The sequence below is a fragment of the Meriones unguiculatus genome, chromosome 5, assembly GCF_030254825.1.
Source record: "Meriones unguiculatus strain TT.TT164.6M chromosome 5, Bangor_MerUng_6.1, whole genome shotgun sequence".
NCBI lineage: Eukaryota > Metazoa > Chordata > Mammalia > Rodentia > Muridae > Meriones > Meriones unguiculatus.
Window position 1 is genome coordinate 120,131,041 of NC_083353.1, and position 243,793 is coordinate 120,374,833.

At 42.2% G+C, this 243,793-nt stretch overlaps 2 protein-coding genes and 1 pseudogene across 3 annotated transcripts; 2 read left to right on the forward strand and 1 right to left on the reverse strand.

The window, feature by feature from the left end:
• Positions 1-90,333: 90,333 nt before the first annotated feature.
• Bcl2l14 (BCL2 like 14) lies at positions 90,334-113,573 on the forward strand. Its single transcript, XM_060384304.1, has 6 exons — positions 90,334-90,498; positions 99,970-100,415; positions 103,358-103,534; positions 106,453-106,526; positions 108,330-108,596; positions 113,174-113,573. Exons 2-6 carry the CDS (start codon positions 99,977-99,979, stop codon positions 113,210-113,212), a joined length of 996 nt encoding a protein of 331 aa, XP_060240287.1. The 5' UTR covers positions 90,334-90,498; positions 99,970-99,976; the 3' UTR covers positions 113,213-113,573.
• Positions 113,574-124,694: 11,121 nt separating this feature from the next.
• Lrp6 (LDL receptor related protein 6) lies at positions 124,695-243,075 on the reverse strand. Of its 2 annotated transcripts, XM_021641340.2 has the most exons (23): positions 242,950-243,071; positions 220,994-221,387; positions 196,072-196,269; positions 193,176-193,372; positions 191,103-191,234; positions 187,991-188,387; positions 186,859-187,030; positions 167,014-167,230; positions 166,404-166,693; positions 164,974-165,200; positions 161,487-161,671; positions 160,597-160,923; positions 154,185-154,387; positions 152,383-152,594; positions 150,974-151,164; positions 148,147-148,356; positions 146,311-146,436; positions 139,208-139,444; positions 137,803-137,913; positions 133,927-134,157; positions 132,650-132,786; positions 131,605-131,702; positions 124,695-129,185 (listed from the first exon to the last, which is right to left on the reverse strand). In XM_021641340.2, the coding sequence occupies exons 1-23, from the start codon at positions 243,002-243,004 to the stop codon at positions 128,891-128,893; spliced, it is 4,842 nt and encodes a 1,613-aa protein (XP_021497015.1). In that variant the 5' UTR covers positions 243,005-243,071; the 3' UTR covers positions 124,695-128,890. The 2 variants fall into 2 exon arrangements, with proteins under 2 accessions (XP_021497015.1, XP_021497017.1); XM_021641342.2 differs by lacking the exon at positions 220,994-221,387 and having other exon boundaries at positions 242,950-243,075.
• Positions 163,882-164,152, forward strand: LOC110551010 (small ribosomal subunit protein eS27-like; annotated as a pseudogene).
• Positions 243,076-243,793: the final 718 nt, after the last annotated feature.

Sequence of the window (243,793 nt, forward strand, 5' to 3'; positions counted from 1 at the left end):
CAACCCTGAGAACGTAAGTCCAACAGGATGCATTCTAGCAAACCCTGGAAGTGACGTGATGCTTATTAAAGACTGCGACCCATTTAAAGATTAGGCTCTTCAATTTGGCACTGTGGCATATGCCTGGAGTCACAGCTACAGATGAGGCAGGGGCTGAGGAGTACTCCAGCCCAGGACTTTGAGACAAGTCTGGCCAGCAGAGTAAGGCCTCTCTCGGAAGGCAGTATCCTTCGCCTCTGTGCTGTGTTGTGGTATATCTCATAGAGAGTCATCTAGAAAAACAGATGGTTTTCAATTCTCCCCAAAAACCATCTCCAAGGAATTGAACTGAGCCTCCATGGAGGTTCCTTATTAGATCAGTCAGGGTGTCGTTTAGAGTAGACATCTGCTCTCTCACCCTGTGAGGCTCTCTGGACACTAATCTGTGAAGGGGGGCTCCTCGCACAGCTGTTGGATCACGCTTGGTAAGGAATTCTCTGTTAGCTCAGTCCTGTCCTCTTCTAGGCGCACAGCTTGTTTGCAGCAGTACCCTGAAACTGCCGTGTGACTAAGGCCACTAACCGAGCACTTAGTCTGTATCAGAGCTTCCAAGAGGCACAGGAGAAACATCATCTCAATAATCCAGACCATGCATGAAGGGAAAGCATTAGCCCAGGACCCCCAAGACCAAGTGCTCAGCACAAAGGAGATTTATTTGCCCCAGAGGGACAAAGGGCAGGGTTAAAATGACAAAGGTAGATGATGGAGGAGAAGGACAAGGGACAAGGGAGAGGGGGCAGGGGTAGTTTCCAGGAAGAGGACAAAGGACTGCCTCTGGATAGAGATAGCTGTGGGCTATAGGCAAAATCCTGTGTTAGGATGAGGTGTTTAATTGGGCATGATAATCAGGTGAGCCAATGGGGGCTTTTGATTGCTGGACTTCAATACTTTGATAGCTGGACCTTGGTAGTCAGCCTCAGAAGAAAGAAGTGGCCAAATAAGGGGAAAGAGCTTGGTGGCTAGCTTTAGGAATGCAGTCTAACAGTTCTTAGCAAGGCAGGGGGAATCGCGAAGAAAGGAAAGGCCTGCCAGGGCTGTCTGCCATTCTCAAGCTGTCCAGAGTCCCCTCAATTCCTCTTTGTTATTAGCCCATTTCAAAAGTGAAGAAACCCAAGCACGGCACGTGGTGCTCACCTGTAATCCTAGCACTCAGGAGGCAGAGGCAAACAATTTTCTCTCAGTTTGAGGCTAGCCTGGTCGACACAGCAAGATTCATCCCAAGGCAACATAATGAGATTCTGTCTCAAAAAAGAAACCAATATACAGATCATGCAGTTTGCCCAAAAACATAGTAAATAAACTTTTGAGCTGAGACTCCAGCTCCATTTTGCTTGCTTCACCACCCAGCACAGGCCTCTCTTGAGCAAGTCTTCTTGTTTGTACTGCGTTAGTTACCAAGTCTAATCCTCATGCTCCAAGTTGCGAGGCCGCTTTGCAGCCAAGCAAACCCAGGCTCCAGCTCCAACTGGATTAGGCTTCCTGCTGGGCAGCCTTTCATTCCCATCATCCCTCAGTTATTTTTTTTTTCAGGCCAGCATCCTCTCCATACATGTCAGCATGGAATTAGCATATTGTCTGCCAATTCCCACTCTTTAAGTCAGGATTTTTTTTTTCTTCTTCTTCTTCTTCTTTTAAATTTTACCATCTCTGCTTTGACCAGAGACTTGGTACAACTTCAAACACTGCCGCTGCCTAACAAGCAACTCTTGGCCCACTTCGCAGCCAGTCTTCCTGAAGACACCCCCACATTTAGCACCCTTAATATAGAATTTGTCTACCATGGAGCAGGGGCTACAGAGAAGCTAGATGTGAGTCAGGGAGGCTCCTGTGTCTCTGCCTGTGAATTCTAGCCTGATGGTGGCACCAATACTTAGTCTGGTGTTGTAAACTGAAAAATGAAAAAATGGGGAGAGCACACTTAGCACCTCAGGCTTGGCTCCATAGTGTTAACGATAAGGTGTCTCTGATGAAGCCCCCTGCTGAGCTGCTTCCTCTCAGAACTCCCATAGGCCAGGCCAACTCAGCCTTCAAGAGAAACAGGAAGCGCTACCAACAAACAAAAGGAAAAAGGAAGCTTCTTAGTTCCCGTTCTAAGCACCCTACTGAGATGCACTTTATCTCTGGGTGGAAATTTTGCTGAAGGAAGTGTGAACTGAACTCAAGAAAAGCAAATAAAATGAAAAAAAGAGAGAGAGAGAGAGGCAACAAGAGGGTGGATTGGGCCATCTTGACAGGGATCTAATCTCTGTGTCACATGAATTGGCAGGAGCTTTGTCACCACACTGACACCCACTGCCCGCAGAGGGGAAAAAGTCAAGCTGGCAGGGATCATGTGCAAATTGGCAGAGATAAGGCCCATAGCAGTATAGACTAAGGCTTGCAGGAACTCAGGACAGGACTTCAGGCCGAAATGTAACATTCCCAGATCTCACTAGCCTTAGTGCCATGCCCAAGTATCTAAGCACCAAGATAATCATCTTGATATTACCACTTAACTTTTTAATCCCTACTGTATTTCCCAATGCACACTAGAATCTTCTTAAGCTCTTTGCACATATGTATTAGTCAGGTATCTACTGTGATATAATACACCACCAAAAGCAGCTTGGAGAGGAGTTTAGTTCAGCTTACAACTTTCAGGTCACACTCTGTCACTGACAGAAGTCAGGGCAGAAATTCAAGGCAGGAACCTGAAAGCAGGAACCGCAGCAGAGGCCATGGAGAAGTGCTGCCTGTGGGCTTTCTCCCTATGACTTGGGCAGCTTGCTTTCTTTTTCTTTCTATCTTTTTTAAAATTTACTTTATATCCTGATTGTAGCCTCATTCCTCCTTGTCTCCCAGTCCCACCCTCTCTTCCTCCCTCCTTCCTCCCCTTCTCCCTTCCCTATTCCTCAGAAAAGGAAAGCTCTGGAGGACACAGAAAGGTTGACTACTTTATTCAAGGCCACACAGTTCACAGGGCTCAGAAGCAGGAGCTGAACATCTCCCTTCTGGTCCCAAATGTCCTAGTCTCGACCACACAGTGACAGCAAAGCCATTCATAGAATTAGCAGCACAGATATTCACTAATTAATCGATTCCTAGAATAGAAGTAAAGTACAACAGAAAGAAATGAGTTGGAATCCTAACTTTACTCATTAAGAATAGGACCTTGGACACTGATCCTCAGAGTGGTTGTAGGGAGTGAGATAATGTGTGCCATTGGTTTATAGCAGATGCTTAGTAAATCTTTTGATAAGTTCATGGTCATTGATGCTTACCAGGCTTTAGGCCGGTGGTAAGCCACAGATCCACATCTACAGAATTGTTCAACGGACCTGACCCCAGTATGTGTGCCTGCGTGCCCGGCATGGGGAGGGAACCAGTTCCACCGAGACTGCTTCCAGCAGTCCCCCTGAGTGCCTCCTTGCAGATGCTGGTGCAGGTCACATCTGAAAACCTGAACATGTCTACTTCACTCAGACAACGGATTAAATGTGTGAAGATTTTATATCAGTGTTGAACGTGTGAATGGAAGGTCTGCCTTGGGGTGCCCTTTCGTTGCAATATGTGGTAACAGGCACCCTCTTACTAGCATCTGCCTCTCTGGTTCTGGCTCTTGGCCAGACCAAAGTGAAGAAAGAGACTGGAGGGGAGCTCCCTCCTTCCTGTCTCTGGGAGTTCACAGTGGCATCCTTGGAACCTGAAGGGTAGAGATACGAGTGTGCTGTCACACAGATACATCACTGTGCTCACCTCCTTTTTGCCTGTGAATGCTTTGACAAAACTTTTTGCAAGCCATGGGCTGCATCAATCCCTTTGCTGGGCTCAATTCTCAGCTCTGCGTCCTGCTCGCTGCATAACCAACGCTCTGCGGAGGACTGTCCATGAAGACAAAGAAAAGCTTCTTGGAGGGGTCACACCTTTTCCCACAAGCCGTGTTTTCCTAGGAGGTTTTGTTTCTTTCCCAGCAGCAAGGTAGAGCAGGCTGAACCAACTGCTCTTAAATCAATGAACCCATTGTGTGAGCTTCAGAAAGCAAAGGCGGTTTTGTTGTTGCTACCCCGCCCCTTTCCTCTCTCTTTCAGTGCTGGTTTGGAGCAGAAATTAAACCTGGCCATGGGCTATGAGAAGGACCTGCATAGACAAACCTTTCTTTCGTGATTGAGGTTTAGATTTCAGTGCAGAGTCTAGATTTATAGCTAGAATAGTTACCAACCAGCATTCAGTTCTATATGAGTTCCCTCCCTCCTCACCTGGTGCCAGGCTAAGCCCCATGACACTAGGAGACTCCCCCCAAGATGCCAAACTGTTGTGTGCCCAGCACCGCTCCATTAATTCTGCCAATAGACACGAAGGCAACAACCAACACTTGCAAAGAATGGGAGAATGGGTCCACTCCCAGTATGGACTAAAGCTGCCAGCAAACTTCTAGAATGTTCCGATCTGCTGATAAGCCGGGAGGAGAGTAGTGATATTTATTTCACTGTTACTCCTCTGTTCGCAGATGATTTGGACAGATTCTATTCTCAGTTCTGAGCTAGTTTTTAACAGTGATGAGAGCCAAGACATTTCAATGGGTAAGAATAGTACTTTGAGCAAATGACACTAGGACATGCGACACAGAAATGCTGCTGGTACATGAGACGTACCAAAGAAAGGGAGCTGGACTCTGTGTTAGTTGGCTTGGATGGCTCCAACGAAACAACATAAAGTTGGGGCCTTAAAAAAATTGATATTTATTTTCTCGCTGGGTTTGGGAGGCTGGGGGTCTGAATCAGGAGCCAGGAAGGTGGATTCTGGTGAGAGTTCTTGACCTGGGTTCTCATGTGGCAAGAGCACAGAAAGAAAGAGACCACGTTCTCTCATCTCACCTGATGACTTCCCATCTCCAGGTCCAGCCACAGTTTCAACACAGAAATTTGGGGAGCAGGCTACAACTCAGTTATCAGCAACCTCATCCTTACACAGTATACAAAAACCAATTCCGTAAATCGGAAGCTGAAAGTAACAGCACAGTCTATAAGACCTTTAAAGGGAAATGTTGACATAAACCTGGGTTAACCAAAGCCTAAGAAGAAATGACGCCAACAGGGGGCCTGGGAAGACATCTCACTGGGTGAAAACACTTGCTGTGTGAGGACAAGGACCCAGTTAAAATCCCCAGAAGCCACATAGAAAGGCAGGCACGGCCAGGAGTACAACATAACCCAGCACTCTAGGGGCAGAGACAGGAACATCATGGCTGAGGCCTACTGTTGCTAGCCTAGCTCGAGGTTTAACGAGAGATCCTGCCTCAAAGAAATATGGTGGGGAGTAATGGAGCAGGACACCCATGTTTACCTCTGGCCTCTGTATGTGCACACGCTCATGCATGTATGCCATACACACATTCAAAAAATTAAACTAAAGAAATGACATCAAAGGCAAGAAAATTACAGAAGAAAAAAAATACAGACAACTTGATCCACATGAAATTTGAAACTGTATTTTAAAAGCTTTTATCAGCATTTAATAATGTTATATAATGATAGTATAATGATAGGTTTCACTATGACATTTTTACACATGTATATATGGTATTGTCACCATTTTCACCCTTATTACCCCCAATTGTCTCCCTCCTATTCCTACTGACCCTTTCTTTTCCCACTAACCTCCCTCTTCCACTCTCCCCCATGCATGAGTGTGTGAGTACGTGTGTTCACGTGTGGGTGTTGTTGTTGTTGTTCTGAGTTCTGTCAGGTTGTTCACGTGAGCATGGGTAAGGAGTTCTTTAAAGGCTTGTGGACAATTTGCCAGTAGCTACAATACTGAAGACAGCATTATTTTCCTCCCCAGAAACCACTAACTGTTTATAGATCCTCAGAGAGAGAGAGATGGGACTTCATGAGCCCCTCCCTCTCCATGATGGAATGTTGTGGGGCCCAATCTAAAATTAAAAATGTTTGTGCTTCCATGGATACCATATCAAGAAATAGATAACTCACAGAGTAGGAGAAAAGAGTGCAAATTATATGCCATAAGGGATTTAAATCTTGAATACCTAAGGAAATATTACAATTCAACAATAGGACAATAACCTAATTAAAATATAGGCAAAAATTTGAAAAACTGTCTCCAAAGAATGCTTAAAAAATGGCCACTAAACTCATGCAAAACTGTCCATTATCATTAATCACCAGAACACTGTAAATTATAAACACAATTAGATGATAGTTCATACCCATTAGAAGAAGATAATCACAAAGATAGATCATAACCATAACAAGTGTTGGGGAATGTGGAGAAATCAGAATCTTTATGCATGGCTAATGGGGTAGAAAATGGTTATAGCCACTTTGGAAAACATTCTAGTGATCCCTTAAAAGGCTAAGCCTGTCTTTAGAATATTCTAAAAACATATACCCACAAAAAAAGCTCCATGCATATTGTTGATAGCAGAATTAGTTACAGTTGATGCCAACGGGAGCAACCCCAGTGTCCATTAAATGACAAAAAGATCAACATTACTGGTACATCTATATGATAGAATATCATTTGGCTTTAAAATGGATTAAATACTGACACATATACAAGAAGAATGATCTTTGAAGCTATTATGTGAATTCAGAGAAACCAGCCACAAAAATGTTCAAAAATTATCATTCCGTTTGTACAAAGTCCAGACAGAGGGTGCTTGGTAGGCTGCTGTATGCAGGGTGGGGAAATGGGGAGTGACTGCTGATGTGTTCAGGGATACTTTGGGATTGAGAACATGTGCCATAAATGATTGTCATGATGGGCCACAGCTCTGTGACCACACCTAAAGCCACTGGGGTCTGTGTTTCTGTGCTATTGTTTTGGTTTTGCCAAACAGGAGGTTCCACAAGCCAGGCAAGCATCCTACCTCTAAGCTCGGCCACCAGCCAGGAATCTGCATTTTAAATGGACAGAGTAATGGATTTATATCCACCAACCTAGTTCTATGTAAGTTCTATGTGTGAATACAACTAAAATAAAATAAACTAAAATAAAATAATAAAATAAACAAAATAAAAAAAAAGCATAAGACCTGGGCATCAGAGAGACAAATAAAGAGAGAGGTTGGAAAGGCAGGACTCAATATGTGAGCTTTAATTCATTCATTCTGGGAAAAAACTTGAAAACTAGAAAACTAGAACAAGGGTGAATGTGCTCAGAGACCAAGCGGAGGACAAACAACATTGACGTGAGCAAAGCAGTCAGGTGTCACTCGTGATCTGGAGGTGTCAGGGTGCGTCAGCAGGCCAGTGCCACCCTCAGACTGCTTCCTTTGGGAAGGAAACGGACCCTGCCCAGACCGTCCTTGCTTCCCTTCCCTGGAAGTGACCTCACTCCTGATAAGTCAGTGTAAAGTACAACAGCTTTTTCCTCGGTTATAAAAACAACAGGCTGGAGGTGATATTAAACTCGGAGAGAAAGGGGAACTCTCTTATCGTCATCATCGTGTCCTGCTAAGCCCCGCTACACGCGCTTCGGTCACGTTACACAGACAGTGTTCTGTCTGTACACAGTGTCTTCTGTCTATATTCAATGCCTGTTTGTATACAGTGTCTTCTGTCTATACTCAATGCCACCTCTTAAAATTCTCCTAAGCATTATACTTCAAAATAAGGAACAAACTACGTAGTACTTACATAAGCATTTCTCAATACAGGTGATCGTTTTTAAAAACTACATCTCAGCATGGTGGCACACACCTATAATCCCAGTACATGAGACAGTGGCAGGAAGATGACAAATTTGAGACCAACCTGAGCTACACAGCGAGTTCCAGGCAAGCCTGGGACACGCCTTGAGACCCTGTCTGAAAAAATATATATACGAAGAAAACTTTAAGCAAAGATTTTTTTGGTCTTATTCAAATTTTTGTATAAACATAAATAATTTATAGTATGAAACTATTTAATGATCTTCACAGTCCTGATCAAAAATATTATATTAACTTATATGTTAATAAAAAAATATGATATTCCCATCTGTCTACACAATATGAAGGCTCTTAAAAATAACTCCAATTCTTTTTCTAAGAGTGAACTCTTGGGAAAGATTCTCATCACAGCATCATTTATGACAGGAACACTTGAAGAAAAATACTCAACAAAAGTGGAAAAGTTAAATAGCTCATGGTGGTTATTTTTCAGTAATCTGAGTTGTTTCAAAGAATATGAAATGGCAAAGAAAGGGATTAGTGACTTCTTTTGTTTTAAGACAGACTCTCGTGTGACACAGGCTGGCCTTGAATTCTCTGTGTTGCCGAGGATGACCCTGAACCTCTGATCTGCTCCTGTGTTCTGGGATTCAGTCGTGCCCCTCACGCTAGCTTATGTGATGCTGGGGACTGAAGCCGGGGCTTTCTGTGTGAAAGGCGAGTGCTGTGAGCTACACCCTCAGCTCAGCTGCACTGACGCTGAAGTGAAATGACCTACGTGTTAATCACCAAATTCTCTGTGAGGCTGTGAAATACAGGAACACCAATAACTCATCGTGAGGTCACAGGTAGTCTTATTCTCTAATCTAAGTGTTTCCCACATTTTCCAAAACTCCAATATGGACACTATATAATTTTGTGATTTTGCTGTTACTTTTGTTTTTCAAAACAGGGTTCCTCAGTGTAGCCCTGGATGTCCTTGAACTCCATCTGTAGTCCAGGCTGGCCTCTGCCTCAAAGACCCGCCTGCCTCTGCCTCCTGAGTGCTAGGATTAAAGGTGTGCATACCACTGCCCGGCTGGTTTTAAGATTTTTAAAGTTCACAGATTTAAGTAATCAGCCCTAGAGTAAATCCACTGCTAGTGAGTGTTTTCTAGAAAAGACAAAAGGAGGAGCCCTGTGGGTATGACTGAGATCTGGGCAGTGGAGAATGCAAGGTCGTAAGCTCCAGCTGAAGCACAGAAAACCCGATGCTTTCTGAGTCTGCTTTGCGGTGAGTCTTTAACTGTGCTGCGCTCCCATTGTCACAGGGAAGATGCCACATGACCTTTGTGCGCTGTATCTGGGGTTCTCCAAAGTGTCCCCCATCCATGGGCCTGGGCCGCAGTCACACTGGGAACATCAACAATGACTGCGCAGGGGGCCAACATCTAAGTAAAGATTTAACTTCTTGCCCAGCACAGAATGATGGACAAAGCTGAGGGAACCCCAGCTTCGAGGCACTCCCCAGACAGCAAGATTCTTTGGACAGAAAGCCAAATGCATCCGCCATTCTTCACTGCCATTCTCTGTCTTCTGCCACCGTTTTCTACCATGACTTCTGACTTGTACAGCAGCGTGCATTTTTTCACGCTGAGCAAAGTTGAAGCAGGAGGAAAGAAAGCCTAAAATAATAAGGAGGTTTAGACAGAAAACCAGAGTCTGGGGTGGTGTGGACCTGCTTGTCTGTAAGCTATTCAGAATAACTCATCCCCTGGTCAGGCGGTGACAATATTCTGAATTACCTGGACCGAGAGCTACAACGTCAACAGTGCAATCAAATGATGTTGGCACCTGTGTATAACCAGATGGAAGAGCTATGTTTGTCCTATATTAAAAAAATAAATAAATAAGTGGCTCTTGACTCCCAAGGATGCGAAGTTGAGTTGGTTAATCAAATCCTTTACCATCCCAGCTTATTAATATAATGAGTCTCTTAGTCTTCTCATCCCCAAGCGGCTGGGAACCCCATGCTAACCAGCAAGGGTCCTTAGAAGTTCTACTTAGCAGGGTTAGCCCAGTGGATTTATGCTCAATAATGCTGCATAACAAAACTGCCTTAAGATGTAGTGGCTTACTAAGTGTTTGAAAAGTGCCCAGAAAATTAAAAAATTAAAGCTACACTGAAACTCCATCCCACCCCAGTCAGAAAGGCTGTTGTCAAGACATCAAATGCTGATGAGGATACGGGAAAGGGGATCCTTACGCACTGTTGGTGGGAGCGTAAGTAGATGAAGCCACCATGGAAGTCAAGATGGTGGTTCCCCCAAAACCTAAAACTAGATTGACCATAAATACCGCTATGATACTCCCTTGTGTCTACCCACAGGATTCTAAGTGAGCATATCACAGAGATATTTATTTATTGCCAAGATACAGAACCAACCTAGAAGTTGGCCAAAAGATGAATGGTGTGGCGGGTTGAAATAGGTTCAGCCCCTGCAAACGCATGTGTTTGAACGCTTGGCCCATGGGGAATGGCACTAATAGGAGGTGTGGCCTTATTGGAGTAGGTGTGGCCCTGTTGGAGGAAGCGTGTCACTGTGGGGTGATCTTTGAGGTCTAAATAGATGCTCAAGACACAACTCAGTGTGGTACATCCCCATCTGCTGCCTGCGGATCAAGACGTAGAACTCCCGGCTTCTGGAGCACCATGTCTGCCAGCACGTTGCCATGGCTTCCCACCGTGATGATAACGGACTAAACCTCTGAAACTGTAAGCCAGCCCCAATGAGATGTTTTCTTTTATAAGAGTTGCCATGGTCATGGTGTCTCTTCACAGCAATGAAACCCTAACTAAGACAGAAGTATAAAAGAAAATGTGGTATATGTACACAATGGAGTTTTATTTGGCTACAAAGAATAAAACTGCATCGTTTGCATGAAAAACAGATGGAATTGAAGATTATAATATTAAGCAAAATGAGCCAGAATCAGAAAGACAAACACTGCATGCTTCCCTTCATGTAGTATCTACATTTAAACATATGTATGAGACCTAAGTAGAACAGGGACTATGAAGGAGGAGGAAAGCGATGGGCCTCATCATGTACGTTGCAACCTGTTTGAGGCCGAACATGCTTTCACGGGGCTCACCTAAGACCATCAAAAACACAGATATTTACATTACCATTCACAGTAACAGTACAGCGTGGAGTAGCAACAAAAATAATTTTATAGTTGGGGGTCACCACAAAGCGAGGAACTGTATTAAGGAGTGACAGCATTAGGAAGGTTGAGAGGTCTAAAGAGAGAGGAGAGGGGGAAACAAGAGACAGACAAAATATGTGGAATCTAAATTTAAGTGTGTGTGTGTGTGTGTGTGTGTGTGTGTGTGTGTGTGATGAAAGCAGGAGGGGGACTATTTGGGGTGAGGGGGAAAGGAAATAAAGGCCAGAGGAGGGGCAGCTATTGAACAAAGTACAATGATAGCGGTATGTGGAAATGCCAAAATGGCATCCGTTATTTTGGGTTTAACTTAATTTTTAATATTATACAATGTAGACGGAAATGTATCAAAACTCCACAGGGCACTCCATTGACTGAAAATAAGGACACACATGAGTCTACCTGGCTAATGGCTGCTGATCCCAGCTCCAGTCTGCGGGGGGAGGGGGGATTCATTCTGGGCTCTGGCTGCACGGGTGACAACTGTCTGGAAGATAAGAAAATGACATATGCCTGAGATACAAAAAACAAAAACAAAAACCAAACCAGAATGCACAGGCTCTTTTCAAGGCCCGGTCATCTCATGCCCACTGACATTCTCTTCGGCCAAACCCTAAGTGTCAGGAAGCAGACTCGGTCCTCTACAAGGCCACACAGCGAGCACCGGCTGAGTAAGCCTTAGAACTCTGGGAATAATTGGAGCAGAGCATCAGCTCCATCTCCAGGTAGTCGCCAGTCTCCCTTCACCCTGGCCTCCCCAGCGATGCTCACGCTCCAACGTTCCTTTCAGAAGGCCCTGGCCAAACTGACATGTACCAATGCTTCTCCACTATTCCAAGGGGACAGTTAGAAGGCGTGAGCGAGTGTGACAGTGAAGGGTGACAGTGTTTAACTAGTACACCTGAGACCCTGGGTTTGAGCCCCAGCACAACAACTAAAAGGAAACTTGAGTGTGAAGAACTTAGAGCAAAACAGGAGTGGAGGGAGCAACACATTTTTAGCAGTTTGATCTGGGAATGGATTTCAAATAACTGCAGCCAAAACATCCCAAGCAAAGAATGCCCTAAATCTTTCCATGTTTTCCCTTGTTGTCACAGAGGCTTAGCATGGGGGGGGGGCGGGGAGCAGTTGTATGAGCAGAAGATCTGTCTGTCATACATTTACTCATATCTTAGGTGCTGTTCAGACATTTTCTTTTGTTTATTTGCTTTATACACGTGGTCTGACTATGTAATCCATGCTGGCTTCAAACTCACAATCCTCCTGCTTCAGCTCCCAACTCTGGGGCTATAGGCCTGTGCCACGAGGCCTTGCTCACAAACCTCTTTTGTTTGTAGGTGTCTGTTTGTTCCCTTTGCAACATGGGGCACAGAACTCAGAGCCCCAGGCAGGCACTCTATCACAGAGCCGTGTCCCAGCCCCGATTTTTCCTACTTATACTATCGAATACACTTGAAATGCTGTGTAAATAATATTGAAGAGATGACGACAAAGAAATTCAAGTACATGTTCAATTCACGTCAGTCCCTCCCGATCACTGTACCCTTCCCTTTTCGTATCTCATGTGTTCTGGTGGCCTACCTGATGTCCTAAAGTCACTTTTTTTTTCCATCTCATGCACCTCTTTCTAGTTTCCAGGCCCCCCCACACACTTTCGTTCATCTAAACACACAGTTAATACTTACAGCCTGGGACCTGCCTACGATGGGTTATAGGCAGCATTTCCAAGTCTGAGTTGTGTTAATATAATAGGTTCCTGTTTTGTCCGTTTTTATGAAACTTTCAAAATTTCATTTTTCCTTAGGGATAAATAAAATTTCATTGTGTATATGTATCGCAGTTTTATTATCCGCCCATCTATTGATGGCCACCTAAGCTGATTACATTTCCTTGCTTTGTGGAAAAATCAATAATAAATATGTATGTGCAAGTGTCTCTGTGACAGGCTGTAGAGCCTGTAATGTAGGGTGGAGCCTGTAACATGCCCAGGAATGGTATAGCTGGGTCCATTAGTAGTTTTGTTTTTAGGTTTTTTGTTTGTGTGTTTGTTTGTTTGTTTGTTTGTTGTTTGTTTGGGGGAAACCTTCACACTGATCCCCATAGTAGTTACACCAGTTTCCAGTCCTACCAAAAGTGAATAAGGGTTCCTTTTCCCACACATCTTCACCAGCATTTGTTGGTTCTTTGATGATAACAAGTCTAATTGGTGTAAAAAAAAAAAAAAAAAAAAAAGACTGCAAAGTAGTTTTACTCTGAATTTCTATGATGACTAAGGATGCTTAACACTTAAGGTATTTCTTGGCCACTTGTATTTCTTCTTTTGAGAACTCTCTGCTTATATTTCTTATATCTTTGTCACAAATTGGGTCCTAAGACCCAGAGAATCTGAGAAGGATCTAGCCTGAAAGCCTCCTGCCTGAGGACTAATCTCATACTACCAGATGGCAGGTGCTGTGCAGGCTTCCAAAGGGGGGAAGCAAACAATCACCCCATCCACCAGTGATGTCTTTGAACCACAGCAACCACCAGCATTGTACAATTACACCAAGGGCACAATAGTGGCACCTGTGTCCTGATGGTAACCAATGGCTCCCTCATTAGATTTAAGGCCCTCTCAAGAGGACGAAAGCCATACCCAGGGCTGGAAACCTAGCCAACTGCATGAAGCAAGCGAGGTCATGAATCTTAGAGAAGAATCTATTGCCATTATACTAAACTAGCATAATTCCTAGCTACACTTTAAATATATATCCTTATCTACAGATAAATGTGGTTCTCATCCCTCATCAAAGAAACTCCTCTTTACAACAAACAGAGGCAATTACAGAAAACCACAACTAGTCAAAACACAGAGAAAAAGTGGTGATGGGGTTCTCAGTGCCAACTGATGTATCCACAGCACAACTCAGGGAACACAGCAGAAGATGAGCTGGAAAGGTTGTAAGAGCCAGAGAACCAGGAGACTTGCTGTGAGATTGTCTCCTAGAAATGGCAGGGAAGCTCCACCAGTGATTTATCCCAATATTATGGCTGCCTAACAATACCTGAACAAGTAGAGCACCAATAGACATGCTAACATGGAGTGGGAATACTGCGAGCAGAACATGTAGTGTTTCCTGGGAAGGAAGAGGCCCCTAACTAGTTATCCAATACCAAGTGATCATTCCTGAATATATATATATATATATATATATGATTCAGGTTATATTATATATTTAGATGAGTGTGTGTGTGCCTGTGTGTGCATATGTGTAACAATAACAAAAAAAGACCATGAAATTAAGAGGGAGTGGAGATGTATATAGAAAGGGTTGGAGGGAGGAAAAGGAAGAGTGACAATCATATAATCATATTTAATTTTAATAAAATAAAACGGTCTCTACAGCTGTGTACATTTGTCTCTGGGCCTTCTATCGTGTCCCATTGATCCATGTGTCTATTGTTATGCCAGTACTTGGTCTCATTTTACTTGTGTGGTTATGGAGCATTGAAAACCAAACCTGACAAAATCAACAATGTTGGGCGTTAATGCTCTGGGACCAGTCTGCTTGAACATCAGTGATCCTCGCCTCCACCACTCAACTACAGGCTCTTAGTGTGCTCTCTCCTGGGGACTCTGTTTTGTTCTTGTTTTGAGGCAGGGTCTCTCTACATAGCCCTGGCTGCACTGGAACTCTCTCTATAAGCCAGGCTGGCCTCGAACTCACAGAGATCAGCCTGCCTCTGCCTCCCGAAAGGCCTGTGGCATGACACCTGGCTGGACTTTTAGATATCTGTAGCATACACACACATGCAACTTACTTGAGCAGGTGGAGGGCCATTGCTACTGGCAGCAGAATGGTTCTCTTCCTCAGCTAAGGCACATCTACGTCACTTTGAATTACACCTCATGTTTCATTTATGAATTACCATAAATGCTTAAACCAATGACCACAGGTGGAAGTTTAGGTTATTTCCAGTTTTTCAGAATTACTTTCTACACGCACAGTCATTCGAGTCACATCACATACAAACGAAAGCATTCTTTTTCATTTTCACATCTAAGAAATCTGAGCAGAGCCCTGTTGACAATAAATAGAACCACTCTTCTGATGGTAGAATGTAGGTGGCAAGGGAGGAAATCTTGTGGCTAGGAGGAGATTAGTCATTTTTGAAAGAGAATTTGTGTGTGTGTGTATGTATGCATGTTGACTTCAATCTACTCACATTTTTCAGATTCAGGTTGGTTTCAGCACCCAGCTTAAGTTTTGAATCAGCATCAGCACTCCTAGGTTCAGATGTTTATCTCAGACACTTTGGTCTGCCAACTGGGCTAGAGAAAAACTAGGCCAGGCCCCCTGGTGGCCCCTTGGCAATCCTGCCCTTGGAGTCACTTCTGGAAGGCAGAAGAACCCTGTGGACTCTTGTGTCAGTAGGATAGAACTGCCACCCAGCTCCTCAGCCCATCTCCATCACCACAGCAGGGGATGGTGGCCCAAGCATCATCACACTGGCCAGGCACAGCTCAGAGCCAGTATCCAGCTGGCTGATTGCAGACTAAGCCAGCATTCAGGGGAAGGACTGGAAGGAAATAAGCCAACCCGACTGTACCAGAAACCAAAGAATCATTCTTTCTCCAATCCTCCTTGAGAGACGTCAAGGTGACACAGCCTAAAGCAGGGGTTGGAATCGCCGCCGCTCTGTAGCAGAGTCACTTTGGCAACGGTACAACTCATTTTCTTCCTTAATCATTCCTGCCGTTAACCAAGATTGCCCAACCAAAGACTTCAGCCATATCCAGAAATGAAGAGGCTGAACTCTCCCGTCATGACCTTCTTAAAAAGTAAGGCTGACCCAGTAGATTTCTAGAATGCTAGCACCTCTGGGGAACATGGAGATTTCACCCAATGCCCCCACTCTTCGCAGGCTAAGAGAAGATGACAACCCTCTTCATTGCCGCCTGCAGTTGGTGGCAGAATCTAAGACTCTTGGCCTCTAGTAGCTTTGTCCAGACTCCAAGCTGGTCCCCGTGCCACTGCTTTTTTTTCCCTGAGTTCCCTGGGGATGTCATAATGACAAATTACCCTCGGCCTGTTCGGTTCTGTGGTCCTTTGACAGCCTTGCCGCAGGCCTATGTACTTGGCAGGCCCCATCAAGACTAAAGCCATGGACAGATGAAGCAGGCCACCTTGAAGCTTTACACAGGCTCAGTCCTTACCGACCATTTAAGCTAAAAGAACAGATTATTTCCTACCTCCAAGCCTCATAGGAATAGAATGCACATTACGAGGCAGCAAGAACAAAGGAACAGATTAGATACGTCTATTCTTCAGAAATTTTAGGCCATGCAAAATTTTCTTTTCTTTAAAAAAAAAAAAAAAAAAACTCAGGGGCAAGGGATTGAAATACATGCAAACTTATTTTTAGTGCCCTTTATAGATATAAAGTCATGCTGTTAGTTTAGGAACAAAAAATACATTATGTATATCTTGTTTCACTCATAAAATTACCATGTTTTGTATATTGATATATTTAGACATTGGAAGATCTGAAAAAAGAGTTTTTCTGATTTCTTTCCTGGTTATTTCCTTGGGCAAGAGAGAGTTTTCTTTAAAAAAAAAAAAAAAAAAAAGTCTTCACTGGGCAAACTTTTCAGATTTTCTTCAGAAAATTAGCAGATTTTAGAGAGACTTTCCTTCCCAACTGATGTCAGGTCTTCAGATCTCAGGACATGGAGCATGCCTGCGTTCAGTGTCCCCTGACCAGAAGAAACTGGTCAGCACAGCCTAGGTGAGTCGTGGTGCCCTACAGGAGAACGTGTAAAGGACCACTTCAGAAAACCCACAAGCTGAAACTCAGCCTCCTTCCCAGCTAAGTTGTTTCTCTTCTTCCCATCACCTTGTTACCAATGCATATCTCCAGTCAGGAACCAGAGGGACCAAAAGTCATTTCCTTGGCACCACATGAATCCTAACACTCTCTGCATGGATCCATGAATGCTCTGTCCATTGCTTCCATCACATCTATGGTGGTTATTCTTCGGAACATGCATTTACTTTTACGTGATAATCTGGTTCATATCAGCCCCTCACACTGGAACCTTCTCTGCTGACTGTCCTGTCTCCAGAAGAAACGCACGCTCAGTCTTCCTAAGTCAGCTCTTGCTAGTAGAACTGCTTTCTGTGTGTTCAACCTAGGGTATGCTCCCCGGAAATGCCACCCGCTGGCCAGATTCTCCCTCTGCCCCTTCTAGATCTATCACAAGATAAAACATCAGAGCTATGAAAACTGGCTCACCATCACTTCTATCTTCTAGAGTAAGCTATTCTCAGTTTTATCCAGTGTTTCTTGATAATATGGTATGTTGGGGTGTGGGGATGTTCTGTGAGCGCACATGTATGTATGTGTTCATGTGTGCACGCAGGATCTATGCACTACTGCACATGCAGAGGCCAGAAGTCATCTTAAAAGTCTTCTCAGTCACCTGACACCTTGTCTTTCATTTTTTTAATTAATTTGTTTATTTATTCTCTTTACATTCCGATTGTAGCCCCCTTTCTCTATGCCTCCTGGTCCTCCCCATCTTCCCACTTTCTTTCCCCTCCCTCTCCCTTATCCCTCAGAGAAGGGGAGCCCTATCCCCCAAGAGAGGGAACAAGGTAGGAGAGGGAGTGTAGAGAGAAATGAGGATGGTGATCAGAGCCTGGGGAGAGTTGGGGTGGGGAACAGAGGGCATGCAGACAGAAGAAAAAATATAGGCGGGGCATCTCTGTGACAAGCTGGAGACCTAAGACAGGTTAGACATCTGGGAAGATATGGGGGTGACTCTAGCTAAGACTCCTAGTAGCACGCGTCATGGAGATTGAAGAGGCTACCCTCTAACCAGACAGGACTCCTAGTGGAGAGACAGGAACACCAAGCCTTCCACAAAAATTTTGACCCCAAATTTACCCTGCCTACAAGATACGCAAGGATAAAGATAGAGTAGAGACTGAGGGCATGCCTAACCAATGCCTGGCCCAGCCTGAGACCCACCTCCTGGGAGAGAGCCAACCTCTGACATTATTAACAATATTCTGTTATGCTCACAGACAGGAGCCTACCATAGCTGTCTTATAAAAGGCTCCACCTAGCAGAGGATTGAAACTGATACTGAGACTCACACCCACTGGGAGAAGTGTAGGAAGTCTTGTGGGAAAGTGAGGGGAGGGATAGAAGGACTTAGAGATGACATGAGCTCCACAAGAAGACCAACAGAGCCAACTAACCATGGCCAAAAGGGACTTGCAGAGACTGAAGCACCCAATCAAGGACCATGCATGGACTGGATGTAGGCCCCCTACACAGATGTAGTTGATGGTCAGCTCAGGCTTCATGTGGGTTCCCTAGTAAGGGGAGCAGGAGTTGTCTAGGGCATGGATCTATTGCCTTACCTTTTAAAAGCAGTCTCTCGCTGAACCTGGAGTTCACGAAGTATCGAGACTTGCTGGCCAGAAAACACTTGGGATATGCCTGCCTCCGTTCCCCAGGGCTAGGATTACAGTAGTACCTCTCTGCCTGTTTTCACATGGGTGCTGGGATCTAAACTCAGGCCCCTGTGCTTATAGCGCAAACACTTGAGGAACTGAGCCATCTCCCCGGCCCCAGGCATGGGTTCTAGTTCCTTCTTTGTCTGAGCATATCAGTGCCCTTGTTCTACAGACCTGTCTGGCTAATGGGAAGATGGAGCAGTTATTGGGATGAAAAATTAAAGAGACACTGAGTTATCTTCCCCCATAATGCTTTCAAAGACCAAACTGGAAATCTGTAATGTTTATCAACAAAAAGCCAACTGGTGAGCAAAAATTCAAAAAGTCTTCTAAATACATTTTCCCTTTGCTCTATGGCAGTAGTTCTCAACCTGTGGGTAATGGCCTCTTTAAGACCATCAGAAAACACAGATATTTGCATTATGACTCATAACAGTCATGAAGTAGCAGCAAAGACAATGTTATGATTGAGGGTCAGCACAACATGAGGGACTGTATTAGAGGCTCGCAGTTTTGGGAAGGCTGAAAACCACTGCTCTACAGCAATAGAAAACTCAAGTTTTAGCTGGACTTGTGGATGCCTACAGGATGACTCTGCCCCAGCCTCTTCTGTAGCTAGGTATAGCCATATGGAGAGGTTACAGAAAGAGTATAGGTGTATTGAGAAGACTTTTAGAGGTAGCTGACACATCCACCCTCACCCTTTACCAGCTATTCTATATCTTTTATTCTCTTCCATGGAATGTGAATTCCCTAGCTTGGACCACAAGCCTGAGGTCATACATGGTTGAGCAATAAGGTGGATAGATTCAAGGTTCCTGCCCTTGAGGAATAACCAGAGCTAAGACTTTTTTGCCTAAATAAGAAAATGTTTTTTTCTTTATTAATTATAGTTTATTCACTTTGTATCCCCCCTGTGGTTCTCTCCCTCCTCCCATCCCAATTCCTCCCTTCCTCCACCCTCTGCATGCATGCCCCTCCCCAAGTCCACTGATAAGGGAGGACTTCTTTTCCTTCCTTCTGACCCTAGTCAATTAGGTCTCATCAGGAGTGGCTTCGTTGTCTTCTTCTGTGGCCTGGTAATGCTGCTTCCCCCTCAGGGAGAGGTAATTAAGAGCAGGCCAATCAGTTCAATCAGAGACAGTCCCTGTTCCTATTACAATGGAATCCACTTGGATACTGAACTGCCATGGGCTACATCTGTGCAGGGGTCTTGGGTTATCTCCACGCATAGTCCTTGGTTGGAGTATCAGCCTCAGGAAAGACCCCTGTGCTCAGATTTTTTGGTTCTGTTGCTCTCCTTGTGGAGTTCCTGTCCTCTCCAGATCTTACTGTCTCCCACCTCTTTCCTAAGATTCCCTGCACTCTGCCCAAAGGTTGCCCATAAGTTTCAGCATCAACATTGACAGTCTGCAGGGCATCAGAAGAAGAAGAAAAGAGGGAACACGTGAGGAGTCTGACACAGAGGACCTCTGAAAAGCTCTGAAAAAGAATTTTTTTTTTTTAATTTTTTGACACTAGATCTTGCTGTATAGCCTTGACTGATCTGGAACTTGCTAGGTAGACCAGGCTGCTTCAAACTCACAGAGATCCTCCTGTCTCTGCTTGCTGAGTTTTGGAACCACCACACCTAGGTTTATAAATAAATTGTTATTGTGTTTAAAGAATAAGATGATACAAACAGTGGTTTGCTTCCTGGCCAACAGTGTGTATGAGACGCCATTACTCGTAAGAGACTTCCTAGGGTATGTGACTCAGCGGTGGAGAGCAGGAGGCCCTGGGCTCAGCCCTCAGGACTGAAGTGGGGGTACCTCATCCAGATGTGAATATGGGGGGGTCCTTTTAGAATTGAAACCATAAGCTGCTGTCCTGACCAGTAAGCGCTACCTACAGCTCCTCCATCTGTTGTATTCTTTTGAAATCTTATGCCTCTATAAAGAGAATCCACCTTCAAGTTTCCCTTTATTTTCTTGTCACTATTTCACAGTTCTTTTCTCCAGTGGGGACGTTTTAAAATAAGGAATGAAATGTGTGTAAAAGGCAGGATATGGAGTCCCCTGATACGAAGTTACATATGGGTGCATATGGGGTTACTTACCACTAGGAGTGGTAAGCCATGAATGCTTTCTCCCACCCACCCTCCCTTGGGCTTATTATATTTTACAATTCTCTGTTGAGAACAGTATTACTTGAGTAATTTTGAAATGTTTAAAATATAAGATCAATGTATAATTTTAAATATCTTTTTTTATGAAAGAAAATGATAGAGTCAAAATGTAGATGATAGTTAGGAAATGCATTTATAATACATTGTTATAACTGGCTGTTGACCCCACTCAATAACAAAAAAGAGAAAAGTTAAGTCACTGAAGAGAGACTCCAAATGGCCTATAATCATATGAAAAAAATACTCACCCAAAGCCAACTCAAAGAGTTGCCATTTTCCTCGCCCCTCATACTGGAAAATAAAAAAAAGACTTTTCTTATTAAAAATCACGGCCAGGTGTGGTGGCTTTTGACTTTAACCCAACATGCGAGTGGTAGAGGCAGGCAGATCTCTACAAGCTTGAGACTAACCTAGTTTACATAGTAAGTTCCAGGTCAGCCAGGGCTCCAAAAGGAGAACCTGCCTAAACACGTATATCATATACCTGTTTCAGTCCGTGTGGTAGCCTATGCCTTGTAATCTCAGCACTTGGGAGGGTGTGGTGGAAAGGTGTGAGTTCAAAGCCATCCTGGGCTGTATAGTGCGACTTACTGAAAGCAAGAAAATAAATAAATAAATAAATCCAGCCAAGTAAGCAAGCAAACAACCTGTAGTGCTAATGAGGATGAGAAGCCAGCACTCTCAGATACCCACCAGAACAGGCATTACTAACAGAGCAGGCATTGCTAACAGAGCAGACGCTGCTAAACTCCATTTTGAGTCCATCATGGCAGGGAAGAAAGGCAGCAGGAGCAGGGAGCAAAGAGATCACATCTTCAAGGGCAGACACAAAGCAGAAGGATCAAACTAGAAGTGAAACAAGGCCATGGACTGTCAAAAGCTCAAGCCAATGTGGGACATTTTCATTCAAACCACCACATTTGGTGTGACCCCAGCTTTAAAAAATAAAATAAAATGTTCTGATAGCTTGGGGAAAAGGCACAAAGAGACACAAAATATATGGTTATCATATATTTTGAGACCAAGATGATGATGAGAAAGATATTTTTGATGAGAAAGAGGCTTATTTTTCCTTCATCTTTCATATATTTTGTCAATTTTAGAGATTTACTTTATTTTTTAAATTATGTTGTTAGGCCCAGTGAGAATTCTATCAGTCTTTGATTTCTTTTGGTTGTCTCCTGAAGATAGACTTAAAACATTTGTTTAATGTGTATATCAGACCCAAAAGCTTTTACTACAGTATTCTTAATATCTGCCGTTTCTGAGGTAGACTTTGACACAGAAATATCTTAAACCTATATTCCTTCTAATTGCTTTGTTAAGGAAAGCCTAAGCATCCAGGGTTTAGCACTAAAGTCATTAATGTATTTCTGCCTAACTTTCCAGTGTGACATGGAGTTGGGGGCTAAAAGTAGATGCTGAGTGTATAAAAAGTGGCCAAGCTTCATTGGTGGCTAATTACCAACAGCTGTGCCCACAGAAAGTGTTAGAGTTTCAGACCATGAACACACTTAAATTGTTTATAAAGGTTACAAAACAAACAGCTAAGAAGAACTGATACTCATTCCATTGGATGTAGTTTTACCTGTTACTCTCAGAATGTTGTTACATTAGAATTGCTGATGTTATTTTTCTGAGTTTTTTAAAATAAATATTTCCTTTTGTGTACTAAAAATTCATGACTTTCAGGAAATCAAAAAGTCATGAGACCTGGCATAGCTCAAACGAATCCCATATGAGTTTTTCCCTGGTCTTGGGATTCCTCACTTTTCCCATTTAATAGACAAATTTTAAATTCTGTCTCCAGGCTGAATTTGTCTCAGCAGATTTTCACCTGTTTGACTCTATTCCTGCATCAGCTGTGGACTGTGAGCTGAAATCTGAACTTGCTGGAACCTGACATGATCACTCCCCTATTCTTCAGTTAGATCAACTAACCAGATGCTTAGAACTGCCCATTGTCCAGCCATTGTCCAGTATTTGACTGGCATTTCAGCCTCCATAGCCCCTAATGCCAACAGTCCAATTGTTAAATTGAAGAAGCTCCAGAAGATAGACCTTCAGCCCCAAGTCCTACCTTACAGGCTGAAATGCTAAGTCAAGGGGGGGGGGCTTCCCAAGAAAAACCTTCACCCCACAGGTGCTTCATGATTGAAGAAGGGGGAAATGAAAGGAACAGGCTAGCTTTACAGGTTTCTTTATACATTCTATACCCCATGTTAAACTAAGTTCTCCCAGCACTTTTCCAGAGAGCAGAAGGACACTGAGGAAAGGAGAAGCGGGTGGATTGGGACAAGACCCACCCTGTTTCAAAGGAATGCCAAAGGTCTCCACTCCTCTGCGGAGGAATGTCCAGATCTGCAGTAAGAGATAGAGTTGCCTGGCAACCGGTCCAGATGTCTGGGTCAGGGCTGACTAGACTTGGGAGCCTAAAATGAACCAATCATTTTAAAAGTCAACCACCCTATAGCCCTTCACCCAATCCTAAGCTGCCAAGTTTGCAAGCCCCCATGATTCCCGTGCTTTTTCCTTTAAAAACCCCAGGTTTTTGACTCTCGGTGCTGTTCCTTGCTGGTTTGGAGGGCAGCCACATTGTGCAATGGCTTGAATAAATCTCTTGCAATTGCATTGATTCAGTCTCCAAGTTCCCTTCATCTACCTCCCAGTAAATTGGGCTCTCCATGGGCCTAACAATGTATGCGTGAGTGCCAGTGTCCTTGAGGTCAGAAGAGGGCGTTGGATTCCCACAAACCTGGAGTTATAGGAAGCTGTGAGACATGGGTGCTAGGAACCACACTCAGGTCCTCTGCAAGCACAGCTAGCGATCTGCAATAGCAGCTACTGAGCCATCTCCCTGGCCTCCATACTGCTAATGTAGAAATGTAATCTTGTAAGATCTTCTTAAACAAAAGACATTTATTCCCTGTGTGTTCTATCCTGTCCATTGGATAGGCTCAAACTATGGTCTCCTTCCAGGTAGCTGGATGACTTCATCCTCTGCTTGGATCATTTACAGCCAATAAATTACTTCAGATAGCCTGAATTTTTGATAAATGAATATTTTTACATTTTCATTTCTTTAAGGCAACATGGTTGTCTCCTCTGAAGCCTATCTAGACAAAGAATGTCATCATTTCATCCAAAAATCCTGAGAACGACTTTCAAATATACATTTTATTTATTTTTAAATAATATGTATATTTTTATTATTTATTTTTCATAAATTATTACTACATTTACATTATTTCCCCCACTTCTCCTCCCTCTAAATCTATGTCCTCTTCACTCCTTCTCAAATTCATGACCTTTTATTCACTAATTATTATTGTTACATATGTACATGTACATTTATAATTACAACTGCTGAGTTCATTTGGCTCATATGTCCACGTGTTTAAGGATGACTGCTTGGTACTGGATCACCTTTCGGGAACTCCTCCTGGAGCAGACTCCCTCTCCCTCTCAGCAGTCATTAACTGCCTGTAGCTCTTCATCCAGGGCTGAGAAGAAGGCCCGCTCCGTAGTGCAAACTTTGCAAGAATGAGGGAATATCCGCAGAAGTGAATACAGGAGGGACAAGGTCTCACTGTACAGGCTGAGACTCACTGAACTGACTTTTGAATCCAGATGACCTCAAATTCTCAGTCCTCCTGTGTCAGCCTCCCCACTGCTGGGATTATGAATGTCCATCATCACCTTTGACTGGGTTTCAAACTTAATCCTCACTGTACAAGTGTTGAGAGATGGAAACCTCAAATATCCGAAATAAATTAAGGCTTCTATCAAGGTGTGACTCTCTCTCTCTCTCTCCCTCACTAATTCACTCCACAAACAGTAGTGTGCAAAGATGTGAAGGAGACAATGACAGTTGCATTTAAATTATACCTATAAGCCCTGGGGCTACCAGACCTAGGTCCTTGTTCTCTGGGCCCACTTTTCTATCAGGAATAAATTCAGAACACACACATAGAGAAGGATATGCCTTGCATTCCCAAAGACTGGTTAAGAGTTGGGTTAATTCCAACCTCTTGCACCTTTTTGTATGTGCTGTTGAAGCATGGGGAGGCATATGGGCTTGGGAACTTCCTGAACTCTCAGAAAGTTCACTGTTCAGCATCCAAAGGATCCCTGCCTACCTGTGGCAGGTAGCTGGGTGGCTCATCAGATGTCCCTGTTTTAACATGTGCACATCCCCAAAGCAATGGGGCTCTCAACCTCCTCTTTCCTTCCAGTCCCTGATGAAGGCACAGGAGCCACAATATGTCCAATGATGACTTTATCAATGGGGAGCTTGGCAGTGTTCACACTTCTGTGGGATATAAGAAAACTTTAGGCCATTTGATTTGGTAATTTCTGAAAATCAGAGGAAACTGATTTTTGTTCCCTATTCCTGGGAAAGGAACAAATATAACATCATTATTCACCCGCAAGGTGTCATAGTTTTGAAAGCATTTTGACCACTATTGAAGGTGTACTTTTTCACATGAAAACTAGGCAGGCTACAACCGAAGCCCCTCTTGATGAATTATCTCTTAATTGGGTTCTAATAGCCAAGTTCCCCCTGTTATGGCAGCTGCAAGGCCACTCTCACTAATGGGCTGCTATCCTGGCACAGGCATGTAACAGCTGCTAGCATCTTGGGGAAATCCATGAGACAGTGTGGCTTTCCATCTCTATCTGTCATATAGCTGTTTGGTCCAACTGAGCTACAATAGTAACTTATGCAAAGAGAATGGAGTTAGAATAAGAGGAAACAAAGAGACCCTGTAGCAATGGTGTCTTAGTTGTCTAGTGGTATAACAGAGTAGCACACACTAGGCAAGTTATGAACTAAGAAGTTTATTTGGCTCCTGATTCTGGAGGCTGAGAGTCCAGGGTTAGGAGGCCTCATCTGTGAGGGCTTTCTTGCTGTATGTTAATATGGTAGAAGACATCACCTAACAAGGGAGTACGTGTGTGTGTGTGTGTGTGTGTGTGTGTGTGTGTGAGGGACCAAAATTGACCAACTCACAGGTGTTGGCTCATGCAATTACAAAACTGTCACATCACATCTGATGCCTGAAAGCAGGACAGCCAGAAAAGCCAGAAGTGTGATTTAATCTGAGGCTAAAGAGTGGAGGCTGCTCATGTAAGTCCTAGACTACCAAGGCGTAGGGACGAGGAACTCCAAAGGCAAGAGAAGACAGAGAAAGCTCAGTTGCTAGAGTGCTTGCCTGTCATGCATGAAACACTGGGTTTCAACCTCAGCAGAGGTGTAGAGGGTGTAAAAGTGTATCCTTGTAGTCCGAGCCCTCCGGTGCAGGAAAAATAAGAACTTCACAGGCATCTAAGACACACATGAGACCTTGTCTCAGATAAAAACAATGGCAAAAGAAGAACACAGTAGGTGTTCTGGCATGCTTTCTGTTAGTGCGATAAACACCTTGCCCAAAAGCAGCTTGGTCAGGAAAGGAGTTATTTGTCCATCCTCAAGGGCAGCCACGGCACAAACTCAAGGCAGGAAGCTAGAGGCAGACACTGAAACAGACCACAGAGGATGCTGCTTACCAGCTTGCTTGCTGGCTCATGATCAGCTATCTTTCTTATACAATGGAGGCCCAGGACTAACATCACCCCCATTGGGCTGGGCCTTTTTACATCAACTAGCAATCAAAAAAAGAAAAATCTCCATAGACATGCCCACAGGAAAATCTGATAAAGGCAACTTTTTACTTGATGTTCCTTCTTGACAGGTATGTCAGAATAAAATGACAAACATAATCACCACAGTGGCTATGCCTTTTCTTTTCCTTTGTTCTATGGACACTCTCGGTGGATTAGAGGATGCTTTCCCATACTCCATACAGTGAAGGTGGATCTTCTTTGCTCAAATGTTAATCCAGTCCAGAAGTAATGTTCTGTCATCCTGGAGCTGTGCAGTCATTATGACCTCACAGGGACAGGCTCTGAGCATGGAGCTAGGACTGAGTCATCATGGGGCAGGTAGCTAGAAAGAGGTCAATGGTAACAGCAAATGAGACAAGCAGCTCTTCTTGCCAGAATTAATTATCTTATATATGATATATATATATATATGTGTGTGTGTGTGTGTGTGTGTGTGTGTGTGTGTGTGTGTGTGTATGTATCATACATACACACACAGTTGTTTGTATCACATGCAATAGAGTATCTGGCTAAAGCCTGAAATGACAAACAGGTCTAAGAGAAGACTGGTCCATGCTCCCTTTCTCCATTTTCTTTTTCTTTCTTCCTTTCTTTCTTTGGGCATATACATGTGTATGTCTGTTTCTTTTCTTTTCTTTTTTAATTAATAAATTATTATAATTTATTCACTTTGTAACCCAGCTATAGCCCCTTCCTCATCTCCTCCCAGTCCCTCTCCTAGTCCACTGATAGGGGAGGTCTTCCTCCCTTTCTATCCGACCCTAGCCTATCAGGACTCATCAGGACTGGCTGCATCCTCTTCCTCTGTGGCCTGGCAAGGCTGCACCCTCCAGGGGCAGGTGATCAAAGAGTCCATATCAGAGATAGCCCCTGCTCCCCTTACTAGGGAATCCACTTGGAGACTGAACTGCCTTTAGGCTACATCTGAGCATGGGGGGGGGGGGCTACGTCCTCTCCATGCGTAGTCCTTGGTTAGACTATGGGTCTCTGCAGGCTCCTTTGGGCTCAGGTTTTTTGGTTCTGTTGCTCTCCTTGTGGAGCTCCTGTCCCCTCCAGGTCTTTCTATCCCCCCGACCTCTTCTTCCATAAGACTTCCTGCACTCTGCCCATTTGGCTATGAGTCTCAGCATCTGCTTCGATACCCTGCTGGCAAGGAGGACCCTAGTGAAGATGCTTAATCCTCATTCAGAAGGGCAAACAGGATAGACATTGGAAGTGGGAGGAGACAGGGGACAGGACAGGAGCCTACCACAGAGGGCCTCTGAGAAACTCTTTCTCCATTTTTAGTTCCTAGCATGGTGTTTACTGCGCTCATAGCTGAGGATGGGGTTAGTCTCACCAGGGGAGGGATTCCTGGCAGTCTGTTTAGGTCTTCTGCAGCAGACATCTATCCTGTGAGAAGTCAATGTGCTGCTGTCATTTTAATTGTCTTCTAATTAGTCGCAATCATGATGCATCTCTCCATGGAGACTGGGAAAATAGTTTTTTCTTTCGAGTTGTGGAGGAACTCTTCTGTAGACCCCATGGTGAAAGTGGCATGTTATTGTTCAAGGGTTTATCCTCCCTAATCCTCCTGTGTGTGCTAATTAATTTGGCCAGTCTACATGAGCCAATTTGAAAAAATAGAATTACTGAAGAGTGTAAACAAAAGACAGAAGAGCTACCACTGTACTTTCACAGCCTGAGCTGGGTGTTCTTCAAGGTTGGCACAGTGTGTGCCCCACTACTACCCTGCTATTGAGGGGGAGTGCGTCGCAAAATGCTCAAGCCATTAAAATACTGAATTTAAATATGGGCTTTAAAACCTTCTGCATCTTAAGTACTTCCTGTATACTGTGACCAGAACTTTTGCTATTTCAGGTGCAACAGTAAAATTAGCTGCCTAATTAGCAGATAAACATGACAGCTGACAGATGAGATCTCAGACAACTTTAAAGCTTCCACGCAGCAAAGGAAATAATAAAGTAAAGAGACAGCTTACAGAATGGGATGGAAGTTTTTGCAAGCTGTGTATCTGATAGAGGATCAATGTCTAGACTATACAAAGAATACAGAAAACCAAATACCAACCCTAACAATAAATGGACTAATGAAATGAACAAGAAGTTTTCAAAAAATGAAAGGCAGATGGCCAGTAAACAGCCACTGAGACCTAACCATGGGCAAATAAGAACTACGGTTGATCTCTTTTCTAATTTCACAATCTACACACACACACACACACACACACACACACACACACACACACACAGTGTGTGTTTTGAACTGCATATAAAAAAGAGGTACAATGTTTGTCTGAGTTACTTCACTTAGCATAATAATTCCCAGTTCCAGCCACTTTCCTGCAAATGCCATGATTTCATTTTTTTTTATGGTTGAATAAAATTTTATTGTGAATATGTAACCACACTTGAAAATCTGTTCTTTTGTTGGTGGGCATCTAGGCTAGTTCTATCCTTAGCTATTGTGCATAATGCAACAACATATATGGATGTGCAAATATCTATATAGTAGGACCTAGATAAAGACTCCCAAAAAAAGCTAAGGCAATCTTAAGCAAAACCAGTACCAAGGTATTACAATTCCTGACCTCAAATTGTGCGACAGAGCCATAGGTACAAAGATGGTGTGGAACTAGAGGGAAAACAGACATATATACCCACGGCCTAGGATAGAGAGGCCAGAAATAAACCCATACAGGCACGCTCACCTAATATTTGATTGGATTTTTTAAAACTACGCAAAAAAGAAGACAGCACTGGCCACTGCTTCTAAGATGATTACACCTCACACCTACTCAGGCATGGCCATCCTCCTCTTGGGTTCTCATCCTGCCACTCTGCCTCCTGGGGTTGATTTGATGAGGTTGTAGCAACTCCAGCCCAGGTGAATTGCCCTCATCTCCTTCAGGCCTACAGCACATCTGACACCGCCCATTCTTGCCTGATCTGCCCATCACAGCTCAACTCCGACAAGGTTTCTCTGGCTCAAAGAATGTGCTAAGTTAAGGTCTTCATCCAATCTGCTTCCCAGCTCTCTCCAACACTCAAAGATGCTTTAGATAAGACAAATGAGGAAGTGTAGCCTTCTGACTAAAGCTTTACATTTTAATTATTAAAAAGCCATGAGCAGGGTGAGGGCGGTACATGACTGTAGTCCCAGCATTCCTAAGCTGAGGCAGCAGTAATCACAAGCTCAAGGCCATCCTAGGCTACACAGCAAGAGCTTGTCTCAAAAAACAGAAACAAAACCAAACCACAAATACAAACATTAAATTGATAAAATGTACATTAAAAGCAATAAAGATGAATAACAAAATCTATAGGAATCCTAACACTAAGAAGCAAATTCTACGGCAATGGCTGCCACTCAGTGGCAGAAAGCTTCACTAACGTGTGTATGGCCCTGAGTTCAGTCCACAGAATCACACACAAATCAAATTATAATTAAAAAAAAATAATGTGGTTATGTCAAAGACAATAAGGAATTCATCAAGAGGAAGAGCAGGGATATAGTTCAATTGGATACAGTGATATGTTGTTGGATTATTTGATAATACAATTAATAAGTGAATCACAAGATACATCATAAGAGATTTAATTTCTTTTGCTGATTTGACACCAATAGTGACATCAATGAAAAGAACATAAAATTTGTAATATACCATGATGACAAGGACATGAATGCAATCAGTTCAAAAAATATTTAAGGTAGAAATTCACAGGAAAATCTCAAATGTTCTGAAATCTTACAGCTCTTATACACAAAACACTTGACAAGGCCTTGCCCTGCCTGACAAGAAGAGGTGTTTTCCTTGCGTTACCATTCACAAGTTATGAAGCTAGAACTTTTTCAAATTAGCCAACCTAGATAAAATACTTAAACACGTTTTTTTTTTCCAAAAATGAATAAATTCAAAGAGCAAAATCATAACTTATGTAGCTAAAGTCATATAAAAAGAAAAGAGAAGCACCAATAAGTAATAAATTCCTGGACTGTTTGAGAATCTGACAGAGAATAGGTCATCAGAGCCCATTAGGAAGAGGGGTTAGAATTTGGCTCAGCTACCATAAAAAGATGGACATGCAAGCTTGAGGACCTGAGTGCGGATCTCCGGCAGCCATGTTTGAAAGCCAGCTGTGGCACCACAGGTCTGAAATCCCACGTCTGGGGAAATGGAGGCACATGGATTTCTGGAGCTCACTGCCCAGCCACCTAGCCAAATACGTGAGTTCCAGGTTTGGTGAGAGACCCTGTCTCAAAAAAGTGGAAAGAGATTGAGGAAGATACCCAGCATTGACCTCTGGCCTCCACACATCCATGTGCATATACATGAACACACGCACATGCCACATTAAAAAAAAAAAAATTAAAATTTTTTGCTGATTTGACATGAAACAAGTATCAACAATGAAATACAATAAAATTCATAAATGCCAAGAAGATGGGGGCATAAACGCAGTCAGTTCAAACAATAAGAAAGAAACTTGAATACATAGCTAAAATGATACTGTTTTAATAGTGACGACTAAAATGTCATTGTGTCTATTTCTGTTCTCATTCTAAACATCCACGTCCATACCCACATTTGCACTCTTTTGCTTAAAGAGGGTCCCCTACTTGTCAAATTTCAGCTCAGCAAACCATCAGGACCCAAGCTCACACGGTCTTAGGACAGGGGCTGGAACATAGCCGAAGCGGGATGATGAGAAATCACGTGTGTTTTTTTTTCTCCTTGAAAGTTAATAGCATTTACTCGCTAATGAGTATACAGCCCCATGAAAATGCAGGGCACGCTGAGATCCCAGGAACTACTGACTTCACTAGATCGCCGGTGAACTCACCCTGAACTCGCTGAAGACGGGAGCTGGATCAATCCTAGCTCATGAAGTTCGTTTGAACTATTGTGCTGTTTTTGTTTTGTTTTGTTTTTTTCAAATGTAAATATTCGGCTGGCATGGCTTAAGTCAGAGAGGTAATGGCTGTCCCTGCTCACCTGGCAAAACCACAGCTGGCTGACAGGGTTCACGTACGCCAGTTCTGACAGTCTTCTCACACCAATTTCAAGGGTGCTATTTATTTGGATCGTGGCCCTCCTTCTAATAAAAGACTCTTTGTTTCTTGAATAAACATCTCTTGGTCCATAGACAAACTAAAATAATTCCCATAGAACTTCCACTGAACACTGCTGTCCTCTGTTTTGTTCTGTTGTTTTTTTATTGTTGTTTGTTCATTCTTGGTCCTTATTTTCTAGTGGTTAGGTTTCAGGGGCTATCTTTTCTATTTAACCAAGTTTAAAAGAAAAGACTCTCCAAAATGGCTAATTTTACAGTTATTTTATGGGTATGTTTTCCACATCAGTTCAATTAAATTCCGCAAACACAGTGGAGAGACTTGCAACATGGCAGGCACTGATTTAGACTCAGGAAATACAAAGATGGATGTGGACAGAAATGGACGTGGAGTTTGCGTCCTACTATGCAGAAGCTGCCAAATGGTCAGATCAAAAGGTTGTGAGAAACAATGAACAATTCTTTCTGTCCTAAGTTGGACAAAAAAAAAAAATGTGTTCTGAGTATGTTTTCTAGACTTCAGGAACTCCACAGAGGGTCTCCTGAGTGTCTCCTGGGACTGGAAGAACAGGAAGAAGATTCCAGCTCTCTCAGGCTACGTCAAGCACAGAATGGCTCCTTCCATGTTAATTTCTTATCTACATTTGATTTCCATGATGGGTCTTCTCTTTTGACTACATTTATATGTGACCTAGGGGGACACATTTCTGGGCTTATCTATGAGGGGGTTTCAGGAAGGGTTTAACTGATGAGGGAAGATGCACCCTGAATTTCGGTGTGACCTCCTGTGGGCTAGGGTCCTGGACTGAATGAAAAGAGAGAACGTGAGCGGAATGCCAGCATTCATATCTGCCACTTGAGTGAGAACACAAATGTGCCTGGCTGCCTCCTGCTCCCACCACCAAGCCATCCCTCCCTGACAGGCAATATCCATTCTAGAACCATGAATCCAAAGAATGCCTTGTTTCCTGAAGCTGTTTTTGTCTAGAGCAACAAGGAAATTGCTGCAAGTTCTTTGTTTAAAAAAAGAAAAAAAAAGTTTCTACTCATATATTTTGGTCTAGGCTCCAAAAAGTTCTCCAAATTTAGCCCTGGGGTGGTGCAATCCATTAATCCCAGAACTTGGGAGAGAAAGGCAGGAGGATCTCTGTGAGTTGATTGGTCTACATAGCAAACTCTGGGAAAACCAAGAGTACATAGAAAGACCCTGTTTCCACAAGACAAACAATAACAACAAAAATCCCCAAACTTACATCTTTAGCCCTAATTTCCCTCCTAGCACTGCCTTCCTCCCCTGCTTCAATCCACCCCTCTTCTACATAGCATACTTTTAGAACACTTGAGAACTTCACGATGCCTACTGTGTAAAGTCCAATGTTCAACCAAGTTCCCCCTAATTTTGCTCTGAATATCTCCAGCCATTCATTATGCCACCGCCAGCCAGCCATGCTGGTACGGAGCAGTTCCGAGCCTGTCACATTTCTGCACTTCTGCAGAGACTCTGAAAGATGCTATTCCAGATCTCCTTCAGGGATATTTGTGCAGTGGAGAACTTTGGAAAGTAAAGATAATACCTCTCTCCAGATCAGGAGGAAAGATTTGTTTGCCCTGGAGTTTAGTAAGGATAAGAAACAGTTGGGCAGGTTTATGCGCCATTCATTACAAACAACTAGTGTTTCCTAAGCATGGGGTTCCTTGGTCATGTCACAAACTCACTGGGTGCAGCATCCACCAGGGCCAGGGCCTTTGAGGGCCAAGGAATCCATGCAACAAGGACTCTCAAGCTGCCTGTCTTATCATGAGCAACGGTCTCTCACTCAGCAAACTCATGTTATCTACCAACCCCCACATAAGTGCCACAGGCTAAGGTATCTGCCTCTATGTGATGTAAAACCTCACACCCTTGGTGGTTGTCAGCAGACCCTCGCAGCAGTCAGGACAAACTGAATCGTGACCTTAAAACAAATGGCTCCAGATCTCCAGAACAGAGCACTGTGTCCTGCTCATCTTTCACGTCCTCCACAGATCCCATCTGCACCACCATCCTCATTCTACAGCACTGTCTGAGGAAGTTTCCACCCCATGAGCATTGTCAGTGGCCAAAAGCAGAAGAGGATGAGCCGCAGCATGCAGAGGCGATGAAATCTTCTGCCGGGAGGTGACAGACACGCCTTCTGCTTACCATTGTTGCTCACATCTAAACTTGGGTCTTCTAGAAAGGACACGGTACCACGTGCTCAAAGGAGAGAGAGAAAGGATATTGCTAATTGCCTCTAGTGACTGCCAGAGCACATGATGCGTGCAGTGTGTGAGGCTTGCTCTTGCCTCTATGGCAGACCAGAAGTTTCTGCTTCCCACAAGCTCGCTCTATCTATCTGTCTGTCTGCCTATCTGTCTAACTGTCTGTCTATCTATCTGTCTGTCTGTTTATCTATCTATCTATCTATCTATCTATCTGCTACTCTTCTTATGACATGGTTAGCCCCTACCTTGGTATCCACGATATTGAGGACCCAACACAGGGCTTCACTTGTGCCTAGCATGTGTCATAGAATTTCACCCTCAGTTCCCATACCATGTTCCAATACCTAGCTGGAATGTTGCCTTTGTGAAGCCTACCTTGACTTCTCACACAGAAAAATATCCTATATCCTTAGACTTTCTTGACACTGAGTATACAACTATAACAATCATACTCGTTTATGTATCTCTTATAAGTCGAGAGCTCTCAGTGATGACGCATAGAGAGGATGGACCCTTGGTTTTACTTACCTGCCCTGTACAAATCTGCTATCATTTTGCATTTTGATTACAATATTTTCACATGGGGCTGGAGAGATGGCTTAGCAGCTAAGAACTGGCTGTTCTTCCAGAGGTCCTGAGTTCAATTCCCAGCACCCACATGGCAGTGCACAATTGTCTTTAACTCCAATCCAGGGAGATCCAACACCCACTTCTGGCCTTTCTGGGCACTGCACGTACATGGCCCTCATGAGTACATGCAGGCAAGACACCTATACCCAAAAAATAAAATGAAAAAAAATTAAATAAAATATTTCAGCTAAAATAAAAAGCTCCTAACACAACTATCAAACAGTCTGGTTAACCACACTCCAGTCTCCACCGGTTTCCTCTGCCATCGAACCCCACTGACTTCTGGGAGCTTCACAAACCAGCACCCACCCTTCCATGACATCTGCTTTTTAATCTCCTCATCCCCCATCCTGCATCTAATAAACCCTCTTTGTCTTCCACACCTGCACAAAACCAGCATCTCCTCAAGTCTTCCTGCTGCCCATCTACCACATACCTCCAGCCTTGGTCAGATCCCTGATGGACACTCTTTTTTATACGACCATTCCAATGTGTTTAGCCGCACACCTGCCGTACTTGACCTTGAAGCCACACTCGTGAGGGTATGAACCTTCTGTTTTCGCCCACTGCCAGATGACCAGCTGTCATACAGTAGAACTCAATCGATGGAAAGTGAGTGAATGAAGGAAGGAAGAGATGGCTATAATGAGGTGCTCAATATGATGTGATCAATGGGAAAATTCCAAGGAGATGACAGCAGGGAAGAAAGGCATATGTTTATATGGTATACATGAAAAAAGTATGTTGTGTGACAAAAGGACCCTGGAGGCAAACACTAATTTGCACACATCTTCCAGTATTTCCTCTGTTTAGAATCTGAATTACAAAGGATCAATAGTAGATGGTGGACTTCCAGAAAAGTTTAGGGATAGAATTCCATTACACCAACCTTTGTTTGTACATGTCATTCAGACAGCAAGTGTCCTGCAGTCATTATTTAACAATTATTTATTTATGGTTTATAACACCTTTTCCCTTATACTGCTATACTTAGTACTCAGCAACTTACATTCATTATTTTCACTTGTGCTATGAAAAAAAATGCTTAACAGAAGTGAGTTAAGGAAGGATTCATTGGGCTTGAGGTCTGAGGGCGGCCCACCCCATCATGGCAGGGCCTGCACGGCGGCATGAGCATGAAGCAGCTGGCCCCAGTGCTGTGTGGATGCTGCCGCCCTCCTCCCCTTCCTCTTGACTTAGTCCAGGAGCCCGAGTACGGGATGGTACTGCCCACACTTGCGGTTGCTCTTCACCCTTTACGCCTCTCCAGCAAGACCCTCATAGGCATACCCAGACATTTGTCCCCTGGAAGATTCTAAATCCACTCGACAATCCATCACACAAACCTAATAATCCAGGTTAGGAACGGGGATGTAGGCCAGTGGTAGAGCACTTGCTGAGGGCATATGTGGATCCAGATTTAGTCCCCAGCACCGCAGAAAGTTATGAGTAAATAAATCAGTACGAGTGAAGTAACAGAATCCAAATTTGACGTCTTTGTAGAATAAAGTCTTCAATTTTTTGCGGAACAGCTCTATGCCAAATAAAGCAGAAAAGAGGCCTTCAAAAGGCAATCAAGGAATGGCAGAGGAATAAGAGAAAACGAGGACTCAAAGAGGGGCGACAAGAGCAAAGGAAGAAGGAGCCGTGGTATTTGAAATAGCCTCGCTGGATTATGGGAGTGGAGATGTGTGGCTGTGCATTAAGAAAATGAGTGGGGCTCTCCAGATGAGGAAAGTCCCTAAGCAGGGATGACGTGGGTGTCTACAAGGATCCTTCTAGAAGCTAGGTTTATCAATAAGCACACAAAGGAGTCTGGGAAAGGTGGCCCATGCCTGTAATCACAACACCCAGGATGCTAAGGCAGGAGACTCAGGAGTTCAAATCCAGCCTAAGCTGTACAAAGAGACTAACTTGGGAGATGGGAGGGGAGGCAAAGAGGAAAGAGAAAGAAGGAGGAGAGGGGAAGGAAGAAGAGAAAGAGGATGAGGAAGAAGGGAAGAGGTAGAAGAAAAAGAAGGGGGAAGGGAAGATTTAAGGAGGAGGAGAGAAATATTTATTACTATTAAGAGTCCTACTTGAGAATTTCTGACATGAGTGTAGATAGCTAGTAAGATTTTATTTAAATGAAAAAAAAAATGGATGCACTAATGGAGGACAGAAAGTGGCAATTTGTTGTCAGTTTGCCTTGGGGATTCTGGGGTTGGTCTGGGTGGGCCGAGCTGAGGAAATGAGCTTCTTGAGTGGGCATCTGAACATCTGAATGGGCTGGCAAATGCAAAGAATTCAGCCTCCACCCTCATTAATGCCCTGAGGCATACATTGCCCCATGACTCCCCGGATGACTGTGCTGCCCACGGGACACTTGGACAGACCCCGCTGACCACGAGCTGCCTGACTAGGACTTGTGTGAACCTCTCACAAACAAGTCTAGGTATTCCCACATAGAGCCTCAAGCCCGCATCAGCAGCCGCCCACTGCCCATGACAACCCTGAAGTTACCCTTGCCCTTTCCCTCACTCCCCCCCCCACTTTGAATAGGGGTGACAGCTGCTAACACAGTTGGGAGACGGCAGAGCATGTCCTGACTCCCACCCACTCCGGCCTTCCTAACTTCACCTCCCTCTACCGCAGCTCCGTCTCTACTGATTCACCTGGTTCATCCCTGATCTTGAGAGCTCGTCTGAGATGTTTCATCCTACACCAGCTCTTCCTGGGCTGGGCTAGGTGGCTCTACCTCTGTGCTCCCATAGCAACCTGTAATGGTAATCAGAACATATAATTTTCTGCATGGTAGCGTATCTGTTTTTGTTTGCTTGCTTGTTTGTTTGTTTTTACATATCTGTCTCTTCATTTAGGTAGATTTTCTACACAGACTGTACGTCAACATGCTTAGGGCCCTCATAGGAATAGAGGGGCTGTGACTCAGTGGGAAAGAGCATGTTTGCTGCACACGAGTGAGGACCTGAGTTCAGATCCTTGGCACCCACAGAGAAGCTGGGCATGGCTGCAGCAACCCAAAGCTGCCGGTGAGAGAAGCAGACATCTTCCTGGGGCCCGCTGCACACCAGCTGGCTGACATGTGGTGAGCTGCAGGTTCAGCGGGAGAGCCTGCTTCGAGGGAATAACGTGGACACGTTCCCCTCCGCTCTCTGCACATACGGAAGCCTGGCTACACACGCCACACACGCCACACACACCACACATGAGCACACGCACATGAATACACTCAGGCACACTCAGACACACAGACACACACACACACACACACACACACACACACACAGCAGGCTGTGCTGGTTTTTAAGGTGAATCTAAATTCCCCAGCACTGGGCAGCCAAGCACGGGCACCACTGAGAAGACTGCAGTTTCTTCAGAGATGCAGGGCGGTTTTGGGTCCTTTGGCACAGGAAACCGCTCAGCTTGCTTTGGTGTTTGCTTGACTGTGGTCTGTCAGGTAGAAATCTCTGCAGGAAGAATGTGGGTCCTCACGCCTCTGCAGCAGAAGCGCCGTTAGCCATTGGGTCACAGCCCCAGCATTTTTCTAAGGACCTTAAGCACTCGGGCATACAGTCTGAACACAATCTCCTATTCAGACGAAGAGATGGATAAGTGAGGCATGGGCTTGAGAAGCAGCTTTCGCTAAATACGACCAGAATATTATCCTTGATTCTTAGCTACTTCTAGCACAAAGTCTCACCACTGCCACTGACACAAACAGCCCAGAGCATGCTTCAGCTATGGGTGGCTCTGTCTTCTCAGGAACCCATTGAAATCACCCATGCCTTCCCTCTCATGGAGGAGAGTGCAAATTCAGAAGGACACATTCCTTTTGCAGAGATCTTCAGCTCTCCTGAGCGCTTCAAAGCAAGTGTATGGATAGATAAACTGAGGCTCCAAAAAGACCCCAAGAAGCTTGTCACCTCAAATCCTCCCCAGAACAAGCCAGAGCAGACACAAACAGGTGGCTTGACTCACAGAAGCAGCTGGCCTCGTGCTGACCAACCGCTGACCCTATGGCACCTACCCAACAGGCACATGGCATCACTGCCTCCTAGTGTTGTCAGGGCCCAGAATCCATGTGGTCAGATACAGAGGGCAAGAAGAAGAGAAAGGACAGTTGTGTAACCCAGTGACTTTTTTTTTTTTTTTTCATAAATGGTATCATGTCATTTCCTGCCCCTCCCCCCCAAAAAAGGAGAATTTCTAAGAGAATCTAGCCCTCTTAAATATGAGAAGACAGGGGTCTTTGCCAACAATACAGTGTCTGACTGTCTGATACACAGTGGGGTTTCCGTATAAGCTTCTCAGTATCTTCAGGACCCCGGTGAGCAGGGCAAAGGCTGGGCAGGGAGGTGAGGTCTGAGGCTGCAATTCCTCCAGGTCAGGACTTTGTACTTCAGGCTCAGCAGGCATGGAGTCCAAGCTGTGGTGTTGACCAGCTCTAGACGCCGAGCAGGCGAAGGTGGTAAACTTGGACTCTCACCACTGAAGAACTGGGGGAGTTTCTTATTGTTACTGTCATTCTTGTTGCCAGGGATTTACCTAGAAGCTACACTGAAAACCCCTCATTCCTAACACACAACTAAAAACGGGGAAGCATTCAGTGATGGAGGTAACTGCCTAGTGAACCCAAACGCAGTGGCCCCAACCTTGGCTTGCCTTGTCCAACATTAGCTTTAAGAGTCACTGAGCACCTTGGCAGGGGTTAATAAGGCCTCGGGTAACTGCCCTCTTTGCCATGGCCAGCAGAAGCTTGTTTTAAGTCTCAGCTGGCCAGGTGGCCTCCTGTACTCAGCCATCCAAGGCTGAGTCTGTGGTTCCACAGGCCTGGGACACAGGCATCCCAGATCACTTCCTTCCTGCCTGTCCCCGCATGCAACGGCTCCTGAGAAAGGGGAACCAAGTACCATCCGTTCCACCCCTATCAATAGCCAACAAGGTTGTGTCCCCGTCCAGAGCAGCAGAGCTGTGAATGCCCCCTTCACCTGCTAGCCCTACTTCACCCCAGCAGGGAAACAAGCAGGCTGGAGGGGAAACACGCTGCCTATCTGCCCAGCAATCAGGAAAAGAGGTGATGTGCCTTTAAGATGAAGGTGGTGGGCAGCCATCCATCTTCCCTAAACACAGACTTGCCTTGTTCTTCCATTTCTGGCTGAGTGATAAAAACGTTAAATGTCACTTCCTGTATCAGTGGTTAACCACTAGATGCTGGATCAGAGACTTACCAGAAGTGCTGAAGTTAAGGAAAAAAAAAAAGAAAGAAAGAAAGACAGCAAGAAAAAAGACCTGCTGTTTTCAATCACCCTTTCTGGTACCCTGTGGGAACCGTTTAACCTTTGGAGGAGAGCCATGAGGGGGTTGCTAGATCTGGCTCTAGGACTAGATTGGCCAAAGGCTTTCTTGTGCTTTGTACAGGAGGCCCGGAGAGCTGTGCTCTGGCAGTCTGGTGGCTCTCCCTCACAGTGAGTGGGAACAGGGGTCTGCGTAGGGGAAGCCCAAGGCACAGGAACACGAATCACCCACGCGCCTTCTCTGCCTGACTTGCTTTCAGGATACCCACAACCGCTTGGTTTCAATGAGCTGAGGTTTTTTAGAAGAAAGAGCAGCCTTCCCTGAAGCAATGTCCTTGGCTTCCTGCAGTGTTCCCTACAGTGACAGGAAGAGGTGTGGGGGAGAGAGGAGCTCCCCGGGAACTTCCGTTTAGAAGCTGCTGTGGCCTGAGGGCTAGAGAGCTCAGGCTGATGCTTTGCTGTGTGCTCTCCATTCATTTCCTTCACTCATGAAATTGGGTGCTCAGAGTGATGCAGAGGATCCCTGCTCAGCTCCAGGAGCTGGCTGGACACGCTGCAGCCACCGCATCGCTGAGGCCATTGCTCTGCCGTGCCCAACTGCCCCGGGGTGACCTTCCTGGGGACCAAATCAGCCTATCTTGGTCTCCTTCCCTCTGAAGTCCCCAAAGACGTCTCAGTTGCTGCACATCAACTTTGGAGTGGCATTTTGACCCAGCAATTGCGTTTCTTCCGACGGGCTAGCCATTTTCTTGTTGCTGGGAGAACACACCTTACTGAGGGTAGAGGGAATTTCTTTTGGCTCATGCTTTCAGAGGTTTCAGTCCTAGCTACCCAGGCTCCCCTTCTCTCTGCAGTCCCACGAGCACCTAACCCCTTGGTTAAGCCTCCTTGGAAACACTCTCCGGCATCACCAGAGGCATGCTTTAATAATTGCTAGAGGCTCTTCAGTCAAGTTGACACTGGAGACTGACCATCACAGGCATCTAGAATGTTCTGCGGGTACCAAGCACTGGGCACCTCACACTCATGCGGGGGCATTCACCGCTCTGCTTTGCCTGGAACTGATGACACTTGTGTTCGTTAACCATGGTTCTGCATTAGAACAAAGCAACTTCAGGAAAACTGAAATGAGTTAGCCACCTTCACAGATACAATGGTGTGCAAAGACGCATAAAGGAATAGAGGAGACCCAGCCAGGCCAGTGTGAAGAGCCTGTGAAATGGCGTAAGCATTCTTTGGGAAGAATGACGCTCACCACGTGCGTTCATCCTGGCCCTTACCTCAGTCAAAAGCTGTCAGAAGATCTGAAGTCCAAGTGAGAACGGGAAAGGGAAAATATCCCACTCTCTTTCTCTCTCACAGGCCTCTAAAGCTGTAGCTCATGACTTCCCTCCTTGCAATCTCAGAAAAATGATACTTCCAGCCCCCAGCTACCCAAGCAAGCAGAGAAGGCTGTTCGCAGCCTCTGCCTCTGCCTCAGTGCTACCTTCCTGACAAGCCACGGCTTTCCTGTCATTTGTCCTCTCCTAAAACTCTGCCTGGCTTTGCTTCTCACCATCCTTCAACTGCCTCTACCCTCAACGCCTCCTTCATCCCAGCCTCCACCCTCTGCTCCCTGACTTACTTTAAAACAAATCCAATAACCGTTTATTGGACACCTGGGTCCAGAGATGCCGTAGATATCATACCTGTATTTCACATGGCTTTGGATATGTTATGTGGACACCTGCCGGTTAGAGCAGGTCAGCACCATGGTCTAAGAGCACCTTGACATCACCAGGTAGAACTGAGTTCTCTCTCTCTTGCATCCTGCTTCATCTTGCCCTCCATCCCTCATCTCATTGATATGCCTGCTGTTTTTATCTCCTGCTTTCATCTAGCCCTGAACTCCTCATGTGTTTCTTCTCTTGTTTCCCTAAGGTCAATCCCAGACATTTACAGGAAGTAGCCATGAAATAAATATAGAAAATGAGTATGGAGATTGGACAGAAAAATACTGGGTAGATACCACAGTATTCCATGATTCTTCAGCCATTTGGGCATATAAAATTCAAAGGCAAGGCTGGGGGGGGGGTGTAGTTCAATGTGAGCAAGCTCACACTTGTCTAACATGTGGAGGTTCTGGGCTCTGGTGGAGAGGGCAAGAGTGAGATAGAGTCTCACTTTACAACCCAGGCTGGGCTTACACTCATAGCAATCATTCTGCCTTAGCCTCCCAAATGCTAGGATTATATACAATGCCCAATTAGAGGCCCTGGGTTTGATTTTTCACAACTACAAAAAAAAAGAGAAGTATTGTTTATAGTCAGGCTAACTTAAAGACTAGCCAGTAGCTGAGGAGGTAGAGCCTGCATCGTCTTGCTGGTCATCTCGATTGGTTTAAAGAATGGGTCCCCAGGGGCTTATAGTGAAGCACATTTCTGTGTGGCTTTATGGGGACATTGTCAGAGATGATTGGCATATGGGACAGCAAGTAAGACCCATGCTGAATGTTCTAGAATGCTGGGATTAATATTCCCAAATTAGTCACCTCACAAGACGGATGGGCTCAAACAAGAAGTCACAAACTCACACTTAGGAATATGAATAACAAAGGTGCTGCAGTGCTCTGTGCTTGCACAGAGGGGGGAGATCTGTTTGTCAGAAATTCATACAAAGAGCCCCTTCAGTTCTCAGCCCTGAGCCAGAGGACTATAGGCTCAAGCTTTTTTGTTCTAAAACACTAGAACATGTTTGTCAATTAGAACCTCACACTGAAGCACTGTGTGTGTGTGTGTGTGTGTGTGTCTATATGGATATGTGCATCTATGTATGGGGCACCTATTTGCTCACATGGAGACCAGAGGTCAAAGCCAGGTGTCTTCCTCTCTTGCTTTCCACTTTATTGTTTACATGTGGTCTCTCACTGACGTGGAGCTCACCAATTGGCTTCTGACTGCTCCGTACCTCCAAGAAACACTATGTGTCTGCCTCCTCCGCTCTGGGATTGCAGTAACCACACCTCAGCAAGCTTTTCCCTGGGATCTGGGGTTCCATACTCAGGATCTCATGTTTTTATAGCAACTTGGAGCCCTTCAGAGATTGTGGCCCTTAAGGATAGAGCAAGAGGGTGGCAGCATCTCAAAGACTGGGGCTTTGTCAGCATCTTAAGAGTTTTTATGACCTGGAGAGGACAGGAGCTATGCAAGGAGAGCAACATAACCAAAAACTCTGTGCCCAGGGGTCTTTTCTGAGACTGATACTCCAACCAAAGACCATTCATGGAGATAACCTAGAACCCCTGCACAGATGTAGCCCATGGCAGTTCAGTGTCCAAGTGGGTTCCATAGCAATGGGAACAAGGACTGTCTCTGACATGAACTGATTGGCCAGCTCTTTGATCACCTCCCCCTAAGTGGGGAGCAGCCTTACCAGGCCACAGAGGAGGACAATGCAGCTACTCCTGATGAGAACGATGAGAACTGATAGACTAGGATCAGAAGGAAGGAAAGGAAGACCTCCCCAATCAGTGGACTTGGGGAAGGGCATGGGTGGAGAAGGGGGAGAAAGAGTGGATTGGGAGGGGAGGAGGGAGGGAGCTACAGGGGGGAATACAAAGGGAATAAACCGTAATTAATAAAAATAAAATAAAGATGGGGTAAGTTTACTGAGCAATGACCTGATCCTTTACCACAGCCCCAAAAGAAACCTTGAAAAAGAACTCCTGTGTTTAGGACTAGGAAGACAGATGGATTGCCTCCCAGTGCTGCTTTGGTTCTCTTGGGAGTGAAATGTGTGCTTTCCTGTCTCTCCGTGGGGTTCTGAGGTCTGTTTTTAACAAGTATGTTCCTGGCACAAGGTGCCATTTCATTAGACATCTGCTGGGGAAACAAGTGACAAACCCAGGTGTCTTCATTTCCAGCCCCAAGTGCTTCCCCAACACCATGACCGCCCCAGACAGTAACTGAGTGAGATCGCACTAGATTGAAGGGGTGTGATCACACTAGATTGAAGGGGTGTGATCACAATGACGAAAAATGGATTCCGCCCATTGTCTCGAGCTACTTCCTTCCAGCCTGTCCCATCCCAACTGCTTCCACTAACACCCCGGGCACCGAACCTTCCTTGGGCATCTACCTACCACTTCCCTAGACCCAGCCAGGACAACAGGGGGAAGGAAAAAGCTCTGAAAAGCAGATGGAGAATTCATGAGAAGAAGAGATGATGAAAGAGCAGTGGGAGGAGCCTCACAGGGAAATGTGAGAGGTTATGGTGTGAGGACTGCAAGGACTTTGCCCAGACATCTAGCGCTTTGCCACACACTACCAATGCCCCAATCATTCAACAAAAGCCTCCACAGACAACTGGGAAAAAATGTCTATCAGAGTTTGGTCTCTGCTGCTGTAATACACAGTCTTAACAAAAGCGGCTCAGGGGAGGAAAGGTTTAAGTCCATCACTGAGAGAAGTCAGGGCAGGAACGCAAAGCAAAACCATGGGGACGGCTGCTTGCTGGCTCTTGCAGGCTCATCCCCAGCCAGCTTTCTTACACCACCGAGGACGGCTGGCCCACATTGGTCAGGGCCCTCCTGCACCAACTGAAGCAATCGAGACACTCCCCAGCTGAACTCCCGCAGGCTAGTGTGATCTAGGCAAACCCTCTCTAAGTGAGTCTAGGCCGTGTCAAGTTGATGGTTGAAGCTATCTAGGACAATTTATATGATCATTCTCTAATAAAACTTTATTTATGATTATCAAACTTTGAATTTCCCATCATTTTCACAGGCCATAGAAATGCTAGTCTTGTCCTAATCATTTTTAAACATGAACCCTGATACAAAAGCAGGCAGTGGGCTAGGGTTAGCACACGAGCCACGGCATGCCGATTTCCATTTCTCTAACAGAAGCCCTTGCTGAGGTGAGGCTGTGGCTGGGGACTCGTCATGTCAGAGACAGGACACACTCTTTCCTCTGCAGGTACTATGTCAACTGTCCCAATTTAAATCCCTCAGTTTCGGTGTGTCTGGACTGCAAGGACAACAGAATGGCACTTCTGAGCATGACACACTCCATCCCTGTGCCATCTCTAAACCCATCTAAGGGACCACCTCAGGCAGGGCAATTACCTTGTCTAGACTGCCGTCACTGAGGCTGACCTCAGCCATTGATCCCTCTTCCCATAGCTCAGCCAGCTCTTTGCCTTTCCCTCTCTTTAAGTGACTAGGTACTGGCAGGCCTGGCACTCCGTCCAATTGGCACTGCCTGCTGCCAGCCAGCAATGGTCCCTTGGAGTAATTATCTCTGGTGCCACCAGAGGATAATGACTTCTGGGCAGGAAACTAGACATGGAAGCAGATGATGGGTCTATTTTCATCCAGATGAAGGAGTGGGTGGCGGATGACTCATGTGCCGAGCGCTTTCTGAATAGCATGTTTCCATCACTTTCTGGAAAGCAGCAGGTTAGCTTCCTCCGAGGTGTGGGTGAGGATGTTGTTTGGGGTTCCCTCTTTGAAAGGGAGGTTTGGTTTGATCTCTGTTGCTGCTTGGTTGGTCTTCAAAATATTTGTTTTGCTCTGTTGTGATGTGTTTTAATGAGAAGGTGGGAGCAATGGGGAGAGGAAATTCTGGAAGAAAGAAGAAAGCAAAAACACCCATACACAGTGCTTTCAGAGTTCCATCATACAAAGGTCAAAATAGGTCAGCCAGAGTCAAACACTCAGTATCTGCCAAGACCAGATGTCTCAGTTGGGAAATCAGTGTCAGCTTGACATGTAGGTTGTATATGGTTGCCATCCGATGACATGCAAACGACAGGGGAAATCTTGGCGGGGAGTTCCAAGCAGACTCAGAGCCCTGAGATTGTCCCTGCTGCCACATCAAAGAATGTGGCTGCTCTGCCCCAGAGCGGTTCCCTCCAGTCACACCAGGGAGATAGTAGCCAGGAAGTGTGGCAGAGGGACTCGGTCCTTGTTCACCCCAGAGTACCTCTCAGGATTGGGGCTGCCGGACCAACTCATGTGCTCACCCCCTACCAAAGAAAGGCCCGTTAAGGTGAGAGTCAAGGTGTTAGAGCAAGGAAGGTGACTATTGGGAAAGAGTGCTCCAAGAGAAGAAATAGGGCTTAAGTCACAAAGCCCTCTCTTGCCATTCAGGGAAGAAATGGGGGTCTGAGGAGGCAGCAGGCAGAAGGCAAGCGCTTTGTCCCTCAGGATACGTTTATCCTCTCTTTTGTCCTCTGGCCATGGACTTCTACCTCCTACAGCTACTTCACTGAAGACCCACGACAAAACCAGCAAGTGTACTGGGTCCTATGAATCTTAAGACTTGGCCACTAACAGCCTCAACATTTCTTTAGCTGAACATTATAGCATAATCCAACACACAGGAAGAGTGTAGGATTGAGGAGTGCAGGCCAGCCTCAGCAACTTAGGAAGACCCTGACTTTCATAACCAAAAAGGAGGGGCTTGGGAGTTGGCTCAGCAGATAAAGCATTTGCCTAGCAAGCAGGAGAACCAGAGTTTGAACCCCCAGACCCACGTTAAATGCTGGAGGGAGGGCGCATCGGCTGGTCTGTTGTCCCAAACTCAGAAAGTAGATAGGGATCCTGTATTGGCAAGCTCTGACTTTGATTAAGAGACCCTGCCTCACAGGATAAGGTGAAAGAGCAATACAGGAAGAGTCTCCACACTGACCTGTGATCTCCACACACATATATGCATACATGTCTGCACACACCTGAACATACCTATGCACACACCACACACATATACACATGAAAAGAAGAAAGTTAAAAAAAAATTTAAGAGAGGATCCGTCTTGATAAGGAAAGATGGCTCAGCAGGTAACAGCATTGTCTGCTCTTTCAGAAGACCCAGGTTTAATTTCAAGCACCTTCATGACAACTTACAATCATCTGTAACTTCAGTTCCAGGGAATTCAACACCCCCTTCTGGCCTCCACAGGCATCGCATGTAGATGGTACATAGATATGTATGCAGGAAAACCTTTTTTTTTTTTAAGAGGGGAGCCCCTAAAAGGTTAGGGAGGGCTAACTCAACCAAGGATGACTCTCCAAAAGGCTGCACTGTCACACTGGCTCGCTCTGTCACTCCCTCTGAGGGTAGCCAATACCCCAGAGGTAGCTGCTTTAAATGAGGGCATTGGGTCCCTGGAGATTGTTGGAAGTACTAGGGGCCTCTGGGAACTTGAAAAGAAGCCATTCCAAGGACTTGCCTGAGCCCTGCATCGTCTTAGCTGGAAATGGGCTGATGAAAGTCTATAGAGTAGCTGTTGCTAACCTAAAGACTCCAGCCTTAGCTGACGTCAAGCTGCCATTTGAACACCACTGCTTCGCAAAACCTGCAAATCACATGTCATTACAGCCCCGAGCCCTTTGCACCCCAGAGAGAGCAGAACTCACAGCAGGATGCCCAAGGACCACAGCCGTAGCGTGAACCCTGGTAATGTTGCCCCTCGCAGTTGAGTGAGGCTGGACGATGGAGGGGAGGAGAAGGGGTGCTCTAAATGAGAGGCTCTAAGGACGAATACAGCCGGAGAAACAGAGTAGGAAGAGTGCTGGAAGCCGCGGAGGTGGGGCCTGCGGCAGAAAGCGCACACTGCACAAGCATGATGATCTGGGTTTGGACTCCCAGCACCTACATAAACGGCTCGGTTTGCTCGTGTAGAACTGGAACACCAGTCCTGGGGAGGTTGAGACCGGGCACACGAGAGCTCGCTGCTCATCAGCCCAGTGAACTCCAGGTTAGATGTCTAAGAAATTGTTCCCAGTTTTGAAACGCAGTAATCAGTTGGCAGTGGAAGCTCTTTGGGCTGCGAACAGAGGGACAATCTGCCAGTGGGACAATGTGTAACGTAAGTTAAGAATTTGACCCTAGCGGTTCCAGCGGGACTGCCTACACCTCCCTAAGTGCTCTGTGACTGCTCATCATGGTCCCGCGCTCCACGCAGACCCTTGTGGTTATTTAGATACGGCCATTTTCCCTGTAACTTTTACACAGTTAAATGTTTTCTATGAACACAATAAATAAGATCTATCTGATTGTGGGTTGAATGAGGTGGAAAAGCAATTGAGAAAGACACTTACCAACCTCTGGCTTCCACATGCACACACACACATATGCACATGTATGTACATAAACCCATATGCACATATAAATGGCAAAGACTTTAAAGTTGTGAATGATCAATGATTCAGTGCAATGAACATTTGCAAACAAAGAAGTATGGACAAAAGGGTCTACTGTAGGTCACACTGACACACTGCAGCTTCCACAATGAGATTTTTTTTTTTGTCTTTTGGGGAGAGATTATAAGGGCAGAAGGCAGGTACGAAAGGATATGGAGAAGATTGTGATTGGGTTATATGATGTGAAATTCATAAAGAATCAACAAAAAAAATTAAACAATAATTTTAAAAGGAGAAGCAGCAGCCACCCCTAGCCAGTCCTGAAAAGATGTGCCTTGCCTTTGCACTGTGTTAAAGAGGAGAGTGACTGCCATCAAGGAATATGTCCCCTAGAAGGCAGCAGTATTGTCCTCCTGAGCAGGCCCAGGTTGAATCCAATGGGGATTACCTCAGAGGGGGACAGAACCCATAGGGATCATGTCTGCCTTGTAAATTAAAACAGGGGTTTGAATGGGAACCCAGAACTCAGACACAGTTCTAGACTTGAACCGGTAGCAGCTGCAAACACATCTTACTCAGACAGAAGCAAATGAGGGCCAGCCTTCTGAGCACCGGCCCTGCCTGAGTATTCAGAGCTGCCAATGAGCCACCCGCCTCCAAGCTCAGACATCCAACTGCTCAGGAGCCGATTATCAGTGAGTTTGAACTTGAATCCCTCATTTGCATGGAGGACCTGACACAGGCCTATCTGTCCAGGCGCACTTTGGGAGTCTGAATTCCTTATTTGTATGAAAGACCTGAGATAATTGCTATGGCTGCTGCCTGACCTGCCCTTGGCCAGAGCTCAGTCTCACATCATGCTCAAGCAGATGGTCCCCAAAAGCCTGTATTCTTCTGGCTCTAGCTCTGTTTCTACCATTTTCAGATTTCAGAAACCAATTTTAGTAACAAGGTGAGCAAAGGCAGGATCTAGCCGCCCCTCTCTAGCTTCCTCAGCTCGCTGCCAGTCCTTCCTGACCACCTGACCAGCAGCTGCTGTGCCAAAGGAGAAGAGAACCGCTTGCTCTGACTCCTTAGCTGTCCACGTTGCCCAGCCCTGCTCATCTGTTAAGAGAGTATCCAAGGATTTGTGGGTCAAGCAGGGCTCCTTCCCTGGGGCAGTTTTGCCTTGGCAGGCATTCTGGGAAGAGAGCCAAGCAGTAATTCATGAAAGGCTGCATGCTGGGCCTGGCTCTCCTACCCAAGGACTGACACACAGAAGACACTTTGCTACCAATTCTGGTGTCCCTTTCTTTTCATAGCTCGCTAACCTGGCTGAGTTCATCCACAGCCCCTCTAACTGCCCCAACTCCCTTCTTGGGGAGACAGAAACCCTGGATTCTACTCCTTCCTGGGTCACGGATTCAACTCTCTTAGAAGCTGTGTTCCTCATCTGTGACACAAAAATATCTGGCCTTTAAAATAAATAAATAAATAAATAAAATTTCTTGGAATAATCTGGGTTTGCCTGGAACTAGAATGATTGCAAAGAGCACATGATAGAAGCATGAATGCTAGATTTTAGGAATATTAAGAGCCTGGAGCTCAGAAGGGTTGGGAAATATGCCCTGGATCACATGGTTGGAATAACCTAAAAACCCCAAAGCTCATCCCCTTGATGTTCCAGTACCCTACACAATCCCTAAATGAGGCTGCAAGTAGAAGCTCGGCTTTCCTCTGGATATGATGCAGCTTTGTAGCTGATGTTCGCGCACCTTTGGCCCACCAGTCCAACCTGCAGGCTCCTTTCAGGCTGGTTCCTGTTTTCAGCTGGGTGACTAAGTGACATGGGGCAGGAAACAGGGGCCACCCGAAGCAGTGAGGAGGTGTGGAGGCATCCCTTTCGCATGCCCTCTCACTCTGTCCCTAACTCCACATCCTGGACCTTTGGAACGTAGCTCATGGCATTATCTTAATAGTTGCCAGGCCCCTCCAAAAGAAAACACATCGATCAAAGAAACCTGAACACTATTCCCTTCCCATCTCCTACAGTAAAGCCAATCTTGGAACCTATCCTTCTACAAAATGGGAAAGAGAACCCTCCCCCAGCATACGGATTTTTCCCTATTTATACACAGCTTTCTCTCTCTCCCCCCTCTTCTCTCTCTCTTTCTCTCATCACCTTTACTATCTGGAGTAGAATTTTTTCACTTGCTCTGAGTCTTTTCATTATTTTTATATGCTGCCTTATCTATTGTATGCCTTGAGTTCATCCAGGTCCTGCCCTCACACATACACAAAATAAGCTAAAGACAAGAGGAAGAAACAGAAAAAGAAACAAATGACTATCGTTCATAAAGCTCATTGTTGTGATATGACCTTACAAAATTCCCTGTAATTTCTGAGAACCGTCCATTGAAAAACAGGCATCGTCTTGCTCATATTTACATAGTAGACTCAAAGACTTTATAGATCCTTCTAGAAAGCAGAAGAGCCAGGCTGGGAATCCATGTCCACCTGATTCTAGAGTCAATGGCATGACCAGGGCCCTCTCCAAACAATCTGATAAGAATCTCTGGGGATATTTGTACAGCACCCATTGTCTTGAAGCCAGAGCCTCGGCAAACAGACAAAGCTGCTCTTGGGTGCCAACATTTGCTGATACCACCTTACATGGGATCCAGCGGCTTTTGAAATATGGCAGTCTTTTACTGCAGCAATTAGCCATCAGAAACCAGATGAATACAAGCAATTGTCAGTCCTGTAGACCTTGGACAGGGTGAGGTGCCCCAACTGATCACATTGAATCTCTGGCTTTGATCCAGACACTGTGGAGAACCGTATAAAGTCAGAGCTTCTCTGAAGCCTCCCCAGGTCCAGGAGTGCTACCATATGGTACTGTGTGAGGTTCTCTGCAGCTTGAGGCCCATGGAGGACCTTGCTTTGATTCGTTATGAATGAACAAAGAACAGAAGGACAGATCTCCCTGGAAAGGAGTAATAAGTTCAGACCATCAGTGAAATTTGTCTTCATCTGCCAAAACAGGTCAGGATAGCAGGATAGCACAGCAGCTCTCTGGCGACTCTCCTGGGTAGGCCAAATCTAAGGGCCTTGTTCACAAAGATGTTAAGATTCAGTTCATCAGACTTGGTGTGGCATCAACCATCTTCATAGAAACAATAATGACTGACTATTGTCATTTCCTGGGAAGTAACAATACTGAGCTGTTAGCAGAAAAGTCTGAGGCATTTTCCAAAAATTTTTGTACAGAACAAAGACCTGCAAAAGGTGAGGCTCAAAAGTTCTGGGAAAAGCCTAAATATTCATCAGCATCTGCTAAAGAGAAAATGCAGATACCCTCGTCCACGTACTGGAATAGTATAAAACCTACAAAAGAGGGAAATTGTCATTTGCAATAGCACCGATGAACCTGGAAGACACTTCTAGAGAAAGAAGCCAGATACAGAAAACCTAACTACTGCACGATTGCTTTCTAATGTGGAATCTAAAACAGTTAAACTCCCAGAAACAGAGTAGATGTCAGCGTCTGAGGGGAGACAGAAATGAGGAGATGTTGCCCAAAGGTACAAAGTTTAATTATGCAAAATGAATTAATCCAAGAGATCTATATTATAGGATGTTGACAGTTAATATTGAATTACATAGTTGAAAATTGTTGAAAAATAGTTGTTAAATTCTAGCATTCTCAGCACAAAGAGAAAGAGAGAGAGAGAGAGAGAGAGAGAGAGAGAGAAGGATACTGTAGTAATCTGAACAAGAAATGTCCCCTACAGGCTCATGTATTTGGACACTTAGTCCCCAGTTCGTTGCACTGTTTGGGGATGTTATGGGACATTTATGAGGTACAGCTTGATGGAGGAAGAATGTCACTGCAGGTGGGTTTGAGGGTTTATAGCCTTGCTCCACTTCCTGTTTATGATCTGTCTTCTTTAGGGCTTCCATTGCCATGAAGAGACACCATGACCAACTGGGGCTGGTTACAGTTTCAGAGGTTTAGTCCATTATCATTATGGTAAGCAGCATGGTGGCATCCAGGCAGACATGATGCTGGAGAAGAAGCTGAGAGTTCTACATCTTGATCCACAGGCAGCAGAAGGGGTCAGTGTTCCACACTGGTTGAAGCAGAGACCCCAAAGCCAAAGTGTGTCACTCCACAGTGACACACTTCCTCCAACAAGGCCACACCACCTAACAGTGCCACTTCCCATGGGCTACGTATTCAAACACTTGAGTCCATGGGGGCTATACCTATATAAGCCACCACATGATCTCTGCTTCCTGTGTAGATAAAGATGTGATCAGCCAGCTTCCTGTCCCTGATATCTTGCCACGTCTTAAACTCTTCCCCTGAAACTATAAGCCAAAATAAACTCTTTCTTCTCTAAGTTTCTTTTATCCTACATGAAATAGAAAAAAAAAAGCCACAATTATTATGTGGGATGTGAACACGTGGTGTGTTTTTATTATGGTGATTGCTTCTTAAGATTATGTGGCTCTTAGCAGGTCCACCACACTTTCCCTGGATAGCTCCACACTCATGAGCACACACACAGCATAAGCTGGACTCAGTGGGTTATTTTCAAAAGTGCATGAAGTTGGGGGTACGTAGAGAGGTAGAGGATGGACCTGGGAAGGAGTTGGGGGAAGAATGGAGGATAATATGATCAAAATATATTGTAAAAAAATTCTCAAAGAATTAATAATGAAATACTATATTTTTTTTAAATATGAAAAACTTTGTGTCTTGCTGTTATTACAAATTATGATGATGATGATGAAGGGCTGGGGAGATGGCTCAGTGAATAGGGGTTCTTGCCACTGATCCTGATGATCTGAGTTTGATCTTCAGAACCCACATGGTGAAAGGAGAGAACCACGTCACGCAAGTTGTCCTCTGACCTCCACTCACACACCATGGCACATGTTCCCACAAGCAAATGCACCTTGACACAAAAACAAATACATGAGATTTTAATTTAAGAAAAAGAAAGACAAAAGAAGATAAGGAAAAGGGGGAAAAAAGAAAAGAAACTTGCACAAGCCTCATAAGGAGCCTAGAAAACAAAAACAGGTGTAAAAACATGCCTCGTTTCCCCACAAATCCAAGAAGGGGGTGAGTAGAGGAAGAGGAGAAAGATATTCACGCTCTTGAGAAAAATAATAAACAAAAGATGGGAGAAAGGCGCCCCCAACAAACCAGTTAGCCCCAATGGCAAGTGTGCCAGGCTGAAGGCGTTTGTTGGCATGTGTGCCCATAGTTAGCTACCAAAACGGAAGCCGAGCCAAGGGCTGACACTGTTTATACAGAGAAAAAGGCAGCGGTTATGACACCAAGCAGGAATGACGCTCCCACTCTCGTTTTTGAAGATTGTAGCCAAAAGCCACCTCACAAAGAATCTCATCTTTTTTTTGTTTGGTAAGGATAGAAAGCAGGGAGTGAATTCCTGATTGAACAAGAAGTGATTAAAACAAAAAAGGAGAGATGAAGGAAGGCCAGGCCTCTGACCCTCCCAGAGAACAGTGTCTCACAGGTTAAAAAAGTGATGAAGAGCTGGACACTGTGGCCTGGAAGAGAACAGCAGCTGCTCTCGAGCAGAAGCAATAAACAGAGCAATCAAGATGGAGAAATTGCACTGAAATGATGGGATTTAAGCTGGGTGTGTGGCCCATGTCTGTAATACTTAGTTCTTGGGAAGTAGAAGCAGGAAGATCAGGAGCTCAAGGTAGAGGCCAGACTGGCCTACATAAAACCCTGTCTCAAAGATTAAAAAAAGAAAAAAAAGAGAGAAAGAGAGACAAGAAAGAGAAAAAAATTATGAAATGTAAAGAAGCCCAGAGAAGTCTCTAGAGATGGTTGCATAAAAAATGAATCTAGGTATGGTGGCATACACATTTAATGCCAGCACTTGGGAGGCAGAGGCAGGTGGATCTCTGTGAGTTCCATGACAGGTCTACATAGCAAGACCCCACCTCAAAAAAAAAAGAGGAATAAGGAAAGAAAAAGGTTAACAAAGATGCCCTAATGACCCAAGTTCAATTCCTAGGTCCTCACGTGATGGAAGAAGAGAATTGACTTCTGCAAGTTGTTCTCTGATCTCTACATGCATGTGGGGACACACACACATGTAATAAAATATTTTTTTTGAAGAAAAAAAAAAGAAAGGTTGGAGGGTGGACAATGACTCAGTGGGAAAGGCATTTACTATGCAGACCTAGAGATACATGTTCTATATAAATTTCCTACAAGTTAAAACATGCCATCTTGAGGAAGCTCTGAAAAAGGCTTCTTACTTCTCAGAAGGGGACATATTCCATTTCAACAAACGTTACTGAAAACTCAGGAAATAAACAACTCAATAGCTTCAGGAAGTCCCCGAAACTGACCAAATTCACTAAGATTTTTCCCTCTCTAAGCGTATATAAGCAGTAAGGACTGTTAAGCAATACTCTTTGACAAGCTGAGCTGCCTGGAAGGAGCATTGTCCGGCTTGTGAGCTGCCTGCAGGTAGTCTGATATGGGTTTCCAGCTTTCACAGCCATCACGTTTGCTGGGGTGGGCTTTTGGTGACATTGTTGTTTTTGACTCATTTCTGCTCCTTAGTAAGCTTTCAGCTGTGTTTCTTAAGTAACTCAATAAACTCATTAGTTCACAAGCTGGGCTTCCGTGATACTCCTAAGTTCAGCCTCTCATTGATTCCCTACCAGGGGTGAGTAGACATTTGCTCATATCTTCCCAGGAATTGTGTCACACAACACCATATAGAGATGGATGGAGAGAAGCGGCTCCACAGAGTTACCGTCTGAATTCCACATGCCTACCACAGCATGTGCATGCACACAGGCACAATGATAATACATTTAAAAAAATTTTTTTTGTTGTTGAAGGAAAAATATAAAGAAATTGGACGCAAATTTCTAGAGTATGCTAGAAATGTAAAGGAGAGGGAAAAAAAAGAGCAATGCTAAAATTAAATGAGAGAAGTGGATAGATTTATATTGGCATGGTTAAACGGATGATAAAGGGACTTTTATGAAGTTGTTTCCAGGAGAAATATAGAAGAAGAAAGTTAGTGGGATGGTTCCAGCATGCCAAGAATAATAAAGAGATGCATGAATTATCAGCCAACAGCCCATATCAGGAGAAAAGAATGTCCAAGCTGTGTGTGGAGAAGTGTGCCAGGCTGCCAACTCCCCCTGCTGACACCTGGAGGCTCCTCCCGACACTCCTCCCCTGGCCTCAGGAGCACCTGATCTATCTGGCTGTGGGGAAGAGGGTAATAAGGTGCATGAAATGGTCCATGGGTCTATTAACGAGCATTAAAGATCACCATTGCCTAATGCTGAGAAAATGCAAAAACAAATAAGGAACCTCATGAGATACTTTGACAAAAAGAGAAGCAGAAAGCACAGGGTGGATACTGGATAAATAGAGCTCACTATGACAGAGCTACATCCAAAGCCCTTAAAAGGGAGACAACATGAACTGTGATACAACTGGAACCATGAAGGCAAATGAGAGATTCATGAATATTCCCATCAGGCATGGTGATATGGACCTATAATTCCAGTAACTTGGGAGGCTGAGGTAGGGAACTCACCCATTTAAGCCATTCCTGGATGACAGAGCAAGTTCAAGGCTAGCCGAGGCAACTTAGCAATACCTTGTCTGAAAAGAAAACACGTAAAAGGGACATGGGGTAGGCTCTATGGGGTGGGCCAGTGGAACACTCCCCTGGCATGTGGGCAGTCCTGGGCTCATTCCAGAGAGAGAGTTCATAAATTATTCCCTTGGGCGGAAATGAAATAGAACTCTTCCCAGACTATGATGAGTCCCTGTGGCTCCTGCGTACTCTGAGCCTCATTTACCTCAACTAAAAAACAGACAAATGTCCATCTATGACAAGGTAACACCTGATTGTTACCATGACAGAATAAGGAACATCAGGCTCACCCTTCTGACATCAACAGTCAAATTTGCCAGGAGTGCACATATACCTGCAGGCAAAACACACATGCATGTCAAATAAAATAAACTTTGAAACCAAGTCCTACCTTACACCTTAAAGAAGTACCCAGTTTCAACAAGGGAAAGAGACACAGAAAACAAATGGCTTTTCTCCTCGTGTCCATGTAACTTTAAGCAAATCGCTTATCCTGCTATGGTTCCCCACAACATAAAGACACAATAACTAACAAGATTGCTGTGAGCAGTCTAGAAATAGAGCACGGCCTAGACCACAGTAAGTCCACAACCTCTACTTGAGAACAAGGCACACTAGAATTCAGGGAGTGTTTCTGACTCCATTCTGTCTCCCTCCTACTCGGGTTGTGATTACCCCCGGAAAATATGTCCCACCACTCCAAGGCCATAACCCTGGATACAGGCGAAGAATCACCTTGTGCCACAAGAGATACAACTGTGACATCTGAGATGTGAACTGTGTCTTGTGTGTGGACGGTAGTTTGGAAAACATGTTTGAGAATGGGAGTGCAAACGTTTGTCTCAGCTCAACACTTAGGAAGCATCTGCTGTGTGCCAGGGTTATAAAGCAAGATTAAGTTATTTCCACCTTCTGATAAAGATATCGCCTCAACCTGATTTCTGTTTTTATAACAAAATACCTGAGATCGGGTAATTTATAAGTAACAGAAGTTTTATTTGGCACATGATTGTGCAGACTGGGAGGTTAAGGAGAGCGACACCACTAGTAAGGGACTTCATGTTGCACAGTAATGGCATCGAGACTGTCACGTGACAGAGACCTTCTAGCTTGGCTCTCTCTTTCTCTTTTTATAAAGTCACTAATCCCATTGTTGGGGTTCCCATCCTCATGGCCTCATCTCCTCCTCATTTACCTAAAGACGTTGTCAGCATAAACCTCTGTGTTTTAAACACATCAACTTTTGGAGATATGTTAAAGCCACGCAAATGTACACAAAAAAATATTCAAAGAATATGAAGAGAAGGCAGTCACCCAGGGATGTCCAGGAAGCTACACAGGCCATGTCTGTTTCCAGCCAAGCAAGGACGAGAAGGGCATTGTGGGGGAAGGGGGATGGTAAGGTGTGATCCTGCCTTGACAATGCCTGTGCAGGCAATGACAGTCCGGGCATGAACGTGGCCGGGAACTGTGTGTCTGGAGCAGGAGATGTGGATAAATTCTTGAAAGACAAGCCACACTGTGTACATAATCCTGACAAAAGTGAGGGCCTGGGCACAAAGCACACGTGAAAGGGAGAGCCAGGTCGGCTCCCACAGCCAAGCCCATCTCCCTCACAGTGTTTCCCAAGCTGGTTTTAGCAAGAGCCCTCCTCCAATGTGAATTCTCCCTTGTCTTCTCACGTACCGTCTGGAGTCTGACACAGGGAGCGCACACTGAGACTGCTGTGCGGAATTGCAGTAAACACACTTTCTTACCCAGAGTCCTGAGCATGCTTACTGCACCCCTCCTCGCACAGGATTTATCCCGTCACAGAGTGTTAAGATCCCTGAGAGGTGGCCCACCGGATGCTAAGGGAAGATACGACTGTCAATAACGGCAATCCAGTGAAACAGAGGTGATAACTCAAGCGTGTCCCAAGTGCTTGTGGAGACAGGAAAAGCAGGAATTAATTGTCAGGAGTGGGAGGGAGGCAAATCTCTAGTGAGGAAATATTTGATCTAGATCTTGAGGGACAGACAGGGGTTCACGGCGGGATCACAGATATGACAAATGTGAGAGGGAAGCTAGGGCCGGACTTGGTGGAAGGCTGAGCAGGCATCCACAAAGCCTTGTGTGTGATCCCCACAACCATAAACCGGCCATGCTGGTGCGCAACTGTGACCCAGCACTCAAGAGGCGGAGGCAGGAGGGTCAGCAAAGTCATCCTCAGGGTTCAAGACCTGGGCTCTGGGAGAGCTTGTCTATAAACAAACAAGCAGAAGCTAGAACTGTGATTTTTGTTGTTGTTGTTCAGTTCAGAATCACCTAACTGCCTCGTTTGTTTGTGACAGGGTCTCATTATATCGTCCAAACCAGGCGCTTAGTCACCAGCCCGCTGGTGAATCCTCCATCTCTTGAGTGCTGGGATTTCAGCTGCACACAGCAAGGGAGCTTTTAAGGCTTCTAATGCCCGAACTACGCTCTGAGGCTATTAAACCAGGCTCTCCGGGAAGCCGGAGTCAGCATGTATTCATTGTGCTGTGATGCTAAGTCCAGACGCACTGGTCTAGAAAGAACAGTTTGCAATACCCACAGAGGACAGACGCTTAGACATGACCTGTAACGCCTGCAGGAACCACCCCCGAGGAAAAGCCCATTTTTCCTGCTGCAGATTTTCGCTGCCGGCACTCTGCCCTGGGTAACTGTTCATCGAAGTGTGTGCCCTCCAGGCCAGTAGCGTCTGCACCCGAGACTTCGGGAGTCTGGCCCAGCCACTAATGCGTACTCGGGGCTGGCAACCACAGCAGCCCCCAGAGCCCCGTCACTGGTGGTCATCCGGCTGCAGTGGTCCCTGGCCTCCAGTCAAACGGCAGAGGGCCAACACTCAGTTGTTTCTTGTGGTACCAAGAAAGGAGTCTTGGGATGGAAGGCGTGGGGTTTGGGTTCTCTCCTCTTCAGAGCGAATTTGCCAAATAGACCAGAAGATTCAAGATGTGGAGGAGCACAGATGTGCCTGAGGGATGGATTGGACCAGCTGTTCCAGAGTCTTCCCCCAAAGGCACTCCTGGGTCGTGGCCTTGTCTAACCCCTCCTTCGAAAGCTCCAGACTGTCTCTAGAAGGAAAAAAATAAATAAATGAAAGAAGTACCGAAGGAAATAAGCTTCCTGGCTAGAAACGGAAATTGCCTTTCTCACTATGACCACATGAGACAGGTGGAAACAGGATCCATGCCTGGAATGTCACAGCTTTCTTCTGCAGGACTCCTGACTCTCCACTCGCTAGGGTTATCTGCCTCACAACTAGACAGCGCAAGTTCTTTGGGAGTTTCCCCCTATTATTCTGCACTGAAGTTCAGGACCTGTGGAGTCTTTTCTCGCCCCCTGCTTTGGTAAACAAAAATCCCCAAGGACTAGAAAATTTGACTTGACAGCGTGTGTGTAGCGCCACCTGGCGACCACAATGGAACACCACAGTTCCCTTTCTTGTCCTGTATTGCTGAAAGCCTACAGACGCTCAGATCCTTTCTTCTATGTGGTCTACTGTCTCCTGAGAGCTCAGCCACTTTCATACAGCGACTGAAAAAAAAAAATCTCCTGTCTTTTCACAAACACAAACATATAAGCGAGCCATAGAGATATCTCTAAACTAACTTTCTGAATCCATGTTTCTCTAATTGACAAATGGCAGCAGGAATAAACTTTCTGTCCTGTAAGTCATGGCCTATGTAAGTCATGACCCCTTCCCTCACCATGAGTCCTGGGGTCCTCAAGACCACTGTGAGTCCTGGAGTTCTCGTGCATTAGGAGGCTTAGAGTGTCCTTGACACTCGTCCTGGGTTCCATTAGCCATAAAGCACAATGGCGGTGAGCCACTGCACACTGGGAAATCTGGGAAATGAGTTCTAGCCTTGATTTCCATGCTAACAAGCCAAGGTCACTGTGTGACCTTGAGTGAATCACAACCTCCTGCCCCAGGCTTGTTAACAGCCATGCTTTATCATCCTCATAAATTTCATGTTTTTTAAAACATCTTGCCTGCCAATACTCATCTCTAAAACAGTGAGTTCTGTTTCACAACCAGATTTACAAATGTCAGACAAGTCAGAGAGTCCTGTGCCCAGCAAAAAGCTATCCTTCCAGAATCATGATGAAATTACAAGAGTGTCAGATGAAGGAAAATGAAGAGAAAAATCTCACCAACAGAACGGCCCTAAAAGAACGGCCACACTTCTCCAAAGGGGAGGAAGTGACAGAGCCACGGAGGATTATGAAGCAAGAAAATTGGTTTATGAGGAGCAAAACAAAGACTACGCTAGAGGCACCTTCTCTGCTTCAATGCCTAAACTGTGTTTAATAGTTAAAGATTTATAACATGGGCTGGCGCCATGCTCAATGTGTGTGAAGGAATTATTTAATATGCTATAAACAGGGGAAGCTAAAGTGAGGAAATCTCTCTATATGTCACTCAAAAAGGCAAATAATGATACCACAAGACTGTAGATATATAGATGTAGATGGTAGAGATAAAGATGTAGATGATATATAGAGAGACATAAATATATAAAGAGATATAGATATATGATGAGTATAGACAAATATAGATATATGATATATAGATACAGAGATATATATGTATGTACGAAACCTAGAGCAATCACTAAAAGCTATAACAAGATAAATTTATAAACACAGATAGATCTAGATATAAATCACTCAGATAACCCAAGTGAGAACAGAAAAATAGACAGAAAAATCAAGCAAAGAACAAACATAAAAGATATGCGGGTATGGAAAAATCATAATGAAGCCCATTATTTTCTATGTTAACTAAAAAAATTATTTCTTATTTTTTTTTTACATTTTATCATTTAAAATTCTTATTCTCTGTCCCTTTCTCTCTGTCTCTTTCTGCCATACAAGTCCTCGCTGTATATATTGTGGCTTCCAGTTCAGTGTTTTATGGGGTCCCCGAGCATGGGAACAAGGGGGTCTGTGTCTGTGCCTTTCTTTGGCTCTTTTTCTTCTGTTTGTTTTGCCCTATTCCAATGTGTTTGTTTTTGTTTCATCACATTACAGTTTGTTTTTATTATTATCCCTTGGAGCTCTGTCCATTTTCTAATGAGAGACAGAAGGATGGTGGATCTGCATGGGAAGGGATTTGGGGAGGAGTGGAAGGAGAAAACACAATCAGGTATATTGTATTTTTAAAAAAGAAAAAATTACTTTCAATAAAAGAAAAAAAATGTGCAAGAGACCTGTACAGATCATTCAGAGAGGAAAAACAAAATATTTTGCAAAGACCCTTAAACATATGAAATTCACCCATAATAAAAGAAATCAGATTTTAAAAAAACAAGCCTCATTTCCCGAGAGGAAAGAGCTCGGGAAATCCACAAAAGGAGTGATGGAGCAGCAGGCGAGTGTGGAGAAATGGAGTGGTGATACATTAAAATGACTCCTGCTGCTCAGCTCCCCACCCAGGGGACAAGGAAGCTGCAAACTCATCCAAGGCTAAAACGGGCCACCTCAGCAAAGAGAGACAAGGAGTCCTACCCACAGGACAAGGCCCCTGCCCTCCCAAGAATCAAGCCCAGGTGTGGGCTTGCTGAGACAGTGATTTACCTAACAGGATGGGTCATCAGAAGATGGGCCTGTGTCCACGTTCCATCTTGAGAGGAGATCTATTGATTAAAACAAGGCTACATTCCCCAGTCAGGAATGTCAAATTGCACCTGTCACAGGCTGAGGAGGGCTGGGGGCGGGAGGGGGGGAGAGGGAAGACAGCTGTGAAAGGCAGGGGAGCCAGGCACCTACAAGCCTAAAACATCAAGTAGAAGATGCTCAGCCCAGACAGTGAAGCACAGGAAGCGACAGAATACTACCCTGGGTGCCTGGAGACCGACCTCACCAATTGAGGGTAACTCCAGAGTTTGATGCCCGGGAGCCTGAGGTCAGCAGTGGATTGACCCCGGGAGCCATATAGCTGCCATGAGGTCCTCTGCTGTGGAGTCTGAGAATCCCAAAGCTTCTATGGATACTGTGATGTCCACAGCCGCATCGTTCCTGCGAGGTGGCTGAAGTTTAGCAGATGGCGGTCACTTAACAGTGCTCCTGAGGGACACTCCCCAGCTAGAACACTAGCCACCCCAGGTACAAACCAGGGAACATCAGGAGGGTGAGGGGCCCTGCAGAGTTAGGGGTGGCCAGCAGAGTCCCCTTGGTACACAAAGGGAAGCCACTAGGAGCATCTCTGGGGGACACCAGACACCTGATACAGGACCATCCATCAGCAGCCTAACCCTTAGAAAGGCTGGCAGTCACAAGCTCCACCGGCCTTGACCCCTGCCACCAATGTCCCAGGCCTCATAAAGAAACTTCTCCAACACCTTTTCTGTCTTTGGGGTTCCCTTATTTTCTTCTTTCTACACGGTCAGCAGCATCTTTACTGTGTCATCTTTCTCAGTTTTTGTGGTTAACTTTATCTCCCCTTGTCTTAGGTCCTTTTCTATTGCTGTGATGGGACACCATGGCCAAGGCAACTTATACAAGAAAGAGTTAATTTGGGGCTTACAGTTCCAGAGGGTGAGTCCGTGGCCATCATGGCGGGGAGCATGGCAGCAGACAGGCAAGGGTGGTGCCGGAGCAGGAGCTGAGAGTTCTCATCTGATCTGCAAACACAAGTCAGAGAGAGAGCGGGAACTCACTGGGACTGCCATGGCAAAGCCCACGCCCAGGGACACGCCTGCTCAAAGGAGGCCACGCCTACTCATCCTTCTCAAACAGGTCTACAAACTAGGGACCAAATATTCAAATCTATCAGCCTACCGGGCCATGCTCATTCAAAACACCGCAATCCTTCACACACTCTGCTTTTGTTTACATACTCTTCATTATTGAGTGCTTTTGTTTATTTATTTTGTTTTGGGATCCTCTGTGTTTTACTTTAAACAAAAACAAAAAGCTCTACTCTATTTTTTTACTTTATTTAATTAATTAATCTTTGTTTGTTTGTTGTTGTTTTTTTCTTTGAGACAGTGTTTCTCTGTGCAATAGACCTGGCTGTCCTGGACTCACTTTGTAGACCAAACTGGCCTCAAACTCACAGAGATCTGCCTTCCTCTGCTTCCTGAGTGCTGAAATTAAAGGTGTGCACCATCACACCTGGCAGTATTTCATTTTACATGTATCTTTCTTTTCTTTCTTTTTTTCATTAATTTACTTATTTATTCACTTTACATCTCTACAAAGTCCCTCCTCCTTCCTCTTCTCCCAGTCTCCCCTTATACTCCTCCTTTCCCCATGCTCTCTCCTTTCCTGAGGAGAAGGGAAGCCCCACCACCACCAAAACAAAACAAACAAACAAAAAAACTGCCCTGGCACATCAAATCACAGCAGGACTAAGCACATCTTCTCCCACAGTTAGAGAAAAGGGATCCAAAGGCAGGAAACAGAGTCAGAGACAGCCCTATTCTAGTTGTTAGGGGACCCACATGAAGACCAAGCTGCACATTTGCTACATATGTGCAGGGGGCCTAGGTCCAGCTCTTTGCATACTCTTTGGTTGGTGGTTCAGTCTTTGTGAGCCCTCATGGTCCAGGTTAGTGGATTCTGTAGAGCTTCTTGTGATGTCCTTGACTCCTCTGGCTCCCTCAGTCCTGTGCCCCACTTTCCCACAAGATACCCCAAGCTCCGCCTAATGTTTGGCTGTGGGTCTCTGCACCCCTTCATCAGCTACTGGGTGAAGCCTCTCAGAGGACAGTCTGTCCTCTGAAACAGGCTTCAGGCATAGCAGGTTGTCATTAATAGCGGCAGGGGTTGGCTCTCTCCCATGGGATGGGTCTCAAGCTGGGCCAGTCACTGGCTGGTCATTCCCTCAGTCTCTGCTCCATCTTCATTCTTCTACATCTTGTAGGCAGGACAGATTTTCAGTCGAAAGGTTTTGTGGGTGAGTTGGTGTCTCCATCCCTCCCCTGGATGTCGTGTCTGAGGAGTCTCAGCTGGGGCCACTCCCACAAACTCCCAGAGGCCTCCACAGTCCCAGGTCACCAGTTCATCCCAGAGATGACTCCCACCCCTACAGATTTCTGTTCACTCTCCCAGATCTCTTCCCCCAACTTTCCCCAAACCTAATCTTCTCCCTCATTCCCCTCCCTCACCCAGTTCCCTCCATCCATCCACCTCCAATGTCTATCTATTTCCCCTTCTGGGTGAGATTCAAGCAGCCCCACTTGGGTCCTCCTTGTTACTTAGCTTCCTTGTGTCTGTGGATTGTGGCATGGTTATCCTGTACTTTATGATTAATATCCACTTATAAGTGAGTACATGCTATGTGTGTCTTTCTAGGTCTGGGTTACCACATACAGGATGATATTTTTGAGATCCATCCATTTCCTTACAAATTTCAGTATGTCTTGTTTTTAATAGTTGAGTAGTATTCCATTGTGTAAATGTACCACATTTTCTTTATCCATTCTTCAGTTGAGGAACATCTAGGTTGTTTCCAGTTTCCAGCTATTATGAATAAAACTTCTATGAACATAGTTGAGCAAGTGTCCTTGTGGTGTGGGGGGGACATCTTTTGGGTATATGCCCAGGAGTGGTATAGCTGGGTCTTGAGGTAGAACTATTCCCAGTTTTCTGAGAAACAGCCAAATTGATTTCCAAAGTAATTGTACAAGTTTGCACTCCCGCCCACAGTGGAGGAGGGTTCCCCTTGTTCCACATCCAGTGTGTGCTGTCACTTGAGTTTTTGTCTTAGCTGTTCTGATGGGTGTAAGATGAAATCTGAGTTGTTTCGATTTGCATTTTCCTGATGACTAAGGACGCCGAACATTTCTTTGAGTGGTTTTCAGTCATTAGAGATTCCTTTGTTGAGATTTCTTTTTTTTTAATTGGGTTATTTGGTTTGCTGGTGTCTAATTTCTCAAGTTCCTTGTATATTTTTTATATTAATCTGCTGCTGGATATAGGGTTGGTGACAATCATTTCCCATTCTGTAAGCTGCTGTTTTGTCCTATTGACAGTGTCCTTTGTCTTGCAAAGGCTTTTTTGTTTCATGCGGTCCCATTTATTAATTGCTGGTCTTAGTGCCTGAGCTGTTGATAATCTGTTCAGGAAGTTGTCTCCTATGCCAATGAGTTCAAGGCTCTTCCCCACTTTCTCTTGTATTAGATTTAATATATTTAGATCTATGTTGAGATGTATGCATTCTTCTACATGCATACATCTGTTAGATCAGCACCATTTGTTGAAGGCGCTTTCTTTTTTCCATTATATAGTTTTGGGTTTCTTTGTCAAAAATCAAGTGTCCATAGCAAATGGGTTGATTTCTGAATCTTCTATTCAATTCCATTGATCAAACTGTCTGTTTTTATGCCAGTACCATGCAGTCTTTATTACTATGCTTAATTACTATTACTATGTAGTAGACCTTGAAATCAAGGATAAGGATAACTCCAGAAGTTATTTTATTGCACAAGATTGTTTTAGCTACAAGGCAAAGAATTGTGTCTGTAAAGAATTGTGTTAAAATTTTGATGGGAATTGCATTGAATCTGTAGATTGCCTTTGGTAATATGGTCATTTTTACTATGTTAATCCTATGGAACCATGAGCATGGGAGATCTTTCCATATTTAATATAATCTTCAAATTCTTTCTTCAGAGACTTGAAGTTCTTGTCATACAGGTCTTTCACTTGCTTGGTTAGAGTTACGCAAAGATATTTTATATGATTTGTGGCTATTGTGAAGGGTGTTGTTTTCCTAATTTCTTTTTCAGTCCATTTATCATTTGTATAAAGGAGGGCTACTGTTTTGTTTTGTTTTTTTCTGTTGTTGTTGTTGTTGTTGTTAACTTTGTATCCAGCCACTTTGCTGAAGGTAATCAGCTGTTCGAGTTCTCTGTTGGAATTTTTGAGGTCACTTATGTATACTTTCATATCATTTGAAAAAAAAAAAAACAAAAAAACACAATAGTTTGACTTTTTTTTTTCTTTCCAATTTGTGTCCCCTTGATCTCCTTTAATTGTCTTACTGCTCTAGCTAGAACTTCAAGTGCTATATTGAACAGATACAAAGAGAGTGGGCAGCATTGTCTTGTTCCTGATTTTAGTGGAATTGCTTTAAGTTTCTCTCCATTTAGTTTGATGTTGGCTACTGACTTTGCTGTATATTGCCTTTATTGTGTTTAGGTCTGTGTATTGTATTCCTAATCTTACCAAGACTTTTAATCTGTTGGACTTTGTCAAAGGCTTTTTCAGCATCTAATGGGATGATCGTGTGGTGTTGTTTTTTTTTTTTCTTTCAGTTTGTGTATGTGGTATATTACATTGATGGTTTTTCATATATTGAACCATCCCTGCATCCCTAACATGAACCCTACTTGACCATGGAAGATGAAGTGTTCTTGGATTCGATTTGCAAGCATTTTATTGAGTATTTTTGCACCAGTGTTCATAAGGGAACTTGGTCCGAAATTCTTTCATTGTTGAGTCTTTGTATGGCTTAGGTATAAGGGTGACTCTGGCCTTATAGAATGAGTTTGACAATGTTCCTTCTGTTTCTATTTTGTGGAATAGTTTGAGGAGTATTAATATTAGCTCTTCTTTGAAAATATGGTAGAATTCTTTGCTAAAACCATCTGGCCCTGGGTTTTTTGTTTATTTGGGTTTTTTGGTTGATTGGTTGTTGGGAGATTTTTAATGACTGCTTCTATTTCCTTAGGGGTTATAGGACTGTTTAAATTGTTTGCCAGATCCTGATTTAAATTTGGTAAGTGGCGTCTATAAAGAATATCGTTCTTTCCATTTAGATTTTCCAATTTTGTGGAATATAGGCTTTTGAAATAAGACCTAAAGTTTCTGTGGATTTCCTCGGTATCTGTTGTCAATTCCCACTTTTCATTTCTGATTTTGTTAATTTGAATATTATCTCTCTGCCTTTAGTTAGTTTGGCTAGGGGATTGTCTATCTTGTTGATTATCTCAAAGAACTAGCCCTTGGTTTTGTTGATTCTTTATATTGTTCTTTTTGTTTCTAATTTATTGGTTTCAGCCCTGAGTTTATTTCCTGATGTCTACTTCTCTTGGATGCATTTACTTCTTTTTGTTCTAGAGCTCTCAGGTATGATGTTAAGTTGCTGGAATGAGCTCTCTCCAATTTCTTCTTGAAGGCACTTAGTGCTATGAACTTTCTTCTTGGCACCGCTTTCATTGTGTCCCATAAGTTTGGGTATGTTGTGCCTTCATTTTCATTGAATTCTAGAAAATCTTATTTTTTTTTCTCTGACCCAGTTGTCACTGAGTAGAAAATTGTTCAGTTTCTATAAGTTGTAGGCTTTCTGTTGTTTCTGTTGTTGTTGAAGTCCAGCTTTAATCCATGGTGGGCTGATAACATACAAGGGGATAATTCAATTTTCTTGTATCTGTTGAGACTAGCTTTGTGACCAACTATATAATCAATTTTGGAGAAGGTTTCACACGGTGCTGAGAAGGAGGTATATTCTTTTGTGTTCGGGGAAAATGTTCTGTAGATACCTATTAGGTCTATTGGTCTATTTCATTCATGACATCTATTGGTTCCATTATTTCTCTGTTCAGTTTCTGTCTCGATGACCTGTCCATTGGTGAGAGTATGCTGTTTACATTTCCCACTATTAATGTATGGGTTTTGATGTGTGATTTAAGCTTTACTATGTTTCATTTATTGATGTGGGTGCCCTCGTATTTGGGGCCTAGATGTTCGGAATTGAGACATTATCTCGGTTTATTTTTCCTTTGATTAGTTGGTTCCTTCCCCATATTTTTTAATTAATTTTGGCTGAAAGTCTATTTGATTAGCTATTAGAATGGCTACTCCAGCTTGCTTCTTAGGCTCATTTGCTTGGAAAACCTTTTTCCAGCCCTTTCCTGTCTATCTTTGTTGCTGAGGTATGTTTCTTGTATGTGGCAGAATGATGGATCTTGTTTTCATATCCATTCTGTTAACCTTTGTCTTTTTCTTGGGAAATTGAGTCCATGGATGTTGAGAGATATTAATGATTAATGATTGTTAATTCCTGTTATTTTGATGTTGGTGACAGTTGTCTGTGTGTGCACATGCACACACACACACATACTCGCATGCATGTTTCTCTTATTTTAATTTTGCTGTCATGGAGTTATTTATTTCCTGTGTTTTCTTGGGTGTAGTTAATCTCCTTGGGTGGGAGTTTTCCTTCTAGTATCTTCTGTAGGTCTGGATTTGTGGATAGATATTGTTTAAATATGGTTTTGTCATGGAATAGCTTGTTTTCCCTATCTTTGGTGACTGAAAGTTTTTCTGGGTATAGTAATCTGGGCTAACATATGTGATCTTTTAGAATCTGCAAGACATCTATCTGCCCAGGCCCTTCTGGCTTTTAGAGCCTCTGTTGAGAAGTTGGGTGTAATTCTCACAGGTCTGCCTTTATATGTTACTTGGCCCTTTTCCCTTGCTGCTTTTAATATTCTTTCTTTGTTCTGTACATTTAGTGTTTTGACTATTATGTAGCAGGAGGATTTTTCTTTTCTGGTCCAATCTATTTCATGTTCTATAAGCTTCTTATATGTTTATAGGCATCTATTACTTTAAGTTGGAGAAATTTTTTTATGACTTTGTTGAAAACATGTTCTGAGCCTTGGAGGTGAGAGTCTTCTCCTTGCTCTATTCCTACTGTTTCTTAGATTTGGTCTTTTCACAGTGCTGCATGTTTCTTGGCTGTTTTGTGTAAGAAGCTTTTTTAGATTTAATGTTTTCTTTGACTGATGTATCAATTTCTTCTATCGTATCTTCTTCACCTGAGAGTCTCTCTTCCATCTCTTGTATTCTGTTGGTAATACTTGCATTTGTAGTTCCTGATTTTTTCCCTAGGTTTCCTGTCTCCAGGATTGCCTCAGTTCGTGCTCTCTTTACTGTTTTTATTTCCATTTTCAGGTCTTGAACAGTTTTATTCACTTCCATCGCTTGTTTGATGTTGATTGTAACTTCCTGAATTTCTTTAAGGGATTTAGTCATTTCCTCTTTAAAGGTCTCTCTCATCTTTATAAGATTGGATTTAAGGTAATTTTCTTGTGCTTCGACCGTGTTAGGATACCCAGGGCTTCCTCTAGTAAGTTAGCTGGGCTCTGGTGGTGCCATATTTCCCTAGCTCTCGGTGATTGTGTTCTTATGCTGGCTTTTAACCATCTGGTTGTCTCTGGTGCCAGCTGGCCACCAGGGATGCAGGCAGAGCTGTGGGCTGCATAATGAGAATACAGGGGATCAGGCATAGCTTATGACTGTAGGGTATGCTTTAGGGGGACTTGGCAGGGAGGAGACTGGTGAGACAGTGTCTTTTTTTTTTTTTTTTTTTACAATCTTTTTTTTTTAATTGCTCTATTTTTTTTTTTCAATGCAGTTTATTCAGGAACCTTGAACAATCATCTGACCCTGGGGAAAGCCAGCCCACAACTTAAATAGCCTCTGGGTAGCCAACCCCAGCATGCCACGTGGGCAATGCAGATAGGTCCACATACATGGAAGCAAGCCAGATCCTCGGCCTTAGCCAAATGTGGAGTTGTTCGTGACAGAGAGCACTCACCATCGGGAAGGTGGAAGGCGGAAACCAGCTCCATCTTTAAGGCATAGCATTCCGCAGCTCTCTACAGTTCCCCCTTTTTGTTTTAGACGCATCAGGCAAGAGTAGAGGTCTGATCTCTGATATTAGAAATAAATTGGGACTTTGTACTGATGTTCATTTAGGTGTCATCCACCCAAAGAGCATCAGACCCATCCGATACCTTTTTCTCAGAGGTGGGACCTGGGGCATCAACCCACATGCAATCAGACATGCTCTTCTCTGGGTCGAAAGCGGCTGACCCTGAGTGCAGTGCTTAGCCTCGCATCCTGAGCGTAACATTTTAGCTTTTTATGGTAGCCAACCATGCTTGTGTCTTAACCTAGATATTCCTAATGTGGGCAGGCCTCCTTGAGAAGGCCAGCAGAGCCCTAGACTAGACCGCCCAGCAGCATTTTTTGTTTTGTTTTTCTGAGACAAGGTTTCTCTATGTAGCCTTGGGTGTCCTGGACTTGCTTTGTAGACCAGGCTGGCCTCAAATTCACAGAGATCCACCTGCTTCTGCCTCTCTGTCTCTCTGCCTGCCTCTCTGCCTCTGTGCCTCTGCCTCCCTGAGTGCTAGGATTACAGGCATGTGCCACCACATCCAGCTCTGCCCAGCAGTATTTTTAAGGCTATTATGCTTTTTTCAAACCCCTTTTCTTACAATATTGAAGTTTGTTTACTAATTTTCTCATTATTGGGAAGTCCTTTTTCATTTCCATTTTTTAAAAATCTCTTGTTCTCTCTTCCTGTTCATTTTCTCTACTCCTCCTCTTTTTTTCCTTTCATGTATTTAACATTAATTCTCTATTTTCTGTCTCTCCATTTCCCTACCATTTCTATCTGAATTGAATATTCCTACATTTACTTTAAGTCATCTTTAAAATCACAACACACTCTACTTTGCTTTAGCCATGTTCTGCTTGTAGTAACTGATGGTATAGTCAGCACTAGTTGGTTCTGATTATTTATCCCTAAAGCATTATGCCCTCTCCAAGTCCTCAGAATTAAATTATCTGCAGCCGGCAAAGATCATGCTCCTGCCAGAGCATGAGACAATCATAGTTAACAGCTCTGGACAAACTAAAGCAGCCACATACACCTGGGATTAAAACAAAAACATGTTTGCAAAACATAACTGAAAATTTAAAGGAACCAAAGCTTCCACTATACATGAGGCTTAGTGTGGTCAGCTCGACGGAATCTAGACTCACGTAGGAGCAAGACCTGAAGGCACACTTCTGAGGGATTGGCTAGTCTAAGGTCAGCCTCTGTGTCTGTGAGGGGTTGTCTAGACCATGGTTAGCCTCTGTATGTCTGGGAGAGATTGTCTTTATCATATCAATTGACACGGAAAGATCCTTCTTAGTTGTGGATAGGACAAATACTGGACTGCATAATATGAAAATGTGAACAGAGCCCTCACACACAGGCATACCTTCCTCTCTATTTTCTGATTATGGCTTCAATGACCAGCAGCTTCAAGCGCCCACTGCTTTGATACCCCTTCTAAGACGGACATCTTGAACGGTGAGCTAAAACAAGCACTTTCCCTTTTACCAACACACTCCATCACAGCAACAGAAAGAGAACCAAGAAAAATATCTCAAAAGTTTACTAACAAAAATAACGAATGGGCTCAAAAAGAACACCATTTAAGTACATAGATGAAGTAAGGAAGCTAGTACAGGACATGAAGAGGAAAGCTAAAAAACATAGAAGAGAAAGTTGTCAAAATGGATGGGAAATCAGCAAAGTGATTGGAAAAAGCCAGCAAAATGGAAGAGAAATCCAATAATAAAATTCAAATTTTGTAAAAATAAATATGTTGGAACTGAAAATGCGATAAACAAAATAAAAAGCATAATGGTTATTATCACCAGTAGAGTTGGCAAAGCAAGACAGTGACTAGTAGGGGTGAAATACAAGGTTGAGATGGGTTACATTCAAAGGCAAAGAAAATAGTGAATAGACATGACCACAACATCACAAGAACTCTGCAGGACAATCAAGAGACCAGCCTTAAGAACAGAATCCACAGGCTTAAAAAAAAAAAGAGAGAGAGAGAGATGAAATACTGATAAATAAGTAAGAGAACCTACTGAATAAAATTAGAATAGGAACTCCTTGTTCTCTGCATCTTGACCATTGTGGGTTTCTCTGTTAATCACCATCTACTGAAGAAAAAAAAAAAAAAAGCTTCTGATGAGTGTTGATGATGCACTAGTTTATGAGTATTAACAACAAGTCTTCATACATCTGTTTAGTGCTGTGTCTATTTTAAGTCAGTAATAGTTCTAGGTTCCTTCCTAGGGCCTGTGTCCTCTGGCCACAGGTTCTTGGCCCCTCTAACTGTCCCAAGTATGGATTCCAACTTACAGAGCAGGCCTTAAAATCTGATTGGAAAGTGGTTAGTCATTTCTGTGACATTCGGATCACTGAGAGCAGTCTTGACTGTCCTACCGGAAATGACTGGCAGCAGTTCCCTCCTCTCTGTGTTGACAGAAGAAACACAAGACAAAGTGACTTATCGTTCCTGGTGTACGGTAGTCCCTCAAAAAAGCCTAGAGATTTCTTTTGAAGGTAATATGGGGCCGGGAGTGTGCTCACACTCCCTGCAGATATTTAAAGGAATCCTAGCATTCCAACGCAGAACTCAGAACATATTTCCCCACGGAGACACTGTGTTCTGCCGAACTGTTACCGCCCTGGAGATTCTAACAGCTCCACACCTTAACTTAATCTACTAGTTAAACGGCCTCTCCTGGCCTCCCCTGGAGAAACTGAACACCATGGAGGGCCTTGGCTCGGTGGGAAAATGTGAGTTCTAAACCAGCGGCTTAGAATGCGGTTTCAGAATACAACCCGCTCCGAAATTTGGTGTTCCCTGGAACTTTGTGCTGTAGGAGGCAACGGGAAATTTACCAGGCTGATGATATGCAATAGAGAAGCCACCAATCTCACTGAACAAAACCCTCAGGAAAGAGGCCAAGATGGCCAAGACACTCAGGCCACGGGTGGGAAGAGAACTTATATAACAACTAATATAAAGAGAACTAATCATGTCGACTTTAGGTGGGATATTCTCTCTGAGGTCATCACTGACACCCTAGGGTGCAGAGGCTGGGGAGAAGCCTTCAAAGGAGCTTCAAACCAAGGAGACACTAGGTCCTGAGAGGAAGGCCAAAGGGGTGGATCAAAACAAAACGTTTTGACCAGAAATTTGAGAGTGGGCCCTGCGTCTGCAGAGAGGTTTTAATTGTGGCTTCTGCCAAATGCTGATCACAACTATTCAGGGAGAAAGAGTGCGTTTGTGCTGAAAATGTTCAGAATTCTTAACGTTTCCTAAATGCGCTAGTTGTTTCCAGTCCCTCTGACAGGATGCCTGAAACAATGAGTGAAGAAAGATGTGCCTCCACTCGTGGTTTCCAAGGTCTTAGGCCATAGTCACTTGGCTCAGTGCTCCTATGCCAAAAGTAAGATACAGACAGTATCGTGGCCAGGAGAGTACGTGACCCCAAATGACCTTTCTTCAGAGAGCCCAAACACCTAAAGGCTTTCGTATCTCCTAAAGTAGTATCATGAACTGGGGACCAAGTCCTCAGCATGAGCCTCTGGGGCCTTCAACTCCAAATAGCAACACTAAAAAACCCAGTATAACAACTATTTGCACAACACGTACATTGTACTTAGTGTTATATGTGACTTAAGGATAAGTTAGTACTCAGGAGGCTGTGTGTCTGTCACTTGTGAATGCTTGCCCATCTGAGGAATTAGTCATCCAGGAGGATTCCGAAACCAGTTCCATGCAGGTACTGAGGGACAGCTAGCTGTCCATCTATGGTGCAAGTAATAAAAGAGTAGCTGGATCTGAAATTTGAAAATACAATGGAAAATGCTGGAAAAAAAAATACAAAGACTAACTGCCTCATCAAGAGAGAAGGCTTTTTCTCTTCATTATGGATTTTGATCAGCCTGATTAACCAAAGCTAAGTTGAGAGGTTTTTGTGAGACTCCGACGTTTTTAGATGAAGCTCGTGACTTTGGGGTATGTGATGGTTTGAATGAAAACGACCCCCTTAGACTCATATATTTGAATACTTGGTCCCTGGTTGTTGGAACTGTTTGGGAAGGATTAGGAGGTGTGGCCTTGTTGGAGAAGGTGCGTCTCAGGGGACAAGCTCTGAGGTTCCAAATGCTCACACCAATCCCAGTTAGCTCTTAGCTCTCTCTCTACTTTGTGATTGTGTCTCAAAATGTAAGCCTGCCTGTTGCCATGTTCCCTGCCAGGATGGTCATGGACTCTAACCCTCTGAAACTATGGCCCCAAATAAACTCATCTATAAGTTGCCTTGGTCACAGTGTCTCATCCCAGCAACAGAAAATTAACTAAGACAGGGCTTGAATTTCAACATGAAGTTGCTTTTCTGGGCTCACCAAGAAGCAGTGAGCAGGAAAGCATGGGGAAGGGAAGGAACAATGCACAGAGGCCAAAGGGAGAGGGGAATTAGCTTTCATGGAGCAGCCTCTCCACACTGGAGTCGGGAGAGAATGAGATCCAGGTCCATCTGAACAGGGCTAGTCCCTTCTCAGCCCCATGGGGTGGACAGCCCAGCCATCCCACTTATCTGCTATGACTATGATCACATGTAAGCTCGGAAACATCACCATAATCTTTCATGGACGCTAAACCGAGCCCATAAACAAGAGGTCTCCGGGGTGTGTCCTGGCTCCTCTCCACTGGCTCCTGACAGTAGTCTCCATGCCTCTCACTGTTCCCAAAGGGCCCCTCTCACTAAACGGCTGACACAGATCACATCTGGCCCTCCTTCAGCCTGCTCTCTGCAGCTCTGAACCTAACTCTGGTTCCTCACCCATGAAACTCATTTCCCCTAAAGCTCTCTTCTGGCAGAACCTTATGAAGTCACACATTGAGCGTTCTTCTCCTGGCGGACTGTGCAAGCAGAAGTGTGTACTGAGAGGAATCCTGAGGTGAGACACATCTCCTTGCTCTTTAGGCAAACAGGGTGAAGACAGAGGGCTAGCCGGTGGACTCTAATGCACGGGAGGCCAATAAGTACTGAAAAATGCAATCCAAACCTCCTATGAGACAGAATGTGGAAGAGTGAACCACCGTAACTTGAAAGGCCTGCCAACGCTTCTGAAGGAGGTGAGATTCAAAGTTGAGTTGGAAAAGCTTTTCCAGAAGTTGTGGAGAGAGGGGCAGATCCTGAGTAGCAAGCATGTAGGATGTGGTGCGAGGATATGTACTTGCTTGTTTCCTTCTTTTTTGTTTTCAGTTTTCTTTTTCTTTTGTTTTACTTTGTCAGTAAAACAAAATTTTTTGTCCTGTTTTGTACCAGAGCCTTACAGGTGTCGGACAAGCACTCTCTCACTGAGCTGTCTCCAGCCCCAGATTAATTTTTTTTTAAGAGAATCTTGCTTACTAGCTTTAAAATAATATAGAGGCTTAAGCTAGTCTTGAACTTAAGCCTCCTGAGTAGCTGGGATTTTAGGCCTGTGCCACAAGGACCCAGCTTCACTTTTTGTTGTTTTCCACTGACAAGTAATCGGATTTGTGGGACACAAAACAATGATTTCTTTTTTTTTTTTTTTTTTTTGTGACAGGGTCTTGTTATATGTCCCAGGCTGGCCTTGAACTTGTATTCCTTCTGCCTCTGCTCCTAAATGCTAGGATTGTAGACATGTATCCCCATGTCAGGCCAGTGAAATGCTTTGATATGTTTATAATGTATATTGATTAAATCAGGCTAATTATCAAGTTAATCACTTCCTATATTTTATTTTGTATAGTAAAAATACTTAAAATCTATACTGTCGTCTGTTTTGAAATGTGTAATTAATTATTTATTGCAACGAGTCACCAATCTGTACACTTTCAAACTAAACCGTTGTGCCTTTAACCCAGGGTCCCTTCCCCCAGCCACTGTCTAACCACCAGTCAACTGCAAGTCTATGGGAGGTGAGTTAGGAAGCATTTCTTTCCCTGTGCTGGCTTAGTTCACTTACCACTTAGCACACCAGGCTCATCCATGCTTTCATGGTTCATGAGATCTCTCCCTTTTTGAGACTCCATGATGTATGCGTATCCCAATTCCTCTGTCCATCCAGCTGCCGATGGACAGTTAACATGATTTACACCTCCTGGCAACCTCGAAATGTGTAGAAATGAGCACGAGAGAGTAGTATGCCCTGTGTGAAGCTGGCTATAGCAAGGAGTGTTTGGGCAGAGCCAGCGGAGCTACCAAGGGGGATAGGAGTCATACTCTCTCTGTGGCTCTGAGCATGGACCACCATTCCAGTAAGTCTCTTGTGCCTCTAACAATCTCCTAAGGCTGGTGATGGTGGCACCACAGCCCCTCATGCACCCCACCACCTACAGTTACAGCAGCCATCACTGTGAGCCGGACACCTGTGGGGACACTCCGCCTAGTCACATGTCCATCTGTCGGATCAGCTTTATCAGACAGGTACAGCTTTTAGTGTTCCTGTTTTACAGGACATCAGAAGAGGTTAAAGACAGAAGCAAAGACAGAAGAGATTTGCTAATCAGAGGGTACAGGTTCAATTAGAAGCTAAGCAAGTAATTCCATCAAGGGAAAAGAAAACCAGGCCGTGTGTGTGTGTGTGTGTGTGTGTGTGTGTGTGTATGAATGTGCACATTTGTGTACTTTGACATATATGTGGAGAGAGGTCAGAGGTCAGTGTTACCACCTTTTTTACTTGCTTCCCTTTTTCATTTCTAAACTTTTAAGAAGTTACTACTGTGTGTGCACGTACAGGGAGGGGCACAGTGCCACAGCACATGAGTAGAGGTCAGAGGACAAGTGAGTGTAGTCAGTTCTCTCCTTCCACCTTCATATGGGCTCCAGGTATTGAACTCAGGTCCTCAGGCTTGCACAGCACGTGCCTTTATTCCTGAGCCATCAACAGCACCCTCCTTGTTTTTTCAAACAGGGTCGCGCTCGGACCCTGGAGCCCGCTGACTCAGCCAGCAAGCCTTGTTTCTGGCTCCTCAGGGCTCGGACTGTATGCCACGACTTTGGATTCTGGGGAATGGAATTCAGATCCATTTTATTGGATTTTTTTTTAAGAGAAAAAAAAGGGAGGGACTGTGAAATGAAGAGAAGTAACTTTTTAGATAGTTTTCTATCAGCTTTGTTAATTACACAAGTTGTTATGAGTGAATTTAGGTTGGTGCTGGGAGTCTGGTCATGCGTTAAGTTACAAATGATTGGTTGCTAGTGGCCAAACTCTAGTTACAAGAGGGCTATCACCAGGGGTCAGCCATAGCCACAAACCTTTCCAGAAAGGTAGCAGCGGTCCCAAGACTGGAAGTGGCTGGATTATAAACAGTTTCTAGACAGCATTCTTTGTCTGGAAGGTAAAAAATAAGAATTTTGTGTCTTTGACATAATCCTCATTCTTCCAGATGTAATCGCATGGCTCTGAGCATTCTGTACTCTCTTGGCCTAACTGTAACCATCTTAGTTTTCATTTCCTCCCAAATTAGTCATCAATGGCACACAGAAGTTAAACGACTAATCCAGGTTCCCAGAGCTGATCTAAAGAGAGCGCTGAATTTGGATGCAGGCAATCTGGGTATTTGCTTTCATTTCTTCAGTAAAAAGGCACACCAGTCAGTCTGGGAACCAGGCATTTTGGCTCATGCTGTAATCCCAGAAGCTGAGGGTTCTAGATCAGCCGTCTAGAGCTTCCCCGTAAGTAAGCAGGCTAGCCAGGGCTACACAGAAAGATCCAGTCTGAATAACATAAGGATCAAGCCAGAGCTGTAACTTGCTGGTAAAATGCTTTCCTCAAATGTACAAGGCCCTGGATTTGACAAAGTTCCACAAACTTGCAGAAACAGGGCTGAACACAGACAGCTTTGCAGGCATGGCTTGCTCTGCAAGGGTACTGCACACCACAGTGTCTCTTGCACTCCTGTTAATTCAGCTTAAAGCAATAGCACTGTCTTTCATTTTTAAATTACATTTACTTACTGTGTGTAAGCTTGCACCAGAGCAGCGCGTTCGTGGAGTTCAAAGGTCCACCATGTGGACCTCAGGGATCAAACTCAGGTCATCGGGCTTGGCTACACGTGCCTTTAATCACTGAGCCATCTCCCTGGCCCGTCATCACTTTTTTGAAAACGTGCACGTTTTCAGGTGAAGCAGACGCTCGTCCATAAAGCATTTTTGGCATGAGCCCTTCCTAAGCGAGGTTTCTTTCCTTCTTCTCACATGCAACTGATCAGTTAGTCCTAAAAGTTCTAAATTTTAGCACACACTTGACCCTACAATATTTTTGGGACCTTATGTATTACCTACTGTTACCCCTCCCGGAGTCACATGTCAACAGCAGCTGGCAGTTTCCGGAACACCAGCTTTCAACTGACACCTGCCAAGCGTTTCACGAAAAATCTCTGTCGTTTGGTCTTTACACAAAGTCAAATCTTTCTGTGTTCTTTTAATAGACTAGGAAACTGAGGATAGCGTGGTTAAGGAAACTGTTCAGAAGCTATTTAGGGAGCTAGAAGTGGCTCGGCGGCCACAGCGCTGGCTGCACAAGCATGAGTTTGTACAAACTTCGGTTTGGATGCCCAGAAAAGGCCAGGTGTGGTGGCACACAGCTGTAACCTCACTACAGGGCACAGAAATAGGCAGATCTCTGCGGCTTGCTGGCTGGATCTAGCTGAAGTACACAGGCTCAGCGAAAGACCCTGTTTTTTTAAAAAAAAAAAAAAAGTAGAAAAGCAATGAGGGAGGAAAGAAGGGAGAAGAAGAGAGAGAGAGAGAGAGTCCAATTAGGAAATAACAGGCAAGAGGCTCACATCCCACGTCTAGAATTATCATCTTACTCCCTGGCCTGAAATTCATCCACATTCCTCCCCAGTCCTCTTCACATTGTCTGTAAACTGGTCACTACCTAAGTCAATCACAAAAAAAAAAAAGAAAAAGAAAAAGGCAAACAGAGTCAAGGACAGAGCTCAACGGTGAATTCCACCCCTCCTTCTATACATATGGTGGCTACTCACAGTCACAGAGATGAGGCATTTTTCACAGAATGCTGGAGGCCAGAAACGTGGAACAATTTGCCCACACTCAGAAGCCCACACCAGGAACAAGCTGGAAGGGCCCGCTTCCTCATTCCGTCAACACACACTGTGTCCACGCTTTGGGTAGCAATGAGAAGCCACCCGAGACGTTTTGCATCCACACCTATTCTATGAAAATTTTCCAACTCATTCCCATGCACATCCTGAGACCTTTGACCCCTAGTTATGGAACGTGTGATGCAAAGGTCCATCGACAACTCTTCGGAGTTATGTTATTTGGGTAGTGTAGGGATTGAACTCGGTGCCTCCGGCATACTAGACAGGCACTACCACTGAGCTATAACCCCAGCCCTGCTCAGGGACTCTTTCCAAACACATGAAACTCATCCTCCATGTAACTATCCCCCTAATACCTTGGGGTTTTTGTTGCTGTTTTGTTTTTTTAGGGCATTCACAAAAATGTGAGGCTTCTGAACTGCCAACTTCCCAAGACTGTTCCCCCAACACCCCTCAACAGTGACTGCTGAAAGACGGCAGGGCTAGAGGCAGCCTGGAGAAGAAAGGGTTAATTTGGTTTGCCCCGTGTCAGTAGCTTAGGGAACCCAAGGGAGAGGCAGAAACCAGGCAGGGACCTGAGCGACTAGAGCGGCAGAACGCTGCTTTTGGCTTGTTCCCACACCTTGCTCGGCTTGCTGTTTTAGGTAACACGGAGGATCACGCCTTGTCAGGTGGCTTGCCCGCATCTGTGCAGACCAGGAAACAGAACGCTCCGCTAGGAAAATAGAGGCCCGAGCCCCAATTCCAGCAACCCGTTCCCGAAGCCTAAGGGTTCCTTAACCTCCCTAAACAGCACCACCTGCTGGGCGCGAGGGTTCAAACACGTGAACCGGCGTCAAACTCCTTCCTCAACCTAAGCCAGAGGCAGAACGGTAACAGAAGTCAAAGTCTCCAGTGCATCCAGACGTGGCTCAGTTAATCAAGCGTCTAGTCCAAGACAAAAATGTGGTGGACCTGGAAGCCAAAGAATTTAAATGATTTAACTAATGTTTAAAAAAAAAAAAATAGGGTAAAACCATCATAACACTCTCATGTTGTAAAAGCAGCTCATGTCCGATTGGTCCCTCTAACAACCCACCGTGGATAGGGGAGGGGCTTCTGAGGCGCCCACCGCCCCTCCCCCCACCCCTCCGAGGAGCTCTCGGCAGTTAACAGTTGCTGGGGGTGAGGGTGTCGTTTCTTCAGTGGGGTAGCCCCTGGTAAGTTGCCCCTGCTTTAGCAAATGACCTGTGGCCATGCTCACACAGCAGCCCTAATTAAACTCAGTGGGGGAAACGACGCGAAAGTAGGAAGGGGGCTGACTGCCTAGGAAGAAGAAAGTCAGCAGAAGTGTGAGGGATGATGGTAATGAGAGGAGACAATGGCCACAGCATGTGCTACACAAGCGTGAAAATTTTTTTAAAAATGAATGTATTTGGCTTAACTAACACATTAAAGAGAGCTTATGTCAAATGCCTTTCTGTAACATTTAACTGAAACCAATAAAATATTCTATCCGGTTCAAAGGAGAACTTCAAACACATTTATAGTCAGATAAGGAATGCTGAGATGAATCTACAAACAGGAAAAACTGGAAACGCTGGCTGTTCTCTCCAGGACAATAAAGGATCGCATTCTGCAGGAGCCAGTTCTCATTTTCATGGGAGGTATTATGTTTACATTACCCTGGTTTTCTACACATTAACTCGCTTCTCTGTAGATGTGGACTAATCTAGAGCATGCAAGCGGCAGGCCACTAAACACCAGATAGTTTCCAAAGTCCCAACAACCCACTGAAATGCTATTACCATCTCCCACCCGCTCCAGACCCTGCAGTGGTTTTCTATTCCAGAGTCAAGGGCTGGGAAAAGAAGACAAAGACAGCACAGGAGGACAGGGAAGATGGTCAGGGTAGGGGCTCTAAAGACAGACTCCTGGGCTCCCTCCAGTCCCAGCTTTGCCACATATCTGTATGTCACCTTGAACAACAGTTCTGTGCCTTAGTTTCCTTATCTGTAAACACTAACTAGACGGCTGAGTTAAATAGTGGCAGGGACTCCATAAAACATTAGCTATTGGAATTACAGCTCTTCGAAGCCCGAGACTGTGAAGACGTGCTTACACTTACTTTTAAAGCTGATGACCCATTAGGTCCAGAATTCTTTGAATGCTCGTAACTTTGACAAGATGAATGTGGGTTTTCTCAAGTTCCTCGTTGCCTGTCCTAGAGCAGCCACTGCTTTGTTAACAGATTCGAGCGTAGACCGGTATTTAACCTCACAGCTTCCTGTAGAGGAACAGGTGATACCAGCATCAGGGATGAGATCTTCTTGATTGTGGAGCCCTAAAGGCAGCCGGGATAGCTAAACCCACCACAATTCTACCCAGCCTCCGTGTCCTGGATGGAAGAGCAGTGCGTCTTGCTCTGGTCTAGCCTCTGGTTGCACCAGCAACACCATTACTGCACAGCCTTCTGCATTTTGTCTCCACCCAAACACAATTTTGTATTTACAGACAAGTATAAGGAACGGGGTGGGGATGGGGGAAGGGAATGCCTTTTTATTCCTCCCACATTCTCTCTCGGGTTCTTGCATATTAAAAGACATTTAACTAAGCAAAGAAAAACAAGTTTCATGAAGCATGCAACACAGAGACTACAGGAGAATTGGGTGATGAGTAAGCTCTGTGCGTGAGCCAGGTTTGGAGGCGCACATCAAGAAATGGAAGCAGAAAAATCACAAGTGCAAAGCTGACTGCACAGCAAGACCCATCTCAAAATACTAGAACGAGCCAGGTGGTGGCGGCACACGCCTTTAATCCCAGGACTCAACAGGCAGAGGCAGGTGAATCTCTGTGAGTTTGAGGCTAGCTTGGTCTACAGAGTGAGTTCCAGGTCAGTCAGGGCTATACAGAGAAGCCCTGCCTCAAAAAACAAACATATATATATACATACATACATATATACATACATAAATGGAAGAAAAGAAGGAAAAAAACAACATAAACCCACAAGAATCGAGGCCTTACATCTTAACAACAAAAATAAAACCTATCAATTTGGAAGGAAATAGCAAGGCAAAGGAATAGGTTCCAGGCTTTCAAGGGCAGCCGACAGTAGGGAAAAGCAGTGTGGTAAGAGCAGAGCTCATTTCAGCGAGGTCCTGTGTTATCTTCAGGTTATCAGTCTAGATGAGGCTCCCGTGAAACCCTCCCTGCCCTTCCTCACAGACTGGGGAGAGTGAAGAGCCTGCCCTGTGCCTGTTTTTTTCAACTCAAAATGCCCTGTGTCAGAGTGGTTTGTTGTGGGGTGGCATCTGCTATGCCCTTTAAAGGCGAGTAGAATAAAAATACGAAACAAGGCCTGGAGTGGTTACGAAGATGACAGGAAGGAAGAAACCACCACATTATAACAATATTTGCTGTGGGATGAATGAATGAATGCTCATAGGCTTCTTTCCTTTTTATATGTACTTTTTAGGTTCTGCATGTTTTCCACAGCAGTATGTATACTTTTAGAACTGTGAGAAAAGTGGTTTTCGTTATCAGATTGTTGAAACATAAAATGTGTTGAGTCTGGCACCATGATGTAGCAGTTTGTGGGGTATAGGAGACACAAGTGTGGCTGTGGCCAGACCCTGTCCTTGGTCAGCTCACGTCCTTGTCTCTTAGTTTCCTTTCCAACACTGCTTGCTGTGGGGAATTTCTCTTCCCTTGTGACAAAGCCTCATATAGCAGCGTCCTCAGACTCACTCAAACAAGGATGACCTCGTTCTCTCGATCCTCTTACCTTGACCACCAAAGTGCTGACAGAGCAGGTGACCATTGGAGATTTTTGGTTTTTATTTGTTTGTTTGGGTGGGTGGGTGGGTGTTTTTTGTTGTTGTTTTGTTTTGGATTTTTTGTTTGTTTGTTTGGGTTTGGGTTTTTTGAGGCAGGGTTTCTCTGTGTAGCCCTGGCTGTACTGGAACTTACTCTGTAGACCAAGCTAGCCTTGAATTCACAGAGCTCTGTCTGCCTCTGCCTCCTGGGTACTAGGATTTAAAGTGTGTGCCATCACACACATCGCTTTGGGAATTTTTTAATGAGGTGACCTCTAATGGATCACAGCTGTGACCCCTCCTGTTTGGCTCAGTTGTTGCTTGCATGCATTCTGCTATTCTTGAATTTTGCAAAGAAGCCTCCGGTCTCTCATCTTTCACAACAATAATTTTAATCTTTTTAAAGAAGAAAACCCATTCCTGATATTTCTTTAATATTCTCTCAATTGACCGAATTCCTGTACATTATGTTAGTTTGCTGCTGAGGGTTTACTCTGGGACACCAAGAGCTGGAATTTCCCATGATCATGCATCTGTTCATCTCTTCTGGGTCTCTTAGCCTGAGTGAAGTGGCCAGTTCCCTCCACGTTTGATGAAAATAGTCTTAATTCCCCTTTCACCATTTCCAGTTCTTTTATCTCATACTTAACTAGCTGTGCTCAAAGTTTCAGGATAATAATAAATACAAATGCCGGTGCCAGTTAAGACTCTAGAGACTAAAAACATATTTATTTTTTCTTTCATATACACAGAGAATACTATAAATAGAGTACTGGCATGCTGTATCTAAAATTAGATTTTGCAGCTTTTACTAAGGCTGGGGTTAAATTCATGTTTCTAAGCTTTTCTAGTGGTCCCCCTGAAAACGGTGTTTTGGGGTCACAAGAGAGATGACGTAATGTGGCATGAAGCCAGAAGGACCACAATTTGGATCTCAGTCAGTTGAAGAGAACCGTAACCCATCCAAGCCCATTACCTCCTCTGGGAAACAAGAATCCTGACAGCTCCCCTCCGCATGCTTAGGATTTGCACAATGGTAGGTGACACACAGGCTTGGCCTGATCGAAGCTCCAGAGAGTAAACTGGGGAAATGTGAATAACAGCCATCAGATGAGGTGAGTGATGGCTGAACGTATCGGTATCATAGCAAGTAAATCAGGAAATTTTATAAGAACAGAGGGGTGAGGGAGCCCAGAATCTGTACTGGAGAGATTGGTGAGAGAAAGGAAATGAACTAGAGGGTGAGACAGCCTGGATTTCTGTTCATTCTCTCTCTATCTATCTATCTATCTATCTATCTATCTATCTATCTATCTGTGTGTGTGTGTGTGTGTGTCTGTGTCTGTGTGTGTCTGTGTGTCTGTGTGTCTGTGTGTCTCAGAAAACCACCACGGTGCTCTCATCTCAGTAACAGACATCTTAGAGAAGGGTATGGAGGAGGAAGGAAGGTAGAAGTTGCAAACAGGAGCAGCATAGAGTAAAGGCACAAGGAAAACCTGCCTCTTGGCACATGATCAGGTGAGCCCCCCTTTTCAGCTGAGCCTGCAGCTTGGCAGCCCCAGATCCTCCAAGAACGATACACTCTGGAAACCCAGGACAGTTATTATGGCGCTGTACGCTGAATCTTGGCTAGCAATCTCCTCTAGACCATGGGGGGGAATTGTTTTTTGTCAGAACTGTTCAGTATTTGACCAGGTGGAAACCTGGTTGGAGCCAGAATGTGCAGGAAAAAAAAACCTGACACAGGGTCTAAGCAGTAAGCTTGACTTGGGACAAGCCGACCAGGGATGCAGCCAGCATTCATGTCTGGACTCCTGAAGGACCCACCCAGAGGTGACCAGCATCTGTGATCTGATCCGTGAAAGACCAACCACTGATATGGCCAGTAACTGGGACCCCAATTCTCAAAAGTCCACTCAAAGGCAAAAGCTGCATTTGTAACCCAGCCCACGAAGACCTGACCACCGGTAGAACAAGCAGCAGTGACCTGATGTCACAAGACTATCCAGATGTTTGACATGCATCTGGGAGCCCAGGAGGGAACATCAAGAAAATGAAGACCAGAACCACCAAGCAGGCAGTACTTTACTCCCAAAGGAGTACTGAGGATTGATCTCGGCACCCCAAATACCAGTCTAGCAAAGAAAATGACACCTCAGCCCTGTCACAGCCCACCCTCTCTTGAATATTTCAAACACTTCCACTGAAGTAAAAATAGAGGTTTTGAAAGAAAAAAATAATTTGTCCAATGACTTCATATAAGTCTCAAGGCAAAAATCCAAAAAATATAAAAAAAACCAAGGTATTATGTCTCTCCAAAAATTACTAATTCCACAGTAATGTCATCTGATGAGAGTGAATTAAATAAAATCCCAGAGAAAGAACTCAAAAGAATGAGTGTGAGTACAATCAAATAAATCAAAAAGGACACAAATTTCTGAATTAACTCCAAGAAAACACAAACCCATAAATTAAATAAGAAAGTCAGGCTAGTGTATTAAGGTAAAAGTTAATAAAGTATTAGAAATACTGAAAATAAATAAACAAATGAAACTTTCAATAAGACAAAAAATCTCTATGAAAAGATACATCACTGGGAAGGACTAAAGGGAAGACAATATCAAGGCTGGAAGACTAAAAGGAAAAGTTAGGATGGTCAGTCAATGGTATGAACACAGCAGTTGAGATCCATAGGACACTATGAAAAGTCAAAATCTATGTAAGCATAGAAAAAGAATTTCAATTAAAAGAATAGAAAACATTAACAATAGAATCATAATAAAAAAGAAAGAGATGTCTCTCCAGATACAAGAGATATTAAAAAAAAAAGACAAGACTGTAAGAGAAAATTTCCATGTCATATTGTAGCAAAAATACTAAATATACAGAAAAAAAGTATGTTGAAATGTGAAGAGGGAAACACCATATAAAGGCAGTTTCATTAGAATGATGTCAGATTTCTCAACAGCCAGGAGACTTTAGAATGATGTGTTTAAAGCTCTGACAGACAGCAACTGCAACCCAGGATACTATACCCAGCAAAACTATCTGTCATAATTAAAGGAGAAAGAAAAAGTTTCATGATAAAAAGAGACTAAAAAAATGCATGGTCACTAAGACTAATTTATAGAAGATATTCATCTTTCTGAGAAAGGTATATTCATGAGGCTACCAGAAAGAACAAACCAGAACAGTAGTTAATGATGAGTAGGAAAACAACAAATATTACAGATCCAATGATAAGACTACATACCTTTCAGGGCTGGAGAGATGGCTCAACAATTAAGAGCACTGGCTGCTCATCCAGAGGTCTTGATGAGTTCAATTCCCAGCAACCACATGGTGGCTCACAACCATCTATCTTTCAGTAATCACACTAAATCTTAATGGTCTCAACCTGCCCCAATCAAAGACACAGAATAGCATATTGGATTTGAAAATAAGATCTATTCATTTCCTCAAGGAAATACACCTCACCATTAAAGACAGTAACCTTAGGGTGAAAATATAGAAAAGTTATTTTTCCCCCAGTTTTTCAAGAGTGTTTCTTTGTGTAGCCCTGACTGTACTGGAACTGGCTCTGTAGACCAGGCTGGTCTCAAGTTTACAGAGATCCACCTGCCTCTGACCCCTGAGTGCTGTGATGAAAGGTGTGTGCCACCACCTCCCAGCAGAAATGGGCATTTTAAGCAAAGGAAACTGGGAAGAAAGTTGGTTTTGCTGTCTAACATCTGGCAGGATAGAATTCAAACCAAATTTAGACAAAGGGGGGAACCATTGAAGTTTGTAAAAACGCTTGCCACATAAGTCAAATGATCTGAGTCCAACTTTTGGAACTCAAACAAAGCCTGACGCCATGGGGCACATCAGTAGTCACAACACTTCTACCATGAGATGGAAGGCAAAGATGTGGGAATCATCCATAAGCTCATAGACCAGCTACTGGAACTTTCTAGAGTGGCAGAGACATCAAAAGAGTTCTCTACTCGGTAGAGGAAGGGGCTGAGAGGAAGAAGCAACTCCTGAGAGTTGTTCTCCGACCTCCGTGTCCAGAGAACATGGCATGTCCACATCCCTACTCACACAAGCACACAGTAATAGTATAATAAACACTCAGAGCCACATACCTAATAAACAAACAACCCAGCAAGAAGGAATTCAAATTTAAATATATATGAACTGCTCATAGGTACATTATAAAACAGATACTAATTAATAGATGTAAAGACACACATTAATCCCCATACAACAATAATGGGTAAATTTAATATATAAGTCAACAGACAGCTCTTGCCAGTAGACAGGTCAAACTGACAAAACCTAAACAAGAAACATGAGGTCAATGACATAATATGTAATAGACATTTATAGATCATTCCTTCCAAACACTGCAGAACACACATTCTTCCTAGCTTTTGTGGAACTTTCTCTAGGCTAGCCCACAAAGCAAGTCTTAAAAAATATGAGAAAGTTTAAATAATGTATTGTATGTTACAATGAAATAAAACTAGAAATTAGCAGCAAGAAAAAAAAATCATAAAACATATACAAATGCATGGAAAGTAAACATGGCACTACTGAATGATGAATGAGTCATCAAAGAACTCAAAAGTGAAATAAAAATATTCTATAATTGAATGAAGATGAAAAGACAACATACTCAAATCTATGTACAAGTAATTATACTAAAATGCAACACACCCCTGCCCCAGAGATTCCAAAGAACTTACCCACACTTGGGAGGGCCATCATAGAAAAATAAGAATAAGTCAAATCCAAAATAAGTAGATGGGAAAAACTAATTAAGAACAGGATAGAAATTAATGAACTATAAACAAACAAAAACGTGATACAAAGAATCAATGAAACTAGCTACTGCTTTGAAAAGAGAAACAAGACTGACAAAAAAAGACAAAAAAAAAAACCAAAAACACAAAACAAAAAAAACCAAGACTGACAAACTCCTAATCAAACTAATAAAAAGAGAGAGAAAAAAAAACCTCAAAGTAAAAACAGAGCTGAAAGAAAAAATTACAATAGATCCCGATGAAATGCAAAAACTCCTTGGGAGGACATAATTTAAAAAGTAAACTGGAAAATCTGAAAGATAGAGATGCATTTCTAAACTCACATGGCACCAAAATTAAACTAAGATGAGATAAACTATTTAAACAGATGTTATAACAAGCAATGAGATTGAGGCAGTAATAAAATTTGAAAACAAAACAAAACAAAAACCTCTTAACTAAAAAAAGACCCAAGCCCAGATGGACTCACTGATGAATTTTACCAGAGCTTTGAAGAACTCATGCAAACTTCTCACGCTAGTCCATAACATAGAAAAGGAAAGGATACTATCAAACTCTTTTTATGAAGCCAACGTTGGTCTTGTGTAAACTGATGACGTGACTGCTCCAAGGAATGGCGGAGGAGGTAGATGTGAGGGAGACTGCCACCAGAGGCATCTGGAAGAGGCCAGAGCAAGGAGAGAAAGTTGTAGACTGAGCATGGCCAGCAGACAGAACAGAGCCATGAGGGAGAGACAGAGAGAGGGGGGAGCGAGAAAAAAAAAAAAGAAAGAGAATGCAGGTAAAGAAGACCAAGAGAGGGGGAACCAAAAGAGGAAGACAAAAAAAAGAGCACATAGCCAACATGGCAGGGTTAAATGGGACTGAGAAGCTGGTGGAGGGAAGCCCATGAGCTAGAGGGGTTTAGAGTAGAGGGCAGGGTGAAAAGAGCTGAGAAGAGCCACATGTACTGAGTGATCCTGGGGGCCAGCATCTGCCTCGGCAAGCTAATACGCTCCACAGATAGCCAATTTCTCCAGTTCTTACAAACCACACACAGACACAACAGAAACAACAAAAGAAAACTATGGACCAATCTCTCTGTTAAACTTAGATGTGAAAAACTCAATACAATTTTTGCAAACGAGATTAAAAAAAAAAAAAAAAGGAATTCTCACTTTATTGGCTTTATTCCAGAGATGCAGGGACGACTCAACACATACGAGCAATAGATGTAATATATCACATAAATGGACTCAAGAGCAGAAGTCACGTGATACTCTCAATAGATACAGAAAGGATGTTTGAAAAAAATCAGACATACCTCATGATAAAAGCCCCAAGGAGACTAGAAATAGAGGGAACACATCTTAATATAATTAAGACTCTATAGGTCGAATAGATATCCAACATTATACTAAATGGGAATTAAAAAAATGTTTCCATTAAAATCAAGAATAAGAAATGGATGTCTGCCTTTTCCTCTTATTTAACATTGTGCTTAAAGACTTAGCTATATGATAAGAGAAGGAAATATACTCAATACAAATTGAAAAGCAAGACGTCAGTGCCCTTATTTGCAGATAAGATTCTACACATAAAACTCTAGAGATTCCATCAAGAAACTTTTATATTACATCAACATTTTCAGTAAAGTAACAGGATACAAAATTATCACTCATAAATCAGTAACCTTCCTATATGCCAATAAAAATGCTGAGAAAGAAATCAGGAAAAAAACAATTTTATTAAAATTACTTCAAAATTTAAAAAAATATATATATTAAAATAATACTAACCAAGAAAGTGAAAGACCCCAACAATTAAAGCTTTAAAAGATTCCAGGAAGAAACTATAAAAAGTCACTGGAAGTGCAGGGAGTGGTGGTGCACACCTGTAATCCCAGCAATCTCCTCCCAGGGAGGAAGAGGCAGGCAGATCTCTAAATTCAAGGACAGGCTGATCTGCAAATTGAGTACAGGACAGCCAAAGCTCTACAGAGAAACCCTGTCTCAAAAAACTCAAAAAAAAAAAAAAAAAAAAGACACTAGAAGATAGAAAGATTCCAAGATTCCCATACTCATGGGTCAGAAGAATTAATGTTGTGAGAATGGCTATATTACCATTAAAAAAAATCTTCAAATTTGATATATTTCCCACCAAAATTGCAGTATCATTCTCACAAATAGAAAAAAAAAATCTTAAAATGCACATGGAAGCACAAAGACACCTAGATAGCTAAATAAATCCTGACCAAAAAGAATTCTGGAGACATCAATATTCCTGAGTTATGCTGCAGAACCATAATAACGAAACAACTTAATACTAACAGAACCTGATGTGCAGATCAATCAAATGGAGAAGGATATGTATGTATAGGTCCACACAGCTACGGACATCCGTTTTTTTAACAAAGATGCCAAAAATGCACATGGAAGAAAAGATAGCATCTTCAACAAATAGTGCTAGGGAAACTCGCTTATCCGCATGTAGGAGAACGAAACTAGATCTTTATCTCTCACTCTGTGAAAAAAATCAACTCCACATGAATCAAATTCCTAACGTGAGTCATGAAACTGTTAGAAGAAAAAGTAGGAAAAACAACTCAAGATACAGGCTTGGATAAGGCCTTTCGGAACAGGACTCTCATCACTCAGAAAATAATGTCAATAATTAACATCGCAAAGCTTCTGTACAGCAACGGAAACAGTTAATACAGTGGGCCGACAGTGATTTCTCAAAGACAGTGATATCTTTGTCAGCAATAAAGATAATTCATATCTAGAATATATATGTATATGTACAGATAGTACAAGAAATTATATACCACAATAAGTAGACTAACCAAATCAATAATTTTCAAGAGATTAAATGCAAACGGCCAGAAAACACATGAAAAAGTTCAACCTCACTAGCATCAGTGAAACACAAATTCAAATTAAATTGTCTCACTCCAGTCCCTACATCTAAAATAAAAGTAAACAACCCTTCCCCAATTTGTTTAAGAAAAAACAAAACAAAACAGATAATAAATGCTGGCTAGTTATACGGAGAAAACGAAATTCTTGTGCTCTGCTGATAGCAATGTCATTTATGGAAGTCAACATGGAGGTCTCTCAAAAGGCTAAACTAGATCAAGCAGGTGACTGCATCCACCACTCCTAGCATTTACCCGAAGGACTCCCCACACCCAGTCACTGGCCAGTTGATGCCTATCACAGCGCGCCTCACAGTAGCTAAGAGTTGGCACCAACCTAGGTGTGTGCAACAGAGGAATGGACAGAGAAATGCAGAAGGTGTAAAAACCATAGCCAAGTACATGAGACATGAAAGAAGAAGTAAAACTGTCCGGAGGAAGAACAGGGACTGGGGTGGAGGGGATGCTGAAGAGAAAGGGCTTTCCCAACATACTCTATTTGCTGGTATGAAAATGTCCCTGCGTAACAGCGAACCACTCATAAGGAATCTAAGCAATGGGTCTTTTTCAAAGATTAAATGTGTGCCTGCAACAGATTAGCTGGTCAGTAAACACAGGCTGAGCTGATAAAGCTCCAAGCCTGGAACCATCAAGTCAGGTCCACCTATTTGTGCCCAGGGCAATGAAAGTGTTTGGTGAAGGATATCGAAGTGCTTTTCGAGTCAAATTACTCGAGCAAAGGGCAGCCTCTCCTTCATTTAAAGAGCTGGAGGCGGAGCCTAATGAGGAAGTGGCTTCCTTTCTTAAGCCTCTCTCCTCAGTCCTGGTCCCAAACCTGAGAAGCCTGCGCTCCTGGCAGCTTCTAGCTGCTGTGTCCAGAGAGGCCAAGGACTGCCGAAGATTTCCCTTCAGTTGCCTGTTCAGAGACACAAGTGTGCACATAGCCACCTGACACCTGACCTGAGGCCAGAGGAGACTGGCTGACAGCCTGCAGACCAGGTAACAAGGGGACGTGAGTCTCTGCCTCTAATCCCTCTGGAGCTCGCATCCAGTTTGCACTGGCCAAAGGAGGCCATCTAACTCAGAAACTACGGGCCCCTGCTAACAGATGTTCTTACCATGTGAGCCTTGGAATGCAAAGCGACACTGGGAAGCTAGTTCATTTTGGTTTCCAGAAGAGGGCAAAACAGGTTATGAACGTCTCCCTCTCCCTGACTCTGTCCCTCTCACACCTCTTCCCCCTCCTGTTCTCTCCTTCCTCTCTTCCTTTTTAACCCCTTGTCCTCCCCTCCCCCTTTCCTCTGTCTCCTCTCTGTTTGTTTTTTGAGACAGGGTCTCTCTATGTAGTCCTGGCTGTCCTGGAGCTTTCTTTGTAGACCAGGCTAGCATGGAACCACCCGCCTCTGCCTCCAGCAGCGCTGGGATTAAAGGCGTGGACCATCACACCCAGCAGAAGCCTTCTCTCTCTATTTCACTTTCTGCAGAGGTGTTCGGATGGTAAAGAATTCATGGCTGACCGGGCTCTTTCTCATCGCAGCCTCTCCCCACGTAAATACAACAAGGTGTGTGATGGCATGATAGCTGCTCAGAGAGGATGAACAGACCTTGGCAGGGGGGTTGGAGTCCAGGATGGGAGTCCCTGCGACTGAACCTGAAGAAACAGGCACTCTGCAGGAACTTGGGTGTTCAACCTAGTCCTAGCAGACCCCCCTGAGGAAAACCCTCTTTTCCCTCCCCATTTTCCCAGTTGGAGCTTTCAACATTCTGTGTGATCCACAGGCTTTGCCTCTGTGTTCGGCTCCTGCTGTGAGAAATTAAGACGTTTCATCTCATTCCTCATCTCTCCTTCAGAACTGAAAAATATGTCTTACTCTTGGAGATGACAGGGAGGGCACAAAGACCAGAGACACACAGAGGTCTGGAGACAATGGGGAGGGAAACAGGTGAACAAAGTCCACCTAGCAAAAGGGACCCAGGATGGCGAAGGTGCAGCTCAAGGCATAACTGAGCTTGCGAGCTTGTGGCTGAGATGAGGGACCTCCCTGAGAGGAGGGTGTTAGTACAGGATTACACTCCCTGGCTCTTACCCCCACGGCGAGCGGAGGTGAGGCAAGCCAAGTGAGGCCCAACTGCAGCCGAGCCCACACACTAGACTGGTGGCCTCTCAAGAACTGTGAGATGTCCCTGCTGCCTCCTCCAAATGCTCACCCACCTGCCTCGCACAGGAAGTGAAATCTCACCTCACCATCACAGACTTGGAGTCCACAGACTCCAAAACTTCTGTGTGACTGCCCCTCAGCAGGGTCAGGGTTGTCTTCACCCCAGACAACTGCCTTTTAGAGGATGCTCTCAGAGACACCCTCCGGAAGGGAAAAGAGGCTGCTGCATTTGCCTTTGAGGGTGTGGGCTGTGACCACGAGAAAGCCGTAGTTGTGGGGTGAGAGGGATGGTGGGTCCCTGAATCCTGGAGGTATCATAAGACCTCTTAAGTATCCCTTGAGACTTACACCAACACAAAATTTACCATTTATATTTCTGTGGTCCACAAATTGGGGCACCGTCTATTTCAGTGGTCCTCAACCTTCCTAATGCTTTGATCCTTTCATGCAGTTCCTCATATTGTGACTACCCAACCAGAAAATTATTTTCATGTTACTTCATAGCTGCGATTTTGCTACTGTTAAGAATCATAATGTAAATATCTGTGTTTTTCTATGGTCTCAGGAGACCCTTGTGAAAGGGTTGTTTGCCCTCTGAAGGGGTCGTGACCCACAGGTTGAGAACCACTATTCTATTAAGTAGCCCGGTCGTTAGGAATCCCTGAAAACAGACAGCATCAAATGTGATAAATTATCTTGCGGCTTCAAAATAAACCAAGCTTTTAGCTTTGCAGTAGCTCTCCCTTAAGGTTTAATGTAAAGAAAAAACCTACACCTTTTTAAACCTTAAAATAAAAACCTTCATTTATGCATGTATACAGTGTATTCTGATCATATTCACACACTCTCTCAAAATTTTACCTCCTTTACAGTCCAGGCTGGCCTCAAACTGCCTGTCCTCCTGCCTCAGTCTCTTGAGTGCTGGGATTACAGACATGCATGACCACATCCAGCTGGTGAGAACACTCAGCATCACCTATTTCAGTCCCCACATGCTCTGCATGCGTTCTGAGCTCCCGCCACAGAACTCTGTCATCCATCTGTCTGTCTGCAGCCACGTGCCCTGACCATCACCTTTGTTGTGCTTTCACTTCTCTGTGTCCAGGTCCTGTCTATCCGACTACTCAAAAAGTGGAAGGAAGGATATTGGGCTCCCTCTTCAGCTCAGTGGTTTCCCCCACATCTGACATGGCTCCTGAGTCAGCCATTTAGGAACCTGTCTCTCGGGAAGCCAGATCCTTCCTCTCCCTAGCAGCACATATGCACAGCTGCAGTTTGGAAGCCTTCACCCGTACTCGGGGTTGAGACGTACTTGTCCTCAGAGGAAGCGCTTATGGGACAAAAGTGTCCTGCCCGCTGCCTGTCCTAAGCTACCTGGTTGGCTTGTTTATAGTTTTAGACACCGTCTCTCTGTGAGACCCAACTGTCCTCCAACTCTCAGAGATCCACCTGCCCCTGCCTCTGCCCCACCACACCTGACCCAAACTGCCCAATTTAAAAAGGAGCTTCCAGAGCCCTTCCTTGAGAAATCTGAGCTCAGTCTCTCCGGCTCGCTGTGACTGAAGGCCCCATGGGGGCACACTCGCTGGCTCTTTCCTTTGCTTGCGTCTGTAGCCTCAGTCCCAGCCCTTTATCCATTAGGTCTCAGGACTTCTCAGCAGCAGCTTTCACTCGCAGGGCTGGCAGATTTAGTGAATACAAGACCCCCAGTTACCTGTGAACTTCAGACAAACACGTTGTTATTTGAGTTCAAGTTGTAATATCTGGGACATAGACCCAGTAACATTTATCTGTAATTTATCAGCTAAACTGTCAAAACCCCTATTTCACCAGATGCCTCATATGTCATCTGGAAGTCTTATCATTCATTCATCCATCTGTCCATCCACTCTTACTATCCACCTGCAAGCTGTCAGGCACTATTCTAGGTGCTGGAGGGCTGGGCGAAGCTCCACGCTTCACCTCTGTATCCGTTGCTCTTCTGGTCGCCCTGCCAAATTACTTGACAGAAGCAACTTAAGGAAGGAAGGGTGGTTGGTTGGTTTGTTTGTTTTTTGGGGGGGGAGATTTTTGTTGTTGTTGTTTGTTGTGTTTTCGTTTTGTTCTGTTTGGCTCACACCTAAGCCTGGCAGTGAGAGGCTGCGGCTGCGGCGGTAGGAGCTTCCAATGGCTGGTCACACTGTCTCCTGCCATGAAGCAGAGAGAGATGGATGGCAGTGTTAGCTCACTCTCTTCTCTTCAGTCCAGGACCCCAGCCATGGTATGGTACCGCCCACACTCCGGATGGGTTTCCCCTCCTTGGATAAACCTCTCTAGAAGGGCGTTCACAGACGTGCCCAGAAGGATGTCTCCTAGGTGGCTCCCAATCCAGTCAGGTGACAGGAAGATTAGCTACCGTGTCTTTACCCTGCGTAAACTGTTAACGTATTTGCACACACAGCAAACACACTTAGAGACACAACTCCATGCCATGTGAAGCACACATATGCAGACCCCCCCTCACTGCCTTACAACGTCTGCATCTTTATATGGTTGATGTATTCGAACTCAGCTCTGAAGGAGGGTCACTTATTGCATGCGTCTTAGTCTGTAACACAGTCCTTTACTGGTGTGTGTGTGTGTGTGTGTGTGTGTGTGTGTGTGTGTGAGCTCCAGCTGTTATTAAAAATGGCTCATTGCCTCATTCCTTCTTTTCGAAACAGAGTCTTGCTTTGAGACCCTACTAGACCTAAACTTGCAATTCTCCTGACTCAGCCTCCTGAGGAAACGGGATTATAGGCTTGTACCTCACATCTGCATTTATCTTTCAGCATTGACTACATCCTTAACTTAAAATCGCTGCTTCTTTATGATCATTAGGTTTTTCCTCTTACTCCTACATTTACTATAAACTGGTGTTATATCTAGAGGCTTGGTCAGATTAAAATATATTAAAACTTTTTTTCCTCATGGGCATGTGTGTGAGGTTATAAGTTTATGTGCACCATATATAAACAGGAGTCTATAGGGGCCAGTAGAGAGCATCAGGTCCCCTGGAACTGGAATTACAAATGGTTGAGAACCACCATGTGGAACCCAGGTCCTCTGCAAGAGCAATAGTGCCTTTAAGAGATCTACAGATCTGGTCATTGAGTCCAGATCTAGTCATTGAGCTATTACTATGATTCAGGCTTTAAGTCATACTCTGGGGGTGAGGGTGGGGTGCCCATGCCACTGCAACACAAGTGTGGGGGTCAGAGAACAACTTTGGGGCGTTCTCTCCTTCCACCTTGTCTTGAGGCAGGATCTCTCTTATCGTTCTGCCATGCCACCTACCCCAGGCCATTTGACCCAGGGGCCATTGTATTGGTTGGTTTTATGTCAACTTGACGTAAGCTAGCGTCATCACAGAGGAGGGAGCCTCGACTGAGAAAAATGCCTCCATAAGACTGGGTGTAGGCAAGTCTGTAGGGCATTTTCTTCACAGTGACTGATGAGGGAGAGCACAGCTTATTCTGAGTGGTGCCGTTCATGGGCTGGTAGTCCTGGGTTCTATAAGAAAAGCTGAACAAGCCATGAGGAGCAAGCGAGTAAGCAGCACCCCTCCATGGGCTCTGCATTAGCTTCTGCCCTGTTTGAGTTCCTGTCCTGACTTCTTTGATAGTGAACTGTGACAGGGAAGCATCAGCCAAATAAACCATTTTCTTCCCAAGTTACTTTGGCTGTTACTTTGGTGTTTCATCACAGCAGCAGCAGTAACCCTAACTAAGACAGCCATCTTTCAGGTGATCCTCCAGTCTTTAGCTCTCACAGCATACACATGTATGCCACGCCGGGATTTTCTGTGGGTTCTGGGGATCAAACTCATGTCGTTAAGCTTGTACAGCTGGTGCCTTTGCGACGGGCCCTAAGATGTGTGTGCATTCTTAAGAGATTATTTGGCTACTGGGTGGAACCTGGTTTGGGGAGAGGAGGTGATATCATTATGGTCCAAGTGAGATGTGATGGTGCTATGAAGAGAACAGGAGCTAGGCTAGCAGGGGTGGCAAAGAAGGAATGTGGGGTAGAGATGAGAGACAGGCTGGGTGAGTGGGAGGGACTGGTGACCCGTGAGAAAGCCTGTGTGGGAAAAACTGGACATATCTGCTTGATAGGAGGAACAGCGATGAGAAAGCAGGAAGCAGTGTATCCTCCAGGCCCCTTAGTGGCTCCTGCCAGAGCCCTAGACCTCAGGCATAACGAGTGTGCAGTTAAAACAGCTAAGGCACAATGTCAAAGCATAGGAATTGGCCCAGAATATGAAGAAACAGAAAGGAAGGGAAGATGCTGGGCCCTTCATGCTGAGCTCCCAGAGTGCTTACTCACACCCAGTTATCAGAGGTTGCTTTGTGGGCGTAGGGGGAAGTTGTACAAATATGACTGTGTAGCAGGTGTTGGGCTTTACATGTCTGTCTTTCGATTCCCTGGGAAAGCCACTTCTGCTCTTCAGTCTTCAACTGACTTTTGGCCCAACCACCCTACAGCTCCCACTAGAACTTGTCTAGGCCCCAGGCCTGGTCACGAAGCTGCTCCTCAGAGGAGGCAGCTCCAGTCTCTTCTATATAGAGCAGAGATAACACACAGGAACAGGAAGCACTCATCCTGTGGAGATGCCGGAACCCTCTCCCCTCTTCAAACATCAAAGCCAAGGTAGGGAAGTTGGAAAACATTCTCAGGCTAGAACAGAAGTCTGTCTGTTTGTTGTTTTCTTATGGCGCTGGAAACCCAGGGCACTGTGTGAGGCAAGTGTGCATCACAGAGCTGTGTCACTGACACTTGAGCCTCGGTCTCTGTGGAAAAACTGTGATGGTATGAGTTTTTAGCTGTCAGACCATGGCCATGAGTCCCACAACCAAGTCCAATCTGTCTGTAACACATCCTGCTGCTTTAATCCAAGTTTACAGGCGCAGGCTGGTAGTGGAAAGAAAAGGAGGCATATGCCATCGGATTCCGTTAACATCACCGTAGCTTGCTTATGATTACAGTATCTTTGGCTTTCAGGGCAAAAAAAAACCCCAACAGGGCCAGCAAGAGAAGGAAACACAGCTAAGGGCTCCACCAAGGGCAGAGGCAGGGAAAGTTACACAGTCCCGTACCACACAACAACGTTCTGATCAACAATGGCTGTAGTGAGAGTTGTGGAATTTTGGTTTCTTTTAAAAACACAGAAGCATTATAAAAAAATTCTCTAATTTTAATCTCAGGGCGTGAATATGAGCTGCTTCGCTGCAGCCGACTATGATTTGCCTCGTGCTCTAGCAGAGGTGTGGTTTTACCAGCCGCAGATAGTTTCTGTGATTGTGTGATGTTTGGAATCCTGGGAATTTTTCAGAGAGTATGTAAATGCTAGAGCCCCAATAGGTGGGTCCGTGGTTGTTGAGTGTTCGGGGAGTCCGGTTTTGGTTTGTTAGTAGTCGTGCTCAAAGAAGACATTAGATTCAAGGATCTCTCTCCTCTCTATCCTTTTTTTTTTTCCTATCTAGTGATAGAGGGTGAAAACAGGCCAGGAGGAGAGAGTGGGAAGAAGAACCCACAAAGCAGTAAAAAAATCCAGCCACAAATGGCTGTCTTAGTTAAGGTTTCATTGCTATGAAAAGACACCGTGATCACGGCAAATCTTACTCAGGAAAATATTTAACTGGAGCTGGCTTACAGTTTCAGAGGTTCAGTCCATTATCATCATGGTGGGCAACATGGCAGCACGTAGGCAGACACAGTACTGGAGAAGGAGCTGAGAGTTCTACATCTTGATCCAAAGGGCATGCAAAGAGACTGTGTGTCACACTGGAAGTAGCTTGATCATTGGAGACCTCAAAGTCAGCCTCCATGCGGACACACCTCTTCCAACGAAGCCACACCTCCTAAGAGTGCCACTCCCTATGGCCAAGCATTCAAACACAAGTCTATGGGACCATTCCTATTCAAGCCACATGGCCAACCACAAGATGTAAGGATTATCCCTTGATATTATATCACCAAGTGATGTGATAACCCTGTTAGCTTGTATCGGTACACACTGTTGGCACAGTGTTACCTGATGACCATGTCCTTGTTGCTGTTTGCTGTGCATGTGACAGAAGAAGAATAAAATGGTAGCTGCCTGAATTTGCAATCTTTCTGCCTCAACCTCCTGAGTGTTGACGTCAAGCTACCATGCATAGCATAGCTACCATTTCATATGCATACATACATACATACATACATATGTTTATATATACACATACATCATTTATTATTTGTATAATGTGTATGCATGTGCACATGCCACATGTGGCGGTCTATGGAGTCAGCTCTCTCTCTGCATCCATGGTTCTGGGGCTCAAGCTCAGGTTGGGAGGCTTGTGCATCCAGCACTTTACTTGCTGGGTTATCTTAGCAGCTTCATAGCCACCACCTTTGAGCAAGGTATTGTGCCAAGACTTCCCATGTATCCTTCTACACTCACAGTACTCTCTCCATGGCTGCTATAATTTCTAACAGTCTACAAAAAGCACAGGGTCAGAGTCATAATGCTGTTTGCCCTGATGTAGAGGAATTTTAACTCAGAACATGTCTTCTCTGGCAAGAGATCACATCAAAAGACTCCTAGGTGATCTTCTAAGTGATCCAGCTGGAATATAAATGCACCTTTAATTCAGGAGACAGAGGCAAGCAGAGCTCTGAGTTCAAGGCCAGCCTGGTATACAGAAAGTTTCAGGTAAAGAAAAGCTTAGGTTCAGGCCTGGTGATACACGACTTTAATCCCAAACAATGAAGGTAAAGTTAGTTTGTAGAAGGAAGCACCCATGTTTGAAAGTGATGTCTAATTGAATGACAGAAACAGTGACAAATTAGAGAAGATTTGACAGAATAGAATACACCCAACTCTCATGAAAAGTCAAAGGAAAAGGAATCTACTTAAGAGGTAATACAGTGAGAGAGGAGAGAGTTTTATAAAGAGAGGTTGAATGAGAGAACAAGCTAAACACAGGTGAAGACAGAACAAGCCAGAGAATGAGGAGCCAGAAGATTAGAACAGATTGTTGGAATTAGTTTGAGATCAAGCAGAGCAATTTAGAGGCCGAAAGAAAAGCCGGATTGATTAAGTTAGCTGGGAGAGGAATTTGAGCCAGAACAGATGAGTTGAACCAGCCAACTCAGAGTTTAGTATGAACAAGAAAGGGTGAACTTATTCAGCAGTAAGTCTCAAAGACTGAAAACATTCTAGGCCTAGGTTAGCAGACAGAAGCAACAATTGAAACAGGTGAATAAGTTTCTTTTACACCCTGGGGCACAAAACTAGTCATTGGTGTAGGTAAGATTTGAACTCAAGACTATTAGACAAGAAGCACAAGCTGTATTATGCACTCGCCTGGAATCCCAGCTCTTGGGGAGGCAGAGGTAGGCGGATCTTTGTGGCCACCCTGGTCTACAAAGTGAGTACAGGACAGCCAAAGATACACACAAGCTGTTTGACAACACACCCAAGAAATTTTGAATGAAATAAAAATTGGGAAATCAGGTTTTCTCGAACCTGAGGTGAAAATGGAAAATAGTCCATAGTGCCCAGCAAAGCAGATGCTTAGCCAAGGCAAAGGTTTGCTAGCAGGGAACCCAAAGAGATAATTCTATGACAAGTTCAACCAGGGCAATGGAGCAGAGTCCACTCTTTATGTCCGTGTCATTCTGTGGATGGAAATCAAGACCCTAGAACCCCTTCCACCCACTTCCAGGCTCCGGGTGCTCTTTCTAAGCCGTGCATTCAATCACATCCTCTCCCATCTGAACATGGGAAATATCTCCATTTCATCCATTGGTGCCTTTCAGTTTTGTAAAACAAATAATGGGAGCTCTGACCCAGTGACAGCTTATCCAGAGAGCCGAGCTGATGCAGAGGGAGCGGGAGAAGCTGAGGCCACATAGATATTTCTATCTCCTGAGTTGCTCCCTCCACTAAGAATATTCTTCTCCCCCTCCACAGCCTTGGGCTCCTTTGAAAGGGTCCAGAGAGGAAGCAGAGACACCCCCCACCCCCAGCCTGGCAGGCTAAAGCCACCAGAGTCTGGCCATAACTGTCTTTTCACTTATTTTCCCTGACTGATTCTGACTTAGTGAGTTTGGAGCCAGCCTGGGCTACGTGCTACAAGCCCTGCCGTCAGATACTTGTGGAGGTTGTGCCATTCTCAGCAACCTCCAAGCATGTTCCCCATAAGTCTGTTCTCTGGACTTTTCAGTTCTTCCCCTGGCTTCCTCTTAACCTGCAAAGTAAACAACCCCCCCCCAACACACACACCTTTGCTCTTTGTCATTCCAGACCCAACATGTGCAGCACCAGCGTATACGAGCTGGAAGACATCCCCCTGGAGGACGATGACTCAAACAGCATAGAGTTCAAGATCCTTGCCTTCTACGCCAGGCACCATGTCTTCAAGAGCACCACAGCCGTCTTCTCCCCCAAGCTCTCCAGAACAAAAAGTTTGTCCCAGAAAGCGTTGGGGACGTGGTCAACCGATTCATGGACGCAGGTGTCGCTGCCCTGCAGGAGCTCCCCCTCCGGTGAAAAGCACATCAGCCTCGGCAAGAAGAAGTCTTCTTGGAGAACATTCTTCAGAACAGCTGAGAAGGAGGAAGGCCCACTGGGCTCCTCAAAGGAGGTCCATTTTCAGGGCCCTCCCTTTGCAGTAGAGAGTCAGGGTGGCTACCAAAACCAGCACCGGCCCAGGCCCCTGTCTAGGGTGGAGCAGCATCAGGAGAGTGAAGGTAGGCCTGTGGTGGGCTCTTGCTTACACACACCTCCTTCCTGGGTGCGCTGAGTGGTCAGCCTCCTCTGACCTGCTGAAGATGGGCCCGGGCTTTTCACGGCATCAGTCTTCCACCGTAACCAGCACACACACACCCCTACCCCTTTTTCCCAAGAGAGGAAGGTGGGAGGGAATGGTGGCTGCCGAGGTTTGCCGGCTCTGAGGCTATAAATAAGTTTGCTTCAAGAGAGGAGCATAAAAGAAGGCTCCTTATCCAGAGCTGAGACTTTGCCTTCCTCCAGGCCAGCTCACCTCAGGGGACCTGGGGTACTGTGTTTACAGCTTGTATATTGGGGAGATCACACCCTCCTCTACTTCTTATGGTTGGTGGAAAAAAAATCAAGTCCAAGAGCCAGTTATTTCCGCATTCAGAAGATGGAGGCAGGAGTTTCAAGGAGTCATGGCCATCCTTGGCTGTATAGTGGGCTGGATACCAGCGTGGGCCACATGAGACCCTGTCTCAAAAAACAAACAAAAGAGGGAAAGGGAGAAGGGAAAGGAGGAGATCGGAGAAAGAAACTGGTAAGGGGCATGAGAAGAGTAATGGATGAGGAAGGGAGGGAAGGAAGGAAGGAAAGAAAGAAGGTAAGCAGATAGATATAAGGAAATAGTTTTTTTTAATGCAGTGGCTCATACCTGGAGTCCTTAGGATACAGAAGGAAAAGAATGGCTGGTTCCAGGCTAGCCTGGGCTACATAGCAAGTTGGAGGCCAGCTTTTGGGTTATACTATAAGACTGTCTTGAAAAACAAAATACTTTTCAAAATGTAAACTACTGGACCAGAGAGATGGCCCAGCAGTTACAGCACTGGCTGCTTTTGCAGAGGTCCTGAGTTCAATTCTCAGCACCCATGTGGAGCTCACAGAAGTCTAAAACTCTAGTCCCGTGGGATCCGATGCCCTTTTCTGGATCCAAAACACCCATATACATAGAATACATAAATCTTTGAAAACGGAAAGGGTTTCTTAAAAAAAAAAAATGTAAAGTACCCTTTTAAAAAACTGATAAAGTCTTCCTTTGTTAGAAAAAAAAACAACTGTACTGAACAAGACCCTGTCACTGAGGGTGTTACCTCAGCAGATGCTCCTTCCATCTTCCCAGGCACCCCCGCCCCAGCAGCGCCCCTCCTGCCAGGTTTGGTGGTCCTGGGAAGTCTGTCCATACTTAGTCAACAGATGGCAGCAACGGCTCAGTTTTAAAGCGTTGCTAGCGTTCTAAGTTGGAGTCAGCCCTGCATGTGCATGGCTCCAGACCATTCTGTGACCAAGGAAACTTCTTCAGTCAGGCCATGAGGACCAGGCCCCAGAGGACATGCAGAATCCACCACTCAAGAGGCAGCGAGACTTCCTGGAGGGCCATTGTCACAGGACACACAGCCTGGACCACACAGAGACTGACTTCCCAGCTTTGCTTAACTCTCAGAGCAAATCCAGGCCTGTGCTCCCTAAAGCCAGGGGTGGCTGAGGCTGGGCCAAGAGTGAGGGGCCGTGCGTGCCCTTCTTTCCTGCCCCCATCCTTCCCAGCAGCTGCTGCGGATCAGAGCTGGGAGCCCCCACACAGAGGCAAGACAGGAAGTTTCCACAGCCTTCATCATGACACAACAGAAGTATCGCTCGGCATCCCCCTCTAAATTTTTGAAAGAAACCACTCACCTCACCCTCCCCCCTTTTTGGGGGAGATAAATGAAAAAATAACTTTTAGGTGAGATTAAGAATAAAAGTAAGTTCAGCTGAAACTCTGAGAGCGGTGGGTTTATCGGCCAGCTTGTATCTGAGGCCAAATAACCATATATTACATAACCACGAAGCATGATTTTATGCATGTCTAATTGTGTGTCCTATGGCTCTTGGGATTCTAGACATCATATCTTCATTTTAAGCAGGAAGGAAAGAGAAAGGAAGAGATGGCTCTCTTTCTAGATTATTCAACTCACTTTACGTATGTATTTGTGTATTTATTTCCTTAGTTGTTTGAGACAGGCCCTTACTACGTAGGCTAGGCTGACCTCTACCTCTTGACCCACTCCCCCTCAGGAAGTCTTGTGAATGAATAAGCGGATCTTCTCCAAGCACAGTGTGATTCAGCTCAGCTGCTCCGTTTGGTGCCAAACGCAGAGCCACTTCAGGTCCCTACAGTAAAGCGATTGGTGGAAAACCAATGACAGGTTCACCACCCAACAAGTCAGCCATCCACCTGCCCCCTCTACCCTGCCCTGCTGTCCCCAAGCAGACTCAAAGCTGCACTGTCTCTGACTGGCTGTAAGTGCAGACGGTCTATGCAATGTAAACCTTCCTCCCCTGACTAGAAACACACGACATATCAGTTCCTGGACTACACATCCAAGAAGGATGAACTGTACTTCTTGCACTTATTCTTCTGAGATAGAGTCTTGTGTTATAGTCCAGGCTGGCCTGCAGCCCTGGCCTCTTAAGTGCTGAGGTGGCAGATGTGGCCCACCACATCTGGCTTGTTGACCTATAGCTGTTACTTGAATGTTTTCTATTAAACATAAAGGGGGTGTGGCTATAAAAGCAAGGCGTATCAAACTGTTGAATACTCTCCTGGGAACTGAGAGGTCACCGCTCCAAGGGATAATGGGTGTCCCCAAACATAATTATACTTAAACGCACCATGAGCATCTGTCAAGCAGTGCTAAGCCCCCTCCCTACTTTCCTTTTCGAGGGAGAAAAGATGAGGATGTAGAAGGGCCGCTGGGTACTGCCCCCTCATGCCAGCCTGTTGGGGAATTCCTAGTCCCTTCTGAAGAATCCCCTGCCTCAAACACAAACTCCTGGACATAGTCTTCTCTTGCTAGGCTGGCCTCTTCATCCTAGGCAACTGGAAGTCCATACGGCAGGCCAGTTCTGGGGATGCCCTTTGAACAGTTCCTTCTTGTTTCAGCTGTGGACCCCAAAGCTGCTTGTATTGCCAACCGCGTGGCTGAAATCGTTAACTCCTGGCCACCACCAGAAGACAGCCACAGCCAGGGAGGAGGCTTCAAGTTCAAAGAGAGTGTCCCAAAGCTTCTGCACTTCCAGTTTGAAGGCATTCAGTCTAGAGCTTGCGATTCTAAGAAAGGTAAGCCTACCTTGCTGAACGTGTTAGCTTGAGCAAGTGCCGGAAGGAGGCGTGTGGGAACGTATGTATGTCTGTAGCTAAAGGCTCTATAGATGGGGAATCTTAGCCCACTTCACAGCAACATGATGGAGACCCTGAGCTCTGCCTTAACACCTCAGCCTACGACACAGGGATGCTGTGAGTGTTTTGAACCAACATGCCAGCTCACTGCTAAGTCAGAAGGAAAGTCTCCCATGGAGGGAGAGGAGGAAATGTCAGCCCTAATCATGTTAGGAATGGCTGCTCATAGAACCGGAGCATCCTAACCCAGAACTCCTGAGAAACACCCTTCATTGTCAGACACCCATCGTGCTGTTCACTTGTCTTGCCATTATGAGAACAATGCCTGCCAGAAGCAGTTTCAGGGAGAAAAATATTTATTGTGGCTGATGATTTCAGAGGGTTCTGTCCATTGGTGCTTGGCCAAATTCATTTAGGCAGAACAGCATGGCGGCAGGATACGGCAGAGGGCAGTTTTTCATTCTGAAGTCAACCAGGGAGCAAAGAAAACAGAAAGTGGCCAGTCATGATCTATTCACAGGCCACCCTCAGTGTTCCGCTTCCTCCAGCTAGCCCCCACCTCCTAAGACCTGCACAACCTTCCTAAATAGTGCCAATAGCTGACGGGCATTCAAAGCGTGAACCTGTGGGAAACAGTTCATATTTGGTCCAGCAACACCAGGTCTGATTCAAAAGGTGCTGGAAAAGTGAGAATTGGGGGGTCAGATTACATCAGTCACTGCCTACACTATAGCAATGGCTGGGACCACTACAGATTCTAGAATCCTTGAGGAAACCCTGGGCTCAGAGAGAAGAGTTAAAGAGAGAAAGTTTTGCCTTCCTTCATCATTAACCTTCATCTCAGCTCTCTCTCTCTCTCTCTCTCTCTCTCTCTCTCTCTCTCCATCACCTAGAAGAGGGTATAAGGATGGTGACAAAGTGGCTCCTGGGTCTGTAGCATGGCGAAAGACAAAGCAAAAGTCCTTCCCACAAAAGCATGGGTATATCTCGGACCCTGAGAAAGGCTTGTGGCTTTTTCCACTGTCTGCTGTACATCTGAAACCCAAAGCTGCCGCAGGGGCTTTGGGTGCGGAGCCCTCCAATCCTGTGAAAAACAAAGAGCTGGGACTTTATTGCTATCCCAAGTGTGCCTGGGAGGTGGAAAGTGATATCCTCAGGCAAGCTAAAGCCAAGGCACCCCTCCCCTGCTTTGCTGGGGACTTTAGTTACTGATCTTTCCTGGACAGACAGAAACAGAGAAAGTGCCCAGGACTGTGGAGGTTGGCGTAGCCATTTTCTCTCAGGGTTGTGAGTCCCACTCTCTCCTCTCCTCTTCCCCACACCTTCTCATAGTCAATGCCAAGGCATTTTTTTTTTTACTCCAACTGCCATTTCAGCCTAGGGAACTCAGGACTTTGTTCATTTCATTCCCAAGTATCCTACCTTGTTGTAGAGTCATGGAGTACAGAGTATAAATTTTAGTCACGTAAAAATCAACCAAGTTTAAAACTAATATAAAAAGAAAACATATAGGAAAATAAAACGAGCTTAAGAATGAGATTAGTCCCCGAATATAGGCCAGGAAAAATTTTATTCTACATTTGGGCTGTAAGTTTGAGTCCATACTTTCTGACAATGGTAGAAACATGATCAGATGTGGAATTTGTGAGGCTGGGACATTGTCTCATCTGACAAGGTGTTCACTGTGCCCAGAGCCTGCGTTCAGTCCCCAGCTCCCATAGGAAGCTGAGCACAGCGGCATGTGCCCATGCGTCCAGCACAAAGATGGCGCACACAAGCCATCGCTGGTGCCATCTAGCCAGTCAGCCCAGTTCAGTGGGAGCCTCTGTCTCAAAAACTAAGAGAGAAAATGACTGAGGAAGATGCCCAGTGTTGACCTTTGGTCTCCACGTGCACACGGCCACACATGCAGGCACACGCCCGAAAGGGATTTATATTTAATGTAAGAACCCTCTGCTGAAAAGAAGGAGGGCTTCAGGTGTGCTCAGCAGTGGAGTATTTGCCTAGGAAGCATGAGGCCCTGGTTCTAAGCCGCAGCAGGTGGGGTGAGAGTTTGGCTGTAGCTATAGCTCAGTTTCAAAATAAAAATTAAATATATACAAATAAGGGGGAAATGTCTCCTACGAATCTTCACAGGCAGGATTATGTGTAGTGGAACTGATGTCCGCAGTGACAATTCTGGAATTTTTGCTTCTTCAAAAAAAAATATTATGAGAGCATGTTTCATTTTAACCCCAGGCGTGGTTATATGGGGCTGCTTTGGACTGTCCTCAGCAGCTGACTATGATGTGCCTCGTGCTCTAGCAGAGGCATGGTTTTGCCAGCTGCAGGTAGTTTCTGTGACTGTGTGACATTTGGAATTCTGGGGGTATATAATTTCTAGAGCCCCAAAAGGCATGGGTGGTGGTTGGTTGCTGGTCCCTCAGGGAGTTGTTTGTGGTTTGTTAGTAGTCGTGCTCAAGAAGAAACAAGAAGAAAGAAATTAGATTCAAGGTCTCTCTCTCTCCCACCCTCCTCTATTTTTCTTTCTCTCCTGCATAGTGATAGGGTATGAAACCAGGGGAATAAAGGGTGGGAAAAAGAGCCCACAAAGTAGCAAAAGGCAAGCTATAGGTGTCTTCAACAGTATTCATACAGTAAATATAGAGGTATGTTTCTCAATGAGAATTGGGAGGGAAAGGAGGGGCTGAGTGAAGAAGACAGGGGATGGGACCGTAGAAGTCCTGAATGCTAAGGATTTGAATGCTTGCTTCTTTCTTCATTTCTAACCAAGACACAAGCATCACCACTGGAAAAAGGCATTGGTTATCCTGTGTCTATCTTGAAGAAATAACTGGAATTTTTTTTATATCCCCCAGCAGATGGAGAAGACCAAATAATAAGCAAAATTGTTGAGCTGCTGAAATTCTCAGGGGATCAGTTGGGAAGAGAGGTATGAAGCTCCTTGAGCCAATGTGAGTCCTGTCTGCGCCTACGCACTAGGGCAGGACAATGGAATTGTGAGCCAGGGTCTGACCCTCATCCTCTCCAGAGTCCTGGCTTCCAATTAGTCCTAAATCTTATTTCCCTTGGAGTCTGCATCTTCATACTGGCAGTGTCTCAAAAATGAATCACTTTGGAAAACATAAGTAAATCTTCTGGAGCCTCCTTGGAATTTCTGGAAACTAGAAATACAACTGTGTTATTGTAAGAAAAGACATCGGAGAATGAACATTTGCTCCATGAGTTTCTCAACCTCCTTCCCCATGTAACTGAACCTCAGGGGAGTCTGGATGTTTACAGTTGCCCAGCAGGCTGGATGTGAGCCTCATAGGGGCTCAAAGCCCGGGGTCCTCTCTGAAATCCCCCATCCAGTTGCTGGACGGTGCCTGCTTAAAGTGTCTCTTAGCAATTCACCCAGGGAGGCAGTGGAGACCCACCCTTCTCACTAGTCAGACAGCTGTCCTCGGGTGACACCGAGGAGCCGTCAGAAGCATCTTTCTCCGTGTCTTGAGCCCATAGACTATCACATATCTCCAGGGTCTGTCAATCAGAATCTGGCTTATACGGCCTCCTTTTGTGGTCAGGAACGGTTGGGAGGGAGTCAGGGCCAGACACGATGTGTGTGGGCTTCTGCAGAAGGGAAAAGCAGGATGAAATGGCAATCTCAGCTTGATCGCAGCTCTTCTCCCAACAGCCTTGCCAGACATGTGCCCAGAAGATTATGACAAGAGGGGGCAAAGCTTTGGGGTCACTGGCAGGGGTGGGGTGGGGCTCAGAGGAAACTGAAAGCCTATAGCACCCCACAACCCACAGCACGAGAGTGAACATTCTAGCACTTGTGGCCACCCATTTAGGTCAGGGGTCACCTTGTGAAGGAATGGCCTCATCAGTAGACTCGCCATTAATTTACCAAGAACCAGTGGGAAAAAAAAAAATAACATATGGGGTACTAGGCATGGTAGCACATACCTACAATCCCACACTTGAGAGTTCAAACTAGCCTGAGCTACAAAGTAAGATCCTGTCTCAAAACCAAGAGAACAGCGAAGCAAATCCAAAGGAGATGAACAACAGAGATCTGGGCTCAAAGAAGAGGTTGGAGGTGAAATCAGTTGGGTAGAAAAATGGGAAAAGAATCTGGATTGTTTTGTACATTTATTTCACGTGGAGGTGGAGTGGGGTGTACCTACACGTGTGTCGTGGAACACACATGGAGTTCAGAGGACCTGCAGGACTCCGTGTTCTCCTTCCACCGTAGATCTCTGTGCCCCCAGATCTCCTCCTGCATGTCTAACACTGTGCTCTCCTTACGCTAGTTTAGAGCTGCAATAAATAGACAGGGAAAATGAGTAGTGTCCCCAAGATTGCACTGAGAGGGCAGGGCGGAGTGCACACGCTGAGGCATTCCTGAATCTTCCGTTCCGTCCATCACCTTGCCTCTCTGGAACAGCGCACAGCGCTACTATGCCATCCCCACTGGACCGTGGGCCCCGCAGTTAGGAACCTGAGTCCCAATCACCCATGACACCTGCCCATCCTTGGTGCTCCGGAAGTAACTTGAGCATTGAATAGAAATTTCAGTTTTGGCCTTGTACCAATGAAAGGGATTCACAGAGTAGGTACCCGGCTCCTCTTGGCTCTGTGGGGCGCTGTGCCATGGCCGACACTGCAATCCAGGGTCTTTCTACTGGTGCTCTGGAGTGCAAGAGTGCCCTTCTGCCTGCCTCCTAATTGTTTCTCCTCTCGTCCACAGATAAAGAAAGACAAGGCTTTGATGAGCAGCTTCCAGGAAGGGCTGTCCTACCCAGTGTTCAAAACCATCACAGACCTGTTCCTGAAGGATGTGGACACCAGAGGAGAATCAGAGGTCAAGGCTCAGGGCTTCAAGGCTGCCCTCGCGATAGATGCCATTGCCAAGCTCACCGCCATCGACAACCACCCCATGAACAGGATGCTGGGCTTCGGGACCAAGTACCTAAAAGAGTACTTCTCCCCCTGGGTCCAGCGGAACGGTGGATGGGTAAGTGCAGCCCATGGAGAAAATGAGTCCAGCCTGGTGTGGGGGCCAGCCTGGTCTGCAAAGCAAGTTCCCGGGCGGCCAGGGCTGTTACACAGAGAAACCCTGCCTCAAAAAGAAAGAAAGAAAAAAAAATGAGTCCTTTCAGCAGGGCACTGTGGCACATATCTGCACTTGGGAAGCCCAGGCAGGAAGAGTTTGAGTTTGGGACCAGCCTGGACTGTATAGTGAAACCTTAACACACACACACACACACACACACACACACACACACACACACACCCTTCTCTTATAAGGAATGGGTGATAAGGTTTGTAAGACAGAAGGAACCCATCTGTGAGGCCGTTCTCACACTTGAGTGGCAAGGGACAAGTCCCATCAACTGAACATATTTTTAGCAATGATCTTCTCCATCCACAAATATTTACTGAGCTCCCAAAGTATGGTATGACGGAGGAGGGGGGGCAAAGGGTCAGAGGAAGCAAGAAATAAGGAGCTGGTGAGACAAAATGTTTCAATGGATGCTGTTTCTTTTTTCACAAATTCTGCAGCAACAAAATGCTGCTGGTCAGACAGGGGCAGGTCACACTGGCCCATACTCCTCTATGCTACACGATGGATTTGGGCTCACGGTATTGTCATGGCTGCTTAGTCCTCAATAGGGACATAACAGTACAAACTGAAAAACAAAGAGGTGAGCTTACATCTGTTTTTTATGAGCTGACAGCAATCACAAGTGTCCTTCCCCCTGAACCTCAATCTCAGCCCTTCCTCCATCTTTGAGCTCTGTCCTCTGAGATCCCCTACAAACTTCCATTTTCAAGACTGATGTAAGGCCAACTTGGAAAAGATGGTCTCTACAGAACTTTGATTCCGGACTAGTCAAGGTGAGTCTAAGGAGGAAGGGTCCTCACTCGTTATCCTTGGGCTTCTTTCCACAAGAATGCTCCAGGAGCCAGCAGAACGCTTGAGTCGACCTTTGGCATGGCCAGAGCGTCTCTGGGTTTTCCTCGTGGGCTGGTCTCCCGGGTCTCCCAGGGAAGTGTTGCAGACTCATTTCCCACTGATCTGAAAAGCCCACCATTGTCCTCAGTGGGATCCCGGTTCATCCAGCCTTCTCCTCCTCCTGTTTCCCACCTTTACAGCAGGTATGAGAACTGTGGGGTACGCTAACCGCCCCCAAACCCAAGTTGCCTGACCAAAAAAGGAGGGTAGATCCTGCAACACTTTCATTACCCCTTTCATCTTCTCAAGACCCCATGGACTCCCTCTGCTGCTGCCTTCCTTTCCTGACCACTGGGGGGGGGGGCGAGAAGGGGAATGACAAGGGTGGGACCGTGTGTGTTTGACATGTGTAAGGAATCCCCGTATAGACGTGGGGAGAGTTGGGGGAAGATAATAGAAAAGGAAGAGGAGGAAACAAGGATAGGAATGGAGAAGAAAATAGAGATTGGAAGAAGGAGAAAGAGAGAGGGAAGGAAGGAAGGGAGGAGGGAAAGAAACAAAGAGCAAAGTAAAAAAAAAAAAAATTGATAAAGACCATAAATTGTGAAGAGAGGCAGGCCTGCAGAATGTGGGACATTTTTTCAAGTCATATACTGAAATAAATGATTTACACCCAGAAGATGTAATGAACTCTTACAATTCCACGATTTAAAAAGAAGTAATTTAAATTTTTTTTTAAATGGGCAATAGATTTGTGCACTGTTTCTCTCGGGAGGCTATATAAATAGCCAATAAGTAAAAGCGAAGACTTGTGTGCCCATCTCAACAGTGGGCAGACATAACTCAAAAAGCCGAAGAAGAACTCTAACCTCTGGCATGCTCTCAGCAAGGGCTATCTGTGAGGCCGTGAGGACTGGGTCCCCCTCCTTACACAGCTGGTTAGACGGCAGAACCAGGAAGCCCCTTGGAGAACAACCTGACAGCCCTCACAAATATTAGCAAAATGTTAAGTGGGGTCCCCAGGAGCTGGGTGTGTAGCCTGGTGGTGGAGTGAGTCCTTAGCAGTTCGAAGGCCGTGGGTTTGATCCCCAGCACCACAAAAAAGTGAAATAGTGCCACCATTTCCACCACTCAAAAACTGAAAACATATTTTCACCCAAAACATGTACATTGATATTTATGGCAGTATTAGTTGGTCATAAAGCAGAAACAGCTTCTTCCTATCAAATGTCCAAAATAAGCAAATTTGTGGAAGCAGAAAGCAGATTAGTGGGGGGCTGGAGCTGACCACCTAGAGGCGGGGGTTCTTTTTGGAGTGAAGGGCTTTAGGGTCAGCGGTGATGGCTGTAGAACTCTGAATTCCAAAAGCCGTTAAGTATGTACTTTAGCAGGGAGAATTTTATGGTATCATTATATTTCAGTAAATATAAAAAGAGGATCTAATTCCAGTAACCAGACAAAAGAAGAAGGAAAAGTGAATGTAAACATTTTAACTATTTAATTTTTTTGAGACAGGGTTTCTCTGTGCAGCCCTGGCTGTCCTGGACTCATTTTGTAGACCAGGCTGGCCTCAAACTCAGAGGTTCACCTGCCTTTGCCTCCGTGAGTGCCAGGATTACAGGTGTGTGCCAGCTTCATTTTAACTATTCAAGCTGGCTTGTGGCTAGAGAGAAAAGCAGATTCAGTCAGAGGAAGTAGATGAGTCCTTTGGAAGGCATTTGTAGGGGTTAAAGGTTAGAAACTGATGCAGCTGCTGAAGGGTGTGTATGTGTGTGTGTGTGAGCGTGTGCATGCACACGTGTGTGTCTCTGATTATGTGTCTGTGATTGTACGTGTGGGCATATCTTTGTCTGTCTGTGTGCATGCATGTGTCAGTGTATGTCTCTGAGTGTGTTTTTGTGTGTCTGTGTGTCTGTCTGTGATTATGCATGTGTCTGTTCGTCTGTATATGCATGTGTGTCTTTCTGTCTGAGTGTGTGTATGTGCGTATCTGTGGTTGTGTATGTGTCTGTGTGTGTGTGTGTGTATGTGTGTGTGTATGTTTGTGTCTTTGTGTGTCTCTGTGTGTGTTTCTAGGGGTTGAATCTGGGGCTTCACACGTAATAATACAAACGCTCTACTGCTAAGGTGGGGCTCCCAGTACCTGCTTTTGTCTGTCTTAATCTCTTCCTTTATTATTTTTATATTTTTCAATTTTGATTTTGAGACAGGGTCTCATGTAGCTAACACTATCCTTGAATTCCTGGACTTCCTGCCTCTGCCTCCTAAGTGCTGGAGTTTAGGTACTTCCTTCTTTTTCCACCTGTTCTGGGGGTGAAACCCAAAGGCCTTGTGCATGCTAGGCGAGCAGTCTCCTCATGAGCTACATCTGCCAACCCCGTTCTCTACACTTTCAATGCAAACTTGCCTATCTAGACTGTGATAAACCTGAATCTCAATTCTTGGCCTTAGGCTTAATCTGGGGAACGTCGATTAGGAGGGAGAGAAGGAAATGACGTGAGAGGACCGACTTCACCAAAGTGCCAGAAAAGCATCAACAAACTAAGAGATACTGATAAAGGGATGTTTGTGAACAAACACGAATTGATACCACCTAGGAAAGTGTGAGCTGGTCATGGTAATACACAAGTAATCCAGCTTTCTGGGGGTTGGATAAGATGATAGCTGTGAGATCGAGGCTAGCCTGGGCTACAGAGTGAGACTCTGCCTCAAAATGAAAGAAGGAAAGAAGGGAGAGAGGAGGAGGAGGGAGGAGGGAAGGGAGGAGAACCAGGAGGAAGACAGGGGAAAGGAGTCGGGAGGAAGGAGGCTCTTGTCTCCAGATTGCAGGCTTCCTGCATCTGCTAACTCACCTTCCCCACTCTACAGTTTTCCTGGGATGGTGTGTATGTGGCTCCTGTCACTTTACAGACATGAAGGATATTGAGCCAGCGCTTGTACTGTAGAGACTTGATCAGTCACAGGAGAGGCACCTCCATCTCCAAATCCTGCCGCGTTAGCTACTTCTCTCAGTGCTGAGAAGGAAGTGGCCTGTGGGAGGGTGGGGTGATTTTGTCTCGTGGTTTGAAGGGGCCTAGAGCCATGTAGTGGAAGGTAGATCCATGGTGGTGACAGAGTGACTCTGAGACATCTTGGGTGAAGAGAAGGCAGAAAGCAAACAGTAAGCAGAGCAAGGCTATAAAACTTCCAGGTCCACCTCTCAGAGGTTCCTCAACCTTCCAAAACAGTGCCACCTGCTGGGACTGTTTAACACAAGAGTCGAGAGGCGAGACCGTTCACACTCAAGGCTTCTTCCTTGCTGAGTGAGGAGTGTGTTCACACAGCCATCCGCACCCTGCAGCCTTCTGGTTCCTACAGATGAAGTTTCCAGCCTCCATTGTCATCAACCCTTTTTTAGGTGCTTTTGGTAATCTTGAAAGGGGTCGCAGAGCGTTTGCATATTTTGTAGATCAGCCTGTGAGGCCCAGATGTATAACAGAAGGCTCTAGCTCATGCTATCGCTGCAGGCACCGCAAGGATGCCAAGCCACCTTTCCACACTTCTCCCAGCTCAGCCAAGTCTCCCAACCTGTGTTTTCTCTTCCACAGTGAATCAAACCTGGAATTTTGAGGCTTTTCTCTCCCTCCCTCCTCTAGGAAAAAATACTCGGGGTATCACATGAAGAAGTAGACTGAAATTTCCAAAGAGCTGTCATCTGGAATGTTCCTTGTCCACCAGTGGCCCTCTGCCCACTGCGCTCAGCATAGACTTCGGGAGAAAATGAAAACATACGCAGCAGACGGAGCCCGAAATTTCTAGAGCCAGCCATCCTTTGACTCAAGAGGCATCGGGAGGGGCCTTGCTCTCTCCAGCTCATAGGACTCAGCAAGCATGGACTTTGCACTGAGGTTATTTGAGTCCTCTGCTGAATGTATGAGGGAGTCCATAAAGATAAGTGATCGGAAGGAAAACCATCCTGTTGGCTCCGTTAGAGGAAGCGTTCGGTAGGTGTCTGTCGATCTCATGGAGGTGAAACCATAAACTTGTGAGTGCTTACTCTTTAGTCTCCAGTACTGTTCTGTTCCTCAGACTACATTTGGATATCCTGACAATGGCATCATCTCGTGTGTACCTTCAGGAAGATGTCTCTGTGTCAGAGAGGGAAACTCGAGTTTACTGTTAGCTCTGGTTTGGGTTAAGTCTTGCTGACACATTCTCTCAAAAAGTACTCTGGCAGTTTGACAAACTTCCATTTGGTACAAAACCATAATCCCGACACATCCCGATTTCTCCATGTGACATTCCCTGAGCTCCACCAGGTCTTTGGAATTGAGACTGGGGGAACATAGTTCCCACCGCATACATACAGAGGTCAAGGGTCAACCTCAGCTTCCACCTTGGTTGAAGCAGGGTCTCCTGGGCATTGCTCCTTACCCCTGGCTAGATTGCTGGTGACCTTCTGAGTTCTCCTGTCTCCGCCTCCTGTGTTACCAGAGGGTTACAGATGCAACACCCAGCTCTTGAGGTCGGTGCCGCGGGATCAAACACAGGTCCTCAGGCTTTTGTGGCCAACAACTTCCCCACAGTGCCATCTCCCCACTCTGAGCTCTGGGATGTTAGCATTTCTGGAGGTGCATAATGGTTGATAACTAATAAAATGAATACATCGAAAGACTGCTGTTAACGAGCGCTGTCTAAGCCGGGCGGTGACAGTTGCCTGTAGCCCCAGCTTTCAGGAAGGCTGAGGTAGGAGGACCACAAGTTTGGAGCCAACCAGACATACATAATGAGTTCAAGACTTTTGTCTCAACACTCCCCTCCCAAAAATGTTTTCTATTAAAATAAATAGGAAGTTAACGTGGAAGGGCTTCCATGAAGACCAAATGTGTTAACCTACATGAAAGCGCTCTCAATAGTTCTTGGGATCCAGTTAGTGTTAAGGGATTGCTGTGTTTCCTACTGCGAGCTGCCCACAGCTCAGCTAAAAGCTCCCCACTCTTCTTGAAGCAATTACTGGTTGTCCTTTTGCTATTGACTTTATGACGGGGGGCGGAGGGGGGGGAACCAACTACTTAGACAGACATGGTAGCTTCCATCACTGGTGAGAGGCTGAGGCAGGAGGATTGCAAGTTCCAAGAGAATCTGGTCTACATAGTAAAACCTTGACAAAAAAAAAAAAAAAAATTACAGGATCTTGCACAATTTTGGATTGCTGGCACCTGGACTATAGCCTGAACAGACAGATCAAAAGGGAAGGACCCCATCTGTTATCAAAGGTGTCATTAACCCACATAGCACCAGGAATGACTCGTCTGTTCTCTGCTATGGGTCTCTGCTGGAGATGGAAACACGAAGACCTCTCCCTGTTCTCTGTCTTTTGTCCCAGCCATTCCAAGCCGTCTGCAGTTTCCCAGATGTGTCACGCATCTCCTCACCTCGGGTCCTGAACAATGTCCTCTCCGTTTGGAATGCGCTTGCCCGCCAGCCTCCTCTCCCCAGTTCTCCTAATCCAAATTTACTCCTTCATTTCCCCTCCGTGCGTCATTTACTGACTCTGTTGGCTGCCGCGGGGCTGTATTTGGATGCGGTTCCTCGAGGGTGATCCAAAGCACTCCCTCTGCAGACATTCGCTTTAGTGCGCTGCGCCCCGTGAACTGGCGCGCGCAGCCTTTCTCAGTGGCCCGGGAGCTCTTCTAGATAGATGTAGTTTGACTTTACACGTTTGACACCCGGCGCCTCCTTGGCACGAGGCCGCAGACCATACCCCAGCCTCTCTGCCATGGCTTGTAAATCAGTACGACTGGAGTATGGCCCAAGATCCAGGGAGTCATAACAAACTCACCAAGTGATTCCAAAATCACACGCAGCTTCTAGTCGGGTTGATGGCGACAGTAACCAGATCTCATCTCCTGCCTGCGTCTTCAGTTTAATTGCAGACAAAATAAATGAAACTATCTCTGGACCTTGGGCAATGGTAACGAAGACCTGGATGCTGACAGAGGAGATGATTGCTTTAGAATGTGGCTGTGGAAAGCATTCTCTGGCTGTACTCGAGAGAGGGGAACCACCCAGGGTTCAGCAGTCTCTCTGAGCAGGAGTCCAGGAAGGCTGATGTGGCCTCCCTGGACAGGGAAGTTAGGGAGGAGAGGAGCACCCCAGGCTGCAGGCGGTCCCAAGTCTTCAGCCGAGGACAGATCAGCATGTATGCCAGCGGAGATCACCCAAGGGTTCAGATCCCCCTGGCACCGCTGAAAAGAATGTTCTCCAGAGCTCACAGGGCTGAGAGAAATGCCAAGTTGAGGAGTAAGTGAAACACTCAGAATCTCTCCCCGGTGAAATGCTTGCTGCACAATGCCCCATTGCCCACGCAGTACACAGAGGGGGTGGTACACACCAGTCATCCCAGAGCTGGAGAAGCAGAGACATGAGGGCAGGGTTTGCAGACCAGCCAGTCTAGCTGAGTCAGTAAGCTCTGAGGGCAGGAAGAGACCCTATCTTGACAAATAAGACTGAACCTTATTGATCGAGGAAGACACTTCTTCACCATCTGGCCTCCACACACATCTGTACATACACACACCTGTACACACACACACACACACACACGAAGGTTTCAAAAGCAAATGAACACTTGGGCTGGGGAGATGGTTTGCAAGGTAAAAGTGCTTGGCACACAAGCATGAGGACCAGGGTTCGAATTCCTAAAACCTACATAAAATCCTGACATGTACTTCAGTGGGGAAATGGAAGACAGAGCCAAGACAGCCTCCAGACTCCTACAGGTCAGCTAGCCTGGGGTATACAATGGAAAACCAACAGAGAGACCCTGCTGCAAAACAAGATGGACTATGAGGACTCACCCAAGGTTGCCTCTGATTTCCACACGCATCTGAATTCGCATACACAAATGCACATGCAAATACACACACACATTGTACAAACACACAGAGTCTTTTTTTTTTTCAGCACATGGAGCAGATATCAGCCAGGTAATTACCTCTGCCTCCCTCCTCCAGCAGGGGTGAAGCTTTGGAAACCCTAGAATAACCACTCAAGAAATTAAAAACAGAATTAACATAGAACACAGCAATTCTATTTATGGGTAGATTTCCACAGGATTGAAAGCAGAGAGTTGAACAGATAACTTTAAACTTTTATTATATTGGGGGCAGGGTACATGTCAGTGCCACAGAATGTATGTGGAGGTCAGAGGGCGTCTTTCGGGAATCAGTTCTCTGCTTCTACCATGGGACTCAGGGATCCAAGTGAGGTGGTCAGGCTTGGGCAACAAGCATTTTTACTGGCTGAACCATCATCCTAGCCTTTGAGCGGAGACTTTAAATTTTAATTTTACTTTTGCAAGTATATGTGTGGTGTGTATACATGTGGGAGGGGCACATGTGTACAGAAGCCTGAGGTCGACACGGGAAACCTTCCATCTTATTTACTGAGACGGGGTGTCACAGTTAAACCCATAGCTCACCAGTACGGTTAGTCTGGCTAGCAAGCCTGATGTGAGAATTCCACCCCATCATGCCCTCTGAGCACTGGAACTACAGGTGAGTCACCAAGCACACCCAACACTTATGCGGGTTCTGAGCCTCCAAACTCTGCATGGTGCTGAACTCTGCAGGGCTTCAGGATTGACCTAACCAGGGCCATGATGGAATAAAGAAAGGACGGACACACAGGCCCGCTCACAGAAAAGCTGGGATCGGGGGCACTTCGATCACTATGATGGCCAACAAATGCAGCCTGGAACCAACTCATGTTTCTTCTATACCTCTGAATCAAGGAGGTGGGTTTGTGGCACACAGCTGAACGAGGAGGCAGGGTGAGCTAATCTTGGTAGGAGTTCTGCAGAGGGAAGCGGTCCCAGGCTTCAGTCATCCTGGAGGAAGAAGCTGTGGCTGACAGTTTCTCCAGACACTGTCAATGTCCACAGTGGGACAAGAGGAATGCTTTGTCATCACTTTGAGCCTCACCCTGGGAAGACCTTGCCATTCATGGGGGTCTGCGGCACTGGGGCCCTTGACCTGACTGTGTTCACGTCAACAACACATTCACTTTAAGACTACCACTCTAAACAACGTGGCCAAGTGCTTCACCCATCCAGTCAGCTTTCCAGCCCTTGAACAGATGTTTTTAAACCAATGTCCACAGAAGCATCATTCCACATCAGCTAAGAAGAACAAGAACAAGGTAGGGACGGAGAGACTTGCCATTCAAGAAATGGCTAAATAAATAAAAGTTTGGAGACAGGCTCAGTGGCCCATGCCTATTATTCCAGTACTTAGGGAGGCAGAGGCAGGCAGATCTCTGTGAGTTTGAGGCTAGCCTGATCTCCAAAGCAAGCCCAGACAGTCAAGGCTACCCAGAGAAACCCTGTCTCGAAAAAAAAAAAAAGTTTGGTACATATAATAAAATCTTATTTAGGTTTTAAAGAAGAAAAACTTCTAACATCTTACACACAGATAAAACCTGAAGGCATTATATGACATGGGTGAGTCACAAAGAGTCAAATCCTCTGTCATTCCACTTAAAGTAGATAGCATCAGACACAAGGAAGTGGAATGAGGCATCCAGGCACTGCAGGAAGGCACTAGGGAGGTCTTGCTTTGTTTTGTTTTCATTTGTTTGTTTGTTTGATTTTTTGAGACAGGGTTTCTCTGTGTAGCCTTGGCTAGTATGATCGTGGGGGGCATACAATTGAACACCATGATGGAACACACCTGTAGCCATACGCAGGAAGCGAAAGTAGGAGGACTGAGCTCATGGGCAGCCTGGACTAGGCAGTGAGTTACAGCCTGAATTACAAAAAGGAGGCTCTGTCTAGGAAGGAGGGAAGAGAGAGGAAGGGAGGGCAAAAGAGACACGGCAGACACACACTTGCTTTAGAGAAATACCAAATATATCCACTAGAGGGCACGTATAGGCAGGTAAGAATAAAGACCCATTAACTCCAGCACTCAGAATGAGTCAGGCAAAGTTCTGAGTTTGAGGCCAACTTGGTCTACATAGCAAACTCCAGGCCAGCCAAGGCTATCTCAAAACAAACAAACAAATGAAAGAATGAAGACCCCACTTGAAGAGTTTAAGTTAACCTGGGTATAACTCCATTTTAAAATAAAGAGCCATCTTGACTGGGAGCTGAATTCAGATACCAGGAAATATCACAAAATGTGCATCTGGCAGAAAACAAAGTTAACTCTCCTAACAACAGCCTCCAGGAAATATCACAGAATAAATGCTTCATAGAAAATAGAGACAATCTCCCTGGCAATAATCAATGGGAATCAGTTGCGAATAGGGTGGGAAAATTCTCCCCAATGTTTCAGATATGGTTTAGAAAAATAGCCATTGTGATTATATGCCTTAGCCATTGTGATTGTGTGCCTCAGAAAAGGTCACCCCGCCCTGCTAAACTTCACCGAATTCTGTAACACCAAGGCTTGTGCCCCCCTGCTTGCTGCCATGGAAACCCCCTGCTCACAGACTTTTCCTTTAAAAATCCTGTTCACTCAGAGCTCGAGGTCCCACTTCTCTACTGCTGTGTCAGTGAGACTTGGGTCTCGAGTTCAATAGCTCTTGTAATAAAGCTCTCTTGCTATTGCATCGAGTTGCCTCCTGGTGGTCTCTGAGGGTCCCGTGAACCTGGCATTACACACTAAAGTCTGTGGGGCTAATGTTTTTATTTATATTTAATGAGTACAGCAGTCATGGGGGTTGATTCTCTCCTTCCACTATGTTGGTCAAACTCAGGTCCTCAGGCTTGGCAGCAAGAGTACCTTTATCTGGTGAGCCATCTCAATAGCTACTTCTTTATTCTTAAAAAATTTAATCCATACAAAAGAAAGGCTGAAAGTGAAAGGACAGAAAAGCATATACAGGAGTAATAAGAAAGCTGTGTGCCTGGGTGGGAGAGGAATTTTAATTCAGAACGTGGCTGCGCTGGCAAGAGATCAAATGCAAAGTCCTTCAAGTTTGCAAGATCCAGCTGGAATACAAACAGGCCTTTAATCCAGGAGAAAGAAGCAAACAAATCTGAGTTCAAGGCCAGCCTGGTATCCAGCAAGTTTCAGGTAAAGAAAAGCTTAGATCCAGGTTTGGTGCTGCAGCATGTCTTAATCCCAAACAATGAGGGTGAAGTTACTTTGCAGAAGGAATCACCCATGTTTGAAAGTGATGTCTGAGTGGCAGAATCAAAGACTTGACAACTCTCACAAGAAGACAGAGGAAAGGGAAGAGAATGGGGGAGAGGGAAGGCAGTTTTACTGGGACAGAGAGACAGGTTGCAGAGAGAGAACTCAGATGAGGACCTAATCAGCCAGAGAATGAGAAGGATCCAGGAGATTAGAGCAGATTGCTTGAGTTAGTTTGAAGCCAAGCAGAACAGTTCAGGGGCTGGGAGAGAAACCAGATTGAATACATTTGAGCCAGAACAGCTGAGTTGAACCAGCCAGCCCAGAGCTCAGTAAGAACTAGGAAGGGTGAACTTATTAAGCAATAAGTCTCAGAGGCAGAGACATTCTAGGCCTAGGTTAAATTGTACAAAGGTTAGAAGCTTTCAGGATTAGGCCTAGGTTAGCAGCCGGAGGCAGTAGGCCTCCAAATCTTTTGAAACACTTTTACATTGGTTATATTACTGTCAGACAAGCAGACTTCAAGTTTAAGAATGCAGGGACAGAAAAGCACAGCACAAGGCTAAAGGGTGAACAGTTATGAGAATGTAACAAATCTGTTATGTGCAGGCAAAAACAGAAAAGATAAAACATGCAGAGCCACAGCTGTAGTGAGATTTTTGGTGTCTTAAAAAACCCAGTTATGTAAACATGTTTTTGTCTTAATCCCAGGTGTGGGATATGGGGCTGCTTCACATTGTCCACAGCAGTAAACTATTTAAAAGCCTCAGGCATGCCGTGAGAGGGGCGTGATCTTTGCCAGAGGCCAGAGAGGGATGGGCTCTGAAGGTGTGGCTGTTCTTCCTGCTGGTTCCTGCTGTTGCTGGTTTGTCAAGCGGTCAATAGAAAGGAAAGAAGTTGGAAACATCCTTACAATGAAGAATGGACTTGTGCCCAATGAACTCAGGGTCCCTAATCGGCAGGGAGTAGTAAAAAGATCTCAATGGCTCCTCTCCCCACTAACCCTCAGCCTCTCCTACCTGTTGTTGGGTGTTGGAAGGAACTGGGGGTGGGGGTGTAGATATAATAACCCAAATAAAATAGCTTAAAAAATGCTAAAACACATGTTGGAGATTTCAATTTTTTTTTTTTTTGTAACAGTAAATAGAAGACCCGTCATGATAATGAAAAAGCATCAACGATTCCACTGACTTTTGGAGCGCTACCCCCACCAACTGCAGAGTACATGTTCTCAAGAGCTCAAGAACATTGAGTCTGGTCCATGAAACAAAGTTCAAGAAATTAAAAAGTTAAATCTGACCTTTGTGGAATTGAATTTTAAAATAACAAAATATTGGGAAAATCCCCCAAATACTTAGGAATTAAGCATAGTTTTATGTGATTAATTATCTAAAATACTTTTTAAAAGTCAGAAAGTTATAAACTGAATGACAATGAAAACAGCCAGGCATGCCAGTATAGGCTTGCTGATATAACTTTTTTTTAATTTTATTTTTATTAATTACAGTTTATTCACTTTGTATCCCAGCTGTAGCCCCTCCCCACCCCCTCCCAACCCCACCCTCCCTTCCTCTTCTTCTCCTATGCCCTTCCCCTAGTCCACTGATAGGGGAGGTCCTCCTCCCATTCCATCTGACCCTAGTCTATCAGGTCTCATCAGGACTGGCTGCATTGTCTTCCTCTGTGGAGGTGGTCAAAGAGCTAGCCACTGAATTCATGTCAGAGCCAGTCCCTGTTCCTATTACTGGGGAACCTTTTTGAACACTGAGCTGCCATGGGCTACCTCTGTGCAGGGGTTCTAGGTTATCTCCATACATGGTCCTTGTTTGGATTATCAGTCTCAGAAAAGACCCCTGTGCCCAGATTTTTTGTTTCTGTTGCTCTCCTTTTAGCACTCCTGTCCCCTCCAGGTCTTTCTATCTTCTCCTTCTTTCATAAAATACCCTGCACTCTGCCAAAAGTTTGGCTGTATCTCAGCATTTGTTTTGATACCCTGCTGGATGGAGTCTTTCAGAGGCCCATGATAGGCTCCTGTCCTGTTCCCTGTTTTCTCCTTCTTCCGATGTCCGTCCTGTTTGCCTTCCTGAATGAAGATTGAGCATCTTACCCAGGATCCTCCTTGATTAGTTTCCTTAGGTGTACAGATTTTAGTATGATTATCCTATATTATATGTCTAATATCTACTTATAAGTAAGTATATACCATGTGTGTCTTTCTGCTTCTGGGATACCTCACTCAGGATGATCTTTTCTAAATCCCATTTGCCTGCAAATTTCATGATTTCCTTGTTTTTAATTGCTGAGTCGTATTCCATTGTGTAATTGTACCACAATTTCTGTATCCATTCCTCAACTGAGGGACATCTGGGTTGTTTCCAGCTTCTGGCTATTACAAATAAAGCTGCTATGAACATGGTTGAGCAAATGTCCTTGTTGTATACTTGAACATCTTTTGGATAGATGACTATGAGTAGTATAGCTGGATCTTGATGTATAAAGAACTTAAGAAGTTAAACAGCAACAAATCAAGTAACCTAATTTAAAAAATGGGGTAGAGAGCTAAACAGAATTCTCAACAGAGGAACATTGAATGGCAGAGAAACACTTAAATGTTCAACATCCTTAGCCATCAGGGAGATGCAAATCAAAACGACCCTGAGATTTCACCTTACACCCATCAGAATGGCTAAGATCAAAAACTCAGGTGACAACACATGCTGGAGAAGATGTGGAGAAAGAGGAACCCTCCTCCATTGCTGGTGGGAATGTAAACTCGTACAACCACTTTAGAAATCAATCTGGTACTTTCTCAGACGATGACACATACTTTCTTTTTTTTTTTTTAATTATTTTTTTATTTTTTTTTTATCAGTTACATTTTAACTCTGTATCCCAGCCATGTCCCGATCCCTCATTCCCTCCCAGTCCCTCCCTCCCTCCCTCATCTCCACCGTGCCCCTTTCCAAGTCCACTGATAGGGGGGACCTCCTCCCCATTCATCTGATCCTGTTTTATCAGGTATCTTCAGGACTGGCTGCAAAGCCCTCCTCTGTGGCCTAACAGGACTGCTCCTCCCTTCGGGAGTGGGGAGACCAAAGAGCCAGTCATTGAGTTCCTGTTAGAAATAGTCCTTGTTCCCCTCGCCTTGGGAAACCAATTGGTTACTGAGCTACCACAGGCTACATCTGAGCGGAGGTTCTAGGTTATATCCATACATGGTCCTTGGTTGAATGTCAGCCTCAGAAAAGACCCTGTGCCCAGATATATTTGGTCCTTGTGGAGTTCCTATCCTTTCCCCATCAGACTAACTCCCCTTCTTTCTTATGATTCCCTGTACTCTGCCAAAGGTTTGGTCATGAGTCTTTGCTTTGAAAACACTGCTAGTTAGAGTCTTTCAGATGCGCTGAGTAGACTCCTGTCATACGTTCAATGCACATCCCATCTGTCTTTCTAAACGAGGATTGATCATCTTACCCCATGTCCGCTCAATTGATTATCTTTTTTAGGATGACACATACTTTCAATCCAGTACTCAGGAGGCAGATATCTGAGTTCAAGCCTGGTCTATGAGACCCTGTCTCAAAATAAATGAAGAACAAGCCTCCTCCCTCCCCTCAAAAAATAAAAATAGAGTGTCCAGACATGGCTTAACAATTGTGGTGGTTTGAATGAGAATGACTGCCTTAGACTCATATATTTAAATACTTGGTCCTCAGTTGGTGGAACTGTTGGGGAAGTTTGTTGAGGTCACTGGGAACAAGCCAACCCCACTGTGCTGTCTTGTGCTTGTGGATCAAGATGGAAGTCCTCAGTTCTTGCTCCAGCCCATGCGTACCTGCCTGATGCCACGCACCCACCATGATGACCGTCAACTGACCCTCTGCAACTGTCAGTCTCCATAAGCTCTTCTATAGGCTGCCTTGGTCATGGTGTCTTAGCACAGCAATACAAAAGTAACTCTAACAACTCACCTCGATACAACGGAGCAGAATCTAGGTCCCTGTCTTAACTTTCTCTGCACTGACAAGCTGTTTTTGATAGAAATTTTGCACTGGAGACGTTCATCTTCCAAAAGCCATTTCCTATCAAATCTGGCCATCATTCAGTTGATTACTTTTGAATGTTGTAAAGGGAGAATTCAGCCTAGTGCCTAGTGCACAGTAAATGCTGGCCAGATTTTAATAAAATTATCCATCATTTTAACCTTTTTATAGGGGGAGACTGATTTTCTACTTTGAGTGAATCTGAATTTGCAAAAGTGAGTCTCAAGTAGAAAACTTTCCAGAATGATTCCAATGAATAGATTGCATAGTGGTATAAATGACGGAGTACCGGCCACAATAATTCATTACGGGTTAAACTTACAGAAACAAAACAAGCTGCACTTCCAAGGCAATAAATTCAAAGTAAAAGGACTGTATAAATGTTACCAAAAGCCTATTTGACAAAAGGACAACCCAGATCCACACAGCTTTTCACCATCCTTGAGACCAAGTAGAGTTCAAGTAAAGCTGTGGCTCTTCCCTCTCTTTGACTGGAAATGGAATGACCTTTCAGGTTGGTTTTTTAAGGGAAAAGTGAAAATAACAAGACTTCTCTCAAGATGAACCCAAGGGCAGCTAGTAAGAACTGACATTAGAACCTGGCTTCACTTTAACTGCTGCTTTCCATCAAACTGCAAAGCGAGACCCAGTGGGACCTGGTGTTGAAGTTCTCATTGGCCTCGCTCCACAAATGTCCACGAGAGCCTCACACCGGGCTCCACAGCAGGAAAAGCAACACCACTTTTTTTGTGTGGCTAATTTGGGAGAGAGGAAAGGGCATCGCCCACAGCCATCCACAAGAACACGGCAGGGCTGAGGAAGCCTGCAGTTCTTGATGTTTCTAGGCACAAATGCTTCAGCCCTAAACTAGCCAACAGCCCTTCTCAAGTTCTTCATGCAAACCTCAAAGCTGCATTTGCTGTGCTTGAAATACAAATCATACAAAGCACAGCCATTGTTATTATTTCTTGTAAAAAAAATGACACTTCCAATTTTTCCACTGATTTTTCCATTGTTTTATTATAAAAATCAACATTTCATTTGTTACAATTCAGCTTATTGTAATAATCAAAAGGGGGATTTATACAAGGTACCTTTATACAGTTTATAATTAAAGCACTTATTTTACAAAAAGAGGGAAGTGAATAAGTGGACAAGGGCTGACCAAATGTTGGCCATTATAATATAAATACATCCTTGCAAAGCACCATCGTACCAAAGTCGATGTACAAAAACACCAGCTGACTTTAAGACAATGACGAAGATTAAAGCTTAAGAAAAGTTTAGACTCATAAAGACAAACATCCGAAAGCAGCAGCAGATCCTTCACTTGCAACAAGGCCAGTCTGGTTCAGTCTCTTGTATCCTCTTTCTCTAGCCATCCCTCACCCAGACACAGATGGAAGCATTCCCCTTGCTTTACTTTCCTCTTAGTATTCCTGGTTAGGCATCGATGTAGATACACAGCCACGAGGATATATAGCTTTACCACCCCTTCAACTATATTTGACGGAAAAAACAAAGCCCCAAATGGACAGTTAAGCAAAAGCATGTCTTCTGTAACTCTTTGGTGTTGACTCTGGGAAAAATCTAAGTCAGATGGAAAAATCCAGTGACTAGTGTATGCTGGGCCCATACTCTGCTTCTGAGTATAATAAATCAGTCTGTAATTCTAAAAATTCCCTAGGAATAAAATTCAGAATGGTTTATAAATGCCTTGTGAAAATGATAAAACAAAAATGATGGTTTCCTTCCGCAGAAGGACGGTGAGGGCAGTTGGGACCTTGATTCTAAGTTGTTAGGATAAGGGCCCATGCGCCTGCCTCCTGCTCCACTCAGGTGTAAGCTGAGTTCAATGAGCCATGCAGAGAAAATGGATCCACAATGTACAGCATATAAAGTCACAAATGTGTACTTTCGTATTTGATTCCTTGATTTTAAGACTTTTAGATTTCAAAAGTCAAACCCTTGCCACTTTTACAAAGCAATGCCACGCAGGAGTCCTAAAATCACATCACTTCTCAGATTGCTTTAGGCTTGGGATAAAGACACCCCAGGAAATGAAGCGATTCTGACATTTTAACTAATGCTTGATGGTAAACTTGCTCAGTCCACATACACACTTACACAAGGCTCTCAATTGTAAATTCTTAAATACTGCCAAGCAACTGATAACTTTACTCCTATCTATAGTCTAATTCTGAGTAAGAAATCAGTTTGTAAGTCTTTCTAAGCATTGTGAGGTCACCAAAAGTAGGACATGTTGGGTTGAACGAAACAAGACTTTTGTTTCTGAACCTTGCAGGGAAGTAGGCAAGTAGGCTTTTCTTACAGAAATTCCTAAACACTAAACACATTTCAAGTAACTGTGAGGTAGCACAGCTATGAACTCAAAACAATGCTCAGTGATGGGCCTTTAAACAGCAAGACCATAAAAAAAAAAAAGTTTCCCCCTGAAACGAATTGCATTGCCAAAAGGATTGTAAAATTTAAAAACAGAAGAAAAATATTAATAATATTCTACCCACCAATTCTAGCTGAAACCTTTCCTGTGACTGCCATTTATCTGACCTTGGTTAGAAGACCCAGGCTTCAAAGGAGTAGAGTCTGAGTCTTAGTTATAAAGATTTCAATGCAGAAAAGCTTACTATAGTCTATGAAAGCAAGCTAGATCAAAGGTCCCCTCATACACTGTCAATCAATAAAAAGGTATGCTTTAAGATATGCATTCAAAATAAATACCCATGTAACTATGGAATCTAATCAAGTTTTATTCCCATTTTCTCCTAAATAACAAATCTAGACAACCTAATATAAAACTTTCTTTCCTTTTTCCCAATTTATGTTCTTGTAAATTTATTTTTCCTCATTTTTCGTATGTTCAATAATTACGACACCATTTACTTTAAACTTAACTGTCCATGTAACTTGAGTCTCATTATCTCTTTCCCAAGTTTGACAACCCTCACTATAAAGTATTCTCAGAAATGTTCACTACAGAAAGAGGATACTGAGATTAACCTGAACTGCCTTCAAATCATTTCAACAAATTGGCACAAAAATTAGTATTTTGCAAGAAGAGGCCATTGCCATCGCAGCACAAGCACTTGGACGGGGATGGAACAAGGCAGCACCTTCCTAGCTCACTATAGTGCAAATCTCTACATGGGAAGCACACCAGACAAAGATGCACATTAAAAATGTAAACATACAGAATTCTCCAATTCTAACTGATCCCCAGTTATTGCTCACCTTTCCATCTTTATGTAAGCATCAAGTGCCTCTGTGTGTCACAGAAGGTAAGTTCAGTGTCCATTCTGTAATGAGTACTTTGCTCCAGTAATAGGAAGAGTTAACGCTTGACTGACTGAAATGCAAGACACGGATGGATTGCCATTTACTTGGGTGCAAGGTGAGTGCCCCTGATTCTGACTAAGCTGCCCCCAACAAACCAAGCATGATTCTGAAAGGATTAATTTTCTCTCTAAAAATGTTTCTATGTGTTTTTTAAAAGTCACTTAAACTCTGCCAAAATTCTGGAAATCGTTTCTTTCATTGTTTCCTCTTAGGCTCTAAAATTCAGAGAGGCCTCAATGCAACATACTGTTTTAAAAACACATCCAGTAAGTAACCAACACTTGTTAAGATCAAAGTACCTAGCATAAAAACAGCTCGACTTTAGCAGAGGAGTGCTAGACACATGTAAAAAGCACAGAAGCAGAGCAGTGTTAGGGTCACCTCACAGGTCAGCCCTGACAGCAACAGATGTAGCAGCCCAGTACATGAGAGCAGATCAGGCATGTGACAGAAGAGACGGCCGTTAGTCTCCAGAGCTCACATTCCTGAAGCTGAGAAGTTAATCCCCGCTGTCAAATGTGTGAAATTATTTAATCATAGTGGGCTAATAGAGACGACACACAGAAACACAGGAGGTGAGTGTAAGGACTGATTGCGGCTCGTGTGGAGACAAACACATTCACAGTGCGTAACAAGAAGGACCTCACAGCACACTAACAGGACGCCTGCAGATGGCCCTCAGAAAACCTGGTCCACGCAGCGTGAAAAACGACACAGTCAACACAGGGGAAACCTACCAACAAAAACCCTGCTTTTTAAATACTGTTTCTAACCAGAGCACATTTAAAATGTTTTACTCAAAAAATATACATAAAATGATTTCACACTGTGATATTGTATGCTGCAAGGATACAAAACTAATTTACAAGAATATAACAGATCTGTGATTTTTAAGTATTGTCTATATGTGCTGTAAAAAGACACTTTAATGAGCATTAAAACAATCATGGAAGACCAATAATATGGCTAACTTTTGATTATGCAAAAACAGCCAACAACTTAAAAGCTCAGCCAAACGGTGAACAAACATAGCAGGTACACTGAAATCAATACTTTGTTTAACAACTTCCATTTACTCAATTCCTCAGATTAAAAAGCTTAAATAAATCACGGCTCTTGGCAAAACGGCCTACAAGTTGCTGGGGAGGCAGCAAGGTGAAAGCAGCTAGTGTTGACATGAACTGTGACAGGCGTGGGCTCTGGCAGCTCCACAGCATCCTGCAACAGACACTCCATCTCCTACAACAGCAACACGCAAAGTGGATTCTACAAGTATCCACTTTCCTCAGGAAAACTGTTGGATTCCTAGAGAAAACAAAGCCCTTTGTCCAAAGTTAGTATTGTTATTTTTTTCTTTCATGGTTTCTTAACTTGTTGGCCCTCAAATGTTAGTTAACCTGAAGGCGATTTGGCTACTTCCAAGTTTGCCACTCTAAGATGGAATTACTTTCTCCGTTTCCTTTATTTTTTGGTATCATTAAAACCCAGACATTCCTGGTCAGTGATGCCTTTATTTTCCTGTTTCCTTTGTACTCAGTTACTTCACTGGGCTTAAGGCATGCTTTGTGTATTTAGTTTGCAAAAATAAAACTTTTAGTACAAATTTATTTTTTATACAAACTTTTATGGCACAAGCAGAAAATGTGCTGCTTTAAGAAAATATATAAATACCCTTTTCTTCTGTACAAATATCTCCAGTGCCCCCTCTTTATAATGTCCACTGTACATGTCTGCCTCGCGCTTCTCCAGAGCTCCCTCCCCCCCTCCAGATCTCAACCAGATGTGTATTTACATTTCCCGGTGGAGGCAGTCAGAGGAGGAGGGACCCTCCTCAGGAGGAGTCCGTGCAGGGGGAGGGTGGTGGTGGGTAGAGATGGTGGGAGTAACTTCTCTCAGTGTATGGAGAAGGAGGGCAGCTTTCATAGTTCTCCTCTGCTGACAAGTACTGGCTTCGGGGTGTGGGTGGTGGGGGCACAGGTTCTGAGTCATAGTTCAAGTCACTGGTGTAGCCCTTGGCTGTTGCCACTGAGGTCATTCTCCGGCTAGGAGCATAGTCACTGTCACAGACATCAGTGCTGCAGGGTGTAGTGGGTGGTGCAAAGTGCCGGTAGCTATACGGCCTGTAGCTGGGACAGAAAAGTAATAAGGAGAAGAGCAGTTAGTTTTATGGAAGACTATTCTGTATCAGAAATCACAGAAACACATGTAAATTCAGTCTGAAAGCTATGACCTGTTGCAGTTCAAATCTGTATGGATGGGTAGTCCTTGCCTGGCACATACAGTGAGGCCATAGGTTTAATCCCCAGTATTATCACAACCAGAACACCACTGCTTTTAACTGGCACAGATGAAGAGGCAATAAATAGCACAATAGCAAAGGAAGACCTTTGCAGTTTTTCATTTGCAAGTAAAACGTAATCAGAGGCGAGTAAAAATGGACAGAACTGGAGAGAAGAGGAAGTCAACTGAGTCCCAAATGTGCTCTTCTGCTTTCAGGTAAATCTAAGTGCATGAGCAGCACACCCTGGGTTTGACCCCCACAGTATATAAAAAAAAAAAAAAAAAAAAAAAAAAAGAGGAGGAGGAGGAAGAGAAGGAAGAAGGAGGAAGGGGAAGGGGAGGAAGAGGAAGAGGAGGAGGAAAAGGAGGAAGAAGAAGAAGAGGAAGAGGAAAGACGACTAGGAGAACAAAAAACAAACCAACTCAAGAGACGTACTTATTGAGGCAGTATAGCAAACTGGTCTGTCTTTCTCCCAGTGCTGGGGACTGAACCCAGGGCCTTGCTCACACAAAGCCAACAGTCTACTGCTCATCTCCAGCCTCAGCTCCCCTCTGCTACCTCACACTCGCAGATCTAGCAGTTCTCGCAGTTGACACTGTGTTGTGTGGAAATGGATCTTCAACATTCTTTAGTCATTTCATCATTTGCCTAATAGGTAAGTTAACAATGTCTGAACTTCCAGTCAGGACAGATCTATCCCTTTACTGCGATGTGCAAAGGGAAACCACTCTAACTTGGAAGCAGTAGTTTTGGTTTCTGTGTGTACTCAGGTATACTGAGTACGGTTTCAAATAAATACCAAAATGATCAATTTTAAATACCCAGAGGGTTAGTGAACTTTCTAACACAATGGAAGAGTCCAATACATGGGTATACTTGTTTATCTACTTTTTAAAGTAGTCTATAGTTAGTAAATTTGTAACATGGTTAGCTAAGAAACATGATCTGACGAGAAACACACTCATGACAGTAAGAACTAACTAAAACACTGGCTTATAACTTTTAAGTATGGTCAAGGTTATCTTATTTCATACTTATCCTAAAGATTTATACATGAACTGTCTCTAAAATACAGTGACTGCAGACAAGGGACAAAAGCAAGAGTAGCTGATGGGATCCATAAGCCCCCATTGACCCTGCGCCCAGGCCTCACTCAGCCTCGCCCCACTGGGCAGGTTCTGGAGCTGTTAGCATCAGTGCCGACAGGCATTACCAATGCACTTTGCTTTTCTGTTTCATCTTTCTGTCCAAGCAGGTGTCAAAGCTGGGAGAGATTTTCTGGATTAAAATTTAAAAGGCTAAAGACTTTTAGTCTCATAAAGAAAAAAGGGGGGAAAAGTTGATCAACAAAATTCCATAAATCTCAGGTTAGGCAAAATCACAGCAAACAATGAAAAGTTTGACAGATTATAGACCTAATTTAGACATGGAAAATGATTTAAAAACAGATTCAATTCAACTTTTTATTTAAGTTGAATTAAGTAAGTTTTTTTTTTTTAATGAAATCTTAGAGTCTAGTATTTTTTTTCCCGATTTTCAGGCCTCTGCTTTTGTTTTGGCACAAAACAAAACTGTGGCATGCAAAGAAATCTTACAGCAAACAATCACATTGGAGCAAACCCTATCTCAGTCTTAACTGAATTTTGGTAAGTAGCTTCCTTTTTATTTCCATCACTGCAAAGTCACACAGGTAACAAAGTCACACAGATAACCAAAAGGAAATCTCATCCAAATGGTAACGGGCACTGAGAACCACAGACACAGAACGCGGGTCGGACATAGAACAGACTTTCTGCTGACATTTGGACAGGATGAAAAAGCGAGGCTCACACGACAGTGACAGACCTGCTCAACACACCCACAATTAACACAAGGCATCATTTCCCGTTATGACTTACAAATATGCTCCATTAATTTTACTGAAACTTGTTTATTCCATACACTTAACTACGGGAAAATATTTCATTCTAAGTCACAGTGACACACGTACTACTTCTGATTTCTTTCAGTGTGTATGCTCGACACACTGTGAGTTCTCACAGCTCTCTGACCTGTCTTACTCAGTTCTCAACTGCACTACTCTAAAAGCCAGCTTGTGTAACTGTCTTTTAAAATAAAAAATGCCCTGAAAAAGAAAGGATTTGTGGATGGACAATGTCAAGTCTTGCCAAGACAAGAATCCTATTCTTTCTTTGGTGATGATGGTCTATTCACTTGAGGCTCAGTATGCTCAGAAATGGAATATGGAAAATAAGGCGTCTTACCTGTAGGACCGATGTGTAGAGGGACTGTTGGAAGAATAACCAAATTCCATGGTGTAATGAGATCGCTCTGTGGCAGGCGATGGTGGCGGGTTCAAAATCTAAAAGGAAAACAATTACAATATTAAACTAAGAATACCTTCTCATATAGAATTAGAACACCTTTTTCTTCTATCTCTTCATCTTTGTGTCTATTCTTTTCTATTGCAGCAGTAGCATATTTTTCTTTCCCAAACAACTCCCTAAGTAGAACTTCATGTCTGTGGGTCCCCTTTTTTAGGGCACAGCTCTTCATCCTGAAGCAAGTGGTAAGGAAAACAAAACAAAACAAACATGTCACCTCCATCACTGGCTTGTTTGGAACAGAAAGGTTCTAATTGTTTTAAACACAACATTTTTATTAATTTAAGAGGAATTCTAAGTGTGCTTCCCCTAGTTTATTTTCGTATGTGTAGGTACAAGAACATTTGTGCATGCGTGCATCTGCAGGCCAGAGGACAACCCTAACTGTCATCTCAAGAGAACTATCCACCTCCTTTAACAGAGGCTCTCTCATTAGCCTGAACCTCAGTATCTATCTAGTCTAGACTGAGTTCATTGGCCAGTGAACTCCAGGGCTCTTCCTGTTCCCACCTCTGCAGTCCTGGGAGTAGGAGCCAGGCCCAGCTTTTAACTTGCTCCTGGGGATGGAACTCAGGTCATCTCGCCTGCGAGACGAGCATTTTATGGACTGTACCATCTCCCCAGCCACATGCTTCTTCTTTTAGGGGTTATGAAATAAAGGTCCTCAGTCTATTTGGTGCCACAGCAGTTTAACTTTTACCTGATTTGTGAAATTATTATCTAATGCTTTCAACTATGTTTATTATTCTACAGTAAACTTAAATAAAATTATAAGCACAAGACAGTGGTGATAAATTCTATATACTTAACTCCTATTTAACTGATTTTACATTATTATCACTGAGTATCCACGTTAAAGTGAGTTAATTTAACATGCAAAGTATTTAACAGTGAAAGAAAAGTCAAGTGAAAGCAGACTGCTTACTGCAGGGAAATAAGTGCCTTTGGTGCTTGAAGAACTGCTTGAAGATGCCCCTGTGACGTGTGCGCGATCGTAGGGGGGTCCACTGCTGCCCCCCATGATACTAAGGGAACTGAGCATTGATTTGCCTCGAGACATTCCTGAAGGAGAGAAAGGAAAGGTGTAACACCTATAAAAATACATGAAATAGCTAATCAACATTGAAGTTACAAGCAGACTACTAAAGCAACTTATGCCCTCTTTCCCTATTGACAGCTGTAAAGAGTGTGGCACAAGGAAATGAAGGCTGAAATGAATGGGTTCATTGAGAACTATCCTCAAATAAGGCCAAGTAGCTGCCGCCTGATCCTGTCAAGGGAAGCAGCCCGTAAAAATGAGAAGTTTTCATGGGAAATTAAGAAAAGGACTGTGGGGATGAAGACTGTAAATCAAAGTAAATTAAACCAACAGATGAGCTCCAAAGAAAGCAAAACCTCTTTTATAAGACAAACGCAATACCTAGAAGACACTTTTCTACCTACGTGACTCTGATACCTCTGGAACTCAAAATTACTAATGCTAAAGAAAAATTTGACCTGTTCCAAGTAGGTTCCCATTTCTACTTAATGAAAACAGGTATGACAACATTTATCAGCTTAAATATTATGACTGTTTTTGAGAGTCACAACCATAGTAAATTACTATTTTCAGGTCTCTGGCCATGCATCTCCTCCATATTCATTAAAAGGCAAGACTCTTCTCACTAAAGGCACCACAACACTCTGGGGAAAGCTTTACTGCCCAAGAATAATATGGCCTCCCAAGGGTGGAATGCCAGCATCTGGCTACACCTAAACCAACCCTGCACCACTGTCACTGTTAGATCAGAAGAAGACAGATGGCAGTATGTTCCTTACTTGTCAACCAGCTATTTCCAAATCCTTTTCTGTGGAAAGCAAACTGATCTGTCTTTGGATTCCTTTATCCCTGGACGCAATAGCCTCCAGGTGTCCAGTAGTAAAACTAAAGTGTAGGTGTTCGCCAAGGCACTGGCTGATGTGCTTTCAGTAGTACACCCCACAGTGCAGTCAGAGGCCTGAGGCTAGCAGACTAAATCAGACCTAAGTCTTTCTGCATAGCGAGACAGTGTTAAAATGTTTAAAAAAAAATTATTCTGATAAGCTCTTAACCCAAAGGGCTGTCCTTTCTCCATTATGAAAATTGAGCAATTAAAAAAAAAAAAAAAAAAAAAACCCTTAAGACTGGACAAGACAGACTCTTACACACCAGCCTTCACTCACCTGGAAGAGAACCCGACAAAGAGCTTGGGTGTGGAACATAACCGAGGGGCACAGAAGCTGGGCCGTGAACCACATAGTCGTTAGTCATGGTCTCCCCATCTCCCTTCATACGAGGACACAGCATCCTCTGGCAGATAAAGTATATGGTTCCAGACACAAAAATGGTGACAATAACTCCAATAACTGAACCAACTGTGTTGGTGGCCTGTGGTGCTGGCTCCTCAGTTGGATCTAAAATGGAGAATACTGTAGTTATCTAATGGAAAAACAACTGCATAGTCAAAATAGCAATAAAACAATGGAAAAAATCAAAATAATGTCGATAAATCAAACTATATGTATAGTTCATATGTAAACAAACACATTAACATATATTATCATCCCACATAAAACATGAATTAAATGGTGTTAATTAAATAAACCTAAAGAAGATGCTGTGAAATGAAAAAAAGACAGTGGACCAGGAAGTATCACTATAAACTTTCAGTCAAAAGGGAGAGACCTAGAGATGTCACCAAATGCTTACAGTAGAATGGTGAAGAAGCCAAAAACTGCCTTGAACTGGAGTTTAGATTTGAATAGTGCCACTTAGGTCTACAGAAGGAAATCCGTACTGTCCTCAGGCCCTGTGGCTGCCTGAGAGCAAGGATACACACAGGTCTTTAATTACTAGAGGACTCACAAAGGCCAGAGCATGAGAAGACGATCCTGCCCAGGACACTCACCTTCCTAGATCTCTGACTGCTTGAGTCTTTAAGAAGGAAAAGGCATGAATGGAAAGAGCAAGAACAAGGGGATTACCAAGTTTAGCACCCACTCTGTTATTCAAAAGAAAAAAAAATTCCATTCTGACTAGTTAACCCATGGATAATTTTGCAATGAAGACCCCTTAAAAGACCCCTGCTTACTGACATTCAAATCTCCCATCCATGTAGCTAAACTCATCTCTGACAGAAAAACGAGTGACAATGGCAGCATTAAGTTACCTTGCTGTAGCCATCCATTCCAAATTTAGTCTGTGGAATCTGTGGCATATACTATCTTTAGTCTTTTTGTATTTAGTCATTTTGTATTTTGTTCTAGTGCCTTCTTATTCCTTCCCAATGCCAAGACTCATGAATGAATAATCCTCTCTTGATGTTCCTGCCCCAAACTCATGGTGTCTGGGTATGTGGCTGATGAAAGGCTTCTTCCCTCAGCACTACAGGGAAATGTCCCTGACAAAGCTAGACGTCTCCTATTTGCCATATTCAAGAGACTCTTCAACTCACAGACCTCTACAGGCTCCACAGAGTGGGATCCTGTTTTCCTTTCAACAGTATCTGCTAACTGTGGAAGATAGTTCTCCTAGTTTTACTATTTGTTTATTCAAACAGTGTCTCACCTGGTGCAGGTGGGCTTTAATCCTGCTACACAGCTAAAGCTGAAGTCCTGACCTCCACTGCCTCCCCAGTGCTGGGGTCACAAGTGTGTATAACTACAACCCACCCTATTTACTAGCTCTGATTATTCCTGCTGTCAATTAATTGTGCAGGTTTCCCTGAGTTATTACTATCTACTTGTTTCCTCCTCTACTCTCTGGAGATTTCATCCATTACTATAGTCCTTTCTCACCATTAATAAAGAGTGCCAGATACCTTCCTGAGCTATAGACCCATCAGATCAACTTCCTAACAGTAGTAAAGGAAGAGCCCATAGTTACCTTCATTATAACATATCCCAAACTGAACTCAGCATTATCACCATTTCTCCCAGATCCAGAGGTAAAAAGTAATAAATGGGGTAGACCAGTTAAGAACAAGAGACTGGCATGACTGTGGCAAGCTGTAAAGTGCATGGTGAAAGCCATTTAAATTTAAAGCAAAGCTAGCAAACAACACTGCATTAACCGAGCGTCACACCCACACCAGGGTATGTTATGGTACTTCAGCGTTTAGTTCCTGCTGTATACCCAGGCTAATGACTCCAGTCACTCTGTGAGATACCCATGGGTCAACTGCAAATCGTATCTAAGTGGCTACTAATCCTTCTGCCTCTGAAATAACTGAAACACTGTCTTCCTTTCCCAACTGTACTGCTCCTCTTGATTTAGGTCATCGTTTGTCAGAACCACAAAAGCCTCCTAAGCTTTTCAACTACAGAATGTAAGTTATTAGAAGATGGTGGAAATAACTTAGTGGGTTGCAACCAGCATTTTAAACAAAGGAAAGATAAAACATCAAGGCGTAGCCCACCTCAGGATCATAAGCACTGCTCTGTGACACCTGTTTATACATGCACCCATCTTTATTCTTCTCTTGATGTAGTACAAAGAAATTTGAAAACAAGCAGCCAAATAGATGTCCCTGCCTACAATCTTATCGCCTCTAACATGCTTTCGCGTTTCTACCTTAGCCTTTTCTTAAAAATGTCAGTGATTTTGCACTGTGAATGGAGTATCACGTCTGATTTTAAGAAGGAAAGCTGCCTGTGATCTCTCTTTGCGCCACCCTAAAGACACAGCTAATGTGGCAATCCATCTACACACAGCAGTTCCAGAAAGGTGACTGGTGTCACACCTTTCTGGCTCTACACATAATGCAGGATCTCTACCAATCCTGCATACTGTCATTCATCAACATCTGGTCTTAAGTATCATTTTTCCAGGAAGCTTCCTTGATCTACTCCATCTTCACTCCTAAGGAGTTGGTTGTCTCCTCCTCCGTGCTGCCGCTTGTGTGCTCCGTTACAACACTTCTGAAGCTCACACTCCATTACCAACAATACCTACCATGAACCAGACAACACCTTCACCAGGCTAAATGATTCATGCACTAAAGAAGTTCATTCTTTTTACAATCATGATAAATATCAGCATCATTTTACAGGTAAGTAAACTAATTTTAACAAGAACAAATATATTTTCTGTTGAAGAATGACCTATGGTTCAAGCCCCAGCCTGTAATCCTGAGCTCCCTATTCTGGTTTCCATCCGAACTACAGAGGACTGTGTGAGCTCTGGCCCATGTCCAACCTTGGCAAATAATATGAGGGAGTTAAGTGTTTGCTCAAGGAATGAACAGATTCTGAATGTGCAAACTTTTAAAAATTCTATCACAGTTTTGTGAGGATAAACCTATGCATGCTAAGTTCTACTCAGAATTATGTTTACTGAGTTGAAATACTCTATGTTAGAGCACTGGCCAAACGTTATGAACTCTGATAAACCGTAGGCTGTCCAGTCAATGATCACTAAGTCTCTGGGCATACAGTGGCCCAAGCATGTTCAGGCTGCACTTTTAAAAGCTCTGAAAACCAGGACCTGTGGGACATATCAGTAATTCAAGCAACCAGGAAGCTGATGGGAAAAGATCAGATAGTTCAGGGTCACTCCTACACTAGTGAGCTCAAGGCTAGCCTGAAGAGTGGATGGGAGGCTAGCTCAGACGGAAGAAAGGAAGAAGAGAGGCAGGCAAGCAGGCACAGAGGGAAAAAGGATAGCAGGAAAGAAGGAAGAAGAACACATGTAAATTCTCGACCACAAGAAACTGGTAGAAACATGTCAAGAAAACAGTTAAACACAGACTAATGTTCAGAACGCAGTTCAGATCAAGAATTAATTTCCACATATCTAAATTATCTGAGAATTTTGTGACTTTAGTTATGGCAATGCAATGCTTATTCTTTCCTGGTGTTTTACTAAATACCTCTGTATACAAGGAAACTACTGTCCTCACACAATTATTAAAAGCAAAGCAGAAGCTCTCTCTGGCACAAATAACTAGCATATGTGTGTTCTCCATAAGGAAATCAAGAGTTTAAGTAAAGCACAAAAAGGAAAAGCTGTTTTTCAAATTTGCCTTTGAGAACAATTTACTTGGCTTCCTTCCTACTTACAACAGTCCAGTTCATCAGATTTGTCACTGCAGTCCACATTGTGGTCACATTTCTTGTGTTTTCCGACACACTGACCATTGGCACAGCGGAACTGATCAATTAAACAAAGCACTAGAAAAAAGATACAGTTTTATTTTTATCACCACCTAAAGATAAATTCTATCAAGAATCAAATGCTTTCTAAGCACAATCTAAGAACACATCAGGCTCAGACACAATGTCAGTACCAATCTCTAAGGATTCCCATTGGTAGAGAAGAGACATTCTCTGCTTTGTTCTTACATTTATTTTACTTAATTTTTGATGCTGTTTCTCAATCTTCAGAGCTTATTGGTGTGGTTTGGATGGTCTAAGTATATTCATTTCCCTAAAGGTTCACATCCTGGAGCCCTCGTCCTTAGTGGTTTGGGATACAATAGAGGTGGAGGGAGCCTGGTGGGAGGTAACTGGACCTCATTCTCAGAACGTGTTAGGGAGCCCTCAATGTACCCTTTGAGAAAAACTATTGCTATAGAAGAGCAAGCCTGGGGCTAGAGAGATGGCTCCGTGGTTAGGAGCACTGGCTGCTCTTCCAGAGGTCTCTCAGTTCAATTTTCAGCATCCACATGGAGACTCACAGCTCTAACTCCAGAACCAAGGGACTAGAAATAGAAATCCTTTTCTGGCCTCTTCAGGCACCATGCACATAGTTACACAGAAAAACACGCAGGGAAAATACCTGCACATATGAAAAGGAAGGACAAGCCTGGCCATCCTCTCACTCTCTCAAGTGTTCCTCCCACCATGTGCTGCCCTCTGCCATGAAGTTTCCTTTCACCAGAGTCTACCTAAAGCCGCACATGCCCTTGACATTTCAGAACTGTGAACTAAATACCTTGTTTCTTTATAAAAATGCCCTCTGTGGTGGCTTGAATGAGCAATGCCTCATTATAAGCTCACACGTTCACACAGGTCCCCATTTGGTGGAGCTGTTGTGGAGATTACTGGGAGCTGCAGTTTTGCTAGAGGAGTTACATGACTGGGGACGGGCTTTCAGGGTCTACGGTCTCACGCCACTTCCATAAGGTAGAAGATGTGATCCCTCAGATTCCCTGCCTTTGTAGAGTGAGTCTTCCCTTCTACTTAAGCCAAAATAAACGTTTCTTCACTAAGTTGCCCTTGGTCAGGGTATTTTATCACACATCATGGCATTTCAATAAAGTAGCAAAAGGAACACATTAATTTGCAGAGACCTTACACATATGAAATGATTCAAATAATTAAAATGCATAATGTTCATGGCATAGTCAAATATAAGACCCAAATCTATTGAGCAACCCCCGCCAATTGAACCAACAAACCCACTGATTTTTAAATAATTTGGTGCAAAGAGACTGTAAACCAAGCACTGAGGAATTTTTAATACCTTCACAGTTCTTCTCGTCTGATTTATCTTGACAGTTTGCATCACCATTGCATCGAAGGGCACCATCAATGCACTGACCACTGGCACACTGGAACTGAGACTCTGAGCATACAGGACAATTGAGTTCATCACTATGATCTTCACATTCAGTATACCCATCACACCTCCAAGCCACAGGGATACAGTCGATGTCCCCAGTGAAACAAGTAAACTGCTGAGGAGAACACGTTGGAGGTTCTTCATATGATCAATGGGAGAAAGAGACAAAAATAACAGTGGTCACAAGGCGATAGGAACAATTTTGGCCAAGTGAGCTCATTAAAAGTAAACATACGATGTTTTACAATAAATAGGATTTGTAACCTACGTCATCCAGTTAGTCATCCAGATGTAGTAACTAATAAAACACTGACAGGTATTGTCTTGTAATTACAGTTTGAATAGAATCTGCACCTGCTCTGACCTCACAAACTACCCTGGAATAAGCACCATTACTGCCAAGTATCTTAAAGTTGATTTAGAGTGAACATTTTTCCTAGCCCTGAAGTTCTCAAAAGCTTGTTCACAACCCCCTGAAGATCCCTACTTCTTTTCACTGGGTCCACTATGGGAGGGTCAGAACACAACCCAAGAATGGAGTCCTGTGAGGAGAATTATTAGCAAGAGTCTTGTGACCTCAGTTTCTTAAAACAAACAAACAACAACAACAAAAAACACAAAACAGTTCTTGGAATGTGTTTTCGTGTTCCTCCAGATATAGTGAATAGAAATGAGTGTACTTCAGACTGCTCACTACAATTGGGTACTATTGTTTGTTTATATGCCTCCAAGGAAAAACATGTTTCTGCCACGTGCAGCTTGTCGCCATGTGTGGCTTGCCCGCCATGTGAGGCCTGGTCCTTGTGACTGAATACTTTACTCATTTGACTCCTCTTAACCCTTAGAGTACAAACTGATGTTCTGAATAAAGTTGGCTACTGCATGAGTCAGCCTCATTTATCATTTATACTGCCAGGTTCCACCACCAGTTAGAGCAGCAGTAAACAGGTGAGAACTGTGTTTTACAATAATTCTGAAGTGGCATTTGCATTTTCACATTTGCATTGATGCCACAGAAAAGGGACTCATGGATAAATCTACAGGCACCTTAGTAGACACAATATATTTGACCACAGTAATAGGAGCATGGAACCACAGCTTCAATGAACAGAACAAGCCAGCTTCACTTAATGAAAGCTGGATTATAGTTCATCCTGTAATCTCAGCACTTAGGCAGTTCAGGGAAGGAATTAGGAGTTAAAGGTCATTGCTAGCCACACATCAAATTTGAGACCAGCCTAGGCTACACGAGATACTGTCTTTAAAGAAAAAAATATCATGATACTTCAGTAAGAGAAATGTTGTTAAAAAAAAAAAAAATTAAGCCTTGAGCTCTTCGCCATTGTTTGGTGAGAAGGAGGTACACATTATGCTCACATTCACATCTAAACAAGCTAGTTTTTAGTAGGCAAGCATCTGTCTACACTGCAAACATAAATCAAAGTGGAGTATTATTTTAATCTAAAAGGCCAATTATAGTTACCTACACTCAGGTATTCAGCAGAAATTAAACCAAACAAAAAACTGAATGAGCCTATTACTTAAACACTCACACACACACAAACAAAAACAACGGATAGTTTTATAATTATAAAATTGGAACTTGCGATCAGAAATTCAAGTTCTGGAAAATCTGAATCTGCCCAATTCTGCAAACCTGACAGATGAGCAGCACCCACATTCTTCTCACAAGACAGGTGTAACATTACTAAATGTGAGCTTTTGAAACTGCATAACAAAACCGGTCAAAATCTGAAGATCTAAAAATTTATCTTTTAATATCTGTATTTTATGTATGAGTGGGTAAGTATGGACACAATGTCCATGGTTGTGGGCTACCATGTGGGTGCTAGAAACCAAACCTGGGTCCTCTGCAAGAGCAGCCAAGTACACAGAACCCTCTCTAGACTTCTAATGAACTTCTAGTATTTCCAGAAGACTACATTCTGAAACTACACGTGGTTTACAATCTACAGAAAATAAACAGATGGTACTGCTGGGCATGGTGCTGTCCATGAATGATTCTAGCAACTGGGAGGCTGAAGATCTCAAGTTTGAGACTCAGATAGGGTACATACAGAGACCCTGTCTCAAGAATCAACACCAGGGAGGGGTGGGGTAGGAGACTGAAGGAAGATCTCACTGTGTAGCCCAAGCCTCAAACTCACAGTGATCCCATCTCAGCCTCCCAAGTTTGGGGGTTACAGGCACAATCCACCACATGTGGTTTTCTCTCCTCTCTCTTTCTCCTTTACCTCCCTTCCCTCATCTTCTTGGTGTGCGGCATATGTGCACGTGTGTGTGCAGGTACAGGTCAGGGGAGGACGTTGGGTGTTCTGTTCCACTGTTCTCCACTTAAGACACGGTCTCTCACTGAGCCTGGAGCTACACTGGCCAGCAAGCACCACTGATCCTCCTAACTCACCACAGCAATAGAGTCACAAGTACACACAGCCACGCCAGGCATTTATTTATTTATTTTCACATGGGGTTTAGAATTATGACCAGAATCCTTATGCTTGTACAGCAATGTTCTTCTACTGAGCCATCACCTCAGAGAACCCCCAGCCCTTATGTATGTGTCCAAATCCCAATCCTTTCTATTTTTTTAAGAGTCAAGGTCTCATCATATGTTCCTGCTAAACTCAAATTCACAACCATCCAAGCAACTTAAACTGGTATTATAGGTACATGCTATCACACACAGTAACATTAGTGACAAGTGTATGTGTGTGCATGCGTGTATACATACATCTTTGGTAGTACTGGGATAGAACCAAAAGATTTTACACATACCAGGTGAACATCTATTACTGAGCTATGTTCCTAGCGCAACACAAATATTTTACTATAAAACATAAATTAATGTTATTTAATCAAACCAGTAAGAAAATACTGCTTGCAAATTTAATTAATCAATTAATTAATGGAAAATATAAAAAGGAAGTTATTGTTTGTCAAAAGTTAATGTAGAGGGCTGGAAAGATGGCTCAGAGGTTAAGAGCACTGTCTGCTCTTCCAGAGGTCCTCAGCTCAATTTTCAGCAACCATATGGTGGCTCACAACCATCTAGTTGTGAAATCTAGTACCCTCTTCTGGCCTGCTGGCTCACATGCAGGAAGAATATTGTATAAATAATAAATAAGTAAATCTTTAAAAAGATTTAGTGTAGAGTCTAAGATGAATAACCATATTATTTGGAAAGGCTATCATTACTATTTGTGCCTATTCATGTACATTTATGTACGAGTAGACCAATGGTCAATGCCAGGCAGTTCCCTCTATTACTCTCTGAGACAAGATTTCTTACAGAATCTAGAGCCTATCACTTCAGCCAGACAGAATGGACCATCAGCTGCAGGGCACAGCTTCTTCTGACTCCTGGGGTTACCGATGTGCACATCCACACTGGCTTCTTATGTCCATACTGGGGATGTGAACTGCTAGTGTATAGGTACATCTTCCCAATCCACAGAAAAGCTATTATTACAGTCTATTTTCTAGCTATATATCTATGTGAGGCAAATATTCTTTATTTGCTCCAACCAAAACTATGTATTATAGAAGAACAATGCAGAAACCATGGAATCATGAAAATCCAGCAGACATTACAAGGATTTACAAAAATACACAAAATCTACAAAGATACAAAAATACAAAAACTCTTCACAGTAAAGTTTTCTGCCTTAAAATGGTTTCCTTAACATAATTCATTTATGCAAGTGGTCAGCATTTAGTATTCTTACAAAAATTAGAGAGGTTAAGTGGTGCTCAGACATCTTACTATACACATACGGGACAGTGATCTTTAAATCACAAGAGTAGAAGAACTAGAGAGTGCCTTAAAGCCTTCATTACTTCATCACCCTGTGTTTGTATGCATGAAGTCTTGCCATACAGACCAGGCTGATCCTCAGTTGGAGAAAATCCTGCCTCATCCTTCTCAATTCTGGGATTACAGGTTTGTAATCCTATGTTATTATTAATATTATTTAATATATATTACACACTTAATACATCATGATTTCATTAAAACACATGCTAGTAAATTCTCTAAGGAACACATGAATTCATCATATGCTGATGTGAAATGCTTTATCTTTAAAACAGACTAGTGCAGGTTATACTTAAAAAATTTCATGGTAAATCTGAAGGATTGTTTTCTTAGTGTTTATTATGTTTTCAAAAGCTATACTAGATTATGTGGAGAATTTAAAAGCATAAAATATAATCTATGTTCCTTTTTTAAAAAAAGTCAATTTAGTTAAGATAGGCACAGAAAGTACATAATAACTGACAACACAGTCCACAGTGTAACATGGATGCAAAGCAGCTATGAAAGGGCTCTCAGAGCACAGGGACCCAAGTGCAACTGATGAATAAATAAGAGGCTAGTACAAAAGTAGAGAAGCACATTTCTGTAATGGCATGAGCATATGCACTTGCCAGAATGGCATCTGGCGATTCTATACTTCACCTATTTACATGATAGAATCAACGTAAGTTACAAAAACTATAAATAACATGCACAGAAGTTTCATTCAAAATTAAAAATCAACAGTTCCTCACAGGAGAGTAACTTTAGTGTTACATAATGAACTGTGACTCAGTAATAAAAAAGTGCTGACACATTTGATACACTATTGGATTTCAAAACTACATTACATAAGAGAATTATGTAAGAGAACCCAAAACCAAAAGATTACATGTCATGATCCCACTGATAATGTTCAAGAAACTATGTGTGGGGCTATTGTGTGACAAGTAGGTGCTTCTACTAGAGAGCTGCCTGGGAAGAACCCAAGGATGCCTTCCTCTTCCTTTTCCTTCTGTCCCTCTGCTTCCTCCTTTCCATTCTCTCTTGCAGTGGAAGACTGACACAAGGTCCCACTAAGAAGCACAGTGCTGGCATCACGGGCACCAGCCACTGTGCACAGTGCAACACATTTTTTCTGTGATTGCTCTGACCTTTCTTTCCCAAATCCCTATAGGTTCGGTTTTTTGTTTGTTGTTGTTTTGTTTTGTATTTTTGAGAAAGGGTCTCATTGCCCAGGCTGACCCTGAACTGTCTCCATCTCTCAAGCATACCTTTAAGAGTACTTTCTTAAGAGCAATGCCTACATCTGAAGTCAGGTGACCACTAACACAGATGTATTCATTTTCTAAAGCCTGCTATTCTTTTAAAAAAATCAAAAAATCACTTTATAAGCAAAAACAAACAAACAAACAAAACCACCAACCCCTTTTAAAAGACATCTTCTAACTGGAAGATGAGATCCTGCTCAGTTTTATCTGTTATTAACACAGTGAGAAATTTCTTTAGGCCTTAAAATGGGAAACATGTAAGATTCAAATGAAGAATAGCTTGTGGCAAGTCTTGATACTACACAGAAACAAGCAAACAAACAAACAAAAATAACACTTTTTTCTGCTTAAGCCAAACACATTTTTATATCAGCTTCATAATCACAATATTTATTAAGTGTATAACTTGGACTGAAGATAAAGCTCAGTGGTAATATGCCTAATATCTACAACGCTACTAGGTTCAATCCCTGGCACTAAAAGAAGAAAACTATTAAAACTCAGTTGTATGGGAGGGAGGTACAGGGGGGATACAAAGTGAGTAAACTATAATTAATAAAAATAAAAATAATTTTAAAAAGCTAAAAGAAAAAAACCACCTCAGTTGCTATATTTAACAAATTTTCAAATAATAAAAACTAGGTCCCTTTTAAATTGCTACCTTTGCAGATAACAGTATACCACATCATTTTTCTTCAATGCAAATTAACTGTGAGGGGATGGAAATATGGCTCAGAGGTTAAGAACATTGCCTGTTCTTCCAAAGGTCCTGAGCTCAAGTCTCAGCAACCACATGGTGGCTCACAACCATCTACCTTGAGTCCTGGTGCCCTCTTCTGGTGCACAGGCACACATGCAGGCAGAACACTGTATATATAATAAATAAATCTTTAAAAAAAATAAAATTAAATTAACTGTGAATTATATCCAGGTTGAGGATTTCTTAATTAAAAGTAGGAACATTATTAGGGTGTTAACTGTTGCCACACTATGATCTGGCAGTTAACAAAAGAATACAGCAATGTGTTAGGCCTCACACGTGATAACCAAGTTCACTCCACTGGGGAGATGACACAGTAGGTTCAAGAATAAGGACCACACAGGCTGGCCATATGCATCCGTAATCCCAGCTCTCCTATAACAAGGCAGAGAGCAGAGACAAAGTGTACAGCCCACCCGCCTGGCGTGCAGTGATGAACAGTCTTCTGACTCCCCACCTGCACCTGCACTTACACATGGGAACATGCATGTGAGTGTGCATCCCTAGACACATGCAGACATACACACCATAGGGGTTTTTTAACTTTTCATTCACTGTTGGGTTTATTTTTGTTTTTTTGTTTTCTTTTTAAAACAACAGGAGAATCCTAATGGATTTGAACAAAAGAACATTCAAAAGAAAACACTGGACACACTCCAAACAATGACACCCTGACAGAATCCAGAATTCCATGAGTGAAGACCAGAGTGAATTCATCTTACTATTCCCTTGGGGAGTAGGAAAGCTACTATATTATTAGGAAATATGATTCATAAGCTGAAAATATCACAATACATATATAATGAAATACTATTTGACTTTTAAAAAGGGAACTCCTATTATCTGCTACAGAGAGATGAGCCTATGGAATATGTGTTAAATGAAATAAGGCAGGCACAAAATGGTAAACTGTATGTGGAATGTATAAAGCCCAAACACACAGAAACAAAGTTTGTTAAAATGGTGGTCACTGGAGGCTGTAGTAGCACAAGTAAGTCTAGGGAGCAGGGGGAGAAGGCAAGCCTGGTAGATGTGCAAATGAACAGAACATAAACGAGCAAGTAAGTCAGGAGAAACAGCAACTTCACTGACTAGCAATAGATGGCTAGATCAAGCTATGGAATTTTGGTTTGCACAAGAAAGATTTCAGCATCCTCACCTCCACAGGACAGCTCATCCTGGAGCAGAACTAAGTGCATGGGACAAGAACATCGTGTAGTGCCATCTCCTTTTACAAGGCAAATATGTGAACAGCCACCATTATCCTGGGCACAAGGGTGCTGTCCTGGAAAAGAGTGCAATTATCAAAATCAATGATTTTCAAGCTGTGCTGATGCACACCTTTAATCTCCATGCTTGGAAGACAGAAGAAGGTGGATATCTGAGTTCGAGGACAGTCTGGTCTACAGAGTGAGTTCCAGGACAACCAGGGCTATACAGAGAAACCCTGTCTTGAGACCAACCCCACCACCACCAAAAATCAATGATTTATGAACCACCAACAATAGCAACTATAAAATAAGTTCTGATTGTATTTCTATATAGTTAAATTCCACACTCTAATCCCTATACAACTCAATATCTATGCATGACCACTACAAGGAGGAGGGAGGAGGAGATGGGTGTCTTCGTTTAAACTGGTCTTAAACTCTTAGGTTCAGGTGATGCTAGCTCAGCCTCCAAATCTACTGAGGAGGCATGTACAACATCTAGCACGTTCTATCAGTATGCATACATCATTTTAAACTAGTGTAAGCAAGGGCTGGGAAAAACTGCTCTGCGTGAGACTTTTTGCCATGAGTCCAATCCCCAGCACAAATATCAATAAACCTAAACAAGATAATGAATAAAATGTTTAACTGTGATGTTACGATATGTTGATTTTGTAGTTGAGATATTAGCTGGGCGTAATGGGGCATACCTGTATTCCAGTACTTAGGAAGCAGAGGCAAAAGGCTCACTATAAGTTAAGGTCAGAGCTGGCTACCATGTCAGCCAGGACCACACAGTAAGATCTGGTTTCAAAAAATCAAATAAATAAATAAGAAATAATATACAGAACTAGAGCAACTGCTAGGAAATTGCTGGCACTTACATAGCTTTATTTTTGAAATGAGAATTCTAAAGACTTTTACTCAGAAATTCTACTTCTCTAAAGGATAAAATTATTTCATTTTTAAAGGTATATTTTAAATAAAGAATTTTAAAGATTAAAATTAGTAGAAGAAAAAACTTTATGGTCACATAGAACTGAGACAGATTAATTACTTGCTTGTTCAAAGAATTGCAAAGATCTGATTTCCTCTTATTTGGGTGAAGTTAATATGATAAACCATTAGGCAACTTTTCAATGTCTATTTCACAACTTGTACTTATGAAGTCACTGCTCTGAATTTCCTATTTAGCTTGTGTTTCAATCTGACCTTTGCTATTACACTATCACTATCATTACACAATGTACACATCAATTATGATCTGTTTTCTATCATATTATGGGTGCTATCAATCTGTTGATACTGAGATTGTCAACTATCTACAAGAGTAGACTGCCCAAAATAGACATTACTTATTTTATTTGAATATGCATCAACAGAGGTGGTCCTCAGTCTTTCAGGTATACAAAATGCTATTCATTTATCTACTGAGTCTGAAGACCAAACCCAGGGCCTTTTACTACTAAGCAAGTGCTTTACCACGGAGCTACATTACAGGTCTTGGTAGATAGTCCAAGCTGGTTTCAAACTTGAAATAGTCTTACTTCCACCCTGGGTTCTAGGATCACAGGAGTGTCCTATAGTGTACAGGGGTGTGCCTGGCTTCATAATAATTTTGATAGATCCAAATCACTCTGTTTAAGTTATTAGAAACTTCAACAAAGTGTTTTTCTAAATATAAGAACAAAATACAGAAGAAACGTGCTGTCAAAACACCACAAAACCATGTTTTGTTTCCTACAACACACACAATGCTCCTTGGCACTGTCCACTTCACTTACTATATTCCTGCAGGTTCAGCTCCTTCACTGCATGAATGTCACTCAGCTGAGCAATTCGAGCCTGGACCTTGGTTCTTCCTTCTCGACCAGTCATGTCAATTTTTTCAATCATTTGCTGCTGCTTATCAATCCAATAGAGCCAGTTTTCAAACACGGTCAGACCCACAGGCTGCAAGATATTAGAGTCTTCTAGCACTATCCTGTTGGCACCTTGGAAAAGGAGAATATTTGATAGCAATGATTTGTGCAGCTAATTCCCACTTTCAGCATTTATCGCATGAATACCAGGCACATCCTAAAAGTGTGGGAAATACAAGCTCTTTCATCACAAGACTTTAATGTTGCTAAACCAGACAAGCAACTAGGAGTTCGTTCCCAAGATACAGGGAATTTTCTAGTTATGAAATGTAGCAAAGAACTTGGGGCAGCAGGTTTCAATTTGTTTTTAGCAGAATCAATTTTTGAATTAAATTTTATAAAAAAATACACAATAAAGCACATCAAAACAATACTTGTCTAGATGAATCAGTGATGGTAAACCCAGGGTTCCACGCTCAGTTTCCCCCACTTGAGATATCTATTAAAAACAATTCCATTCTCACTCTACCTGGCTTCTCAGAATACACAGAGCCCAGCTGATTCACAGGTTATGGAATAATCCTATAATATCCTAGACTCTAAGAACAGTGATATTCACAAGAGCAAAATAACTTCTGGATGGTGCTGAAGTGATGCCGCACAGGTAAGTGATTTGTGCACCTCTAGAGTTTGATGTCATGCATGCTCTCAGGGGCTCTGAGAACACATTGTCTAACAGGGAGGACCACATTCAAGTAAGCAACAACAAAAGTAACATGACTCAAAGTTGGACTTGTATGTTATAAGAATTTCCTATGAGAGGTGTGTGTGTCTGTGTATGTGTGTGTATACACAAGGGTGTATATGTATGGCACTGAGAACTGAACCCAAGGGCATGCTTATGCTGGGCAAGCGCTCTAGCACTGAGGTACATGCCCAGCCAAGCACTGCAGGTATGGTAAGTTTTAACTCTCATGGGCTCAGGGGTTAAGGGCACTGGCTGCTCTCCCAAGAACACAGATATGATTCTGAGCATCCACATAGCAGCTCTCCATGTGTAACTCCAGTCCCAGGGTATCCTGTGCCTCCTTTGGCCTCCACAGGTACCAGGCACACATGTGGTCCACAGACATGTATTCAGGAAAAACTTTTTTTTAAAACTTATGTCTCAAAACAGGGGAAAAGACAAATTTCCTAGTTTATAGTGTTGACTAAGTAGACAAAAATGTGAGGTTTCTTCTCTTATGAGCATAAGAAGGCTCCAAAGAATGTGCAAAGTACAAGATGACTGCAGAACAAAAAAAAAAAAAAAAAAAAAAAAAAAAATCCCCTTCACAGGCAAAGTCTCCTTCACTGTATATGTAACTTAATAGTGAACTCATGTTCCAAAGCCACAAAACAATTCTAGAAATGGAAATGGCACATGGGTACAGTGATATGTACCCACAATCACTGCTGCTCAGGAGGAACAGACAGGCAGGGTCACCTCAAGTTTGCAGCCGGGGGAGGGGGGGCAATTCAGCAAGATGTTCTAAAAAGGGAAAGGGTTGGACAGGTTAAAATCTCTAACACTGCTAGGTGCTAGAGAGTCAATTGTCATATACTGTTGACAGGGTCTTTAGACTAATAAGAACACTTTGGAGAGAATCCACATTCCGGTCTTTATATGTTAGAGAGAGAGAGAGAGAGAGGGGGGGGGAGAGAGGGAGAGAGAGAGAGAGAGAGAGAGAGAGAGAGAGAGCACTGTCTTACTTATTCTTGAACAGCACTGACGGTCCACATGCCGACATGGTGCAATGTACTTCTCCATGAAGGACGACCACAAATAGTGCTCAGGGAATAAGGACCCTGTTAGGATGTCTGTAAGACAATCATCTGACAGGGAAGCTAACCAAAGGTTGTATCTCCTTTAAATTCTGATTATTACTGGCAGACTATCCTCCAAAAGGTTCTGTTTCTATTTACCCCAAAGGCAGAACAGTGTTGATTTTTTGTGCTTGGGAATGGAACTCAACCTAGCATGTTAGGCAAGTGTTCTACCGCTGAGCTCCATCTCCACCCTTACAAAAGTGTGTTATTTCTACCATCCTGGCAAGTGCTGGTACAATAAAACATACTTTTGCCACTCTGACAAAAATAAACAACATATTTCAATTTTATTTTCTTGGTCACTAATGAGGCCATGCAGAAACCAGCCATCAAGAATTATGATAGAAGAGATAACTATGATTACAAACAGAGGACCATACAGAAGTAAAAGGTAAACACATAAAGGATGTAAAAGTGACGACTTTGTGAAGGGTGGGTACCAACTTGGGCTAAGTTAAGAGCAGAGCCAGGCTCTTCCTCGGCTGAGAATGCTCTGAAGACTGAACAAGAGACATGAGGACTCACACTTCAGAACAGTGTCTCTTAAGTACAATTGTGTTTGTGAAGAGTTATACATGCAAACTTTCATACAGAAAAATGAGTGGAGAGACCAGTCACAGGCTAGATTTCAAAGAGAATAAGAAAGCCAGAGAAGAGCAGAAGAAGTAGGAAAGAAAAGATACATATTTTCCAATCAATAAAACGAGTGAGTAATTAGGGAACAAAAGGAGTGATCCAAGATCGCCCCAACTAAGTCGATGATGAATGTATTTAATGATAAAATTATAGTCATGAATAAAAATAACAAGAAAAATACAAAATCACAGTAATGAAATCATCTTAAAACTCAAATCAAAATACAGAGACAGTTTTGGGGTACCTGAGAGATCGCTGCTTTCAATTCGCCGGAGATCTGAATCAGCCCAGAAGAGCTTGCCTAGCTTGCTGTCAAGAGCCAAAGCGATCGGTTTACTTAAGCCACTGAAAAAGAGGACCTCACGTTCTGTTCCATCCAATGCAGCCCGTTCAATTTTAGGAGATCTTTCCTGAAGATTAGTAAAATACATATACCTAAAGATAACAGGAGAAAAATAAAAAAGTACTGAAGAATCGGATAAGCTGAGAATATTCTTGGTAAGATAAATGCAGAAAATACAGCTCAATGAGAGAACACTTGCCTAACACAAACAGAAATTTTAAAAGACAAATGGAGGTTAAATACTTTTAAATCTATTTTAAAATTTTCAGCTATATGCAAACAAAAATTATATCTACAATGGAGTAAATCTGATATTTCAATGCATGTATATATTTCCTAGTTAGAGCAAATATATCCATCTCCTCAACAATGTACTTTTTATAGTGAACATATTCTTTCTTCTAGCTTTCTGGGGTATGCGTTACACAGTAAGCCACACTCAGCAGCCAGCCTACTTCTGTGCAACAGTATACTAGAGCTTCTCACTCCTAACCACAACTGAGAGTACCTACTGACTAACCTTTCTTCAGGAGGGCCCTGCCCCACCCAGTCTATTGTTTAAAAGGGTCAAGAAATATATTAATAACTTTTAATAATAGTTAACAAATGGTACCAAGAAGTTTTAAGAAAGTTAAATTTCATAGATTAAAAAAATAATAATAATAATGGCCAAAGAGATCTAGGTACAAAATTTTAAGTTATTTCTATAATTAAACATTTTAATAACTAAAAATGAGACATACAAACCATTTATAGGTTTCATCCCTTTTCTGTAACATTTACATTTACATTTCAGGGAAATGTAAGCCATTTCCCTGCTAACATCCTTGTCATCTAAGCAGATGCAACTGAACATTGAATTTTTTATCAAATGCAAAGCTCTACAAAATGAAAGACACATCATCATTCACATGGAGCCGAAGGTCCAGTGATAGCCACGTAACTGAAAGGTAGTTAAGTGAAGGCAAACTGGAAGGAATGATAAGTATGATTAAAGAGACAGTGAGCGCTGGGAACCCAGAAGTGGAGGAATCACACCCGCCTGGGAGCGGAGGAGGTCAGGGAGAAATGACCCTGGAAGGGTGGGTGGGACTTAGAACTACACCAGTGACGGAGCTCAGGGCAGGAAAACCAGAAAAAGCAGTAAAAAAAAAACAAACAAAACAAAACAAAACAAAACAAAAAAAACGCAGGGCTGAGTGGACGGGAAACACTGAGTGGAGTTGTTTGCTGGTGAAGAACACTGAAAGGTAAAAGCATGAAGATGGCCTCAGAGGCAAAGGTCTTAGACTGTAGCTGTTGTAACATACCCTTTCTCAGGGTTTACCACAATGGCTCGAGGTCTGTCTTGCTCGCCTTTTAGAACCACTCCAATTGATCGTCCATCTAATCTTGTCACATCAATGACATTGGTGGCTTCACAGGTCCAGTAGATGTAACGGCTATAGATATCAATGCTGAGGTCATAGGGCTGTATTTCAAGGTTCTGATTTGGAACTGAGCTTACAACTACAGTAAAACCCTAAAAAAAGGAAAGAAACACACAGGTTAGATTCTACACCAGACAACCACAAGACAATGAGCACAATTTGTAATTTGTGTGGCCACACCTCAAGGGGTATCCAGTCCTCAGGGACTAAAGAAAGGGTTTTTCTTGCTTATTAACATGCATTTCAAATATCCCACAGCTGCTTTAACCTGGAGCAGAAGAGGGAGGACAACACAGCTAGTCCAACGCCTCGATGGCCCGTAACTGTAAACAAGTATGGCTCTAACCACAGTCTGGAAATACATCCAGAGCAGTGGTTCTCAACTGAGGCTGATGTTGCACCCACAGGCACTGGGAACGTCCACAAATATTTCGGTATCAAGATGTGGGAACACTACTGGTGACTACTGGGTGAAGACCCGGAATGCTGCTCAACATCCTTCCGACCCTGGAAACACCCTCCACCCCACCCACCCACACTGGTCTGCAACTTGTGAGCTTCAGCTCTTTTAGCTTTCTGCATAACCAAGATGCCTGGCTACAAAATTGATAATAATATTTATTAATGTAGTATTTTTCTTCCAAAGTCAACCAAAAGCAGATTTGTCTATCTATTCTGTCCAAATAAATTTTATTTCATTTACTAGGATTCTGAGTTAGCACAGCCTTTAAAAATCTTATTTATTTGTCATGTCTTTGGCTGTATAATTTCTGTCTACCGGTTATTGGCCATTAGTACTGGCCTACACAGTACAAAGTATGGCCCCCTTGTTAAATGACCCCTTGGCACTCCTATATATGCCACCCTCCTTGTTCTTTACTGTAAGATATGGCAAAACTGAATAATCTAATTTCCCTAAATTTTATCATTTAATAATACAATTTAACATCTTTGCCATAAGGAAGACAATCAATAGGTACTATAATCCTAAGCTTACACTGACTGACCCCAAAAAGAAAGTATAAGAGACTGATAATATGCCTATTCTCATCCTGCAGTCCCCCAATATTTACTAAAAAAAATATTGAATCACATTGTTGATATTTTTAATTTTACTAAGATTATCCCGTTTCTTTTTTTATATTTTCTTTTCAATTTTTATTTTTTACAATTTATTCACTTTACATTCGACTGTAGCCCCTCCCTCATCTAGTTATTAGGTTTCTTACTCAATAAGTCTTTTAAACAAAAGGTAATTAGTGATGTCATTATTAGCCATAAAATCCCTACCATTAACAGGTAGAGGCTTTATGCCTTGCATTCTGTTCAACCAAAAAAGTTCCTAAGATTTCTAATGAGTGATAGCACTGGGATCAGAACTAAGACCTATTTGATTTCAAAACCTGTACTACTGCATACAATAGGATAATGAAAAGATGCTATGAATGGATGTGACCAGTGGTAGAAAAGTCACTAATAAGTCACTAATGACCCCTTTTCCTTAATAAAGTTTCCAACCAATGCCACCATCAAATAATAATGTACTTAGAGTTACTTTGAGAAGTTAAGAAAAAAAAAAAGTACAAGCCCTGTATTTCTGTCTCTCCTGTAGGAAGATGAAGCCACGTGAATGGTTAGAGCAATTCTAGTCAGCAATGACCTCTGGATTAAGCCTGAGTTACCTGGCCACCATCTTCTTGTGCCTTTCGGATCATGTTCTGTCGAGAGTCGATCCAGTAGAGCTGCTTGTCCAAAGGGTCATAGTCAATGGCCCGGACGTTCCGAAGGCTGTGGATAGGAAGGATGATGTCAGGACTCTGTTGTTCATCAATCACCATGCGGTTGATGGCACTCTTCTGACTGAAGAGCAGGAAAGTGGTAGGAGCTTAAAAAAGAAAAGAGCAAATCTGAAACACAGTGAGTGACTCAGGTCTACATCACCCTAAGGTTTGGGAAGGTTACTACGTATATCTCCAACAGAAGGACATATTAAGGCTGAGGGGAGAACCTGTTGGCATGAACCACCTAGAGCCCTCTAGAAACTTCCCTCAGAGTGAAAATAATCAGCACTCTGGTTATCAAGCCACTTGTAAATTGTTTCCCGTACACTCAGCCCTGCATTTTTTTTTTTTTTTTTTTACTGCTTTTTTACTGTCATTTCTCCCTGACCTCCTCCGCTCCCAGGCGGGTGTGATTCCTCCACTTCTGGGTTCCCAGCGCTCACTGTCTCTTTAATCATACTTATCATTCCTTCCAGTTTGCCTTCACTTAACTACCTTTCAGTTACGTGGCTATCACTGGACCTTCGGCTCCATGTGAATGATGATGTGTCTTTCATTTTGTAGAGCTTTGCATTTGATAAAAAATTCAATGTTCAGTTGCATCTGCTTAGATGACAAGGATGTTAGCAGGGAAATGGCTTACATTTCCCTGAAATGTAAATGTAAATGTTACAGAAAAGGGATGAAACCTATAAATGGTTTGTATGTCTCATTTTTAGTTATTAAAATGTTTAATTATAGAAATAACTTAAAATTTTGTACCTAGATCTCCCTGGCCATTAAGTTTTAATCATCTAGCCTGGTTTTCTGTCTTGCAAAAAAACCAGAGATCTTACTTTCAATGAAACGTTTGCAGGGAGAGGAAGGAAATAAAGATGATCAAAAAAGACAATAAATAGATGTTAGGATGTAGCTCAGTGAGAGAGGATTTTCTTAGCCTGCACAAGGCCCTGTGTTCAAGTGTGCAGATGAAAAAATTATCACTTTAACAGTTATCATCTATAATTGTGAAAATAGGCATTAAAGTCAGGTATGTGGCTCAATGCCTGTCATCCCAGTACTCTAGAAACTAAGGCAGAGGAGTCACTGCAAATGTGAGGCTGGCATAGTGTGAGACTGCCTAAAACCCAAGGGGAGAAAAAAAAAAAACAGGGGCTAGAAAATGACTTCGTGTTTAAGAGTGCCTGCTGCTGCTGTTGAGGATGTGAGTTCAGTTCCCAGCACTAACATGGCAGATCACAAGTGCCTGTAACCCCCATCGCAGGGGACCTAACATTCTTCTATTTTTGGTTGTGAGCCTAGCCTTTAATGACTGAGCCATCCCTCCAGTGCCCTGACATTCTTTTGAAGGCTCTATGAGCACGAGGCATGTACATGGCACACATACATACACATAGGCAAACATTCGTACACAAAAAATAAAGAAAACTTTAAAAAACCCACAGAACACAGAACAACAGTGAATATTGTATCTTCACTAAAATGTTTCAATGGTTAGATGATGCCCTAATTCATTAAATGAGAAAGTGTATCCAAGACAACACTTCCCTATCCCAGGGACTGGGCCTCTCTATTCTGTAGTCATCTTCAGAACATCTGAGAAGTAGAGACATGAGGTTGCAAAGTGAATTTATGATCAGCCTGTGCTATATGTCAAGAACCTATCTTCAAAACAAAAACAACCAAACAAATGGCATTTGAGAGTGTTTCAACAACAGGAAAAACTTAAAAGTATTTTTAATCCTAATTAAGTCCCCTCAACCCCCCCCCCCCCGCTTACTAATAAAGATAGTCTGTCAGAACCAATTCTTTTATCTGGCATATCTTTCCTTGCACACATGCGCCTGTTATAAGATTTAAGGGCTGGGGAGACGGCTCACTGGTTCAGAGCTCTGCTGCAGGACTGGGCTCGATCCCCAGCACACCCACATGGCGGCTCACAGCCTTCTGGATCTCCAGTTCCAGGGGATCCAATGCCCCTTTCTGATCTCCATGAGCACCAGACACACCTGTGATGGACACGCTTACATTCAGGCAAACATAGCAATATATATTACAGTGATATACTATAATATAATTGCCACTATTTGCTTTGAGGAAACTACTAAAGAGAATTAACATCACCTGAGTACCAGTGCTGATCTGACATCAGAGATGGCTACTAAGGGACCAACAGGAGGGTAGCATATATGGACTCGAAGTGCTAGACAAAGAAATGATTCATGTCCTGGGTAGGACTAAAATAGATTGCACTGTGCTACTCTGGACCACATACAATTTAAAACTTATGAATTATTTCTGGAATTTTCCATGTATTATTTCCAGATGCAGGCCGACTACAGGTAATTGAAACCACAGAAAATTACGTCAAGCGTTGGGGGAGGTTGCTATAGTTTATATACATAAATTTGATAATGGAACTTTTTTTTTCCTGGTGCTCAGTGACTATCTGAACCAGGCAGAAACATGTTATTCTCAAACCTGTAAACACAGGAGTCCACACCAGAACTCCTTGCATGACCCCCTGATCTTCAGAGCTCTTACTTGTGGTTTGGGGCTACTTCACATTCACACTCAAATGCGCACAAAGGAACTCACTGGCAGTGACCAAGAAAGCTGACACTTGCAATAATGCATTTCTGTGTAAGATCTTTATTAGGTATAAGTCTACCCCAGCTTAGACAATTCAGGAAATAGCCAGTCTACTAGAAATCTCCTTCACACACTGACCTAACAACTTTGAGTAATTTTTGTAGAGTTCAGCTCCAAGGACACACTGTACATGGAGTAGCTGCAAAGTGGTCTCCCCACAAAAAAACAACTACTTTTTGGCAATATTACTTTCTTAAGCACCATTTGTTGTATTCGTGAGTATCTTTTGGATATATGCCTAGGAGTGGAATAGCTGGATCTTGAGGTAGCACTATTCCTAATTGTCTGAGAAAGCACCAGATTGATTTCCAAAGTGGTTGTACAAGTTTGCATTGCCACCAGCAGTGGAGGAGGGTTCCCCTTTTCTCCACAACCTCTCCAGCTTGTGTTGTCACTCGAGTTTTTGATCTTTACCATTCTGATGGGCATAAAGTGAAATCTTGTATTAAGACTCAATGAGACTTAGAAGAAAGACTTCAGAATTTCAGTTCTCATTTTTTCCTGTTTTAAGAAACAACCAAATACTTGACTGCTTCCTAATGAGTTTTGCTGAGTATTCTCTTGGAAGCCAGATTTAACTGGCACACAAGATTCCACAGGCAAGTACAGATCTTAGTCTAGAAATGTGCAGTGTGATAAAGCCAGAGGCCAGGCGGTGTATGCCTGCTGCGTTACCTCCATCTCAAAATAAACAAAACAAAGCCGGATCTGCCTCTAAAGAAGTGCTTGTGAAGAAAGATGAGAGTTATCTAGTCAAGAGTGTCAGTGGGGCCTGAAGGGCGCTCAGCAAGGTAAGGGCACTTGCCACTAGGCTTGGAGGTCCAAGCTCCATCTCCAGGACCTACATGGTAAAAGGCAGCCAAGCCAGCTCCTTCAAGCTACCCTCTGACTTCCACACCTATGCCATGGAATAAGCAGGAAGTATGTGCATATGCATATACAAAAAATTAAGGTGTAATTAAAATTTTAATTAAAAATAATTATAAGTAGTCGAATATTTCTCAGAGGAAGCTGAGAATTTCTTACAGTCCATGCTTAAAGGAATACAACACATGCCATTTTTAAAAGTCCAAATCTATCCTCTAATCCTCAGCGACATTCTCATATCTCCTATAGAAAGATCTTTTTAAAAGAAACCTAAACACAGTGGCACATTCCCATAATCTCAGCAAGCTTTGAGAGGCTGAATAGGAGGATCAGGAGAAGTTCAGAATCAGCTCTCAGATACATGATGAGCCTTAAGTCTAGGCAAGAGTAGACCCTGTCTCAAGATAAAATAAAGTCACTGGGTTCTCTTAGCCAATGTGCAGAAGCTGGAGGCATAAACCGGAGGCATTTTCAGCTGTTTTCTGATAGCACCAGTGCTCACCTGTAAGTTAAAGGAAGGCGCTGTTCTTGGCAAGAACAGAAGGGTCTTCATGGCCAAGTCTGCACATATGACTGTGCCATTCATGGGATCAAAAGCAGTGAGCAGGGACAGTAGGGAGAGCTACGCAACCTTCACTTTATGAGCCAAGCTATGCACCCGGGGAACTCAATCTGTCCATAGCAAACATCATTTCCCAATTTACACAAGGTACCCAAGGCCACTTGGGGTTGCAAAACCTGGTTTCCTGTTTCATCCCTCAATGTCCTACTCACTTGTCTAACACTATTAACCTCCTAGGCAATCTATCAAGCCAGATGTGAACATCCTCATAGCTCATTTCCTCATCTCCTTCAAGACCTAAATAAATGTCACCTGACTTTTCTGACAACCCTATTAACACTGCAATCTCTGCCACATTTTCTTCCTCTTAATATTTCTATATAACACTTATCATCATATGGCCCTCATTCTGTTCATCTTAACAGTTCCAGCAAAATGTAAAGTCAGTAAAGGCCAGCATCTCTTTCTATTCCATTCATTGTTAGTATTTTCAACTGGTTATAAGGCCTAGCATGTAGTAAGTGTTTAATAAATATTGAATGAAAGAATGAAAAAAAATATAAAGAAATAAATACTCTGAATGACAACAAAGACAGCCCTGTAGCCTTGATTTTGTAAGTAACAGAATAAAATTAGAGGTAAAAAAAAAAAAAAAGAAAAAGAAAAAGAAATAGGTTATTTATTGAAAAACTCCAACACATCAAAATCATATAGGATGCCATTTAATCCCTATATTATCAACATGTCACACATCACACAGAATACTACTTAATCCCTACATTATCAACATGTCACACAGCAAACAATGCCATTTAATCCCTATAGTATCAACATGTCACACATCATTCAGGATGTCATTTAATACCTACATTATCAACACAGCACACAGTGCCACTTAATCCTTATAATATCAACATGTCACACATCATACAGAGTGCCATTTACTCCCTATATTCCAACATGTCATACATCACAAGGAATGTCATTTAATCCCTATTTTATCATTTTACAGGCAAGGAAACTGCAACTCAAGATCACAAAAGCTATTAAGTGAAAGGCTACACATTCTTCCAGAACCGCCCTAATGTTTTACTCCTTTATTTAACAGTAATTCTTGAGCACCTACCACATACCAGAAGCGCTAGTCAAGGCACTAGATACATCAATGAAGAAACCAGGAAGAAAGCTGCTGCTCTGTAGAATATACACAACCAAGAGTTCTAAGTGCTGCTGGAAAGGAAGCAGCGGGACCCTGGGAATGACACAGGTGGAAGGTTTTCCATAATCAGTGGTGCAGAGCTGCTATGGAGGTCACAATGAAGCAAAGACTTAAACACGAGGAATAGCCATGCAATGTTTTGCAAGAACATTCCAAGCAAATGAAATAAGTCGCTCAACAGTCCTGAAATGAGACTGATTTGCATATTTGAAACCAGCAATGAGCCCAATGTGCCTGTTACAGAGAAGGTAAGTTAAAGAATGGTACAAAGTACGGTTGGAGAAGGCAACTGGGGTATTTGGGATAAAGATGCAGACGTAGAACTCTCAGCTCCATCTCCAGCACCATGTCTTCCCACATGCTGCCATGCCTCCCGCCACAATGAGAAGGGACTAAACCTTTGAACTATAAGGCGGCCCCAACTAAATGTTTTCCTTTTTAAGAGTTGTCTGGTCATGGTGTCTCTTCGCAGCAACAAAACTTTGACTAACACACAGGAACATCCCTCCCTCTCTCATCATGTCAAATTCTGGACCCATGAGTTGGTAAGAAGATCTGGAATCAGGAAGGGACTGCACACGTGGGCACTGTCCCTATCTTGTCAACTACCGCCTCACCCTGGATTAAAGGTCTTCATGTGCATTTTCTCTATGGCTTCATGCACAATTAAAATGCTTGTTTGTTCTGTTTTATGTATTTCAAAGACATATATTAGAATTTTCTGTGTTCAACTGTGTGTATTGCTCCTCTTTTTTGAATAAATATGATTTATGAACATGTTTCTCTGACATTTCACATTTTCACTAAATACTTAGGCTCAAAAGTAAAACACATCTCTTTTATGAAATGAAGTTGCTCTCATGAATTGAGTGACAAAAACCTGCATGTCTCTTTACTCATACCACTTTATCATACAATGTTTTATTCTTTTAAAAAAATGTTTTTTTGAAGGATTCTCAAAATGGTGCTTTCTTTTCTAATTCTGGCTGCTTCTGGGGGATACTGTAACTTACCACTACAGGTCCTGTTGTCGGCATTCAGAGAGTAGTGGGCAGGGCATCCACACACAAAACCTCCAACTGGCACAGCCAAGCAGAGGTGGGAGCAATGCCCATTGCTGGAGGCACATTCATTCCACCCTGCCTGCCGAGAAGAGTGAAAGACAAGGATGTCCATCACATAATCCAAATGGCCCTGGATGATGGTGCGGTTTTGGCCACTGGTTTTGTTGGCACGCTCAATGCTGCGGCGGCTCCAGTCAGTCCAGTAGATGTAATCTTGGTACTGAGTTAAGCCAAAAGGATGAGGCAAGTCATCTGCTATAACTTCACGGTTGAGTCCTATTTCGGGAGAGTCGGTAGACAAGGGAGAGGCACAAGTATGTGAGGAACAAGTGTCTTTGGGGGGAAAAAAAGATAACATATGAAACACTGTATCTATAAGCAACTTAAAATAGAATAATTCATTTAAAATCAATTTTAAAACCAGATAAGGCTTCTGAAATCCTCTCTAGTCTGACCCCATGCCTCAAACTCATACCCCTTTATAAACCACTAAGGTTCTTTTAACCTCCTGCAGTCTATTTTGATTTTGTTTTTATTTCCTCTACATGAAAACTTACAGTTCAGTATTCTATTCTCCCTTCCACAGAAAGATGAGGTAAAATGCATGTACACATCAGGAGTACATAAATGTCAGCACAGAGCCAACAGTAATAAAATTCTGCCTAATAAACTTCATGATGAATCCAAATAACTAGGTGACTATTAATGATAACAAAAAAGATGCAATTTTAGAATAGTTGCTGTCATGAAGCAACAGCAACAATGTCTAAACAATGGTGAGTGGCAGCCACTGACTTCACATAAATGCACCATTTACGTGAAAGAGTAATGAAGCTTACCGAGCATGTTTGAAGACTCTATTAAGTTAGTGTCCAGGTCTGTCCAGTAAAGCCGCCTTTTAGCATAGTCAATAGTTAGGCCGTTGGCTCGCCCCACATTTGGAACTAACGTTGTGCGTTCACTCCCATCCATAGCAGCTCTGTCAATCTTGGGCTTTCCTCCCCACTCAGTCCAATACATAAATCTGGGTTCACAACAATGGAAATATTTAATTTGTATTTAATTTTCAAAAGAAAAAGGGTCACAGTAACTGAATAAACTTGAAAAATATATAGTAAATGGATAAAACAAAGTCATGGCTATGATTCTTCCAAGTATTTAGTCATTTCCAACTAATTATATTTCTTGCGTTCCAATAAAGATGTGAGTCATGCAGCTCTCCTTGGTCTTCCCAATCAATTTGTTCCACTCAGACTTAAGAACTAGAAACAAACCAAAGATTTCTTTACTGCAGCATTAACATTTATAAAACTAGTATCAAGAAAAGGATTGACCATCTTGTCTAAGAATCTGCTTCACTTTACTAAAATACCTTCCTACATTTCTGATTGGAAACAGCTTACTTTTTTAAATATTGGATCTACCTTCCAACTTGTATAATCAGTCAACTTTCTTCAAAAACAAGCTGCAAGAGTACACCAATGTAAAAATAAACAGTGCCTTTAAAAGCCTCACATCAAAGGCAAAGCCAGAAAATATATTTGATCGTACAGTTCACGAGAGCATACTACACAAATAAGCACGTCCTAGTATGTTGGCTGAACAAATAAACACAAGTGCTAATATTTTTACGACATTTTAAAATACTTGTTTACTTACACATTATTTTTCTGAGGGTTCACTTTAATCTTAGTGCTCCTTGTAGCTTTTTATATATGGAAGGCCAAAACAGCAAAGAAGCATGAAAACTCCATGCTTCCAAGTCAGTTACACAGCTTAGCTAGAACTGGAACCTTACTCTTCACCAAATACTTTCCAAGCTAAGCTGCTTAGCTGCTTCTGCTCCTTTAGCACTTGGCCTGGGGAAAAGACTGCATATGCTGGCTCTCATGAAATGCTCGGGGACAGACAGTCACTCCGCATCCCATCCACCACTGGTTCACCTGCTAGCAATTCATTTGCTATGAATATGCTCTCTTTCAGAGTTTTCAACTAGAGGTGTCCTAAGCTTTGTTTGCATTTGTTCTTGTCAGCTGAGAGCCACGTGCACAGAAATACAACTGTGATAGAAATTCCACACTTGCCAGCAGCAACATATACTAGAGTCCCTCGTTCTGAGCACCAAACTTATCTGATGGGCAACTAGTGCTTAAAGCAAAGATCACCAAAACCCACTACAACTTCGAAGCTGTCCTTCATGCGGCCTCCCAACTAGATGAACAAAGATCTAACAGTGAACTTAATTTAAGAATGTCGTTAGAAACTATTTTCTTCCGATGTCTCAGCTGCTAACATGAAACATGCTGACTCCTGTAATAAGGACCATCTAACCCTGAGAAAAAGTGTGCTGTAACAAACGGGTGAGACTATTACATAATGCCAATGGTTTTCTAAATTTACAATCAAGACTGTACCAACTACCCACTTTTAAATTAATGGGTATCCTAAAATGCAACTTTTGGGGGCAAGGCCTTGGGTTTGATTATCAACAACATACATATACATACAGACACACACAGATAAAGTGAATGTACTTTCTAAAATACACAGCAACCTCCCTACCTGGGAGGGGAGATATTCTAGTAACCCCCGTACGGTATATCTGACACTAAAATAGTAACAAACCCTACATAAACAAATGTTTTTTCCCCTATACTCACCTATGATAAAGTTTAATGTATAAACTTTCCCCAAAAGATTAACAACTAATAAAAATATAGGGAAAAATACAAAGCGTAATTTAAAAAAAAAAATTAAAACTTATGATCTGCTCATTTCTTAAATGTTTTATCTAATATTTCTAGACCATTTGGTAATTAGAATTGTGGAAATCAGAACCAGATTGGGGGTTGGAAGTCCACGTTAGTGTGTCTCAGTACAGAACACTGTTGTGATGGGTTCTGAGAAAGGTCTGGAGTCTACATAGCGGATGGACCCGTGTAGCCAGGGTTTGGTGCTTTGTAAGTCCTTCTTTCTTCCATTCCTCCACCCTTTCAACCCCCTAACACTAGATAAGAGAGAAAAAAGGACAGAAAGAAAAGTAAAGAGATCCCTGAATAAAGCCAGAGGTTAGAAAGGGGGAAATGTTATTGTTAGACAACTTCCTGCTGCTCAGGAGTGTTGAGTTCCTCTGGCAAGTTTGATCTTTGACATTGGGATATCTAATTTCTTCTTTTTCTTGTTTCTTCTTCTTGTGTACCACTACTTAACACAACCAGCCTTTTCGGCGGTGACAACCTCCCTACGAGAACATGCCTCTCACAAAGGACCTCCTTCATCCCTCTCCAGAAGAGGAGAAGAGGAAACACAAGAAAAAGCGCCTGGTGCAGAGCCCCAATTCCTACTTTATGGACGTGAAATGCCCAGGATGCTATAAAATCACCACGGTCTTTAGCCATGCACAAACGGTAGTATTGTGTGTTGGCTCTCTACTGTTCTCTGTCAGCCTACTGGCAGAAAAGCAAGACTGACAGAAGGATGCTCCTTCAGGAGAAAGCAGCACTGAATGCACCTGATTCAGGATGAGTGGGAGCCATCCCAACAAACACATTTTGGATAAAAAACAACAACAACAACAACAAAACCACAACCAATAGTGACGAACACCAACCAACCAACAACCCACAATGCCTCTGGGGCCCTAGCATATATACCCTCTAAAAAGTCCCCAGAATTCCAAATGTCACACACTCGAAGAAACTATATGCAGCTGGCAAAATCACAGCCCTGCCAGAGCACCTGGCAGGTCATAGTCAGCTGTTGCCAAACAGCCCCATATCCCCACACCTAAGTTTAAAATGAAAACTTATTCCTATACTATTTCTGTGTTTTTTTTAAGATACTCAAACTCAAAAGTCTTACTACAGATTTGAGAAAGAACAAGCAAATGTAGGATGCTGATAAACACTCAATATATTAATACTGATCAATAAGTATTTTATTATGAAATCTATTTCATTTTCTTCACTCAATGTCATAATGACAAAGTAAATTTTAGGAATGAATGATTATTAAGTAGCAAAATAAATATGAATGCCCTGGTTTTGGGGGTTCTGTTTATTTTTGAGACAGGTTCTCAATCTGTAGCTGGCCTGGAACTCATGGTGTAGCTGAGACTGATCTTGAACTCCCAGCAATGCTTCTGCCTCAGCATGCCACGTGCTGGTCCTACAGGCATGAACCACTATGTCCAGCAATTACTAGTTTTAAAATAAATCTTTCCTATCATTTAGCTGTCAGGTTATTATAAGCATTAAGAGATCAAGGGTATTTGCCATGACCACTGCGTGATGCAGCTATTAAGAGCACATACATAAAGCTACTTACCCTTCAGCAGGATCCAATGCCAGAGCTCGGGGACTGTCAAGGTCCTTCCATACCAAAACCTGTCGGTGCTGTCCATCCAACTTCGACACTTCAATGCGATTTGTTCCCGTGTCTGCCCAATACAAGTTCTTCCCAAGCCAGTCCACTGCCATGCCTTCTGGATAGTCTAAGCCAAACTCTACCACGTGTTCCAGTGCACTGCCATTCATGAAAGCTCTGCTAATAGTCTGCAAAAATAAAATTTGCAACTAAAACACATGGCTTAAGGTTAAAGCATGATCCAGAAGTCTAGATCTTATTGTTGGTATAAAGATGCAGAAGTGGCAATTTTTAATAAATGCAACTATATTTTAGCATCAGAAGGAAACTTCTGAAGTAGTTAGGAATCAAGATTATTTTTTCCTAGTAAGGTAATAGAATGACTGATTAGTTTTTTGTGTTTTTGGATGGTGTGGTTTGTATGTTGGGCATGCACAGGCACAGGGGAGAGAAGAACACTAGGTGTCTTCCTCCACTGTTCTTCTCTATATTCCTTTCAGACAGGGTCTCTCTTTGAACCATAAGAGCTCTAGAAATATCTTGGGATCTACCTATTTCTGCTCCCCAGCACTGGAACATGCATAGCTTTTTACATGGGTGCTAGGGATTTGAACTCAGGTCATCATGCTTATAGAGCACACATTTTTACCCATGGAGCCATTTCCTCACAGTTAGTTTTCCTTGGAAATTTCAAGGTAATCAAGTGAGTAAGAGGGGAAGAGAATGTTATAAGCTTACTAGTAGTCAATTTTCTGAAGACACCTGAAAGTATGCTAGGTCACTGTGTCAATTCAATCCTCAGCCACCTCTAAACTTAAAAAACAAACAACCAATTTCTGTATTATCATACGGTTTAAAACCCCATAAAAATTAAGAGCTAATAACAGATGTTACCACTCGGCAAGTTCTAGGCCAAGTGATGTAAAGTAGTGTGCATCTGCAGATATTCTCATTACTACAAGTGTCCTGGAAGACGGTGGATCACCCAGCTAAAGCCAAGGGTCATCTATTTTCCCCCATTCAATTAGTAGATTTGTTTTTCTTTTTCTTTTCTTTTCTTTTTTCTTTTTTTTTTTTAAGTAGATTTTCTTAAATACCACTAGAATCTAACTGTCTGGCTCCAACATCTCATGCTCTTCGCAAGTTAGAAGTATACAAACATTATCTGAAATAAAACTTCAATCTAGAATATCCTCCAGATTTTACAGTCAAAAGTTTCCTCTCACTATCTCAGTAAGCTTCTCAATATTAATTCTAGAAAAAAGAAAGCACAAGGATACCATAATTTACAATCAGTATTTTCTACTACAGTCAGCTTGTATAAGCTGCTGTATATGAATTCAAGTTTTCGCTTTCAGCCCAGCATTAGCACTTCACACTTCTTTGCTAACCTTCAGTGATATATCAGTCCAGTAAATTCTGTTGTCTGTGACATCAAAATCCAAAGCAGAAGCTTCTTTGACACCAGTGAGAGGGATGGCCACATTATTATTGTTTGTTTCCAAAGATATTCGTCTGATATCTGCTCTCCGGGAAAACAGAAGGAAAGCCTCAGGAACAATGCAGGTCTTCATGTCACTGATGAGTTCAAAGCCAATGGGACAGGCGCATCTAAGTCCCTGAGGCCTATAGAGGCAAAGATGGCTACATCCTCCATTTTCCTCAGCACAGGGATTGGAACCTAAAAGAAAATGTTACAAAAAGCATAGAAAATCAACACATACTCACTTTTAAAGTAGGACACATTTGGTTCTTAAAGGCATGACTGTGTTGGTCCTGACCTAGTTTCAGCTCTATTTTTACAAACAAACATTATCAGAACTATCCATCAGTGAAAGTATGAACAAATTTATATACCCACAGAAGTCAGAATACTAAGCGGGTATAGTAAAGATGATCTCAAATTGCTTTAAACACCAACAATTCACTTTTACATGCAGCTGACTCTCTTCACCTTTTGTAGGCCTGGTCTCTAGTTCTAAGAAATTCTGGATGACTCACCAATGACTCTGTGGACACTTGTGGCTTTCAGTCCCATGAGGTCAGGCAGCTGATCTATGATGACCTCCCTTTCTGCACTCCGCTTGTGTACTCTTTCGATGCTCCGCCTCTGCCAGTCTGTCCAGTAAACATAGTCGCCCAGCAAGGTAAACCCAAATATGTGAGGAATTTTGTCTTCCACCAGCACTCGCCTCCCAGTGCCATCAGTATTCATGACCTTCGAGTTTAAGTCGGAAAAGAAGGAGGACTGGGTCAGTACTTAATCTTTGAATGTGTGTAAGATGGAAACTCCTACCAACTACTACACCAAAATCCAAATCTTCAAAAGTGCTGCTAAGACATGTCACAAAACACAAAATGATTTAGTAATAATGATTTAAAACATTCATCTTAAGTTCCTATTTAACCTCTTTTTCTCTAATTTCTTATTATTCTTCCTTTAAAGGTTTTCTGGTAAGCTTAGATTTAGCATGAAACTCTTCTTCTGAATGACTAAAAATTAAACAAATTATCATTAACTTAAGTTTACATGGTTTTATAACGTATATACAAGCTTTTCTGTTCACATTTCATTTCCTCTTTTACAGCCTGGCATGTTTTTCCCTAAGGCCATCAAAGTCATGCCTCCTGTAAACAGAGTTGATGCTTTTTAAATTTTGTTATTTAAGTAACAACTACCATCAAAAATTTAATAAAGGAATAAAATGTCTCAGTAAATCACTCTTTTGAGGTCCTTATTAGAAAAATACTGTACCTGGAGCCTGCAATTCCCTATGTGCAAACACATTTCAAGAATCAAGGCTACACTAATTCTTCCCAATCACCCAAGAGCAGTATTAGTAAATCCAGCCATGTATTTGTAACAACCTGTACTAACCTTGTTTTGAAAGATGGAGAAGCTTTCTAATGTTTAACTCTGTAAGACTGTTACAGTTTTAAATGTTACAGTTTAAAACTGTTACAGTTTTTTAAGGCTTGTGCCTTAAAAAGCATCAGATATAATCTTATACGTTATTAAGTCTTTATTCCATAAACTCAGAAAGAAATATTCCAAGGAACTAAGGATATACCAAGGTGGAGTGCACACAGGAAGCCCTGAATTCAATCCCTAGGACTCTCAAGAAAAAAAGAAAGAAGAAGAGAGAGGAGGAAAAAAAAAAAAAAAAAGACATAGTGGTACATATGCCTAGAAGATTAAAACATGGGGAATAGAGACAGGAAGAGCAAAAGTTCAAGGGCATCATCAGAGTATGTAACAACCTAAAAGCAAGCAAAGGATACCTGAGACAGAGGAGTTAAGAGTATCCCACATCAGTCAGTACTGTGACTGTCTAGATGGGCAGCAGGTGTTACCTTGTCTGTCTTCTCTAGTTCACATTTGCTGAACTTCCATCAAAGAAACATAGCATTTGGAAACTGACCAAATAAAACTGCTGTACCCTTGTATTATCACTCACAAGTTTCAATAATATTTTATGTATCTCTAAACGAGAGATTATAGTAGTGTATCTCTATCAGATACAGTGGCACTATTACAGTAAATGTTTTCTGAAGATCAAAAACTAAACACTATCCATGTCCTTCATGTAACACTTACTGAAGTTAACATCTGATTTGAAAACACAAAAAAGCTTAGACTTTTTTGAATATTCACATTTTAAATTGATCATTCTTTGACAAAACTTATGTGCAAGTAATATTCTTAAATTATTATTTTTTAGTGTGTATGTCTGGGTCTGGGTGTTAATATGAGCATGCACATATAGGCACATGCATACAGGTGTCAATGGAGACCAGAAGAGGGTGTAGGATCTTCTGCAATTGGAGTTACTGGTAGCTCTCGGCCGCCCAAGGTGAGGGAACCAAACTCTGGCTCTCTACAAGAGTAACAAGTGCTTTTAACTGAAGAGCCACATTCCTAGTTCAGGTAAAATATTAAAATAGTGTATGACAGTGAAAGATTAAGCAGTGAAAAGGAGTCAGTTATTTTCTTCTGTGTGTTCTTGCAAGAGCCTCAAATTTCTTCTATAGTCACTATTCAAGCACCTAGTAAATAGTAAGCAGCTTTTAAACTGGGGACATGATGAAACGAATGCTTCTATCACAAACAAGGCAAAGCAAGAGAAACTATGTTGTTTGTATACCTAGCTTATAAAAAACAATTCGTACTCTTTTAACCTTAATGCTTAAAGTGTTTACTTTTAAACTCTTGGTTTCACCTACTACAAAATGTGTTATTCATTAAAACAAACAAACAAACAAACAAACAAACAAACAAAAAACACCTGCCTACTTGAGAGGACTAGAGGGCACAAAGGCATAAAGAGGTTACATGTAGGAAGAATATAACAACTGTGATTAAAGGAAAAAATTAAAAATTACTGTGGCAGCTACTGTCGTGTCTGTAAAACCTTGCTCTTCTCTCTCCAGCTTTCACAGTTCACTCAGGCTCTTAGAAGCACAGTCTGTAATACACAGAGGGCTTGAGCTCACATTTCAGTTATTTTAGTGTTCTTTTTCTGTGGCAGGATCTCATAATAGGGCCCAGACAGCCACAAACTCAAGATTCTCCTGCTTCAAGGACCCTGGTGCTGAGATGACAGCTTAAATACACTTTTAAAATATCACTGACCATAATCCTAAACTGGGATTGTGACGACTGCTAGAAATCACCTGCGTGGAGCTCTCGAGCCAACTCCCCAAACAGCCAGAACTCACGCATACAAAGTTCTCACACTCCTTCCTACAGTGTTATTACTTGAACCACAAATGTTTTCCCCCAAAACTTAAAACCATGGGAAGGCTATGGCAGGACACAATGGGCCAAGAGAACTGATACATTCTCCATCCCTTTTTAAGTCAGAGAGATAGAAAAGTACTTTTGGCCCTATTCTCTTACTACTCACAATTCTGGGACAAAGACTTTCATTTACTAGACATCCAAACTGAAAAAGTGTCTTGGGCAGGGGAAGCTTTCTTAAAACTCTGCACTATGTCCTCATCTCATAAAGATTTAGTTTTATTATTTTTAATTGTGTGTTTGTGTCTGCATGTGGGTATGTGCACATCAGTGCAGGTACTCACGGAGGACAAAAGTGTCAGATCCCCTGGAGGTGGAGTTAGACCATTGTGAAGTGGCTGTGCGGGTGCTGGGGAACGAACCTGGGTCTTTTAGAAGAGGACCATTTGACACTTAGTCCACCCCACACTGAAGCTGGAACCCAGGGTTTAATGTACACAGGCGAGCACTCTAGGCGCCATCACACACTTTAGGAATCTCCTCCCAGCACTTCCAGGAGTTCCCTTGTGCTTTAACATAGCATCTCAGGAAGTATCCACAAATGGAATGATTCTGCACATCCACCAGTAATCTGCTGTTATTTTGTTGGCATATTATTTGCATATTATCTGTGACCACAGCCATTTCCTCTTATCACTAATTCCTTTAACTTGCTGTAAACAGATTACAAATGTAACTCAGATGAAGTAACTACTAAAAATGACCTCCAACTCCCATCTTGCTTTCCTAAGTTTCTATGTTCTTTGCACTTCTTTTTAACCTTCAATATTCTTAAACACCTACTGAAACTCTACCAAGCTTACTCAGTAAAATCTGATTCTATTTCTTTTGTATTATGAGGTTGCTTTTCATTTGTTTATTTCACTGGTTCCTTTTGCACTTTTTTTTAAACCATGGTTGCATATTTTTCAAGATTAATGATTTCAAAGATCCTACTGACTCAACCAAATTTCTGCTGTTAACTTTATGTAGAAAAGTGATTTAGGAAAACATCTCTGATACCAATCTCTGATTTCCACGTACACACACAAACACACACATAGAAAGGAAAAGAGAGAAAGATAGGCGGGGGGGGGGGGACAGTAGGGAGAGAGAATATCTGTAAGTTCTAGTCTAATAGTCTATGATCTGATTAGGATATTAACATCTAATAGTCTATGATCTGATTAGGATATTAACATCTAATAGTCTATGATCTGATTAGGATATTAACATCTAATAGTCTATGATCTGATTAGGATATTAACATATATGTTATGTCAGAGGCTCCTGTTAATAAAGCCAAAAGGTTTAGAACCCTCCAGATTCCTGCCTTACCCTCCAGAATGCTAGAATTATAGAAATGTTAGCACACCTGGCTTTCTGGGTAGTTTCTTTTTTCTTTTCTTTCTTTTTTTTTTTTTTTTGGTTTGTTTGTTTGTTTAAAGATTTTTTTAAATTTAATGTGTATGGATATTTTGCCTACATGCACAAATATATGTACCACGTATGTGCCTGGTACAATGGATCCTCTGGAACTAGAGTTACAGTTGTGAGCTGCCCCATGGGTGCTGGGAATTGAACCCAGGTCCTCTAGAGGAGCAGCCAGTGCTGAGCCATCTCTCCAGCCCCTCTGCTTCTAAGGCAATATTTCCACCCGGCTCTGCAGGAAAATGCACTATTATCTCATCTAAAAGTCATGTATACACAAAGGTAAATGTGTTCTGTATTAAGAGATGCCCACACCATCCTATCACAGGGCATCCTACACAGAGCACTAAATAATCTGTATTATCAAACTTTCTGTCCTTTCCTTCCCCCACCCACCAAAGACAGGGTTTCTCTATGTAACAACCTTGGCTGTCCTGGAACTAATTTTGTAGACCAGGCTGGCATTGAACTCAAGAGATCCGCCTGCCTCTGCCTCCCTTATCAAACGTTCTTATAAAATTATGGCATACTAAAACAAGTCTGGTTTGGTTTCATGACTAGTACTATTGCTATCTTTTGTTTTGTTTTTCAAAACAGGGTTTGTCGGTATAGCCTTGGCTGCCCTGGACTTGCTATGCAGACCAGGCTGGCCTTGAACTCACAGTTCAACTCACCTATCTCTGCCTCCCTGAGTGCTGGGATTAAAGACGTGTGCCACCACACCTGGCTGCTTTATTGCTATCTTAAGTCAATTATCTCACATTATACTACATTTGATAAATTAAACTTATTTGCTGATTACATTCAGTGAATTTGTTGGTCTAAAAGCACAAATTGATAATACCGAATGCTGTAACATAAAATTTATAGTTCTACTTCAAAAACGTTACAGGATCTACCAAGTTCTTTCTTTGAGCTCTGTCACCCTCTATCATTTTGCCTGATCACTTGGACAAATGAACAGCTTAAAACAATATGGCCACAGGCTGTGGTGACAGCTCATTCAATAAAGTGCTTATCTGCGTAAGCAGGAGGACCTAACCTTGCTCCCCAGAAACTGCATAAAAAGCTTGGATGGTGGCACACACTCAGCCCAGCACTGGGAAAGTGGAGACAGGAGGATTCTGGGGGCTTTCTGGCCAGCCAGCAGCCCATTCGGTGAGCTCCTAAGGCTCCCTGTCTCAAAAACCGTGAGAAGCACGGCTGAAGTTGACTTCTGGCCTCCACGTTTACCCACACATACCAGCAACAACACACAAAATAGAAATAATAATTAAAAGATGAATGATTGGGGACTGGAGAGATGGCTGTGGTTAAGAGCACTGGCTGCTCTTCCGACGGACCCAGGTTCTATCCCCAGCATTAATATGGCAGCTCACAACCCTCTGTAACTTCAATTGCTGGGAACCTGTGCCCTCTTATGGCTTCTGCAGGCACCAGGCATGCAAATGATTTACAGGCTTACGTGCAGGCAAAATACTCATACAAATAAAATAAAAATAGCACATTTTTTTAAAATGGATGATTGGGTATGGATCTGGATAATAGGCTAAGAATGAAACTGAAAATCACAAATAAAATAGAAATCACTACTCAAAATGACTTTTTTAGTGCATATAAATCTGCATCGTCTATTCATTAGTTACCCTTCCTCAATTCCGATTTTTTTTTTAAATTTCATGTAATCAGTAAATAATAGTAACAGAAATAGTTAAACTGAGTTCACATCCTCTACCACTCACTGGATAGCAAATGAACCACTAACACTGATTATTCCAAAAGTAACTAAAATAATGTTCAATCTGTGAGTCAAAGGTACATAGTAGGTATTTAGTAAATGTTACTTCCAACTGGTTAAAATCCAATACCTAAGTATAAACAGATAAATTTAATTACAAAAATGTGATGCTATAAAATACAAAGAACATAAATATAAAAGAATATGTGGAAATAAAGAACTGAAATAACCACACTGTTAAAGGTAAAATTAATACAGGCCCGTGATGTCCTGACAGCCAGTGAATAACTACTGTTCGGCTGCAGCCTTGTTCTTATTTCCTAACTTCAGCTATTTGCTAGTTAGACATAAATTACTAAACAAAATGAGCATTTCGCCAACTTGGTGGGGTCTACTGCGACTTTTCTACCCATCTCTTCCTAAATCAAACATTAATAAATGCAGCTAATTCACCCAAATCGTCACCAAAGACACGATGAATGCTAAGGCAAATGAGAACCAGGCTGGTCAAGGTGAGCTGTATTTACAGTCAAACTACAAGCATATACCCTCTTTTGTGGACTAAAGAGAACAGGGAAAACCCTCAGCAAACAGTAGCTGAAATTCACCTAGAAGAATTAGCATTCTGACAAAGAGATAGGGTATTTCTAGAAGAAAAGAATTAACATATGTTAAAGTCACAAAGTCAAGGATGCACTTAGCAAGTCTTCTGAGAGATTCCACCAGACGTGCTCTGACTGAAGCAGAAAGAACAGCATGGGAACTTAGGAAACAGCATCAGGCTTCACTGCACATGTACTAAGTGCTAAAATAAGAGCAACCATACAGCAATGCTTTAGAAGTCTTTAAGAAGAATGATGTGACAAAGCCATATGCCAGGAGAACTTAACTGGTCACTATCTACTCAATGTTAAAGCTACCTAATTTTAGATACAGAATTATGGCTACCAAAATGTGTTCCATTTCTGTGACATTGGTAATAGAAGTTTAAAAAAAAAATCTCCCATCTAAATGACTTGGGGCCAGCTGCCACCTATAATTACTTTTTTATATATTTAGAAAACGTAACACAATGTATTATTTCACATGACATCTCTATTTCATTGCCAGATCATAGTTTTTTCTCCCAAGAAACAACAATAACAAACCAAAACAAAATAATAGCAACAGTCATAAAACCAGCATCCCCCACAAAGTGAGGCAAAGAACAGCAACCTCCCAACACTGTCTCTGGTTAGATTTCTTTCCACCAGCTAAAGTAGCAAAAAATATGTCAAGCCTTCCATTTTTTCTGGATCTCAGAAATGCAGGCAGTGAGGTCCTTGACAAAACAGAGCAGGTCTATATCTGACATGCTCTAAATACCCACAACAGTCTCAGGAGGAAGAACTGCCAGGAAAACACATATATATAAAGGGGGGAGGGTTGTTTGTTTTATTTTTTTTTAAAGCAACATCTGGCAAAACAGTAACCACAAATAAGTCTTAAGAGCTTTAGAAATTCAAGTTCTTGGAAAACCGCAGCTAGCTCTGATGACTCTGTTCTCAGACACGCTTCTTCCAGCTACCCCAATCCCTGTCCCTTCTCTCACGAAGAAGCTACAGAATGTGGTCACCTACACAAGAGCAAGCCCAACAGGTCAGACAACACCCCAGCAGGCAGCACTAAGAGGACTCAGCAGAATTTCAAAAATAAGAAGAGACATGAAGGTAGGAGACACATTGAGTTATGTGTAGGGGGTTGAAAGCTGGACATGGATCTGTATATATACATACATATACATATATGTGTGTGTGTGTTTGTGTGTGTGTGTGTGTATGAAATTACCAAAGAACAAGAAAAAGATACTCAGGGCTGGAGAGATGGCTCAGAGCTTAAGAACACTGTCTGCTCTTCCTGAGTTCAATTTCCAGCAACCACACAGTGGCTCTTATCTATAGTGAGATCTAGTGGCCTCTTCTAGCCTGCAGGCACACATGCAGTCAAAATATTGCATACATACTAAATAAACCCTTTTTTAAAAAAGAATGCTCTTTTTGTTTTAAGAAAGACTAAAAGGCTTTTTTGGGGGGTAGGGGAGTGAATCACACAAGACATAACAAGTCATGTTTACTTCAATTTAGTCAATGTAATTAAGATGTGCTAAATATTTTAACATAATTGTGTTCACATTTTCCCTCTTAATTCTTTAGCCTCCCTGTCCTCATCTGTTATAATTTTTACAACAGAATTGGTTCTAAAACAATGTTGTCCAAGAGAAATAAAATACAATTCACAAGCATGAGCCAAGTGAGTGGCAATTTCAACTTCTCTAATATTTTTCATTTGATATTCTGAGACAATCTGTTACTATGTAACTCACAACTGGCCTCAAACTACAATCTTCCTACTTCAAAGATTTTAAATGTATGCCACCATGCCCATCTTTCAATTCTAAATTTTCAGGTAACCATATATTAAAAGGTAAAATGGAGCAGATACAATATCAGATACAACATTATATACTTAGTCTAACGTAGACACACATTTACTCTGAATGATACAAACATTAAGTTTATTAACTAGACTTTAAAGACTTTGTTCTCCTTCTAGGTCTCTTACTCTGTACTGCGCACGCTTCAGCTCAGAGAAGCCATCGCGTAAGTGCTACATCCTCACATCTGGATGGTGGCTACACGTTGGGTTATGTGGGATTCAAATTTCGCTGAGATGACTATACAACATGCAATGAATTTATTCTTCTCCATTTTAAATTTGTAACCATACTCCTTCCCTTGCCTGCTATCTTCAGTCTGGGATTGAGGATAGGACAAAATTACACTTTAAAATCTTTTCTCTTACATCACATTTACAAGTTCACATTTCAAAACAGTACCTGATGTATGTAAGAAAAGACCTAGCTGGTCTGTTCCTTCTAATCTCAAAACAGCTTTAACAGTACGGTAACATTAGTAAGAGAACTCTTCCCTTGAGCTGTGCGGCATTCTGGATGAACCAGTAGGGACATCTGGGTGGTTCCCGACTGTCTTTATTCTGCTTTTTATATGCCTGAAATTTTCCATAATGAGAAAGATGATGGGAGGGAGATAAGTAACAAGTCTAAGGGCACCTGCATAATAACAATAATGATAATTACTGTGAGGAATAAATATGCTTATCACTTTTGTTGTTAATATGATGCAGAAAGCAATTAAAAGGATACTCTGAAGAGATTAAAGGATCAACAGTTTAAGTGAAGTCTGACTGTAGAAATTAAAATCTACAGAATGATCTGTTTTCCTTTGTATAAGGGTCCAATGACTACTGAAACCTATTTCCTTCTGCAGAGGTGACATTCGTATTAGAAAGTGGTACTCTCGATCAGCCATGCTGCCCTTGTGGTGGGTAGGAGTAGCATGGAAGAGGGACAAACTGATGGGTATCCAGGAAAATCACCTACCAGTTCTCATAGCCAAGAAACAACAGTTCTGGACAGATTACTAGATTTATACAAAGATTTTAAGCCCTCTGCATTTAAAATAAAGTAAAGCATGGTAAAAAGCTCATTTGTATCTAAATCTGGAACAAATGAAAAAAAAAATTTAGGTGATTCCAAAGATAACCTTTACACTTTAAAAACTAAGCTGGCATTAATTATATCTGGCAACTCCTGAGAGTGTTTCACTGTATTACCTCAGACTAGTTTAATTAGCTAAACCGAAATTAGACTTCTGTCATTTCTAAAATCTAAGTCCAAATCTGAAGTAGTCTGCAGTGGCTCAGCAGCTCCCACCACACTGTGGTATGGGATTTAGCGTTCTGAGCCACCCCCAAATCCTGTTAACCACACTGAGCAGATAGGCTACACCAGGCAATAGATGTGGGCTAACTATAATACAACGTGCACAAACACTAAGTAGTAATGGCAAACTTCCTACAGACATTACATTCAGTGTTCCAGCAGCTTCATCAGCTAACTAAAGGTCAAAACAGACTTACCCATGAGATCTCGGAATGCTGCCCGTCAACTACCAAAACTGCTTCTATGTTACTTCACATGACTAGACATGTTTTTTTAAAAAAAGCACATGACAGAACACCTAGAAATGGTGGTGCCACAAAGTTTCAAACTGTGTATTTAAATTATGCTCTCAATCAGTGGTTCTCGACCTGTGGGTCATGACCCCTTTGGAGGTTGCATATAAGACATAGATCCTGCATATCAAATATTTACATTATAAGTCATAATCGTAGCAAAATTACAATTATGAAGTAGCAACAAAATAATTTTATGGTTAGGGTCACAACATAAAGAACTAATAGTAAACGGCCACAGCATTAAGAAGATTGAGAATCACTGCTCTGAAAGAATCACGTTTTAAATATTCCAGGCAATACCCAAAAGAAAGCATGCCATCAAAAGCTTATGTATTCAGAAAAGTGTATCAGAATTTATAGAAGTGATACAACTCCCTAAGATACAAAAATGTAACTGCAATAAAATGTCATTGTCAAACGTGGAATAAGCTGAAAGGGCGAGTGGGCAAGGGAATACACTTAGGAAGCTGAGGTCGGAGGATTACTAGAGTTCAAGAGGTTCAAAACCAGCACAGAAAATAGTGCACAACGGCAAGCAAAGAGGAATGCTCTGGACACAGTTGGCAAAATGAAAGACCACCATGCACTTGCTTACAGTGCTATCCTCAAAGCTCTTAAACCTTAGCCAAGACAACCTACATCTGGGTACATGCACACGGTTTTGGCAGGAAGAGAATTGTGACGGTTAATTATACTACATAGTTTTGTATCATTGCTGAAAACAATTAGGCTTAGAATTAGACATTTCCAGTTGCTAGGCTCCTCTTTCAGACAGAGCTAAGAGTTACTGTTGTGACTGAATCTTTTTAAACCTGAATTATTCATGGAAACTATATAATAAGAACTGATTTCCACACAGATCTTCAAGGTCAAGGCCATCCTGCTCTACAGAGTAAGTTCCAGGACATCCAGGGCTACACAAAGAAACCCTGTTTTGAAAAACCAAAAAAAGAGAGAGAACTTTCCAGATAAAGGCATCATTATGAAGAACCCTAGCAACACAGTCAATTATATTCAATGATTTATGAAATGCTGAGTCCCACTGTCTTGAAATCTAAAATAAATCAAGAAACAATGTGTTAACATGGAAAATTAACTCAATTTCCTCTTTCCAAACACAGCTAAAACAAATTTTATTTGTAATCTGAGTTAAAAAAAAAAAAAAGTATCAATCATAATACCTTAATATTAAAAGGCTGACTGCCCCAGGACCAGTTAGCACAACTTATACCAGATACAGACTTTAAATACCCTCTAAAAAGAACCAGAACTTCTTGGGAAAACAACAAATTCTAGTATGGAGGCAGGGGAAATGTAAGATGAGGATGATGTATACTGTTACAGAAGTGGTTTTAAAATGACAGAGGCTCCTCAAGAGCATAAAAAGATATTATTCAGCAATCTCACTTGACTATGTATCCAAAATAAATGAAAACTAGATTTCAAACAGACATTTGTACTTAATTTGAGACAGGCTTTTCACAACAATCAAGAAGTAGAAGGAAACATAACGTACATCAACAGATGGGTGATATATATATAATATACATTATATATACATATGTGTATATGTATGCAATGCAATCTTATTCCTTATAAAAGATGAAAGTGATCAGATGATAAGAAAAAAACTGTCTGCTGACATAATGCTCTACAGACAGCATAACGTGGCTGCTGCATACTGGGCTAGAGAAGAAGGGAAAGAAGAAAAGAGAAGCAGCTCTTCAATGGCTATAATTGCTGTGGATGGAAAAAGACATTCCAAAGATTTGCTGTATTTACATTTTAAAATGTTAAAGTATGTTGGAGAATGTTTCTTTGCACTGTGTATTCAAATGCTGATTTATGTACCCAGAAATCTGGTTACAGTCCACACTTTGGCACTGTCATTATTATGAACCATCAGTCTCCTCTCTTGGTACATTGTAAACGTTGTTCTGCATCACCTACTGATTGGTCAAATAAAGAGTTCAGCAGCCAATAGCGGGGCAGGAGCAGATAAAGGGGGACTTTCCAGCCCAGGGAGAGGGTCTCAGGTGAGACTAGAGAGAAAGGAGAGCTGACGAAGAAGGAACAGCCAGGCAAGCAATGGGCCATATGGCTGGGAAGTAGCCCAGGCCAGAGTACTCAGGTTAAAATAGTGCAGTATCTGCCCAGCTAGAGTGCCCGAAGCTTTTAATAAAGTTAATAGGTCTTCATGTCATTACTCAATAGCTAGGGCAAGCACACAAAGCCATAACTTTTACAAAGATAATGGTTTCTATCCATGTTTTTACAACTTAAACAAACGAGACACGTAAAAAGGGAACAAAGCCAACCAGAATCTGGGAACAACTCATGAAACAGGGAAACAATCTTAAGAAAATATACCAGCATCTGTGAGTGCGACAAGTAAACAGCCAGCTAAATCTGGAGGAAAGAGGAACGTGTACTTCCTTCCAGGAAAATCCAATATAGAAGAAATTACAAAAATGCAACTAGTATTAACCTCTGAATACTGATAACAGCATTATGATCAGGTAACATAAAGCTAGTGAAAGAAACAGTTGTTGAAAACTTTTTTAAATCTGAAATTATCCAAGTGAATAGTTAAAATTGAGGCAGCAGAGAACAGCATAAAAAGCACTGTATAGGGAGGAGGAGACTTGAGTCCCATTCTTTTCCTTGACCAAATAAAAGACTAACTGGGCAAAAAACAACCAATATTCATAAATTTTCAGGAAAAGGAGACTGGGAAAGAAAGAACAAAGATCTCTGTAATCTTTGTGTAATAATGCTTTTTAAAAACAAATACTGGCTAATTTTGTGAGATCTAAGAACAGCTTTCTTTCGTTCAAAAGCAGTAAAATTCTGAAAACCCGGGAAACATGCGCACACATATATATACACAAATATTTACATTTACTCACTACCTGAAAACTAGTGAAATCTGAGTCACATGTGGTAGTTTGAATGCGATGTCCCTCCTAAGTCTTGGATGTCTGAATACTTGGTCCCCAGTTGGAAGCAGTTTAGCGATTGGGAAGTGTGGCCTTGCTGGAGGAAGTATGTCACGGAGAGTGGACTTCGAGGTTTCAAAAGACTTGTGCCATTTCAAACTCACCTTTCTGCTTCCTGTTTGTGGACAGAGATGTGGGTACTCAGGTGCTTCAGTGCTATGCCTGCCTGCTGCCTGCTCTTCAAGACAGTGATAGACTCTTGTATCTCCGCAGCTCTAAGGCCAAACAAGCCCTTCCTTTTGTAAGCTGCCTTGGTCATGGCAGTGCAATACAAAAGTAGCTGAGACTGCATAGGAGAATTTTTTTCTCATACTCTACGAATAACACAGTAGCTTGAATACAGAGTGGTATTACAGATTTTCAAAGTCATCAGAGTTAGTCCAAAAATTAGCCTAACAAATAAATTACAGGGTTGAATTTTCTTGTGGATGTGGCAGTGTTCCTGAGGACCAGGAACCTCAATCCCGCTAAGAAAGTGCTCTTAAGCTACATCCCCAGCCCTTTACATTTGCATTAGCACATTCTTTGCAGTTCTACAGCTTTAAATTACAAAACAAACCACATTACAGATTGGGGAGAAGGGTGAGCTAAAGAATCCTTTTTTTTCCATGACAGAGAACTTTCAAACTGAACAGAGATGAAATCGTTAAATAATTGCTGATATCTGTAAGTTGATGTTTAAGAAGTCAAAACTTCTACACCTGTTAAATACTTAGTCTTTGGCAAACTCCTTCTCAAAAAGTCCCCAGGTAATGATCTTTTGCCATTACTTACCCACCTACCCTTTTCAACCCTCCTAAATAAAAAAAATAAAATAAAATAAAATAAAATGACCTTTTAATACTACAGTGTGTTCCTATATCTAAACAAAAGAAATAAAGCAATCATTAGCCCATGAAGTAGTATTTTACATGGACTCTATTAGTTTAAAAGAACTGATATATTTGGCAAGCATCAAACAAGAGCTTTAAACATTTATTTAACCTACCACTTGTCTTAGTAATGGAATAGACTGCATATAGGAGCTGTGAAACTCTGTCCTCTGGGCATGAAATGGCCATTGCAGTCTTGAAATCAGAGCAGCTGTGATTACCCACAGGCAATCCTCATTAACATTCCCTTATAGAAGGGGGTGGGGCTCACTAGGCAGTTAATGAAAAACTCCTGAGTTAATAAAGCACTCAAGGAAGTGAGAAACATGAAGCCCCGGCCCTCCCCAAGAACATATAAGCAGTAATCACTGGTGGGGAGACCCTTCTTTGGTAGTGCTGCTTAGAGATTAGCCACTCTCTCACAGGTAACCCTCTGCCGTGCTGTGTTAATAGCCCACGTTAAGCTGATAGCCTCACCACACTAGACTTCGAGCAATCATTTCCTCAGTCTATAACAGGTCTGCTACCTGAAGTGAATATACCTCCTCATGAGAAGTCACAGCTTAGCAGAAAACGGCCTTTCAGAAAAACTGAGTTACAAAGAGCTGCAGCTACCAACAAGCTTCTTTACATTAACAGTGATTAACTGTGAAGCAAATAAAAACCAAAAAACATGCCATCTGCAATCCAAATTCCTTTTAGTAATTATCCCAAGGCAAAGTAAATTATCCTTTCTTAACCTAAGAGACTGTTGAGACAATAAACATCACAAATGCTACAGCTAAAAAGAATCTTAAATACAAACACTAAAGATTATGTAAATTATCTAAGCTCACTCACTTAAATATAAATTAAAAAATGGAGGTAAGGGCACCGTATTATAAAATGTTTCCCAAGAAATTGAGATTACCACTCTTCACTACTGACATAACCTTGAAGATGCACACTCCGCCTTGTCAAGAAAGTGAGAGTAAAACCAGAGCCCTTTTCTGGAGCGCAAAGCGCAAAGGGATAATCTTAGGTGGTGAGGGTGGCCAATGGCTCAGAGGGCCTTGGACATACCAGGCAAGTACTATACACTGAGCTATGCCCAGAGCCCAGGAATAAAGTACTTTAAAAAGAGTAAGACTGAAACTAAAAATATCACTGTACATAGTAAGGGGTTTTCTATCAAACACAAGATGTAAAACCAAAACAGCAGGACATTTTTAAAAATGGTTCAAGAGTAACTTTAAACCTAGGCTAACTAAAGAGCTAAGTACCAACATGCATTAGACTGTTCTGAAATTTTATAGATGAAACCATTCAAAGTCCTAATTGAAGTGAATTGTCTTGCATGGTAAGGCTGTGGGGTGTGTTGTGGCACCCATCAGCAAGGCCCTCTTCACACATAATTGAGTGCCAGACTGACTCCATGAGACAACAGCACACAAGTGGTTGATGGGCTATTCAGGCTCCTATATGTTGTAACACATTAAACAATGTTTCCATGACTGTATTATAGCAACAAACTTTCAATAAGAAACTACCAACAAACTTATTATGACCAACCTATGTGCCTCTAAAAAGTCATAAAATGAGGCAAAAACATGCCTAAGCCTCCAATGGCAGTTTTCTCAATCCTTCTGTGAAGAGACGTCAAGAAGATGGTGGAGGGGAGTAATAAATTCACAAACATAAGACAGAGTGTGGCAAAGAAGTGCAAATGGGCAAATTCCTGAGATTCAGGAATTTAAACACACTATGTTCAATAGTTCTCAAACTAAAAGCATAATGAATTTTAAGAAACACCAAACAATGAATGTTAGAAACTAGAGAAGACTCAAAAGGAAGTACTCACTGACATCTGACATATCTTAACAAAAGATAATCATAGTGCTGTAACTTCGTAATCTTGGAAACCAACAGCAACGAAAGCATAAACAGGTCCATGGGTGTTCTGACAGACTTTCACATTATGTAGACTAAGAATGTGAGACAAAGAAAGTCTTTAAAAAGAAATATGAATACTTGGAAAAGAAATTTCCTTATTAGGATACTGATAAAACAGAGGAAGTTGTCATCAGAGGAAAATGCAGCCCAGCAATTGCAGGTTCAGAGTATGAAACAGAACATTCACCAGCTGCCAAGTTTTCAGCACACACACAGACAGTAATACCTCTTTATTCAAACCTGTTTGGTACTGAAGGTTCTAATAATCTGTGTCCCCCCACCACCCCCCGTAAAACAGTGCCAGGCATAATCAGATCTGGACTACACAACCTACAGATACTGTACTATCAAAGTAAAAGAACTTACAATAAGAGAGTTCAAACAAATTTACATGTGTTCAAGAAGAAAATCTTTTTATCTGTAACTACCAACTATTGCTACACTGTCAGAAGAAGCTCAGAAACAGGAGAGAAGACAAATGAAAAGCACTACAAGAACAAACTGTGAAGAAATTTTAGTTATTACTAAAATTAGTTATTAGTAATACTATTATTTAATAAAAGAATGATTAAAACTTAATTTTTTTCCCAATCAGTTAAATGAATATAAAATGAGAAAGCATCCTCAAGAAAACACAGCCTAACTGGATAGGGTGATGCATTCTTGTAGTCTTCCCAACACTTGGGAGACCAAGGAAGAATGGGACTGAGGCCAGTGTTGGCAACGTAGAAACCCATTCTCAAAGACGGAAAACAACAACAAGCTAACAATACTTTCTTACTTTTATATCATGGAAAGGAATGCTCTGAAATATTTGATAACGTGTTTGCTATTAATAAGCAGTATTGCAGGTGCGAGGTGCAAACCATGTTTGGGGCACTGACACCTGGCCAAGATGATGTGAATGTCAAAATAACAATGGCTTTCCAGTGACTGTAAGGTCATGTAAAAGAAAGAAAGGTTTTGACATTTCTCTTTCCAGAAAAACTGAAACTTCTAACTGAAGTAAGACTGGAAGGCTCAGGAATAAAGTGTACTGCTACAGAAGGTCTGCCCACACAATGACAGGAGCATTCCCATGCACTGCAGAAGCAGCAGGACAAGCACCAGCTTGCACCTTTAACCACCACCCACAGATACAGCCACAGCAGCTGCTGAGCTGAGGAAGCATACTACTCTCACCCACACATCTTTATATGGAAGAAGCACGATGCCATTGCTTGTTTTTAAGTGACATCATTAATAATATCTGTGTCCTGCCTCTATTTGTAGAAGATGATTCTAAGTGTCAAGAAAATCTAGTCTACCTTTCCATGACTCTGTAAAACAAGAATCTAGTCTGAGAGCTAGGGCTCCTCGTTCTTCTCCATTGTTTCTCTGAATCCTTAGTCAACTCAACATAACCAACATCTACCACTTCAACAGAAAGAAGAAGAAGCAGATCCAAGGCACCCACGCACTGAGGGAGCAAAGGCTGGTGTGGACAAGTGTTCTGAGCTCTTGTCTGTGCTCTACTCAAAACATAAGAAATTGTTGTGCCACAGAATAATTTAGCAGGTAACTACCTTCTCTTCTCCAGTGCACTATATAAATGATCCAAAATAAACTCTATGTCCTTAGAATCAAGCAGAGCTCCCACAGCCTGGCATTCCACCCAGTCCCAGAAATAAACAGTTCCTACTCCTAGGCATGACACAGCTGGAAAGCTTTCTTGCAAGACAGAGTTGGAAGGGAGCTATCATCCATACTAGGTCAGATGAGCACCTAGAAACTGCTTCCATATAACAAGAGTCTACCAATTAAACTTCAAAATGAACACACCTTTCCCAAAATTGTGAAGCTTAATATTATCTGCCTAATCTCAAGTACATGGAAATGGAATGCTGGGAGCATATGCTTCCATAATCACTAGTAGTCTAGGGATAGAAAATGAATGCTCTTCCCCCTCAAATCATATACGATGAGTCTAGATAAAGTGCTACGCTTTTAAAATAACTCATTCTGCCATCCATTGGTAGACTAGATATGTTCTAGATGTGCCTGGGGGAAAAAAAAAAAAAGGCAAGAGTATTGACGTCCGAATAGTGAAAGCCCGCCAAAATTTCCAGAGGAAAAACAGGTCCAGAGGAAAAATGAGGAAGCCTTTCTGTATAGTTTCCTAAAAGGTAAGTCTATCACCATAAAAGGGAGGGTAGAGTTCATACTACTCACTCTCACTCACTCACACACACACACACCCCTTCTTGGTTGGGGACAGGGTTACACAATTAGCAGCTATGTGCTAGAACCCAAAGCCTTGTGCATGCTAAGCAAGGGGACAAATAATGTCACAGGGAAGAAGTGGAGAAGGGGAAAGGGGACAAATAGTACCACTATTAAATTTTTAATTATGTACTCATTTTTATGAATAAATTCTCATTTCTCTATTTGAATCCCCCTCAACTACTTGTGACTTTGACTAAATTTATGTATCTAAAATAATACACCTGAAAGTGGGAAAGAGAACATATTCTCAGTAAGAAGCAATGCCTTTCTTTTCAAGCCAATCAACTGCTCACAATAAACCACAGACAAAACTAAATACAGCATTTTTTTTAAATCTCTACGTGAAAATAAATCAAGCATTTTTCCACTTATGTAAAATTTCAAAACTAGACACTTCTATGATACGTAAGTGTTCAGCTATCTTCTTATATGCTCATGTAGGGTCCACATTTGATCCACAGCAAGTAACTGTGAAGGGGCTAGGTTTGATGAGCGATTTATACTTAAACAAGGCTATCGACCAGTCTAAAGCACAAACCTATCATCTCTGTCACATCAGCACTCTCCTCCAGCTGTTAAAGATCCAAATGCTAACTTGTGTGTGTGTGTGGGGGGGTGCACTGAAACTCTAGTAACAGGAGAAACATTACAGTTAGGCCATACAAAACTTTCTGTTAATGGAAACCAGCTGTAAGGAGGGAGGGGAAGCAATTTTCAATTATTTGGGACTGGTGAAGTATTAATGGGCTTCTTCAATTCCAAGTTTCCACTCTGGAAATAAAGTCCTTTAATTCATTATTCCCTCAGCATTCCTGGCACTCAAAATTACCTTTCTAAAATAACTGCTCTATAGTTCAAACTGTGTATCCATAAGGTATGTATGTGCAGGGGCTGCCTATAAGGAATTCTTTTCTGCACAGTCACTCCTTATATTAAGGGCATCCCAAAAAGGACAGCTTGATCCACACTCAGTATCAAGGTTGTGTCACTTACAAACATTCTGATAAAATAGTTACCACTGATTCTTTTCACCATAATTCTATTTCCCACAAAATTAATTCTATCACTTGGTAAATATTTTTTTTCCCAGAATTTGGCTAACTACTTCTCTCATGTAGTCCACAAAACAATTTAAAACATGTTTTTAGTGTGTTTTTAGAAGCACATGACTGTAATCCCAGAACTTGGGAAGCCAACAGAAAAGAATCATGGGTCTGAGATTAGCCTAGTCTACACAGTGAAATCATGTCTCAATAAGCAAAACTTTTGTTCTTAAACAACTGAGTACTTAATAAACTCCACTACCAAATCCAACATCAAAAACAAAGTTTTACGCATATACATGTACACTCACATGCACAGACACACTCTATTTTCCTCATGTATGGGTTTTATATAATGCTGGTTTGCAGAAAATTGGCTTTAGAAAAACCAGAGAGCAGCTTGACCCAAAATGAATCATTTACAAAAGCTGTGACAACCAGAAACAACAGAACTTGTATTGCCTATAACAACTCAGAAACCCATAGATTAGGTGGAAGACAACCCATCATCCCTAGAGATGTGAACATTAAGGAAGATTTCTGGAAATGATATCCTGGAATCCCAGACAACTGCTGAGAGTCTATGTGAACCAAACTACTACTGACCCAGAAACCATTATAAAATTGGTTTTAAAGGTTATTTATAGCCAAGGCTGTTTCAAAAACCAAAATAGATTAAAAAAATTTATAAAGAAACAAAGCAACCAACCTCAATCTTGTCTGTTTTGGCATCTCCCCAGTATATTGTGCCTTCATCATAATCCAGGGCTAAGCCATTGGGCCAACCAAGGGAAGTGTTAACAAGAACCACTCGGTCAGAGCCATCCAGAGCAGCTCGCTCGATCTTTGGGATTTCTCCCCAGTCCGTCCAGTACATATACCTAAAAAAGCACATAAAAACAAGCTGAGAGGGGCTAGCAAAAGTGAAACCCACTCCCCATGGGACATTATCATCAGTCAATACCAGGGAAGCCAGGGAGAAAGAGAACACAGGACTCAAGGTTGGGCACAGAACATTTCTAACGTTCATCACAGCAGTACATAAGCACACTCTCAGATCAAAATCACCCTCTGGAGTTGGTGAAAAATGTCTCCCAATAACAAGACCCCATTACTACCTATATATTTTCTAATACATTTCTGCTTCTTCCCATGAAGCATCACTCTTGCTCATGGCTTCTCATCTCTGGACAGAAAGTTACCTCATATAACTAGTCAGATGACAAACTGAATTCCCCAAATAATACATTCTCCCTGTGGTGCTAAGCAATCCCTGAGGCTCCTGAGTGTTTAGCTGGTTCTAAGGTACTAGTGTAAACTGAGGCATAACATCTGCCACTCATCAGCCCTCAAATAATCCCACACTAAAAATAACACTAGAAAGCACAAAGAAAGCTGTTTCTTCCCTAGACTACATTCACTCACAAAAAAGGAGAATAATGCTATCCCAAGGCTTTGGAAAGTGAGTTATTCAAGTACAAAGGAATATAAAGTAAGATAACTCTTACAGTAACTACTGAAAAAATTAAATCTGCCAGGAAAAGAGAGGAGTTTTGAAAATAATTTCTTTCCACATTTTTCCACCGTGAAACAATCCAAGCAAAATCTATAGATCACACCTAACTCAATTAAGTCTAACTTAACTTAGAAGTAAAAATTACTCATGACTAGACAAGGAGATTTTTAAAAAGTGGCAATTCTTTGAGACCATATCCTAATTACTACATTCTAACTGATACAGCTATTTGCTGAAAAATAATAAACTCCCTGGTTCACACTTGAGCTGCTGCCTCTAGCTAGGTACTTACAGGAAACAGATTACTAACAAGAGCACTTCTTACCCAACCATGGGATCTAACACAATAGCACGGGGCTCCTCTAAGTCCTCTGAAATCAGGATCTTCCTCATGGTCCCATTGAGCCTTGTTACTTCTATCCGATCAGTGCCAGTGTCTGTCCAGTACAGGTTTCTTGCAACCCAGTCAACAGCAATACCATCAGGATGGGCAATCTGGGCAGTGACCACAAACTGGCTGCCAGATCCATCTATGAAGGAACGACGGATAGCCCTCACTTCATCATCAGTCCAGTAGATATAGCCTTCTACAGGATCATAGTCTATGGCAATGGCATGCCGGATGTCTTCTAACTGCAGGACAATGTCAGTAAAGTCTGGTGTATCCAAAGAAATGCGCCTCAAGTCTGTCCTTCGAGCTAAAAGCAAAAGTTCAGTGGCACCTAAAACAACAAAGCAAAATCAAGCAATCATTTTAAAGCCACAGGCAAAATTTAGCCACTCTATATAAAGAATGTAGCAGTCTTGAGGAGTGAAAAATCAACTGAGTTTAAAAGAACAACTCTCTTTAGAAGTGACACTGTGGAACACAAGAGCCAGCGCAAGCTCCAAAGGAAAGTTCTGACTGACACTTGCTGTCATGCCCTAGATAGCCCTAGCTTATTAGGTATGTAGAGGTAATCACTAACCATTTTATACATAGTTACTAAGTATTAATGGAGAAAGAAATTTGTAGAATTCAGATCCTTTATTCAAGACGCCTACTTTAAGAGGTATAAAAGAGGGGCTTGGAAAACAGTCAGGTGCTTGCTTTAGAAGCATGAAGACCCAAGTCTGATCCCCTCAACCCACACACAAAGTGTCAATTATGGTGATAATATGGCAGCAATCCTAGCAGGGAGATAGAGATAGGCAGATCCCTGGATACCACAGGCCGCCCAGCATAGCATAGTCGGCAAATTCCATGCCAGAGACCTGTCTCCAAGGAGAAAAACAAAAGACCTGTTTCCCTGTGATGGCACCTGGAAAGCAACTCTTGAGTTTTTTCTCAGGCCTCCATGTATACCCAAACATATGAACAGACATGCACGCAAAAGGATATTCATACACGTACATGTACACACAGAGAGAGAGAGAGAGAGAGAGAGAGAGATCTAGGACAATAATGTTAAAAACAGAATTTTGAAACAGAAAGGTGTTACAGTGTCTATGTTACCTCTCAGTGATAGCATCTTAAAGGAATACAGAACAATACCTGACAGACCTGAGGACAGGGAAGCTGTGGAGAAGGGAACAGCAGTTCTGGAGAGAGGGAACCTAGCAGGCGCATCAGTAGTTAAGAGAACTTGAGCCAATAAAATTGGTTCAAGTAGGGTACAAACAGACAAAACAGTCATTATGAGACCGAACTCAGCTAAATATATAAAGGTTGCTGCAAAAAAATGAAGAAAACAGATATAAAATTCAGAAAGGCACTAAGAGTAAAAGTATTCAATAAGTATCAACTAATTTATCACTAAAACTGCTGAGTTATAAATCAGATTTCTGAAATATTTTAACATGAATTAGGATCCAATGAAAACATAATTAAAAATAAAATTATTAAGCTCAACCTTTTTGCTTTTTTATAATGTTCAAGTAAATCACCAGCAAAATAATCATGTAAGAAACTAATAAAAATAATATGTAAACTGTCAACAGAATGAGCAAAGTAAAAAAAAAAAAAAAAAAAAATCCCAGCTAAAAGATATGTCTAAAAAAGTGCTGGCATATAAATTTAAGTAGGAATTTGGAGTCGTTGCTGCAAATGAGAAAAGAGTGACAAGTTTCAGCATCAGCTGCTGACTTGAGGGCTAATTATACACGAATTCTAAACTGGAGAAACACAACCCAAACATAACTGCAGGCGGAGCAGGAATAATTCTGCACAGCTCACTTAACAGCCAAAAGGAAGCACAGAACCACTAGTTTGAGCAAGGTGATCAAAACAATATAGGTAACTTAAGGCTATTAGGTACCAAATATACACCTGAAACTGGTTAAAAATGCACATCTGTACCATGGTGAGGGAAAATAAATCGTTTTCAAAGTCAAGGTACATTTCTAAACAGAAAAGAAATGCTACAAAAATCCCTTCTGTTTAAATTGAAACCAAATCACTGTTTACCATGGAAACCATCTGACAAGAGTCAGCCAGCTTCACCTTTTGACTATGAGAATAATTTATCAACGCCAACTCATAATAAACATCCACTAAGTGGACTCAATTCCATCCCTGACCCTGTGCCAGAAACTCGTATGCTCTGGAATGAAGGCGTCTGCTTTTCAGCGGCAGATAAAGAAGCCACTGTACGTGTAACAATTTTCCTACCAGGTTTTGCTGGCTGCCAGAGAATGGTGACCTATAGGGGTAAGAATGAAGAATAACATCCTTATTAAGCGAGGATGTTATTCTGTCCTAGGCCAGTGCCTTCTTGAACATACACTCTGACTGTCTGGAGTTCAGAGTGAGAAGATTCCAAGTGGACTACTTAAGTTTAAAAAAGTTAATTTAATAGTACAATGAGGAACTTTATCTTAATATAGTTCTTTGTCATTAAATAACTTAAAAATATCTTTCAATTGCTTACTAGAAAAATTTATTTGTCCCATTTATTCTTTATTGATAAAAGTCTAATAACTAATTTTCCTTCAACAAGTGTTACCTGCCTATTATATGAGACATAATACTCCTTTCCCACAATACCTGATTGTGAATTCAGTGGCTATGAAATTTGGCAAAGAAGAAAAATAATACCTATTTGTTTGCTTTGTTTTTCCAAAACCAGCATGTTTTTAAAACTAAATAAATGAAATTACATTAAAATAAATGCCACAAAATAACATAGAAACAAAATAGCATAAATAAAAAAACAAATGTTTTTTAAATACTGTCAATGAAATTACATAAAAATAAATGCCACAAAACATAAATATAAAATAACAAAAAAAATGCCACAAAACATAAGCCATCCATCCCTGCTAACAGCCACCTAAGTGACTGACTAGTCTCCCAAAGAACCGCCAATCCAGACTTTACAAAAGAAAGATAAAGTTGTTCAGAAAGAATCCAGCTGCTCTCAGAATCCCCCCCACCCCCATGGGTAATAACACCTTACCATCTTTGCAGGTTTTTCCATTCTCCAGAAGCTTGACCCCAGTTGGACAAGCACACTGATAAAAAGGCTTCACTGGAGACATCAAACACAAATGGGAACAGCCACCATTATCAGTTCCACATGGATTTGTAGCTGTCAAATATAAATCACACCAATGATTAATACCAATGATTAGGGATGACCTCACTCACTCTATATACACAAAGGTTAACAACCATAACATGAGCAACTGTGATTAACCAAAATGACTACCAAATTTCATCCAGGTGCTTGACTACCAACCATCTGTAAGGAAAGGAATTAATTAGTGAAAACTTAGCATTTTTCTATCTAAAGAAGAGTAAGAAAAGCAGAAGGTCCTTGCTCTAATTGAGTTTATCAGTATGTCAAAATAATAAAATATGAAAATGGAAAGAAGACAGGAAGCTAAATATTATATTGCACATTATCAACTATGTGAGGGCAGACAGTCAAGGAGGAAATTAATCACAGAATTTAAAAATGCCTGGGGCCTAGTAGCCACCCTGAAGACAGGAGGGGACATTCTAAACATTCTGGGTGTGGTTTAAAAAAAAAAGTCTTCAGAATAAAGCTTGGCAACCAGGCACTGGGAGGCAGCAAGGAAAACACTATTAAACAGAAGCTAAGATTTCTGCAGACTGGTAGGAACAAGAAAAATGGGAACAAACTACAGTAGGCGATATGAAAGCCAAGAAATGCAATTAGAATGCTGGAAAGTCATCCCTTGGAAGAATAAGATGAAAAAGATAAGTTCAGCAGACTAGGAGAGAAAGGGAAACAGAGAAAGGCAGGCCTGATGGCACACACACTGGCAATGACCATACTGGGGACTGAAGCTCAAGGTCGACTCAGGTACGATGGGGGCCAGTGAAAGCTACATGGGACCCTGTTTTTAAATGCTGAGTTGTAACTTAGTTATTTGGATAGTTGTCTAGAATATACAAGCCTGAGGTCAGCCTCGAGCACTGCAAAATAAGAAAGAAAGCAAGAGCAAGTAAGAACAAGAGACAGAGACAGGAGAAAAAAAAAAAGCCAAGTTTGTGAACATTGCAGAAATGGATACATTCAAATAACATTCATCGAAAAATCAATATAATATGGATATAGGACATAAACATAAAACAGCATCAAAAATAACTAAAATTCTCAAACTAGTAAAACAAAGGATCAACTGTGACATTTAAAATGGGGTTTGGAGACCTTTTTGGTGACTAACCATGAGAATACAAAGTTCACAAAAAACTAAGTAAACATTTTATTCTTACATAGATTAATATATCTATTTTAAAATGATTTTATTGACTCAAGTCATCAAACTCCAATGTAACATTCAATATTTGATTATCTCCACCTACTCCCAAATGGAAAGAACTAATACCAAACAACTCAGAAAGGAAGCAATCTTCTTTTTTGGCTATGGAAAACTATTTGAAACATACTCCAGACACATGCCAGACATTTATTTACACGCAAGTGCCAAACATTTACCATTCTCATATTCCTTTTAAAACTCAAATCCATTCCTCCCTTAAAAGGGGGCATTGTCAGCAGACACAGCCCCATGTCTTGGTAAAGGGTAACCAAAAACAGAAGCACAGCTAAAAAGAAAAATAAATAAAAGAAAAGAGAAGGAATGCATACAAATGTTTAAAAAGGCAGTTTATTCTGCAACTTAGGTACCAGAATTCATGTGCTGGGTTAACAGAGGTTTCCTACTAAATCAGGATTTTCTAAGCACACTCACATAAACACATGCAAGCATAGTGAGAAATGCATTAATGCATAAACTTAGCAAATGAGCTGTCTCAATTTTTAATTCATTTCTGCTCTCCACTTCTATTACCCCAGCCTCAAGTAAAGGACAAGACATTTCGTGGTGAAAGGTATCAGGTCACAATACTCGGTTTAACCTGTATTTTGTCTGTATACTTTTCCTTTTATTCTTCTATGGCCTGTGGATATGCCCTTCCTCCTCCTGAGCCTCACTAATGCCAGACATCAGAGTGCTACAGAGCTGTTCCAACCTGGAATTTAAAAATCCAGATCACTTACCATTTGGCTGCCTCTGTTGGCTGAAAGCATGTATATCCATGGGAGAGAAGATGTTAGAATGGATTTCACGCAGACCCTCGCCAGTATACTTGTTGCAAGCCAAAATAGAATGTGTATTCCAGTCAGTCCAGTACAATGTGTCCTCAAATAACGTCAAGGCAAAAGGATGTGGAAGGGAACCTTTAACCACTGCCTGCCTATTAAACAGAAAGAACACTCAGGCTTCTAAAATTTTCTTTTATGACAGCATTATCACATAACACTGAACAGAGTTCACATCAACATATACACATACTAATAAAAACATACTTGTAGGTTAAATTCATCTATAAAAAAAACAATTCAAATGGCAAATTCAAATGTTTGCAACATGTCAAAAAACTCAAACCCAATATTCAGATTGGCCCCTGCCTTGGCAGCAGGCAAACTAAGGCAAAGACAGAGAAGCCCAAATTTTACTCTGCTGTCAGTCTCCCTCCTCAACAACTACCTCTGGCCTCATCTTCTATTCTCTCCTATAATTAATGTCATCAGAGAAGAAGTAAGCAAGTCCATTCTCTAAAGCAACTGAGTATTTTGTCATCTTAACTTACCATCTATAGAACACTCCACCCAATAAGAGATACCTATTTTTCTCAAGTACACAGGCATATTTGGATAGGCCATGTGCTATTTCTGCCTTTTGCTTTCTTGAAGTCCTGGGAACTAAATTCAAGGCCTTGGATATGTTACACAAGTGCTCTCTGCCACTGTGTTACATCCAAACTCCACACGCCGACTCATTAAAAGACTGAAATCTCAGGGCATGTGGCTCAGAAACTGAATGCTTACTAACACTCACAAGGGCCTGTATTCAGTACATGCATGCATACTAATATATGTTTTGCCTGGTGATGTGACAGGTTTGTAACATCAATACTCCAGGAAAAGAGGACTGTGAGACCAGCCGGAACTATGTAGTGAGACCTGCCTCACTAGTCCATAAATACTGAAGTTATACAAAGTGTTTTCTCTGTCCAAACTGGAGTTCTTCAAGAAACTAAAAGCCAGGACTGGAGAGATGGCTCACCAATTAGGAGCACTTACTGCTCTTAAGGAGGACCTGGTTCATTTTCTAGAACCCTATGTTGGTTCACAACCATTCAGGTCCAGGAGATCAGATGCCCTCTTTCTGACTTCCATAGGCACCAAGAACACACATAGGCAAAACACCCACTCCCTCATAAAATAAATAAACCTTTTGTAAAAGAAATAAAAATTGATATAAAGTCAAGAAATTAAATTTCTTTCAAAATTTTTCATTTTCTAAATTCTTTGTCATGTTCTTCTAAATAAGCCATGTGTCACAAGGCAGGTACCTCAGCACTCTAGAGGCTAAGACAGAAATACTACCTCAAATCTGAGGCCTGCATAAACAAGGATAGAATGAGAACTCACTCAAAATATGAAAAACAAAAACAAAAATAAAAATTTAAGTATCCGCCAAAGCAGTTAAGTGAGGTAAATTTAAATTACAAATGCCTCTAGGAGACAATTAGCAAATTAATCTCTTTTCAACCTTCCTCAACCTGAAAAAACTAGAAAAAGAAGGGGACACTAAGGTAAAACTAAGCATGTGAAGACAATAAAAATATTATGGGAGAAAGCAATAAAACAGAGAAGAAAAGGCAATGATACAAAAAAGTTAATTCTTTTAGATTTTAGCTATACTGGCAAAGAGAGAGAGAGAGAGAGAGAGAGAGAGAGAGAGAAAAGAGAAAAAGAGGAAGAGAGAGAGAAAGTCACAGAAATCAAAAAATGTAATTACAAGGAGCAATCATAAACAATTTTGTGCCAGCAAATTAGTCAACTTATAAGAAATGGAAACATTCCTATAAAGAAACCAAATACTAACATATTCACAGAAGACCACAGATCTGCACAAACTTGTCATTTAAAGTATCCCTAAGAAGAAATAGCCAGGCAGCATCACAGATTTAACCTACCAGATGTTTACAACAAACAAACAAATAAACAAAAATGCTTGGTAACATACTCTATGAGAACATAAAAGGAAAGGCAGAATTTCCCAACTCATTCTTAAAGGCTGGTTCTAAATTAGTAACAAAATTACAAAGATATCAGAAAAAAACTATATATTAAGATTCTATAAGACCATAAAATTCCTCAACAGAACAACATCTAAAAAGAATTACATACTATCACTAAGTAGAATTTATCCTAGAATTAGTTTGGTTCAATAATTAAAAAAAAAAAAAATGCAATTTACAATGCTTATTTTTTTAAAAAACACAATTTCTATAGATGTAAAATAGGAAAGACCCATAGTCATTCATAATTTTAAATGAAGTCAATAAACTAGGAATAAAAGAAAACTCCCTTAACCAAATGAAAAAAAAAAAACTTTACAAAAAAAATCAACAGCTAACAGCCTCTAATCTGGCAATAAACACTGGTCCCAGAAGAGCCAAGAAAGAAGGTCTTCTATTCTGCACTTTATCACAGGATGTAGCCAATGGAATCAAACAGAAAAAGAACCCACCCAAATAGCAAAGGAAATCAGTAAACTGCATTATTCACAGACAACATTGATTCTGTACACAGAATATATGGATTTTTTTTACCCAATCTCCACAACCAAGTGAATTTAACAAAATTTAAGATAAATAACTCAAAAACAAAATTAATTTGTATTTCTACATATAAGCATGGTCTCTCACTAAACCTAGAGCTCATTTATTGGCTTGCCAGGAAGCCCCTGGGATCACCCTGTCTCTGCTTCCCAGAGCTGGATTACAGGAATACACTGCCGTGCCCCACTTTTTGTGAGGGCAATAGGGATTTGAACACTGGTGCTCATGCAGACACATAATATTTTACAACAAGGCAATCTTACCGATTTGTTCCATCCAGGTTTGATTTATGGATGAAATTAAGTTTTGCATCTGCCCAATAAAGCTTCCGCTCCTCATAATCCAGAGTCAGTCCATTTGGCCAGTAAATTTCAGTGTTTATTATAACAAAACGACTTGAGCCATCCATTCCAGCACGTTCTATCTTTGGCACTTCTCCCCAGTCTGTCCAGTACATGAACCTAAAAATAATTAAAAAGAAAAAAACATGACATAAATAACCACAAAATATTTTGTAATTATCACTATTAGATAAGGCTTTCTCAGAAATCTTTTTTCCCAAAAAATAAAATAATCTACTCCTTGAAACCAATACAGAAATGTGTCTGATTCAGACAGTAACACCCAGGAATGCAAAAACAGAGATCAAACTTTATCTGAAAAAAAAAAAAAAAAAAAAAACATTTATACTGTCCCACTGTATCTATCTATCTCACAGATTACTTATTAACAAAGATAAAATGGCAACTATACAGAGAGTAAGTCTGGATGACAACACTGCAATACTGAAAACAAGCTGTCTAATGGCAGTAACCTCAGTAAGGAACAGAACCGACATGATAAATGCTATACTGTGGTGTATTGGAAACAATAAGGCTTTATTTATGTAGTTTGACACCCTACTCCTGCCAATCCCCATAGAATGTCTAGCCTCAATGGAATGGCACATAAAAAAGCTCAAATTGAAAGACACGCTATAAAATTGGCCTCTCGACAACACTGATGTCACGAAAGTGACAGAAAGGCCAAGGAACCAATCTAGACTGGAGGAGGCCAAGCACAATAACTAAATGAAGTCTAATACTCTCGTCACAGAAGGAAAAACAATTTCCCTTGATGTAAGTGAAACTATGCTATGCATCAATAACAGCACATCTTTTGAAAGCTAACAGAGGTACTATGAACTGTAAATGAGGCTGCATTCGGACTAGTAGAAGCACTTGCAGACTAAGTGTAACAACCTGAGCCCCAGAGCCCACACGGTAGGAGAGTAAACTGTCTCTGAACCCCATATGAGTCCTACAAAATTTGTATACCCCATACACACACACAAAGAATTTAAGTTTAAATACGAGGCAACCAATAAATGTGTTAAAACCCAAATAAAATATGGAATGATGAATTGCCTGGGCTTGCATCTACTAACACCGCCCCGCTTGCTTCAGTGCCTAATCAAAGAAACGACGGGAGGAAAACACCTGACTTACATATCACTTCTAACAAGTCTGTGAAACATGCACTGTTCCATACCATATTTCAAACAAGAAACTTCGGAAAATTAACTTCGGTACTCGTCACACAGCTAGCAAATGGAGAACAGAAATTAAAAAAAAAAAAATCTCTCTACTTCTAAAGCGGAGACTCATGCTATAGATCACAGCCGTGGCATTTAGTCAATAGAAAGCAGCAGATTCTCCCTAAATTGAAAACGATGGCTGGACACTGTCTAGTCTGAGTCGGAGAAGGACTAGCTCATACGAAGGTTTTTGTTCTAAGAGTAACATAAATGCACTTGGAGACTTTTTAAGCTGAAGATCAAATGGCTGGTTCTGTGTTCCAGGAAGAGTAGGGGGAACTGGAGGTCAGAGGCAGTGAGAAGACTAAGGGGTTGAAACGAACATGGAGCAGCGCTCGGCGCAGTCTTGACGTGGCTGCTTTGCTCACTCAAGGTCTACTTTGCTAGTGTTTTCATCTAGGGGCAGCATTTTCAGTATCACTGTCTAAGGAATCTGTACCTAAAAATGAAATAAAGAGAAAAATCAAGCTGCTTGTAGGTTTTTTGCCCTTGATTTGATTTCTCTATGTGTTTAAATAATGCAGATGCATTCTCAAATGACCACGCTTGCCTTGGACTTGCTGCAGCAGAGACTGCACGCACACTCGTGGTGTAATCCCTGTGGACACTGAGACATGCACCACACCAAGCTGTTTTGTTCTACTTCTACTTTTCTTTGAAACTATCTCATGCAGGCTGGCCCCAAGCTAACTCTGTAGCTTGGGGTGACCTTGACTACTAGCCTGTGCTACCATGCTGGGCTTACATTCTGTCCGTTACTCATACTTTGATATGCACATCAGACATAAGTTAGGTTGATTACCCCCACTGACATAAAACTGAAATCACTTATTATAAAGTTCTACCACAGGCCACTTCCTCTGATCACCTATCTCAGTCTCTACCTTCAACCACCACATTATGAAGGTTTAATGGATCAGTGAAGTCATAGCTTGTATGATCCAGTCAACTCTGAACACGATTACATCAGTGACCAAGCCTGTTAAACAGGCTTTCTACCCAAACTGTAACAAATAACAAGCTGGTTTGTAAAAAAGACATTAGAAGTCATGCAAACGATAAAACAAGTTTACTCAGAATGCGGAACAGCTTCTTACAAATCAATATGAAGGAAACCAATTACACTTTAGACAGGAGGCAGGGATATCCGGCTAAGTAGGACAACACTTATAAGGTCTTGGGTGTAATGCCCCGGGCTGTTTAAAAAGGGGGGACGTGTTGTGGGTATAAACATGGTTTTTGTTTTGATCCCAGGTGTAAGATACAGGACTCATTCAGATTGTCCACAGAAGCTATTTGCCTACTACAGGCTCTGAGAGGGGCCCTTTGCCAGGTGTAGATAGTTTAAATCTGAGAGCTCTGGAGAGAGAATAAACGCCAGGGCCCAGAGAGTGTTAAGAGAGCTCCAAGAAAGAAGGCTGCTGGTGTCCACCCCTGCTGTTCCTGGTTGCTGTTGATGCAGTTTGAAGAGAAGTCAAAGTTATCCTGAAACAAAGACTGGGCTTGCCCCAAGGAACCTGACAACCCTAGCCAGCAGGAAGTAGCTAAGAAAAACTATGCCCCATCTCCCCACTAACCTTTCTCTCCTACCTCGTGCTGCGGTGTTAGAAGGGACTGAGGTGGAGTAGGGAGAAAGAGATATTAAGAAACGCAAATAAAATAGTTAAAAAGTATGCCAAAGGCGGGGGGGGGGGGGGGGTGTAGACCTTGACAGCCATTACATCAGCTATATAAACAACTAATCAGGACTCGAAAACAGAAATAACCATTATATATGTATAGGTGTATATATGTATATATATGTGTGTGTGTGTATATGCGTGTGTGTGTATATATATGTGTGTATATATATATATATATATATACACACATGCATACACACACACTTTTTTTTAATTTTGGCAAGTATGTGGTGAGGTGGGAATATAAAATGGCATGGCCACTTTAATAAAACACACAATTCAGTTTTAAGATATTAAAACTGGATTTGTCAGGCAACCCAGCAATTTCTCCCTACCCAAGAGACAGGAAATACTATGTTCATACACAGACTTGCACATGAACACTCACATCAGTGTTACTAACAACAGGAAAAAGTAGAAACCTGCAAAATTTTACATTAAAGGATGAAACAATTAAAACAAAATATTCATATAACAGAATAGTGGGCATGAGAAGAAGCATCACACGTGACACATAAGTTTGTGACAGACCTCAGAAATACTATCATAAAGTGGAAGAAGCCAGACAAACTGATTTACATGCTGTCTGACTCCATCTGAGTCAAAAGTCCTTTAAAAGCAACTATAAAAATAAAGGAAACTAGCAGCTACTTGGGGCACTGAGAGCAAGTACCTCTGCCAGGAGATGGATGCCCTAAACCTGATGGTTCTCTTGTCAGTCAGTAAGAACTGTGGAACTGTGAGAGCAGGATGGGTGGAGAGGCAGCGTTTACAGAATGTATTGTGAAGAGCTGGCCCAACAAGGCCATGGGAGATACTGCCATTACCCCACGTAAGAGTAACAGGCCCACTCCTGCAGGTTACACTTTCTGAACTAAATTCAAGCCACAAGTATTCAAAATGACCTTGTCAATTCTTTGAAGATTCAAATAATCCTTTATAATGTCACTGAACATAGCATCAAAAACATACTGTGAAAACAGAGAAAAGTGGCTGCAATGTTATTTAAATAATTCCAGGAAATAATTTTTAGTACATGCAATTGGCAGCAGACAGAGACAAAAAGTCCATCTTTTGAGAAAAAAAGTAACAGGGTAGAGATGAAAGCAAAGACATAGCAGGCATGGTGAATGGTTTCTGTAAGTCTCTGGGAGGAAAACAATGCCTTTAAAGAAGCGAGACATCAGTACATCCTAGAATAAATACAGCTGTTAAGATAAAGGGGGGATCTGACATAGTAGTATGACATATAGTAGATGGTTTGGAGAAACACTCTAACAGGGAGCTGTTATTTTCAGTTACTAGCTGTACAATTTACAGTTACAAATCCTTTAGTCATGAAGCACTTACCAAGAAAGGCAGTGTGGCAAAATGTCTCAGAAAACAGTGCTTTGCCACTTCCTATGGTGACCGTGAGCAATTATTCAACCTCTCTGTCCCTCAACAACAGAGTTACCTCACAAAACTCAGAAGCCCTCCTTGCATGCTGTTGTTTCTCACTCCAGAAGTAAAGGGCAAAGACCTTAGCACAGTCTAGTTCTGATCAGCTGAGTTCCTACCAGCATCTTCAGCTTCCACACATCCATGGGTCAGGTATCATAATGTAGCTGCATCCCTCTCCATATTACCTTTCTCCAAGTTTGACTCCAATAGTACAATACTGCTTCCCTAAATTTGATCAATGCTCCTTCATAAACTTCAGTGTCTTACAGTCATAGAATTTATGGTAACTAATTAATGTCTACGATTCTTTGCTTCTGACCCATTTAAGTTTTATACAGTTTTCTGAATAAGAAAAGGTAAAAAAGTATTCTTTTTTCATTTCTCGAATAACAGAAATATTCCTTTTTCTGAGGTTTATGACTTCCCACGTGGTGATTCCTTTAAGATTTTATTTTTAGGGGTATGTGTTCATAGATCTGTGTGTGGGCACTGAATGTGAAAGAAGGTGCCCATGGAGACATTTAATTTCCCGGGAGCTTGAGTTATAAGAAGTTGTGACCCACCTAACCTGGGAAGCAAACTTAGATCCTCTGCAAGAACAGTACGTGCTCTTAACCACTAAGACATCTCTCCAGCCCCTCTATGGGCTGATTCTTGACAATCTATTGATTATATAATAGCTTCTATCTAAATGATTTAGCAAAAAAAGAAAAAGAAAAAGTGACATTAAAGAATGAGTTGGCAAAGAAAGTGAGTAGGGATTCACAATGAATTTGAGGATTTTGTGGCAAGATTTCATTAGTTTGACATGCTAATTTACAATCTGAATATTCACCATTCAAAAGACACACTTTTAATAAAGATTTTAACCTTATTCTAGATTCCAGATCTCTTCTCCTTTATATATTTCAGAAGGGCAGTGATTCCCACCAGACATAAAGACACCCGAGTTGAACCTCGAGAGAAGAAACATTCCAGAAAGGGGAAACACACCAGGGAACAAATATGTGTAAAAAGGAACTTGAGAGCATAGATTCTATTATTTACTTCAGCATAAAACAGAAGTGCTGAGATAAGAGACAGAAGTGATCAAATCATCACAACAGAACTGTTTCTAAGAACTCAGATGCTTAAACTTCATTTTTTAAAAGTGGGGGCAGGGAGAGTAAATGTCCATATGGTTTGGAGCACGGTCTCTTTTCACTGCTACATATGCCAGGCTACTTGGCCTGGGAGCTTCCTGTTTCTGCTTCTCATTGCATCTTACAGGCTTGCTACCAATTCAGCTTTCCATGGCTTCTAGGATCCAAACTCGGGTCTTGTTTGTATGGCAAGCACTTTATCTACTAAGACATCTCTCCAGCCCAATAAATTTGGCTGATTTACCTAGGGGTGGGGGCATTTTATACATATCACCATAGCAACTAATTCTATTTAGAGGAATAAAAACCACAGGTATTACTTAGGGATCTGCTTTAATTTTTCGTATGAAAAATGATGGGAGAGTAATGAAGCAACAGTAACTGAATGGTAAAAATATACATTTATACAAAACCTAGCTTTCCAGATCCATCTTTTAAGTTTCCTGCACTACATCCTCATGATAAGATTAACAAATGTTTTCCTCTAACTGGTGACTTCTTGTGGTACTCCATTCACAAAGACTAAAGCACAGCTCAGTCAAAACTGTGGTATAATACCACTGGTCTTGTCTCTGACCCTACACTAAACACAGTGATTAAATATTCTTCCCAAAAGACATCATACAGTTCCTTACTACTCCTATATTTTAACAAATACCATCTTTTCCCATCCTAACTTAAAATGTTAACAAGCACTAATAATTCTAGCATTGTAGCTATACCAGTAACTTCTACCATGCTAGTCATTCCACAATAAATACCCACAATTTAAAGCAGAATATATGAGACATCTATTAAAGGAACTAAGTACAGGCAACATGAGCTTAAGAAGAGAGAACCTCATCATACTGGCATCTGTCTGACTTGAGCTTCTTTTTGGGGGGGAATGGGGGGAGACACATATCTGTGCATGATGTCACACCTCTGTGTGCTCCTATGTGCCTTGTTGTGTTAAAAAAAAGGGACCTTAAGTCATCCACCACCTCTGGCTCTCATAATCTTTCCACTCATCCTAATCTTAAGTTCACATGAATAAAGGTAACGCATGGTAGAGCTCCTACTAGTCTAACTTTGGAACGTTTTTTAAAGTATCTAAACTTTGACTTTGTATCCTATATTAGTAGGAGCCAGATATTGATATTTTTTAATTTCCCCTTAATATTTTAATAAAATGAAAGGGCCAAGTAGAGTTTTCTTAGGACCTGATTTATTTATTTATAAGTTTTTTTAATTGTGTCATCTCCTTTTATCTATTGTATCACAATCATTCTTCCAACATTTTAGGAAAGGGGAAAACAAAGCAAGATTCAATCGGTAGCAAAGACATTCACAAACCCCAAGAGCATGCATATTCACTCACAAAATGCTGTCACAGATACCTGGCACTGGAGGGGGAGGGAGGGGCCAGCCAGCATCTAAATTACTTCCATGTACTTAAAAGAATGCTCCATTTTATGAGGTAGAGCCACATCTTGAAAGTGCAGGAAAAAAAACAGCAGATATTTGTTTTCCAATCCTCCCCTGCAATCAGTACAAGCTGCACAAGCCCCAGTCACTGCCAATCAGACAGATCAACCTCAACTTTTGGCTGTCAGGGGAAACATCTGAATTTAGGTTGCGACTCAAGGACCTGGAGTTAGAAGTGAGCCTGGTCAAAAGAGCAAATTTCAGGTCAGGCTGGTCCAAAAGAAGTTTGTCTCAAAAACAGGAAAAAAAAGGAAAAGAAAAAAAAAAAGAAGAAGTATGAAAAGGAGGTGGCAGAGGCAGAAGAGGAGGAAGCAGCAGAAAGCATCACACGCAATTCATTCCAGTGAGGCTGTAGATCGCTTACGTTCATTGGTCTTCTTCAATCCAATTTCACAAGTGTCTAAAGGAGTTTTAGGGTTATACGTCATCTTACATCAGTGTCAAAAGAGATGAGCACACTACTAACAGTACTCCCTGCACAGAGCCAGCTATGGGTGTGATCTGTAGCATTGTTCCTATAGAGTCCAACCCAAGTTCTATTGTTTAGGAAATTCTAGAAGTAACCCAACAGCTTTCTACCTAGAATCTTTTGGTAACGTAACTAAAAAGATTTCTTTTGATTGAAACTATGAATACTAACACACACTCTTACTTAGACCCAAAGCCATCCCAACAAATCCCTTTAGATCTTCCCGCTTCTAACAAAGGGCACTTTCAAGTCATACAGTTCTTTCTACAACCATGGCCAATGGCCTCACTGCTGGTCAAGTGGCAGCCCAACCTCCCTTGCTGTGCACATATCAAAAGAGTGTCTTGATGTAAACTGATAAGAAACGACAGACCAAAAGGCCAACCCAGCACTAACAAGATACTTATGTCACCATAATCAATGAAACGGAGTTGAGAGAAACCCCAAATGAGCAGTTAGCATTACCCATACATTCATAACTGCAAATCTGGTGTTCATCAGCATTTTGGGAGGCTGCAGCACAGCTATAAGGTAGGTAGGTATTAAAAACTGGGATTTTATGAGCAAGTTCTCGTTAGCATGTTTTCTTCCCTCTCTCCTGACACACAAAATAGCAACAGCTACTGCAGGGATTTTCATCCTTGGCAACTGAGAGCAACCTAAGAAACTTACTAAGAATGGCACTGACTTGGATCCTTCCACCAGATGTTCTAACTTAATTGGTCTGAGCTGAAACCAGCAATCAATGTATTTTTTTTAATTATTTTTGTAAGAGTACCAAGTAATACGGTTCACTATAGCATTTTCAAACATAACTTGTTTTTGTTGATCCTCCTCTCCTACCTTGATCCCCTGGCCTCTCCCGTACCCTTACATCTCCAACAGTCCACAGCCTCCACATGTCATATGTTTGACTACCCAACCTTCCTCAAAGCCTCTTTTCTCCATGTCATTTCATGACCTAGACCCACACTCACACCCATATATATGGACATACATACATTAAAAGCTAAGACCCACATAGGAGAGAGAACATGTGGTTCTTATCTTTCTGAGTCTGGGTTAACGCACTTAATAATTTCCAGATGCATCTATTTTCCTACAAATTTCATATTTTCATTTTTCTTTATAGCTGAATAAAATTCCATTTAAGTCTCAAACAGGGACTGGAGATACGGCTCAGTGGGTAGAGTACATGCCACGTCAGCCTGACTACCTTGGCTTAGATCCCCAGGGAAAATCACTAGAAGCTTGGGGGCCAGGTATATGCAGCTGTGTACAAGAGACCCTGTCTCCACACATGGAAGGCGAGGGCTGACACAGGTGGACATGTGCACACATGCATGCATGTACACACACAGAGACAGGAAGACAGACAGAGAGACAAACAGACTGACAGGGACAGGGACAGAGACAGAAAGAGAAAGCCCCAGACAAGTATGGTGGTGCACACCTGTATTTATAAGCAAGACTCTATCTCCAAATAAAACTGGAAGAAAAAAGAAATTCCCAAGGAATTCTAACAGCTTCAGACAGTGTTTTGAACCAGTGAAGTAGAATAGGATTTTTCTCAATACCTGTTTATCCATCATGTCCTGTTCTTATACTGGTGCTGTTAATGTGTTGAATTCATTAACCTTCTGACTCAGAACATTAGCCTCGGGTGTCTCAGAAGCGCTGCAGGTCCACATATAATAGCAAAGCACAGAATAAATCCCTTCCCACGTAACAGCTTTTTATTTCTTTGAAATGTCTGAGAACAAGAACTTTAAAATTTCACAATAACCATTTAAAACTGAACTGAAAATTGGGTTTTTTTCAGGCTGGAGACATGGCTCAGGTTAGGGGCACTGGCTACTCTTCCAAAGGTGCTGAGTTCAGTTCCCAGCAACCACACAGTGGCCCACAACCATCTGTAAGAGATCAGGGAGCCTTTTCTAGCATGCAGGTGTGCATGCAGACAGAACACTGTGTACTAAACAGACGGACAGATTTTTTAAAAAAGAATCTAAAGTTTCTCCAACCACCATCCAAGATTTTTAGTAGCTAATTCTCTACATGGAAAGATTTTATTTAGCTAACTCATCTAATATATTCTAGTTTGTCTTTTCTAGTAAGATTGATATGATAAATATTTTCTAAAAAGTTTTTTCTCTTTAGAAAATACAGCCAAAGGGCAATGTTCCAGTCACCCAAAATGAATACAACTTGCTACAGCCCATAACTGTTTGTACATTCAGTCCCAGGGATCTGACACCCAGGCAAAACACTCATATAAATAAAATTTTAAAGATTAATTAAGGAATAGGAAAGGGTAAATTGTGGTGAAGAACAGGAGGGCAAGGTAGAATAGGAAAAATGGTAAGGATAAACAACACTAAAGACTTTTTTTTTTAAGTCATATGGAAACCTACTTCTGCAGAAGTTCCTAAAATATATCTATACATATACACTAAAAGAGTCAAAATGGAGTTACCTTACAGCAGGACAGCAATGCCCCTACCAAACACCATAAGGCTAACAAAGAAAGAGCCTGGTCCCAGAAATTAATTACTTCCTCTGAAGTTGACTAAGCAGTGAGGTCTCTAATGACCCCCACAAACATATAAGCTATTGCCAGATCCTGGTTACTCTCCAGAACCTGATGATTAGACCCTATTGCTGAAGACACTACATACTCAAGTCCTAGAATATGAAGAAATCAAGCTGGTACTCACCTGGAACCTTCATCCCTAAACTGCCTAGCTTTCACAGTGGTAGAAGGTACACAGTGCATGCTACCAGAGGAGAAACATAACCATCCATCTTACCCAGGTATAAACCCTGGGAGCTACAGTAACAATGTTATGCTAACAAAACATGACAGCTGGTGCAAAATAAGTGAACTTTCTGTCCCAGTGTCCTTGCTATTCTGGTTTGGATCTCTGTATACCCTTTTAGCAAAAAATGCTGTGCTGAGCTAGTTTTGCTTTGGTCATGTGTTCTTTTGCACAACAATGAAATTATTCTTTGTTTCTAACAGTCTCCTAATCAAGTAGTATGAAATTGGCAACTTAACCTCTGATTTTCTTAACCAGTATTAGAACAGCCTGCCAATTTCCAAATTAAATTACGCTGGGTGTCTGGCTAAGACTGAAAGTGGTAATCAGCATGGAAGAATTAGCATATTGGTCTTCCAATCTACCATTAGACAGGATCTCTTCGTCTTCTCATTTATTCAGGTCTCTTCTTTGACGTAAGCTTCTCCTTTGCAGTTTCCAGCACAGAGATCTGCATGTTTCAGTTATAGTTATGCTTAAGCATTCCATGTTTTAGTGTAAATTATACTGTATAACATTTTAATTTCCAGTTGTTCCTTGCTACTGCGTGTGTGCATGCATAGTGAGGGATAGTTGGGTGCATAGGTGCCACAGCACAAATGCATAGCGTAGGCCACAAGACAACTTAGTTAAGAGTCCTCCCCTTCCATCCTTACGAGTTCCAGGTGTCAATGGCTTGTATCCAGATTTGTGCAGCAGGTGCCTTACCCAATCTCAACAGCCCTGTAACTGCTTTACATTCAATTTCTACCCTGTGATCTTGCTCAAATAACTTATTAGTTCTAGTAACCACTCATAGTGTTTTTTTAAGGTTTGTTTTAATTATGTGTTTGTGTGTGTATGTGCATGTGTGCACAACTGTTCATGGAGTCTAGAAGAGGACATTAGATCCCTTAGAGCTGGAATTACAAACATAGATTCTAGGAAAGAATTCTGGCCTTCTGCATACAGAGCAACAACTCTTAATCACTGAGCCACCTCTCCTTCCTTGAACTTTTTTTTAATACATAATTATGCTTATAAATAGAGACAATTTTCCCCAAACTGTACTTCTTCCTTTTTCCTCTTCCCTCAAATTTCTTGTAGAAAAGGCACCCTGTGCAAGACAAGGTCCAGTTAGTGCTGATCTTTCTCCTACTACAATCTATTACTGATTAAAATCCATTCTTACAATGTTAACATGTGGCTTTATCTTTGATAGAACATAATTGTATGCAGTTATTATAATACTGAAACTAAAGGGTGAATTTTACTATGTATAAATTATGTCTCCATTAAAATTTTAATTTTTTTATTTATTATAATTTATTCACTTTGTATCCCAGCTGTAGCTCCCTCTCCAAGTCCCTTCCATTCATTCCCACTCTCCCTCCCTCTTCTCCTCCCTTGCCCCTTCCCCAGTCCACTGATAGGCTAGGGTCAGATGGAAGGGGAGGAGGACCTCCCCTATCAGGTCTCATCAGGACTGGCTGCACTATCTTCCTCTGTTAAGGCTGCCCTGCCCAGGAGGGAGGTGATCAAAGAGCCAGCCACTGAGTTCATGTCAGAGACAATCCCTGCTACTCTAACTAGGGGACCCACTTGGACACTGAGCTGCCATGGGATACATCTGTGCAGGGGTTCTAGATTATCTCCATGCATGGTCCTTGGTTGGAGTAACAGTCTCAGAAAAGAGCCCTGGGCCTAGATTTTTTGTTTCTGTTGCTCTCCTTGTGGAGCTCCAGTCCCCTCTAGGTCTATCTCCCCCTTCCAGATTCCATGCACACTGCCCAAAGTTTGGCTATGAGGCTCAGCATCTGCTTTGATACCCTGCTGGGTAGAGTCTTTCAGAGGCCCTCTGTGGTAGGTTCCTGTCTTGTTCCTTCTTCTCACCCTCTTCCAATATCTATCCCGTTTGCCTTTCTGAATGCAGATTGAGCATCTTACCCAGGGTCCTCCTTGATTAGCTTCTTTAGGTGCGCAGATTTTAGTATGATTATCCTATATTATATGTCTAGTGTCCATTTATAAGTGAGTATATACCATGTGTGTCTTTCTGCTTCTGGGATACCTCACTCAGGATCATCTTTTCTAGTTTCCACCGTCTGCCTGCAAATTTCATGATTTCCTTGTTTTTAATTGCTGAGTATTTAATTGCTTAGTGTAAATGTACCACAATTTCTGTATCCATTCCTCAATTGAGCGGCATCTGGGTTGTTTCCAGATCCTGGCTATTATGAATAAAGCTGCTATGAACATGGTTGAGCAAATGTCCTTGTTGTATACTTGAGCATAGTTTGGATATATGCCCAGGAGTGGTATAGCTGGATCTTGAGGTAGCACTATTCCTAATTGTCTGAGAAAGCGCCAGATTGATTTCCAAAGTGGATTTACAAGTTTATATTCCCACCAGCAACGGAGGAGGGTTCCCTTTTCTCCACATCCTCTCCAGCATGTGTTGTCACTTAAGTTTTTGATCTTGGGCATTCTGACAGGTATAAGGTGAAATCTCAGAGTCATTTTGATTTGCATTTCTCTGATGACTAAGGATGTTGAGCATTTCTTTAAGTGTTTCTCTGCCATTTGATATTCCTCTACTGAGAATTCTGTTTAGCTCTGTATCCATTTTTAATTGGGTTGATTTGTTAGTGCTTAGAGTTCTTTATATATTTTGGATATTAGCCCTCTGTCAGATGTAGGGCTAGTGAAGATATTTTCCCAATCTGTAGGCTGCCGTTTTGTTCTACTAACAGTGTTCTTTGCATTACAGAAGTGTTCCAGTTTCATGAGGTCCCAGTTATTAACTGTTGATCTTAGAGGCTAAGCTGCTGGTGTTCTGTTCAGGAAGTTGTCTCCTGTGCCAATGGGTTCAAGGCTCTGCCCCACTTTTTCTTCTAACAGGTTTCACGTGTCTGGTTTTATGTTGAGGTCTTTGATCCACTTGGACTTTAGTTTTGTGCAGGGTGATAAGTATGCATCTATTCACATTTTTCTACATGTAGATACCCAGTTAGACTGGCACCATTTGTTGAAGATGCTGTCTTTTTTTCATTGTATGGTTTTGGCATCTTCGTAAAAAATCAGGTGTCCATAAGTGTGTGGGTTTATTTCTGGGTCTTCTATTTGATCCCAATGATCCACCAGCCTGTTTCTGGTACTGTTTCTATGCCAGTACCATGCAATTTTTATTACTGTTGCTCTGTAGTACAGCTTGAGATCAGGGATGGAGATATCTCCAGAATATCTTTTATTGTACAGGATTGCTTTAGCGATTCTGGGTTTCTTGTTACTCCACATGAAGTTAAGAATTCTTCTTTTAAGGTCTGTGAAGTTTTGTGTTGGTAATTTGATAGGAACTGCATTGAATCTGTAGATTGCTTTTGGTAAGATGCCATTTTTACTATGTTAATCCTGCCAAGCCATGAGCATTCCATTAAAATTTTTAAAATATGTTTAAAAAATTTTCAAACCACCAGCAATGATTCCCCTTATCAATAAGTTAGATCAAAAATAGTCAATGAGTCACATGATCATCTAAAATGTTGAAAAGTCATAAGCATTGCTTTCAGAATTTTTGATTCTAGGAACAACTAAAAGCATACGCCTTTCTCAGAGACAAGCAATGACCAGCAATCTGACCACACCATGTTTCTGTATGGCTCCATAAGCTAAGAATGATCTCTATATCTTTTTTTAAGAATCGAAAAAACAAACTCCAGAAAGGAAAGATAAAAAATAAAAAAAAAAAATTTAAAAAAATCTATTTAACAAGGACCAAATGTGGCCTGCCAAAACTACAGTATTTACTATTTGAGCCTTTACAGAAAACATCTGCTACCCCTCTCTAAGCCCTGTTACTCAAAGTGTGGTCCTTGAGGCAACAAGCTCAGGAAAATCTCAAGCTCCACCTAGGAACAGAATCACTAACAAGAGAAAAAAAAACAAAGTGTATCTTTCTTGATGCTCTATCAGACACTGCACAGTCAGTACATTACATGAAGAAATTTTTATGGCACTCTAAAAAACACTAAGGAATATTTCCAGGTGCCTATAAAGCAACTGGCAATTGATCATTACTTGATCAATTCAGAAAAAAACACCAATTAAATCTTCATATGTGACTCAACTTATGAACCCCAAATTACATGACAGTCCGACATCAAAATAAAGTATTTAAAATCACCCTTCCAGATAATTTGGTATCAGATGCCAATATCGAGAAAAACAATGATGAAGACACACAATTTTTTCATTAGTATCTATTTCATTCAAGCCCTCATTTTACTGGGATGGGGGTGCCCTGAATTTTCACGCCACAAGCTTTTTATCAGCACCTCCAAGAAAAGCTTGTGACCAGACTATAAGTCCTGCCACAAGCCAAGTGTTTAATTAAGAGAGGAGGTACATGTGCTAACTATGCAAACATTATAGAATACTTTTCTTTAGGAATAAAAATGAAAGGAACTTTACATTTATATTTAACAAAATTATAAATACTACAAAATATCAAAGCCAGTCTGTGATCAAGAGGTTTGCATCAACACAAATTTCTCCCATACTGGAAGCATTCAGCAATACGGTTAATAATATATACCTGAGTAGGGAGGGTGGGATTGGGAGGGAATGAGGGAGCGGGATACAGCTGGGATATAGAGTTAATAAAATGTAACTAATAATAAAAATAAACTATATATATATATATATATATATATATATATATATATACACCTGAGTCTAGGATCTGCCCCCTTCCCTACCCTCACCCTTTGTCCCTGAGATCTGACAAATTCTACTCTGATTTATTTCTTAAATCAGTGGTTCTCAACCTTTCTAACGCTGTGACCATTTACTACAGTTCCTCATGTTGTTGTGATCCCAACCATAATATTATTTTGTTGCTAATTTATAAGTCTAATTTTGCTACTATTAAGAATAATGTAGGGCTGGAGAGATGGCTCAGTGGTTAAGAGCTCTGACTGCTCTTCCAGAGGTCCTGAGTTCAATTCCCAGCAACCACATGGTGGCTCACAACCATCTATACCTTCTACTGCTCTCTTCTGGCATTAAGGTGTACATAAAGATAGAACATTCGAAATAAATAAATAAAGTCTTAAAAAAAAAAAGATATTGACCCCTGTGGGATTTTTATATAAAAAAAAAAGAAGAATGTAAATATCTAGTATGCAGAATATCTGATATGAAACCCCTGTGAAAGGGTTAATCAACACCCCACACACGGCCCGTCACAACCCATAGGTTCAGAACCACTATCTTAAATGAAATACTCATTATGTACGATAATATACTTTCTATTCCAATCTTAACCCTGTTTTAATTCCAGGGTTAAAAACTTTGAGATTAATGGAATAAGGTTTAAAGGTATACTCTTCCTATATTAAACTAAGTGGCTAGGAGCAATTACTGCTGTTTCAGAAGTCCTGGGTTCCATTCCCAACTCCTACATGTTGCCTCACAAAATCCAGTTCCAGGAAATCGAAATCCCTCTTCTGAATTCTGCTGGCATCAGAAACACATGGTGCACATACACAGATGCAGGCACAACACTCATACTCATAAAAATAAATATTTTTAAAGGGAAAAATAAATCAATCTTTTTTCTTTCTTTTCGTATTTTAGAAATAGGCAGTGTAGAGATGGGCTTCTAGGATGGAAAAGCATCACATTACAAGACCTCAGGGCACCAGGAGCACAGGAACAGTGTTGCGATCACACACCGCTCTCACCCAGGCACTTAAGACTGTGGAGATCAGCTCCTTGGGTGGGATTCATCATCTTTTTTGAACTCAGAAGTGAAAACTAATTGGTGGGCACAGGTTAAGAAGTAAATTTGTTTTGCAGTGAACCTCTCTTAGGAGCTATGGATACCTAGAAGTACTATTACACAGAATTAATTCTGCAAGAATTTTTATCAACACACTCAAAAGTAATATTACGGAAACACTCGGCAGGTTTTGATAAATTATCTCCCCCAGTTTCTCAAAAGCCAGGCCACAGTCTTACGCAGAAGAAATCTCTTTTCATCAGCAATTATTAAGTTTTGGATTATGCAGCCTACTTGTCCCCTTATTTTGGCCTCTATGGCTTCCACTCTGGCTTTGAATTATAATGTAAACATATTTAATCGATACTAAAGAATTAAGGATGTGTGGTTACAGCCCTACTTTGAAACAGAAATCATGAAATCTAATACCAGGTTGTTATAAGCTGTTAATTAGTGTCCATATGAATATAATTTCACTGCTGTGTCTGGCCTGATAATCATTTGTAATGCTTTTTGAAAAATAATTTTAAATGGAGTAAAAGACAGAAGAAAGGCTTCATTTCAACTGAGAGGGAGTTCAAGTAACCACATACAGAGCTTTTAAGACATCAAAAACTGTTATACCAAAAAAGTAAAAAGCATCTCAAACTGATAAATTAGACACAAGCTACTTTATACAAATCTGTTGTATTTTTATAAACATGTTTTTTCTATGATTAGGTAAGGATAAAATAATTTTTTTTCAAAATCTTCATAAATCCTAAGTTTGGTATGTGCATTTGATCTGAGTCCACCTTTTAAAATAAAAACATTAAGAAATTTTTCATTGCAATAAATCTAAACTGAAGAGAGAAATGTTGACCCTTTACAAGATATAATTACAAAAAACAGTTAACATACCAGAATTGAGCTACAGAAACCAAGTGAACCAGATCTATATTAAGTCACAATTCATTTCAAGATCCTTAAGTTACTTATCTATAAAAGCCATTAACATACACACTAGGAAGAATTTTAAATTTAGTGAGCTATTATAATGATAATGTAGGCAAACTCCAAACTGCATGCACACTCAAGTTCTGCATGTTTTACTGCTCTTAAGAATGCATAAAATCCAACTACCTTAATAGGCAACATACAAGCGGTATGTTGGCGGTACAGTGGTAAGCAGAGCTGCCTTCCAATATACAAGATGTAAAAGTTAGAATGTCTAGCTCTAGTAATTTGGTAACAAGTTAACCAGGAGAACTACTACTCTTTTACTTGATTTGTACAAATAGACAAAATATATAAATACCTCTTTCAGTGTATAGCTAGAGTATCAAGGGGTGATCTGCAGAGACCAAACATGACAGAGTATAAAGGCATAACTTGATCAACTGGATGAACAACCCTAGGATTTTCTGATCTCAGAAACTAAAGGGCTTCTACACTGGTGGCAAATCGAAGATGAAAACAAACCCTGGAATGCACACAAGCTTGTGTTAAGATTCCTGCACAAGCACTGACTCTAGGAACTAAGCAGAACAATTTGCCCACCAGCAGAGAAAGCAAAGCTCCTCTGTCTTGGCTTAACCCACTCAAAAGGAGGTAAATGAAAGACTCGCCAAATACTGTACAGCCACAGAGCACCCTCACAAAGGTTGAGGGTGTGCATCTATCAGATAGAGTATAGGAACCCCAACTCCAGAGAGTCAGGCAGAATCATGCTTGGACTTAGGGAGGTTGAGGCAGGAGAATGGCCATAGTTCAAGACCAAACTTGTACTACAGTACAAGACCTTGTATTCCCAGGAGGATCATGAGGTTTAAGAGTAGCCTGGACCACAGAATAAGACCTGACTCAAACAAACAAACCAAGCTGAAAGTCTCATTCTTTAGGAACACAAAATGTCCTTCTTCCTAAGAAAACAATTTAAAGCATGAGTTAGGGTTGGGAATGTAGCTCCGGGTGGAGTGTTTACCTAGCACTGCAGTGGCCCCAGTTTCAATTTGGCAAGTTGGCAGCAAAAAAGCAAACAAAAACAAAAGGGTCATACAAAGAAAGCTTTCATTAAAAAAACAAAGCTCTGAAAGTATTATGCTATATATAAAGTCATTTAGTACCACAAATGTTCCATTTCAATATTCCCTTAATGAAAATGGACTTTAAATATGGAACAAAAATAAGTCTGACAATTCACACAGGAGGCAGAGGCAAGGAGAACTCTGAGCAGGAGGCCAGCAGGCCAGCCAGAGTTACATAGCTGAGACAAACAAAAAAAGGCAATTACAATTCATTAACTTGAGGCAAAACTATGAACATCACTTTTCATTAAAAAAAAAAAAAAACTGGTTGAGGGAAAAGACATTTTCAGGAAAAAAGTTCTATCCTAATACTTGAGAACATCTATACATACTCACATACTACCCCAATAGCCTAGATTCATATCCCAGAAGCAGTCACAACTTATAATAATATAATAATATTTCCTGACACGACTAATAATTTTCCTAACACACTAGTCCTTAATTTTTAGGTATTAACAACATATTTATTTATCTATTTATTTATTGTAAAAGTCAGTGAAGGGAGACCAAGGGTTGTTTTACAGGAAAAAAAAAAAGAATTTAAAAATATTACACATGTACAAAAATATAAACACATTATTTTTATAATGCATATAGGCTAATAAAAATGTTAATCCACTTCCAAATAAATATTAATTTAATTAAAAAATAGAAAACAGAAACCATAAATACAAATCCCTTGGCTACATTTTCCATTCTGCAAACAAACAAAAAAAAGATTCCTTTTACATTTTAAAATATTGGGGGGGGGGAGGTTAAGCAGGTTTTAAAGGCAAAATCGCTCAGAAAAAGAAAGGCCCAGTATAAGACATCTAATAATAGTAGAGTCAACTTTTTAAGGATCTGTTCTGTAGGAACAATTCTAAACTCGGCATCATAGTCCAAAGCTTTCTCAACTACTCTGAGGCTCTCACAACAGCTTGAACTATGCAATGAGACCTGAGCTTATGGGAGAAGAAAGATGTGAAAAGAGTATGGGGGTGGGGAAGAACTTGAGGGTACAGAAGAGAGCATGGGTAGAGAAGATAACAAAAAAAGAAAAAAGGACAACACGTACCTGTATGGAATTGTGAAAGTACAAAATATTTGTAAAATACATACATAAATAATTAATAATCACAAGTTTAAAAGAGGTGCGGAAGCCCACCCTTCTAAATATAGCACCCCTAAGTTGCTGACTTAAATATATACATGCAAAATAAAATGTTCTGATAATTCAGAATGCTTTCATAAAATGCCTACATTTGTAGTAAGACAGAGGGTCAGTCTGTAGCCCAGGCTAGCCTAGAACTCATTCATGTAATGTAACCTGGGGTAGCCTAAAATCAAGGTAATACACCTGCCTCAGCCTCCTAAATATTAGGATTATAGGTGTATACCATCATGTCTCACTCTCTTAAAATGTCTCTTTTAAAAGTTGATGTCATGATTGAGAGGAGCTTGTGGACAAGGTCTTGGGTTCAATCTCCATCATGTGTACACAGAGACAGACAGACAGAGAGACAGAGAGACAGACAGAGAGAAGAGACAGATGTAAAGAATCATTATTTTACAGAGGAGGAAATAGGTTCAAAGCCTTTACCCACTGAGCCATCTTACCAGGCCCAGGCTATCATTGTTAATTACTGGCTATAACTGTTAATTCACATAAGACAATGCTAAATTTACGTTTCCTTGAAAATCCTTTATATTCTTAAGAAGGAAAACTAATAGAATGTATTAACGAGAATACATTATGTGAATACTATTAATTTATAAAGTTCAGCCATTCAAAGCACACTCTCAAACACTTCAATGTGATAAGAACTAGTTTAGTCATCTTAATATACAATAAATATTTTAAACATAATCTATGATAATTAATTTCCCTAGCAGATGTATACATTAGGTCACTCTTTTTTATGGCCCTACCCCTTGAGTTTTTTGAGACATAATTTTACTAGATAGCTCAGGCTTGGCCTTGAACTTGCTATGCAGCCCAGGTTTGCCTCTAATTCCAGATCCTCCTACCTCCACCTCCTGAGTGTTTATACAAGCATTTTAAGTGAACTTCTAGTGTTATTAATGTTACACTTAACAATGAATATTTTAAAATGTATCTTTAAAACTTGAGCTTGCACCATTCAGCTGGCTAAGGCAGGAGGGTCTCAAGTTCATTGACCACACACAGGGTGAATTCAAACTGAATCACTAATGTTTAACATGGAAAATTATAGTGATTTGGAATCAAGCAGAAACATTCTAAGAATTCCTGTGAGACTTGCACCTGAACCAGGTTCTCAGCATCACGAGGGTCAGTATAGGTCAGTTAGCCCTGTGGGACTCAGAATGAGCTTTGCTTTTTAACTGTACAGGAATGTCCTTTATGCCCTATAAAAGGACAACACTGCTTCCTGGAACAATTTTCCTAAGACACATACTTTCTTATTCCTTGGCAGAATTCTACACTACGAGACAGTATTAAAAGTGGCGGCAGGGAAAGGGGTGGGGGGAACCAGACTAATACAGGTCCAATTTAGAAAACTCTTCTTCCAGGCTAGGCAATGAACTGCTCATACAAAGCGCTCCAGACACTGCACCAGTCCCCAGTGTTCAACAACCGCAGTAATTCAACCCCCTTCCTTTTACATGTTGATGTCAGAAAGTTCAGTTTGAATCTCAAAACCCAGGACCCTGGAATCTGAAAAAGTCAACTTTTCCTCAGCACTGTCTTCATGCACTTTATCTGAAAAGTAAACTTCATGTTTCCCCGAGAAAATAAATCTGGACGTCATCTCTTCTGTTTGACAAGTGGTAAACTCCCTGTAATTGGCTTTTGCACTAAAACCACAATCTGTGACACAAATCTAAGATTAATAATACTGAGTGATAGAATTTTCATGAATTTAAAATATAATTATAAATATTTCCCTATAATACTAATTATCAAACGTTTACCATTTAGATGAATTCTACTTGGTCCCAATTCCATGTATTTATAGATTGTGTGTGTGTGTGTGTGTGTGCATGAACATGTGGAGGCCCGAGAACAGCTTGTGGGAACTGGCTCTCTCCTTGTAGCATGACAGTCCTAGGACTTAGACTACTCGGGCTCTCAGCCTTGGCGACAGGTACCTTCACCCACTGAGCCATCTCACTAGCCACAAATCATGTCTGAAGAGCCATGAGTCAAAGTAACTTAGCAAAAGTAAAAGAATTTTCTAGAACTGTTCAAGGAGAGGAGGAAAAGGTGAAGTTATGCCCCATCCCATTACCACAGACATCAGAAATAATGAAAAACTATCTAAGTGTTAGAGCCTCAGGAAAAGAATGTCTATATTTTCACCAAATCACATTTAGAAGCTAAATGATACAATTTCTACCTTCAAAATATATTAGTATTGATTCTTACAGTGATATATAAGCTAAGTCATTGGTAAATGTACACATTCAATACCAATTAGGCAAACAGAAAAATGAACCTCTAATGTACTTTTTATAATATGACAAGCCTATTAGAAAAGCAGTAAAGCTTGTTTTAAGGAATGAAATGAGAATAACTTCCACTCATGAAATTATTAGCTCAGAGCTGAGAAGTGTGTGTGCATGCATGTATGTGCATGCATGGATGTACCACCACACAACTATAATCCCATGTAGAAATGAGCAAGTACTATACTACAACTGTGGTATTCAAGCTGTCAAGCCATGGATTGGAATAATCAATCCAGTTAGAGCTCCCACTGGCCTTCTAATTCCTTTAATACTATCCTTTCCATTCCAAATACACACACATAGTAAGCACTCTTGAAGGAAAAATTCTCTCCCAAGCTTTCTGTCCTTAGACAGTATATTCTTAAAACTATGCCTTCTTTCTTCCCAAATGAACAAAAAGATGGAGAGGTCTGAAACATACTAACCATTAAACAGCTAATTTCAGTTATCAGCCTTATAATGGTAAAAAGCTTGTCAAGAAGAAAAAGTGGGGTGGGGATAGTGGACAAGCACTTCTAATCCCAGCTCTCAGAAGGGTGGAGCAGAAGGATTACAAATACCAGGTCAGCTTGAGCTACATAGTGAAACTCTTGAGAAATCCCTGCCAGAAAGAGGGACAGGGGAAGAGGATGGGAAGGGGGGAAAGGGAGAATTGCCTTTTCACCAGTCTTCTTCCCTACTGACCAGTGAAAGCCCCAAATCTAAAGTGATCTACAACAGCAGTAACCTGACAAACGTATCAGCAGTCCTCACACCTACAAATTATTAGCAAAACACCAGCACCACTTTTCAAGACAATCTTCAAAGTTCTCAAGAACCAAATTCCTAACAGAACAGCTTACAGAGTCCCTAAGACGCACTCTTCTGGCTCCCAACTTACCTTCTGCTGCATTATTAAGAGGCTTAGAGAATGCTAATACCATGTAAAGGCACTTGCAACCAAGCCTGCCCGCCAGCTTGATCATGGTTGGGTCCTTCCACTGTGCAAATTTTTAAAGGACCATCTCACTTCAATTCAACACATGCTCCTTTGTGGTGGTTAACATTACATTTAAAGTTTAGACTTAAAATCTTGAGACCAAAGGGGGAAAAAAGCCTCTAATATGTAAGCTTCTCTATATCCTTTCAAGCCACTTCCCTTTTCTCCCAGTTGAAGACTATTTTTAATGGACTGATCTTGTAAAATTTGCTGTTCTTGCAAGATAATAGGTCATAAGACTAACTTTTGTAATCAAACTTGCTTACTCTTCTCAAAAGTACAACTGCAAGACCCAAAATTTGTGGGTTTTGCCTTTATTAAGCCCTGGGCTGATACAGTTAGGGGCTGCATCTTGGAAACACTGAGGTGTAAACCTGATGCCCTGGTACCTAAATAAAAACCTCTTCTTCTTAAAACTTACGATCACAGTGACTCTGAACAATCCAAGACCCATAATACTTTAATATTATTTAAAAATACACACACACACACACACACACACACACATTCTCTCCAGAGCATCTAAACCTTGAGATTTCTCTGTCCTACTCTACTCTTTTACAGCTAAACAATTTTTTTATTTTTTTTTAACAACATGACATCATCTTTAATCTATGCTGGCAAAACAGACCTGATATCAAAAGAAACCATACAAACCTTTATCTGATTTTCTCCAAGTTCTACTTTATTACTAAAATTAACTTCCTTCTACAAGGAGGCTTAAAGCATTCTAGTATGATTTTGAAACAAAAATTTAAAAAAACTTATTAAAATATAAAAAGTATTCAGAAGATACCTTTCGATTTTAACAAAATATTAGTTAGGTCATTTCAGGCTCGTGTTCACAAAGTTACCTACATTTAGCCACAACACTATCTTGAATGCAAATGTGAAACAGCAAGACTGGGAGAGTACATGGGGAGCAATGTAGGCACAGAGTTCATGTTCTATGGCACAGGACTTTCAGTTTTGAGTTATCTTTCTCTTTAGAAAATAATGCTTACTGCACTAGGGATACAGCACAGAGTAGAGTATCTGTCTCGCCTGAGTAAGGTCTTGGGTTCGAAGAGGTAGTAAAACCATCACTGCAAGTTCATGAAATGAATGTTTAGCTAAGCAGAAATAAGTTATTTAATATTCTTTCCAGCACAGGTACGTTTAGTAGTATATCAGACCTTAATATAAAAAGTACTATTGCAAAATGATTGGTTATGTGGTAGTCTAAAATCAAGTATGTTTTTAAAACCTCATCTTAAGTGATCAGATACTAAGTCTTATTACTTCTCTCTCAATCACTTAAAACAATGTAGAGGAAAAACCAAGGACTTTAAATATGGCTGTCTCATAACTGCTGTAAGAAACAAAACTATTTACACTGTTGGTTTTTCTTTTTTAATTTTATAAGCTTTATTAAAAAAAACTTGCAAATAAAAATCATACACCAAAAACTAACCAGACCCAAAGTCTATACATCTCAATAAACTCCTATACAGTTTAAATATTGATTCTGAAGCCACAGAGCTTTACATCTGCTTTTACGCTTTCACTTTACTGGGTATGTTTTTATGCACTTATCCATGAGCAAAAACAAACAAAATCCATGGCAGCATCAGAACTAGAACTAGAAAAACAATGACCTTTATAACCTTTCTAGTCTTTTTCATATCTCACATCCATTACCTACATTCAGTCCTTCCTAACCCCCTAATATTTACCCTTTCTTATTTTCTTTTCTGTTAAACTGTACCTACATGTATATTTGTTTACATGTATGTGTGTGTATCTGACTAGATTCATACAGAAAGAAAACATACAGTTTTTCTTTCTTTCTGAGATTGCATAACCTCACTTAATATTTTACATTCTAAGTCCACCCATTTTCCTGGAAATTTTTTAATTTCACTTTTCTTTACAGTTGAACAGTATTCGTGTGTGTGTGTGAGCGCGCGCTGATTGATGCTATAGGGAATAAAGCAGTTATAAACACGCATATATAAATATGCAGTTCTCTGGACATTTGCCCAGGAATGAAATAGCTGGGCTACATGGTAACTCTATTTTTAAATGTTGAGAAATCTCCAAACTGATTTCCACAACGGTTCTATTACCTTGCACCCAACCAACAGTGAATACACAGAGGATAAAACACTGTCCTTTAAGAACAAACTCAATTTCCCATAGTCAAATGAAACCCCCAAAATCCTGTTTCTTTCTTTTTTCCCTAGCGGTGAGGGGTTGTTTACCAGTGAAGGAAGACTAGGAAAAGAAACTGGAATGCCTTTTGTACATTACACAGACACTTACCCATTTGATGGATCTAAGGCAATAGCTCTGGGTTGATCCAACTCTTGCCAAAATAAAACTTTTCGTAAAGATCCATCTAAATTAGAAACTTCAATACGATTAGTTTCAGAATCTGTCCAGTATAATTTTTCTCCAAGCCAATCACATGCCAGTCCATCCGGGGACAATAATCCAGAAACAACAACATTCTGTACACTCTCAGTTTTGTTAAATTCTGTTCGCTTAATGGCTTCTTCGCTGACATCACTCCAGTATATCAAGCCATGACCAAACACAAAGTCCACCGCAGCTGCATCCTCCAAGCCTCCAACTACTATCGTTGCATTCTCTTTGCCATTTGTAGCATCAACCAATCTCAAGTCCCGTCTGTTTGCATAAAGCAACAAAGGGGCCGCTGAAACAAAAAGAAAAATATGTAAGAAAGAAGAAAACGTATCAGATCTTATAAACTGGGTTTCAAATCAATGACTAAATACTGTCAAAAATAAGAAAATGGGAACTACGAGGCTGGAGAGATGATGGCTCAGCAAGTAAGATCTACTGCTGCTCTTGCAAAGGACCTGAGTTTGGTTCCTAGCACCACATCAAATAGCTCACAACCACCTGTAACTCCAGCTCCAGGGATCTCATGCCTTCCAGTCTCTGTGGTCACTGTACACATGTGGAACACATAAACTCACACAGACACACATCCATACACACAAGTAAAACATTTTTTAAAAAGAGAAATAAATCAATAATGAACTGGCTAAAATCCTTTAACACTTTAAGTGTTTTTCTAGCGCTTTTAAAAAGAACCATAATGAGAACTGAAATTAATTCCACCCGGATGTCTGTTCTTAGTAAGAGTCTGTCAGATAAAATTGGAAAGCTTAAACATACTAACAATGAGTAAATAACACTCTGCTGATGGAAAACAGTTGCTAGGTGTTTGTTTTGCTGTCTGTTTGCAGTGCTGGCCATCAAAACCAGGGCCCTCCTCCCCCTATGCCAGGCGAGCCCTCTACCAATGAACTACGAACTACATCCTCAACCTCAGCTGACCGCTTATGAAAAGTTAGATGAACAGCCAACCATTTGATCCAGCCACTGAACATTTAAGTCTTTACTCAAGAGAAATAAATACATGTCAGCACAAACACTTATAAATAATGTTCAAAGAAATTTGTTTTTAATAACATAAATTAGAACTCAAATGTGATCAACAACTACTAAATAAACAGTGATATATTAATAGAAGAAGTAATGAAGTGCCAGGAATAATAGTATGTATTTGCAATCCCTGCACTTAGAATAAAGAGACAGGAAGATCAGAGTTAGAAGTTTTCTTTGGCTACATAAGATTTTAAGATCAGCATGGGCTAAAGGAGTCTGTCTCCAAAAACCAAAATCAACTGCCATTTTTAAAATGTAATGAAGCATTTACACATGAAAAATGAAATAATCTTTAAATGACATATGGAGATAAGACGCCAGACCAAAAAGAAAACATATTTCATGATGCTCATCTATGAAAGATTACAAAAAATGTCAGCTAATCTAAGTCTTAAAGTAGGAGTGGAAGAGCATAGGAAGCAGCAGCCAAGCTCCCCGGCTGCTTTTGTGCAGTGCTAGGGACTGAGCCCAGAACCCTGACTACACCAAGCAAGTGCTCAGCACTGAGCTCATCTCCCACAGGATAGAAGAAAACTTTTCTCAATCTGAAGATAGCTTCAAAGCTGTATACACATATCAAAACCTCAAGTTTATGCTTTACGTAAGTAACATTCATTGACAATATCAGTGCCTTAATAAAACCTAAATTAGCAGCCTAGCAGAACCTGATAATATAAATTTTAGGCTGTTTAATATCAAAACCTAGTATCAAAACTAAATATAAACGCTACCTTAAAGAAATAACATTTAACTTTGATAAAGGACTGCAATAGTATAAATTCTAGTTTCTTATTTTAAATATCTATCCCAATTTGACATTTACTCTCCTAGTATCAAGCAGCAATTTAAAACCAAGTGCCACTGTTCTACAGAGCTTCCTCTGACAAGAGGAAGTCATCACTGCACAGTGACTACCCATCAGCCAGATGTGACCAAAGAGCACTTAAAACACACACAATGGAGTAAGCACTTTTCACTCTAAAAGCATTAATTCACCTAAGCCTAATGACCAAATATAAGTAGTGGTAGTAAAGCCATCATTCTCAAACTGTGGGTGACAACCTCCTTTGGGGTTCAAATGACCCTTTCACAGGGGGTCACTTGAGGAGACTAAAAATCAGATATTTATATTACAATTCACAACAGTAGCAAAAATTTTAGTTATGAAGTAGCAACAAAAAGAACTTTATGGGTGGGGTCACCACAACATGGTGAACTGTCTTAAAGGGTCACAGCATTAGGAAGGTCGAGAACCACTGAAGTTAAAGAAAAGTGAAGATCTAGAAGCTGAAATAAAGGCGGCAAATGAGGCAAATGAGACTAAGACACAATCACCTCCATGATCTTCTTTCACAGTCACCTAAGGTCTAAAGTGTTCAAAGCCCAAATATTAAAGTAACATTTCTCCTTTTTTAAATACTTATTCTTGTTTTACAAGAGTTTGTTTTTAGCAAATGGGAAAAAATTTACATGATCTGAAATAAGCCAGGGTGTGTGTGTGTGTGTGTGTGTGTGTGTGCGTGCATGCATATCCATATGCGTGCCTGTGTGTGTCTGTGTGTGCCTGTGTTTGTGTGCCTGTGTGTGTGTGTCTGTGTGTGTGAGAGAGAGAGTGAGAGTGTTTTCCCTGCATATCTGTGCACCATGTGCATGCCTGGTGCCCACGAAGCCTAGAAGAGAGTGGAGATCCCCTGAAACTAGGGTTACAGATGGCTGTGAGCTACCTTGTGAATATTAGAAATCAGAACCAGGGTCCTTGGCAAGAATATCAAGTGCTCTCAAGCCCTAACAGTACCCCCCTTTTAATTAAAAACATTTTAATTTGAAAAAATTAGGTAGATCACAAAAGTATTAAAAAAAAGTAGTGGTTAAGCCCATTTATAGGACTGCATTGGCCAAATTGAATATGAACATGTGTTCTATTCATCAGTTAGATAACATGAATTTCTGATCCAACCATACTGAAACCCAAGTTCCTCAGTCAAAACCATGCGGGCATCTACTTCACTGAAAAAAGAAAGCTGCTTGAGTCCTTTCTGCTTACTGTGTATAACTACTACATACATTGGCAAAAGCATCAATTCCCCCAAACTCATTGCAGACATGCATACAACACACTAATAAACCAGACCAATAATGTTTTATATTCAGCTTTTTATAGTATAAGCCAAACAGAAATATCAGGTAAAAAAAATTCCATTAGTGAAGGTTTCAATGACAAAGGCTGCAGAAAACTAAAAAAATAGTCCCAGGACACTTAGCTTTTACAATTTAAGAATAACAAAAATGTACTAGTTAATGGGATAGTTTATTTATGGCATTATCATCCATGAAAGACTATTTATATACCAAACTTGTTTATGGCATTAAGTGACAGCCAAATGACTTTCATAATTTTTAAGTCAAACATTTCCACTAAACAGTTTTTATCTACAAAAGAAAAGTTTCCTGGGCCTTCTGAGTGCACTGGAGGAGACCAGGAGCAGATTAGTATCTTTAATTTAGCAGCACTAGTTACGACTGAAGGTTCCAGGACTATACACTAACCTCAATCCTATCAAAAGGTCCACCTGTACAGTTACCCTTCTGAGGAATGAATATGGTCTACAACACTGTCACCAGGAGTCGTGTACTGCACGGAGAATACTATATATCATTTTTATCCACTAGCTATGGCACACCCCACTTACCCACATACTTGATTCCTGTCAGTGGCACACATAGTAATACCATGTGCTCACTCCACAACATGCTCCTGACTTCATAACAATCAGAACACAAACAGCAGTCACACCTCCTGAGCAAACACTTGCAGGAGCTCAGGAAGCTGATCTAATTGAGCAAATCCCTACCAAACTTCCTGAACCTCCTCTACTCTACAGATTTCCACACTTAAATCCTCCAACAGATACGAGGGTATCTGTCACCCACTGATCTCCAGAGTTCATTTGGCTGACAGACTAAGTGAATGTCACCTTCCTCCCTCACTACTCCTCATGCATCCCTCCCAGAGCTGTGCACTCAAAGAGGATAGCCTCCCCCAAATAAAGGAGGACTGCTCTTCGGTCAAACGTGTACAAGCAGCCCCTCTGCCAGAACCTCCACACAAGTTCTCAAAGTCCATTTAACCTTTCATTCTCAGATCAACTAGTAAAAGGGTTAAATGCCATATATCTCTTTTTTTACCCCATGTCAGAGAGACAAGAACTTGCTCTGTAGGCCTCAGTCAGGCAACATTCCCCCTGGACCCTAGAATATAAGCATGGACCACATCTTCAACATCTTGTAAAAGTTCTCTGTGCCCAGGCGTGGTGGCACCACCACCAACCCCATCACTGGAAGCAGAGATGGGGTGGATCTCTAGAAGTTTAAGGCCAGCCTAATCTATATATGCATGCTCCAGGTCAGCCAGGGCTGTACACCCATTTTCCCTGTTCTCAGCAGGGTGTGAGGGAATGCCCTTCCTTCTTTGTGGGGTCAAGCATCACTTTAGGTTCGCTCTGCTCTCTCTCTGCAACTTAGCTCCGTCAGTTGCTCCGTATCTTCAGTAACTCCTGACAGGCCTGGGTAGCAAACACTATATCCAACTCTAACCCTGTTTACTCTCAAGAAAATGCTTCTCTCTTCTGACTGCACATCACCATTCAGCTCTACTCACTTCAGTCTAGCCGCATACAAACTACTTAACTGAAACTGCTTTCTCCAAGACCCCAGGAAAAAATCCAACTAAAACCCTTTTCTCAGTCCTCAGTCTTTACTTCTCCACAATCTTCATTATAGCCCTACTGGTAGGAGAATGTTCTTTCTATACCATACTACCTGTTATTCTCACCTGTTTCTCACTTCTCATATACACACAGTATCCCAAGACCTCTAGTCTCCATATGAGAGTACAAATCAACTACCCACATTCTCCTGATCATCATGAAAGTCTACATCAACTTAGCCTTATGTTCTGGAAGCTCCCCGGGCTTTTTTTCCCCTCCTTGGGGGGCGGGGTACAATCTTCCTATCACTGACTTAAAATTCATTAACTTTCCCTTCAGAAAAATTCCTCAAAAATGTTGTAATTCTTTGTGGGGTGGAAATGGTATAGGCTAGTGTGTGCAAGTGTGGGGTGGCTGCACTAGCCCAGGCGTGCACATGTGGAAGCCAGAGGTGGACAGCTCAGCTGTCTTTCTGAGATAGGATCTCTCACCGAGCCCAAGCTGGCTAGCCAATGAGCCACTCCCGCAGGATCATCCTAAGTCCTGGCCCCAGTGCTGGGGTTAGATGAGTACCAACACACCTTGCCTTTCCCGGGTGCCAGGAATCCAAACCCCGGCACTTACGCTTGCACAGCAGGTATTTTTACAGAGACACTTCCCCAGACCTGGTCTCCTACTCTTACTAGGGGCACCCCCCCTCTTTTCCCTAGTCTGCCAATTACTGTGCAATTAATTCTTCTTTACTATTGCTTTAAATGTGTCCTTCATTTCTAGAACCACTCTGTTGCCCTAGGCTTCATGAGCTTACATCTAAATTACCCTAACAGTGAATGATTTCAACATTCCAGTCCCCTTTTCCTACTTCTAATATATACTTGTATTTCACCCAACTCAAAAGCTTTCTCGTTCCCTGTGCCTAAGACACAAAGCCTCAACACCTCAGCCTTCGACTACTCCACTTCCTCCTTGAACTCCAAATTCATCTTTTATAACTCAGCACATAAAACAGAAGTCTGGGGCTAGAGAGATGGCTCAGAGGTTAAGAGCACTGGCCGCTCTTCCAGAGGTCCTGAGTTCAATTCGCAGTATCCACATGGTGGCCCACAACCATCTACAATGAGATCTGGTGCCTTCTGCTGGCGTGCAGGTGGTAGAGCATTCATATATATAAATAAAATGTAAAAAGTAAAACTTTAAAAAAACAGAAGTCCACATGTAAACTGGGAACATATCACATCATATGCCATCGCCAGTACACTCATTTCCCGCCCTCTCCATGCTTCTCTCCCAGTGAGCAAACCTAAGTCCTTCAAGGCTAGATTTAAATATTATCTATATATTTCATCTTTTAACCTCTACAGCCTTTTATCAGTTACTTCATATTAGCTTTTATTTGCTTGTTTAAATGTTTGTTTGTTTTTTTTGGTGGGGAGGAGTGCTAGGATACAGATGCATGCCAGCACACCCAGCTTTTTTCATTATAAATTGATTCATAGCTGTGTGTGTATATGTGTATACATGCACATTTTAAGGTGATATGACACGTTTCAGAGTCAGTTCTTTCCACAGCATAGGTTCTGGAGAACAATTGCAGGTCCTCATGCTTAAGAACAAGCACCTTTACTCAATGAGTCATCCCACCAGCTCTACATTCTGTGCTGATACTAGTTTTTGAAGTATATTTTCTTCTTCAACTAGGGTCTCTGCTCCTTGGGAATAAGAGTTATATGACTAATTTGTTCCCGGTTCCTAGCACACAATAATATGGTAAATATTTTTACTAATATTTAAAAGCAATCTTCTAGGACTAGGGATATAGTTCAGTGATAAGCAGTTATGTGACATGCACAAAGCCCTGGCTAAATCCCCAATCCTACCAAAAACAGTAACAAAAAAGCAGTCTACCATCTTCCAGAGCCTAATCTAAACCTCATTTAGGGACTGGCAATATGGTTCAGCAGGTAAAGATGCCTGCCAGCAACCCTGATGAGCTGAGTTTAATCCCCAGAATCCCCACAGTGGAAAGAGACAACTGACTCCTCCAAGTTGTCTTCTGAATTTCACATGCACACGCACACAAAATAAATTAAATAAAATAAATGTTCAAAGGAAAGGAGAGGGAAGAGGAGGGGAGGGGAGGGAAAAGAGAGAAGAAATGGGACGTGGGAGGAGAGAGGAAAGGAGAGGAAGAAATTTGCCATACAGTGTAGGCAGGCTCCATGGCAGAATGCTTATGTAGCATGTACAAGGCCCTGGGACCCAGCCCAGCCCAAGAAAACAAATGTATTTACAAAAGAACTCTAAGTCCCACCCAAGAGCTCAAAAATGCCCACGAAGCTCCCTATTGTCTTAGCTTGACTAAAGTGTTATCAGACTATTATCCCTTAAACTTTGCCTTAAGCACCCTCAGCTTAAGCAGAGATAGAACATTGTTTCTTCTCCTTCCTTCTTCCCCACTTCCCTTCCTCTCCCACCCTTCTTTCTCCCCCCACCCCCTTTCTTCCCCCCGAAACCAGGGCCTTTGTACATTCTAGGCAAGGGTTTACCACTAAGGACAACCCTAACCCCTGAACATCCTCTCTTAGCCATCCTTCAGAAATCAGCAGACCACATCAAAAGTGGTCTAGACCTGACACCTGCTAACCCCAACTTTGTCACTGCCCAAGCAAAAACACTGTAGCACTGTTCACCATCACTTGTGAAAGAGTGTTTCTGTGCGCTCATGAGAGCCTGTAGTAAAATACATGCTGTTAAAAGTCTTTTCAAAGTGTTTTTCTACACAGGCCTGCCTAGATATTACTTCCCCCCTTGGTATCTGTATGGTGACATCACTTGTATGAGAACAGAACTTCACCAGTGGGCAAGTGACAACCGCACATCACAGACTGCTCTGGGAATTATCTGAACGTCTCTCCTGTTCAGGGATGCCAGGCAGGCTGTGTTTCTGAGACCAATTCTGGGTGTGTGTGTGTGTGTGTCTACCTTATGTGTGTATGACTTATGACTGCATGCCATATGTGCACCTGGTACCCAAAGAGGTCAGAGGACATCAGACTCCTGGAACTGGAACTAGAGTTATAGAGCAGCATGAGCTGCTACGTGGTTGCTGGGAATTGAACCTAGATACTCTACAAGAGCAACAAGTACTCTTAACCACTGAGCCAACCCTCTAGCCCCTGAGATAAACTCTTAAACTAGTTCTCCAGACCTCTTGTCTGCTGTAGTAGAGTAAGGAATTACTTTGGATCTTTCAAGCAAACAGTTCCTCTGAGATGGGCAGTCTCAGACACTAACAGAAGTATTCCTGGGTTTTCTGTTTTCCCTTGACTCCTCCAGGGGAATGACACAAAGGAATTTCCTTGGCTCCTCACCAGGAGCCTTTCCTAGCTCTGCACAAAGAGCGTCATCAATGCCTTCCCTCTTCCCTGACCACATGCTGCACTCTCACAGCACTAAATGAACGCAACGCCCTACAAACAGCCTGAAATCTTAACAGCCTAAAATCCTAACAGCCTGAAATCTTCCCTGACCAGCTGCTCACCTAAGCCTCTAACCCTAGCATGACGCTGTCACACACACACATTCTTCCTTTCTTCTGTCTTCCTAAAGCTCCCTTAAATCCTTTCATTTGCCTACCCCAGGCTTCTCCATGGCCTGCATCTTGTCAGATTCTCCCCTCCACCTCCACACTCCCAAATCTTACAGGCCTGCTTAAACCTGAGCTGCCCATCCTCTACTGCTGATTCAGACAGAAGTCAAAAGTTCCAGCTACAAAAAGGCTCATAAGCATTCAAATGAGGTTTAGAGACACCAGGAAAATAGTTGGGTCTCCCTTCAGTCCGTAGCTCAAAAGTTAGTCTACATACATTTCAGACTTCATAATGACTTTGCAAGTAACCTCAACTCAGTTTAGCAGCCAAAAATACAGTCTGTTGGGGGAGATATTTGTGTGTGCACACATGTCTGTATGCAAGACCAAAGAGATGGCTCAGTAGGTTAAGACACTTGCAACCAAGAAAAAGGATCCAAGTTAAATCTCTGGAGACCCATGTAGTCACGGTGGCCACAAGTGTTGTGCATGAGCACACGCGCAAAATGTCTTCTAAGTTTCTGCATTTATAATACTGGCATAAATTTTTATTTTGCTTGGATATATTTTTCTAAACTTTAACAGGTTAGATGACCAATTAAACAGAGATTACATCAGCATTTGCATTTAGCTGAATGGAATTACTAATCTGACAACTATTTTAACAGCAATTATGTATTATAATAAACCAATGTGAAGCTAGGAAAGGCTCAGTAAAAGTGCTTGCTGACCTGAGTTACCATCCGCAGACCCTCACAAAAAAGCAGGAAATAGCAATAAAACTAACCCCAGTGCTAGAGACAGCGGTGAATGGATCCCTGGGGTGGGAAGATCCCTGGAACTCTAGAAAGGCAGCAGTGTGGCTGAATCAGTGAGCTCCAGGTTCAGTGAGAACCCTGTCTTGAAAAATATATGAAGAACTAAAGAAGACACCCAGTGTTGACCTCCAATGTGCATAGTACATGTGCTCACATATGCATGTATACATACACACAAAAACAGACACACACACACTTACACAACACTAACCAATGTGAAGATATTTTTGATTTTTGGTTTGGTGCTATAAAAAACTTCAGATTTGTGCTATATTAGCTCACAGGTGTTAAAATACCTACCAAGATTATTTTAAGTAAACTTTAATACTGAAGCATACTTTCCAATTATATAGTTTCTTGCATCTTATTTTATTGTAGAAGAGCTAGATATGTTAGTTCATTAAAGAACATTCATTTGTCACACTGAAAAGTTGCACTGGTCTGGGAATACAAGCTCAGTGGTATACTTGGTAGCATGTGGAAGCCCCAAGTTTGAATCTCAGCACCACAAAAAAAAAAAAAAAAAAAAAAAGAGTAAATAACAATAAAAAAATAAGAAAGAGAAGTTGTACTGTCAGGAAACATCTGGCAATAAAAAGTGAAAGAAGTGTATTCATAAGTTCTATTAGCCTACTATGAAATGCTGATGTACAAGTTTCACAATTATCTACCAAGTAGCTTTCTCTTAAAGCATCAGTTGCTGAAATTACATGAGTTATAATTTTATATGCAAATGAGACTATTCAAAATAGTGACACACAGGAAAAACTTTGTATGCAAGAATATGCAGGGTATGTTTTTGTGAAGGGAAAGACAACAGTTTTGCGCTAAAGTCAAATGATTATTGTTCCAAACTAAGTAAGAGGCACATGTAGGACAAAATCTAAATGGCTATAATAGTTTTTAATTTATTCATGAGATGGGAATTTTGTTCAAGTCAAAAGTGGCCAGAATCCAATGAGTTTATTTGAGTTCCTTTTGAAAAGTTAGATTTTGGTCTTCTCTGTTAAAATTGCCAAATATTCTTAGATTACAGGTATGAGATTAAAGAGGCTTTAAAAGGCTTGCCTTTGCCTTCTGAATAACTATCATAACCCTCTGAACAGCATAGACCCGACATCTTATCACCCTCCCCATGTTTAATGCTGACTTCGTTATATGCTGAATTATTTAAAACAAAAACAAACAAACATAGCCTCATTTAAGAACTAGGTCTTCTTAACCACTGTTATTCCCCTAACCTAACCCTGTGTGAGCCATGAGCCTACATATTTAATCACACATTCAGTCCTCTTGTTCTCTAACAGCAAATGACACTCCACCCTTTCAAAACCAAATCCTAAATGAAGTTTCTCTAGCATACTTCCTTTAAGATTCTCAGTGGACCCTGAGATATTGGAAAGAGCTTTTCCTTTAAACATGTAAAAATCCAAAGTTAACAACAATAATGTTTATCTGATCAGAAGTTAAAATCCTATTGGTAAGCACTGCCAAAAGAAAGTTTATCCTCCTTAGATTATAGAAATACAGGTAAGATATTACTAATCTGAATTATTTCAAAAGATGTACGCAAGTATAAAACTGCTAAAAATTAACAATGTGTTTCTATTATCAGAGACCTGGTCTGCTTCGTTTGGTGTCAAGACACAGTGCAGTAGAGTCCATCCCAAGCATACTTTTGGTTCAGTGTTAACTTGGTCACAATTAACTAATTTGAATGCAGTAAATTCTATGTAGACCAGAGTTCTTAGTTGAGACCTCACATCATTGACTTAAGGAACTTTATTACATGGACATGAAGTGTCTATTCCAAACCTATTAAGTCTTTTTACTTGATAATATTTAGATATTCCTGACATACAGTGTTTGCTTAATATTTTGAGAGCGCTAGGTCTGAGGCTTGTTACATCTCTTTAGATTTTTTTTTCTCTGAAAAGGTTATATGCACCTATATTCACTTATCAGATGCACTAGTCACTCCCCTTTTAAATAAAGTCTACTTACAGACCTTTCAAGACTTTTTTTGATTGACCCAATTTGGTGTGCATGCCTCAAAAACAACCACACATCATACATCCTTACCAACTGCCTTATTTTTGTAGCAATCACTCATCAAAATTTTTTCTTCACTTTTAAAAAATCCATAATGGGCTACTCATAACGAATGATTTAGTCTGTCATCTACTCTGATGCTTCCTGGGACACACTTGTAAATTAGCAAATATTCACCTTCATTCAAAAAAAGAGTTGACACTAAAAAAGGTCAGTCTGTTCCAGGTGAGTCTTGTGAACATGTATCTAATGGCATCACTTTGAGATCACACCTGAACACTGAGTCAGGATTTCCAAGTAGTTGATAGATAAACAGATGGGTTTGTGAAACTCACACACAGACCCAGCAGAACAAGAATTAATTATACAGAGCTAAATGAACTGTTAAAGGATGATTGTGGGTTTTGTGTAAAATGTTGCTGATGCTTTAATGCCCTACTTCCTGGATGCAATCTGTCTCTGTCTCTGTCTCAACCCGCCTCCTCTCCTCTCTCAAATTCTCTATTACTGTTAACAAGTCTAATAAGCCTTTGTAATCTAAAAGTTACCTTTTCTCCTTGCCTATCTCCTCATTCCAAAGCCTCTCCTGAATATAGCTGTTTGCCTAGGTTCACTGAGTCTGCCTCCAAACTGGAAGCACCAGATGGGCTGAAATGTCATTTTGAAAGTGCTGCTTTAATCTCATGGGACCAGACACTTTTAAGGAGCTCCAGAGCAGTTGAATTTAAAGGCTATGTTCATAGCTTTCCTGGAAACTTGCTCTGCTATCTGGCTCACAGAATTCCCAGCTTCATGGGTACAATAAGGATGGTCACTTCCTAGCAAGCCCCAAAACCCCAGAGTATTTGGGGAACACTGAAATAGAAGACCTAACCTAAATCTTATAGGTACTGAAATTGAAACCTGATGTTGAGTTTTTCATTTACACCCCTAGCCTCAAGAAGCTCTAAAAAAAATCTGAGGGTCCTTTAAAACTTCTGAGCAAAGTCACACCCATGAGAGCAATCACCCAAGTCTAATGAGACTAACTTCACAAGCTCTTCTATCTGCAAAGGAGACAGGTTTTGTTCTAAACAGGGATTCTGACAAGTGCTTATCTCCATTCCCCACTGGCTAGGCTTGACCAAACTTCAGACTTCTCTCCTCCAAAAAGCCCTTAAACTTTGGCTCACCCTAAGCTTAAGCAAGCAAATGCACAACTTTTTCCCTCATTCCAAGTATCAGCTGACCAGACAGAAACAAAATTTTCCAGTTAAACGGTTCTGATCATGCAATCTGCTTACCCCTCTCTAGTTGGCCCCACTTCCACAGAGTTTCTGCTAGCTTCTGGCCCTTCCCTAGAACAGTGTCCTTGCAGCTGGTGTTGGATAGGTGGAGACCTCAGGAAAACATCTTCTACCTAAGTAAAGATGTTTTCATCTGCAGTCCTGTAACAAATGGTCTACTTGCAAACTCTAAAATTACGTTATTGTCTTCTATCAAAAGTGATTAGCTGGGTATGGTGACATCTGCCTGTAATCCCAGCTACTTGAAAGGATAAGGAAGAAAAATCACTTGAGCCCAGGAGTTCTAGGCCAGCCTGGGCAACATACCAAGCCCCTGTCTCAAAGGTAAATAAATCTTTTTTTTTTTTTTTTGCAGTATCATTCCAAAAACCATAATAATAAACATGATGGTACACTCAAATAATCCCAGCTGAGATGGGAGGATTATGAGTTACAGAAAAACCCTGGCTCCTGCTAACACCGTCATTAAAAAGAGACTTAGCTAAAAAGGTAAGAGCAGGTACCCACGGGAGCACTAAGGTGGAACTTCCACCCAGAGTACATGCGGTCCAGCTGCCCACCTTTCTAATTTGTGAAATGCAAGAACACAGAATTTCAAAGCCATTCCATCTTACCTAAATATGAGTTTAGTACTATGAACTTGGTAGATATGAGTATCAAAAGCGAAACGGTTTAACTAAGGGCTAGGAGGATAGCTCAGTCAGTAAAGTGCTTGCTGCTCAAGCATGAGACTCCAGAGTTCAAAACCCAGAACTCAGGTTAAAACAAACAAACAACAACAACAAAAACTAGAAGGCAAAGATAAGCAGTCCCTGGAGCGCACAGCCAGCCAGCAAGTCTAGCCAATTCGGTAAGCTCCATGTTCAGGAAGAGACAGTCTCAACGCATAGGTAGAGAACAACTCAAAACAACATAAACGTCCGGCCGTCACATGCATGTACACACACACCCCACACCCCCCGCACCCCCACACCCCCCACACCCCCCGCACCCCCAAACTCCCCACAACCCCCACACACCCCCGCACCCCCCCACACTCCCCACACCCCACACCCCCCACGCCTCCCACACCCCCCACACCCCTGCACCCCCAAACTCCCCACAACCCCCACACCCCTGCACCCCCCACACCCCCCCACACCCCCCACACACACCCCACCCCCCACACCCCCCACACCCCCCACACACCCTGGCTTAACTAATACAAGGCTGTTTTTTTAAATCAAAAGAGAGAAATAAATCGTAATAAGTATCTAAGTAAATCTCAGGTGCTCAATAGAAATGATAGTTTGTGATCTTTTCAACAGCCTTAGAAAGCTGAGGTTTCTGCCATGTGTGGTAACACATGCCCCAGCACTCAGGAAGCTGAGCCAGGAAGATTCCAAATTCCCGGCCAACTTAGGCTACACAGTAAATCCCTTTCTCAAAACAAATGGGAGTGGGGGTAAGATATTTAAAATAACTTAAGGTAAATATTCCAACATTCAAGCCCATGTTTACTTCAGTGTACTTCATATATCTACAATGCAGTATTACTTAGCTTTAAAGAGGAATTAAATACAGTCATGTTATACTACAAACATTATTAAAATTGTGCAAAGTGATAGACACAAAAGACCACATGCTATGTTACATTTCTATGAAATATTCTAATGGACAAATCCACAGAGGCACACAGCAGATGTGTGGTTTTAAGAGGCTGGTCTGGAGTAAAATCATGGTGATAGTTTTACAAACCTGTGACTATACAAATGAACAGTGGACACTTAAAATGGAAATTTTTTTTGTGCCATGTAGACATTTTTAAATGAACATTTTTATGCTATCTGAATTATATCTTTTTAAAATGGGTTTAACCAGCACCTACATGGCAGCTCATAACTGTCTGTAATGCCAATTCCAAGAGATCTGACACCTTCACACTAATGCATATAAAATAAAAATTAAATAAAAATTTAAAAATAATAAATAAATAAAATGGGTTTAAAAAACTAGTCATAGCCAATCATGGTGGTATACACCAGTAACCCAACACTCAGGAGACAAAGACAAGAGGATCACAGATTTGGGCTCTCTTCAAAAAAAAAAGCAAACACTAGGGATGTCATTCAGTGGAGAGTGCTTGACTCCATGCATAGGGCTGAGCTCACCTCCTTCATGTCAACTCCTGAACACCTCCATTCATTCCCTACCCACACACCTAACCCAGTCCTCCTAACAAAATTGTAGATACAGAAATTTCATATAAAATATGTAGTATTTACATTTAACATACACACATGCCTGAATCCTTTAAATCATCTCAAGAATACTTACAGCCCCCAGTATAAGCACTCTGTAAAACATGTTACACTGCTATTCAGGGAATAAAGAGAAGGGGAAATCTGTATTGTTAAGCACAGACTTTCTTTTAAAGGGAAGCTTTTGTTTTGTTTTGTTTTGTTAGTTTTTTGAGTCAGGGTCTCTCTGTGTAGCCCTGGCTGGCCTCTAACTCAAAGACCCTCATGTCTCCGCCTCGCCTCCAGCCTGCTGGGATTAAAGCAAGATCAACAGTCTTAAACTCTACTACAGCTGGCCAATAAGGAAGGCTCTTACCCTAATAACCTGCAGTGTGATTTGGATCTCACGGAATAAAAGTCACCAAGGCCAACGCAGAAAATACTTCCTAGTCAAATCTAATTAGGCAGAATTTTTCATTATTTAAGTAACTTTTTTTCTTGGGGGAAAAATGGTAATTGCGGATCATGGTCACCTTTGCATTTTTACTTCAGTCAGAGAATCTGCTCTGTAATATTATGCCTGGTATCAATTAGTCACTCATATACTTCAATGTCATCTTGCATCTCCAATCTCCTAAAATTAGTTCCAAATGACAAAGCACTTACAGCCCTGCTAGGCAAGCAACACAACAGAGAAGACAAACCTCCGCAGCATCAAAATACCAATCACTCAACCAGGAGAACACAAGCACTTTTTCTTGTTTTCTAACATCACACCTCAACAGCTTGAACCTTTCTTGAGTACAGTCACTGCCAAAAATAACACAAGTGTAAGAAGCGAAAACTTGTGCTAATAGCGAACACTGTTTTCTCTGTTCTTATATATAGACAGACTATTTTTCTCTTTTCTTTTTTTTCTCAGACTGGCCTCCAAGCTCCTTTCTTAGCCTCCAACTAAATAGGATTACAGGCATGTGCTGCCATACCCAGCAAAATAAAGCATTTTATGGGCTACCTGATTCTTCGTGTATTTGACATTTCAAAGGTATTCCTAGAGAATAGTGCTCTAGTCATTAAAATGAAACATTTTACAGAAGATACAGGAATACTTATGATACTTATGTTAAGTAAAACACTTAAGAACTTATTACAGATCGATCGCATCCACTCAACCTTCAGAGAGGAATCCACCAACTGGATACTTATAATTATTTTGATCAAACTGTATTGCCTGTGCTTCAGGTATCACAATCAATTGGGTTCAAGCTCTCTATTCTATAGTTTATTAATAGCCATCATCACCTAACTCAGTGTTAGGTTTATAACCCTTCAGAAAGTAAAAGAGGGCTAGGGGAATGGAAGAGTCCATGAAGTATTATTTTAAAATGTCTTGTAAGAAAGAGGACCTGAGTGCAATCCCTAGAACCCATGTTTTAAAACAAAAAAAAACAAAAAAAAAAACAAAAACAAAAAAAAACAAACAACAACAAAAAGCCAGAAGTGATGTGACTGTAATCCCAGCAAAAGGGAGACAGAATCAGCCAATTCACTGGGATGCACTTGCTATCAAATCCCAGACCAATGTAAAACACTGTCTCAAAATATGGTAAATAGAAGTTTCTAAGAAACTATACACCCACCCAAGAACATATATACCAGTACACAAAAAGGTTAAAAAAAAAAAAAAAGCTGGATGTGGCAGTTCACACCTGCAGAGCCAGCACCTGGGGAGGTTGAGGCATGACGGCATGACTAGTGTAGCAAGTTTAAGGCCAACCTGGGCTACAGTGAAATGCTGTCCAAAAAAAAAAAAAAGGACCAAACTTTTTTTCATGAAAAGTGGACAGTAGCCATCCTATTTCATATATAGCAAAATACAAAACTTCAGAAGTCTAATGTTTCAGTAGCAGATTTTAAATTTCAAAACATAGTCCTAAAACTATCAAAGGGTAAATGGTAAACAACCAGCATTTCAATGTTTTACTAGGCTTGGATAAGAATTGATAGTACAGGGACTAGAGAGATGGCTCAGTGGTTAAGAGCAGTGACTACTATTCTAAGAGGACCTATGCTCAATTCCTATCTCCTATCTGAGTTCCTAGCACCGACATGCAGCTCATAACTGTATGTAACTCCTGTTCCAGGGGATCCAACACCCTCACAAAGACATGCATGCAGTTAAAATACCAATGTATGTAAAATAAAAATAAGTAAAAATTAAAAAAAAAATTGATAGTACTTTCAATAGTACTTTCTGAGACAAGACTTCACGTAGCCCAGGATGGCCTGCCTCAAGCTCTCTATGTAACTGAGGTTCACCCTGAGCTCTCAGTCATCCTGCCTCTTCCTTGTAAATGTTGGGATCCCAGCGATCAGGCTGACTGGGCCATCTTACAAGCAACCACCTACTCAATGTCTACCACTGACAGCACTCCTTCACAAACCTCCTCACCATTTCTCACTAAAATCTTGCTGGTTATGAGTGAACAGAATGGAAAGCAGGCTACTTAACTTACCTGTTGTAAGAGATAGAGTGAGAGAAAATAGGATAATTAAAAACCCACACCTTTCTAAACAGAGCCCTTTATAATCATCTCAGATATAAACTTTCACTAAAATTTTCACAGTGAAAACCAATCTTCCCAGAGTACTTAATACTAAATTTGTGTTACTTTCTTTTCCAATACATCTATATTATTCAAACAAATTTTGTTCTCACAAAATAATTCCAACCAATGTACCTCTTCACAGAATTGCTTTTGACATTGAAAAAAAAAAAGAAAGGTCCTTTCTGAGGGTCAAAGTGTGGTTAAGGACACGGGTAGTTTAGCAAATGGGAACACCTCTAATTAAAGCTGAGGACAAAGTTCTCTAAAAAAAACTGATCAACGGGTAAACACTGTTAGCACTTCTGATAACACTGAACTGATGAAACTTTCAAGTTTTACAAATTATTCTCTAGCCAGAAGAGCAAATCTAGGTCAAGTAAGCTAGGATGAAAGCACCAGATCAAACAAAAACCAAAGCTGTCACCAAATATCACCAATTCACAGGAGTCACCTAAAATTCAAAAGATTATCCAGTCTTCTCCAGTGTTTCCTGCAGCCAAAGTTCCCTAAATGTTTAAAAAAAAAAAATTTTTTTTTTTAAAGATGGCTCAGTGGGTAAGTGCTTGCTATGCAAACATGAGGATCTGAGTTCCTATCTCCAATCAGCTGTGAACTCAGCACTGGAAATTAAAGACAGGAAGACCCAAGGGGCTTAAAGTAGGCCAACCTATTCAATCAGTAAGCCCCAGACCCAGTGAAAGAACCTTTTTCAAAAAGTAAAGTGGACAGCAATTGTGGAAGATGACGAATGCCCATACACATGGAGTGCACAAGCATGAGAGACACACACAAAGTTGTTGTGAGTGGTACATGCCTGTAAGTCCAGCACCTAGGAGGCAGAGGCAGGAAGATCCTGATGCCAGCCAACTCTATCAAGAGACCTATCTCAAAAAGGAAAAACAAAACATCAAAACTGTATCACTGTCAAATTTGATGACTGTTTGCAAAGAAAGCTACAACTGACCTTTTCACCTTCAAGACTTCTCAGAGCCCTTAAATGGGGCAGAAATCTCCAAAAGCATCCCTTGTCCTGATAAGGACAATAAGGTATAATAAGGAGACTCAGTGACCAACCCAAGCACAGAACACCAAACTTAGAACCATAACCTATTCTGATTCCCATGCCAAAACCCATTTGACTGCCCCCAAAAACCTTCTAATATCTGATTTAAAGGAAAATTCATTTTGGAAGACTCACTTTTCTAGAAATATAAGTTACAAACATTTTAATTTGTTCTGATACCATTTACCAGTCTACAAAGCAAAGGGGGTTGTGGGGCAGGAAGGCAGGAAGCAGAACTGTCACATAACAAGCCCAGACACAAATAGGACATCTACGTAAGGCTCAGGGACCATCTCAGAAGAGTGAAAGAGTTTAAGAACCAAAAGTCACGCAGGATCAGAGCAAAGCGGTATCTTCTGGACATGACAGGACTGCTGCACACATGAACTCACAGCAGCTGTAGTTGCCTGCACAAGATAAGTATGTCAACATTCCAGCCTGGAAGTGGGCGAAGGATCATGGTTGATGCTGCTGATAAAGTTTTTATGTAGCCCACACTTACTAGAGTCTAGGCTGCCCTTGCCTGCTGTCTCTACCTCCCAAGTGCTGGCACTGCATGCAGACGCTTCCATGCCTGCCTACAAATACTGTAATTCTTGTGGCCAGAGAGATGGCCCAGAATTTAAAAGTGCACACTGTCTTCCAAAGGACCTGAGTTCAATTCCCAGCACCCACATTAAGTGGCTCACAACCATCTATAACTCCAGCTCCACAGAATCCATGCTTCTGGCCTCTATGTTATTTACAGACACACATAGTTTTTTTAATTTTTTTTTAAATCTTTTATAAAATTGTGATTCTTCCCAAAAATATTTCATGTAGAAAATCAGAGCTACTATTTTTTTCTATTGGACTTGGGTAGACCTAACCTAAGCTGTGGAGTCTGACAGAGTAGAACCCTGTCTGCCTTACTCACAGCTATCACTCCTCATGTGCCCCAGGAGCTACTCCAGGCACACTTGCCAGGAGACTGGAGTAAGGCCCTGCTCTCCACCAACTAGCTAGGAGTGCCCCACTCCTTGCAAATGACCACACTACCATCTTCTTTAAGCATTCTTGAATCTTAAAGAAATTAAATCTCTAATCACCATCAATTGAGGACACACCCATAAATAATCAAAAGTTTTCACACACATAAAATAACTACATTTACAGCCATATGTGGTGAGGCATGCCTGTAATCCCAGCACTCAAGACGCTGGGGAAGGAAAATAGTTGCATTCGGAGGTCAGCCTGGGCAACACAGAAAGATCCTGTCTTAAATAAATGTTTTTAATTAATATTTGGAAAGCACTTTATATGTTGCTTCATTAAACACATGTAATAACCCTGCAAGTCAGCCAGACAGGTATCATTACTCATGTTTTATAGATAAACTGAGGCAAAGAGAACCAGAAGCAGGAGCTTTTAACTCAAGACTTTGGTGTTGAAATCCTCAAATTTCGTTATTTTTCCCAATATATCTCATCTCTTGATAATAACGAGAACAGGGATGCAGCCTGACAATGGCAGGACTAAATGACTTCCAACAGCTGATACAAGGCGGTAGGGACAAAAGTCCCAAACGCACACATCAGCACAAACACAATATGAAAGTGCCACCTCTTCTGTGAACTACAAGGAATTAAACCACACTTCACTCCTGGGAAGCCAAGGGTGGCTGTCACTTATGACAGAGGCCATCAAGAAGTGAAGAGAACTTAAATTAGAAACAAGAATCACATCAAAAGACAGTTTCAGCTGAAATAATATATACTCACAATTAAATAGTGCCAAGCAGAAGAAAAACCTCCTTAACCATTATTACACTACATTTAAGTAAGCCTCACTCTGGACAGTTAGAGCTTCTTGGTCTTGTTACACAGTATCATGCTTCAAAACCATCACAGCAAACAAACCATCTCTAAACCCAAGGAATGAATCTACTCAACTAGAGGTTCAAACCTGATATCAAAATAAATAACATTTACATCACGCCATGCCCCTCTAAGAACTGCAACTACACTATGAGAAGCTAAATTCATCCTAGGTTATGGATTTAGGGTTTCCCAACTCTAATCAATCCACTGGCTCTCATATTTTCACTCTTAAGAGCCTGTCAATTATATTCTCATGTCAACTATTACTTTCAGCTATAGCAAAATCTTCTTTCGATGTATACTATAACAAAAAATTTTATTAAATCTCTTGAGTATATAATAATATTGAGTTCTCTGCCATGGAAATTAAACAGCAATTATCTTTCTGTAGTTTACAAGTCGGACTAGACAAACTGGGGTATGCTTGCTTTTAGAAAATGTTTTTTTGTTTTTTTTGTTTTTTTTTTTTAAGGAAACTCCTCTTGTTCAAATACACGCATACGGAGATGACACACCTGTCCCGGTTACGTTACTATGCTGCTTTGCAAACTTCCTTACTTCTGAAGGACTCAAACGTTTAACTCGTTAATAACTAAAGAATTCCAGAGAGGTTCCATTAACTGGCGCAAGTGAAATTAACAAAAGCAAACTCCAAACCACGGCGTCAAGCGGCACCTGAATTCCTACACAGGTAACACTCAACAGCCTCAGCCCCATCTCTCACCAACTGGAGAAGAGACGGTTGACAAGCTTTCCTTTGCAAACTGTCACACAACAAAAAAATCAGGACGTTGTGTGTCAGCTTCGCAGTGGAACTCCAAACACCACAGAGCCACTAAATGTAAGCGATTCCCATAGCAAATTACCCAGGGCATTCTCTGTTATTTACTAAAGTGCCAAGCAGTTCCCAGGGGCGCCCAGCAAATGATAATTTAGTTCCCAGGATAGGCTCCTCGCCACACAAGGATGACTTCCCTACTTGGTGCCAACTGTACACTTGCACACTCCGAAAACAGGGGGGCGAGCCCTGAATGCCAGGGGTTATGAGAGCAACGTTTGTATTTTATTACGGGCTCAGAAGATGCCCAATGCTGAAAAGCGCGACCTTTAACCCTAGAGTCAATTTCCAACTGTGCTCTCACCAAGGATCACCCTATCCCAAAAGGAAGCCAGTTATTAGTTGTAATAAGGGTTGGGGGGAGGAGGGGAAACAGTGAGGTTTAAAAATTTTTTAAAAAAAAGTTCACCTAAGAGACAAGGGAAAGGTGGGGGCTTCGAGGGAGAGGGAGGTCAACACCAACCAAAGGCGCTGAAAGCCCAACTACAAAAGACCCTTTCTGCCGGGGAGTGCGGGCACAGCCGGGCACGGTCAGTCATTCCGACGGGGCGCGGGGGGCCGAGGGGTCCCCCCGAAAGGCCCGCAGCTTTGTCCCGAGCCCGGCGGGGGTGTGCGCCGCGGCCGGGCGCGGCCCCCGCTCGCGGGCCCCCTTCGCCGCGCGGCTCCCCAGCGCCAGGCCTCTCCGGGGCCGCCGTCCCCGCCGCGCCGCCTCCCCTCCCCCGCCCGCCGACCCCGGCAACTTTCCCCGGGCCTCGCCTCACCTCTCAGCAGCACGCAGAAGCTGCAGGCCAGGAGGCTCCTCAGCACGGGCCCCATCTTCCACCGCCGCCGCCACCACCACCCCCCGGCACGCGCGCGCGTGCTCGCGGCCCTCACCGGCCACCGGCGGTCCGGGGGCGCGCGGGCGAGGAGCCGGGGCGGCCGCCGCAGCGGCGGGTCTGCACGCTCATGCTCTCCGCGGCCGCGAGAAGAAAGAAAAGGGCGCACGTCAGGGCTCTAGCGCGCCGCTCCGGGCCGGGCTCGCGCGACGCCAGCGCCTGCCCCCATGCCGCCGCCTCCTCCCGCGGCGCCCCACGTCCCCCGCGCGGCGCCTCATTCAGCCTCTTCCTCTCGCCGCGGCGCAGGGATCCCGCCGCGGGGCCGCCGCCGCCGCCGTCTCCCTGCGCGCCCGGCCGCCGCCCCCCCCCGCGCCCCCCGCCCCGCGCTCGGATCCCGCGCGCCGCGGCCGGACCCCGGGGGCCGCGACCGCCGCGCGCGCCCACTCCCCGCCGAGCCCCCCGCGGGACGGGCCTCGCCGTCCCCGGCGGACCGACGCGGAGGGGGCCATCCGACGTGCATTCCAATGGGATTCTTTCCCCGGGCGGCGGAGGGCGTGAGGCGACGTCGGCCGGCACTGGGGCCGGCGTGGTCGGGACTACTTTCTGCGTCCCGGCCCGTCGCCGCCCGCGCCGCTCTTTGTGCGCCCGGACCGCGGAGCCGGGCGGAGCTGCGGGCCCCGGGCTGCCCCGCGCAGAGCACGGTGGCAGCGGGAGGGCGGCCGGCGCTCGGCTCGCGGGAAGCGGTGAGCCGCGGGAAGGGCGTGCGGAAGCCCACGCAAGGCGGATT

Coding starts and splice junctions, on each gene's coding strand:
- Lrp6 (XM_021641340.2), bottom strand. CDS start 243,004: ATGGGGCCCGTGCTGAGGAGCCTCCTGGCCTGCAGCTTCTGCGTGCTG. Junction 166,694..167,013: donor AAGTGTCCACAGAGTCATTG/GTGAGTCATCCA, acceptor ATTTTCTTTTAG/GTTCCAATCCCTGTGCTGAG. Junction 151,165..152,382: donor GTGGTAAACCCTGAGAAAGG/GTATGTTACAAC, acceptor TGTTATCTTTAG/GTATATGTATTTTACTAATC.
- Bcl2l14 (XM_060384304.1), top strand. CDS start 99,977: ATGTGCAGCACCAGCGTATACGAGCTGGAAGACATCCCCCTGGAGGAC. Junction 103,535..106,452: donor AGCTTGCGATTCTAAGAAAG/GTAAGCCTACCT, acceptor TATATCCCCCAG/CAGATGGAGAAGACCAAATA. Junction 106,527..108,329: donor GGGATCAGTTGGGAAGAGAG/GTATGAAGCTCC, acceptor TCTCGTCCACAG/ATAAAGAAAGACAAGGCTTT.